Below are 284,370 nucleotides of genomic sequence, written 5' to 3'. Positions count from 1 at the left end.
ATTCTCAAAAAAATATCTACTTATACATGCCACACACTACGAATGGAATTGATTTACACATGAGATTGGGTTGAGGCCCATTCTCTTTGAGCATGACCCCCCTTCAACTCCTCAATTCCTCTTTTACATTGTGTAATTCATTGTAATCAAGGTGTTCTTTTGTATTAATGATCACAACGCACTGCTCAAAGCTATATCTCTTAATCGATTATAGTAGGGCAATGAGTGGAATTTCGTGCATGGGAAGGTGGTGTGATAAGGAGGTATTAGTTTCAAACGATACTCACCTTTTCGGTTCTTGTCTAGGGCTACACATATATGTATGCATAATAGGATGGATAAGTTTCCATTTGACCTATGGATGACCTTGTTATGTGATTATGATCTCTACTTTAAAGCCACAAAGTTAAGAATGGAATAGATTTCCTACTACTTGAGTAGTTTCTTTATCCTATCGAGAAAAAAATGATTTACTTTTACATATTCAAAGTGTCACCACATGTTCACAATGCTTTAGACGATAGTTTAGTGCATATAACTTGTTTAGTTATTACAGTTTTGAGTTTACCAAAGGAAAAGCAAATCGAATAGATGATAGTTACAATGTTCACATGGATAATGTTCTAATGAATGATAAGCAATTGCTTGGACAAGATAAGAGCCAAACGTAGTGAGAAATATGTATCGCTAATTGTAGCTATTGTCGTAACAAATCTATCACTAGTGTTTTTATTGCAAGGACCAATTCCCAACAAAACCACCACAAATTTACATCATCTATTGGTCTCATGAAATAGGCCCTAGTTTTTAATGCGATGATCTAATATAATTAGAAAAATCCTTTTATGTTGTTGTGAGCATTGTAAAGTCATTGACACAATTATATTTACCAATTGTTATAACATCTCAGTATGGTCCAAGCAAATTTTATTTTAGGGAAGACAAAAAAAAGCACACTTTGAAAATACGTGGATATATTTATGTGCATCTTAGCAAGGAAGACATCATGCATATTGGTCGTGGACCTGCATCGGTAGAAGACTAACCAATCTATCCTCTCTGATTGTATTTAGTTTTGAACAATATGTGTCACATCAAATCTTTGGGTATGGAGGTGTATTCTTCTAGCTTAGCGGTTCCTGAAGCCAATATGTATTGCAAATCAAAAGGTGAAGATTTCGAGAACTACTAAATCACACAAGATTATTTTATGCCATGAAGTGACAAGAGCATTCTATGTATGCATTTATTAGGATTCTATGGCAATGCTATTGTTCGTTTTCCTAGCTAGGGTCGAGGAACATGAATTAGTATCGCCATATCTACGTATTTCATATCAAGATTGTTTTAAAGAGCATAGAATTAAGTTAATTTCTTGGCAGTTGAACACAGTACATCAAGGTTGCAGAGGGTAAGGTCTATTGCTTGTACATTTCCACTTAAAAGTCTTAATTCATGGAATAAGATTGTTCATTGAGTAATTGTCGGTGAAAGTCTTGAGCATGGTGTATAATGATATTACTTCCACATTACGCTTCAAACATAACATTAGTTTTTTTCTTTTTTTCTTATGTAGAATACTCCAAAAGTAATTCTAAAGAAGTTTTACTTTATATTTGTTTAGAATGTTTCGCCAATTGAAAGATCTCGTCATCATTGATAGAAAATGAGTCAAATTATTTCAACTTCCGATTGGAATTTTTACAGAAATAATCAATAGTTCACATGCTAAACATATAGTAAAAAATAATGACTTCGGTAGTTTTTAAAGTTCTTTTCTATCACTTCTTTCATTGTGTGTTTATGCCAATAACTCCTAGCAAGCCATGTTTTAACAATTGCCACACATAATTGAGAAATGATATATCTTCATAACTTTGTCCAAAATGTGATATGTGCATACATATACCCCTCCTTATTGAAGGTCATTAATTTGATGACGTTGCAATAGTATTATTTTTTACATGGATAATGATATATCCGATCGAGCTTCGTGTTAACGAATTCCTTCAACAATTTAGAGGGTGTGATTATCAATATACATTGAATCATGCTTGTAAACGTTTTCCTCGTCAAAACACGAGGATAACAACATTCTATATAGTATTATAAATATATTAAAAAACCAAGATCTAGAGTCTTTTAATGTTTTTTTATTGCAATACTGGTTATTATGAAGGAAAGTTTGGAAAGGGGGAAACGTCGGTTACTGTAGGACATGTTCTTTTTTTTATATAGGACGTTTGGGTAGGAGATCTAATTCGATTGGATGTTCATATAGAAGTGACATGACAATGAAAGAAATAAAGGCTTCCCAAATTTCTAATGTATCAACTTATAGAGTCCCAACATGGATTGATATTTTTGTCATGTAGAAGACTAACCATAGCATCCCATTGTTTGAAATTTGGTGATATCTCCAATCACAACTTCTTCACATGCTAGTAAAATAATGTCTGCTAGTTCTATCACTATGCCATGTCAAGAACCACCATGATTTCACATATGTTTCAATTTGTACCCATGTGTCTTTGATAAGGTAAATAAAATTTATATTCATTTGATTTGTCATGTGTCACATTGATTGCTCCCTTGTTGTGTTGCACCAATTTTACACCCGCCAATGAAATTTCCCGATTGAAGAATACAAGAAATATGTCATGTTTAAAATCAAACGAGCTTAAACTGTCATCAAGAAATAATGTGTTAGCATTGAGAGTAGCTAACAATTGGTCACAATTAATACAAGATATCATACATCACTTGGAGGACTTGAACCCATGACCACCTTGTTACACGCCCTAGACATGGGAAAAAATATGGTCTTGTATACAAATGAATTTTGGAGCACCATACTTCAGATTTCAGATTCCAAACATCAAGTCTAATGCATTGCCATCTCATAGAAGTAAGCAACCCCATCCCCACTGGTAGTCTGTGCTTATGGATGTTTATATTCCTTATTGACTGAGAGAAAGACAAAGGTGCAAGAAATGGTTTACATATACACGTGCGCGGATAGAGGTAATCATACACATCATGTGCGTACCATATGCAAACATACAATATTCTATAGGTATTTCACATCCACACTTAGTACTTATGACATGTGCATGACATTCGTTCACTTGCTTCCAATGGTTGATTGATTCTATTAGAAATACAATTATTAGGCATTCAGATATTTGCAAAACCCACTATCTTGATTCCATTTCTAACTATTTCTTATGAGGAAATCTATAGGCATTGATACACTAAATACTAGAATTGAAATGATAGTGGTCATTTGTTTTTTTAACCAAAGTGCAAAGATTGATATTTACATAGATATGGGGCTTTTTCTTCCCCTTTTCAGCCTTTAATTTAGCCTTTACAGTACGCGAAAAAGTAACGATGCCCTATGAACTCAAGAAATTTGCTTTTAGTTCGTCTTCTAAGAGCTCATTGAAAGGGAACCAAATTTTATATATAATATTTGCCATGGGGATGAAATAGTGATTCTAAATCACGTGATGTGTCGGACTCATACTCGACATCTAACTATTTTGACACCCTTACTCGTGATGATTAATTGGATGTCTTGTGGGATCATAGTGTGAACATTGATTTTGTGCTTCATGCTTAAATTTAATGAATTTCCACGCACGACAATATGTCAAATCTTAAATGTGTTCGTGTTCATTTTAGTATAGTCAAAAATTCGCAATGCCCGTATATTTATGTTTTGAGGAATGCTTCAATTGTATATTATTATTTGTTTTTTGAGGAATTTGAACTACTTTTACATTCATATTATGACTAATCCACAAAGAGATATGGAAACAATAAAGTATATAGCTGGCCTTCTTTTATATGGACTTGTCACTTCGTTTTCTGGTACTTTGCATGCACTAATACGTGTTGAATGATAAACGGATAAAAGCATGCATGATCCCACATAGCATTGCAAATACTTTTATGCATGAACATGAATCAAGTTGCAATGTGAACTGTTGTCAACATGGGGTTTAACTCGTATGCAATGAGAATGGGACATGTCAAATGTACGAAAGCATCACAAATTATAATAGTTCCGATATATATGTGACACACGGTCCACTTGTAGCATGCTCGACCACGGTATTATCATAAAAAGAAAGATGTGATGGTTTTAATAGCAATATTTTCTTCCTTAAATATGATCTCATTGTTGCCTCTAATGCAAGTCATTGTGTGCACGTGGACTATCCCCCGTCAAGGCAATTATATATATTCTATTGTAACATGTTTGAACATAAAAAACAAAGATTGATATCTTATTATTAAATAGACTGAACATAACGAACTACACATAAGTTTATGAAGCTTGAAGCTCATATCAAATTGAGCTTATGACATTGAATCTTACTCTTGCCAACAGGATAAAAAACAATGATGTCTAGAGAAGACTATAATGCTTCAAATGCTTAAGATATTGCACCTTTTTCGTAAATTAATATAAATCGAGCTTTTCTTAAGTTAATAGGGCTTCAATACCAAATACACACACGCATATGAGCTTTCTCGGAAGGTGAAATAAGTAATCAGTCTATTGCTACGAACATGGCTCTTTAGGGAAATTCAATAAACAATGACAGGTGACCAAGGCGAGGGCGTTAAAGTTAATGTCTCTTTACTTATATTTATTTCTAGAAGTTTATTTTAATTCTTTCTTTTCTCGCAAGTTGTCTCCACTTTGTTTCATACATAGAGAGAACTTTTGATTGGAAGGGAGGGGGGGGGGGGGTCAACTTTGTCCAAGAGTGTAAGTTTACTAGGGTTGCTTTGATACAAAACCAATCAAACACTTTGAATTGAATACATCATGCATATATCAACATCTCAAGAGCCATCGAACAAAGCTCGATATCTCCATTTGATCAAAGTTGTGTGGCAAGCATGCAAATAAGTTATTCACCATTAAAGCGACTGATAACCAAATGTTCTTTAAGTTTATAATATATAGTGCATGAGTATGTTCACATAGCCTAGTACTCTAGAAATATATAAACACAATACAATTAAGACAATTGGGTGCCAAAGTCTAATATCTTGATTATAATATTAGTTGAGATAGTGGAAATGTGTAAGATGATGAACACGAACAAATAAGATAGAATATGAGTTTAATTGAATTTAAAGTCAAACTAATGATGTGCAAAGCCACCTCTTATGTGCTAAATTCATACAATCTAGGGAGAATTTCTAAATATATCTTAACAAGGTTTGTTCATGTAAGCCTTGATTGATGGATATTAGAAGACCGGAGTAAACTATTGGACTCACATATTAATATTGGATCCTTGGTTATCTTATGTAAGAGAAGTAAATTGTATTGATAACGGCAATCATTGCTTTGTTCCATGTTCTTTTAGCTATAGACATAAGGATACTAATAATAAAAAAGGTAAGTCCACGTAACTTTTGGGACATAAAAAGGATTAACACGATTAAATTTGTAGGGAGTGGATATTGAAATATACACTTGCGAGGAATAATCGGAGTTGGTGAGATTGCAAAGAATTGGTGGAATATTCGGAAATTATCCGTGGGAGTCTCTATTGTGGCATGCAACTTGTTTTTGCCTTATATAATATGTGATTAGAAGAAAACAATGGCCCAAATCTTTTCTAATTTATGTGGTATTCCCACATTTTAAAATGGTGAATGAAGTCTTCACCATTTGATTGGATTTCTACATCGGTTCAGGATAGATAAACACAATTCCTTTGGAAGATACCAAACCAAACCCCAAACACAATCGGGAAAATGAGAGAATATTGTCAACGTATAGTTAAGTTTTAGACGAGATAAAGACATTCGTTATATAGATGTGTTAATTGTAACGACGTGGGTTGCTCCACAAGAAAGAAGAGGAAAAAGACTATTACAATCCACAAATGCACTTTCCTACCTATTTACAAACATTATGATGTTATTTGGAACACAAAAAACATGAGTTGGGTAGAAACATGAGTTTGTTGATGGATGAAGTTTGAGAGAACAAATATTGCCATTGTTGCTTTGGTGCTTATTTCTTATGCGATTTTTTCATGTCGTGACACCTAGATTCATTGATATGGTTCAAGAATGCATTAAACATGTTATGGACAATGTCGAAATTTTAAATGGATAATGTTGATGCATTAAAAAGTTTTGTGGATTAAAGTGAGAAACATTTTAGGTAGAAGGATTTACCTTTCCTTATAAGACCTTATAAGGCATTCATGCATACTCATGGACATGATAAAGGAATGTCAGAATCGACACTCCCTCTCTTGAAAAAGATGTTTGGGTACGCATGTAAAATGTAAATGATACATGGCATGCTTTGGCAAAGATGCACATGGTGTATTAATGAATGATGCAAACGTCATGCATCTTAAGAATGAATTGTTTATATGATATCTACACTAGGACGAGAGTGTGATGCATTTAGAGTCTAGACCTTCTTGCATTTTACGGACAATCACATTAGAGAGCCAAAGTTTACATTATGCACAACATCATGTACAAGCTTCACCTCACCTATTCTGTGAGCCACTCCCATTGTTTGTTTCGAACAATAGAAAAGTTGTGAGTTGTATGATAAGCTCTTGCTCCCCCCACCCTTTGTACTTCCACATCCATGTATTTCACTTTACACAATCTATAGATCCAGATGAACACAAAGCAACTATGGGCAGGTTGGTTTAATACCCTATAATGAAACAAACACTCATAAAAGACTAAATAGGTTTCCATCTTCATACTTATCACCATATGATAGTTTTCCCTACTAAATCCATATACTTTCGGAAATCTTAGATCCGTATGTTAAAAAAGAAACTATATGTCCATTCCATCTTATCAATTCAACGAACGTTCGAAAGGATTGAACAAATATAAGGTCTCTTTGATCTTTTGTAAATACAGTATCTTTGAAAATTGGAGCCTCTTTAGAGAGCATATACCCATTGGAGAAATACATAACATTATATTTTGTAGACTCTGGCTTTTGCTTATTACTAATGCCTACTAGTATGCATGGTTGTAGCATTTGAGGTTGGGGAAATTGTGGATACACAATGACTTATTCCTAAATTGAAACACACCCTCACAAAATGTGGGGCTTGTTCTATTAAGTTGAAATTGGGATTAATTTAAGCCAAGGCTTAAATGTAGAGAAGGTAAACAACTTTGGGGATACATCAACAAAATTGAAAGAGAGTTTTTTGGGGGAGAAACTTATTTAATATAAATCGGGGAATAAATAAATGTTGCAAAGCATCGGTGCTTTCTATGGTGGGAGAGATCAAGGCTAAGAAGTTTAATGTAACACCTCAATATTGTCCTACGTTCATCATTGTAATAAGGTTTTGAGTGTGGTGTGTTGTGTGTTGTGGAGTAGATGGAAAGGATTTGTGAAGGGGAAAGCGTCTCTTCATACACGAAAGATTTGTCTTGAACGCAATCTGGGACAATGCACATGGTGCTCCAATTGATTAGAAGAAAAAGAGAACGTAAAAATGGTAGATGACAATAATGACACAAATTCCTCGTTTGCTTTTCCAAATAATATGTCTTTGTAAGCATGTGTATAAAGAAAAATATGAATTCGGATAATGAAAGATATTTCTCATTCACTCAACATACATGTTTGACGGATGGATGCACGCTCATTTAGCATTATTCGAGATCCTAATGATGCTGAAGGACAAGAACATACGTAAACAAACAATTCTCAAGCTTTCCAAGATATACCAATGGCTATTATGTTTAAATGGAAATCCAATTAAATATCCAAATTTATAATCCTTAACGAATAATTTATGAAAGACATGGATCTTTTATCTCCCTTGGGGAAGAATTTGATGTGGGTTCATAGTAATGGAGTTGTGCAAGTGATCAAGGGTCAATGTTGTGTACAAGTTCAATGACAATCGGTGCCTTACTGACTTGGGAAAGTACGAGAAACTAAGAAACTATATGCTACATATTCAACCGAACTAACTTGGTTTTGTGCATATAAAATAGCAAAATTAGGTTCACTAGAGCACAATGTACTAGCACAACGTGCTAGAAGACGGCATTGGGAGGTCGATCACTCTCAATCACGAGGCCCAGTTGACTTACTGCAACACTACAATTGATAAAATTGATCAAGCGCTTGATCTATGTCACTAATACAATGGATACAATTTTGTCATGATCAATAGCAATGTCGTAACTCAGTCCCTAAGTGACAAACACTCGATTGAGCTTGTAAGATAGGTCACCCCATGGAACATGGTCTTTGATCTATCATGGAATGATCAAAAGCTTAACACACATCCATCAACACTTGAAACCAATCCATAGGTCAAGCAAGCCATGCTCATTTCAACACTTCATCAATCAATCAACCAAGCCTTAATCATTTCAAAGCTCTCCATCAACATTCCTTGACCCGTGGCTCTTAATATATACAATCTAGTGTTTAATCGAGTCCATAATCATAAACTAATGTAATATTATCCAATAACATAATTACAAATCTAATTTGGATTAATCGATTCCATAATCCTAATTGGGGCGCCAAGTCTCATAGATAGGCCCTTACTGTATGCAGTCTTGTCATCAACCCCATCATCATAATTAAGTCTACAAGTTGGAAGCGAGGGTAGAGATCCAGGCCTCAATTATACATAACCCGAACTTACAAACATATCAATTAGGATGCAAGACTAAAGATGGGGATGGAGGCCAAGATGATGAAAAGGAAAACTCTAAGACATACAAACACATGATGGGAGGCATACATTGGTGAAGTTGCATGTGTACTCATTGACAAGAGGTTCCCTCCATTGGTTGCTAGATTGCAACCATAACATTAATCATCCAAGGTAATCCAACAAAATGAATCGGAGCCACTAATTACTTCTTTAGAATTAGTGCGAGCTTACATGGAGGAGATTGAATGAATGTGGTAGAACTGACGATGACGATGATAATGATGATGATGATTGTGAGACCACTAGCATGTCATGGGGGAGATCTATGTGTATAATAAGAACATACCTACAGCATCTTAAACCACCCTAGACCATTGTCATGAAAACCCTAAACCACCCACAAAAGAGAGGGAGAGAGAGAGAGAGAGAGAGAGAAGACTTGTTTGTCCATGGCTTTCCTTCTATCATGAGCTAGCTCATTGGAGCAGGATATGTGTCTCTGTGTGTGTATGTATATAAACAAAACATCACCTTATAAGCAATAAAATCCTTGTAGGGGCTTCTCTTCCATTTGTATGTGTGTGTATGTATATATATGTATATAAACAAAACACCACCTTATAAGAAATAAAATCCTAGTAGGGGCTTCCCTTCCATATATCTCTCCCTTGCTCCCTTTGCTTTGCTTGGCTAGAGCTTCAGGTCTAGGTCTTTGGATGTGATGGGGCATTCCTCATGGATGTGCTCCCCCGCCCACGCCTTCACCATGACAATGGAGCCGCCCCCGACTTCCTCCTTGTGGCTTGTTTCCATCTCGGTCTCGTGTTCAGGTCCTCGTCCCGGTCCCGGTTCTGGCTCGCCGCCCATGCAGACACTTGCGCCAGGCGATACATACGAGTAGCCCGGTCGCCAGAGGGAGGAGGAGAAGCTCGTGGATCCGCCCGAACCCGATCCTGAGCCCATGGATGCCGCCCACGGTGCCATCCAAACTCCTCCTATGCCTCCTGCAGACACAGACACTGGGGATGCCATCCCACTCGGGGGCGGAGACACTGCAATCGGCATCGGCATCGGCATCGGCATTGGAATTGGAATTGACATTGCCTGCCCGCACCTGTATGCAGTGGTGGTGGCCCCTGTTGTAGCAGATGATGACTTCTCAGCTTCACTTGCCATGGCTGCCCTCGGTGGCAGAGGAGACAGGGGGCATGACGATGGAGTGACCCTACTACCCAACACCTGCCCATTGTTGCTGTTGCTCGATGATGTCCATGCATTCAGTAGAGCTGTAGCCGCACAGTCCGCAGGTAAAGTACCGTCTTTTGGCCCCGCAGGCATGCTTGACTTGGCCTCCCATTCGCTCGATCTACCTGCGTGATCCCTCGTGCTGCCCCGAGGGCTTCGGCATGTTGGAGAGCATAAAGGCGGGGTTACAGGGGCGCTATACGACCCTCCCCCTGCTCCATAGCTTAGATGGCGTGCAGCTGAGAGACCTTTCAGCCATGGAGTTTGGGTTGGGCTAGGGTTAGGGTTAGGGCTAGGGCTATGGTTAGGGTTGTGGTTGAGGTTAGGATTGGAATAAGGGTTTTCTCCTCTGTAGCAATTTGAACGCACTGGGCTCGGGCAAGCTGAGGAAGCCGGGCTCGGATATGAAGACGACACCGGGCTCATAAATGGTGATGGAGCAAAGCCTGTTTCTGGTCCCCTCTCTGGTGCCTTCATCCCCTGGCATCAAATCATGACACAACAAACAATTCACAACAAATCAAAAAATGGAGAGATAAAGAAATGTTGGCAGTCAGAGCGCGAGGAGGAATACAGCATTCGATACTAAATAAAACGGTATCAGAGATCAATCCTAATGTGGTTCACATTTGGATAGAATATTATTAGGGTTTCTAACCACTGTTTCCATTTAGGGAATTTTTCTGTTTTTTTGTTTCTCTTAAATGAATTATACCTTCTTGTAGGTGAGGCCATCTTCTTCTACTATCCAGCCGGCATCGTTGCAGAGGGCTTTGAGGACCTCGTTGTTGTCGCAGTGCTTGGGGAGCTTGAAGTTGCCATAGGCACGGAGACCTGCATAGATCTTGGCGGCGATGGCGCGCCTCCGACGCTCCCGCCGACGGTTGTTCTCCCGCTCCTTCCATGTCGGAAGCCGAGAGCCCGATGTCATAGCTAACAGGGGAGGAGGAGGAGGAAGAAGAGGAAGAAGAAGGGCTCAGCTATGGCGGGTTGGGGGAGCACACAGGAGGTACCAGACTGAAAGAAAAGGGGAAGGAGGGAGAGGCAAGAGATCGGACCTTGTTATGAGTATGTATTTGTTCCTTTCTCTGTGCCTTCCTCTGCCAAGCTTACCCTGCTCTGTATCTATCTCTTTACCCTGTTTTCCTTCCTTCCTTCCTTCCTTTGTTTCTTTGTTTCTTTGTTTTATCTGTATGTGTGTATGCTTGCACACTGCCATAGATGTATATACATACATGATACATATGTATATATATATATATATATATATATTATAGTATTGTATTATATGAGCTTTATCAGAGATGCACAGACACAGAAAGAGAGAGCTTTCCCTTTGTCTCTGTCTTGCACTGTTCTCCCATATACATACATACTGATACATATGTATATACATATATGTATACAGTATATATGTATATACACACAATACAGACCTGTACTTGATGATGATGATACATACATACATAAACACACATACATACATACCCTCGTGTACATGATGATGATACATACATGCATACATACATAAACACATACACACATACATATATACATACATATTGATACCTTCATGTACATTATGATGGTGATACATACGTACATACATACATACATACATAAACACATAAACACATACACACATAAACACATACATACATACATACCCTCATGTACATGATGATGATGATACATACATACATGCATACATAACCCTCATACATCGTGGAGGAGGATAAAAAGTGGAGAATGCTATGGCTTCTCGACCATAAGCCCATCAAGGTGATTTGAATACTCTCGCCTGCCATGCCCATTCGCCCCCACGTGAAAACTCAAAATCGCATTATAAGGAAATTTGTTTTCTGGCTCCCTCCACCTCTGCCTCGATTCCAACTCTAGCACGATAACAAAATGCCTCATCTTGAACGTCTTGGTGTCCTAATGTCTCTATCATTGTTGAAACACCTTCATAGCCGAATGAAAAGTGGTGGGATTATCATCCCTCTCTCTCATTGAATGGATCAAATTCTGGCACTGGCCTCACAATGGAGTGAACAATTTGCTTCTTACTTTTCGTAAAAATCCTAAGATCACTTGCACAGGCTTTTGGTTGAGCAACACTTTGTGATAATCAACTATTTGAACAATGGTCTAAGTGTTAGGAATCATAATGCCCTACATCACAACATGTTTATGTCTTAGTGGTAACAAGCCCACCTTCATATAGATGGGCCCACACTTGGGAGATCGATGTGACACATCCTCGATAACCTTTATTCGAAGGTGAAATAGAATGGCACGATCAAAACATCTTAAGTTTATATTGTGTTGGCTCATGACATATAGTGGTGAGTTGTCCACATAAACCAAGACGCCAAATATACTTCATTCTTCAACTTTTAGAGTCAAAATTAATGAGGCATCCTATCACATTGCAAATATAGATGAAGAGTTTGTGCTAGTTCATGTAATTATTGTAAATTCACACGTGTGATATTGTTCAAGATTATTACCAAAGTTAAGCATCTAGTTGTTCTTAATCTACCTTGGTTTGAGTTTTGTGCTTTGTTATCTCAAGATTAAGTGGAAAAGGCAGGCGATTAAAGAGTCCCTCCTTCCTACAAAGATAGATTATCATACTTCAACATTTTCTATGGACATTAGACAATAGAGTAAGAAAACATAAATGTCTGTTTGCAATCTTATCTACACTTTCAACCCAAACAAGTCAAAGACCCAAGTCTAGAAAAATACTAGAAGTTCACATATGTGTTCGAGAAGGTCGAGAGCAATTCATTGATAACGCATTGACCTTATGGTTTTCCAATTGATATCCAACTTAGGAAAGAACATTATGGGGACGATGTGTGATCTATTACCATAAGAGCACAAGGATAGTTCATGATATATTGATGAGTGTTTGGCGAAAACATTCATCTAGCATTCTAGTTGCCTAGATGGTTCTCTTGATTTGGTTAGGGATCATAGTGTTGGGAAACCATGTCCCTCCGGATGGGAAGGAGAGCACGAGCTGGATCAATCGGATCCGAAGGAAGAGAAAGACCAGATCCGGATCGAATACGGAAAGGACAAGTATGTAAATAGGTTTCTCTTTGTGTTGCGCCTATTTAGACTAGATTTGTAAATAGTCCTAAGTTGTGTAAGTATAAAGATAACTAGGGCAAAACTTTAAGTTGTGAGTGTAGAGTTTTTTACTGTGTAACTGCGAGAGAGAAAGAGACACCGTCAAGCGGTGCATCTATGTTGTAACCGCTAGTAGGCCAAGAAGAAGAGCTTGAGTTGTTGCCTGCGAGCCTCATTGTATTGCCTCTCATAGTGAACTATTCGGAGTCTGTGGGCTCCCCTGGTTTTTTATCCGGTTGGGGTTTTCCATGCTAATATCATGTGTCTTCGTGTAAGTGAATCATCTTTCAGATTTTTTGTTTTATCTCCATTTTACAACACATAGATGGTTGAACAAAACAAAATTTTGAAAGAATATGCTTTATTATTGATATTTCAAGTGACAACCAAGTAGAGTTTCTTGGATATGTGGTATCGTTAGAAGGGGAAAACTATTCTAGAGTCTAGACTACTAAATACTATACATAATGCATAATGTGTTGATGTTTCTTGGGATTTGTAAATTTATGTTGCTAGCTCTCTAAGAAATGTTTGACAATTGTGTTACATCTCACACAAATTACATAGAATAATCAATTGTTTACAAATACTTTAGGTGGAGTCAAGATGCTTGATAGTTAGAAGTGAGATTTGTCAAGTACTTGCCATATGTTCAACATCCAATGTGCATTGGCTTAAGTGAACAATTTAATGAGAGAGAGAAAGAGAGATAACATGCAAAATTTAAACTCCTGGCCATGAAATATATATCCAAATTTAGGATTGTTCAACTTGAACCACATAGTTGTGTGCAAAATCGTATCTTTGCCATCTTTTTATCATAACTAACTTACTCTCGTGGTAGATTGTTAGACTACTTACACAAGCCACAACTTTCCTCTCTCAATTTATTAGATGTAAGTTGAACATGTGACCTTCTAGTCTCAATTGAACAACCTTACCAATTGAGCTACATCCATCTTTCTAATATATTTGATTAAATAAAAATGTAATAGAGAGAAAAAGAGAGTTTTAAACTACTAGCCATCAAATATTCTGAATTTAGTCTTGTTGAACCACTTAGTTGAAGTAGCAAAATCATTGCACCTCTTTCTTTATTTTTATTTTTGTAATTAGTTTACCTTAGTAGCAGGTTGCTAAACTACTAGCCTTAGATCTTGGGTTTGAAACCCAACTTCGTCACCTCTCTATTACTCTCTCTCTCACACACACAATTTATCAATAAAGTTCTTAAACATCAAGACTTGTTACTCACTTCCACATGTATTACATGAAAATATTATATCTTTGGTCTCATAGGTCATATTTGATCTTCAAAGTCCATAACAAAATGTCTTTATCGTGTGGACATCTATTCCACTTGTGACATCCAAGAATGACACTCCTTTCTGGCGCTTTCAGCCACCAAAATGGTTGTTTCCTCTGCCAATCACATAGTGTTCAAAACCTTGTAAATTGTTTACACTAATGAAAGGATATCTTTATCAAAAATATATATATAATAAATGTCTCTATCTATCTCTCACACGCATCAAAATGCTTATTGCAAAGCATACGAGGAGAAAAGAAAAGGTAAACCTAAGGACATGTGGCAAGAAGAAAAGATACATTAAGGAAGGTAGGTTAGGGACTCATGAACCATAGGACCAACTCACATCTTTTATGAATATGTTTCTGGATTTATAAGTTACAGTTTTCCCTCTACACCTATCAGATGAGCTTTAGTATTAATACCACCCCCGTTCAATTGGCATTTAACTTTGAGGTTGTCACCCATGATAAAGTATCAAGTTTTCATTCAACATTTGCATGTCATGGACAAAGAAAGATCCCTCTACCATCGGAATGGTTGCATGCTCCAACTCGTAGAAGACATTCTTAAAAGTGCTACTCATATCTATTGTGTCCCTTCCCACAACGTACACACTCATAGTATGGTTAACATGAACATGACGGACGTAGATGTGTGTAAGTAATCTTCCCTCTAGATGTTCTTCATACAAAGTGGGCATATGCATCTACTATATAGATATAGACCTTTGTGGTGTACCAAGCAAGTCAAGAGAGTGCTATCGGGTTTGTAGGAGCCACCGCACGATAAGGGAAATGAGAGGTTGGGTTAAGTCACGACAACAAGAAAAACTATAGGTGGGAGAAATAACACAACAATCGCAACCATAGAGGGAGGATGCTTAGCTCAAAAGTGCAGTAGCAAAATATGGGAAGAATGCAATAGGCAAAAGAAGGCGAGAAACCAAAGGCAAAGAGATTGTCTTTATCTTGAGGGGGTTATTTATATGGATTGAACCCTTGAGAGTGGGTGGCTCTTTACATGTATGATGTAGTAGTATATTGACTCCCATGCAATGCTCTATAATGTGAAATTTGTTGCCTAGTGATCTTAAAGAACTCGAAACTACAATATACATATTTACAAGGTGACCAATGTTGTGAAGGAAAATTCTTCACATTATGAATATTGGATGACCATATACGAAATGAAAATCATATTGGTTTCACCAAGGTTCTAATTAACAATATATGGTGTATCAAAGAAGGTTGTAATATATTTTCTTCAAAAATTTAGTGGACAGGGATAAAGGGTGCCTCATTGTTAATTTGCATGCATGCCATGTGCCATATATTATGACAAATGCATGAAGGGTATAAATAAACTCTATGAGCATTCTCCTAAGCTCCAACTCATCTTTGAGATCAAGGAGTTCACCATCAAGTAACATAAGGTTCAAATTATTTGATGATTGCTCCACCACAATCAATGGAATTGGAAGCTTTGATGATTGCTCCACCACTAGTAATGGAAATAATGTCATTCTTGTTTATCTAATATACTTATAAAGTATAATATTTCCAAATCTAAAATATTGAAACATGCTAATGTTATTACTTATAATTATGGGAATTACCCTTTATTAGGTAGCGGTGCTAATGCCTAGATATTAAAGAGACCTTTTAAAGGTTTCCAATTTGTAGAAAAAGGCAGAGATCTCATGTAAAAAGGGCCTCTGGGTGCCTCACTCTTTCCCCTTTGAATCCACTAAGTATCATTTCCTTCCATGGAGCTTTTCAACACTAATTAATTGTGGAATTTTTTTATTTAGGAATTATCTAATTAAGGCAAAGCATACGACTATTATCAATTAATTATCTATTTAGATGAGATAATAAACCCTCATAGCTTCCATGATGGCATAGAGTGAAGAGGTAAATGCTTTTATGAATGTGGTAGTTGCCATTGGAGAGTGACACCCCCAATCCCTCTATGAACTACCGTTTTGGGTATGAGTCAATATTGGTAGTGAGCCCCTTGTAAGTGGCATGAGTCATATTGGCGTCTTGGGGAAAGTCAAATTGACCACTTGAGATGACCAAAATTTTTGAGAGTAAGGATTTCACAACTAGATAATCAAAGTGTTCGGTCTTCAAATATTGCCCCAAAACTTGGGATGGTTTTCTTAACGAGTTAGTTCTTCACCTTAGATCACCAAAGTGCTCTACATAAGTCTTCTAGATTAAATCCAAGATGGTAAAAGTATTCAATGTACCCATCACCATAGTGCATTTTCCCTAATGTCAAAGTAATTTGCTTTGGGAATCTCCTTTTTACCCTTTGGGATCAAGGAACTTACCATGCCTCCAACATATGAAATATTAAGAAAGATTTATTTGGTGATGGTCCTTTCAAACCTTGGAAATCATGAATCTCTAGTTGTTTGTTGTGGTTGCTTATGGGTTAGTTTGAATCACTTTTTAGTTCTCGAATGGAATGCCTCCTAGAGTGTCCACTATGAGTGGGCTTGAGATTGCTTTTAATGTCATTATAAATTCTTATCCATTTTAAGACGTTGCTTCCCACTTGTTTAGGTGGCTTTGTATTCTCTCTAGGAAGTTGGGTCCTTTAGTGTCTTCTATCATGTTCTGTAGTTCATACATCAAGAATTATCACACCATGTAAAGGAAATCGAAGAAATGGCCACTAAGGGCCTATCAATGCAAGCATTCTATAACCTCTCATTCTTGTAAATGGCACTATTTGGATATAAGCTTGGTTCTATAGGGTATATGTGACCTTTGAGGAAAATAATGATTTCCCTTTCTCTCTCTAAAACTATAGTCGAGTGTAAGTGATCTTCCAATGCATTTGTACACCCATTTAAATAAATTATTTATCTCTTATCTTATGTTCAATGCAAGAAGACAATAACAAGTTTCCTGCAATTTGCAATCTTGGTTCCTAGGGTCACATATCTAATTCCACCTTATGTGCTCATGTGCTTGTGTATAGAAGCTCACATACATGCTCACATATTTTCTTTCCGGTATGTTCTATAAATGAAGAACTAGATGTTGAAACTAGTTTCATTTCCCCGAGCTTCAAAGTCTTCTTAATGTCTACTACATGACAACGAGTGACTTTGAAGCCCGGAATCTAAGGGTGTTTGGTTATTCTTTTGGTTTCTATTTCAGAGAGGGAGAGGCCAAGTGGTGCAAGTGTGTCCACATTCATCATCTCCCTTTGCCGCTGAATAAACTCATTGGTTATGTGTTGCTAAATATTAGAATGCTTATGGTTAATATTTTGTAGCTTACTCTCTAAGATATTTACACATTACGTCATAATTTGGATAGGTGCAATGTGCTCACCATTGATGGTAGGCATGGAGTTAGAGCATATCTTCAAAGTTGAAGGGAGTATTGATGTTGCAATTTTGTTTATTGGAACAAGTCAAATTTCTTTCTTCAGTGGAGTGTTCGTCATGCCTATTGGGGATTCAACATGTCCCATTACCCATGTAGTGGTGACACCAATTAGTTGTCTTATTCATATACATTTATACATAGATAAATGTGTGTGTGCTTTCAACAACAAAAAAAGTGGGAGGATGCAGATTTGATTGGAGTCTAGATAGGGCTCTTTTGGGGGGGTTTTGTTAGTTTTAACATTTTGTCACTTATATATTGTCGAGAACATAGTTCGTAACGATGTTATCAATAAGACCCTGAACTGGATTGTGGTTGGGCGATCCCAAGGAAAGAGGTTTGAAACAAGAATGGCATCCTAAGTAATAAAGCCTTCCTCATTGGCAGGTATGCAACTACATTGAACGTAGTCAATGTGACTACACATTTGATGTGAAACTACATATCTCACTAATGTCATTGTGTACTATATATAAAACCAAGTATAGACATATTTGGTCATGCACATGTGCATAACTGACAGAAAAAACATCAAACAAGCATTTGTAACAATGGAGCCAAACTTCAAAGGGCTTAGTCAACCTTGAATTCTAATGTAATATATTAACATGAATTTGAATTCAACTACACAAAATGAGGTAGGGCCTTTTAGGGGTATATATCTATATCCCTAGACCTTGCCTAGTGTGTTACATTTACAAGATCTATAAAATCTCAATATGCCAAGGACCATTCGGTTCCTCATTAGCAACATCGTGTACACACGGATATTGGCACCCTTTAGATTGCATATGAGAATCAATTTTGTCTTCATCTCACTAATGGAGAGAATGAATATCTTTGTGTCTACGTACTAACGTTATTGACCATATCAAGGTGAGCATACACACATACATATGTACATACATACATACGTACAAACACACACACACACACACATGTATACATATGAAAGGATCAATATAAATGTATGCATATAATGCCCAGTGTGTTGCTCACACTATAAAGACCATTGTAGTTGGTTTTAAATGCTACGAAGACAATATCTTTACAAATGTGGTTATTTGAAGATGATAAAGTGGTATACAACAGTGATTCCAAGGACATGTGCACAATACCTTACGGTCACAAAATTAAAGAGTTGGACAAGGTGAGAAAACTTGCTATACACCATTGGGCAAATGCTTACTCGATTGCATATTGATGATAACATAAGAAGAATGACCATCATGTTATACACTAATGTTTTCTTTATATATATTCGATGTCTTCTTTATATATAAGCACGGTTTAAAGGAAATGTTTGAATTGTACAATCAGCTTGTGCTTATAAGAATTTTCACATTCACAATCTAATCAAATGTACTTGAAAGAAAAAGATTGTGCAGAACCGTATATGTATATAGCCTAGCTTCTTGCTAGATAAGCTGAAATTTTGAATTTATTAATGTACACATTCCTAGTTTAGATTATAATCAAATGTATAGTAATGCATGTTGCATTACAATGTTGAAGCGTTGCTTCCTAACTAAGTTTGCCCCCCCCCCCTTGCCTATTTCTACTAAACAAACCAAATTTTGCTTTTAAACCGAGAGACTTACATGATTCTAGATTTTAACGGCATAGTGATGACTCTTGTGATTTACAACCTTAGAGGTAGCGGGAGTCAAGCCCATGCCAATTTGTTTGAGATTTCTTTCGGTATTAAAGGATGTTAGTATTTTAAGTTCTCACGTTCCACATCCCTAGTGTGGGTTGTGATTTGCCATGCTAATAAAAAGTTAAGGGTTTTTAATGAACTTTCCCTTTCTACTACTGCCCCACAAGGTTTGAGATGATACCTACATGTTTGTAAAACATGGTCAACAAAAAATATACCGCTCTATAATCTATTTCTATTACTATTACTTAGGTTCACTATAATAAAATGTTCACTTTTCCAGATCTCTAGAGTTGAAGTAATCACATTCTTCATAAGAAGTAGCGTTTACTTCTACAAATGACCCGTCCATTGATATTAGGTTAATAACCATGTCGCTATTTGCAAAACTTGAACAAGAGCTATTACCACCAACTTCTATTACTTCTGAATTGTTAATACGTCCTTGTGAGCAAAATACACAAGATTCAATTATTGTCGTATTCCATGGACAATAAGTGGATCATTGTAAGGAATATATCCTTCCTTATTATTAAGAAATGCTCACAATTTCTCAATACAATTTCAAGTCATGAATCTTCTGTAAATCTCAAACCATACAATACATACATCTTTTTATGGATCACCCTTTCAAAGTTATGAGTACGATAGATAAAGGCTCATATCAAAATGTATGTGCATGTTTGCAATTAAATTGTTCAAAAGATTCCCTAGAAACTTGATGATTTTTAGCAAAACGTTCATTTGCAACTCACAACTTTCTACCTCTAGATATAAGTTTAGCTTTCTTCCATAGTTTTTGTTCACTAGAGTGTCATTAAGAGCATATGCTATTTTTCAAGTTTGCTCTAAGTGAACATATCTTGAGGGTAAAAACATGATTTTCTTTTGTGATGAATGTGTCCCATAACATGTTACCTTTTCTCTTGTGTGTACATAGGCATGGTTGAAACCATTTTGGGATTGCTAGTTATGTGCTTGAACCATAAGAAAGTTTAAATTATTCCATGAAATGGGCTTGTACCTACATATCATAAGCTCTCAATAGTAGCAATTTTCAAAAACTAAAAGATAACACAATGCAATATCCCTCTTATCTAAATTTCTAAGGAATTCCTTACCATCTCAATGTTAAATTGCTTCCAGTTATTTAAGGTTCATATACATATTTTGGGATTGCTAGTTATGTGCTTGAACCATAAGAAAGTTTAAATTATTCCAAGAAATAGGCTTGTACCTACATATCATAAGCTCTCAATAGTAGCAATTTTCAAAAAATAAAAGATAACACAAGGCAATATCCCTCTCACCTAAAATTTCCAAGGAATTCCTTACTATCTCAATGTTAAATTGCTTCTATTTATCTAAGGTTCATATACATATCTTATATTTGAGATTAAAGGTGGAAATTTGCTTCCTAATGACAGAATACAATGCCCAAAGAACACTTCCTACATAGAACAGATCTATATGGCCAAGAAAGGAATGATATTTGGATCAGTACAATCACAATATTACCAATGTTAAATTAGACTTGTTTTTAAAATAGTAATAAATGTTGCACTATTCATTATCACACTTACCAATGTTAAGTAAAACTTACAATAAGCATCTCTAGCCAACTAACCAGCATATTGCGTTGTTACCTCCAATCATATGTTGTCCGCTTTTACCAGATGACCTAAACTAGCAGCTGATGTACCACAGGTGAAGCATCCCATATAATAGCCTCGCATTTTCTAAATGATAACCACGATGCTTGATTTCACATTGCAGTTTGAAGACGGAAAGGATCACAATGTAAGAGTAATACCACACCTTTCCAAATGCTTTAAGAGCAACTCTTGTAACTGTCAACTTTGTGAATTGAACCACCTAGGATGTGTCTCCCACATTGACAAAAAACATTTGAATGACTTCCATAGAGTAAGGGCTAAGAAGAATATGCATTAATGCAAAAAAAATTGTTTTTAAGAAAGTGACAACATTGTATCCCTATGAAATCGGGCCACTCAAGAGAGTCTTGCATCCTCCATTTAGGATCACATAACTAAAAACCACACAAGAAAATAATAAATCAGGCGCGATTCTAATTCTTAATAGACAAGGCATTGGTATCAAAACCAGGCATGTTGAAAGAAGCGGCAAACTTCTCCACATCAGCCTTTAGATCATCGATATCCTTGTTGTTGTCAAGGCCTTTCTGGAAGTCCTTGAGCAATTTCCCATATTGGGTCTGAATAGCCAAGGTGATGTTGACAGCTCGGAAGAGAAACTCAGCAATCTGCTCGAAATCTGTCTCCTTCAAGCCTCTTGATGTCATGGCCGGAGTTCCTAGAAGATATATAGCACAATAAGAAAGTTTGAAAAAGCGTCTTCATGTGGAACCTAGAGTTTGTCAAGATCAAAGACAAAGAGATTGATTGCTTACCGATACGCACTCCTCCAGGTGCGAGGGCACTGCTATCTCCATAAACAGCGTTCTTGTTCAGAGTTATGTGGCACAGATCACAAACCTTCTCAATCTTGTTGCCTACATCAATTATATGACAAAAATGAGATGAGTATTTTAATCGCCACAATTAAAAGGGTATAAGTCACCCTTACTTATGTGATCATTATGTGAGCAACCATCACTTCGATTAGGGATCAAATTTATGTTAAAGGACAGATATACATTTGCATGCGAATATTATGACTAGAGATAAGCCCATTTGCGCGTGGATGGCTTTCTCCATGCACACTCTAGATAGATGCGATTTAGAAACTGAACCTATGGTTTGGATATTAAAAGGGGCTAGCAACCCTATTGTGCACCTTCCATTGTTCCTTATACTCAGTTTACTCCCTTTCCATTATGAAATAGTTATGTACACACATATTGTCTTGGTTTGGAGTTTATAGTTATGGCTCAAGATAGGCCCATTTGCATGCGAATGATTTTGTCCATGATTACAATGGGGTGAATGGAAAGTTAAATTCTTACCAGTGAGGGCAAGAGGACGAACATCCCATAGAACCAAATGATTTTCAGTGCCATCGGTGACAATCTTGTATCCTTTCTTAATCAGTGCATTTCCAAGCGCAACCGCATTAGCTTTAACTTGTTTGGCATACACCTTAAAGCTTGGGTGTAAGACCTGCTTCAAAGCGACAGCTAATGCAGCGATCTGATGATTATGTGGACCTCCCTGTAGGGATGGGAAAACAGCAAAGTTGATCTTATCTTCATAATCATACACTCCTGGTTGTTGACCTTTCTTGGCAGGCTTGGGACCCTTCCTGTAAAAGATCATGCCAGCCCTTGGCCCTCTAAGACTTTTGTGAGTGGTGGTGGTCACCACATCACAATACTCAAAAGGGTTGTTGGCCTCCTGAAACATACAAAAGAATACAATACATTATAGTCAATCAATAGTAAATGGAGGTCACATTGAGAAAATAGAAATCTAGATATAGAATGAAAAGGCAGCAAACTAAATGTAATATTCATGGATGGTTCAGTCTGGTCTGATACAAAATTCAGATAACTCCAGATAACTAAATTCATATAATAAAATGAAAAAACAGTAAACTAAATGCAAGGTTTGTGGATGGTTCAGTATAGTGTGATTCAGATTATGTATCAGTGCAATCACAAGGCATCATTACAGTTCAGATCTAGGAAACATTGATTGCCGAGACCTCCATGTGATGGTATCCAAGTAATGGCCTAGTTGCACATTCATTTAGTGATAGACTATAGTAAATTGAACAAGTAAAGAAACCTTGAATACAAGAAATTGTGTACATGGTATATTACACGAGCCCTTAAAAACTATATGCATGAGTGTTGTATCAATGGGTTAATCTTTCAAATGATATCAAGGTGTCAGCAAAAACATCTAACGCAAAAGCCTACATGCAAAGTATATTAAATGAGAGTACTCTAAATACACAGAAGGGCATCTTAGCAGTGAGATAATTGCATATACATTGCATGATATACTAAGTTGGATTGATTAAGTAGAGAAAATCAAACCCAAAAGAGTGTACAAAGTGACCAGGAAAAGGCAATAAAAGTTTATTGGTATGCCATGACAATGTGGGAATTTGAGCCTATGTGCCCAAACAGCATGCAAGTCTCAAGTTCTGATTGTTTGCAAGCGTAGAACTAGAAAAGCATCTATTGAGACTTTGAGAAGAGGTCTCTTTCATTGGATGTACACAAACCATGAAGAATCTCAATGTAAAAAAGGAAGCGTGCTAAGTTAGGGAATTCATGCAACTCTATATATGCTGAGACATTGTGTGAGATCTGATTGATTATTAGCCAGATCTGAACAGGTTTGCTTGTTTTAGATACATACATTAGCATATGCACATGAAATCATTAGGGAGCAACAGTGCAAATTATAGGAAAATGATAAAGAAAGAGAATTCACCATGGGAGCTTAAGATCTAATTGTTTGCAAGCACAGATCTGCTCAGGCTCTACTTCAGCATTAAAATCATAACAAAAAGTATATAAGAAAGAGACACACCTCAGCAGCAACAAGGCCACTGATATGAGCCATGTCACATAGAAGGTAAGCTCCACACTTGTCTGCCACGTCGCGGAGGCGGCCATAATCCCAATCACGAGGATAAGCACTACCACCACATATTATCAACCGGGGACGAAAATCAAGTGCTTTCTCTTCAAGCCGGTCGTAATCGATGTAACCTGTCTTTGGGTCCACCTTATAAGGTAAACTCTCAAAGTAGATAGAAGTGGCAGAGATCTTCTTTCCACCCGATGTATAATACCCATGTGTGAGATGTCCACCTGAGGGCAAATCGAGACCCATAATGCGATCATGCGGCTGCAGAAGTGCAGTATATGCCGCAAAATTGGCCGGGCTTCCCGAATAAGGTTGTACATTCACCCCCCAACTTTCTGGGTCCAGCCTGTATGCTTGGAGAGCTCTGGCTCTACACAAATTCTCTATTTGGTCTATGAATTCATTGCCACCATAGTATCGATTCCCCGGAAGCCCTTCAGAGTACTTATTCGTGAGGGCAGATCCGAGAGCTTCGATGACGGCTTGGGATGTGAAGTTCTCGGAGGCTATGAGTTCGATCCCTTTCCATTGCCGCTCCTTCTCCTTCTCGATGAGGTTAAAGATCTCTTCGTCGGTGTCGAGGAGGGAGGTGTTGCCCCAAGCTGCGACCTCGGAGGCCATGCTTCCCTGCGTCTGCTCGGATTTTAGGGTTTGGTGGCGCAGAGGTATTGACGGAGGAGAGTGAGGAATTGCGGAGGTGGGCTATGTATCTATCTATCTATCTATCCGCAGGGGAGCAGAGAAATGGCAGGTGGCTTCACACTACAGCTGCCAGGCTCTCTCTCTCTCTCTCTCTCTCTCTCTCTGTTGGAGGGGTGCCCAAAATGCGTGTGCTCTGTTCTTCTATAAACAGAGAGAGAGAGAGAGAGTGCTCTGTTCTTCTAGAGAGAGAGAGGGAGTGTGTGTGTGTGTGTGTGTGTGTGTGCTCTGTTCTTCTAGAGAGAGAGAGAGAGTGTGTGTGTGTGTGTGTGCTTTGTTCTTCTAGAGAGAGAGAGAGAGATGGTCCACATCCATGGGGGGGGGGGGGGGGGGGGGGCACCGCCACTCTTTCTTTATGTGGTGCTCGGATCGTGGTCTGCTAACCCCTCGCAAGCAAGAAAAGTGTCAATTATCGTATCGCAATCTCTCTTGTGTCGGTGAGAGAAGTCCAAACCCGCACACTCCGTACCTCAATGCAAGCCCATGTCTGATGGATTGTGTGGCCTTTTGTCCAAATGCATGTGTCTTTGTTGTTAGTGTATGTATGTCCGAGAGAGAGAGAGAGAGAGAGAGAGAGAGAGAGAGAGAGAGATTCCATATAACACAATCAAACCATGTGGTGTATCCCTCTATGATATTAGCATCCCATGAGTTATCGCTCTCAAACTATCGTGGGCAAGTCCGGCATTGCAAATGCCTAACCTGATCGGTTATCTATGAGGAGGAGGTACTTTGTGGAGGTAAAACATCCCAATTGGGAACCGTAGGATGTTCGAAGCAACGAGAGCTTTGAAAGTTAAAACGAGTTGCATTGTTTCTCCTTTGACGGACATGAAAGTTGGCTTCAGGTTATCTGTCGGTGAATAATAAACGACAAAATGACAATCTTATTTGGCAAATTTGGGATTTGAATAAAGAAATGCATCGAGCTTTTGAGTGGCTTAGAGAATATCTTTTAGATAGAGAATGAAAGAGATCCTTGCTTTTAGATCCAGATTTGCCTTAGAATTGTATGAATAAAAAACCGGGTCAAGTACGTTTACAACCATATGTCTCATTATGTGCTCATATGAGGTGTCACATGTTGCTTTTCTTAGTGAAGAGACCATTGGAAAGGTGTAATGCATATCCACGTATTCTGTAATGTCGCCATATCATTAGATCTAGATCTAGATCTAAGAAAAGTGACTAGCTCCAACAAGAATGTGCATCAAAATTATATTGTCGATCTACCAATTTTTGAAATAAGTTTTTTATGATCTCGTCCAACTACCATTGTGAATGGGAATGTGTTCATTCAAAAATACGTTGATTAAGGTTTTCCATCACATTGATAGCTTCAGTGCGATGGTAGAGGAAGAAAATATAAGGTATCCCTTGTATAAAACAATTAATGTGCTTTCTTGTAACCCACATAAACTTGAGTCAGTAATCATAGCATCAACATGTGAAAACATCTGTGCTAGGCTCTAGCCTAAGGATTGCAAAATGTATGTAGACTCGGCTTGGGATTTCTCACCCCTAAAGGAGCTCAATCTACTCGCAATGTGTGAAATGTGAGCCTCCACATCTCTTATGAGCCTTGATACATCGGAGTTGCAAGTCCAATGCATCCCGATTCCCAACTTTCGAACTAGTTCTTCTTATATTGTGTCCATCAAAAATCAAAAATTTTCTATTGAGTGTCTTGTCTTTTGAAAACAAAATTCACTCTTTGGCATGAAATATTTTTCAACGTCCTTACACATGTACTCTGGAACTCTTCTCGTGCTCATGGTCTCCATTGAAGAGTGATAAAGTCTCAAGAATGAGGAGCACATGTAGCGATTGTATGTTGACTATAAGAAACTTAACAGTAGAAAGCCATTATGGACATTTTCAAAATGCTTTCCAAGTGGACTTAGGGATGTATCATCCCCATAAAAAAACACAATGATGTCACCAAAGTATCAAAGAGGTATTTCTTGAGAATCCAAATTTTTTATTTCCCCATTGTATGCACACAACATACCATTTCCTCCCATGTTTAAAACATAACAAACATCGAACAAAACCATTGACTGTAGATAGATAAATCTCAAGACAGCAGCGATGGCGGGAGCAAACGCAGCGGAACAGGGCGCGCAGACATGGTGTGCAGGAGCAGGAGCAGGTGCACGCTGAGGAACGCGCGCGCTGCCCAACAGAGCAAGAGGCGCCAACTGCTGTCCAGGCCGTCACATTGGAGAACTGCAGGTAATAAGCAGCAGAGCGTTGGCGGGAGCAAACGCAGCAGAGCGCGGAGTGGGAGCAGTAGAAAAAGGCGAGCAGGAGCAGGAGTAGGTGCACGCTGAGGAACACGCGCGCTGTCCAACAGAGCAAGAGGAGGAGCACAACGCCAATTGCTGTCCAGGTACTCTCACACACAATCCTCCCTCCCTCCCCCAACCAGAAAACGCAAAGTAACACATTAAAAAAAACACAAAACAAAGGGAGAAGGGAAGAACAACACATACAACCTAGGCTCGCAAGACACATAACTCGCTATGATGGGAGGAATCGAGCTTCCACCAGCGCCCAGTTTGCTTGATGAAGAAGGTGGATCAGATCTCGCCATTACCCTGTCCCCCGAGGCTAACCGTGTCTTAGTGGAAGAAATCGAACGCCTACAGCGTACCTCCTTCGTATGTAGGTTTCTGGCAGGTAGACCAAGTCGGGGCATGGTTCGGGACATGTTTCAGGTGGTTGTGTTGGAGAACATGCCGGTAATCAAGAGTGTCAGGGGTTTAGGGAAAAACTTCTTCCACATTGAATTAGGTAATGACTCGCTGGCGCAACCATTGGTCGAGCTCAAGGTACTCGAACTGAAGTACGACAAGGTGTTGCTCCAACCATGGTCACCAGGGTTCAATCCGATCGAAGAGTTACGGAAACTCAACAACCCTAGGGTGATCACCGCAACATTTCCTGGCCTCCCTCCACATTTGTACCATCTGCTCCCTCTTTTTGGCGAACAAGTAGGGATGATATGCCCTCAAAAAGCGTCAATGGCAGACACAGTCGCGGAGGTGCCCAAGTTGCGTATCTTGGTGCCTTCCCTCCATGGACTTCCATCAAGGATTAGACTCTACTCTGAGGAGTTAGGCCTCACAGTGGTAAAAGTGGTTTATGAGGGAATCCCGGGGCAGTGTTTCATTTGCAAACAGACAGGACACCTAGCTAAGGAGTGTCCTCGTAAGATTGGAAAGGGAAGCTCGGGACCACGACCCTCGGGCAAAGTCGGGACAACCAAGGGTGAAGAAGCTCCTTGGCTACCCGTTAAGAAGAAGGGGAAACTTGGAGGCCTAGGTGCCTCCTCTCCCGCCCTTTTTCATGACCACCCCTTTGAAAGAAGTCCTGCCACCTTGTCACCAACAAGCGTGGACGAGCAACCCTTGAAACGAGTAAAGATCCTCTCCGGGAGTGCCAAGGCACCCGACCTACAGGTGAGAGCTACCAACAGATTTACACTTCTTCAAGGGTTAGGGGATGGCGACCCAGCAGCGTTGGCAGCAATGTTGTCCCCGTGCGACTCCTCACGCCTTCCCCCGCGGGAGCCCGAACTCGTGTTCTCCACCCCAATGGAGATGCAACCCCAACTTGTACCGTCCACCCCGGAAGAGAAGTTGGCACAACCCCCCCTCCCGTTGGAACGTGAATGTGGTAGTGGCCTCAGATTAGTGAAATCGTGGATCCGGACGGGCAAGCTCAAGGACAAAGAAAAGGGTAAGATAGGAAGACCAACACCTGGTTTGGCGACGACTTTGTTAGATAGAGGGATGCAAGTTGTGCCACCGCTTCGGAGCACAAATGTATCGCGGGAGCTATTTGAAGCGGGTCGGGAACGACCGGCTGAGAATCTTGTAGGGGATTTGCAGCCTGCAATGGAGACCATACCCCCCGAAACAGGTGTTAGTTTGCCCCGTGACATGGGGATCGGCCCGAACATGGGCGCCAACGTCACCGTTTTCAGATGAGGATCCTAACGTGGAATGTACAGGGCCTTGGTGGAGGCCGACAACACCAAGAGTGTAGAAGACTTCAGGAGGAGTTGAATCCCCTTAATATAGGGGGCCATATTGACATATTGCTTTTGCAGGAACACCACCTCTCGCAAGAGCGAACTCAGAGCTTAGTAAACCCCTTGTCGGGTGGGTGGACCACATGGTGGTCGGCTGCGCAGGGTGACCTCCACCGAAGAGGAGGGGTCTGCATCTCGATCAGCGATAAGGCCCGATACGAAGTAACATCATCTGGCACGTTGGTGGAGGGTCGGGCCTTATACGTGCTTCTGAAATGGAATCGCCTACAGATTGGGGTGCTAAACATTTATGCCCCTAACTCAGCCCCCGAGAGAGCAATCTTTTGGAGGATGTTAGCGACAACATTACCTAATGTCGAGGCTTGGGTAATGGCAGGTGATTTCAACATGACTGAACACATGGGAGATAGGAAAGGAGGGACCCAGAGGCCTATTTATGGTGCGGAGCTGGATTCATGGGCTTTCCTAATTGGCAAAATCGGGGTGAAGGATACATGGGGCTCTTCCCTTAGGCGAAGCTCACATTCGCTGCACTTTTCTAGAGCCGCTGGGAATGCTAGGGGCGGTAGTCTTGCACGGCTAGACCGCATATACATCAGCTCATCCCTCGAAGAGCTCGGGGGCTCCTTTGCTATCTTGGCAGGCCTTACCTTTTCAGATCATCAGCCGGTGAGACTAGACCTTAACCCACCCAACGATAGCAAGGGCAGTCTCAATGTAAAGATCCCCATAAAGATCATGAAGAGTGAAGAGGTGAAGGCCGGTTTACAGAGTATATGGTAGGACACCATGGGCAGTGAATCAGCCAGCGAAGATCTGCAAAAAAAATTGGCCCTCTCCTCCTCCTTTTTACAACAAGAGACCAAGCGCGCCCTCCAACAGGTTAGAGCTATTGAAACAAAATTAAGGAAGGCCTTTGCGGCAGCGCAACGGCTGTTACAGGTAGACCCTGGTTGCATATGGTCTAGAGCTAAACTGGAGGAAGCAAAGATGAAGGTACAGGAAAGGACTTTGGAGAAGAACCGAATGTTGTTTCGAAGAAACGCAGCATGGTGGGCTAGAAAAGACGACAAGGTCAACCGACATTTCTTTCACTACAAGGCACCCAAGGGTGGTGGTGGACGTATACACGGGCTGCGAAAACCAGACGGCTCAATAACGGAGGACAAGACTGAGGTTCTGGAAATGGCAACACAATACTATCGTGACCTCCTCGCACCTATGCATGTGCGGCAAAACTCGGAGCTGGATGATCGAGTGATGTCTTGCATTCACCCCAAGGTAACCCAAGAGATGGAAGTTGTGCTCGATAGTCCCATCTCTCGTTTAGAGCTCTCGGAGGCACTTAGGGGATTGCGAAGGGGTGCATGCCCCGGTCCCGATGGTCTCTCACGAGATTTCTTCGAGATTCATTGGGAATGTGTTATCCCGTCCTTGGAAGCCGGGTTCCAAGAGATTTGGTCCTCAGGAAAGATGTCGATTGGTCTGGCTGAGGGGATGATATATCTCATCCCCAAATCCCAAGAGCGAAGCCTAGAGTTGCGCCAATGGCGTCCAATCACGATCCTTAACACGGCATACAAGATACTCGCTAAAGTCCTAGCTCAGCGATTAGCAAGCTTCTTACCGGACATCATACACGACAATCAAACTGGGTTTGTCAAGAACAGGTGTATCTTTGATAATGTGTTGCTTCTTTGGGAAGCTATGGCATTGGTCGGTCGCTCCGTATCGAGCTCGGCTATTCTGATGCTAGACTTCGAGAAGGCCTACGATAGGGTGTTATGGCCCTTTTTGGAAAATGTGATGAGAGCTTTGGGCCTACCTCAAAAATGGAGGAATTGCACTTCTGCACTCTATCGGACAGCTACGAGTAGCGTGCTGATGGCTGGATCTAGGGGACCCGCCTTCCAACTACAACGCTCAGTGAGGCAAGGCTGTCCCCTAGCCCCATATCTCTATCTCTTTATAACCGAGGCTTCCTCTGCCTACTTACAAGCACCAACTAGCGGGTTGCGGGGATTGCCCATCCCCAATGCGACTGAAGATTTGTTGTTATCTGAATATGCCGACGATACGGTTCTTTTCTTGCAAGGTGATGAGGAGAATTTACAGCGGGCTGAACATCTTGTCGAGGACTTTTGTCAGGCGGCTGGTGCCAAGATCAATTGGAATAAAACCCAAGGTCTATGGTTCAGCGAACAGGAGACACCAAGATAGCAACCCCATGCCGATTTTACGTGGGTCCCTAGTGGGACGACTTTCAAGTACCTTGGATTTACGATGGGGAGGTCAATCCCCAAGGGAGCGCAATTGGCCCACGTACAAGCCAAAATAAGTAAGAAGCTGAACCAGTGGAGTAGATCTAAATTGTCCTTCGCTGGTAGGGTCCTTGTGGCGAACCAAGTGCTGCTCGCTACCATGTGACACTCAGTCTCATGCTGGATTATGGACCCTGCAGGTTTGCACGCGATTAAGGCTGCCATTAGGGGGTTTATATGGTCAGGTAAGGACAACCCAAGGGCTGCCGCCAGAGTCTCATGGTGTTGGTTAACGCAACCGCGGGCCAAAGGGGGGCTTGGCCTCATAGACCCCTTAATGCAGAATCGTGCATTGCTGGCTAAAATGGTGGTTCGCTGCCTCCTACCAGGTAAGGGGTGTTGGAAGGTACTTCTTCGCAACAGGCTACAAGTAGGGACTCCCAAGTATGGTAGGCCTTGGCCCGACTCCTTGAATTGGTGCTGCACGAGCGGAGTCCAACCCAGGCTGGCTTGCCATCCGGAGGATAGGGTCACAAACTCCATCTTGCGGGCATGGTGCCATATACGACAACATTTGGTCAAGCACACCCCAAAGACATTGACCGAATGGACTAGACAGCCACTATTCTGGAATCCTCATGTGCGAACGAATGACAACGCGATGCTAGGGCAACTTAAGGGCCTAGCATGGGGAAAGTTGGCACAAACAGACCTCCTATCTATAGACGATTGGAGACGCATGGCTGATTCAGGAAGAGCCCAAGAGGACCTTTTCCCTCCCCTCAAGGGAGCTACGAAAATGCGGAGACTGATAGCCGAGGCAGTTGACAGGGTTCCGATGGGGGAGGCGAGAGAACATGCATGGTTCGGTCTCTTTGACGAGGCTGGAATGGTCAAGTCGCTAAAGGGCATGAGCGGATCGGGGAGTGATACAGTTTTTGGGGACAGCCAGAGTAGCGGCTCTTGGCACCCAATCCGAGTGGTGGCACAGATTGATAACATCTGGAAGACAGACCCGGATGTTGCTAAGGTGGAACCCCATTGGAGGTTAAGGGTATACGGTTGTCGCCCCCTTGTCGATCTGGATTGGGACCCCGGGGATTTCAGATGGAAACATGACGATAGACTCCACCACTTCTTTGATTACACCACTAAATTGGGTCGGACTTTGCAGCTGCAGCGAGGCGGCCCCCTTCGCAACGGCTGGCAAACATTGGGCATCCCCGATGAGGCGCTCATTGCCTTTTGGAAGGGTCTTTGGCGTCTCCACATGCCTGAAAAGATTAAGCTCTTTTGGTGGCAGATCGGTCATAATGTGGTGCCCGTTGGCGAATGGTTAGATAAACGTGGCGGCCCGTTAGGCTGCCCACTGTGCTCTCTACCTATTGAGTCTCTGAGACATTGTTTGTGGGATTGCCCTCAAGCTCAAAAGGTATGGGATAGAGTGACTCGCCTCCTTGTGGCATGTGAAGTTGAAGGAACAGCCTCGTGGAGCGCTGCGGCATGGATTGATCACTCAATCGAAGGGTGGACGGACGCCGTCAATGCGGATAGTTGGTGCTATGTATGCACGAGAGGCAAAATCGTCAAGATCCGTTTTGAAAGAGGCTTGCAGCCCGCATCCCCTAGGTTTCCGGAAATCTGGATGTTGATCGCAGGTTTCACCTTGTGGTATATATGGAAAGCGCGTTGCCTCAAGGTCTTCCAAGGTACGGTACGGCCCCCGGAGGAAGTGATCATGGACATATGGTTCGCGCTTATCAGCTGCCTACGAGGGCAACTGTAAGAGGTTTGCAGCCACTCCAACGACGTGACCACTGCCCGTTTGCGCTTTTGGCAGAAATGGCGGAACACACCTATGGTGATGCAAGGCGGGAGTGGCCCGAGGTGGAACTACCAGCCCCCACGTTGGTTGTTTCCTACTCACCTGCCACCCTCTCTTCGGTGTAGGCCCCAAGAGCCGACTCGTACTAGGCAACATTGAAGGGCATCGCCTTGGATATAGGTAGCTTCTTACATTAAGTTAGGCCGCAAGGCAATGTAAGTGGCTCATCTTCTTTGGCTTGATCGGAGGAAGTCTCCCCGATGTGTGTATAAATCTCCTTATAGACTCTATGTAATAATCCTTCCTAACTAATGGGAAAGTAGCTTTACTTTGAAAAAAAAAAAAACATAACAAACATCAATTCACTTTATATTTTGAGTTTTTCCATTCATCTTCAAACGCTTTCTAAAGTATTCCAAGGAAAAAATATAATACTTTACCTTTCAAATGCAATTCCTTCATTAACTTGAAGAGTATCAAGGTGACTTAATGGTGTTTTGGAAAACCAATTGGTTTGTGAACCCTTCTACCATCTTTTTCAACTCATGCACTTAACTTTGCTATTACACACGTAAATATATTTGGCATGGGAGAACTAACCATGGTTGTTCACTAGGGAGATCAAATAGATTTTATTTTCATCTTCAGATATCAAATATGGCATACGGAACCATAAATGAATCATTTTTATAGAGTATGACATATGTGTATTATTTTATTTTATTTTTCAAAAGAAGATAATACTACATTAGTATTTATTTATTTTTTCCAAAAACAACTCATTCCGTTAGTTATAAAATTTTACAAATGAGATCATTATGTACAAATCCCTCTAGCGACGCGATAGTTCCAACTTATGTGGATGCCCACTGACTCACGACCATTGTTGGATTAAGACTATTCGTTGTCTTTCAACTCCATTAGAGCCACCATTGAGGCCATCATATTGGCTCTTTAGAGTGGCTACAATTTCACTCCATATCTCTTGCAGTAACATTGTTGGATGCGCGGTTTGGTTGGAGAAGACCCATCTACACCGTTGTTTCCATAGAATTCAGAGAGTTTTTGGGTTGACCAATTCCAATACAACTTGAAATTTGTCATTAAGAGGAGTTGAGTGGACATTGCCATTGGTGGAGAAAAAAACCTCTTGTGCTTTTATCACCAAAGTCATCCCTCCTCCTGATGCTCGTATCTACCAACTGGGGTCTACCAAGATAGCCAACATATATTACCCCACTTGATTGAGCCTTGCACTTGTCATAATTGCAACAAGCGGCCAACCCCCCGCCATATTCAATGGGACGTTGGGCAGTCCCACAGAGCGTGTTGTATTGATTCTATTACATTTGGCCACTCTACACAATTAGGAGAGTTAAGGTTCCCACGTTACCATGCTCCCACCGACAGTAACTTATGTATTAATAGCCATTGGAACGTGGTAATTCGCCTCACGTGTTGTTGTTTCCAAGTTTTCTGCCAAAACATGGTGATAATTGTGTGAGGAACTTGATATGTGTGTCAAACCTTTGCAACAATCGACTCTCGTGAATTGGAAGAAAGGGATGGGTTTGCATCCTTGCCCCGCGTACAAATCACGCCATGTCCATTGCAAAGGGTCCCAACAAACCTTACGGAGCCATGTGTTTTTGAAAACACCCTAAGGACATACGTACATACAAGATGTACCTTCTAATAATGAGCCCCTTCTTTCTAATTCTAATAGTCAGCTTATATAAATACTTCAGTGTAGAGTAGAACCACTTCACCCTATAAAATATATATGTCTCTCTAACAATGGGCACGGTTTTTGGCTCAAACTAAACCGAACCATTAACACATGGTTTAACGGTTTATTGCTTCCAAAAAAATTTAATGATTTGGTTTGGTTTGGATTCCCGAAAAACGGATTGGTTTTGGTTCGGTTCGGTTCTAAAACTCGGGTTTATAGGTTTTTGGTTAACATTTTTTTTACCTTAATGATTTATTAATTTAATGGTTTTATTTTATTTCATTCATTTAACTTAAATGTTTATATTTGATTTAATGGTTCAATTAAAATTTCTTTTATTGATTTAATAAATTTAACTTAAATGCTTATTTAATTTATTGTATTTTTATTCAGATGTTTAATTAATTTAACTTAAATGGTTTGGTTTGGTTTGAACTTTTCCCTAAACGGTTTGGATTAAAATGGTTTGGTTTTCTTTTTCTTAAATGGTTTGGTTTAAATATTTGAGGGTTTATAAACGGTTTGGTTTGGTTTTTGTTTTATATAAATGGCTAGGTTTTGGTTTCTTTGCCTTGAAACCGAACTGTGCCCATTGCTACCTCTATCCCATGTGGCATGAAACTCCAATCACTTTAAGATCCACTTGTTGCGTATTACCTTTTATATTATCCAAAGACCCTCTACGATTATGCACAATCTCTAAGAGTATGCGTATAATTGAGTAGTGATTCTCAATGTTTGCAGTGCACATTGTGATTTTAAGAGGAATGTGATTAGATTGACAATGCATGCAAAGGGAACTAGACAAAGATTGAATGTGATGTGATGTAAAGTGGGATATGGTGATTCCCAAACTAGTTCGAGTAGAATATGCAAAGTTGAGAAGTCTCCTCATTCTTGTCGTAATGCATAAAAGATAATGTGTGTTAAGTCATATTTGTGGCGATGATGCAAGGATTGGGTTCTAAGATACATTGATGGGTGTGGTTTCCCTATTTGAAGATGACATTAATTTCTAAGATACATGTGATATAATATAAACACGAGCCTCTAGATCTTTCCCAACACATGATATGTTGGCACTACAAAAAAAAACCATCCATAAAGGAAATTGTTGATGTATCATGAAGTAAATGTGATGCATTCAATTTTTCATAACCATTTTTTTATATGTTGCATCTAGAATAAAAACAAAATTCAATATAACGGAGAGGGATAGGTAGATTTTCTTATCATCTTCGAATGACAAATATGATATATGAGACAAAAAATAAAAAGTTTTAAAGCAATACAAGTGAAAGTGATTAGCGATTCTCAATGTTCAATAACTTCACTAATAAATGTTGCAATTGGGAGTGCACATCTTCACAGCGAGAGAAACTTGTGTAGGGATTATGGTGGGTTGAAGATACGTGGAAAGCATAGTTGCATGGTTAGAGTGTGATACTCATATTCTCAACCTTGTTTAGGAAAAATGTGTGTAGTCAAATTGTCTCATCACTTTTGCCCTGACATCTCGTTTCACATTGAAGCACGTGTAAATTGAGTCGTATAGAATCAACAGTTTGGGTGACGCAACAACATGAACTCTAAAATGTGTTAGCATGTGTTGGTTTTCTCGCTTGACAAAAAACGTGGTTTTGTCATTAGATATTCATATAACATATGTGGTATAGTGCATGAAATGTAAGTTGCATTGTTCATAAAGGACTCTATTGATGTATCATAAAACAATGAATGATGCATTTAATCATCTAGACCATTTAAAAAAATTTTGCACCCAACTAGAACACAAAAAATTGAGGGACTTATGAACCTTGAGCATGTATTCAACAACCCTTTCCATGGCCATGGTCTCAACGAGAAGTGATCCCCTCTCAAGTACAACTATGTATGACATTTGTTTATTGACCAGAAGAAACTTTGTAATAAATCGTTTTTGGACCTTTTGATACTATTTCCAAGCAAACTAAAGGATGTTATCGCTCTATACTTCCATGATCCCATTGAGAAGCACCCATGTCATTAAAGTGTGGGAAAGTATTTAATCGAGAACCTAATATTTTTAATTTCTTCACCATCGTGTCACAATCAACATGATGATAGACATGAACATCTAGTAGTTTATGTTTGTCGATCTATTATATTGTAAGTCTAATGTTGAAGGAGTGGTCAAAAGGTGACTTATATGCATGTATTCCATTAGAGAGGTGCAAGGTGGCACATATTCATGGCCTACATTTTTGCATTCTTGGTTGTTTAACTAGGGGTTTCCCACCATGGTTCTCCTCGAGGAGTTCAACACCAATTATTCAGCGTATTGGATTCTATCCAATCTCATAGTTCTCTTTATCGCGCTTTCTTCTTCTTTCCGTTCTCTCATCTCGCTCATTTGCTTGTCTAGCTCGCCTTGTTTGTTTCCTTGTTTGTAGCGCATTGTATATGTTCTCAAAATGCATAATGAGCTATCTTTATTGCTTCTAAGAAACAAAGACAAAGAAAGAGAGGTAAAGATAAAGTTTTTCTTTGGAGATGAGTACTTCGAAGCATAGTACATAATATACTCGAATGCATATGTTATCAAAACATTTTTATGTTATTTTTTTACACTTTTTACCTTAATTTTCTCACCTTAAAAAATCAATTACCTTATAATAAATAATGAATACAAAAGTATGGTATTTACCATACTCCCATTGTGTTTACCATACTCGGATGATTGAAACATTCTTGGCGGCGAATGCACGCATGGTTCATAATATGCTTCGAATCATAGGGACTCGATGAGCGAATAAGACATATATATATATATATATATATATGTGCTCAATCTTCTAGTGCTCTTTTTAGTGTAACTATCAAGTCATTACCCCTCTTAATTGGTCATCATAGTTCTCACAAAGCCACCCACACACATAGAGCTCTAAATGTAATAATTTGTTACCGTTTTAAAAGACACTTCCTAGACTTGTACGTCAAGGTGAAATTATTATTTTAACTTTTGAGACAACAATGGGGCGGGGAGGAAATCATAGTTATTTGAGAAAGGGTAGGAACTCGAGAATAGGGAGATTAATGGATGTGTACCTTGGGGTTGGATGGTCCAATCATCCATGTATTAGTGATTTACATCATCATATGTATGAATAAAGGGTAGAGACATATTTATGAAAAGGTTGACGGAGTTGGTGCAAGAAAATAACAACTTAGGAGGAACGACATTATTTCACATGGAATGTATCATTTGCAACACAAATGATAGACCCAAGACAAGTAAAACGTGTTGGCATACACATAGACACACGTGCACCTACACACAAATCAATTTGATAGGTTCATGGGCACAAACAATTTGATATGCATAAACCACACATAGGTACGAGTTAGTTTGAAGGATGGTCTCATATAAAAAGTTTGTCTAAAGAAAGGATAAACATAAATGTAGGTTGTAGATAATAAGAATGACATAAATATCTAGAATGGGAGCACGCTGCACTACCAATAAATGACTAAAACCTTGCCATTTCTCTTAACCCAATTTCATGGTCCGTGGTGCATATATTGTCAATCATTTCCATGTACAATAATGTTTGTGGCTAGTAATTTATGTATTATAGTTGTTGATACATCACATAAATACATACACATGGCACATACCCACACCCACAAATATGCATTTACATGAATTATGGACTTCAAATCTTGAGAATACATTTAGTGGTTGAGTTCGGGCTCGGGGGTTCATAGTGTGAAGTTCAAAGACTTGATTTTCATGCTTGTAAAGAAAATCTAAATATTCATTCCATTTGTTCACGAAAAAACTATATAGATGCATGTGTGCTTACGGAAGAGAGACTTGGATAATACACAAATATTGTTTATTATCATTCGAGAACCCCACCCATTCGGTAGTATGAATCGGGCATATCACTACAATGAAAGATATCAAACCGACAAGAATGTTGAAGCGGTTATCCTTTACACATCACCACATGACTAAAGCACATTCTCATGTGCATGGGAATAACGCAAGAAAGGGGCATGTGGAAAGGTGATGGGCACAACTAAATGCACCCGGGAATATATCAATCGAAACAAGAATCAAACATCAAAAAAACTAATCAGACTATACATACATACACATATATATATATTATGTTCATGAAATCGATGTCAATAAATCGTTGGTTCCATGTTAATATCTTTTATCGTGATCCATCAGGAGGGCAAGGCGGATGAAAATAGCTCCACTCGCGCTTCGAACATATTTTGCCGGGGAAGGTAAACCTTCCATTGGTAGTAGTAGAAGACAAGAACATTGAAGCCACTTTCTCTACCCCAAGGAAACTAGAGTCTTCTGTCTATAGTATATTGTATGTATATACAGATGTACTCTTCTTCTTCTTCTTCTTCTTCTGAATCTCTGATTAATTATCATGCAGAGAATTCCCTCATTTATATGTTATATATAGATTGCAGATCATGACAGAATAGCAGCAGTAGCAGTAGCAGCAGCAGCTATGGAATCGACGAGCCTGTCGATCGTCTTGCATCCCCTGGTGGACCTTTCCCACGCGTGCCCTCCCTTCTTCGTCCACTACCTGTTGGAGGCCTTCACAACTGGTAAGTAGTCTGCCTGCCTTCTGCCATCACCGATCGCCTTTGCGTTCCACCTCAAAAGATTAGAATTTGACCCGAATGAGTACATGGTGTACACTCACACCTGAGCACACACGCGCACGCCTTTGCTTTATGAAAGTTTCTTGCCCTTGTCCCAATGGCTGCTGGAAACGTGCATGCAGGGATCGGTGGTAAGTCGGGTTCTAAGTTCGTGACTCTCCGGCACCAACTGGTGCAATCTTTACCTAGTGCTCCACCCCCTGGACCGGCGACTTTTGTGGTGAAGTGTCTACGAGCTTTGCTTCATGTGAGGTCACCCCATGATGAAGGGCTGAGCCATTTGCTAATATCTGCTCTTTCGAAGTCGGACAGGTCGAAGTGGCCCATTGGTGATGCATTGGTAGCACGCACACTGGCAGCATCTCTATTTTCTGATGCAATAACTGGGGAAGTGCAGATGGAATCACGTATTGTTGTCAAACTTCCAGCTCTTTTCAGTATTGAGCTAAAGGATATTGGAGGAGTGTTGGACCTTGAACAATGCAGCGATGAGGATGCAAGGACAAAAAGGGCAAAAGAGATTTTGGATGATTATGTTCTCCGTCTCTTGAAGGATCGCTCCTATACTAGTGCTGTATCATTGCTCAAAAGCTTCAATCTGCAGAGGAATGATTACGAAGTATTAGTTGCTGCAATAGCTGATGATGGCCAAACAAGCTTGGCTGTTGAGTGGGCTGCTCATCTCGGTAAAGAGATGTTGAAATTTCTAGTTGGTCATTGCATTGAAACTGGCTTGTTCAAGGTTGCCTACAGGACAGCACACCAATACAACCTAGAACAAGATTTTCCAGGTGTATATTACCTTTACAGGCAAAGGTATTGACCTCTGTAATTGTAAATGCTGATTTGCATTCCAGAAACGTAATGGTTTAAGGTTTAGGATACTCTGGTACTAGATTGATTCGTGAATGATATATATGATAATAATTTTAACATCTCAGGAGTTAACCTTTATTGTACTGCTATTTACATTACAGTACCCTTCGCAAGCTTGTAAATAAAGGTCTGTGGGATGTTGCAGAGTCAATTGCAGAAGAAGACCCTCAGCTAGTTGATTATTTGGTGTGTATTGCTTTTAAAGAACATGCTGTGCAAATAGTTTTTTTTATGCATGCCTAAAGATTGTATAAAAAAGGACAATTGAAATTTGTTATCAACAATATCTTGCCTGATGTTTATGATATAAACTGTAGACTTACTTTTTTTTTGTAGTTGAATCTCGCTCTAGAGGATAATGATGTGGAAAAGATCACGGAGCTTTGTGAGCGTTTCCATCTTGACGAAGCTTTGGTTTTACCAGGTCTTTGTTTCAACCAGTGAAAACAATTAAATACACAAGAACATATCGTTTTGTTTTATTAAGGATGCTTTTGATGCAGATCTCAAAAAGAAGAATGGAAAGAAATGTTACCTGGAATTGCAACATTTTGTGCCTGAGGAGAAAGTTTACTGGATAGATGACAGTGAAGGATTGCATTTAGCTGAGAGGCAATTGATTGGTGTTAAAATGGTGGGAATTGATTGTGAATGGAAAGCAAACAGAACCAAAGGAGTAGGACCAAATAAGGTTAACTTTACTTATCAATTGAAAGTGATATTGCCTTTTATGGAATGGAGGTTCTAAGTAGGTTATTAAAGAAAAGAATCAAAGGGAACACGAAAAATTGCATTGTCTCTCTTTCCTCAATGGATTCATACGTTCAGCAGGTAGTCTTTGAGTAGTTTAATCAACTCATTTTGTTCATTGAGATAATGTTGCTAGTTGGGTCACAGAGGCCCTTTTTGTCTCTTACGGACATCAACGCATTACACCCAGCAAGCCATGGCTGCTTTCCGAGCCCAATTAAACTCAATTTGCTTACAGAAAAAGACTCTTATCTCATCCCTAGTTACTGAGGTAACCTATAGCAAGGCAGTAAAATTCTATTGTCTTAACAAATGTTGGAATGCTGTTATTAGATCTATTACCTTCCAATTATGCTACAAATTATCATCAAATTCTTATGTCTTGAACTGTAGTGCCTTGTTCATCAAGAAGTGACTCATGTTCTTTACACTAAAAAGACACAGTAATTACAGGGGCTAGCCTGGTGAACTTGATTGGAAATATTAAACAAATTCCTACATCCCCTTCTACCTGTACTTATCTGGGAAAAATAATGAAAAGAACTTCAATCAATATCCTAGAAAACTCGATTTTTTGCATGATGCCCTCGAAACATTCTTAGCATTCAGAGGCCATTTTCCTCAGTATTTTACAACTTTTCAATAAAAGAAAATCCTTGATTGAAACGTCCTAGGATATGCTTCTTTAAATTTAATGTCTAACTAGCACAAAAAAACAGGCAATTGCAATTTTGGAGTTGCTCTTTTTTAGAATATCCATTGCTGGGCTACGAGACAATGATTCTAGCAACTATGTTAATGAGTTAATGAGTTTTAGCATAATGTATATCACTGAACTTTTTCTCCAATGTCATTGAGTGTAAAAACAGCATGATGATAAAGCTTCACATATGGATCGTTTTCTGAATATATTCTTAATTGAGTTACAATGCAAAGATACAGCAGTGTAATCTCATCATTAATGGCTTTGCTTTGCTGTTTTCTGATCATACTTGTTTTGGTTTTTCTACTCTCGTGGTTGTGTACCCTGCTTAAGCTAGATATATTGATGAATACTTTGCATTGATCGACAACTAAAGTAAATAATTGGCAATGTAATTGCAATTACCTATGTGGAGAAGTAGGTAGATTGATGTTATTGTCTATGCCAATGAAGGTTGAGATGGTTGATTGGCTTTAAGCAAATGCATTGATGTCAATTAAGTGTTTGAAACATGCTTTATGCATCTAAACTGCACTTTTTTTCTAGATTTCTATTGATGTGTTCTGATGATATAAAGGAGTTCTCAAATTGTTTGGTATGATGGTTACATTTTCAGGTCTCAATATTACAGGTGGCATCTTCTGAATCTGTATTCATATTTGATTTACTCATTCTTTCCAAGAAACATCGAAGTACTTTGAATGGTTTTGTACAAGCTTTATTTCATACCCCAGCCATATTGAAGCTTGGTAAGCTCATTTTCTTTAAAATAGATGTGCAGCTTTATTTCTAGGTTTTATTGTGCAATGAAAAAATTGATTCATCTTTGAGTTTTCTTTAGGTTATGCCATCCACAATGATTTTGAAAGGCTTATGCATTCCTACAAAGAAGTAGAAGCTTTTCGAATTTGTGAGTCTGTTTTGGATTTACAAAGAGTGTTCGATAAAGAAATGAATAAGGGCGGTCTCTCCGGACTTGCCAAGGTAATAATGTATTGCTATAGGAAAGTTTCAAAGTTCCGATGATTTTCTTCTTCAATGGTAAAATTTTTTCAATTTAAAGAATTTGCATTTTATGTACCCCGTTTAAGCACAATGCATCTCGACAACTGAATAGATTGTGTCCAAATTACTGTTTTAAAAGGGTTCAATTTGGGATAATGAATATACATAGAGAATCGTGAAATGAAGGGTAAATATACATGCATTGCATGCATGGTTTTAGTAAATGATTACGTAGAACGAAAGTATGCTTATATGTATGTGTAAATATATGTGTATATTTATGTATACGAACTTTAGTGAAGTAAATGGTTAAGAATATATCACGAGAATATCTGTTTTGTAGATTGGCAAACCATTTTTGGTTTTTAACATTATTCTTATTAGATTTATTTATAATTTCTTAGTATATGATTGCAAATTCAGTCATTCCCAAGTTTCTTATTTCTCTCATATAATCTCTTATGCTACCTCAGAGTGTGCTGGGGAATTGTTTGAACAAGCAGACACGAATGAGTGATTGGGAATGTCGCCCATTGAGCAAAAAGCAGGTAAAAACTGAATTTCTTTTTGGAGGATGACCATTCCTTTTGAGCTAAAGTAATGTATTCTTTGACAAAGCAGCTGCACTATGCAGCATTAGATGCTGCAGTTCTTTTGCCCATATACAATTCAATAGCATTAAATGAGGCACCGGCTTCACCCAAAATAACGGATTTGAAAAAATACATGGTTAGTTCACAACAACAGAAATCTTCATGTTGAAGCAAGCCTTATATTTAGTACTGAATTACCTTGTTCGTCAGATGTCTTTTAAAGTTGTCTCCAGACTCAAGGAAGAATTGGATGATCATTGTGGTAAAGGTGATGCCAAAAGAAGCTCAGGACATTACAGCGTGGTACATTCCCATGAGGATCTAGTGAGTGGGAGTTAATAACTTATTTGTGTCAATGTATGTATGTATTAATTGAGTGAATTATGAGTATTAGTTATAATATAAGGCCAAACAGAAATACTCTGTCATTACATGCTTAAATTGGGATGACAAAGTGGTTGTTATCCAGTTGATGATTGGCATAGCAAGCCATGAAAACTTGTTATGAAAAGGTTGTTGAACCTTCTGCTCTTAACCAAATTTTATGAGGAGAAGAATCATTCATTATTTAAATCTATAGAGGAAAATAAAAGACTGCCGGCCTATATGAGTTAAATGTAATCTCTGTGTGCCTGCGCTCTTCCTCAATGCTAGGATGTTCTCTTTTAGCATTGCATTTTACTTGATTTTTTCAAAAAGGTGAGTTTTTCTTTCATTTAGGTTTTGGAATCTTGTGAACTCTTGGGAAATCCTATACCTGGGTTTATGAAAGCTGAATTATTTCAATTCACTCAAGCGGCCAAATTACCAGCACCTGTGTATTCTGCCACGTCTTTTAGTTTTCTCAATGCTACTGCCTACCTTGGAACTGTGAAGGTGGCTGGAACAACATTCTCTGGACGCCTTTTTTCCTCAAAGAAAGACGCAGAATTTTCTGCAGCTCAAGTGGCATTGACAAAGCTAAATCAAGGTAATATTGTAGACTACTAGGAGATCTTGGGAGCTTATATTTTCCCAGAGAAAATTTTCCACCATAGAAATTACTTTCCCAGAGAATAGAAACCTATATATCTGGACTAAACTAATATGTATTGTGCATATTCAAGAAAAATTATTAGGGTAGAAATAAGAATAGATAATGTGAGTAGGTACGGAGAAACATTCTATGAGATTATATTCGCCATCAGCTGGGTGTTGAATACATTGGTTCTTATTTCTCCAGTGATTCTGTATTGCTCTTTTTGTGTGCTACTAGACCTGCGGAACAAGAAAGGAGATAATGAAGACATGAAAGGAGGCATGGTGATGAGAGTAGGGGATAGGGTATTATATGAGACTGAGGTGGGGAACGTATTCTGTGTATAATTACATAACAAATAAGAATCCACGAGGAGATAGTTCTCCATTGATGCCATATAGTGTATAACTACTTTGCTATTTGTCTTTCTGCCCCATATAGTGTATAACTTCCAATGCAGATGTTAACTCTTTTGTTGCACCTTCAAAGTTTGTACTGTTGTAGCTCCCGTACTGATGCTATGATGTGTTATATATTCATACATGTCTCTATTCCATTGCAGTATGTTTTTTACATGCGACATCACGCGTTTTTTATTTTTTTCTCATGATTTCATTTTCAATAACGAAAAATCCCATTGAAGTGTGGGATAGTATTAAGGACTGGTGTGAAGTTCCAGGGTTAAAGGGCGAGATCTTTCATGCTAATATCACTCTAGCTAATTGTAGAGTAATAGCCTTGGGTTCTGAAAAACTCTAGTTACTGTATCTCAAACTATGACATTCTATATAGGATGGTGGTTGCATACTGCCCCTTGTCTATTATTCAGGTATCTGCAGAGATACAAATTGCATTCCAAGATATATTCGAGAGGCCAAGATAACTCAAGAGGCAAGGGAAGCAAAAGTGGCAGTGGACAAGATTTGCAAATTTCAAGTGAAGATTGCTGATACTGTGGTACGCCAGGCCAGGCAACACAAGGTCTAAATGCTGCAGAAGGCAAAATGTTGTGAACAATAGGTGATCACAAATGGAAACTATGCATCAGTAGGTGGAAGAAATGATGGTGCAGATCAAATTCTCATGATGCGACATAGGATGAGCACAATGACAGAAAAAACAATCAGTAACTGGTCAGCAAGAAATAACCATGAACTAAATTGTGGTTCTTTGATACACTGATTTCTCTCTACGGAGTGGAAACTTGGGTTTTAGCCTTCAGAGGGCACATAACTGGAGAGATTTGGACATATCATTAATCTTGATTATTGTTGGCATTATAAGGAGCAAAGCTTCAATGCATCATGATATAATCCAGGCAGAAATGGTAGCAGTCCTAATAGTGATCGAGGAGGCAATGGAGGTCTTCTTGCACTGCAGACTTGGCTGTACAAGAGCTTCTTTGCGACTTTGCAGCGCATAAAATCTAAATATCACTTCGAGGCAAATGACCGTGATGGGTATTAATTCGTGTTTTTGGAGCGCTTGTGTGGCCAAGATGACCAGTACACTTTGTACTTGGAGGTGCCACTCCTTACCACCCAACACATCTTCAAAGCTGACGTGCCTTGCATGGAAAGTTGGGTGGTCAAGCTGCCTGGTTTTAACTCAATGGAGAACTCACGCTTGGGTAGACCTCTTGGTGAGGTAGGTTCTTTATTGATGTTTAGGAGACCTTGGCAAAGGTTGTCAAGGAGATACCATTGTCTCCTCGAACAAGGGGTTGGCAATGGTAGATGAAAACCAATGATGCTTGGCATAGTTCTTGCTATAACTCAAGGGACAGAAAAGTTGAGGGCTAACAATATAACAAATCATCAACAAAGAACATCACAATTTTGTTATCTCCATTCCTTCTCATGCTATAAGTCAATCAAGTGCTACACAAGTAGAGTCTTGGTCACAACACTCAAACGGGATTTTATATTACAGATCTAACTAATGATAAGCAAAATAAAAAAGGCTAAGAAAAAAAGGATTAAGGGTGCTTACCCACACTGACGACTCCCAAGCAAAGGATATGAGGTAAACATAAAATGATTGGTGTCCCCTACCACCAAATGTTACCATATATTATACCTTTGTAGTTGAATAACAGATCCGAATAAAAGAACTTACTCTCACCAATTGAGTCTCAATAGTGTCTCAAGATGCAGTAATGATGGGGGTAGTGAGTCTCCTTTACATAGACAAACACTGAAGGCTCCTAGACCTCCACGTTTCATAGGTTTGTATGGTTTTGTCCCAGTTCCTATGCTAGTTGGGTTCCCAACTATTGTACCATTAACCAATTAAAATTAGCCATAGGTTCGGTCGTTAAGGATATGGTGATAGCAATATAATAGATCAAAGCAATAACAATTTTTCATGCATGTAAGCCACATCTATCGAGAGTTTGACCCTGTCACCGCTGTTATTAATAGGTTAAGGCCATTGTTACCCACGCTAAAGGTGTTTCCCTTGCTTTGGAGACCCCTTTGTCTTGGGCTAGCCCATGTTGGCAATATTTTAAATGCTGAAGTTTCAGTTCATCTAAGTTTAGAATTCTTAGTGCACAAGACAACGTTTTAAGATGTAATCTCTTGTTAGGTCCCATAAACCATTTTGGCCTCTTAAAAGAGGCTAATGTATGTTATCTTTTTAACTTTTTTACGTCTCTTGATTATTATTATTATTGCTATACACATTGAAGAATCATGATAATTGTGGATCCATTGAGCCTGCAAATGTACTACCGAGTCCAAACAAACCCTAGAGGGTTTGCCCAAAATACTGATTCAATGGGTTTATGTCTATTGTTTTGTTCTCCTTAATGGTCATTTTCAGAAGTACTACAAGTCTCTAGTTTTTTGTAGATGTTGGAAGTGTAAGTAGGACAGCAACACTAACTGATCAACAACATATTTCAGTCTGGAAATTCTAGATATCATAGAGCAGTACATCTGTCAATTATATCTGAGCTAAAGGTGAAAGAGCTGATTTCATGATAGATATACTACAAATCGTTTTTAAATATTTTATGTTAGGTCTTTTCATATAGTGTCTTAGATATTAGAGTTAGATCTGTAAAAGGAAGTTTGTTTTTGGTCATATTATTTCATTGTTTTATGTTTTGATATCTTGCAGGGTTAAATACAGTAGAGAGCACTTTGACAAATTCAGAGTTGCAACAAAGAAGGTTGAAAATTTTACAGGCTTGTGGATGTAAAAGCTCAATTGGTTGTGCAAGAATAGAACAGCAATTCAAGATTGGTTACAAAAGTAATTATGTCACAGGTATTCTGTCCTTTCTCTATAGCCTCAATTATAACATAATGTCATGAATTGGCATGGTGTTTTAGTTTGTATTGAATTGAACCCCTTGCATCATATTACAATTCCTGTGATTTGTAGGCATGACGTACCATGCAATAACCTACTTCATCTTGGATAAGAAAATATTTTCAATTGTACCTTGGGATCCTAAGATTTTACATCTTATAATTGGTATCTGATCATAGGACACAGAATCCTTGAAAAATCAGAAATCACCCATTTGAGCATGTCCCATCACACTATCTCTCATGAGAGACTGAGCTTTAGTTGATGCATTGAATACACATGGATCTGATTTGAAGCCTTGAAAATCATCAGTTAACTTATGCACTCTGTAGATTTAGAAATGCTCACTTTCATCAGCGATTTGTCGGTGTTGTATTGAGCTTCCATTGGATCATTAGAATGGAATATGACGATAGGTTAGAATTTGGACTGAGATTGGGTGACCAAGGTGGAGGATGTGGCATGAGAACTATTGCAAAGAATAATTGCATTTTTTTAATTTTTTTTAAAATTTGAAGATGTAGTGGTAGATGATTACTCAGGGGTAGTGATAACAAGAATGGGTTTGTGGGGGCAGTCATTGGACGATATATGAGCTCAGATTAGCATGACCTGGCAATGAGGTAGATGTGATAGAGATGATGTTCTATTTGGCCAGGATGGTGTCAGCAATGTCGCCATTGTTGAATGTATTGCCAGAAACTTCGATATTAGGCTGAACTGTTCTCGTTGATCATTATGATGCTGGAAAAAGTTGTGATAATGTCACGACGTCAAAAAGTGCCGTTGACACGTGGGGATGTTCTGTGGCTTCGGTAATTTCAGATGAATTTGAAAGGCTAGATAGAAGTTTTTTGCCTATTCACATGGAAGGAGTTGGAGTTGATTCTTTTCAGCGTGGATGGAGTTGCTTTCACATCACGATGTCAAAAAATGCCATTGACACGTCAGGATGTTCTGTGGCTTCGGTAATTTCAGATGAATTGGAATGTCTAGATAGCAGTGTTTTGCCTATTCACATGGAAGGCGTTGGAGTTGATTCTTTTCAGCGTGGATGGAGTTGCCTTCACGGGTTCAGGAGCAAAATTTAATGTTATTTTATTGTTTCTGGTTGGGACGAAAAGATGAATAATATCTGCTTGTGTTATGATTTGGCATGTCAAATTTGGAAATTGTGTTGTTGAATGTCAGGAGGGGTTTAAGATTGCCACATAATCAATTATGCAATTTCTACTTAATAGAAATCTTCCCAGGATGTCATTGAGGGGTTTAAAGATGACCTTTGTTTGAGCTCACAATCTTTGCTGGTTCATTTTTATTGTGTAACAGGGTCCTCAATCCGTGGATCTTGTGTAGATCCATTAATAATTTCCAAAATATCAAATCTGATGCGCCACAGTTGTAGAGCTATCACAAAAGACGCGATAAACATAGATGCATTAGTCTGGAGATTTAGCAATGAGCAGTCATCAAATATATGTAATATCTATCTTTATGATTGGGAGTCTCTCCAGGCATGCTTCTGAACCTTCCAATCTCTCTGTGTATTTAGATACCCTATATAAAGTTTCCTGGGAGGGGCTTTGCATATACATGCCTTCATGCCAAGCCTGAGGTTTAGTCATTTTTTGCTAGTCTGAAATAATCTATACAGCTCTGCCAAAACTCTTAGTCAATTACTTCTGTACAAAATCTTATTTGTACCACAATGAGTATCATCCTTGTTCCTGGTCCACTTCATCCTTCTATTTAGTTGTGTATATCGTCAATGAATTGCCTATGAGTGGATTTCCACGTTTCAACTCTGCAGTTCCTGACTACATTAGGCGCACACAATTTTGTGGTATTAAACTCGGAGTTATGTTATTAGAGATCTCTTTGAGGGTTTCAGATGATAAAACCTCCTTTCATAGTCTCTAATATACAGTGGTACAAGCATTAATGAGAGGCATTCCAAGCAAATGATAAATGAACGCCTTATTTCATATGTTCTTACTCATATTGTTTCCAATGTGATGATCATTGATTTTGCATGTTGTATGATGTTAAATATTGAGGAATGATTTCCTCAATATTGATTCCTTAATACATTGCACATCTTTATGATGTGTTTGCCTTTTTTCACAGGTTCAAAATTTGCAGCAAGTGCATCTCCTTTTGAACTGAGTTTTGCGAAAGTTGGCCATCGTCTTCTACAGCTGTGTTAATGGGCAGGCCATTTTGATTGATGTATATATACATTTCCGAATGTAACATTAATGGAATCCATGTATTTATCCTATTTGCTGTATGTATAATCCATGTGTATAATTCCTGAAGAGTCGCATGTCTATACCTCAAAACAATTTATTTGCATTTGTGCTGTGTAAGTTATGTGTATATAGGCACCTTCAACCATCGGCTATTTATTAATAGCCTCATATGATTGCTTGTGTTTGGGTATTTTCTCGAGTTTTATCGTTTATCTTTTGGTGTTTGAGTGAGATGTGGTAGGTAATATATTAAGCATATTTTGAAGGGATTGAGGTATTGTATTCCTTTTATTTGGTAGCCTCACATGTATATATATCTCTTGCTTGCTTCCCTTGGGTGTAGGGAAGTAAATCATTTAGGGGCTAGTTGTAATCATACATTGGCTATAATTGTACTGATAATTTACTAGTATCTAGATGTTCTCGAGTAGGATATGAGGCATTAATGTTGACCATCTTTGTCTACATACTTCGTGAAGTGTGACCCAAGGGTCTTCAACTCCATCAAATGTAGCCCTCCAATCAACAGTGTCTTGAAGGTGAGGGTACCCGTCAATTTTCTAAACCCTAAACCTGTCTCATAAGTAATGATCATAAAGCTATCTATCATTTATCCATTCCTCACTGTCACATTTCTTATTAATAGATTAAAACCCATGGATCCAAATTCATCACAAAAGAAGTGTGCTTGTGATTGAACATGTTTTTAAACTTCTTTTAGCCCACAAACTCTTCTTTTTCTTATACTCCAGTCATTCTTGTGATCACAAAGTAACAAGCAAGAGGCAATGCTAAACTTCATGTCATAAAATCAAACATTCAAAATTACGAAGTTAAAATCCCTCTTTTCTGTCTCATCTAAATGTACATACATATGTCTGAACATGCATACATACAGCTAACAACTAAACACACATACAAGAATACATAAACATAAATACGTTACGGTTTATGCCATCAACAAATGAAAAGAAATATAGAGAGAGATTTGTAAGGCATATTATGCATTGCATAACAAGGTAGAAGAAAGAACTTTGAATCCTTTCAAGAGATAATACTTGCAAAATTTATCTCAACTTTATCTTTATAACCACCTTTGAAAATCTTGAATTGTCTTCTCCACATTTTGCTTACAAATTTCAATTTGTCTTCTCCATCCCACATAATATTTACAAATTGCTCAATTCTTTAGGATATAGATAGAAAATAGCGCTTACACTTTTAAGGTTTGCCTTGTGTTAATTCGGCAATCCATCAGCAAAAGCCACGCTTTCAGTTTGTCCTTAAGGTAGGACTGGGGAAACCTCTTTCCACAATCCTTTGTCTAACCATTTTGGTGGCTATTTTTATCTGTTCAGGTAATCCAATGACCTTAACAATTCTCATTGTTGGATTTGATCCATCATTACAAACATCAACCCTAGCACCAGACGTCGTTGAAATTGCTATGATATTTCTTCCATGTTTTCCTATCACTGTTCCGGCTGAGGAAGCAGTAATATTCAACAAGCACTCTTTAGCATTTGCAGTGTACTTAGTGGCATGGGTAGCTCGAGAAACATTTTTTCCCTTTCCTGAAATTATATATAAAGAAAAACGACAGAATTCAGGATCTAATATATAAATTCTTCAAGAATAGAGCCTCATCCCTGATTCTTTAACCTTTTGTGTCAGAAGTGGTCATGACCCTCTGTCTGGTGGAAGATGTTTTTGCATTATCCCTACATGTCACAATTTGTAGGTACATTTAAGAAAAGATAAAGGATTACCCAATTTTGCATCATGAGTTCATTTGTAGGTACATTTAAGACAACATAAAGGATTACCCAAATTTAACACTGTAATATTTGGTAATTTGTCACAAACTAAGCTCACTTGATGAAATGTTTTTCTTTTAGATTACAATTTACCTCTTTCCAGCCAATCTCTTGAACCGAGCATCCCTCGCCATCCTACCCCTCATGTGCTTTTCTTCCAATACTCTCTGTCTATCCATTTCATCTGCCCAGGGCTGACAAAATACATCATGTCACTTGATGCATTCGTATGTAAACTAAAAAGGCAGGTTGCAAGATTTTTTGCAAAATCCACCTGTCGGAAGGTCTTGCGCCGGTACAAATTGCGACCTTTAATAATAAGAGGATACAAAAGAGGTAATTGTTTTGGACCTTTGCTCCACAAGACTTCAATCTATACATGAAGATCCTTTATTGCTTCCTCAGAAAATAAGAGAACTTATATTAAATGAAAAAGGACAAATCGACAGAAAAAACACCCATGGTTGCATGGAAAAAATTGCAGACCACACCAGCATCATGTTGATTGACTATAAATTACTGAAAAAACCTTACCATAGACCATGACTTCAGTAAAGTTGTTCTTCCAAACAAGGCACGTACATTTTTGGAATGATTGATATCAAGGCGATCACCCATAAATTATTACAGAGCATTAGCAAACATGGGCCCATATCTTATACTATAATTCATGTAAATGCAGTTGGTTTATCTTTAAGAAAGATGTTATTGATGCACTAATGCATAAGCTTATTGCAATTTCTCCTTGATGAAAGAAGCCCTAGTCTTATAAGTAGCAATTTGTTAAGAAATTACAACCAGAAAAAAATAACAATTAAAACAGCATTACAAGATTGAAAAATGTGTCTGCTCACTGTAAAAGTATGTTGTTGTTTGTCTGTCCCGTAACTTTCCTTCACTATTCGACCTGCTACAATACGGTCACCAACTAGATGCCGAGAAGAACTTCCTTGTGATCTCCTGTTATTTTCGTGAATTAGGACATTTCAAATTTGAATTAAAGTGAATTGACAATTCCCCACAACGGAACTTACTTATATACTCTCTGCTTGAATAAAACTACATCGCCTGTGCATGCATCTCCTGTGATTGAGGTAGAAAAAACACCAGATCAAATGCCACTACCAACTAGCAATGTCACAAAATATGAAAATAATACTGCATTTATTCATTCTCCGGTATAGGAGAATAAAGACAGATCAAATGCAACATGTTTGGAACAGAGAAGAAACATCTGCAGGTCATAAAGAAAGATGTACTGGTTACAAACCAAAGTACCATGGGATTTATTAACAATGGAGTCCAAAGTTGCGAAGCTTTCCCTTCTACGATTATAGTCGATGTACTAGAAAATTCCTATATTAGGAGAAGAAGAGGAGGGTGGAACAGGAGAATCCTCTAGAGAAGGAACTTTGCTTGGGGCTCTTCTCTCTGGTCTTTCTTTGCTTTCAACTGTTTATCTGTATCCAAATTCACCCGACCTATCAATTAACCAATTCATCCCTCCTCAGAGAAAATGGCCATGTTCTATAAGATGCATATTCAGAGGTCCCTGCTATTTGAAACTTCAGAGAACCCAAAGTTGCAACACGAAGCGCTTTACTGAGCAGAAGCACTATTTCTGGAAGAGGAGGCAACAGATATCCATGTTAAAAATGGGCATTATCAAGAGAAGTAAATCCAAGTAGCAGAAACCATTTTTCTAGTGACACGAAGGAGATGATGGCATCTTCACCAAGAGCTTCTCTGGCCCAAGTTTTCAACCTAGACTCATCAAGAAGATACCTCATAATGTAGAGACAAGTTTCAAACTGTTGAGACTCGATTCAAAATTGCAGATTTCCACCCGTGGGAAGACATTTGGTGGTAGTAAATTTAAGGGTAGGTAGAATTAGTCAAAAAACATTTTGAGAGTTGTTATATATAATATCCCAAAATGCAAAAAAAATGAAGAGAAACTAGACACAATAACTCTAAAAACTCCATGGCTTTGATTGACATCTTGTAACTTGAACGTTTCTTTCTTCTTTGAAAATGATCTAGACACCATTCGCCAAAGAATTATACCCTAATCGAAGAAGCTTACAAAACCGCTATTCGAAGACATTAACAAGAAAAAAAAAGGAGAAATACAAATGGTATCACAACCAATGAGCAATGAAAGAAAAACATACATCTGTTGTAAATGAGGTTGACTTCAGCCTCAAATGAACGTTAATATACTTTGTTTCTTTCTTTTTCCTGACCCTCTTTTTTCAACACATATAGCATTAGTTGTTTACCTGTACAATTTATAGTAAATGTTGATCTTGGATATTTGATCAGTGCATTTCCTCCCTTTATTCTGCATGATATACAGTACATAAATAATTATACCCAAAGTTTTACCAACGGTTTATCTAAAAAAGGAATGTTAAAATTAAATGTTACATATAATGCAGGCAATCATTTCAAAACAACACAAACTACAGGAAAGTATATATTGTAAAAATATCTCACTCTAAGTGTTCTTGAATACGCTGGATAAGCATAGACTTTGATCCTGTCAACCTCAATGAATAACGACGCAAATACGCTTTGCATTGTTCAACCATCAGTTGCTCTAAATCTTCACCGCCTTTGAATGGTGTTTTTCACATCGATAAATCAAACATGTAATATTCTGTAATATCAAGCATAAGGAAATGAAGATGTGGTGCTCACTTCTAATAATTTTTAAAGCTTCATCATAATAGTTCAAAGCTTCTCTGCTTAGAGTTGTTTTCTTGATTGCAGGTCCACACCTCCTTTTTGAGCTATTATTGCATCTAAAATGATCATAAAAAGAGGAGGAAACGTGCGCAAAATATATTAAATAATTTTAATAGTAATTGATACAATAGAAATCTATCAATTATTTTATGTTAGCTTATCTCATGGAAAAATAAACATTACTTCAGTGTAGATCAAATAAATGCTAGACATCAAGCAAATGAAATATACTTCACACTTTGATGAACAGAATTCGCAGCTCCACGTCCATCTGCAAAATAGCAAAGTTACGACATAGCAAGATGAGTATAAAATTTACATAGAAAGCTTGAGATATATGTTCTATCAACTTCATGTAGCCAATCACTTTATCATATTGATCTTCAATGTTCTATATTTCTAAGGAGATTTCACTTTTAAATCTAACTTCTAATTTTTTGTTTTGCAATAGGCTCTACAGATACATAGAAAACTATGACACATAAGACTCATCATGTATTCCTAAATTCAGATGAGACAGGGTCTAAATGGTAAATTTGTCTCCCAAACTATAGTACATGGCAACTATGAAAAGAAAGGCACCCTGGCATCAGTGCAAATTCATCATATTGATGTTTCCCTATCCCACCTTTATAAGATCTGGATAGTGTACATAATACTCAAAATGTTCAATTACATCAGAGGCATATCTTCATCACTCAATGGCAGATGATCTTGTGTCTAAAAACATACATGCATACATATTACATATATATATAAAGAAGATGATATCTCCAGTCTGCTGCTTTCCAGCCTCCCACACCATGGGAAAATTACTCCGTATAATAGATCAACATAATTAAACTGTTAGATAGCAGTAAAAGTCAGATGACATGCTTTATAGTTTCCTCCACTTGGACTTTCCTCAAGAACCTTGAGGTTCCCTTCAGATGTTATCATAGAGTATAAACCCATATCTAAGTCAAAATACTCTAACCAGGACACTCTTTATAACATGACCAATGCAATGCCACTCTTTCGTCCACAGATTGCAGTCACTACCGAATACTGAATAGTAATACTAGAGCTAGTTCTCAAAAACATAACGAAATCCAACCACAATGCAGCTTATGTCATATGAAAATCATGGTTGGGGTTTTCCTTCTCTATTATAGCACAATCCAGCTAATGGCATATGCAAAGTCTTTTTTAGAAAAATGCTTTTCTATTTCATTCCAATCTAGCTTATGCCACTGTTAAACACTTCCATTTTCTCTTTAATGTTTGGTTCCTTTCCTTCAGAAGGGCCTAGACAACAAGAACGGAACTATATAGAATATAAGGAAGATCAACTACTCAGCATACATGGCTTACCATCATGTTTTGCTGTTCTCTTTTTAACACAAAGTGGTGACCCTCGCACATTGCTGTTTTGGTAAATACGAATCAAGCTGTCGACTATTATCCCCATGGATCATGGCGGAGGAATACATACGAAAATGTAGACGAAAGTGTCGTATACAGAAAAAGTTCACCTTAAAATCATGGCATCGCCAGTGCTCGTCCCTGCACATTCATCTGCATCTTCAACTACGTCATCATCTGTATCCTCTTCTTGGTAGTCTTCATCGTCTGGATCTTCACATTCCGTTTCTTCATCTGTATATTCACATTCCTCATCTGTACCATCATTTTCGAATTCTTCTTCTTCTTCTTCTTCTTCTTCTTCTTCTTCTTCTTCGATCTCCATGTCACCATTGGCAATATAGACATGCTTCCTGTGCTCTTCATCATCATCAATAACAACAACATCATCTTCTCCTCCTCCTTCTATGCCATCGCGATAGATGCTTTCTTCATCGCTGGAGATGCAAATGATCTCCGTCTCGGCCTTGCGTTTCATGAGGTTATGGTTTGGTTTGGCACCTGCTGAGGTATGGGGCGAAGGGGCACCATCACCATCACCATCACCATCACCATCACCATCACAATCATCAGAAGAAGAAGTAGTAGAAGAAGAAGAGCCAGAGGAGTTAGTCTTACAATTTTAGTGTCATTGTGTCTAGGAGAGCGGCCCGCCGAGAGGGGCCGGGCCCGGGAACCCGACCTGAGACCGGTCATTGACATCCCGCAATTCTTCGATCGGACCCATTCATGCACATCCCCGATATTAGCAGAGGCTTATTCTCCCGTAATACTACTACTTGTTCGAACCCGACCAACATCCTAGTAGTGCTAGTTTCTACTTTGTGTGCCCCGAACAATAGGAATCGCCACATGACATCCATTCGATGAACCGCAGTTTTTTACCACACGGATGTAGAGAATAATGTCAAGGTTTTATGTGCGAAGGTTTAATATGTGGGGTTCACGATGTTTGCCACACTGTGTGACCGAGACTTGATCGTAAAGGTAGTGGAGTTGAGAAGACACGAGAGATTGGCACCTTCTGGGAGGATGAATGCACTGTGGTTAAGATAATGTCTCTTGGTAAGGAGATTCCCGTGGTTTTTGGTTATGTGTTAACAAAACCAGAGGAGATTCCCATGGGGAGAGGAACGAAACCAAAGGACAAGGTAAATTCCAAGCTCAACAGATATGAACTAGGTGATTGAACGTCACTTGACCGCTCTTCATTGTGGTAGTCTCCCAAACTAAAAAACAAAAACAACGTCGTCCCAATCACTGTCAACCACAATTCTAGAGTCGTCAAAGAGGTTTAATCTTTTTCGCCGCAGGAGCACAACTATCTAGACTTGGTGAACAGTTCCAAATGGCGGAATCTTTGGCGGTACAACAAAATTGATACATTTTTAAGAAATAATTGTGTTGTAACTTGTAGGTTTTAAGTAAAAGCTTGAACAAGGCATCAAAGCCCAAAGGAAGAAGACTATGGTTGGATGGTGTGCATCCAAATGCCAAATGTGGAACAAATCAAGGCTTATCATTTGAAGAAGAAGAAAACCCAATAAACCTAAGCACGTGAATGCTAATGTAAGAGATTGCTCTGCTTCCAATATTGGACATATTCACAAAACAATACAAGCAAAAATAAAAGAAATATTATATGGTAAAGCACTACGTGAATGCATTGCCTTTGTACACGAATCACGATAATGATACCAAATTCGATCAACGTACTATTTACATGCTCAAGCCTCATATGTTGATCATATCAAAATTCTCAAATCTAGACCTTTTGTAAACCTTCTTTTTTTACAACATTGGATTAAAGGATGTATATGTATGATTTATCTACAAATCACTAAGTTTCCACACTCTAGTTGATTACAATATTATCATTTATTTGATTACAAAATCACTAACTTTGGATTATCCAAAATGTTAAAAGAAAATGGTGTTGCCTAAATACAATGCGGATAACATGGTAGAAGAGACACATTGTTGCAAAAGGGCATTTACAAGCGTATGGAAACCAACAAAATGAATAATTAGACGATGGCCACTAGGTTCAAATTTTTATGTCATTCACGAATTATAAGATTAGAGTTTTTCAACTTTGGGTGGAGTTTTTCAAACAAGCATCCAAGGTCATTGGCAAGTTACAAGACATTGAAAATTTATTGACAAGTTACAAGACATGTTTAGTGTTGAAATGTGTGCAAGGATTTCATAAGGCAACTGGATGGAGTATATGCAAGAGGATTTGAGATCATGCATATGGGTACCCTTTTGTGCACAATATATACATGCAAGAGGTTTGAGAACATGCATATGGGTACTCCTTTGTGCACAATATATTGAGGATTTGAAACGTACATATGGCGCTTCTCTGTGCACAATATAGTAGAGGATTTGAGAAGGTATAGCTCAAGAAATGCATCATTGATAAAGTTCATACAATGGCATTTGAACAACACCTACACAAATCTTATTTAGAGGCATGACAAAAATAGACATACGTGTGAAGAATATCATAAGCTGGCAGTATAGAATAGTGAGCCAAGCTCCTAGTTTGTTATTAAGTTCATATACCCTCTGTATTTGTTTAAACTCTAAAACATTTTATTTTAGGCAACAATAGTGCATTGCATTGTCATCGTAGATGGGAATTCTTTGGCCATCTTACTTGACATCATAGGCTTTGCCGAGGTTTTATCTCGCAATATTGACAAAGACCATCACGACGATCTCTTCGATCTTGTAGTCATTGTAAACATGAGAATACAAAACATGAAACACCAACACCACATACACCAAAACTGGCCTAGACGATGTTGAACAAAACAACAATGGGTGAGTAGCGTACATTGAGCAATATGTGGTTATGAAATAGTGGACACAAATAAAATTTGTAAAAATTCACAAACGGTTCCTCATAAAGAATCCTCGACGATGTTGTCAAAATGTGGGTATTAGCACCATGTGACTATAAGGAGCATGCACACACTTAACAACGGTGTGTAGCCTCATTGATTGTGGAGCGCCATTGTACCTATGCTTGCTTTGACAAAACCTCATTCATACATAGAGAGCGCCCCTTTTTTCAAATATATATGCATATGCCTATAAATGTGTGTGTGTGTGTGTGTGTGTGTGTGTGTGTGTGTGTGTGTTGCTAGCAAGGAAATTGTGGTTAGGGTGCACCTATTGCTTGCACATCGAGTGGATGGAATGAGCAAAAGCTTCAAGGAATAAAAACTTTGTGTCTCTGCACATTAAGGTAAACGTAAAGGTGTAAAAATTGTATTTCCATCACGACATCTTTTGATGTTTTGTAGTACTTTATGTACATACATAATTTGAAGCCGTAAACATATATATAATAATAAAGTTACACTCTAAAGATTCCACTACATACATATTTGTCTATAGAACTTTTTCCATAATCAGCCTTAAAGAGTTGAGAGACATACTAAATTGTGTGTTGTGAAATCCAAATTGAAGAAGAGCTCGTCCATATATTGACACCTAATGCTAAGAGAACGTGTAATGTTGTTTATGTGATGCTGAAATGGAGCTTTTGATCTCGAATTTTGAGGCGCAAAGAAGAAAATGTGATAACGTTAAAATAAAACGTGATAACTTTATCAAGTAGTCGGAAACAATGCATGAAAAGATGTGAGGGCCATTAGGAAAGCTAAATATGAGAATAGTTTTAGATGTAAATACTCCATATATCATCATGAGTTCCAAAATTCCTCTCTCAACATATATATATACACACACACATGCATGTGTGTGTGTGTGTGTGTGTGTGTGTATACTTATATAAATTCTAATATTCTCTTCTACTTTTTAAGTATACTACAAAATCAATGATATCCTTGGTGCCCTTTTTTAAAGCAGTTCAGAAAACATACAACAAATAGAAAGTTGGATTCAGCCCGAAATATAGGATGTATAAGTGCCTCATAAAAGTTAAAACAAGTTGTTGGAAATTGAGAAAGTGGAGATTTTCTGAAGTTCTTATTGTTCCGGTTGATTGTTTATTTATTTATTTATTTATATAAGATTTTCTTCAATAGTATTAAGAACAAAACGCCCGAAGGCTACAACTTGAACCTAGCAACCAAGAAATATACTCAACACCAAAGTGTTTATTCAAGCCAATGGTTAGACTTTAGAAAAATATAGGGGATCGGTATAGCTTGTATGTTTAGCCTTATGGCGGTTTTCTAATACTAATGTAGTATCTTTTTTTTTTTTGGAGAACCTAGCAACCAAGAAGGTTACAACTTTCTTTATACACTGATATAAAATACGAGGATGTTTACATTTGTGATATTCAAAGAGTCCATGGAAGTCCGGTTGATTGTTTTTCAAAATGTAAGATGGACAATCTCTCCAAACTTGACATGGCTTAGATGCATTGAAATGTGATAATGATATTTTTCTTTTGCAAAAAGTATTTTAGTTGGATATGCTTGATGAATTCAAAAAAGCTCTTTTTGTAACCATGATGAAACTCTTGAAGGAAACAAATGCTAAATTTGATGCGAAAATTGATACGGCCTCTTTAGATGCTACAAAGAGCTACCATCCAATGCCTGGTAAATATATATACTTAACTATTGGAAGAATAATACTCACTTGGTAGCAACAACTAGGAACGATTGACTACAAGTATTTTTTTTCTAAATATAATATCGTCTTATGTCAAGTGTAATTTGAATGCATACTAAGCATATTAAAGCCCTTAACAAGAAGTCTAGTTGGTTATTGAGACTCTCTTAGAAGTGGTGTTGTAACATGGGTGTCAAAGAAACAACCATTTATAGCCTTAGGTTCAAGGAAACCAAAATATCATGTCGTGATTCAAGCAACATGTAGTGAAATCGTTTGGATGGTAACATTATTAGATTGATCAAAAGGTGTCAAAATGGTCCAACAACCATTTATAACAAGAAGCTCAAATGTGTTGGTAAATAATCATGTTTAACCTACTAGAACAAAACAATTTGAAATTCATCAACCTTTTGTTTGTGAAACGAAGCTTGGAGGTATCACAAATGTCGAACTCATCAAAAGTGAAAAGCAAGCTACATTTTCACAAAATTGTTCCAAAGGAAAATAATTTAACATGATTAGTTCTTAGATAAAAGTTAATTAAGTCTTACATGCCTCTTTTGAGCTCCAATACTTTTAACGAAAGATAGATCAATATCATCAATGATTAATTTGGAAAGATAACAAATGGCAAATTCTTGGGTGAGAAAGTACCCAAGGTCTATCAAGAAAATATCAAATTTCATGGGTGTTGATTCTTGAGAGTATTTTTGTATCATTAGAAATCATATAATACTATAATAAAATACGGCCGAACTAAGGGAGAGTTTAATGATTAAGTGAGACTAATGACACAATTGGGCTTTTAAAAAGAAGTGCGAGAATGAACCACAAGCTCAAATAACTCAAGAGTAAGAGTAAGACTAAGAGTGGGATCAATTTTTGACAACGTCACTCATGATGTTTCTATTATAATTGCTGATTTCTGGTTGTTATTTATTCATACATTACGTGGTTAGTACGAAAGTTTTACAGGCAATGTTGATGCCATTTTCAGGAAGCAAATACATTTAAAAAGGTTACGGGATTCAATGCTCATTTTTAGGGAAGATGGAGATCACATAATATGGATGTACAATGAGACAATGAAGGGCATTTGAACCTTGAAAGACTTTCAAAATAAGGCTAATGATGGACGGAATATTGGTTTGAGAAAGATCAATATGTGATGTGTCATATCATATGTTTGGAGACGTCGAGATCTCAAGGATAAGAAGCTAATGTTACTAAGCATTCACCTAAAGTGAAGAGCATCTGACGCGAAAGTATCTACTTTGTGTGACAGATCTACTTGAACCTTGGATGGCATCAATCGAGGGTAAGAGGTCATTTGAATTTGGTGAGTAGATTTGCTCAAAATAAGAGTAGATAATTGGAGAATGCGGTTATTAACTTGAACTAAAGCAATTATTCATAGTACTGGCATTGGTCTAGAGCAAGAGGCTCTCTACATGCACTAAGGTTATCTAATAGGCAAAGAAGTCATACAAACGTTCTATTTGAACCAATGTGATGTCACTAAAGCAAGAGAATATCAAGTCATACAAAATCAATTATCCCCAAAATAAGACAAATTGGAACAATTGTAGACATGGAAACAATTGTAGAGTATGTTTTCCCAAGTCTCATAACAACCCCCTATATCAACTTCCTAGAATGGAATGGTAAGAAAATAAAAACTTACAAAGATACCAAAAAACAATTTATTGAAATTTGAAGATGCATACATTATACTTGTGTCATGATGCCTCAAACATGTGTTTTCCTCATGTTCAATGTCTTCATCATTGCTTCTATATGACTTAACTCATATTTTATTTGATGGGAGACAAAGTGTTGGGGATCCAACAATAGGGTTCATTGAGGATGCACGTTTGGCCTCAAACAGATTTTTTACTCTAATGCAATGCTCCATCTTGAGCCAAATTTAAGTGTGCTTTCCACACTTCATCAATCTTCTTCAAGCCCTACAAACTTTCCTCCCTCGATCACAATGTATACTCTTGAATGCAATGTTCATTAGTGAAATCTTAAAAAATCAAGTTACCTATGAGCTCCATAACGCATACTACGCGAAAATCTTTAACATTAGAGCCATCGACTATAATTGATCACTGAGGACAACCACAAAATCACTTGCTACATCTAAGTGATTTTTTTCACTTTAATCCCATAGGCCCATAGGCCCATAGGTCACATCTTACCTTCAGGCTATAATAAAATCTAGCTCTATCTATTTTTGAATTTTAGTACACTAAAAAAGATGAATGCCACTTTTATACAAACACATGCGGTTCATTGAGTTATGCCTTTCTCATCTATAAATTATATGATGGTTGCTTGACCAAGCAAAGCTAACACTCCAATCAAAAATTTTAAGAGGGTTTCCAATAGACAATGCACATTAAGAGTGGAGAACATATGCAAAGTTTTAGAAGCTACATAAACTTATGAAGACAAATGGAAAATTGATCTTTACGTGAAATCTTTAAATTGACAAATGAGTTTCCTAAAAGGAGGTATGAGAGAGTTGTGTGAACATTTGTGACATATTAATAAATCACTAACAATGTACCATTTTTAAATGATATTATGAACCCATCAGAACATGTAGACACCGCTATGGGATTGCAAACAATCGTTGTGTTGACATATAGATAACGTATTCACGTACTTTTGAGTTGTGCCATCAAACAACCAATAATTAGGACAGGGCCCACATGCAATGGACGACATACTAAGAAAATCAAGGGTATGCTTTATGACAACTTATAGGTATCTGGGACACAGTTTAAGATTTGGAAACTTTTAGGGTTCGATTACGATGCCTTAGGGTAATGGTGCCAATGGCATAGGTTAATTCCAGTTATAAAATGGACATGACTTCCTCATACCTATTGATAAGGTCAACAATGTTACTACAAGAACGTTAAGGATTATATTATGTTGAGGAACCACCTAATGCATATTTGTACATGCTTTGCAAAGTCGTAACTTGTGACTCAAAGATACATATTGTTGTTGACATTAACAACATGCTATTGAGAGTCTTGGAACCAAGCCCATCAAGCATGTTGCTTTTATACTAATTTATATATACATTATTGTTGGAACTAATTATGTAAGTATATTTTTGTAAAGGGCAACCTTAAAATGCATCTTGTCTATCTACCTATTTTGTCGATGTATGAACAAAAATTGTTGTGTTAATGAAAGCATGTGTTGGAAAAGTGCCACTTGAATATCGTCAACATTGTAAAATATGAAGTTCCAATGAGTATATCACACATAAAATGTTCTCATTTCCAGTTGTCTTTGGATTTGTAAAGCCCTCAAGGAGATGCCCGCCATTTTTTAAAATTTTATTGGTGATATCTGACCTATGTTATCCAGTTGATTTTCAATACTCAATGGGCCTCATCCATTGTATATATAAATGTGTATGTGCATTCTTGTGAAGAAGTGAGTTCGCACAATGGTGAGAGGGCAAAATGATACACATTGTGTTGATTGTTTGCTTGTTTGAGAATTGGAAATTAAAAACACACTAAAATAAAGATAGAAAGTGAGAAGGTAAGACTCAACATGGTGACCCACCCAAGTGCTTGCCAAGAGGGAGCAAAACTCAATCACTCTCAATGTATTAAACAAAGCCTCCATCCCCACAAAAGATTCCGTAATCATACATTCACCATCACTATTCAGATGCTTGGCATATGCTTGATTTCTCTTGGAGAGACATCACATCAAGCACGTAGATGATTAATCCAATCATACATTGTGCCATGCCATTACAACGATCATTCTTAATGATCAAATATTGGAGCTCTCGTAGCATTATTTCCTACAAATAATTGTAGGCTTTCCAAGTGATATTTAACACATACATATATTCGATAAAAACCTACCCACCAACCTTATAGGAATAGTCTTATGACAACACAACCACCTTATAAGAATAGTCTTAAGACAACAAAATGCAATGTGTTTCTTGTGAACAAGAGGAAGACTAAAAAGGAGGAAAAACAAAACAAACACCCACATTGGAATGGTCGATAGAGAGTAAGATAGGATCGATTGATGAAATGTCCATGGTCCAAGGTCGGACATTGATGATATAGAATCTGAAAGTCCCTAAGCCTCATTATGTCATGTACTTAGCATACACCTACCTGTCCTACATTCAATTTGCCAAAGCTACAAAAGGAGGAAAAAAAGAAAACACAAAACCAATGCTAAACATGTGGGGTATGTAGCAAGCAAGCATAGTACCCAATCCCATTTCCTCCAAGAAGAATTTGTTTCATTCAATCATAGACTGGAAGAATTTGTTCATTCAATCATAGACAGAGAGCCGGGTATGTCCGATGGAAGGATCGAATACACAACCACTTTCCTTTGAGAATTCGTATAAATACATTGAATCCAGAGACGAGGGGCCCATTGATCGATCGAAATTGACAGAACTCGAGATGGTGGGCGGTTCGCGAATGGCAGCCAGCTTGATACCACTACTCATTCCCTATGTTCCGATCCGAGCTGCTCTGGATATGGAGGCCGGGCGTGGAGGAGGGAGGGGAGGGGGCTTTTCGCACCCAAGACAATATATTGTATAGCAATGGATCCATTCTCTGAATATGGAAGCATTAAGAAAAGACAATTAACACCCCAGATTTTGTATTTGTTCGCATTACATTTCTGACGAACTCAAGCTGAGCTGTTTGGATTAGCTATGGAACCTTATTTCTTGAATTGAATGGTTTTCATATACATTAGGGTTTCCTCAAATGGGCTCTTTCTTGCACATCAGAAAGAAACCTTAACTCAATATTGAAACAGAATATATATATAGATATAGATATATATACCTATATAGTTGTGATAAGGTCTTCTCCTTCTCTCTCGCACATAAAGAAGGAAACCCTAAATTCAATCAGACATGCATTTCTGCTTGCATATCTCTAAAAGAGAAACCCTAATATACAGAGCAAGTCCTTCTCTTGCTTGTTACTAGCATATACGAACGAAATCCTAGTTCCAATGAACAAGGTCTGGATATCTCAAAAACATAAAACTCTAAAGCTGAGCTCTAATTTTTCTTCTCCTTCTTTCTTGAAGAAGAAGAAGAAGAAGAAGAAGAAGAAGAACCATAACTTTCTCGGCTCTCCTGTCTTTCTTTCTTTCTTCAACTGCCATAGCTTCTCTCCAGCCTTTCGATATAGGGATCCACCTCTCGCACCTTTTTCCTGTTATAAAAATGATCAATGAAAGCACCCGCCCTCTCATCAATATTCTTCTCCTCACCATAGCCATGTCCAGGCTCAGACTCAGGTTCAGTACCAGCTCGTGTAGAAGGTGGATTTAGGGTTGGGGTTTTCTCTACACTCAGATCTGCAGCTTCCCCATAGCCATTGATGCGAGTGAGCGACATGACTCGTCCTTTGATCACACCATTGATCTTGTTGGGATTCGTGGCGGGGTAAGGCCGAGACGGCTGAGACAAGAGCCTAGAATTTGGGTTTTGGTGAAGGATAGGCCTCAGTTTAGCGGTGGAGTTAGCATTAGATCTTAATTTAGGCTTAAGGTTAGGGTTAGATCTCAATTTCGAGCTCGGGATTCTTGATACAGAATGCTTCTTGTTTCTCCGCTTGTTGTGAGGTGGTTCTTCGCCGAAGAAGGAAGTGAGGAGCTCGGGATAAGAAGAAACCCTCCTCGCTTCGTCCTCATCTCCATCGCCGTCTTCATCTTCATCTAATTCATCATCATCATCATCATCTAATTCATCTGCTTCTCGCGGTCCGTTCGGTCTAGCAGTGCCGCCATAGCCAACCTTGGACTGGAGGGCCAGAGCAAAGACAACTGCATTCATGAGGAAGAAGAGAACGGTAGGGGTGAGGAATGCATTGAAAGCGGACCATGTCTGGAGGGCGAAGGAGAAGGCAGAGGAGAGGAGGTCGGGGTCGATGCAGAGGAGGAGGAGGAGGAGGAGGAGAGGTATGGCGATGGAGAGAGAGATCCAGAGAGCAGAGTGTGTGTTGGGAAGGACACCCACAGCCATGGCGATGGCAGAAGAGTTAACAGAGAGAATAACAGAGTTTATGGGTTGTGGTGTGAAGAAAGAAAGAAGAAGAAGAATCCTCACATTCACACACACATATGTAAGTATAAATAAAGGGTGTATGTATATGTATATAATGTATATGTATATGTATATGTATATGTATATGTATATGTATATGTATATGTATATGTATATGTATATGTATATGTATATGTATATGTATATGTATGTGTATGTGTATATGTATATGTATATATGTGTATGTATATGTATATGTGTATGTGTATATATGTATGTGTATGTGTATGTGTATGTGTGTATGTGTGTATGTGTATGTGTATGTGTATGTGTATGTGTATGTATATGTATATGTATATGTATATGATACAATATATGATACACTATATGTATATGTATGTTTTGTGTATAGGCTTGAGATGCATCACTTCCCTGTGGGACACTATTAGGGCCTTGGTTACTCTTCCAATGGCCGGCCGGATGGCAATCTTTACGGCCGCCCGAACTTTGTCGAGGTGCGCCCACGAACACACGCCCCCATTGAACATGTGGATACGAAAAAGCACAGGCCCCGCACACACTTGCCATTGCCCCCTGAACGAAGGATCGTCATGGAAAACGATCCCTCTCCCTGCTCTGTCGGTGTCCATCACGCGTGACCATTGATCTCTTTTCCATCCCCTCCCGGCCTTTCATAGTCCTTCTAGGGGGGGACAATTTGTTCACCTCTGTGAAGTTTTTGGCGATACTGATACGGCTCGTCATGTTGTCCTGTAAGTTTTAGATGGGTTGTCTGAGCTTTTGGATTCACATGGTGCATCCATAAATATGAGGTAGATGATGTGGCACTATATTATTGTTGGAGAGAGAAATGACCGATGACGTGTTATTATATTCGTGGAGAAATGAAAACGTGTTCATTTCTCGCTCCATGAAAAAAATAGTCCATCTTAAATGGCTAGCCCACAAGTTCAACTAACTACCCCATCGATGAACAATAGGTCAACAACATGCACATTCACGTATACAAGTTGCAACGATGGGGATATGCAAATGCCAACCTCATCACTTAGAAGATCTCTCCCTCTCTCAAACCCACCTACCCACTGATATATGTACATACCTCTATCCTTACATTGGTTGTTTTAAAATCTCTCTCTCTCTCTCTCTCTCTCTCTCTCTCTCTCTCCCTCTCTCTCTCTCTCTCAATTACCTCAACTTATGCAGAAATACATACGCTTGCCTTTAAGACCAAATGAGACATTAACTTTGCGAATGTCTCTCATCTTCTAAAAAAGCCAAAATTTTGGTGAATGACGGCTATGTGCATAACTATAATTGATCATGAGATAGGTTTTCCATAGTTTTCCCTAATCTTATGATAACTATGTGTGGGTTAATTCTGAAAGGAATGAGGGTATGCATTGTGATATTGAATTCTAGAGTGTGAGATAACTATTAAGAGTGTTATCACTTGGGAAAGGAACAAGAGTATGAATTGTAACATTCAATTCTACAATGTGAGATAACTATTAAGTGTGCTATCACTTGACCACTTCATATAAAGTAGTCAAGTGTGAACACTCCAATGCCTATGGTTTCTGCCTATATAAGGCTATCTACTTTCTTTTCAAGGAGGCTTTACTTATGTTAAGACTCTATAAGTGTGGTTGTGGTTCTTGTTAGTTAAGCACATGCAATCCTTGTCGAACCCAAGGTATGGCTCACGTCAACCCTTGATGGTATGGGACATCGAGGGGTTCGAGTTTGTCTCATGCCGCCGTCACTATGGAGTGGTCGGATGGTCTTGTGCCCCTCTTTACTTTCTTTGGTCTACATTTTGTGTGTTTTGCTTAATGAATTAGTCAGACACTAACAATGAGAGGGGGTCAAAGACACACAACACACATTCTTTGTTTTTTAAAAACTACCATACCCAAATGATTCAGTACCTAAATCTTGGAACTATGCCTCTTTACTAAAACTATCCTACCTAATGGAGTGGGTTACCTAGGGAGATTTCTCATTTCACTTACATCTATAATAATGCGGTTCCTTCTTTTCCCTCCTCCCTTCTCTCCTCATTTGTTGTCAAGTTAAAAGCACAACATTTCCAATGTGCTTTGCAGACTCCACATACACGTTACTTTTACTTTTGTGTTTGGGGATAACACAAACACAAACACCAACACAATCTCTCTCACTCTCACTCTCTTCTCATACAGACATACATACATGTGTGTGTGTGCTTTGTGCATGAGCACGCGCCCACACACACACAATGCTTATATATGTGGATGCGAGGAATACTCTTCCAATAAAACCTTTCCTACCTCCCTTTTGGCTTATTGTGCCCCTCCTTTTCTTTGCTAGTTTGCCAACTCTCCACCTTCTCATCAAACCATAGCTTATCTTTTAGTAACACACTCTTTCTTCCACAAACATACACTCTTCCTTACATTTCCTTTGTTATATCTCACATTATTAGTGCGGAATCCCAACTCCAAATCCATAGAATAATATTACTATTGTACAAAATCACCTTGAGCACAATGTTATGAATGTTTGAAACTCTTCCCGAGGTGAAAATTTGAGTGGGAGATGGATTGCGCAGATTGTAGATGAGTTGTACTCTAAGTAAATTCACAAACCATCATAGCAAAAATATCCACTTCATCCTAATTTCTAAATCACTTTCACAACTTTTCCATTCTCTCTTATGCATCTCTGATCCCCAATTTGAATTCATTAGACATCTACATCGATGCACTTTTTCATTTAACATACTAACACCGTTGTTCTATCATTATCATTTTTTTAATCCACAGATATTACGAGTCACAAATCCATAAGGGCGTCAATCATTATTTGGTTGAATGCATCATTCTCCACTATGATATACCAGATTTCTAAAGATACAATCAATATACTATTATAAGGTTATCAACACAATTATTACTTATTTTCTAAAGGCAGAAATTGTGATGTTTACTCCGTTGGGAAATATGCGTTTTTGTGAGTCATGAAAAGTTATGCTGATCATTGAATGGAATGGACGTACTTAAATTGGTATCTAGCTATTTTTATCCATGACAAACATATCAACCCATATGGTTAACCTTGGATGAGAAATGTAGTGCAAATATGGAAAAAAAAACACATGAAAGTTTGCTAATAGATTGAGATAAAGAGAAGACATGGAGAGATTTTGGAAAATTGAAGGAAATGGTTATTTAAATGAGCGAGAAGTGGGCAAAAAGATAGGCACGCATATAGGCAAGGCAATTGACAAGGAGGTCACAATGCACGTGCTTTAGTTCGTTAGGGGACAAATATTCTCATGGGCTCTTGCAAGGGTCTTAAAAAATATATATATTATTTTGCTTGTATGATAACATACTTGTGCAATGTACACGGACATCATTATCGCAACATGGTGGCTCATAATTATGCATCCTGTCATACTTGATCGATGGTTTTCTCGAGTGAATGTGTTGATTTTATCATGGCGTTTATAATCAAAATAATGAAGAAGCAAAAAATAATAATTTCAAATGAATGTTTAAATAGTAAAATACTGCTACTACACATAGCTCGAGAGATAATGCCTTCAAATTGTGCCTTACATGTTTGGTGTATACAAGACATATCATGATGCCATAGAAAGGGACGTACAAAAATAAAATGTCTCGAGAAAAATACTGATAAATTGTTATAAAATAGTTTGTGTATGGAAAGACAGGTTTTGGTGGTTGTTTATAAGATATGTATGTTGATGATTTTGACTCGTTGTGATATATTTATAGGAACATGTAACGATGTAGACAATTTTTTCTAATGTATCTATCTCTTAAGGTAACTATGTCTACCATAGCTAATTCTAGACAGATGAAGTTAAAACCAAACTTGAAAAGAGTCACATGACACTCCAACACATCAAGTAGAACAAGGTTATAAAATGAGAATGAAAATGGTCATGACTCATGAAGTATATGGTTTCTCATAGTGAAAAGTGATAATAACGTTTTAGAACAACAAGAAATACCAAAATGTAAAAACAATGCTATTCTACTTAGAATAAGACAATGGCGATGGCTCCTGGTATGAACATAAACTTATCCATGGTGGGCAGATCATCATCAGGGCCTGAATGGAACTACCAAGCCCCGATGGCTATTTCCCCCAATGGCTTCCATCAGTGCCCCGGTGCTGTAACTATGTATAGAAATGGTACAAATTACTAGGTTGTAGGAGTTGTTTGGATACTTTTCTTGAAAATGAGGTGGGGACTATGTCCACTTTGGTGAGAAGGCCAGAGTGAGGGTTGCTGAATTTTTGGTGGAAAAAAAACAACACAAATATACAAAAAAAAACTTAATGTCCCTACAATAGACCACGACAGCTTTGTATGTCTTTAACTTTTTTTGGAAGTGGTAATGTAATAATTACGAAAAGTAGGACTACAATTGGTTGGCATACATTTTCCTATTGACTTACCACAAAACCCATAAGGAATCTACCTATTTCCTATTGTGTCATTCCCTGAAAATTGAAGTCTCTAACAAGGAGAAATGCCATAGCAACATTCATTAAAATCGCTGAATTGTGTAGATGAACCCCGTTCGAACTTCAACAATGAAGGCATTCCACATATGGTAATGTAATGTAGCTTCTAATACTTGAGAAACTTAGACACAACCTAAAAATGCAAAGAGGCATTCCTAACATTCCCCGAGCAAAGCCCGTTTGACACTCCAATTAACAAAGCCCACATTGTACATACAAAATCCTGAATAAAATTTGTGATCAAACAATTGATAATATGTCCCTTTGAGATCGTGCAAAAAAACCACAATCCATGAATGATACTTTTTTGTTGGAAAGCAACTCTTAGAGATAATCCATCCACCTTAACCCTCTAAAATAAATACCTTAGCTTTGAAAGGAAGAACAAATTTCCACCCAAAGTGCATCACAAATTGCCAACTATTAGACCTTTTGGAGTTCTCATTCTTTATGAACCCGTTCTACAATCTATGCATGTTTAGCAATTAATATATAATATGCATAACGTGTTTTTACTTTGGCAAGCTTTTACAACAGGCAAATATCCAAACTACCTCATGCGTAGTCTTAATCAAATATGGAATCAGGTATTGCAAAGCTCTAGTTTCTCGCAATGGGGACCATATAACTTAGCAATTTCTTGGAATATGAAGCTTGGTTTTAGTTGTATATGTTTCAATTCGTGGCTCTCTCTCACTCTCTCCCCCACCATAATGTGAGCTCCACTAGAGTAATTTGCATGATAATTCCACCAAGAAGTGTGAGGATATATGTGCGTGCAATATTTTCACATAGAGAGTTTTTCTACAAAATATTAATCTCCCTTCTCAGGAATGAGTCACATACAAGGTGATATGTTGATTAGGTCTTATTGGTCAAATTGGATTCCTCATAGATGTGAAATGTAATATTTTTTGGTCTCATAAGTCATATTTGACCTTCGAAGATGATAATGGAACCTCTCTCTCTCTCCCCAATGTGAGACGATATGCAGGGCGTAAGGGCATAAGGGCACAAGTGATGAGACTAGTGACCATCCCTATTTCACTCTAAATAAATATGAGGGTTTGCGTATCACACTTTGATACAATGCTTTGCCTTTCACTACATTTGACTATGCCAAGCTTCTACCCAACCCAATCCTTGCACAAATTTCTCCCACAATCATAGTGTGTACTCTCAAGAAAGACAACATTCATGAAGTTCTTGAGCATTGAGAATCACAGCTCACTTTCACATGTACTACATGAAAAGATTATATTTTTGGTCTCATAGGTCATATTTGACCTCAAGAGGCGTCAATCAAACAAATCTTTGTCTTAAAATTAGTCCATATATTAAACAAACATAACATATTAATAAAAACTCTTATTTTCCTTACAATAATAAGGATTTTATAGGGAGGTAAACACTCAAAGATGTTGTAAAACTAGATTATTTAAAGGCAATTCCTATGAGGACAAGGTGCTTGAAAAGCTAAATTTCCACAAATGTCAATTCAACTTTCCTTTTAGTCAATATACTTGGAACGACACTCCATGGAGAACATAAAACAAGAACCCATTTATCGTACTTGAGTTGCACTATAGACCTTAATACCTAAGGTAGTGAAACACTACTTTACATGATGGGCACATGGTACGTCTAAGCTCTTACCCCCTAAGTGAACCCACTATAGGGGCGAATTGCCATTCCAATTTGCCTAAAACATATTGATGTTTTAAAGCTAAAGCTGCTTCCAAAGATAATCAATCCACCCACTATTGCCTGTCAAAGAATGACTTCAACACATAATGGGAAACGAGATTACATCCCATCTCCAACACACAATGTATCATTGTACACATATAGGATGGAGTCAAAATCACGATAAGAATGACATGTCATTGATATAGAGTTCTACATTAGGGGAGTGGCTAAAGGTATATTTATATCATTATCATAATTATATCATATTACTTGTAATTGGAAAGATCCCCAATATTTCAACATTTTATACTCTTCTTCGGCATCCGTGTTGCAAATATGGTTGTGACCATTTTGGTTGAAGTCATCCTCCTTAGTGATGGGGAAGTTGCTTCTTCTGTTTAGCTTCCTCACTAACTTAATTTGTTTGCATGGTCGATGTTTAGATGTGAAATTATATACATACATGTGTGAATTGTATATATCCATGTTGTAGGGTCAAGTTTGACACTACATTTAGCCAAAGTCACTTCCCCCCACCCCCTTCCAAACCAACCCATCAAGATCTCCATATTCTAGTGAACACCGATAATACTTGCACGGATGAAAGGTGGGTGTCCAAGAGGCACTCGGATAAAAGGTAAGAGGAGAGGTAGGCGTAGTGTTGACAGATGGGAATTGACAACGGCTTGGTGTCGGCTTAACCGGTTTAAACAAGCCTTAACTGGTTTGGGAGTTTCCAAACATGAATCGAGCCATATCCCAAACCGATTAAGGCTAACTAGTTTGGCCAAATCGGTTCATCCTAAACCGGTTTAGCCAAGCCAATTATGCCTTAATTGGTTTGGAACCTCCAAACTACCATAAAATGGAAAATTTATTGGTGTCAAACTAAACATAGAGAATGAGGCTACTTACTTATTTCATCAATGACATATAAACATCTCCACGATTCTCGTAGGTGATTTTGCTAAAAGTTGCTAACACTACGTGTTCAATTCCTTCGGTTCAGGCTTGAGCCGAGCCGTCGCAGATTCCTACAAGCTCCCCGACACCAGAGCTACAAAAGATATGACATACATAGTGAGACATGCACGATACAGATTGGTCGGGCGGAGCGTGTTCACACTCAACACGTCCCAAAGGGCTTTCTCTATGGCTGGTTACACACGGAAGGCATTAGGCAGGAATCTAATGGACCTGCCCCCACACACAGAGGCCAAGCAAGCTTCAGGTGCCGACACGTGCTCTGTTTCCTTATGTGTTCCCCCCTGAGAGTCGGGGTTCACACAGAGATGCAAAACAAAAAAGAAAAATTGCAGATCAGCATGAATCCTCAGAAATTTAGGAAAGCAAAAGATGATGATGATGATGTGATTTGTATATATATGTATCTACATATATAAGATATAATAGGTTGTTTTAGTGTTCTTACATCAGGTGTAAGGTTCCATGGATTCCTTGTTTGGGAAATTGATTCATCATCATCATTCCCACCATGATGGAGAAGAGTCCCCACAGCAGCAACAACAGCAGATGAGGCGTGAAGAAATGGCGACAGTCCAAGGTTCCACACCTGTATCACACGTAGATGATGATTCGAAGAAAGAATCAGGATCGTCGATAACATCATCGTCCATATATAAAACAGTAGTGGAAGGTTTTAATTGTTATCTTCCTATGTTCTGCAATTCGTCTTGTGTGCAGTGTGCTTGTGTTAGTTTGCATAGTAATGATAGCCACTGTAGTACATTGGTTTATAGTTCTCATCATCATCTTTCGTTCCATTAATCTACTTTGTGTAAATAATATGTTTATGATGGCACAGTAAGGCATGCCAGCTGTTTCAGCTTCCTATACCTTTTATTCTTGTTGTAATTTCATGAATATTATAGATCATTTTAGTTACCACCTTCAGTGACGGCATTGAAATTCAGTGCATCTATACATGGTAGCCTCTTTCATAGGCTTCTATATCATATTCTAATTGTATCTTCATTAATATCATAGTTTGTTTTGTCTTCCATCTTTGGTGATGTCGTTGACGTGCCCTGCATATATATATATATATATATATATATATTAGCCAGCGATGCATGTTTATGATATATGGTCCTGTGTTCTGTTAAGTTTGCCGTGATCGTCTTCAGAAACACAATATTCCTGATTGTGGCATGTGTTTGACTGATGTAGAATTCATTCAGATGTGAAGGTTGCATGTGTTCAGTTGATGTGTGTACACGTATGGAGTTTAACCTATGTCTGAGAAACAGATACATACATGTGGTTTAACATATAGAAACTGATACATACATGGAGTTTAACGTAATTAATATGTCTGAGAATCTGTACATCTATGGAGTTGACATGTGTTTAACTAACGTGTGAAAATCCATACATATATGGAGCATGGTCAAGCGGTGCTGCATTAAAATTAATGCACATCTGAAGTTTTGAGATATATTGATTGACAGGTGAACCATGATACATTGATATATGAAAAATATGTAGTGTTGGATGAGTTAACTGATATGTCAGAAACGTACGTGTTTGTGTACTAAGGACTGAATGTATGTACACTGATATCTTCTAGCTACATATGTTGAAATACATAATATCTTTAACCATTAACTGATGACATGTGTGAACCACATATTTTTGCTTGAATGAAATATCCACTGTCAATGTTTGAACCCAACCACATATATTTTAACTTAGAAGTGTGTTGACCTTATGATTGAAACCATAATGTACTTCCAATTCCAGGTACAGGTGCAGGATATGGAGATATGAAAGAGTATGCTGAGGGTGAGTTGGGACTGAAGGAGAGGAATGACATTGATATGAAGCAACAACATATGCAAGATCCCGACACAAAGAGGGTGCCAGTGATGGTAACTACCAATAATAGGGTGCCAGTGATGGTAACTACCAATAATTCTCACGAATCGGTTGTACCAACACAATCTCCAACATCATCCGACTCTCCACATCATCACCACCTTGGCCCTATGGAGAAACTAAAACACAAGGTACATGAGACCCTGCAGAAGGTGAGGTCTCGCAAAAAGAAACACGCCCCCGGTGGTGAAGGGAAGGATGAACAGTCTGGAAGTAGCAGTAGTAGTGAAGATGAATCGGGAGAACATCATCAGCATGAGTGAATTTAGAACGTGGTTTGCGTAGTCTGTATTCCATCTGATATGTATGGTGGGCTTTTCGAGTTTTTGGTTCCATTTCAGTAATGTTTTGTGGAAAAATGAAACTAGAGTTGACATCCTAGTAAGGTTTCCTACTTTCTTTCCGTCATTTGATGGAGTGATTGAACTCTTGATACTTATATATACCTATTTTTAAGTATTGAACATGTATATACGTGAACACGATGCTTGGATTCAAATGTTTGTGAATATTTCACGCAAATTTGATTTTTTTTACTCATTTGTTACTAAATGTTGTGTTCAGTCAGTTGTAATGCAGTATATTCAAGTTTTTTGTTGTGTTCAGTTCCAATACACAGTATATTCAAGGCTTTTAAGGTTTTGAATCAATGCCTCTCATTGCGTGGGTCTTGGAATCAGTTTCAAAACACAGTATATTCAAGGTTTTTAAGCTTTTGAATCAATGGCTAGCATGTATCATCACATGGGTCTTGGAAGTCTTTTCATTACTTTGATAGAATGTGCATCTATTGGTATATAATCTATATAACATTGTCTCTCAAGTGGAAGGAAATGTCCTAATAGTACATAAATAAGTATTTCTTCACATTGCAGTCAGTATTTGTATGCGAATAACAGGTGCATGCGAAAAATGGAACTGTAAAAAACGGTGGTTTTTACTTGCAAGCCCTGATTGGGTGTCGGTAAGGGTGTTACTATTTGCACTAGCCGAAGCAAAAACTCTAAAAAATGAAGCCTACAGAAACGAATGAGATGATGTCCATCACTAAAATATGCCTTGTGAGAATTACTAGGGCATTCCAGATAGTTCAAAATGGTAATTTAAAGTAGAATCAGAAATATGGTTCAAGTGGACAAAGAGCAAGAACTACAATGAATCAGTGTTTTACTCGATGACAGAGGGACATCAGCATTTTCAATGATGGAAGTACATACACGGCATCAGAAAACTAAAAGACGTTCAAGCATAAAAGGGGAGTTTTCTCTTCAATTATGAAGAGAAAAATGGTTTATCAAACAGGTCACTTGACATGTGAACATGTCAAAAGGATAGGCAGTAAATCGAACTTGTAGATGTTTAACATACCCATCACAGGTAAAACAATGATAAGTACACATAAACTCCGGTTTTGAGACAAATTTCATCTCTAGTTTTATGGCATAAGTAGACAGAAATGGGTGGACCCCATTTGAACAAATCAAACAATTTAGTCTCGCCCCCAGTTCCTGGGTGGATGGATGGTTTTCTGAAGCAAATATTTATGCATTTCTCAAGGCAGAGGGGGAAAATATATGTACTCCCATGCCATAAAGAACAGGCGAAGCATTAGGTATATGCTTTAAGAGTACCATCTCGACAATATAACAAGAGTCCAAAGGAGCAACACCACCATATTGACATTGAGGGAAAAAACTTGGCAATCCTCAGGTTATACAACACACCATATTTGATCCCACATCCAACCTCATGTTAAGGAACTACTCATTTTGACATTACGCTTGTTATAAGAGAGCTGAAGTCACCAGTTAGAACTGCTCTGGGTTCTGTATAGACCTTGTAATGGCAATGCCCCATTAGAAACAAAATCCATTTGCTGCCATACCAAAACAATGTTATTTGTTGTAACGTACTCTTACAACTTCTCGCAAATAAATAGTGAAATCCAATTAAAGGCGTTTTACTCATACCTGGAGATATGGAGATCTGACATGGTGCTGTGTACTCATCATGCTGTTGGATGAAAGTTGATTTGTGTTTGCCATCCAATGTAATGATAACCCACTTGATGTTGATGTTGATGCCATATTCTCCCTTCCATTATAGTCCATTGCACTACTACAGTTGCCTTCCACTTCTAGTCCAAGGTTCTCTCTTTTCGTATCGAAATCAACAATCTTCTTAATACCATTAAAAATATGATTTGGAACTTGCAAATGGTTGCCACATCCCATCATACTTCCTTGTAAATTTTCTGCAGAATTGTTGATATCCCTAAGAAAAAGTGTCATCCCAATATGATTAGATCAACAATCTAGAAAGTAACACTTTAATATGGTTAGATCTACATATAGTCTTCGATTAATTATATAGAAGTAAACAAATGGAATTGAAGCAATACCTGTGCGTGAACATGGGACTAGATTCATGCTCAAGGGCCAATGCACAAGGCTGTTTACGACTATCTGCCTCACCCCATGCCGCTGAGAAATCTAATTGTGACGAGGAAGGTATACTGCGCCCTGGATAAATCTGCAAATGATATGGTTTGAGATGAATGCATATGAAGACATCAAGTTTGCTTACACAAAAATTATTACCTGTTCAACTCCCTGCTCGTAAGTGACCATACAATGACTAGATTCAAGCATTTGCTGTTCATTATAAAGCAAACAGGAAATTCAGAAGATTCCTTCTATTGTCATTCCAGAAATTTGCATGAAAATACAGCATTACTATTGTGATCATAACTTGTAGATGATGATAAGGCACCTCTAAGAACCACTCTTTTATAGGATATATACCTTCCTCATATGAACTTGTTCAAGCCTGTGTTGTAAAATGTTCTCCAGTTTATTTGCCTCTTCTATGGTCTGGTATGACTCGTACAATCTTATAAAAAAAAGGAAACAATGAAGAAATCTGAATCAGTTAAAAATAGATGGCAAATTTCTTCCATAAACATGGTTACTTACTTACCTATGCTGCATGCACATTGGCATCAGTAAACTACACGTGCCACTTCTTACACACAGAAATACAACATGTTCAAGTCATTACCCATGACTCAAAAGAACTGAACATACCTCAGGCTTTCTTGTAATTGCAAGTATTGTAGCTGTAGAGTGTGGAGATGGTGTTGTAATTCCTGTAATATTAAGGACTCCTCATTAACCACTAATTTAAACTTCAAATGAAACCCCATACTTATTTGACTTTATTTTGTTACCTCTATACTTTGGGCAGGTGTTCTGTGACTCGGCATAACAATAATGCGAAGCATAACAAAGAGGACAAGAATCAGACATGTATCACAAAAAATGACTCCATGAAGCTTTATCAGTATATTTTTATACTTACCGTGTGTATTCCTCCACATTGACATCATGATCAAGCTTCTTAAACACGCGCTTGAGTTGCTGTAAGGGCATGCTTCCTGTAAGTTACAAGATACTTGACTGGTAAAATAAAATATATAGAGTTGAGGTGTGCATTTACCTCCAGAGCTTCCACTTTCCTGAACAAGTAGCGATCCAATCAGATGACATAGGCAAAACAGGAAAGAGCATCAGCCGTGAAACATTGACACATATGTGTGATATATGGCAAGAAACTGAACAATCTATGTACTTCAGAGGCATCAAATCTACTTATGCAAAAGATAAGGTACCATGGAAAGGCATTAGACAAACCTTTTAGCCCGTTCTTGAGGAGAGAGATTGGCAAACCGCATGATGACTTCATCTGGAGGACTGCATAGAGAAACGAACCTTGGTTATCAACAAATTGACATAGCAGTGGCTTAGACACTAATTGTAATGCAAATTCCATTAAGAGATCATGGATGGTTTTCCAAAAAAAAGACTTTTTTAATCCAGACGTTATCTACCGGCTTCCCAACATTGCTACAAGAAACCAGCAGTTTACATATATCTTTATCGGAGGTCAACAGGGTTTCCGTGTTGAAGGCCTGGATTTTTCCTTTTTTGCTATTATTATGGGCCAAACGATACTTATAACGGTTTCATCAACATGGATTCTTGTTCAATAGAGGTTAAATGATGCGTGTAAGGCAGCACTTAACCAACATGGATTCTTCCCTAAGAAGAAAGGCCAGACCAAATGATTCATACACCATGGATCCTGCCTAAGAATAGTGACCAATTTGTGCATATTTGCATCGATTCTTGTCTAAGAGTAGAGTTCAAATTATTCATATTAGCCTGTATGTTTCACTAAGGGTAGAACCAACTCAAATGATGAATATAGCATTAATTCTTTCCTAGAGTAGAGACCAAATAATGTGTGTATCATGAATTATTTCCGAGATTATGGAACAAAGTAAGCTTTCAGCAGCTTATCAATATGGTTCTTGCCTAAAGAAGAGACCAGACGATGCTTATAGCACATGGATTCTTGCATAAAGTAGGGTCCAAAACATGCATTAAGCACGCCAATTATTGCCTAACTAGAGAAACAAAGAAGAGGGGGAGAGAGAGAGAGAGAGAAAGAAAGAAACCTTTTGCTACCATTGATCCAGCTGAGTTTGCCTGCAGGAGAGAAGAGGATGAGTATGAGGTCCACATCGCAAAGAGTTGCGAGCTCTTTGGCTTTCTTCTCCAACCCAGCCCTGCGTTTGGAATAGGTGACTTGCTTCCCTACTGCGGTTTCAATCTTCTTGATAGCAAGCTTAACTCTGCCCATGGCTTCTTCTTCCTCTTCCCTTTTCTTCTATATCTGTCTATGCTTACTTCCTTCTCTCTCTCTCTCTCTAACACCCACACACACACACATTGCTTGTTATGGTAGTGTACAGAATATATATATAGCAGGAGTAGGGAGGAATGGCGTATAGCTAAGAATGGGAGAGTGAAGGCCCCCCCCCCTCTCTCTCACATGGACCCAACAGGCCCCCATTTTTAGGAGAGTCAAAAGCAAATGCCATAGCCATATCCACAGTCATCAAAACCAACATTCTCTCTCTCTCTCTCTCTCTCTCTCTCTCTCTCTCTCAAAGGACAAAATTGTAATGTATTATGGACTCTCTCTCCTCCCCTGTTTCAACTATATTCTCTCTCTCTCTCTCTCTCCTCCCCTGTTCCAACTACTCTCTCTCTCCTCCCCTGTTTTCTTAACTATTCTCTCTATCTCTCTCTCTCTCTGCCCCCGCGCGCCTGCATCCACAACTACTCCCCGCCAAGCGCACATGGCTGATGATGCATGCATGGGATGGGCATGCCATGCCATGCCATGCCACGTGATACTGATGTATGCCATGCCATGCCACATGGGCATGGGTCATCATACATATGTCATACACACACACACACATATATATATGTGCATGCCACATGGAATGGATTCCCCCTTCAAATCTGCTAAGCATTTTCAATGCATCCAAAGAAGAAAGAAAGAAAGAAAAATGCAGAACCCCACCTCCACCCATGTTACCACTCTTTTCTTCTCTCAGAGAATCTAGGAGACAGACTTGACTCTGCACACACAGTATTTGCTTCCTAATTTTAGCAATTGCAGCTCTCCACACACCATCCATGTTTTATGGTTATACAATTTTCTTTGCCCCCCCAACTTCTTCCTTTGGGTCCCCTTCACATGGTATGTTTGTTGTTCCACTCAGAATCAATCGGAATCGCTACCACCATCTCTCGTGGTTCTTTATTTTTTCGTCGCATCGTAAACATTTGTTTCCCGTTACATCCAGATTCCACATGACATTTATACACGGGAGGAGATCGAATGACTCGCGATCACTTTGATCCTTGCACCCCACCCACCCACCCCTCACAATCAACCATCTAGCTTCCTGCATTTGGTTTTTCCTTTGCTGCCTACTGACCGATATATACCCTCGGTTTTAGATGGTTTTGGACTCCCCTTGCGGTCTTCATTGCATGGGATCCCACAAAATCATTTACATTCTAGCTCGAGTTAGCAAGAAAGCCAAGAGACTCTCGAGTCATTTTCATCGCGCACATCCCACAATCATCATTTACATTCTGGATCGGGTCAGCAAGAAAACACTTCACATTTGACTACTCAAAGCTAAAATGTATCACGAACTTTCATCCAAAATATCTAAGGGATCATCTCTTCATATGAAAAAGACAAAGAGTAGCATGCATTTTTATCCATTCCACATAGTAATTCATGAACACATGTCTACATCACCACATGAAAATAGCCTATAGCAAGAGTTTAGAACCATCTACATTAGTAAACATAATGAAAATTTGATTAAGGTTTTCAACGGTTTGCACTTTTGGCAAAGATTGATGAATTGCATAACATATGGTAGATAAACATGATGCATATCAACATTAAATATATACATATTGCAACTTTCAACTATAAAATGTTTTTGGCAACCACAACAAATTGCAAAACAAAAAACAAATAAATATGATGTATGTCATGTACCATTAAACAAACCCATCCACACTAGATAAGAAAAAGGCTCATTGCCCAAGATAGTAAGCGCATTTCCAGGATGATCGGTTCTTGTGGATAAAGAAGGATTAAGATCTTGTGACACCATGGTTTATAGTTGCACGCTCTAGTCCTTCAACTACGTACCTTCAAGGGTCACTTTTGAAATGGAGTGAAATAGAACCAATTGTTTCTTTTATTCCCCCTTGTGGAGGGAAGTAGAATATTGTTCTCTCATTAAGTGATTAGTAAATGAGGGATATGCTAAAACAAAAGGCATTCAATATTTTACTCCATCACGACAATGAGCTATTTTCCCACTCCCCCTCTTGCAATATCATTGCCACAATAGATTTTAAACGGAGGCAAAACGAAACACGAACAATGGCGCACCGCGGGATCAATGGGAATCAATAATTGAGGAGGAAGACATTGGCATCGAGATTCGAGTGATACCCTAAAAAATAATTCAAACATATGAGCATAACCTTGTAGACACTTGACTTTTACTTCAAGTGATCTTTTGAGTTCACTAAAGATATTGATAGCCTATAGGAGCATAATGAAAAGCATATTAAGAAGGAAGCTATGCATACTAGGGTAATGGTAGTGGAGAAAGACAACAAAGGAAGAAAATAAAGGGGTTGAAGACAAGATGATCAAGGAGAGAGAAAGAAACTCTTCACCAATACACCACAACCTTCTAGAACAAGACTTGTTCTTGTCATTCAACAAGAGATTTTGGACTAATGTGTTGTTGCATTACTTAGCATATGGAATGTGAATAATCTATCTCGAGGACTAAATGCGATGGAATTGCAAGCCTCCTAATTGATGGAGCTCCAACTATCTTTTAAGTGACAAGCGTTGAGTTGGTAAACCTTCCAAACATTGCAAGTTTATAGGAATTGTTCCCAAATGGAATACATTCCAAGTTTTATAATTGAAAGCAACAAACCATGGAGTTGGTGGAATGCAATTAGCAATGGTGGATGCTAAATACTATTCTACAAGATAACAAGCTAAAAAATATGTTATTAAACACATTCTTATATCCACTCTAGACAACCTTGTGTGCAATAGATTTCTCACCATGAGTTTGTATATTATGATAAGAAGGGTTTGAGAAACGAAAAGTATTCTAAGTGGAAATATATCAGGTATATATGTTGATCAACATGATGGCATATCAAGTAAAGGTAGATGAATGGGGTAGGATTTTGATAGAACATTGCATATCAAATATTGTCAATTGATTGTACACATAATCTAGCAAAGATTTCCAACCATCGCATTGAGAAACATATGGGTAAATCTGATTGTACACATAGTCTTAGTGATTGTTGGCCATCCCACTAAATTGTAATGATAAATTAATGTAAGCATATGAGCTAATAAATGTGTCGAGGATCAAACTACAATGTAATTAATAAGCATTAACATATCTCCCAAGATTCAAGCACTTAATGATACGCAAGCAAATACTTTAAGAGGCCAACAAATACTTCCGATGGTACATTGAAGGTGGCACCGATGGTTCACATATCACACTCGTCACTCTATATAAGAAGAGAAAAGCAATATATATAGGGAAGAATAGTTAACATAGAGAAGAATAATACCTATCCAATAGTCAATATTGATGAGAGGAGCCTCACTCCTCACACAACCAATATTAATTGAGTTGTGCTCCTACTCACCTTGTACCTCTTTGTATAAAACTAGTAAGCCTTCCACATCAATTTTGAAGCAACAAATACAGAAGTTGACAAAGCATGACACACAACAAACAAGGTTTGGAACCTCCAAGATATCTTCCATGGTTCTAACTTCTACCAATGCCCTTGCATTCTACTAGCTCTCTTGTCATCGAGGCATTGAAAATTCTTCGGGATGGGCCTCCCTCATGATGTACAAGTCTTGTGCATTTTGCCTTGCCAAACCTGCCAATCAATTTACCTCACAGGTAGGTAGTATGTTGCGATGACCACCTCTTCAAATGACAACAGCAAAAGTGCTCAACATCAATATGGGTTGGGTAATGAGAACATCACATACCCATGCTAGCCCCAACTCGAACGCCAATATGGGGGAACCAATGTATCAATCGAACGCAGTTCTTTATTAGTACATACATTTATTATAGCATTTGTAATAAGCACGAATTGTTAAATCGCACCAAAAAATTTAAAGGTTACCTCATAAAAAAATGAAGTTGTTTCTTACATGTTGATGGAACAATTCAGAAATAAATTGGATTTAAACCACAACTGTTAATATTAACTTATTGAAATACTAATAAAGGTTATCAAACAAACACTGAAAAATTTGCAACAAGCTCAGACATATGCAAAGAACACATTTCCTTAGTACATGTACATCTCTCAAAAACCAACTTGCTCTAATAATGAAACATGTTTCAAAACAAACAATCATTGCACTTGAGGTTCAAATGATGTTTCAAACCAACAATCATTCATTCGACTAGAGGTACAAATGATGGTGCAAGCAACACTCATAATCATGCCTTCTCTTAAAAACCATCTTGTTCTAATGAAGGTGCAAGCGCCACGTTTACAAAATCATGCATCCAACCATGATCTTGCCGTGATTGTTCATCAAAAAGCTCCTCAATCAAAGATTGGGAGCAGAGTTTATGGCTGAGGCAAGCAATTTCTACAATCAAAACAAACATATTCATTCAATGATTTTTCATAAAAAAGCTCCTATATAATAGATGGAGCAACAAGTTATGGCTTAGGGTGAGCAACTGTCTACAAACATATCAAACTCATAGCATCTCAGAATCTGAGAAACCAGACAATCTTGTTTTCCTTCTTTTAGGTTTCTCTTTCCTACTCTGAAGTTTGGCTATTTCAAGTTGCATATCAGTATAAACTTCCATTTTGGCTATCTCAATTCTTGCATACACATCTGAGAACTCGACAATAGCATCAGCCAAAGCTTTTACAGGATGAAGGCACACTTGCCTTTTCTTTGTGAGAATTTTGCGAATGGTATCAGAGAACTGTTCTATCTTCTTCTGACAATCTCCACCAATAGGATCATTTCTGTGTATATCCTCGCCTTCATCTTCCTCCTCTTCTTCATCGTCGTCATCATCATCATCATCTGAGGACGATGACTCAAGATCTGAACAGTCGTCTAAGGGTGTGGTTTTCTCTTTCCTTTGGGAAGATCGACCTTGCTCACTGTCACTCTCTCTTATCGGAGAGCTTCTTGTTGAAACGGAATCTTCACCGCAAGAGCTAAGTGTGGCTAATTTCACTATCTTTGGAGTTGCCCTGATGGTTATTGGCACAGACTTCATGATTTCATCCATTTTGTTGAAGAAAATCCATGTGGAGGAAGAAGAACCACCACCCAAAATCTTTGTTTTCTCTGTTTTATACCTCTTTTTCAAGCTATCAATCTTGTCTTTGCATTGCTTCACTGTTTTGATCTGGCTTTGAGCATGACACATTGAATTCACATTATGTACCACTTCTTCCCAGTCAGTGTTTCTTAGCAAACCTCTTCCAATTGCATATTTCTCACCATACTTCCCCATGAGACAGAAGACTGCATCAGGGGTCCATTCACACGTGTGGAATGGTTTGAGCTTTCTACTACCACCATCATCCTCATCATCACTCCCCATGGTGTGAGCAGACACACAACACAGACACGCAAAAAGAGATTTAACAGTTTAAAATATTTTAGGGTTTCTTTTATTTCAGGTAGGTGGGACGCCCTGACAATTAGGTTAGATTCAAGAAAGGGCAGAAAACAGAGTACCTGGTGTGGGTTGAAATCCTTGCAAAAGAAGAAGAAGAAGTGAGTGGCCTTCTCTGTTGGTGCTAAATGAAGAGAAAGACGAAGAATTTGAAAATGGAGTGGGATGAAGAAAGCATGTGTGTGTGTACATATATGTATATGTATATGTATATGTATATGTATATGTATATGTATAACAGTATATGTATAGTATAGTATAGTATATGTATAGTATAGAATTGTATATGTATATGTAGAGCACGAGGACTCACCAATCCCTCCCTCCCTCTACATGCTCTGCGATCGAAGAATTGTAATTGGATGTTATATCCACTTGTTTCGATCCGCAACACAATCGCTTGATTGGTTGACACTTGATGACCTTGGACACCTCCATAATGTACTTCTAATCTTTGACACCTTGGAGGAGGGAGGAGGAACCTCTACATTCTCTACAGTGTATGTATTGTATGTATTGTGTGTATATGTATGTATGTATGTGTGTATATCTATGTATGTATGTGTATGTGATGATATAAACCTCTTGCTCCACCAATAGCTTCTTAGAACAAATTGACCCAAGAAAACAACAATGTTCAGGAGATCAAGCCACAATAGCTTCTCTTTGATTTGAGCTCCAAAACTCCTCGGATGGTTTGGCCCTCAAATGGTTCGGTTTGAATTATTTACACATGCATGGTTCAATTCAGTGTGGCAATTAGTCTTCAAAACTTTCAATTGGTTGGTTTGAAATGCATGTAGCTTTATACTCCCAAACCATTCCCGATTACTAATCCCGCGTCTTTTGAACCAACATAACCATTATTGAGGAGAACAAAGGAATTGTATATTTCACATGAATAGACATGCATACCTTGTTGGGCACATGTTGTTGGGCACACCCAACAATAGTTGTTGAAGACATCTTACTATCCAATTTTTGACTTATTCATATAAATCATATCAAATTTTATGTGTGTAGATGGGCATGGCCTAGATCAATCGCATAGTCATAGGAAGTGATGTTTGCTCGCAAATTTGTGCCCTTTATCCAAACTACTTTGCAATAAGCAATGTGACCTCCATCCAACTTATAGGAGGACCTACTTGTAAATCTTTTCTTTGAGCTTGATTCGCTAGTATTAAAGTTCACTATTGTCCACTTAGTTACTTCACATGTAATGTTTGTTTATCAAATGAATTCATCAAGCCCAAATGTAGTACATCATTTTTTAGTATTAGTTTTCCTTGTATTTACTTCTAACTCATTTTTCAATTTAGCTTAGATTAGTTAGTCACCGTATGGGTATTTCCTTCTACTTTGAATTTCGGTAATAAAATAGGGATTATGGGTGTTGCTCCACATGAGTCCATAAATGGCAAATAAGAGGCTCTATCATGGTTTCCTTGTGGATAATTCTAGGATGTGAGAGCTCAAACATTTTGAATCGATGATATCAACTTGTTCATTCAAAGTACTTTGGTTTTCTCATTCAACTTAAAGGTAAAGACCTTTGATTATATCATTATGGTAGGGTGACCCAATTAGAGTGACATCTACTCATCCAAAAGGGTTGCGGATAGTGTTAATGCGAACAATATGAGAAAACACATGTTTAACAATGTGGCAATATTTTGTATATTGGCATGAACTAGAAGGTGCACAATATTTTTTAAATAGTTTGAAGCATATTTTAACAAGAAAGAATGAAGTTTCCCAAGTTTTCTTTAGTAGATCAACATGCGTCAAGGTAAATGACCTAACGATCGATACCTTTAGCCTAAAACCTAAAATTGTGAGTAAACACGAGATTTCCTTGGCAACGTAGAAGCTTTCCTTGACACTAGAATTCACATGATTCCTTGGCCAAATCAATTGGCATAGTCACAAACTTGCTCCTAAATGTCATCCAACTCATTTTGTATTTATGGACAAAAATATAAGAGAAAGCATTTCGTGCCCTCAAAGTAATGTTGTCCAAGGTAGTGCAACCTTCATATTGGAACAAAGACTTCCATGTATTTGTCAATGCCTCGACATAGCCATCAACAACATATTAATGCAATTGTATGCCCCAAAATGTTATCACTTAGTCTATTATCAATCCTCGCAAACGCTTGAAGACCAAGCAAGCACAAACTCATGAATCCCTTGAGATGATGTTAAGAAGATCTAACACAACTAAGGAAAGGGTTTCATTTCTTATAGACCACTCCTCTCTCTTCTACATAGTTACAACATTTGCACTAAATAGCAGTTTACCCACAAGATATTGAACGTTCATAAATTTATTAGTGATATTCCATATGCCTAGCACACCACACATTGTGTGCCCACTTCATTCACTTACCATTTTCTTCTATTTTTCTTACAAAAGCAATATCGTTCTTGGAATATTTGTATTCACTATCATGTGTTGCATAGGAACACAATCAAGAAACATATTTCTAACACCAATGGTGTTGATATTCTCAACCATTTATTCGAGGGGCAATATTTACCAAATTGATTTAAAAAACAAATATCACCATATTTGGATAAGGAATAAGGATGTAGATTAAGGTTGCGGGTTAGACTACTTTTTGGAACGTTAGACTTTTTCACTTACAAAATTCTCAATCACTTTCAATAGAATCATGCATAGAACCTAATATTCGCATTTGTATTATGTACCATCTAAATGAAACGCCTTAATGGCACAAAAGTGCATGTAAAAATGAACACGTGCACATGAACTATTTAATTGTGATTTTCGATGAGATACATATATAAAATAAGAGATTTCTTATAATGCAAAGAAAAGTGAGTTCTTTTTAGAAGAGATATATTTCCCTTTGTGCATTGTTTCAAAATGAGGCATACAAATGGATTCTACCCAAGTAGAGGCAATCAATTCATTACCTAATTTTAAAACAATGTGTGTTGCTTGTAGTTGCTTAGGTCTATGTTCGCAATAAATAATGGGATGCTTCAGCCTTACATGCCTTACAGAAGATTTTGAAAGCACTCGGTATGGGTTTTGGCTTTCAAATAGGCTTAAGATGCTAATTGTCATGGTTTTAGACTTTGTGTTACAATATTATCTTCTATTAAGTATAAATAAAAGACGGACCAACCTTTGGGGCCTATGTTGTGATAAATTATTCATCCACAAACGATCAACGTTCTTGGATTTGAAATTAAGTCATTATGCATACAAAAGTTGAAGTACATATTTCTTCATTTATTCAAAACCTCTTATACAATAAACTCAATTGGGGTCTTCCAACTCTTCGTTACCAAGAGGTGCCATTTTTGTTGTCTTTAATTATCTTATTCAACAACTATTTATTTTCTATTTTCACTTCAAATTGGACAAGACAATATGCAACTCTAACCTAGACCCTTGCCCTCACTCCTGTTTTTGGGGTTTCTACCTCTTCCCTCAAACTTCCTCCAAAGAACTTAGAATGCTCAGTTCACAAACACTTCTTACATGCCTCCATACTCATCACATTGCCATTGTGAAAAGGATAAATCGCGACTAATTTGTAGACCAAAAGATCCATGACCAATAAAAGCTCGAGAGCCATGTGGTCATTCCAATTAGGATTCTAATGTCTAGGATTCCGACCTCTTCACAATAGCCAACCTTGGCTATATTAATCATTCATTACATGGTACAACTTAATGAAAACTCAATTTCTCAAACCAGCGCCCAGAGACCCATGAGAATTCATCTATTTATGGATGCCTCCCACAAGAAACTTAATAACCATGCATAAATACAAATATCTTGATTGCTGTTCTGTTTGGCATTAGGTATCTTCTCTCTTTCATAAAATAAATAAATTAATAATGGCTCTCTTCTATGGGGAGGCCGAATAATAGCAATTGCATGTTGATTACCAGAATCTGTTGTTTTATATCCACAATACCAGAGATAATTTATTGTTACTGTCCAACAAAAAATAATAACCTATGCAATTTGAAAGGATCCACTTCAAGCTTTTCTTGCATTTTAGCGTGGAGAATCTTCGAAAAGATCGAGGGCTCGCTATTTCAATACACCATCCTCATCTTGCAAGGCTGCAATTATGAAAAGAACCAAAAAATAGAAAACAGGAGAACCCCTTCGCATCTATCACTTTTAGGATGCACATAGAGGAGAAATGAGCCAAAGGATGATGTCCAAGCAGTTATCTTGGGCCCCGACTACTATCTGATGAATAGATATAGACATTAACTGTCTCCACTATCTTGCTGTCATACTCTTGAACCAAAGGATTGTAATTCAATCCAGGGGAAACGGCAAAAATCTCTATGTTACAATAATGTGCTCGACAAACCATAGTCCAGCTTGGGTAAAGCATCCACCCTGCAAAAAAATACAGGTTATTTGCCCATCTCTCTCACAGGCAAATACAAACACAGTAAGGATGGCTTACTTCTGCCGTATCTTTAGTAGACCAGTGCCGATTGGCATTGGGATACCCATAATAATACATTCACTAACTCCCTCAATTTGATCAAGTCGACCATGAACAGCTGCATCAAAAAGATGGTCTGTAGTTTTTTCAAAGGACGCCAACATGAGTACACTATCTTTCATTTTAGCAATTCCAAAGCGGGTAATTCCAAGGACCTCTCCCTGTTGACACACAAAATTCTCAGCATTGAAGATCCAACAGACTTCCATCTTACATAGCAGCTCTAAAAGCCTTCCACCTTAATTTACAACTGTAAGAGACTCATTCAATTGACAAGTTGAATAATAGCAGTAAATACATGTTGAATGGCAAATGTTTCTCTTTCCATGCTTAAAAATGTAAACGAATATCAATTTATTTCAGCAATGTTCTCATGTCATACCAACTCAAAGGCCAGAAGACATACTCTTTGAACCATTGAGTTGTTCCTTTACAGACTGTGGTTTCCCACATTGACGCCTCATCTCAAGAATTCACTTTGCACATGTGTGTGAAAAAGCATACATGATATATTATGACAATGGAGATAATTTGAAAGGAGTGTATGTGGACAAAGTGGTCTGTCTTATCAAAACAGAGCATAGTATAGTCTACAAAATGATGTTTCATGGGTTCAGACTACCCTCTTGAGATCACTCTGCACCTAGTTACATATAGTCAATGATCACCCTCATGTTGTGAGTTCATCTCCACATGTATTCTAAAGAGTGCACATTTTGTGATAGCACCCCAAAATGAGGAGTAGCTATTGTGCAACCAAACCATATGGGTCGATGAGGTGTCAATGAGGGAAACCATGGATGAGTAATATAGAATGTATTTATGAAAGCGGGAAGTAGGTTAATGGGATTGACTAGTCAGGTCTACTAGAAGAATATTCTCTGTTGTCTGGTTAAGATGTACTTAGTATTGAAGTATGTGCCATTTATTTTTGGACAAGTACTAGCTCCAATTGAACAACCCATTTTGGAAGATGCTTATCTATACGAGGTATGGCTAGAGAAAATATTTTGTCACAACACATTACAATTCGTAGAATAAGATGAGCTGAAAGAGAAACAAATAAGTTCATGGTTGCCCACTGATGTCGACCCATCTAGGTTTAGGCCAGCTGATTGGGGGCTTCTCATATTTTGATGCTCCAGATTTTTTGAAGCATGCCTTCAAGTTTTGTGTACCAGACAGCATGTGGCGTCCAGTTCACAAACAAATCTGTGGGAGATTCCTTCTTCAAACCTTTCGAGACAACTTGGACAGTTTTCTGCATGCCTCAGAGGTCTAGGTTAGGACCATCTGGAATTACAGGCAGATTGCAATGCAAAAAGAAGAAGAAGCTTTGATTGCAAATATCCTTGGGACTTGATTGAATTGCCCAAGGAACAAGTATCATTTATGATAGGTGGGTGTATAAAATCAAGATTGCCCATGTCGTCAAAATGACCACCTTGCAGATTTTGTTTCCTCCTATTGCAGCTTTTTGCATTGAAGCTTTACCAGATGGATGTAAGATTACTTTCTTGCTTGGTGGTATTGAAGAAGAGCTATATGTGAGAAAGCCAGATGGGTTGCAATTCTGGATAAGCAACATTTGGTGGCTGAATCAAGCTCGTAGACCATGGTATAAAAAGTACAAAACTTCTATGTTACCACATGGGTTAAAAACGAGCTATGCAGATGATTATCTCTACACAACATGATGTCGATGCCAACCCCATCATTTTGGTGCTATATGTCGACGCCATCAAGGCAATTATGAGATCTTTGAAGGGGACAAAAGATGAATGTCTATGTTATGAAAAGCCATTCAGATTACATGGATTCTGTGAACCCGATATGACAGATAATGTAAATACAGGCAAATCCACTAGCAGATATGTATTTACACTAACTTGTGGTGCAGTCACGACGTTCCAGATTTCAGAGGATTGTTGCATTAACTACAACTGACAATATACCATATTTCAGCAACTAAAGCGTCCAAAGATGCCATATGGTTGGCATGTCTCTGTTATGACCTTGGTTTACGTGAGAGGACACCATTCCTACACTTTGATAACCAAACTGCCATATGGTTGGCTACAGATGCCATGTTTCGTGCAATGCACTAAGAACATTTTAGACACCATATGGTTGGATGTCTCTGTAATGACCTTGGACATTGATGTGTGATGTCACTTCATCAAGGACGTGTTAGGGTGGACTCATCTCATTGCATAAAATCAGTTACACAGGATCCTGCAGATGTTCTCACTACGTGCCTCTCAAAGGTACAAAATCAACATTAGCTTCAGCATTTGTAAAGACCCATTCACATTATAGCTCTCTTCTGGGACATATTGAGTTTGACCTGGCTTGAGTGAATTAAAATCACATTCTAATAAAACAGATCACCAGGGAACTCCAAGAAAATGAGGACCAAGAGTGCCTGGGGCTTTTCTTGCTAGAACTCAAGAGTCACGTGGAGAAGCTGCTGAAAGACGACAATACAGCCACACAAGCTCATCAGCAAAGAACAATCACAACTTTCTTTAGCCTAATCACTCCTACTCATGCTACAAGTCAATCAAGGGCTTCACAAACGGGGCCCCGACTAGGACAATACAGCCACACAAGCTCATCAGCAAAGAACAATCACAACTTTCTTTAGCCGAATCACTCCTACTCATGCTACAATCAATCAAGGGCTTCACAAACGGGGCCCCAACTAGGACACTGCAAAGGGGCTAACAATAGATTGGACCCTGGCCTCATGGACCGCAATCTCATCACCCTTGTCATCAACAAATAAAGGCCATTGTCTCCCACCATCACAAGTGATTCCCTCACTTAAGGGACCTCTCCATTCTGGATTGACATATGTTAGAGATCTTTTGAAGAGAAAAGTTACAATATAACAGACTTGAGAATCTTAGATGTATACATGACGAGATTCTTCAGTCACATTTTATTCTATTTCTATTTACTTTTTTATTCAGTTACATTTATTTTGGTTTGTTGTTCTCATAGACAAGACAATATTTTAAGATGTAATCTCTTGTTTGGTCTAATAGGCCATATTGGCCTCTTACAACACGTTAAATTTTTCTTTTTTTCTTTTTTTCTTTTTCTTTCTTTTTTTCTTTCTGTCTGTCTCCTGTTACTCCTGTTCCAAGTCCAGCATTATCTCCTGGCCTCCTCATTTCAATATCATTGCAATTTTTGCTGTACATATTACCTCCTAACTAATGGATGACTTTAACGTCTTATTAGAAAACTACAATTCATAAATATTGGTACAATTAAATGCAGAAAATGGTTTATGAACAAAACTGGTAGAAGATATATACATGCCTTATATGTCATGACATCTGCAAGGAGCATCATATGTCTAATATCTATGCTCATTCCATGACTGGCCATAGTATACTGAATCTCATCAATGATGCACTTTCGAGCAGCTTCAATCCCAAGTGTATGCTCAGCCTCAAATACATGGTTGCTCTTAGTATTCAAACCATCAACACCAGCAGTGCCCATAACAGCAGCAAGGTTCGTCCTGAGTTTATCATATCATTTCATCACCTTTACGAATTATAAAAGATCAATTACAGAGTAGACATGCTTTTAGAGAGAAACAGAGAGCAAGGTACAAACCCTTCAACAAGAAGATTATATTTTCCTTTATCTTGATTGATCACAGCCCGTTCTACTGTAGGGATGCCCTGTAGAATTGTTTTTTAAAAATGGTTGACAAAAATAGAGCATAGCTCAAGTTCCTTGTATTTTAATTCAAACAAAAAGAGGAAAACCTTGACAATCACTTTGGGAAGCATGTTTCGTAAGTTGAACAAAGCAAAATGAAGCTTCTTGCGGTCAGGCTCTGCGGGAAATACAACTAATTTCGTGTGATCCAAAACTCTAAGATGCTGCAGAGATATAACAAAGATATGAGTGCTCAGATATCACAGCCTATACATATTCATTAAAGCATTTAGCTAACCTGTTGCTTCAGCTTCAATTTAGAGGTTTTAAGAATAGCTTCTGCTACTGTGTATGCTGAAATGTCCAGCTGTAAAGCTTCTATTCTTTTGACATCTAGTTTGACAGAGATCAATGCTTGTCCTGGTCTCAGTACAGTTTTAATGCTCTTTGCTACCTGCATTGAAATTGTTAAACAAGGATTTTCCATACTCCGCACAGAATACAAAAGCAGCTGTGATTATCAATTCATGTACAATAATCTGATTCTTACAACATATATGATAATAAGTTCCGCATCATATAAAATGGCCTGATTACTTACTTCGCCGAGGACTGTTTTCTCAATGCGTGCTTTTACAATACGTGCTGCCTTCAAATCTTTATCAGATACAAGCTTTGCTGTTATAATTGGTGTGCTTATATTTTTGGCTGCATTAATAATCTCTTTAATCCGAGGGACACCGAGAGTTACATCTTTTAAATACTGTCAAGGGAAAAAATGTAGACAGAAAGAAACTCTCTTGATGAAAAAATCCTATCAATGCATTAAAAATCCTAAGGTACTGAAAAGTTCTTATATATCTCCCAGTGGAAGACATTGGAAAATTCCCATACCAAGTACAACAATAATCCTCTAGATAACCAAACATTGCAAGGATACTCATACTTGCAACACCTGCAAAATGAAACGTCTTCAATGTCATTTGGGTCCCTGGTTCTCCTATACTTTGTGCACCCACTGCTCCAACTGCAGACCCAGGCTCCATACGTTTCATGTGATATCTCCCAATACAAATATCCAGAAAAACCTGTTAAGATACACGGCTGTTGAGTTTCATCTGCTACATTATTCAAATGCATAAACTAAGTGATTGTCATATTAAGGATTCTCCTAGAAACCTCAAGTTGTCGGGCTGTAAACCCTGATATGCTTCCTGCAATCCTCTCTTTGACAAGACTACCATCAAAAACGATATTTTCTGTATCCAACCCCATAGCAGACCTAGTTTTTTCAGCTGCAGATATATTCTTCTCCATAAACTCCTCCAGTTTTCTTTTGTAATCCATGGAACAACCAGCTTCTAGACTTGTGTCATGCTTTGACATCCTCGCTACTACTCTTTGGCGAGCATCTGATGGAGAGATCACAGGTGTATCAAAAATGGGACATACAGACTGCAAAGAAAAAACAGCAATCTCAGATGCCAGCCTTATTCAAGCAGATAAAACGCCCTTACAGCAATGGCAAATTTACTCATAATACCTTGGTCTTCATTAAAATTCGATCAAAATTCAATGGAGTACCATCCTTTCCCTCCATATTAACAGGATCCATACCATCGTCGCCATAAAGAAGTTGTACAATACCCCCACTTGCATTTCGCACGGTCCCATCATAGTGTGTGTACAAATCTTCCAATGACTTCATTAATCTTCGTGACATGTAACCAGTTTCAGCAGTTTTGACCTGCACTCATGCATACATCAGAACAGAAGTCACAATGCTACGTACATAATGATATCTACATAGCATCCTTGCACCTACCGCAGTGTCTACTAGCCCTTCTCGTCCACCCATGGTATGAAAAAAGAATTCAGTTGCAGACAAGCCACTGTAAAACGAATTGGCAACAAATCCTTTTGCCTGTATTCATGAATAGTACTTCAGCCAACAAGGAAAATTACAACAATGGAATAAAGTCCAAAAATAATGCACAAACCTGGGGAGTCTTTTCATGTCTTAGGAAATGTGGCAAACTACGTTCAATAAAACCATTTGGGGCCCGCTTTCCTCCTACTGACTGTTGGCCCACACATGCAATCATTTGACTAATATTTATTGGAGAACCCTTTGACCCACATTGAGACATTATCAGTGGACTGTTGCGCCAATGTAATTCTTCCAGGCAAACCTACGATGCAAAACTAATTTACTTTCTCAAGTGCTTCTTACATTATAAGAGATCATACACTTCATTTCTTTGGAAAGATTGATCATACCTTGCCAGCTAATTCTCGAATCTTATTTAGTTCCCCTGTTATCTCTGCCTCCAAGGTTTGAACTAAATCACACCCAGGTTGAAGTGCAAGCTTACCCTTGTTAAATAGATCTATATGTAAGTCGCATCTGCTGTAACCTTCTCTAATACGTTCCTCCTTCTTTGCACTAAGAATCGCACCAGGCTGGACATCATCAATGCCGATTGAAAACCCATGGTTCCCAATCCACCTAGCACTGCAAATAGAAATTATGAGTTAAAACATCATTAAACTAATAATTAGATCTAACTAGGAAAGAACCCAACATTTCAAGATGTTAACATTTAGCATAAAGTTATCTTCAACAACTGTGTCTGGGTAGTCAATCTACCTTAGCTTTGCCAATCGATTCATGCATGATGCTGCTGCATGAGAACTATAATCTCTTAACAAAATAGTGAATAGCCCATTCTTGTTGCCATTTCCTGCATTAAAATTGGCATCCAATTTGTAATCTGAGTGAATGCATAGACATTGAAACAAATAAGAATGTTCATACCTAGTGTCCCTTTGCCAAGTTGACCCGAAATCAACTCACTATTTCGGAAATATACATAGCCATCATTTGGACACATTGTTTCACCACCATTTTTGCTGTAGTTTTTCTCAACCACAACTAAATTAACAAATACCCTCATATTGGCATTTGGCCGAATGAGAACACTAAATAGTTGTTTTCCTGTCCATAACTCAATTGGCTGCCATCATTGACAAATAACATAATTATAAAATGACACAACAGACGGACAACCACTTAATTTAGAACCACTTTACTTACCCATTTAATTTAAAGCTAAATAAGGTTTGAGAAAGGATCCAGATTATTACCTTCAAAATAGTTGGCGTAGGTAGATCTATATGCTCTACTCCATCTCCCATGAAAGAACACATCATTGCAAAAGCTCCACGATCATAGAACGTGTCCTTTCTCGTGATCAGGAAAGAGGATGTCAAGAAATCCTGAGTAGATGCAACCAATATTTCACCATTTTTTGGTGTACAGAGATTGTTTTGCACCTGCAGAATCCAGAAATACAAATAGGGCTAAGAAAATATCCCAGTGAGTAGAAAGAAACTTATGCCTGTGCAAAACATTCACCCCCATCAGCATAAGAGCTTCAGTCCGAGCTTCCTCAGTTTGCGGAACATGAAGGTTCATCTCATCTCCATCAAAATCTGCATTATAAGGATTGCAAACAGATTCATTGAATCGGAGTGTTCTCCATGGCTTGACCTTTGCCTGGAACATGTTATCTAATCAGAGACTTTCTAATATGATTTGTGGAACCTCAAATTAGAGTCTTTGTAACATACAACCTCAAATACCCACCCTATGACACATGATAGACATTTTGTGGAGGCTTGGCTGCCGATTAAATAAGACAATATCTCCATCTTCTAAATGCCTTTCTACAATATCTCCAAATTTGAGCTCTGCAGCCAAGCGTCTCCGGTCACGAGCATATTTTATGAAGCTGTATTATAAAAGTAGTACAATCCGAATTATTTGAATTTGTTTCAAAGCAGACGCTTCAAAAGAATCCAATCAAAATAAATTTATCGGAAGTTATGTTAGAGAAAATGCTTTACATTTTGTTTCCATTACTGTCAACAAGAAAATTAGCCCCCGGGTACTTTTCCCCATTTATTACTCGTTGCCTGAGTTTTTCAATGTTATAGCGTGTCACCTTTTCTGGATATGTGAGGTTCACAGCCATGAGGATGGGCACAGCAACCTGCGGTTACAATTTCATTAGCCATCATTTGATGCAGAACCTTCTAGTAATCCTCTTTTCTTCTCTAAGTCCTGATAAACCTTTTGAGCAATAAATAACTAACCTCTGTGATCTTAAGGTTAGGATCTGGTGAAATGACTGTCCGACCTGTGAAGTCGACACGCTTCCCTGACAGATTCCCGCGAAACCGACCTTGTTTTCCTTTCAAGCGTTGTACAAAGCCACGTAAAGGCTTTCCTGGAGGTTGCATAGTAGAAGGGAGACCCGGAAGTTCACTGTTTATGTACATGGCCACTTGAACTTGAAGAAAGTCCCATGTTTCCTAAATGGCGAAGTTACTTCATTAGGAAAACAAATAAAGTGCATTTCATTGCTTTAACCAATCCAATGTATGTCATGTTTGTATATCTACCATGCAGTTTTCAAAAGGGTGCCCATTTTCCAGATTGAGTTGAAGCGAGTTATTACTATCTATAATCTGCAGCAGTTTCATCGTAATATCATCCTCGTTGCTGGCCAAACATCATATGCCTTTTTAGATTCTGAATTTTAGAAATAATCAAGTACTGATTCCTTGTAAGAAAAATTATAAAAAGACCAATAAGGGAAACAACTCAACACCTTCCTCCAGCAGAATCCATCTCTACAGATGGGCGAATTGCACAAGGTGGCACAGGTAAATGAGTAACCAGAAGCTTTTCTGGCCTTCCATAAACACCAAGAATCTCACAATCCTGCCATTTTCAGACAGCAAATGAGCAAAGAAGCACGTCTTCTCAAGGGCACCTCACAGTGACACAGCTTGCAGATGAATGCCCATTGAAAAAAAGTATGCTTTGATTAAGGTGTGTTAAAAATAACCTTTTGATTTTTCTTCCAAGTACCTGATCTGTTATTTTCTCAAACAGCTTCAGGACCCTGATTGGATTAAGGTCATCTTGAAGGCGGTTCAGATTAGATTTTATCTCCTTGTTGGCTTTGATTGCCTCTTCTAACTCTTTATAATACTCATCCCGAAAATTTACAGGTGCCTTTGAATATTTCTCATGAGAAATTTTCAGGGTGTAACTAACCTTCTTGACGGTTCCTGCAATGTGCCCCAGTAAGAAACTGCATGGATGCATAAATCTTACTGCCTAACCTAAACATGTTTGCCTAATGTAGTCCTCACCATTGAAATCACCACATCTTGGGCAAAATCTCACACGTTTGCATAGATCTATAACCTTTTTAAATACTGCTCTTCTCTGTAGTACTTCAATTTTTGGGTTTCTCATTCGGCGTAGGCTCTGTTGGCGATCCTTTTCAGACAGTAAAATTGATCCACATGTCTGCAGGCACAAGAAAGAAATAACACGAAAATAAGAATATAGGGATCTAGCAAGGCAGGTTTACTAGACCTACAACTGGTAAAACCTACGAGAGTTAATAAAGGAAAGCGAATTGAAAAATACACAATAAAAAACAAGACAATAGATTCACTATCGACACATTGAATGAGCATATGTACAAGCATGTTCTCATGAGATTTAAAGGTTTTCATGAGGTTAGAAATCATACACGAAATACAAAGCTAAAAATTCAAATGGTCCTGATGCCCATCTAATCTGGAAAGAAAATCAGACACCAGGTACTGAGAAGGAAATTTATTCCTCATCTCAACTTGACATCATAATCCCATACCTATGAACCATAAATCAGCAGTACCTTACCTTGCATATGCATTGAAGAATTTTGATGATGTTCTTAAAATAGCCTATGTGAAAGACTGGCATTGCCAGTTTCACATATCCAAAATGTCCGGGGCAGGTTGTCAAGGTACCAAAACACGTTGAACATTGTGCATCTCGCTTCTTCCTCGTCGTCCCCTGCCACAAAAGCAACACTATTCATTCTTTTCTTAAGATAGTTTAAACCAGTCGACCAGATACTCTGGAGATGGAGAATTCATAGCTCCTGGCAACATTGACAAAAAATACTGGTTCTTGATTTCTGGTGTCTTTCTGAAGAGGTGAGAGACAACATCTAACATCCTTTCTAGTGGGCATTAGTTTAGTTTTCAATTTTCCTTATTTTACTGGCATTTCTGTGGGGTTCTTAAGCCCTTTTCATGCAAATGTCCATTTTCATGGAAAATTTGGAGAATAGATTTTGTGAACCACACAGAAGCATTTTCCTCAAGAATTCATCATTTTAATTCCTGTTTTCCTTCTGTTTATTCCAGGTTTGGAAGACCGATTGGATACTTTACCATGCGAGTATCCAGAACACCATAGGGGAGAGGATTGCGTTCAATTGCTTGATACATCCTGTTCTCCACTACTTGGAGTTCGGCAACCTTAGCAATCTCGGAAGCATCCATGGTGGTGAACCGGATGCTTTTGCTGAAATAAATAAATAAATAAATAAAATTAGAAACCTTACTTAATGCCAATGCTAGGGTGGGGGTGGGATGAGATAGTCCAGAAAGCAAGACAGGGAGGAGAAAGCATTACATTTTCCTGGGTCCCACATCTTCGGTGTAAGGCTGTTTGGTGAAAGTGATGGTGGAAAGATGCTGCGCCCCTGTGCCGCCCGCCGGGGTTGCAGCACCACCTCCACCCATCTGAGAGTGTGTGCAGGTCTTCCTGGGCAAGATACAGCTTACGGATATTGAAGCTTCTTACGCAGAGAGGCAGAGAGACAAAGCACAGGTCCAGACACAGAGAACAAGCAGGCTAAAACCCCTGAGCTCCTTCATCAGGAGGTTAGAATGGGCATGGTTATGGTGTGTTCATCATGACACACCTAATACTGTATTTACATGTATGTATGTATGTATGTATGTATGTACATATGCATATGATACCCCAAATATATATATATATATATGGTTTTGGCCACCCGCCATGTATATGGTTTTGGTTCACTCCCATATTAATAGATATTCTGCCCACTACTTGTCCCCACACACACCTCGACCCCTTCCTCGCTACAATCGCAGTTTTCGCACTCCAACACATACATATGTAGTAAGTACGTGAGTCATGGCCAACTACTCAATTTCATGGTCGTCCCCCAAGTCTTCGAACATGTCTCCATGACTTGTAACCGGAAAAAGAGGCATCACTTTGTTTACTGGGATATGAGACGCATGACAATAGCCTGTTTGTAAGGGCGTGATATTCGTTAGTTGTGATTAAATGTTGATGGATTTGACAACTTTGTAAAATTCATTGGATACCAAACCTTTTGGAACATGAAGTTGTTGTGTTCGTTGAGAACTAATCAATACCAATGAATAGAAATGATGGGTTGTATGTAACATATACCTACAAAATCCAATTGATTCTATTGTCTAAAGATTTAAATGTTTGGTCTCACGAGGTTGATTACCATCCACTTGAGTTACATTCTCATAGATACAGGCAAGGGAGGTTCTTTGAGTAATTTAGCTTTGGCATTTTTTATGTATGCTAAAAATAGTAATAGTTTATGCATCAAAGATAATTAAATTTGCTCGTGCTTACTTCATAAACTATAATTAGATGTTGTAGTTTTCACTTCATTCCTAGTATTAATAGCACATTAAAACTAAACACAAGGATATATTGTTAAAGAGTATGGTAGTCTCAAATGCAAAATTATTTCAAATAGATAATAAGAATATGCATTAAGCATGTTTGTTTAAAATAGATAAGAATGTGCATGAATCATGGAAGGGATGTCACGACGACCATGATGAGTAGGAGCATGTATTTCTCTAAGATGTGCAAGATGAAAAGGGAAATTAAGAAACTCTCACTCTCACAATAGTGTAAGTGATGTTTATTGGTTTGAATATGCCTTAATTAGTTTTATGACTCATAGATCAAAGTCAACCTAGAGAAATCCCTTCTAGCCATTAGGATTTATTCCCACCCTAGTTAAGCACCAACTTGCTACTCGAGCTTGAGTGATGCTGCAATTTTAAACCAAATGCTACTCTTCATAAAGGTAATCAGAATCTTGACCTCACGCCTGTTAGATGGCAGCCCGCTTGATCACAACCTTGTGATTGGGAATACATATTGCTGCCATCTTATATGGCATCATTTATAGATGATTTATAGATGTAATCAATTCTGGTTGTTGGTATTGATCAGTTATTTCGGTTCTAAATCATGGATGCATGCTAATTATGAACTACTCGATTAAAACATGAGCAATGGGTCATGGATTGTGTTATTTAGTTCATGGAATCCTAGATTTCGGATTATGAAACATAGATTACAGTTTCCATCTTCTGAATTATGAATTACAATTTTTGTTTTGGGATTGGTTATATAGATCACACTGATAAGCCTCTGCTTCATCCAAATAATTTATCAGGACTTGCACTAGAACTCAACTACAATGCCTAGTTAATCATAATCAGGATACTTATCCATATTGCAAACACACAATTTATAACAACGTTACTTTTTACTATAATACAACAAATATTTAAGGGAAAAAAATATGTTGATTCCATTCACTTCTTCATTCTGACATAACGAATGCAATGAAAATGAGCCAATTCATTACTATCAGATGTTGGAATCATAATTGCATACATAATCTATAAGGACAGTAATTGCCCGAACCATGTTGGGCTTGATATGTACTTCCCAAAAATTGCTGAATAAAGAGGGGCAGGCCATATGCAGAGTATTTCAATGACCCATTCCGCGGTCACGTCCTGATTCTATTTCATAATCCATTAAAAATATGGATACTCCAGAGTCCACACACATGAAGTTGTAAACGAGACCAGAGGTTCTTCTGAGGGCCTGATTTCAACCAATATTTAGTTGCAACAATACGGAACCACCTCATACAGGGGATCTGACACGGTCTTTGTCAAACCTCAATGTTTTCCGTCACCATAATCTTAATCATCTCGTGAAAAGATTGGTGACCCAGTTGGAATGCTTGCTTCATTCATCATCAGAGAAGTCAAATTCATCGGAAGACTCTGCCTCGTGATCTGATAGCATTACTGAATGGTCTCCATGAGCCTCCTTATCTACATTTTCCTGTGTTACATATGCATTCTCCAATTGTGATGACATGATGGACCGCCGCATTGAAGGCCCATCATCCACTGTCCTCCCAGTTTTGAAGCCCATGGATCGCATCCGCGGCCCATCTTGCAGCATTTTGTAATACTTCCATTTAAGGGTGACAAGTGGATGATCTTCTACGAGAAGTCGCTTGTTATAACCCTCTCTTAAGAAAACAGTATGGACATTTCCCTTGAGACTTATGTAGAAGATGCCTGGGAATCGATTGAATGCCTTGGCCACTCGGTTGGGAAAATTGAACTCTTCTTGAAAATCCCCGATAACTTCAATCAAGATCTTCTTCTCTATGGTAAGGCTCAAGACTTCATGCATTAGGGCAGCCATCTTCCTCTCTGCAATTGGCGACCCTTCTTCGACCCAATCAACCTGCTGGTAAGGGCATATATAAGGAAGCTTTTGCCATCTATCAATTTTCTCGATGGTCTTTTTCTTCAACTGCATCCCTGCAGAGTACTTCAACTTGAAAGCCAGTGGCTTGCCTCTCGTTTCAAAATTGTCTCCCTGGCCCCGCTCTTTGGCGGCCATTTTGGCTCCTTTCTCAAACTCGGTGATGGCTAGGCTCTCATCCCAGGCCACCAGTTCAATGGTTCGATGCGGCTTGTGAGGGTCACGAAGACGGAAGTACTGGGGATACTTGGGAATGATGCTCACCTCGAAGTCATCAGGGAATCCAAAGAACCGAGCAGCTGCCAGCAGCTTCTCAACTGGGATCCGGCGGTCCTTGGCCAGCATCAGCAGCCTTCGCAGCTTCTCTACGACCAAAGGTTCTTCTCGTGCGTATATCCGTTTCTCCTCTTTCAAAAGTTCCTTCAGCTGAGGAGCCAACCTGCACCATTTCTGCTTGTCATCGGGGTGGATGAAGAATTCAAAGGCATTCGGGTATCTCCTCATCAGGTCCTCCACCTTCTGATCGCTTATCTTCAGGCCCAGCTCTCTGCGTTTCAAGCTAATGATCCGGAAGGGTATGGCTCTCTTGGGGTACCTCATGATGAGGTCTCTGATGATGATGATGGGCTGCAGCTCCTTGGCTTTGTCTGCCACTTTGTCAAGGGGGCGGTCCTTCTTTATCTTGATTTTGAGGCGGGGCAAAGTGAACTCCGCGAAACAACGAGCAGGCTGCCATTGCCATGGCGCAGAAGCAGGGTATTCCAATGGAACACGGCAGCAGGGTGCAGGAAACATTGAAGATGGTCCATCACCACCATTACCACAACGAATACTAGGGGTAGGGGAGCCGATCAGGTGCTCATGAACGCCGCAGGCCGACGAAGCAGCAGCGCCTATGATCTGTATCCTCTGCGTAAGCTGCCTCCTAGCTGCCACGATCATGGCGTGAGGCAGAGTATATGTTGGGATGTGTCTGTCTGTATTCAACTGTTGGCAACAGCTAAGGCCTGACTGACGTCTGTCTGATTCTGATTCTGATTCATGAGAGGAGCATCCACCGTATTCATTCAGCCTCCGGCCACGCCATGTCCCGCCCTGGCCCCTGCGTGCTGGGTGGAATAAACCCTAATTTGCACTCTGAAACCCTAATTTACACGCTAAAACCCTACTGCTATTACTAGTAAGTAGTTACTGCTATATAGGGTGAGATAGACTTTTTGGGATGGCCTTCACCATCATCCATCACTTGTGGGGAACAAAAACCCACCCCCACAAAGAGAGAGTGAAATTGTGTACTCTCGAGCTCGCAAAATCATAACCAAGGACATTGTCTCGGGTGCCCAACAAAGTTTGATATGCATATTGACTAGATACCCACGTTTCCTAGAAAGATTGGCCGGCCAATGATAAATAGCCAACAAAAGACACCGACTAGGAGCTCAAGAGAGATACCATTGTTGCAACCCATGCATGCTACCAAGTTAAGAACATCCTTTGACAATATAATTAGCACTTACAAGGGTGACCTCTATGTATGATTGCTCGGTGTTCAAGTCGTGAACCGCCATTTCTTAGCCTAAGGTAGCGCGGGTGAGCATGTTCATCAACGTATTACGTATGCCCATGAGAGATCAAATTTGTTTTGGTCAATAATGAATAGAGAGAGAGAGAGAGTCAAATGGAAACCATGTTTCACTTTTTAAGGTATTAAGGGTTGCAGTGTAATTGGATATATGCGCAATGCTTTGAGTTTGATGGTAAACATGGAGTTAATGCATACATTAGAAATCTCAAAAACCGACTTATGTGCCATTTGTGGATATTAGAGCACGCATTTGTTGAATAGGAGAAAGTCACCATCACCCTTGCTCAAGGTCACCCCCTACCATCTCCAAGCTTGCACCTTTGTTAAAGCAACATGCTCAAAAACACCATTTGAACTATCACAAACCTCTTTGAGAGCATATGAGTTGTGGCTTGTCGCCCATAGTCATTTTGTAAACAATATATAGATTCACAAGTATTGTTGTGATGGCACATCCATCTCCAAGTTTGCACCTTTGTTAAAGCAACATGCTCAAAAACACCATTCGAACTATCTCAAACCTCTTTGAGAGCATATAAGTTGTGCCTTGTGGCCCACACTCATTTTGTAAACAATATATAGGTCCACAAGTATTGTTGTGATGGCACATTAGATTGTTGTCATGCCTTCATCATTGTGGATTGTGGATGTCACTAGGCAATGATAACAAAGAGTTGGTCCACTTGCAATGAGTTCAAAGATATCATCGGTAAGATTTCTTTCCAAATTTCCCGAGGAAAAATCATTGTTGGAATGATTGGATGTGTTATAGGAAACAACCAATAAGACCACGTGTTGAGACATAATCCTTTATTGAAAGAAATTAAGTTTCATAAAATTCAAGGATTTGCACGATATGTGCAAATTCTGATGTGAAGTTAAGACTAAGATCAACACAACTTTTTATGGCACTATAGAGTGATGTGAAGGCAAGCTTAATGAAACAAAAACTTGCAAATAAAGGAACTTGAGGAGCTTAAGATTCACCATCCTTCGCTAGATAACCATTATTTTGTCAACAAAAATTCATGAGGAGATCAAAGTTCAATTCCGATGATGTAGATATATTATGTCAAGCAATCCAGCAGCCCGACTAGAACATGAAGCCCTAAAACCTATACTTGCAAGAATAACATCATCTCATCATGACAAGTAACGGGATAGCCAAAGAAAAGAGTAGAGCCCTCAAAAAATGGTTGTGTACGTCTAATCAAGCTATCATGACAAGCAAACCTACCATAAAATAGCATTTCAACCTTGAAACTAGAGAGCATAGAGTCCTCAAACAATGCTCGTGTGTGTATAATCAAGCTAGCATGACAAGCAAACCTACCATAAAATAGCATTTTATCCTTGTAACTAGTCTGATCTGCACATAGTGCTTGATAAAATATCATCACAAAATAAAACCAACATAACTGGATTCTCTATAATCCAGAGAATAGGTTCCTCATTTGAAAAGACCAAGAAATCAAAGGGCTTGTGCACAAAATCACATCATGTAATTAGATCGGAAAATGGTTTCTCTTGCATAAACACTGATAGTCTTGGTGCCGAAGACGCAAACAAGTTTTATCCAACCTTATTTCAAGGACACACAAATGACCCATAAAATTATCCACAATGGTTCCCATCAGGAAAACCCTATATCAGTGAAAAGAACAGATGGATCGAAACTTATCATCCCTACAATGACTTCTCGTATCTTTCAGCCACATCTTTCCAGTTCACAACATTCCAGATATTCTTCAAATAATCTGGGCGCACGTTCTTGTACTGTCAATGAAAGTAACATCAGCACACAACTAAGACCAACACCCAGATGGCAGAGCCTATGTAATCCAATGAAATCTGACGCATAAAAGTAAAAGCCAAGCTATCCAAATTCAAAGAGTGCTACCTGCAAATAATATGCATGCTCCCATACATCGATCCCCAATAGTGGGACTAAGCCTTTGTTGATGAGTGGATCCTGCAACAAATTACGAAATCAAACTTACTGTTTGTTTTAAAGTGTCACATTGAATAAAACATTCTCCTTTTTTAGTGCCCCATTGGGTAAAAGAGAGACAGAGAGAGGAGAGAAATTTACTTGATTGGCTGTAGTCTCAACAACAAGGTGTTTAAGCTCCTTGTTCAATCCAAGCCACTGGCAAAGAAATATATGTATTGAGACTCAAACCAAAAGAGTGCTATATCAAGCACAATAGGTCCATGTATGATGCCAAAACAAATCTATACAGTACCATAGAGTGAAGAACAAATCGCTCATGTGCACATGCTTGCATTTGTGTAGAGTTTATGTTTTACTCGTAAGGAGAGACTAGATATGATCATTATATATTAACACCCACAGGACCAACATGACTCACATAGGATCAATCGTCACAAAGCACTCTCCCCAGACATATGTGGTGAATTTTCTAATGGTAAAACGAAAACGAAAGCTGAAAGCACAACGAAAAACTAAATTTGCTGGGGAGGGGGAGAGAGAGATCCCCCCCCATCATAATGGGGGTGTTTAATTACCTTGTATGAGATAGTGTTTGACAGGTCCATGGTACAAATAGAGTATGGGTAATGGATGCTTGATAAGTACATAAATTAAAAGGAAAACTGATTTGGCAGTTCTCACACAACTGAGTTCTGCAGGCAACTTGCCCTCAAACGGGTTTCCTTTATGTCAGCTAGTCTAACAGCGTGCAGAGAGACCACTTTACCTCACTATTGTAAGGACAGCAAGGGTTTTTCATATCGCCATGTTTTAATATATACACTACTTTTGTGTGTGTGTGTGTGTGTGTGTGTGTGAGAGAGAGAGAGAGAGAGAGAAAGAGAATGAGAATATACCACCCATCCTGAACCCTGGACAGCAGCACCCACTGTGCTAATCTTTTTAATCAGATTGTCTAAAGAACCAAACTGAGTAGTGATTTCAGAAGCTAAAGGTCCTTTGGGCTCCTCGCCACCACCTTCCTGAACATAGGACAGAAACAAAAGTGAACCTCCAAGCCATTGAAGCAGACATGATTTAAAATGGTTCTTGTAACTCCTTATACCTGCTAAATCAAGACAATGTATGCTCTATTGTGCAGTAAGAATACATGCATCATTTAGTTATACCATATGCATTGTTTTCTTTTGACATTTCATGTAAGGAAGGCCATGTAAACATGCTGCAACATGTGCAAAACATATTATTCACGCATTTCATGTGCAATTTAGAGTAATTCAACATTATGGTACATGATTGTCGTGCAAAAGGCATCTTTTGTGATCAGAAGCATGAGAATCGACCATTTCACAGGAAATTTAGAGCAATTCAAAATTATGGTACATGATCCATGTGCAACAGGCATCGTGCATGTTCGTGTGAATTCAGGGGCGAGAGAAAATGGGCATTTTAAACTTACGCTTTGCGGCGCTAGGTTCTTCCAGAAGATCGAGTGATTAATATGCCCTAATTCACATAAAAACCAACCCTCAGCAGGATGCGGAACATCAAATCAAAGAGTTCAGACGTCAGGCGCATAAGGCAAACATAGATGTGAGGTAAGTGCGATAGATCATAAACCCTAAAAACAGGACATTTGAATGCTGACCTCCTCCATTGAAATTGAGGGCACTCTGGAGGGAGACGATGGAGGCAGGGTCCTTGGCCTCATGGAGCTTCTCCAGGGACGCATTGAAGTTCGTGATGTAGGCCTTGTGGTGCTTGCTGTGGTGGAGTTCCATGATCTCCCCGCTGATGAAAGGCTGGAGCGCGCCATAGTCGTAGGCCAGATCAGGCAGCGAGTAGGTCTGGAAGCTACGCACGCTCCCAGCGGTGGCCAAAGACCTGGCGCCTCTCCTCGCCGCCGCCGCCGCCGCTGCTACATACGCCATGGCTCTAGATCCTTCTGTGGGTTCTTCTCGGTTCTGCGACTCGCGTGCCGGCTCAAGGTTTAACTCAAAACACAGAAAGACACAGAGAAACAGAGAGAGACAGAGAGAGAGACAGAGAGAGACAGAGACATGCCCGTGTGCCACGTGTAAGCATGATATGTGTAGTAAGCCTTGGTTCCTCCATCCAAACCGGTTGTTGGTAAATTCGTGGCCGATGAAAGAGTTCCATTTGGCCGGCAATTGTCCGGCCTCGGCCACAACACGGCCCAGGGCCAGGGCCCGGCCGATAATGCACCATGATCTTAGCTACTTTTGTTCGACACTTGTGTTTCGACTTCGTCGTCGAGTCGACCTTCCCACTGTCGGCGCTGCCTCTTAACCCTTCCATCTCGTATTTCTCGCCAACCCTTTCTCGATGCAAAGATCAAGCTCTCCCGAGCCTTTCACCCCCCTCACCCGATGTACTGATGGTTGAACTGAACAAGGGATTCAAAGTTTAGAACTCATGTTTCTACATCAGCTACTATTAAGATAAATGGATCTCGAAGCTCCCTTGCATGGAACTTGCTCATTACAGTACCATTCACTCACTCGTCAACCTAGATGGTCCCCTTCTTTACAAACCATGGTCATAGTTTCGTATCCATATCCCCAACATCCCATGCAATTCTTGTTTGCAGAGGACCTTGTTGTCACCCTCTAGAATGCCATAAAGACCTTGCCTACGAGCTCCAAAAAGCTCAATACTTCTACAAATAAAGAATGATTGATGTCACCAATAGTATACCTTCGAAATGGATGACAAATTACGGTCCTTTGTAGAAATATAGAGACTATATGACCTTGAGCAAAATTCAACTACATGCACCTTTGAGCCCCAATGAAGTTCATGGCTTCATTGTTTGCACGAGCCATCAAATGCATTAAGATGATTTTCCCTACCCATTTGAGTATTGCATACTAAGATTATGTCATCAATATAAAGAACAATGTGGCCAGGGGTACTTGATCTCGTGAATCCCTTGTCACTTCCAAGTCTGATGTAGTATTTGCCACCGTCTTGATGTGTAGCCCCAACTGACTTGTCGAATGCGAGCCAACTAGACCTTCTAGATCGAACACAATCTCTCACTTGACAAATTTTTAAGAGGGTCAAAAAAAGGGGATGAAATGAAACACACATATTCCCCAACTTCAATGTTTGGATCTTCGACGAGTTTGTTTTTGTGGTCAAGTTGACAAGAAAAGAGCATTTCTAATGCCATTTGAGATGATCATGTTCAAGTTAGGAGTTCTTGAAAGCTAGTGTAACCATGTAGGTACTAGTGAAAACCATACTTCATGTCTAGATATGGTAGGCCTTCCATAGGCCTTTGATACATGGAGGCAATATTGATTGGTCCCAAATTCTATTTTCTTACTTAGTTTTGGGTGCACTTCTCGCTCACTTTAGCAAGTCTACACAAATGCAAGCATGGGCATTGGCTATCAACCATCGTAACCATCTGATTATTGTGCATTGATGATAATAATACACAAACTTAAATTTATACTTGGTTGTCCTCCATTTCATATGAGGAGCCTCCGACTTTACCAAGTACATTATGTTCTCACGTTTCGTTCTTTTCCTCAACATGCCATCTTCAATACCAATTGTAGATGTCTTAGAACTAGGAAAGAAATTTGCTTTCATGATATTTATACAACAAACATCCATGTGGTTGTGGAGAGGCAATTTCAAGGCATTGTCCTTAATTTTCAATGTGTACTTATAAACTCTTTGAATGGCACAAATCTCCCTCGGTCTTCCTATAGTTTCTAGACCATTTGGCTCAACAATAAATTTTCCTGTTAATTCTTCATGAATACGACCCGTGTGTAGGCCTTCTTCCAATATGTAGACCATTACAATTCAACAGTTAATTGTCTTGTTAATTCTTCATGAATAAGAGTCAAGACCAATGTGTTTAGGGACTATATTCATTTGAGAGGTACTTTCTGATCATTACTTCAATGTCCAAAAACAATTTATAATCTCTTAAACAAGCTTTCATTATAATTATTACCGACAATGATTACTTTCTAAGCTCTATTTGTTGTTATTGAACAAATCCACGTAGATCAAATGCTCTTCTGGACTTCGATATTTTCGAATGATCCAAAAAATCATGGTCTGGAAACTAGGTTAAATTTGACTTGCAAAGATCACGATTTGCTAGTTATATATGGAAGACCAATAGGCAGACTTACAGCCAGGCCTATGAGTAGCAGATGTCTCCTTGTTTAGTAAATGAAAATTACCTGAGCTTCTAATATTTTACTCAACATCTTGATCTTCCTGTCCCTCAGTTTCCAAATCCAGAGCCTAAACGCATGGATTATTGGGTTACTTCAGCCTTAGAAGATGAACTTTCATTGTTAAGCCAATAATCTACTCTGCTCGGAATTAGATTATCTCGTGGAGGACTTGCAGTAACGCCATTTTGAATCTTATGCCTCCCTATTTCGCTGTTTTTGTCAATGTGCCTGCTGTCATTTCCATTAGACTTTGCCAGATTGGGCTCCATAATTTGGTTCTTTGTCCTGTGCTTCACCAGTTTTGCAAGAGCTGAAATAAGCTCCAATTGTTTGGTTTGGTTATCCTATGACAAAAGCAAGCAAGCAACAAATAAAAATCAATAGCATTATATTGAAAGCTGACAGAGATGTCAAAAGAAATTGCCTTAAGTTAAAGGAAACAATTGAAAGCATGCAATGAAAATGCAACAACAAACCGGACTTAATTCTCACTAGAAATATTAGAAAAATGGTTTGTTTAAAAAGGTAAGTTTTAATTGTTATAATCTTATGTGCCTGTTTTATGTGTAAAAACTTTTCCAACATGCTTTTTAGGGATTTGTTCTTCATTCTCTTTTCCAAGCAAGCCATTTTGGGCATGAAATGGTGGGAAACAGGAATAATGGGCAACATGTTTTTTGACAATGAATATACTTTTTGAAGATCAGATAGAGACTTTTAGATCATGTTTTCAAGGATGAAAATATTCTTGAATAAAGATTTTTGGCATTATATTTGATTAGCAAGACAATATAGGAAAACTCTTCATAACTCAGATTGATCTTATATAAAACCATAGATATGGCAAGTTAAGGGATCATGGACGGCACACATCAAGTTTGCTTGAATGGGGCCATATACAAATAGTTGAATGTACATGGATTGCTAGTGGCACTGTGCCTGTTCCTTCAATATTTCATCTGCATTAACTACTCAAGGCAATGATAAAGGGAATAAACAGTTTTTCTTTTTCTGAAGGTTGCTTCAATGTAAAGAATTCCCCTACAAATTTTCACAAAGAACAAGCATTGATACATTTTTTCGTCTTCCTAAAAATGCATGGATACGCACGCATTTGAATAATTGAACTTAGCCTCCCAATGTCTTTGGCTGCATGCTTTTTCAGATATCGCAAAACCAAAAGAGAATGTGGAAGGAAATGTGAAGCATTTGGGGACATTTTTCATAGCCTCTCCTCATCATCCAAAAGATGATGCTACACTGTTCTAAGATGTTGTGATCATGCATGGTTAGCATGTCTCTGGTGTCAATATTATAGATTATTTCTACAGCAAGATTTATTAAACACATTGATTAGCTGACATCCTGTAGCTTTGCAATCAATGGCCTTCAGATAAAAGGCTCTTAATTGATGATCAGTGGAATAAAATCAACTTTTCCAAATGAGATGGATTTTCAGGATTTGCCTACAGACATTATACACATTTGAAACTTAGTCATCATCTTGTTTTGTTGACATCCACTGGAAGGCAGAAAGTGAGTATTTGTGCAACTAATAAAAACAGCTCACTGAAGAATATTATGTGTTGACAAAAAAGCTTTCAAATAATAAAGTTCATTTACGAAGAAGAAACACATCAGAATCCAGACATTGATTTCATTCAACTCAATAGTAAATACACATACCTGCATTCCAAGTAAAGCATATTGTATTGCCTCCAACCCTTTTTCCACTTCATTCCCACGTGCAGCCAAAACATTGAGTGAATCTGACGTCTTTTGAGCTAAAAGAGCAGTCTGCATGAACAATAGGAAGTTAGTCACATGAATATCTCTTCACTAATGAATAGCTCTTAGAAATATGAGACATCAATCAGTTAATGGAGATTACATGCTGAGCTCTCCCTAAAATTTCAAGGATTTGTAGCTTTCTAAAATTAATTCGTTGATAGAGATGGTCATATATATATATGAAACAGGACACAATGGTAGGATTGGATTAAGGTCGCAATCAATAAGAATAAAAATCATAGCTAAGAATGAAATCAGAAGTAAACAAGACATGTCCAAATATCATATGTTAATGAATCCACATGACAGAAGGAAGTGTAGAAATATATGGTCTACATGATGTTTCAAGATTCACCTTAGTAAAGACAAGAATATTTTGCCTAAAGCTAGCATAAAAATGAGCACCATGGTAGATCCAGCATGCTCAAAGTTACAATAAACTAGAATCATACAGTATATACAAATGTTAACTCAAGACTTCATTGAGCCATACAACCAACTTCAGAATGTAACGTTAAATTGTTTGATAAAAGCAAAACCTCTTGTATTGGATCACGTAACGTTCGTCGAGTCAAACGAAATCTGACACCCAACTTCTCTAGGTGCTTGGAAAGCACCCTAACAATTGTTACAGTGTCACCGAGCTCTTCCTCAAGTTTTTTTATCCGATCCTCAAGTTCAAGATTTGCATCAATGACATAGTTCCTTCCTCTCCTGTTGTAGTTGCTCTCGTGCCGTTGCCGTGCCCTAGAAATAGCATTGACGATAAGCGCAAGTAGAAGAAACAAGTTTTGCCATGCAGGAAGGCTCTCACTAATCCTTTGTGGTATCGGGAATAACAGTGTAGAAGGTGATGAGGCAGACCCTGAAAGTGTGAAACTTGACTTGATATTGCCTCATCAATTCAAAAATATACAAGAACCTCCTGATATGTAGAGAAAAGATGTCGCAAAAATGCATGATTACGTAGAGAAAAGGAGGGGAGGAAGTACCTACAAGGCTGTCAGAGTTTCTTCTTCGCGGATGAAGATGACCCATGGAGTGGGCCACAATGAATGCAGATGTGGCCGAGGCAATGCAAATGCCTTCTCCCACTGCCAGTGCTCTGTCGAGCTGCTTCTCATGCCCTGCATCTGGGAAGAAAGAAGAGAATTCTATTCAACTATCAACACGATTATATATAAGAGAATTAAGAGCACTGCAAGGTAAAAGATCATGAATCTCCATGTGTATACATGAACATTATACCTGAAGGCAAGCCTTTGGTGGTGGTGTTGCTGGATGCACTGCGAATGAGGAGGAGGTTCCTGAGGGGGGGGCGGTGGCAGGGGCGGCTTGCGATACAGAGACTGTTATTGCTGCCGGTGCTCGAGCATGGTGGATTCCAGGCAGCAGAACTGAATTGGGGAGGCTCGAACCATGGAATGGTGGAATCAGAGGGGCTCCGATGCGCCGCCGCCATGGCCGAAGCAGCATCTACAAGAGCTCTCATGGCCGGTCAGGACAAGGATTTACAAACAGAAACTGAGGAGCAGGAAGGAGAGAGATGGAACAGGGGAAGGAGTTTTGTTTGTGTTTTTTTTCTGTTTTGTTGGGGGGGGGGGGGGGGGGGGGGTACACAATTTGTGCCCACTCCAATTCTCATTCTTTCCCCTCTTTGCTGATGATTCATTTGAGATAGGGGATTTTGATTCATTCGAGATAGGAGGCTGCCCCGACCATCGGCCATCAAGGGGGTTGGGGCCCCGTTTGAGCCAGTTCCAGATAGCCTCCTAAGTCATCACATATGTTCGAGCCCACGATTCTCCTTTACTAGGATCCGTGAATGGACCTCGCCTTACTTAACATCGGCTTCGTTACTCGTTTTAGTCATTTCTCGAGACATAATGATGCGTTAACTTACAACCCTGAATTCGTCGACGCTCGTCTTGTCAGAGGAAGGCGAATAATAATAATAAAGGCTAGAAGGTTGTGGCTCCATTGGTAAGGTTGTCCGGCCCAATGCTCCTCCGCGATTGAGGGAGAGAGAATAGTACCGATCCAAATCTTGAAGACCTGTCAAATGTACAAAAAATGATCTTCATAGTCATTTACAATGTTTTAGCCTTTTCCCAGTTTCGAATGTCCACGAGGCTTTATGTTCTAGATTTCCACCCATTGCTCTCTTTTCCTTACGCATAGATTTGCATCCATTGTGCAATTCTCCCAATGCACATACCAATGTCTGCACCGATGAAAAATACACATTTGCTCTCAACCTTTGTGTATGACCTCGTTTGAACATATTGTGCAATTCGATGAACGCTAAAGAAGTTTGGAAGCAATAATATAACGATGTACCGTGTTACCAATGATTCACACGATGTAACCCATGTATGTTTTATATAAAATCGAATAAGAATAAGTATAAAATGTGGTACTATATTACGTTATTAGCACTTGATCAACAATTACACGTTATAGTTGAACCACTCGAGCAACTAATATGTGTTTGCATGTTGCATCTTTATCCCACCTTTTAGTTTCCATGGTTTTATTCATTCCATCGCCTACCTAATGGTCTCTTTCATGCAAAAATAGTTTATGTCCTCGTTAAGTATGCCTAATACAATATAAGCATGCTCAATATCTCCCCTTGTTGCTTTCACATCAAGGAAGTAAAATTCCTTGCAATATGCTTAAAGTAAACGAAGTTATGCCACAGTCTTGTGACAGTGCTTTTGTGGGCAACCTACAACTAGTCTACCATTAAATATTGCAAGGCATGTTCTTGAAACAATGCAGCCTTGAAATTTATCGTGCTCATGTCATTAGGTTCATTGTGATAATGTTCAACATCGTTGCAAATCAACAATTGTTTCATCGAAAGTGATCATTGACACTTCAAAAGAGGCCAACAAAGTCCCTCCACTAGTTGAACATATAACCCTTGCATTTGATTATTTAACGCATGGAGGTGAATTTTTGTCTCAACAAATAGGCCACGCAAGCAAACAATGGAATGGATTCATGAGGATGCTTTAATGTTTTCTTCTTTGGTTGTCAAAAGGAGGTTGTCTCTTCTTAGGCCGATACAAGCTCTTCCAAGGCATATTCAAATATCTACGTTTTGCTCCTCCAATGATAGGAAATGGAACACGAGGAGTTAAGGGATTAGTGGGTTTATTGAGTGTTGTATCCATCGAGAACACTTGATCTTCATGTCATCCAAGAGAGAATGGTCAAGACTCAAGACACATTAAGCAATTAGGTCATATCCTAATAGGGTTTTATCGACAATCTCATAATTGATCCGATAATCATGGTCTAGACACATTAAAGCTGGTTTTTATGGACAATCTCATACATAATCAATCCGATAATCTCACGAGGTTCCGATTGAAAAGAAATATGTTGACACAGAGTAGTAAGAGTAGGAGAGACTGAGTGAGGACGACGGAGTCAATTCATATATAATTCATTCATATAACGCTCAGAATATGTATATATCTAATTAATTATATCGCATTTGCTCTTGGTCGAACGATCTATCGACGATCGATCTGATCGCACAGAGACAAGACTCCGACAGGCACACGCAGACAGACTCAGAGAGCGAGAGAGCCATTTCCATGGCCGGGGGAGGCTTCTCCTCCTTCGTCCAGCGCGCCTTCTGCGACGCCCGCGTCCTCCTCCTCCTCGGAGCCCTCGTCTTCATCATCGTGCAGGTCATCGCTCATTTTCTCAGTTAATTCTGGCTCCTTTTTTTTTTCCTTCTTCTTCTTCTTCTTTCTCTTTTTCAATGAACTCTGATAATGAGACAAATGGCTTGCTCGTGAAGATGAGGCTTTTTACAGCACAGTCCGAGTACGCGGATCGTATCGCAGCAGCTGTAAGTATTATCAAAGTTTCCTTTTTTGCAGAAACAAGCTCTCGATGATATAGATCGTGATATTACAAGTGTTGTTTTGGTTTCGTTTGGAAAACTCATATCCGAGCTGCAAGTAGATATATTTGTAATGCCTGTTTTTGTTTCTAATAGAAGTTTCTCTACATTCTGTGTTCGGGAAGTGGCTATCTACATTCACTAAAACGATGATTGGGTTTTTGAATCTGGCAATTGAAAGTCTTTATAATGAGAATAAAATCAGACAAAGATAGAAATTGTTTCCTAACTTCCTGAAATTTAGCCAATTAGCAAAGACCAATGTTCCCAACCATCTCAAATGTGTTGATGGCTTTGACCACATGTTTTCCATTAAATTACGATGGTGCAAAGTGGAACTCATAGCTTTACATAGACACCCCTCCACCCAAAATATGGAACATGGGAAGATGACATTAACACAAGTAGGATACTCTAGCATATTCTCTGCTTGCTGGCCTGTAAGCCATTTTGGAGTAAATGTTCCATATTTTTTAGCATCGACTCCGGATTTTTCAATGCTGGTGTTGAAATAGCTCATCCCTACAACACACTAGCTAAAGCAAGCATCTAATGACGATCCTTTTGGGAACAAATTAGGCTACAATAGTTTGAGTAATTATTCCAACCGAATAATCCGGTGAAGAGCTTCATCTGACCCTGATGCCCCAGGATTTATCATTGCCCTGATGCAAATTTCGCATTCGGTTCCAATCCGCACAGCCCTTCTGTCCATGGATAGTCCTAGAACTTCAAGGATATCCAAGGCCACACTTCATCACATCCAAAAAAGAACACTGGTTTCTCCTCTGTTGTGCACTGTATAATGTTTAGTCAGCTGCCAATGCTGATCCATGACATCACTCCTGATCCCATGGAGAAGCATTAGCGGGCAACTGTATTTCGACCTTCTACATGCTGACCACGTCTAAGTCACAATGACTTTGCAACATCTGGCCTTCATGATTACAGGTGACGTAATCTTCACATAGCTTAGCACCTTAGACCTGTCCCAGTTTTGTAACTGGGCTGTATTATGCCGTGCTCAACTGTGGTTTTGGTGATTTGTCACCCTTTTCACTTGAACCAGATTTTTGGCACTTTGATCTACTGCAAATGGTATTAGTCTTGACAAATGAGAATGTTAATCATTATGATAATGCTATCTATTGCAAAGTAATGATCAACGTGTTATGGCCTTTTCATACTACGAATGCTATTTTGTAGTTATTTTTCTCTTTTCTGAATTACTGAAGTAGATTTCAACCTTAAGCAATTTCCCACTGCCACTATTGTATTACTGAAACAAAACAATACATCACTGGATCTGTACCACAATGAAGTTTAGCACTAAGTAAGGTAATGTGTATTTAATAAAGGGAATTTGTAGATATTAAAAATAAAAAATATTATTTCTTCCTCAAAACTTTTGTTCAGAAAGAATTATTAGTGTCAAGTGGGCACACATTTTTAATATAGTTTGCTTAGTTTTCTAGAACACATGGTTGCTTGTTTAGCACTGAAGTTTAAACTTCACTACCTATCTGCTGAATGTTCTTTGGAATTTCCATTATCAGTTTTTTTTTTCTCACACTGATATTAAATCAGAAATAGTATGTTTCAAATATATTTTTAATGTGTTTTGGTTTGACTTAGTTAAACACGTATTTTATGTACAATTATTCTTTAGACATTACAATTGTATGTTTGCGAATAATTTGTTCTATCTATGCTGCAGGTAGAGGCTGAAAACCACTGTACAAGTCAGATGCGACTACTTATAGATCAGATCAGTGAACAAACAGGAAAAATCGTGACACTAGAAGGTGCATATCTGGCATGCTATCATAACTTACAATATAAGTAGTGCCAATGGGAACTTCGTACCTTTTCTTTTAAAGGCTTAGGTATTTTTAGGCATGGTAGCCATATTGAGCTCTTTTTTCTGTCTAAATTCTTGGTCCATAGACGTACTTGTTAGGCATTTGTAGGCCTGATTGTCATATTGAGCTCTTTTTTATGGCTAAATTCTTGGTCCATAGGCTTACTTGTTCTTCCTTGTATAGGAACTTAGTAGTTAATATCTTTATTTTGGCATTTTTGAGTATGATTAGTTTAAACTCTATGGGAAAATCTCCTGAAAGTTTAGAGTCTCTTTATTCTTATGTTTGAATTATTTAGTCTCATCTGATTGTAGTTTTATGTATGTTGAAATTTTCGATCAAAAGCTGTTTAACTACTTGGATTTTTGGTATGATTTAGGAATTCGAGTAAACTAAATGGATTGGATATTCTTAATGGTGCATGTTGTGTTTGTGGTCCTCCCTTCGTTAATTCATTGCTGGGAATGGGGAAGATGATAATACTGCGGATTGTTCTACATTTCCGTCCAATTGTATTTTGGATCCATTGTGTGAGGGCAATAAGTTTATACTGTAAAATCTACTTTTGATAACAGGGTAGCAGAATGTTTATGAGTCAAGGAACATCCTTACCCATCAGAAAAGTCTCATAAAAAATAACCTCGTTAAAGTTTAAAGATATCTCAGAATAATATCTCTTACTTCTAAAAATTTAATCTACCTTCCAAACTTTTAACATATCTTACGTTGATAGATGCTGTCACATCTCTATGTTGGTTTTTTATTATACTCTTCTCATATTCCTTTTCTTGATTAGTTTTGTAAGTCACATTTTTAGATATATTCTACTTTAGTATATCTTTATGGTACTTAGAAATCCTATGCAAACCCTGTCAATCTGAAATTTGGTGTATCTTCTTCTATCATTTGTTTGATTGAAATTCAAAGTTTTATCACCCATATGTGAAGAATTTTCAATTTACATTAAGAACCTGGTGTTCTTTGACAGGAAAGTCCAATCACTTGTGCCTTCATATATTTGCCTTTATTAAACATTATACTGATTCAGATCTTGAGGATTTTGAGACATTGGATTAAGCTTTCTATTTTTGAAGCTTTTAGATCCATACCTATATGTATGTGTCGTAATTTGTGTATGCACTGCTTTAGTAAGAGCCTGTTTCTTGGTTGGGGGTCCTCTTAGATAAGCTTTTTTATCACTTTATTATACTTATTCTATGATTCATATTGTTAATATAGTCTCACAGGTTATTTTGGTCTTTGATCTCTTGAAAGAAAGATGGAAGCTAAAATTACTAAAAGAATAGTTTATATTTAGTAAGGTAATTTTTGTATTGTTGAATTAGTTGCATGAGATGAGCATGAATTCTGGAGTATATATATTTACTCTAAGCTAAAATTGTTCTACTATGATGTACTTCATTTTTTGTATACAGAAGAGAAGAATCAACTTGAAGAGAAGTATGAACAAGTAAAAACTTTGCTTCAACAGTATAACAGTAATGACCATTTCCATCTTCTTTGATTTCAAAAGATAGACATGCTTTTGAGGCATGCTATTTATTTCCCTTTTTTTTCCATTTGGATAGAGAATGGAGCAGGCATCTCATTAGAGAACAGCAATCAGGTAATTAAGGCACCACCTTAGTTCTATTTTTAAAGAACATAATTTGCTACATGCATACGTGTGATAGGAAGAAAATGAAATTACAGATGCAAACGGAAAATGCCTTGACTCCATATTTTTGTAATGTTCACACAAATGTTCATAGTCACAGAAGTAGATTATATTTGTTGTGATGATCATCTAATGTAAGTTGTATGTGATCAAGGTTTACTAGGACAAGACCACTATTTTAGTACTTTTGTATTTTTCATTTTTCTCTTTCAATATGGCTTCAGAACATCCACATACTCACATATAATTCAATAATACTGCCAATCCCACAACTAATCAGACCAAAATACCAAATAAATTTTCTGGATGAGAATGCTGGTTCTGGAATGTATACAGATCTGTCCAGTGATGTATCTTAATACATGAGACAGATGGATATACATATATCTGGCATAGTAGAAATTCATCTTAAGTGATGTGGCGGATGTTCCTGATGGATTGCCATTGTCAGAGCTAACCACTGCATAGGTTTGAGCCCTGTTTGCCTAGTCTCTATCTGTGTGAAATCTTGCCTGATTTATTTCCAAATCTCGAGTGGTGAGTGTAAGAGATGGTGCATCCAAGGAGTACCCTTGAAGAGAAGTAGACTTTCTACAGTGAATCCATGGAAGTCAAATCACATTTGGCCATTTGGGCAATGTGAACGCGAAGTATCATCCTCACTTGGAATCTGTGTGGAAGACTCATGTACTATGAAGAAATGAGACTGATATGATCATATCCTCTACACATCAGTGTAGGAATCTCAACCTTGATAATATCATAGGGCACGGATGCTTTTGCTTGAATCATTCTGGAGAATACAAGAGGTTTTTCCATCAATCTCTATGCTTCAGAAATGCCTCTAGATCTCCAATGACGGTCCATATTAGGCCCCCAAATCTGTAATCAGTAAAAAAGAATCCAGTGTTAATAAGAGTTATCAAATAGCTGCAACTTAGTACATGACACTTGGAATTGAGTCTGTGACTGAATGCTCTCCTTGTGCTGCATACGCCCAATTACTTGGAATGGAGAAGATAGGTTCTGTGAACACTGCACTAAGGTACACAAATTAATCTACATAATCCACTCTCCAGTCCGTATGTGAATCTGAGGCAAACCTCCTCATACATTGATATGTAGTGCTAAACACCATGACCTTGGTATGCCCAATGGAGATCATTTAAGAGGCCAAAATGACCTATAAGACCAAACAAGAGATTACATCATCAAATGTTGTCTCGTCTTTGAGAAGCAACAAACCAAAAGAAAAGAGGTGTATTGTTACAAAAAGAGCAAGGATGTTGCTATAAGGGGAGTTTAATTGCTACTCTATTGCTACAGGAAAGTTCACGTGCAGCCCCCACAAAGTGATGAAAGGGAGGTTTCAAAATGTGTAGGCCAATGTTTCAGCCGCGTCAAATAAGTTTTACTGTTGAAAATTCTGTTCGAAATCCTCAAAAACAATTAGCAGCATATATCACTTAGAAGGTTAACTGATTTCAACATTCCAGCTGTTCTAGATGAGTGAAATGCATGTCAGAAAGCTATTACATGTATTCCTAATGTGCTTTCTCATGGCTTGTATTAGCATTGTTACATTGCTCTGCAGACCTTGTCAGACATTTTGTGTGGGGGCTGAATTTTAAGTCATCAATAACTTAATGTTTTTAGCAAAGGAATGGAATCAATTATTGGATTGTCTATCATGTCTATGCTTGTTATTTGTGTACTATGTCTTTTGATTTAATCAGATCTTTGTTTTGATCAATATAGTTTTTTTTAATGATTCTCCTGCTTTTCTTTAGGAGAGCACAAGTTTGTTTTGCATAAAGTTGTTTGTTTAGATAGTGAATGGATGATGTGTGGTTTCAAGCATTTCATGATTACTCCATATTTTGTTTTTGCAGGAACCTATTGCAGGAGTAGTTATAATGGCTTGCAATCGTGCAGATTATTTGGATAGAACGATAAAATCTGTATTGCAGTATGTTCTGCTTTCAAGTTTCTAGAGATGGTTTTAGACGTTATGTGTCCACCATAAATGCTTGAAGAATATAATAATAGACAATTTTTGTGAAAAAAATACAACATTATGCATAATATGAATTGCAGTTCAAAATGATAGTATTTTAGGAAGCACAATGTTCACACTTACAGACGTATTGGTGATGCAGATATTATGGTCCTGTTTCATCAAAATTTCACCTCTTCATATCTCAGGTTATAATTTTTTTCCTCTCCATACAGAGCCTTCATGTGTGTGGCTTGTTAACTTGTAAATATGAAACACCTTTTTGTTTAGTAGTTTCTTCAAATCTCTCGTTTGCACAATCTCTTGTTATCTTTTCAGGATGGCAGTAATGTGGAAGTAAGGTCCAAAGCATTAAGCTTTCCTCAATTTCATTACCTGCAGGTATATAAATATTCTGGCTAAGGTATTTTCATAATCAGCATTTTGATTGTATTACGTATGATCAGAGGTTTGAGCTTCCATTTGCAGCATCTTGATTCTGAGGTGATCAGAACAGAGAGGCCAGGAGAGATAATTGCATACTACAAAATTGCAAGTAAGTTTACCTGGTGTATGAGAATGGAATCTAGTTGATTAGTTGCATAAAAATAAAAGATGCGACACATGCAATGTCACAGCGTTTCAGGAACTTCTATAGGTGATAATGGGTGGAGTATTTCAAGTTAGAAGGATGGAAAATTTCAAAATTTAACATTAACAGATTACACAATGTCAATTAGGATTGAGAGATGTATTCCAAATTGCTCATGGAAATATAAAATATAGCCAATGACAAGAATTGGAAGTTAAGAGGACTTACAAGTTACCTACCTCTCATGAGCCTCACAATTGGCATCGCCAAGGCTGAAGAGCTTTTAGATGTAGAACCATTTTACACTTGGCATGGGAAGGTAAAGTAAGGATATTAAAAACTTCTAAAATGTCGAAGGACTCTTTAAGTATGATAAACCAGTTTGGTACAATGCAGGTAATTGTTAGAGATTGATGTGGTTAAGAATATGTGTATAGGCACATAGTACCAAATTTAATTGTGAAGCAAGTTTCAATGGGCATTTCGACCATTGTGAACCATTTAGTCAAAAAGACATGATCATGCTGACAAACTAGATCCCGGAATAAGAGATAAAGAGTAGATTGACCATGCAAATTGCAATATTCAGATATCAGCATTAAGAACCCAGGTCGGTTGCACAAGCAAGGAGATAATAAAGTAAAAATTATGAGAGATGATGTTGAAGAAAAATGGCACATTGTAAGTGAACTATGTTGAGAGCTCAATATTTTTAACACAGAAAAGCATGCTCAGCTTAACATTTTTAACAGCTATCCCATATCAAGTTACAAATGTAAATATTGTCACGGCTTGATTCATATAATCAGATAAAGTTTATGTTAACATTCAAAACTCCCATTCATATTGCCAGGGATTATGGAATTTCCATAGAAATGTTGCATGTACTGTCAATATGTTAACTAAACAAATTTGGCACTTCAAATGTAGTGCTTAAAAAACAATCAATGTGCATCCCAAAATGAGTTCTTTGTTTTCTTGTGTATATACCATTGAATCAAATGTTGCATGTATGGTCAATTTTTCAACTAAACAAATTTGTTATTTCAAATGTAGTGCTTAAGAAACAATCCATTTGCTTGAAATCCCAAAGCATGTTTCCTTGTTTTCTTGAACCTATACTTTAATAAAACAAATTGGTACTTCAAATGTAGGAAACAACCCATTTGCTTAAAATCCCAAAACATGTTCTTTGTTTTATTGCACCCATACCAATGAAATTGTAACTTGAGACCTTCTTCACTTCCCATGTTTATGATATGAACTTCAAAGATTAAGGTCTTTATTTTTGTTTAAGCAATGTATACTTCACATGCCTTACATATATTTTTTCTTAAGATTGGATGTGATCATTTGTTGTTTCCTCATGCTTTTCAGGGCATGAGTTCTTTGTTTTCTTGTGTATATACCATTGAATCAAATGTTGCATGTATGGTCAATTTTTCAACTAAACAAATTTGGTATTTCAAATGTAGTGCTTAAGAAACAATCCATTTGCTTGAAATCCCAAAGCATGTTTCCTTGTTTCCTTGAACCTATACTTTAATAAAACAAATTGGTACTTCAAATGTAGGAAACAACCCATTTGCTTAAAATCCCAAAACATGTTCTTTGTTTTATTGCACCTATACCAATGAAATTGTAACTTGAGACCTTCTTCACTTCCCATGTTTATGATATGAACTTCAAAGATTAAGGTCTTTATTTTTGTTTAAGCAATGTATACTTCACATGCCTTACATATATTTTTTCTTAAGATTGGATGTGATCATTTGTTGTTTCCTCATGCTTTTCAGGGCATTACAAATGGGCATTAGATCAGTTATTTGAGGACTGGAAATTCAATCGAGTTATTATTTTAGAAGGTGTTGCACAGCAAAAACCATGAATGGAGGATGACCATGTTATATTTTCTTTCAATCTTATAATCTTTGAGTTTGCAGATGATATGGAAATAGCTCCTGATTTCTTTGAATATTTTGAGGCAACTGCAAAGCTGTTAGAGGATGACAAGTGTGATAATCGTTCTTATGATGATATTTTTTTTGAAGATTCATATCTTCTCTGTTTTTAGAAAATTATCTAATTGGTGTTGTCTTCATCATTCTAGATCATTAATAGCCGTTTCATCTTGGAATGATAATGGACAGAAGCAATTTGTGCAAGATCCTGGTAATAAACAATGTTATGAATCTAATGTGACATTCACCAAGCTGAAATCTTTTGGAGTTTAGCTTCTAATAAATATTTATTTTGGTTCACTTCTGCAGAAGCTCTCTATCGTTCTGATTTCTTTCCTGGGTTAGGATGGATGTTATCAAAAGATTTATGGTTTGAACTCTCACCAAAATGGCCTAAAGCATATCCTTACACGAGTTTTCATATTATGCATATTCTCTTTTCATGATTTGTTCTTTGACATTATCACACATATTGGGATGATTGGTTACGGTTGAATGAAACACGGAAAGGGCGTCAGTTTATTCGTCCAGAAATATGTAGAACCTATAACTTCGGGGAGCAGGTATGTTGTTCAAGCTTGCTATGATGTAAGCTGTGTATGTTTGGCATGTACCAAATACTCTTTTTGGGAGCATGATCATCAAGAAACTTGAGCCATTTTTCAGGTCATACGTTTAATAAAAGAAAGTTTAGTGTTGTGGTTATTGATTGCTGTCAATCTGAATTACCCGTTACCTAGAATTTATAAAAGAATTTATGAGGGTGTATATAGAGCCAAAACTTATTCATCACAAAGCCATACACATGATAGCATGAATGAACTGAATAGCAGATGTACAGGAACAACGTCTTGTTTTAATTTGCATTTTCTTTGTTGTATTAACATGTGTTATTAATCTGTATTTTCTTTGTGCTCATAGATTATGAAGTTCCATTTTTGTGCTAAACAAATTCACTTGTTATTCAAACCTTAATATTCATTCGTTGAGCAATATCCTCTTTTAATTTTGTCATCATATGCAGGGTTCAAGTTTGGGACAATTTTTCCGGCAATTTCTGGAGTCAATAAAACTCAATGACGTTACTGTATGACCCCTAATTTATTTGATTTATAATGTAATACAATATTATTTACTACCTAAATTTTGTCTTTAGAATACGAAATTAGTGTATAAAGGTAGGAGGAATAAACTTGATGCACCTTGGGCATGCCTATCATTGATAATGGCCTTGATTAGTTGACAACTGACAGGGCTGTCAGATGGATGTAGCCTACATTCTCGACAAATTTCTTAATCCCCTTTTGAATATTGTGGTTGAAACCCTACTTGAGAGTATATATCAAAAGTTCCGAGATTAGTGAGTATATAAATAAGGATATAGGTTATCGTACTTGCATAACCATTTTCAGGGTCTGCAGCAATTATTCCAATCAAGATATAGCCAATTTGACTTATAGAAGAGTATGCTAGTATACGTTTCATGCTTGTTTGAGTAACGGCAATTAAATTTCCAAAAATCATGCTAAGAGTGGCTAGTATTCCCAAAGTGACATGCCATTCATTGGAAAAAGGCCAGAAAATTATATTGAGAAGTCGTGTAGATAAAGCCAACACCGCCACGTTGGAAGTCATAGGAAAAGAAGCAACAACTGATGTGGGAGAGTCAGAGTCGAAAAGAAGATTTTCTATCTTCCCACTCATTCAGAACCGTGTATGAAATTCTAATTTCGCATGGCTCTTGGTTCCTAAAAGACTCTCAATTGACTTTAGCAACGTTCCTAGAACCCCCCTCGCGTTGTTGTGAAGTTTTGCGTGTGTGTGTGTGTTACTTGGGCGGAACCACGTGCGTCTCAGACTAGGGAGTACGAAGGCCCGAGGTTTGCTTGTTGATGAGACTACTTCCGGAGCAAGGGCTCGTTGCCCTTTTTGTGGAGCTGGTGGTTTTCTTTGACCATGACTCGTCGAGCTTTCGAACTTACCACACGAGGGAATGGATGGGTACACAAGTAAAGACGAGCACACAAGATGAACGCACAAGGAAAGGAAGAACACACATTCATGAATGCCGGTACACCTTTATGAGGAGGAGAGGTGCATGGGCACGCCTGAAACGCTCCCTCGTCACAAGACAACCAAATGTACAAGGAAGGGGGCGAGAACACAAACACGAATGCCCATACGCCTTTATTAGGAGAGGTGCATGGGCATGCCTAAAACGCTCCCTCGTCACAAGACAGCCAAACGTACAGGGAAAGGGACGAGAACACAAACATGAATGCTCGTACGCCTTTATGAGGAGGAGAGGTGCATGGGCACACTCGAAATGCTCCCTCGTCACAAGACGGCCGAACATACAAGGAAGGGGATGAGAACACAAACACGAATGCTCGTACGTCTTTATGAGGGGAGGTGCATGGCCATGCCCGAAACTCTCCCTCGTCACAAGACGGCCAAACGCACAAGAAGGGGACGTGGACACACAAGGGATGAGTCACCACAACATACACCCAAAAATATTTTCTTTATACAAGCTCGGGGCCACCGCGGATTTACAATAACGGCACTCGGGTTGGACTCAAGCTCAACTACACGGAAACAATAATAGGGCAAGAGATAGGGATGGAGATGGGCTTTTGACGATCACCACGATCGCCAAGCACGCACACGATCTCTACACCGGCGAGCACACAAGCAACCCACACTACAAAAATGGCGACCCCAACAAACCACCACCACCCGAACGGCAAGCACACGGGCTCACAACGACGAACAGGGGAGCAACTCCAAACCAACGAGTTTCGTGCTCACAAGCACTGCAAACAACCCAAGAAATTCGAGTGCCAACACCAACATAAGGCTGCAGAAACACCTCAAAGAGGAGAGGTTGTGAGAGGTTCAAGCACCCCAAAGAAAGAAGAGAATAAAGAAGTAGTAGTGGAAGTAGAAACCCTAAAACCCAACCTAGAGGAAGATGAGAGAAGAACTCATTAACCCTAAACCCAAGATGAAGTAGAAGAAAAGAAACCAGGGAAACCCTAACGGCACACCTCCAACTCAAGATGAGGAACCACCAACCCTGGAAAAGAAAAGAAAGAAAGATGAGCCCAAAACCCTCTAAAACCCAAAATGGCCGACCCCAAATAAGCCCTCTTCTTCCTATTTTATAGAAAAAAAGAGGCGCCTCTCTCAACATTAAATGCATTGACTATTTATTCCCTTCAAAAAGGAGGACAAAATGTCCCTTAATTCACGCTGGCAAGATTTGAACTCTGCACCTTTCTGTGCACAGTTAATGGCACTAACCACTAGGCCAAATCCGCTAGCGAGGCTACGCTGGTTCGAATCCAGCTCGACCCAAATATGAGACCAATACACTCTTTTGTATCTTGTTGATCTTTTTTAGAGATGTCATCACTGGAAAAATACGGTGGAATCAGTCCAATTCGGTAAAATAACCATCAGGATGGATGGGTCTCGAACCTGCAACTTCTGCCTTGACAGGGTGGTGCTCTTAACCAATTGAACAACAATCCCAGGAAGCATTTAGAGTTTATGTTGTATATTGTTCAAAGTCAACGACCTTGTTGGGTCGGATTCTTACTCAACGAATAAATATTAAAAGACAGAAATGATCAGAGGAGTGGCGTTGAGATGCTGGGGTTTCTAGTGTACCATGGACGGTTTGAAGTCACACTTGGGCCACAGATCAGTTCTGACTCTTTGATAGTATGATCACCAGGAGTACGGATTGGAATCTAGCCTAGATGATCATGGCAGACCTGGGCTTAAAATGATTCTCGGAGACTGATGGAGAAACCTCATGATGGTGTGCATAGATAGCTTCAAGATGCACTGATACTCTCTGGGATCAACAATATCAATAGTTGTGTCCTTGTTCAGGAGGACCTCACTGTCTTACCTCATCTAGAGCTGAATTGTTTTATCATTTTGAGGACAATGATGCTAATCTGTAGTATTATCAGATATATTCTTCTAGGCTCATGCACCTATTTCTTATTCCCGAGAAACTCATTTCTTTATGTCACTTTCTTATATTCAGCAGCCTGTCTGATAACAATAATTGATGGTAATACAATGCCTGATTTATTCTATATAAATATAATTCTTATCAATTATGATGGCAGGTCAAATGGCGAATGAAGGATTTAAGCTACCTGTGTAAGGTATATTGCTAACCATTTGTTGTGCTGTTAATGATTTCATACAGTTCTTCTTGAGATCCATTTTTGTGCACAGGGGAAGTACGATCATAAGATTTATGAAATGGTTTCAAAAGCAACACCCATTTCTGGTAATGATGTTGCTGCAAAGGCATATAATATTGAGGGAGATGTAAGGATTGAGTATTTTGATCAGGCAGAGTTTGAGCGACTTGCTAGGCAGTTCGGCATTTTTGAAGAGTGGAAGGTAATTGTAAACTTGATGTGTTCAAGATTTTAGGTCATGAGTCCGTGACATGTTTAGAAAACTTTGGGTGGTTTTACAGGATGGTGTTCCGCGAACTGCATACAAAGGGATCGTGATGTTCAGATGGCAAACATCCAGGCATGTGTTCCTCCTCAGCCGCACATCGCTGCAACAATTACAAACTTGAGATTGTGTGATATTTTTCCTATCTCACTCCAACATCCATCTACCACCAACACATCAGAGCTTTAGAAGCAGAAGGGGTAGTGATTTTATACAAAAGAAGTACATGTACTATGAGACAGGAGATTTAGTTCTCCAAAATCTGATGAAAAGTGGGGGGCTGCAGCACTCACTGACAGCGCAAGCTGCTAAATGGAAAGCTCTTTTACTGCCATTTATACTTACAGTGTCCTCTTGATCTTATCAAGTATAGTTATGTAAAATCTCATGCAATGAAGAATAAGGATGATTGTTCTGTCGTACCCAAATACGAGTAGCTACACATCTTTGCATAACCTGTGAAGTGTCTTTGACCAAGAGACTTCATCGCAGAATAATAGTTGCTTTCATAAAAAACCGGATGCACTTCAGAGTGAGCAACTTCTTTTTTCTCTTGCATCGAATCTCAGGAGGAACAATATATGTCATACCTCCACAGAGAAATGAATATAACTCAAGCAACCCCTTAACTACCAGGATGAAAAGCTCTTCATGCCAAATGGCCATATGCAACATGTTTTTGCTTGCATCGCATCTCAAAAGGAACAATATATGCCATTACCTCTGCATAGAAATGAATATAACTCAAGCAAGCCTTCAGTTATCAAAATATGCAAAGATCTTCATGCCAAATGGCCACGCAATGTAATGACTAGGACAGTCCGGCAGAGTTCATAAAATATTAAGAAATAGAAATCTGACATGTTTTAAATAAGAACGTTAGTACTTTTAGATTCTGATAACCTTTCTAGAAAGTAAGATTTCTCCATATAGAACCGAAGGCTAATGATGGGTTGGGCTCTTTGGTAATACTTTTATATACATGCCCTTTGAATTATGTTCCTTAGGTAAATTATACTGCGTAGAATGAACTTGAAACATAATTAGAAATGCAATTATACCATTTAAAGAAGTTTAATTGATGAAAAACAGAAGTGGTTTTACACTTGATGCGTTGTCTAAGTGGACCTTGTGTGATGATCAAAACTAATTTGGTGAATCCAATGTGCTAAAGGGCAGATGCTACTTTATAATGTATGCATAATTAGTGCTTGTTATGTAATGTTGGTAAGTGGATTTTATGACTTTATGTATTATAACTTTATAGTGCTGAAAATAAATTGTTCTTTATCTAGTGACAAGCTTTAATAGAAGAATACTAAACTTGGAAACAATATAAGCAAGTGCTTATATGTCATGCTTTTGTTGATAGAATAGAGCAAGCATCTAGATATACAAAGTGCTAGGTGTCGTTTGGTATCCAATTGAATCATGTAGTCTCTTTGCTAGTGTATGGGTTGCATTCATGTAATTACCATACTAATGAAGTGGCATTAACATCTTATGCAAAACAATATATGTAATGGTGGTAACTTGTGACGTCATACTCTTACGTATCCTAGAGGCAAATTGACGTATGAGACAAATGAGGATTTCACACATGCCATACTCAAACAAAAACAAAACCTCTTGGTTTCCAAGAGATCCATGATAAGTGATCTTAATGCATATAGACACACACACACACACACACACACAACACATGCATGCCATACTAAGTGATCTCTTTTTTTTTTCTTTTTGAAAAGATATCCAACCATTTAGAAAGTTCTAATTCCTAAGTGTTTGGAGAAGGGAACAACCATCTTGGTGGCTGAAAGTGCCAAAACGTAGTTAGCAAATATTCTACGGAGGCGTTGCCATACCAATTGAGACTCAATGCAGTCTTGGAGTTAATGTTTCTGAGTTTCAGCTTGTAAATGACAATGAGCACATCTAGAGGATATGCGCATGTTACGCAGCCATGTGCCAACATGCAAGAGTCAATGCACAAGTAACCATTGTACGTGAAGTATTTGTGGTGACTTCCATAACTTCCAAAGTGATCTTATATCCTCTATTGGTGGGTCAATATGCCATTTGTGATCAACATATCCTATTACCCTTATCTTCTGTTCCATAACATAAGGATAATCGGCAACTATTTCCTACAACTGAGACGATTGATTTGTGTTATCCACATCAAAAAAGACGAAAGGTCTTATCCTCTAAATACCCCTTTACAATCCAGAGTAGTTCCAATCTTGATAAAAAACACCCACCCATATATGATAAGAGCTAGTGGGTGGTATGGTGGCTCTATCCCGCACCCATACTAAGTGATCTTTATACATACATATATTCGTACATATATACGAATATATGCATACATACGAACATATAGCATACATACATACATACATACATCCTCTTGAAAGTCTGTGGTGAAGATGGGATTGCAGAGCATCCCATCGCCTCCTCTTCATCCTTCCGTGCATACCTTCAGGTGTGTATGTGGGTTTAGGGTTTCCGGTTCTGTGTGCCTTCCTTCTTCTGTGGCTTCTATATTGACATTCAAGTTCGCTTGTTTTTGCCTTTTTCTAGGTCTCCCAAGGAGATGGAGAAACCTGCAGGGCACAACCGTGGCGTATGCGGACCAGGTGTGTTCTGTTTAATCCCCACCACCGTCATGTAGAACGGAAAGAAAGAAGACTTCGTGTATGAGTTTTTCTTCCTCTTTGTGCGTTTTCAAATTCATGTGACTAAATCAATGTAAACATTAGCTCTCTAGCTTAGGAGTCTGCTCTTTATTTCTTAATAATAGAACAAGAGAAAAGGGTTGTAAAAGAAGAAATATGATTGTAGCGACTGATTTTGTTGGAGCAAGCTATCTTTTTGGCCATGCCGATGAGGCTAATTTTCTAGTTTCTAGCCATCTACCGCCATGTTTTTTCTATTGAATGAATGGAAGCATGAGATTTGAAATGGTTCGCATTCATTTGAAAGTGCAATCCGCTGTATAGGATTGTAGAGACAGAGTTTGTTGGAGCAAGCTATCTTTTTGGTCATGTCAATGAGGCTAATTTCTAGTTTCTGACCCTCTACTACAGTATATTTTTCAATTGAATTCATGGAAGCGTGAGTTTGAAAATGCCGGCGTTTTCTTGAAAGTGCAATAAGCTGTGTAACTCAGCGTCAATGCAGCTTGAAGAAGAATAAATTCCAACTGGTGATTGAACACTGCCAAAGAGTCACTTCTGGAGTGATTTCTAGTTAGTTCTCCTTTTTGTCCTTCTCATAGATATTGAACTCAGTATTTTGTCTCATAAGTTGATTTTGGTCTCTACTTGCCTTTTGTATTTTGTTCTCTTCTTAAGATATAGCTAGTGGAACTTAAGAGTGGTTGCAGTATGCAGTAGTACTGGTTCATGAGGGAGGCTCTATAATTGCTTTCATTTATTTGACACTTCTTCACTATAGATTAGTTTCTTAGTATTGAATTGCTAGGATGCCAGAATCATCCGCACACTATTTCAGGAGTTCTGATTGACACACATGTTGATAATGTTAAATGGGGATAGTTTGGAGAGCCCTCGATTTGGGTATTAATTTTTTATAATAATTGTGGTTGCAGAACTCCTGTAATCGCAGTCTTCAAAGTGGAACATATTTTCACCTCTGATTCCTCACTCTACTGGGCCCTCCTGATTACGTACTGCCCTATGATGAATCTCTCTCTTTCTAACACCTGCAACGTGCAGTTACACTGCTACAATTCCAACTTGAGATGTACTTTCTCAAACAAACAATCTCATTCAAGTAGGTATGTTGTTCGCTCATCTATTCTTCCAGATGGAGCCACTCAGATGGATGTGGAATACATGAGGCTTTCCGTCCAGCTGGCCAAAAGGGCTTTGGGGCATACCTCCCCAAATCCCATGGTGGGCTGTGTCATTGTTAAAGATGGCAAAGTTGTCGGTCAAGGTTTCCATCCTAAGGCTGGAGAACCCCATGCTGAGGTTAGTATATCTATTAATTAAATATCACGCTTCATTTTTTGGGGTTGTTTGCACCATCTTTTGTTATTAGCAAAGTTGTGATTTGGTGATAGAAGTTAAATGCATCCATTCTTTTCTATCTTTCAACTAAATGCATCTGTGAAAATATGAGTTATGAGTTCCACTTTGTGCAAAACAGTAGGTCCCCACTTTTAGATGTTAGTTTTACACTATGTGCATTCGTCTTAGTCACTTCATGTATTACTTATGAGTCATTTTAATCATCTCGAGTGTCCTTCAGATTATATAATCAGTATTGTTCAACACTTTCAGGTCTTTGCACTGAGAGAAGCAAGCAGAAATGCAAATGGTTCTACAGCTTATGTGAGCTTAGAACCATGCAATCACTATGGACGAACTCCCCCTTGTACAGCTGCACTCATCCAAGCTCATGTAAAGCGAGTGGTTGTGGGGATGCTAGATCCAAATCCAATTGTTGCTGGAACAGGAGTTGATACACTAAAGAAAGCTGGTATCCAAGTTATTGTTGGAGTAGAGACGGCATCGTGTAAAGCTCTGAATGAGGCATATATCCATCGAATGCTTCAAAAGAAACCGTTTGTTACTCTCAGGTAATCTCAAGGAATGTCGGGTTGATTTTTGTGGTGATCTCAAGGACAATTACAAAAGTAGAAATCTACTCTTTTCTGCAGGTTTTCTTTATCACTTGATGGTGGTTTCTTGGAGAGTAATTCAGTCGGCTCTACTGTAGGAAGCTACTTCTCGCAATTACTTCAGGAGAGTGATGCAGTCATTGTTTGTGATACTGCTCTTCGGGATGATCCTGCTTTGCTGACTGCAGAACCTGGTGCAAAGCAACCCCTTAGGATTGTGCTTACAAGTACGTTCCAGCTGCCCCCTGATGCAAGTGTATTCGACACCTCTGTTGCACCAACACTAGTGATTGCAAGCGAGGAAGCTGTGTTATCTGATTCAGGGAGCAGCCATAATAGGAAATCTGGTCAGACCATGGAGTCTACACTACTAGAAAGAGGGGTTGAAGTGGTTGGAATACAAGAGCTCAATTGGGAGGCTGTACTTGAAATCTGCTATGCACGTGGATTTTGCTCTGTGTTGGTGGATGCCCGAGGTCATGGAAGCTCTCTGGCCAAGCAAGCCCTAGAAGAAAAGGTCGTGCAGAAACTTGTGGTAGATATCTCACCTACACTTTGTGGCCATTCTAAAGCCGGTCCAGGGTTTACCATTGACAAAGATCTGGAATCTTTAGAGAGGGTAAGCTCCAAGATGTGTGGAAGTAATGTGATAATTGAAGGCCACTTTAAAAACAATGATACATGGACTTATGTGTGAATGATCGATATCTCAAAGTCAAGATTGGCATAGCATGTACTCATTATTTTGAGCTGTGTCCTATACAAACGCTTGGTTATTTTCTGCTTTTCAATATCAAGGGAGTGAAGATTCTTTGAACAGGCAAGGAGCTAACAATGATTTCTCTGAAGCATATCCATGATTATCCAGAAAAGTGATGAGGGGGCATTAGTTTTAACTCATTTGTTTCTTTATTTTGGGATATGGTATGCCAGCTAGCTCATTGGTTGTGATGAAAAGGAAAATTGGTGTCTTAGGACACTAGAGATTGTATACTTTTTGATAAAAAGAGGGATTGAATGCCTAAGGTAGTTTGTAGCCCGTGAAGAGGGTTGGTTTGTGAATGGCTTTTGAAGAAAACAATGAAAGAAAGATCTACCGATAACTCTCTCTCTCTTGATTGGGTTGAAGAAAAGTGAAATTCCTATACATTATTTTATCTAATGGGGAAATTATAATGATTGTTAATGCTTTAGATGTAGATGAAGGTAAAGAATGGCATGGTTGCTTGTTCTTAGTCCTAAGAATTCATGCAATTAGGAGGGTTAGCTCTAATCAAGCATAACATGCTTTCTTTTTTTCTATCTTTCAAGGTAAATTTCCCTTATATCCATTCCTTTGTGTAAGGCATACATCTTATAAAAGAAAGCAATTTACATAGTAAGATTCCTCCAAACACGCACGTTATTGACCCTCAAATTTGGCCCTATTAGAAGGTAAAAATGCCAGATAGTACCTAATTGCATCTCATTACTCTCAAGAACCTTGACTCTTGGAGAGCCTTAATGCTTCTTTGAACTTGCTCACACAAATTTGGTGTTGAGGTAGCATCAGGGCATCATCTCTCAAATATGATGATATGCAAGCGATGCCATGAAAACCTAGTGGAGGATGTATATTCACTTATCACATGCTCAATGTACGAGGTAATTTGTGAGAAATATGATTACTTCTTTGATAGATGCATGATAATGTGTTGCACTCAAATGTTCACCAAGAAGGGTGAGCATACATCTAATGGGTGTCAAAAAGATATCTATCTATTTATCATAGATGCGGGAAAGAGAGCAACTTGAGAAATCATGAAGAAATTAAGTGTTGGGTCCTCAAGAAATACCCTTTCGCATTTTGATGACACTTGTGCTTCTCTAAGGGGTGGACTTAAGGGGTTCACATGGAAAGAACTTGAAAATGTCAAAAAACATTAAGGGGCTCTAGTATCCTTAAATTCACTTGGAAAGAACTTGAAAATGTCTAAATTTTTTTAAAAGTTTCTTCAAGTTAAGAAACAAATGCAATATCTCCTACTTCTTGAGATCGGATCATTTTCTCGTTGAGATCATAGCCTTGAAAAGGGTTGTCAAAATACACATTTTAGGTTCGAAAATGTCCCTCGTATTTGGAAGCCAGTAAAAATATCTAAAAGACATATAAAAGCAAAATCTTGTGTTTCGGTTGGATGAAAAATTACAAAAAATGGTTTAGGATATGGGGTGTGTTGTTGCTACATGATGCATCCATTGTTTTCTTTGTGAATGAGGCTTATGCTTCAAACATTGTACTACATATGTTGTTTAACTATAAATTCGTATTTTCCGTCAAACGAGGAAACCACACACGTCAATACTTGTTAGAGTCCACCCCTTGTTTTTCATTCAAACCGTTGCTTCCTTGCAACTTAGTGCACACTCATTACGAAGTGAATGGGTCCACACTTTGCCCTAACACAAGTTTGGGAGTGTGAGTATCACATTTTGATGATAATCCTTTAATTACATCGGACTAGGCTTTCCATACATCTTTGACCAAATGCAATCCTGGCATGAATTTTTCTCAGAGTCAATGAGTGCATTGTCGCTATTGTTACGTGCAACATTCATTAGTAAAGTTCTTAAGAGTCACTACTCACTTCACATGTACTATATGAAAATGTTATATTTTTGGTCTCATAAGTCATATTTGACCTCAGATAAAGATAATAGAATCTACCTATCTACAAGTAGAGCTCTAGAGCTTTGTGGTAGGATCCTTCTATACATAATTGACGGCACTATACATAATTGACGACACCGTATTGATTTGTTGCTATTTTGACTCTAGGTCGATAGGTGTTAATACAATTCTCGGTTTGAAAATATTATTCATGCATTCAAATATGTTAGCACACGGATGTATAGGAGGGTAATGCTTCCACATTGTGCTTTAACATCATAGATATGAAGTAGTGATGATTAGTAAATATGAAAGTTTCATGCATGAATCCTTCCAAACAAATTTCTATAATTTGCACCTTCCTATTGCCTGATGTCTCATTATATATACAAGTCTCTTTTTGGATATGTGGTTTGTGTTCTACATGGTCTTATGTTTAATCATATAATACAAAACTCTGTAATCTTCTTGGAAAATTTGTCCTATCTAATACATGTCATTCTATAAGTCTTCAATTCCTTGGGTTTGGTTACTTTATATGAAATGACAATGCCGTGTTGATATTCTATCAATAAACCTTGAATTGACATGTTTCTTTCCAGCGTAGCCCATACATTGTCGTATCCAATTGTTAGCCACTCACTCGTTTGTCTCCATCTCATTAAATCAAGCATTCCTATTGCCTTCACAATCATCTTTTGCATATGGAACTATCATTGAATAAACTTCTCTATCAGAGTAAAATACTTATATATATATACATATCACATTGGACCCGGTTTCTTGGCGCATCAAAGCATGTATACAATCCTGTTGCTTCTACATTTTATGCTTTATCTTTTTGGTAGTGAATCAACAACTTGCATATTCTTAGATGTGACCTTCATGTGAATGAACACTTTTTGTAGACATCTATTAATTGATCTTTTGTCCACCCAAGAAGCCTTGGATAATGACTCGTTTTATTAGTGCATGTCCACGTTTTGGGAGTTTACCTAGTAAGAGACAAAAAGCCCATTCCATTTTTCTTGCAATGTTGTATAGGGAGGCCAATAATTGTGTCAAAGGGAATTTTGGAAGGGGGAGGGGCAAAGGTACAGCAAGACAAATAAACCTAAAGAATCTATAGTGAAGAAGGTAGGAGCATGACAACATAGAAGATTGTTGTGCTTTTTTTTGTTTGAAGTATGAATAAAGTTGGATGGGTGGTGGTTGTGATGGTTTGCTCACTATGGCACAATATATCAATCCTTCATATAGCTTTTAACTATGGAAAGGACGCCATGAGGTAAGTGGCGTCTCCCGACCTCCAATCTCGTGCAGACACACTTGTGTGCTAGCCACCATCTCTTCTACTATTCTAATGTTCAATGGGTGCATGGGGGGTGGGGGGCTCCAAGGAGAAAGCCAGCTAGCTGCACACATTCCTAATGATGAGGATGATTTGCTATGTGAGCATGAGTATAAGTATGAGTGTGTGTGTGTGTGTGTGTGTGTGTGTGTGTGTGTGTGTGTGTGTGTATGTATGAATGTATGTATGTATGTATGTATGAATGAATGAATGAATGAATGAATGTATGTATGAAGATACATGCATACATACACAATTACATGTATGATGTATGCATGCATGTATATGTGTGTGTGTGTGTGTGTGTGTGTATGTATGTGTGAATGATGCATGCATGTATGTATGTATGAATGAATGAACGAATGAATGAATGAATGAATGAATGAATGAATGAATGTATGTATGTATGTATTTATGTATGTATGTATGTATGTATGTATGTATGTATGTATGTATGTATGTATGTATGTATGTATGTATGTATGTATGTGTGTATGTATGTATGTATGTATGTAGGAAGATACATGCATACATAACATTCAATGATTTTGGTCGTTATTTTTTGCTGAAATCCTTCAGCAACAAAAACACAGACACACACAGACACACCAAACTCACAAAAATAAAAACAGAGAGAAAGAGAGAGATTTTGAATAGTATAACGAACTCTCTCTGTCTCTCTGTCTCTGTCTGTCTGTCTCTCGATCGATCAGGGAAACGGAGAGAGAGACAGAGAAAGAACAGAGGGAGGGGGGGGGGGGGGGGGGGTGAGAGAGAGATCAGGGACACGCACATCATCCGTGTCACGAAACAAAGCCATTGGAAACAGAGCACAGAAATGACAGAGGAAGAGAGAGGCATATGATCCATTCCCTGATGCGGTCTTATGAGTGTTCCGAGAGGTCTTGGAATTTTACATTTCCTTTGAAACTATGAATAAATTCTGATAATTGTGGAACCTGTGTTCTTCCTCTGTATCGTCATTGGACCACAGCTCATCCCAATTGGACATAGATCCAAGAAACAACAGAAGAAAAAACAGAGATGATGTGATACAATGTATAATATGGAAGACGGGGACAATACGAAGCAAGTAAAGGACTCAGATATTCGCATGGAAAAACAAAACGGTCAGTATAATTAGGTGTAGGTTTGAAGGTAAAACAAGCAGCCGAAAAAATTCAGAGAATTTAACCTGGCAAAAAACCATACCTTTCTTCTTCCTCCTCCTCATTGTACGTCCATTTGTGCACATTTCCTTTCTCCTGTTTCACATCATCCAATTCATTGCTCCTCCATACCAGTCATTGATTCTTAACTCCTTGATTTGTTCTAGGAATCCTTTTAGCATTCCTTCGTAATTCTTCAATTTGTTTGAGAACCCCTTCTAGCATTGTTTCTTAATTCATCGATTTGATCAAGGAATCCTTTTAGCATTGCTTCTTAATTCCTCGTTGATCCCTATCTACTGCATCACGCCTTTCATTTTTTAACATCAGTGGCTTTCTGAATCAATCATCTATAGTGAATAAGGTATAAACAAATACCAGTATAAGGATTCATCCGAATGACGCTCTCTCCTAGCTACAGAAACAGCCTCACAGGCCGCTCAGCCATAGCAAGATTGGACAGGCCATTGTCTATGGGATCTGCTACAAAGGCGGGTATAGCTGTGTCTGCTTCCACTCCGTCCTTCTCCCGGTCGAAATCTGCAACACCATCTGTGGCTGGCCACACCAGGCGATCAACAGCATCACGTCCAGTAAAAGATGATTCAGGAGGTATGCTTTTGCTCCAATAATTCCTAAACATGCACATTGGGTACATACAAATGAAGATTTTCAGCAGAACCCAATTGTAAAGCTAAAGGAAGATTGGATTGGCGTATATCATACAATTTCTTCATAGCATGCTTGTTGGATACATGAAAATGAAGGTTTTGAGCAGAATCCACTTGTCATAGTCGGAGATAAGTTGAGCTGAGATATAAAGGAATGTTCCTGAGAATGTTCATTGGATACTTTCATATTCCAGGACACACACACACATACATACATACATACATACATACATACATACATACATACATATATATATTCCTATGTGTGTATGGATTTAGAATTCGAATTAGGAGATATTGGACTCAGATATATATTTCAATTCCTCATAAGCATGCTAATTTTATAAAACTGAAGATGGATTTGACTTAAGGTTTATTGTAATGGGTACAAAGCCCTTAGGTTCAGCTATCATGGACTTTCTCTAAAGCATGCTCCTTTTTTATTGAAAATGATGTTTTGGGAATAACCAATTCTAACAATGGAAGATCTAATGCAAATTCTCCATAGCAAGTCCATTATACAATTGTAATAGCTAATTTTTTTTCATTGGGATCAGATATATAATGTTGTTCTCTGCTATTTTGGGAATTGTATATACAGTATCAGGAAGAGTGAGGGTGACAGTAAGGCTTCGCCCTCAGAATGCAGATGAACTTATTGCAGATGCTGATTTTGGCAATTATGTAGAATTGATGCCAGAGGTTTGCTTCTTCTGCTGCATTGAATTGGACATTCACATTGCATATCCAATGCGCTCTGCTTTAAAAATCATTTCTCGCATATTTCCAAAGATTGAGCAAAGAACCACTCTGTTTATGCTGCAGCTCAAAAGGTTGAAGCTGAGGAAAAATAACTGGGACAGTGAAACATTCCAGTTCGATGATGTGCTGACAGAGTTTGCCTCTCAAAAGCGTGTATATGAAGTGGTTGCCAAGCCTGTAGTTGAGGTATCTCCTGTTTTTTTTCCACGTCAGATTTTTGGATGTAATACTACATGGCTAAATTAAAAGCAGTTTTGTTTCTTCTCATAGAGTGTTCTGGAAGGGTACAACGGGACAGTCATGGCATATGGACAAACAGGCACTGGGAAGACATTCACGCTTGGCAAGCTAGGTGAAGAAGATACTGCAGGACGAGGAATTATGGTAAGAGCTATGGAAGACATCCTTGCGGATATGTCCTCAGAACAAGATTCAGTATCAGTCTCATATCTGCAGGTAACTTTCACTTCTATCCCATGTATCTGTAAAGGGTGGTTTTCGTTGGTCATAGAGCTAGAAGTCTTGTCTTATCCATTTCTTAACCTAATGAATTACAGCACATCATTTGCTTGTTGATCTCTGTTCTTGATCTCCAGGATTAATTACCCTTATTTATGAAACAGTTATACATGGAGACAGTGCAAGACCTCCTTGCACCAGAAAAAGACAACATCACTATTGTTGAAGATCCAAAGACAGGTGATGTATCACTTCCTGGAGCAACGCTTGTTGAAGTACGGGATCAGAAGAGGTTTTTGGAGCTTTTGGAAATTGGGGAAGCAAACCGATTTGCTGCAAACACAAAGCTAAACACTGAGTCATCTCGAAGCCATGCTATACTGCTGGTAGAATACTACATAGAGAATTTTGAATGAACCATTCCTGATTCTGCTAGAATTATAACTCTGTATGAACTGTCTCCATTGAAGAGATTAAATTAACATATGTTCATCATGCAGGTTAACGTGAAAAAAGGTGTGAAAGGAAAACCAGAAAGGGAACTGATTGCCTTGAATGAAAATGCATCAAATATTCAGATACCTAAAGGGCATCGAGTACCGACCATTCGTAAAAGTAAGCTGCTTATTGTAGATCTGGCGGGGTCAGAACGAGTTGACAAATCTGGTTTGTAACTGCCTGGATTATCATATGTGGCATCCTTTCTCTAACAATGTCTTGCAAGTACACTTTCAGTGGCACAGACTACATTAGAACATTGCTAACTTTTCAGCTGTTTATTATTTTTAGGCAGTGAAGGTCATACTTTAGAAGAGGCCAAGTATATCAATCTCTCATTGACAGCTCTTGGGAAATGCATCAATGCACTTGCAGAAAATAGTCCACATGTTCCTATCAGAGATTCGAAATTGACCAGAATTCTTCGGGATTCATTTGGTGGTAATGGCTTTTAATGCATGTGTCAATATCTAATTTGGTTTCTGGCATCTCTCTCTCTTTCTCTGTGTATTTACATCGATCATCATATGACTTGTGAGATAACCTTTGATAGGATCTGCGAGGACATCCCTCATTATCACGATTGGTCCATCTCCCCAACACCGAGGAGAAACTACAAGCACCATATTATTTGGTCAACGAGTATGTGTTTGTAATTCAGAACTTTATTTTACCCATTGACATGTGCAGTGTTTCAAACCAAAAATGTGATCTCTTACTTTTGCAGGCCATGAAAGTTGAGAACATGGTGCGCTTGAAGGAAGAGTTTGATTACAAAAGCCTCTGCAGGAAGCTTGAGACAAATCTTGATAAGCTGATTGCAGAAAATGAGCGGCAGAGTCGGGCTGTGACCGATGCTGAAGAGGAAATGCAGTTAAAGATCCAAGATGCGCAGAAATCAGTTATGGAATCAGAGAAAAAGCTAGCAACAACATTAGAGGTTCACATAAACTGCTAACTCACATAGCATACATCCTAATTGGTTATGCATTCATAATGCATATGCACCCAAATTGAGAGGCTATAGAAATTGTAGTTCGTTTTTTGTTTAGAACCTGAATTTAGAAATAAATGTTCACATATTAAGCTTAAATCCAAATTAAAATGTGAGTTTTTTAACATAGCAAGTAAAAAGATTGCAGTTTTTCTGCGGAGAATTTTGGAAGTGTTTTTCAATGTTATTTTCAAGTTTGTCAAAGAGTAGTGGAGCTGAAAATGAGCAGCATCTGGTGAGGTTCTTGGTAAAGCTTACAGTCTATAAAAAAGAACAGCTCTTTTTTTACATTAACTGAATTGATAAGTTGGCAGAAGGAATACAAAGGATCTTGCCAGTGTAAATTTCATGGACAAGAAGTCTACTGTGTGGAATTGAATCAGGAAATTTGCCAGTTCTGTACATATTGCTGATATAAAAGTCTTGCCATTGAATCAGGAAATGACTGCAGAAAGATTACGTCTTAGAAAGGAGCACATGGAAACTATATATAAGCTAGAACAAGAGCGCAATCTGAAGGAGAAATTGGAAAAGGAATTCAAAGAGAATGCACAAAATCTCCATGCTCGAAAAGAGGTCAATCGATTTCCATTAGTTTTATTCAAATTTCAACTATATTGTTTTAGAATGCTAGGTTAATGTAGAGCATACATTTTAAACTTTTATTGCTGTTTACGATGAGACATTATTTTCCATTGTAATCATTGGTAAGATATTACATGCAATGTCTTACTGGCCTCTTCTTGACAATGTTAATACAAATTCATCTATTGTTCTCTGTGTGCATTTTTATGCACCAAGTCCCCCAGTGCCCTATGATTTCTTGTAGCCATTCTGTAATATGTATTTGGTCTCCACACCTGCATCCTGACAGTCATGGGCACTGCTGATTATGTCTGATATAGGGACAACGGTGGTTACTGCACATTGGCCTACGCTATCATAGTTATTGATGCAATGATCCCATATTTTACAGCAGATATATTACAATAGGGTGCCTTAGCTTTTATTTACTGTCTTCTGTATGCAAGCTGCTTGCATCTCTGAATTGGGTGGTATTTCAGCCAATTCTCCAACCATCGAAGTCACAATGTGTTTGATCATTGTGCTTACAGAAGCAAATGCAGAATGAAAGATCAAGACATCTGCGAGAAATAGACGAGTTAAATAAAAAACACCAGCTGGAAGTGGCAGACTTGAGCAAAAGATTGGAAGTCGAGTGCTTGCTGAAGCAAGATTTCGAGAAACGATTGCTAGAATTTGAGCATCTTATCATACAAAAAGGGAGAAATGAGGTACTTGAATGCTGACGGATTTAAGGTGGATGTATATGAAAGGCCCATCTTAGTCTCTGCATATTTTTGTTATTGCCAAATTTATCAGATAGGAGACCAGGATCAAAACTTGGTACTGGCAGCGAAGCTCCAAAAAGAGTCCCAACTAAGGGAACAAGCAGAGAAACAACTTCAAGAGTGGCAGAAACAAGCAACCATTGCATTACAAGACACTAAAGAAGAGGTATTTATACTCATTTGGACAACCCCATCTTTGTGTGGTCTCCCCACAGTTGGAGTTCTGACATTCGCAAAAATATTGTTATGCAGTGGAGTATGATCTCCTTTTCACGTGATCATATTCTGGCCTTTCTAATACTTTTCTTCTTGCTCTTCTGTCATATCGTTTGTATGGGCTCAGAACATGGCTGTCACATTTGAATCAGCCAACTATTCATTAGAATTTTCTCCACTATACCATGAGATGTCTTTTGCCTGATCATATGCAGGTTTCAGTAATAATAAATCCTGAACATAATGGAAAATGCTGCTTTGTTCTTTAAAGGTCATCAAACTTACATACAATATCAGTGGTATAATAAAATGAGAAACCCTACTGTTCTGTATGTAGGCAGTGTCAAAGCCTACCTCTATGGATTTTATGATCCTTTTAAATCTTGCTTGAAGGTCTAATATGAAACATGTATCATTATTTACCACATTGAGTTTGTTTAACCCTCCATGTCATCCCTGTAGAATTCCAGGTTAAAAGATGAAATAAAATCTTTGAGATATGAGCTTGATGAACATTTGAAACAAAAGAAAATGCTAGAACAGGAGGTAAAAAAAATGAAACAGCAAATGCTTCATACAAGTTCTGAAGCTGATGAAATACAGGTATATATGCTAATAAGTGGATGCATTGCAATGTTTTATTATTACATATGAATTTGATTATATATGGTCTGCTTTTTCAGACACGGAAAACTATCGATAAAGAATTGACAACACCAGATTCCCCCAATTTGCAAAAACCTGGTCATATGCGTGAATCGTTGAATGGGCAAAGAGCCAATATTGCCAAACTATTTGAACAGGGTATGAACCGACTTTTTCTGCACTTTGTAAGGCAGATTAAGCAAAAATCAGAAGCTTCCTGCATTTTGGTTTGAAGGCCAATAATACACCTGTTGTGTATTGCTATATAACTAGATAGAAATAAAAAGCTAATCTATATTTTGTGCATTATGTTATACAGTGGGCTTGCACAAGATTCTCTCTTTGTTGAGTTCTGAGGACATGGATGTACGTGTACATGCAGTTAAAGTTGTAGCTAATCTTGCAGCTGAAGGTGGAATCCTACTCAATTGCCATATAGTAATTCTGGAATGTTTTTACTTACTCAGTAAATTGAAATGCTTTCTACAAACAGAAGCAAATCAACAGAAAATAGTTGAAGCTGGAGGACTGGGATCATTGCTAGGTCTGCTTCAAAACTCACAGGATGAAACTATTAGACGTGTGGCTGCAGGAGCTGTAGCTAATCTTGCAATGAATGGTATGCCATCACTTTTTTCTGGGTTATTGTTTTGCAGTATATGGTTTCCTGTGGTGGTGAAGCTGAGGTTGATCGAGTAGGTAAAACTTTAAATGGAACTGGCTTTCTATGTGCTGAAAGAATTGCCACAATATGAAAAGAAAATAGAGGGAAAGAAATAAAACTACCCTTTCATGTTAGTACCAATGCTTTTCTTCATGGCTAGTAAATTAATCTGTTACATCTACAGGATATATGTGACCTTAGGGGCTGATCGAGATTTAGAACTTGACTAATTACCACATTCTAGATATTGTGGAAATGGACATCATCAGTTATGACATAAAGCATGATATGTCTACATATCTGCCTTCACTCTCATTATATGAATGGTCATCTCTCATCATTTATTTCTTCTTCTGCAGAGACCAATCAAGAACTGATTATGGTGCAGGGAGGAATCGGACTTCTGGCCAAGACAGCAAATGAAGCAGAAGATCCACAAACACTTCGGATGGTGGCAGGCGCAATTGCAAACCTCTGTGGAAATGGTATGCAACAGAGTCTAAAAACATGTGATCATTATGAGTAGAAATGCTAATATTTGTCCTAACTTGCAGATAAATTGAAGGGGAAATTGAAAGAAGAAGGTGGCATAAAGGCACTCCTTGCAATGGTAAGATCAAGGCACCCAGACGTTCTGGCACAAATAGCAAGAGGTTTTGCAAACTTTGCAAAATGTGAGTCACGGGGAGTAACACAAGGTAAGTTTTTATAGTAAATGTGAACTAGCTTGAACCCCTCTGCTGAAAAAGAAGCATTCATGTAAAGATTGATTATCCAAATGACTCAGCTGGACAAAAGAGGGGAAGATCTTTACTGATAGAGGATGGAGCTTTACCTTGGATAGTCTCCAATGTAAGCAGTGAAGCCTCACCGATTCGTCGACACATAGAGCTTGCTCTTTGCCATCTTGCCCAACATGGTACACCAGTGTACATAGAATTTCTTGAGTTGAATTAGTATTCATCCTTACAATGTGTTAACCTGTTTTCCCTGTCCTTTGCAGAGGTGAATGTGAAAGACTTAGTTGCAGCTGGTGCATTGTGGGAAATTGTTAGAATCTCCAGGGACTGCTCTAGAGAGGACATTAAAAACCTTGCAAAGAGGACACTTGCTGGAAGTCCAACATTCCAGGCAGAGCTCAAAAAGATGCATCTAGGACATGAGTAAAACAAACACCTAATGGCTTACACTAAAGCCATGAGCATCAATTTCTCACTGTACAGTCAACTCAAGTTGTGGGCCGTGGCATAAAAGTGTAACCTGGTACAGCAGCCTTATTCCTTAAGGCCACAACTCTGTTGTTCACACATACGAGGTATTCATGGTGCATGCTTGGATGCATTGCCACATGCACAAACAAAAACATGTATATTGCTAGTAGTTCTATAAGTGGAATCAGATTGAACATCCATTAGATGATCATACTTTGATAACCTGGAAATTGCAAACTGCAAAAATTGGTGTCACGTTTTTGTGACATGCCATAGAAACAATCTCCAAAGAATTCAGCCAATTGAATCGCCAGTAGGACATCCTCAACAGCATATTGAGACAACGAACTGGAATACAAACCATAATCATTACAATGCACTTAGGTACATGCAACCGTTAATGAAAAAACCTTTCTATCAAACAGCAAAAATGACAATTTGATGAGGAAATAAGGCAGGAGGTTGCCATTTTCATCTTGGCCTTTTAGAATTTTGGCAGTGTTAAAATACCATCATATTTTTAAGGACGAAACAACACTTTATTAAGTCAACATAGCCTCAACTCAAATGAGAGTATACTTTACAATGTTGCTCAAATTCCACGTTTTAAACTACATTTCTTTAGACAAACTGCACCTCAAAACTGATTAAATTTTATTATATTACATATGAATTTCTTACATCTCTATATATTTAGTTTTTGAGCACATTGAAAGACTTCATCTACTACCACTAAATTAAATACATGAAAAAACTCCATTAAGTTTCATGGAGTAGAGGCGGGATCTAGTTCCAGGCAACAAGTTGCATCCAAACCTAAAACCTCCTGGCCAAGGAAACAGGCAGGGATCTTATGAGAGAATCGAGAAACATTATCCATCGATATTTCGAATGGCTGCTGTTGTTGCATGAACCTCGTCCGAAAACCATGAACTTTAACAAGTGGTACCACAGTGAGAGTACACAATTCCTTGCTTACAATCTGTACAATATCATATCCAGAAGGAGGAATCTCTGCCCGATACAGTGCCCATACTTCACCTTGCTCTGGAGTTATCAAGATTTCCCCCATCTTCGCAATCTTTGATTTCATCATATGGGAAAAACACTCAACATAAGTAATGTGCGTTAGTTGTTTCTGGAGGCTGTATTCACCACAAGTTATAGAGTTCCCTAACTTAAGCCAGTTGGCTTCCTCTTCTGTTCTAACCTTTGGTTCAAGCCAAGAAATACAAACATCAAAAGGTGTGATGCTACAGAGTTTATGAATATATGCATAATTTCTGGGCATTCCATCTTTATCATCATATAAAGCCCAAACCTCTCCTGCCACAAATTTTTCTTCCGTCCTATCGGCATCAAAATTGTGGCTTTCAAAGTCATCCACATCAAGTTCTTCTGAATCAACCCAACTTGACTTAGGAATCACACCATCATGCACGTGCAATGTATCATTTTTCTTTTCCACTTTTATATTTTGGAATTCACAAAGATTGTGAGAGTCTGTTTTATGTAGAGATTCATCAAAAATTTCACATCCTCTCACTTCAACTACTTCCTCCTCACATGCTCCCGCTTCAACTACATCTGTTGATTCCTTTTTCCCTGTCATTGCCTCCTCTTGATCTATGAGATCTGAAGAAGATTGCAACATGATAGGTACGTATACACTAGCCATAAGTTTCACTTTGACCACATATTTCTGCACATGTTCATGCCTTGCCTCCATGTCACAAGTCAAGATATCCTCTATTTCTACTATCTCAATATCACTCACCATATCTTTGGCTGTTTCACTGAGCATATCAACAACTTGTTTCTGAATCTCTGTTTCCAGCATCAGCTTCAAATCCCTTTTCCGAATATTCGGTGGAATGGATGCGACAGCTCTTTCTGCTTCCCCATCTTCATCTTCACTACGCAGGTCCGCGAACATTTTCTCCTGCTTTTGTTTTTTTTTTTTTTCCTTTTTCCGAATCCAGCAAGCGGCTAGGCTCTTCTTCCCTTCAAAAGCTTCGAGCAAGAAGAATCGTGTCCCTGAAACTCTATAGAAAAACAGAGAAAGAGGAGGGAGAAGTGTGAGGGCGATCAGGGAGGGAGGTTCTGATTTTCGAGGGAAAACAGAGAACAGGAGAGACAAGGGAGAACAGTACGCTCAGAGAAGAAGAAGAAGAAGAAGAAGAAGAAGAAGTAGTAGTAGTAGTAGTAGTAGTAACAATGCAGAGGAAGAGGAAGAAGATTGGGTTTTATAATGGGACACATGCCATTTTTACCAAGTGACTTGCTGCTAATCTCTCGAATCGGTAATCCGTTGTGGGTCTTGTCTATGGCGATCATCTAAGCTCTGTCGAGTCTCGTCTATGGCTACCATCTAACCATAGCAAAGCAGATGCAGAGGAAGAAGAAAAAGATTGGCATTTCATTCGGGTCGATCGCCGCCTTTACAAGTGACCACCACTAATCTCTTGTGTGTGTTGCTCCTTGGATTCTCTTTGATGGAAGATATGTATCTCTGATTATGGATTGTAGCGAGTCTTGGCATTCTAAATTTATCACTCATCACATAGGTCTTCATTTGGAGAGCATTGATTTGTCACTTGTTACAAGTGATATAATCTAAGGTTAACCAAGATTGGAAGGTACATATCTTTGATTATGGATGGTAGTAGATCTTGGCATTCCTTTTCACGAAGGTCTTCATTTGGACAGTATTGATTGGGGGTTTGCTTTTGTGATTAGCTCTAAAGCAACGTGGATCAACAACATGCAATGATTACTTTTTGCATTGTTCAAATGGATGATAATACTCATCATTGCATACAATGTCTAGTTGCTTGTTAGATTTAGGCTTAAGTTTCTCATATTTTGCAAGTTTTGTATCGTTGTTATTTGATGCTAAAAATGGAGTCGAAGCACATCGACCAAAGTTGGAGTACTAATGTGGCCAAATTTCTTTATTGGAGCAAGTAAAATTCTTTTATTGGTAGAGTGCTTGTCTTGCCTATTGGCAATTCAACATATCCCACTACCCTTGAAGTGGTGACCACTTAATTGATGTACCAATGTATTGTTTTCACACACATTTATTAATATACATAATTATACGCTTTCAGCAAAAAAAAATGGATTTGGTTTTAGGAGACATTATCAAGGATCGTGATGCCATACCTAAGATTAGAGACTCGTACTATGTTGTTTATTTTACATGTGCAAAATCTTGGGCCACCGCTTCGCCCCTTGATGTTTAGTCCATACGTATATCGTGTTTTGATAATGTGAGAGAGACTTGATCTTTCCCATATGTTCTTTAGATTCAAAAGCATGGGCGTTGCTCCACTCGCAACTGATATGTATGCCTCCCGCTTGCTACCTTGTTTCGTTGATGTTGGTGAGGCAAATGTTGGTTTTGATTCTTTAGGGTTCTATCAAGGTCCATGCCATCAATATTACTCTATCTAAGACAATAATATTGTGTATGTGGCTAAATGGCATTAAGCATGTTTATGTTTCTCCTGGAACAAAGAAGAGTTGTAACTCGTGAGGAGTTGGTTCTCTTGCAATATATCATTTTAATACACAAAGAATGACATTCAAATCCATGCACGTTTAATATGGTCACTTGCTTTTAGATAGGGAAACTTTTCAAGAATGTCATATTTCATAAATGACCCTTTTGACAAGCTTAATCCATTGTTGGATTTGTAGATTATGCACATAATATGATAATGTTTTCTTGCATGAACAATCCTTATTTTGCTTAGTTGTCATGTTTGTTGTGACATGGAGAGTGCATAGGAGGAAATAAGTTAAACTAGTAATATCAAAAAGATTGAATGATACAAAGAATGACATTCAAATCCATGCACGTTTAATATGGTCACTTGCTTTTAGATAGGGAAACTTTTCAAGAATGTCATATTTCATAAATGACCCTTTTGACAAGCTTAATCCAGTGTTGGATTTGTAGATTATGCACATAATATGATAATGTTTTCTTGCATGATCCTCACTATAATTCCTATGAACAATCCTTATTTTGCTTAGTTGTCATGTTTGTTGTGACGCAGGCAGCGCATAGGAGGAAATAAGTTAAACTAGGAATATCAAAAAGATTGAATGATACAAAGAATGACATTCAAATCCATGCACGTTTAATATGGTCACTTGCTTTTAGATAGGGAAACTTTTCAAGAATGTCATTTTTCATAAATGACCCTTTTGACAAGCTTAATCCATTGTTGGATTCGTAGATTATGCACATAATATGATAATGTTTTCTTGCATGATCCTTACTATAATTCCTATGAACAATCCTTATTTTGCTTAGTTGTCATGTTTGTTGTGATGTGGGGAGCGCATATGAGGAAGTAAGTTAAACTAGGAATATCAAAAAGATTGAATGATACAACAAGCATATATGGTAAGAGCTTGTGCTATGAGTGGGAGGTCAAGGGTCCAAGTGTTACTTGAACCATGGGGAGCTAAGTGGATGGATGAATGGAATGTGTACATTATAATTAGCTTTTGCAAGATCAACAATGACAAAAGGCGATGTGGTCATTGTTTGTCAAGACGTCGCACTGAAACTCGAAGGTATCTCCCTTGGAGTTCTGCTCATGATCTTTCCTTCTCCATATTCTCTTATCTACCTATTCTTCTTTCTTTTATCTCTTGATCACCACATGCAACGGAGTTGAGAATATTCTTCTTATATTTACATGCTCTAGTGAACTTGTCATTACTTCTACAATTTTAATATAATTTATATTTCAAATATATTATCCTAATCCATGTTTAATTTACCGTGGTCAAGCAAGGAGCATGTTGAAATTTTCGGCACCGAATTTCGAGCTCAAGAGACAAAGTTACAAGAATTTGACAAAATCGGCATTTAGCACCAAACTGTCTCATCAATGCGAAGACTTTGCCTCAATGTTTGTGATGGATTTTCCAGATCCTGATTCCGACTAGCGAGTGTTAATTAGCGACTCATCGAATTTTTTTGGATAAAGGGAGTTCAACCCATCACGTTGGGTGGAGCCCATGTCTTGTTTGCTAGATAGTGCCCAAAGACAAGGCTCAAAACGTGATAAAATTTAACTTGATTGGAATTTAAATAAGTAAATAAACAAAATAAATTAAAATATAAATACGATAAGAAATAATAATAATAATAATAAATTAACAATAAATAATTAAATAATATTAATAGTTAACAAAATTTCAAGGAATAACAATAATTATAGCCAAATACCTATTTCACTCTTCAATAATTACACTAAATTCAACAAACTTGCAAGTACACATGCAGACCTCTGAACAAACCTGGACACAAACCTCACACACATCCAAACAAGAGCGTGCACTTTGACAAACTCGAGCATCGTACCCACGAAGGTTTGCCACTCCATTCTCCCTAGTTCAACTCCCCGGTGGATCTGCTCGACTTTCACACACATGCATGAAACTTTGCAAGAGCGTGAATGGAAAGACTTGGAAGTTGGAGCTATAGAAAGATATCTTTTGATGTAATATATGCTTCCCAGCTAGGGATGCATCATATATCCCTTGTAGATACATAATTTTCTTTGCGAATAAATACATATAAGCAGTGAAACTCTCTCTATATCCTTTTGTCCAATGGTCCCACCCAAGTATTGCCCCTTGCTATGTTGTGTTCAAATTCTTAATCGTACTATATGGTTAACATGGTCATTAGAGATTATAATATTTCCATGATAAATGAGAATGGCGGGACTAAATACACAACTTGAACTTTGAAGATATCAACATTGGAATAGCCTAAGAACATGTGGTGCATATGCATTTTCAAAAGCAACAATGATAAATCACATACTTTCAAATAGTTCTCGGTAAGTTGGGTATGTTTTCTATTTATTTATTGATGTCCAAGAAATCTAGGACCACTACAAAAGGATCATGTTCTTATAGGTATGATTGATTAAGTACCCATTTTCTAATGATGAAAGTTCAATTTGATGACTTCTATGTAGCATTGGTCAAACTATAGCATTGGATTGATTAAGTAACCATTTTCTAATGATGAAAGTTCAATTTGATGACTTCTATGTAGCATTGGTCAAACTATAGCATTGGATTGATTAAGTTGCCATTTTCTAATGATGAAAGTTCAACTTGATGAATTCTATGTAGCATTGGTCAAACTATACCATCGTTATCCAACTTTGAGTTCTACAAGGATTATACTTCAGTCTATACAATTGTCAAACACCAAATGAAATATTACATCACTAAATGAACACTTGATGTGGTTTAGCTCTCCTTTTGATGGAACTATAGTTTATTCCCATGTACAAGTGTATTTGTTTATGTTAGTCAAGTTGATATGCAAAGCTGCTCTGTGAATAATCAATAGACTCTCAAGTATACCAAATGCATGAGTTCAATCATTCTAACAATGAATCTTACAAGCTCTTAATCACATTACTTGCTATTTGTCTCGAGCACAAAATGGCAAGAATGATTAAATTAAACACAACCAAAGTGGCAAATCAGAAGTGGGTTTTTGCTGATATTTTCAAGGTTACTAAGAATCACGGGACACAAGGATTAGTCCCTATTAGTCTATAATGACAACTTCATTTGATCAACCGCAAGGGTCCCCAATTGTGCATCAAGATTATGGCACAAGTACTAATTGGCACAGTAAATCACCATTGATGTCTTTGTAGGAACAACTCTGAGGGGAAGAGCATACATGCAAAAGCAGGGATCTTGACTTACAATAATTCTTCCTTGCTCCAAATGAAAACTAGCATGAGAATATGACATTCATATGCTTCCTTACGAACCAATATATTATTACAAATGAATGTGACAATCTGTATATGCAAAATGAGAGACCGATTCTCTTTAGAAAGCAATCAATATTATTGTAGAGATCACCCATTTGTATTTTATCATAAGTAAAGAACTCCAATGAGGCTTTGGTTAGCAGATCTATCTGTGCAACGTTAGATGCTCACTGAAGTCCTTCTGAACTATATGCTTCACACTTCTTGGTCAGCTTCATCATAAATAACCATCAATAAGTTTGTTCAGTTCTCATGTCAGTAAGTTGGTCTCCCCACTGACAAGCTCGAACTTTCAAAAAGGTTTCCCTTACTTCCATACCATGTAACGAATGATGAAAGAATATGTACCAGGCTCCTCATTTTAATCTGATCTTCCCATCAGCCATCAGGAGCAAACTTTGTTTTTTAAAATACACAATGTTACAGTCATCAGCTAATTACCTGGCAGTAGTTTTTCTCCATAAGTAGCTGTTGTTGTTAGACAGTATAATGATGGCTAGCTTATATTTTATCTTATGCAAACCCACACTCTACACCCCAGACATTGTCGAGATCAGAGAAGGATTTCATGGATACTGTTCAGTGATTCCTTATGATGCTATCTCAATGTTGATCTTCACTGTATATGAAGACATGGCACTTGTTGTAGACATTCAGATATCCCATTAGTCTTCAACCTGGGCTCGTTTAACTGCCTTGTCATTAACAATTTTTCTAATGAAGATGCCCCACCATAATGCTGCTTTGAGCTTCAGCCAACCTACATACGCCTTTCCAGACGAACGTCTACCATTTCCACCATATGACAAAGTGGGAGATAAGCCATAGCCTGGTATGTAAGGCTCCTCTTCATACAATCTGAAAGTTTCTGGGGCAGGGAAATATGATAACCGTAAGAGTTTCTGCATATCATCATTCCCCAACATCTCTTGTGTCATCGCACGGATATCCTCTTCCATGATACAATGGGTGGCATGCGTCATTGGGATCCGTTGCCATTCAACAGGGTTTGGTTGGTATGCTTGTTGTGACGTTGCAGCATATTGAAAACTATAAGATCTTGATAACATAGTAGTAGGGGATTCAATGGCAAGGCTGATCAGGGGAGCGTCGTTTCTAGTAAAAGATCCTTGAAGAGGCTGGTTTGACAATAGAAACTTCTGTGTGTCAGTTACAGTAATCAACATCTGATCATTATGGTTGATTGTGTGCTCTTGGCTGCCAATTTTTGGTGTGACATCTGTATTGTAGTCGTGATGCTGAAATGTAGCAGCATGTGCTGTAGTAACATGGAACTAGCTTAAATATTATATGCAAGCAATTTATGTGATTTCACTTCATAAATTGATGTCTGAAAATTTCTTTAGGAATTTTTTACCAATTGTATTTGCAGGCATATGTGAGGTTTGAAACTTTCTTGAGGGTTGTTCATTGAGGCCACTTGAGCTTCCAATCATTCTCACGCCCTCTTCCTCACTGAACATATTCATATGCTTACATGCAGTTTCAGTAGCAAGGGATCCACTATCACATTCTTTAACATTGTGCCAGTTTGCGTATGCCACCTTCACGAGCCTATGAACATGCACCTGTAGAAAAGAATCACAAGTAATTAAGAGTTTGTGAAGCATATGCTACAAAACTATTACTTATGTCTTAATGCAATACCCAACCTTTTCATTTTCTGTCAGAGATTCGGCAGACTTGTAGTGCCCACTGTAAGTCACACCCATAAGTTGGTAAATGTTATTAAAAATCACACAGATGTTACGTGCATTGTCTGCATTGAAGACATACACCTTGCGATTCAGGACACAAGTCTTTGCATGTTCAACTGTCCCATCCCACATCTTGTTTGACATACCACTACCAAGAATCTGCATAATAAAAACATGTATTTGCCATTTCTTTAAGCTTCTTTTCCGTAAGATTATTCATCTGATTCACATCGGAAAATTAAATAATATTACATTTCTCAAGTTTTGTTGATCCATCACATAGTTACGGAGAAAATCCTCTACAGTCTTAATACCATTCCTTTGAAGTTTCTTATGGAAAGCTCCATCTTTGCCTATCTTGTCTAATCTCCATACCTCATCGGCTAGAGCTGGTGGGTAATGTTTTTTGTAAACTGGCATTCAAAAGACAGATGTTGATGGCTGAATTGTGTATGGACAAGGAATAGAAGTATAACACAAAAGAGAGTAGCAAAGACTTACGTTCCCCTCTGTGGTCTTTGACAGTGAAAGCTTCTGTCTTGCACTCTTTGATTCGAATGCCTTCTAAGTATCCAGGTGAAACCCTAACACCAAGCCTGAACTTTCTGCTCCTGATCCAGCTCGAATTGTCTGTAAAGGTCAACTCACCCAATGTTCCAACCCCTTCTTTCAATGTCATACTCAAGTCCCCAGTAAGAAGCGGCCTCTTTCCATCACGTTCTCTCAAGACATGTTGTTCAAAATCCTCTGCTGTCCATATATAATCATTAGCAAAGTCCCCATCAAGAACCACCACTTCTAGCTTAGCCATAGATTCAGGTCCTGTTTTTACGACCCGGCCAGTGCTCACATCTTCAAGGACAACATGTATTGGTAAACCTTGATCCCCTTCTACTTTTCCACCAGTAAATAGAGGGAGTGAAATCTTATTCTTGAAAATAAGCCGCAAATCAGAAGAGCAGGGCTCCTGTATCTGCAGTGTAGAAGTTCTGGAAATGAAAAGAGATGCCTTGAGTCAGGAATGAACATGACCACAACATACCATAGCACACACAGTGATACAAGTTTCTGGGAAGTAAAAACAAGGATAATCGATGCTTGGTTTGTACCACCATTTCTCTCTCACTTGTTGATACACTTAGGGCTTTCTATTCTTTTAGACCAGTGTGAGATAATGTTGCAGCTTATGAGCAACCTCACAGACTAAAGAGCATCAGAGGCTACTATTTAATCAAATAATGCATTAATGGTAAGAATAAATTCTGTGCATTACATTCTGTACTCACCTTGACTCAAGCTTCTTGGGGATAATTCTTCCAAGGACACGTTCAACTTCCTCTCCAATCTGCAGTCAGACAGAGTTGAGTATTCCTGATGGCTAAAACAATTGTTAATTTCTTGACACCAAGAAGAAAAACATTATTTTGAATGAAACTAGTGCTACACATCGCAAGCTATAAGCAGTTCAGCATCCATTATCAGAAAATATGCTGCCTAGAATTTATGAACTATTTCAAGTTTCATGTGGTTTCCAGATACAAACGATGGACTTCCCTCCAGATGTTTAACCTCAAAACAAGTCACCGGTGTCCTTCCATGAACACAGGATGACACTTGGTGCAAGAAGAATAGTGATGGTTGGTGGATAAAGTGGGATTTTCATCTTTAGGTTACAGATTCCAATTGCAGGAATTTAGAACCCCATCACTCAAATAAATCATGTAGTTTTATCTATTGAGTGTTCACAAAATTTTCATATCAGAGACTAAAATATGCGTATCTCCAAAACTCGGTTTCAATATGAAAACCAATCCTTTAGCTCCCACTTCACCTCATACCAACAATAGGAGTATAAACCATAATCGCTCTCATTCAGTGACGACAAAATATCACTATTAGTTTCCACTACACCTAATATATCAGAACAATCACAACTGTTACATAAACACAATCACTTCCACCCAGAAAGCGTGCAAAATAGGTTACCACTTGGCGGAGAAAAGGTTCCAGAATTGAACATAGATTCTGCATTTTAACAGCCTCACGGATAACACTGCAAAATGAAAATTGAAAGGCATGAGTATTGATGCAATTTGATGATTTCTTAATGAAAATCATATAGCCAGATCAATAACCATCATATTGTGGATAGGACGGTGAAAATTTAGTACCTTGCAGGGCCTGGAAGCTTCGGTCGTTTCTCTTCTACTGGGTCAGTATCAGCATATCCATCTCTAGAAGTTTTTTCAAATGACCTTTTGGTCCCACTCATGTTCTCTGCTCGATGAGACTCTTGTTGATGATTATGCATAGCCATTGCAGCACCTAAGAATCTTAGCAGTGCAATTCAAACTCTTAGCAGTTTTTTATTTATTTATGTGCGTATAGGCGTGTGCAGCTTCAGATCGCAGCCAGAAGACCAACGGAGAGAAATGATTTACAACACAAGGCAAACTAGCGAATCTGGACTCCTGTTCACTGGTGTTTTGGGGTTTGGGGATGAGAAAGCAGATCAAAAGAGGAATGATATTGAATCGAAGCCTGATGAAAGGCAATCAATCCTAAAACCCTAGATCTTCCAACCCTCCTTCGATATGACGCATATACAAGGGAAAGGGAAGAATTCTGGGTTCGCAAAGGGAATCCAGAGAAAATTTCTCCCTCTCTTTATCTCGGTATGTCGATGTGACGCAAAACTTGGAAAGAATGAGAGGAAGTGGTGGTGTTCGTGGAAGCTTAGAGAGAGAGAGAGAGAGGAATCAATGGAGGGCTACTGTGACATTCAGGGTCGAAAAGAAGGAATCCGGGGGAATCCGCGTGGGTGGATATGGCGCTAGAAATACAGAGAATTGAGGGGGCCAATGGGAGCGATGGTGGGATCTTAAGACACAGAAAAAGGAGAAGGAGTCAATGGAATGGGGAAGGAGAAGGAGGGGAGGGCTTTACTTGAAAGAGTGAGGAAGCTCTGTTCTTTTCTACTACTACTACTACTACTATTACTATTGTTATTATTATCCTGCAGGGCTTTACACTACTGTATACACTTCATTCCTTTTAACTCTTCCATATCAAACAAAAAACTTGCCTCAGCAAATGCTACATGATCTTGTGTTTGTTAACAAAGAATCAACAATTACATACATAACATTCATCTTTCATAGCACCCATCCTCTACTACCTTTTGCATTTATGCCATAGCTTTAGAGACAACCAAGCTCTTCAATGTGCTCAGAAAGCATACATGTCTATTGTACCTTAAACATGTCTCTCTCTTGATGCTGTGTGCATTAATGTATTTTCCTTGGCCAGAGATAATTGACTGTGATCCTTTATTTATGAGACAGGGTAATGTACATCATAAATTTCATGCAAGCGAAATAGGTAAATGTTGATTGAAGGCCGATGGGATTTTATAACCCGAAAAGAATGATTACATGAAAATGAACAGAAGGGATATTTACATCCCTGCAGTTGACCCTAGAACTATTCAAAGACGAGGGTTAGGATATGCTGCTCATATCGTGTGAAACATAGTAAGCATGTAGAGACTGCTGGACTGAAAACTTTTGATGTCCAATATATATAGATCGGAAACTGATCCATTTTGCATTCCTACAATGTCTTGGCAAACCATTTTAACAGTTCCCACAATTTCTTTAACGTCCTTACGTATCAATTGGAGTCTGTTGGGCATACAAACAGTATCCTGGCAAACCATGTCCTTTTACCGGTTTTTACAATTTCATTAATGTTCTTTTCCATGCTTCACAATGCAAGTAAATCATGACATTTTAGCAAAGCATGTATGATGAATAGATCATTCCCATGGAAATTGGCTTTGTATTTGTGATGGCAGAGAAACTTTGATAGTAAGTCAGCAATTTGTCTCATGATTGCCCAGCATGTAATTCTTCCCTTAATCTTCCAGGATAGCTTTGACAATTGATAGCCCAAGTATCCATATCCTGAGCGCCATGTATTTTCACAGAGCTAGCTTGTCCACTCATGAGGCGTAGCTGAATGAACATTGCCACTCATGTAAAGCCAAGGATTCTGGTTGTTTGGCCAATCATGAGTCAAGAGATACTCGATGGAGATGTAGGGGGAGGGTTCCAGGGAATACAGGTAACTTTTGGATTTCTTCCGGCTTTGGGGAGCCTCGGAATAACTAGTGAATCACGTCCTTCTAGTGATCTTTTGCCCTTGCTTTAGAATGCTTTGTATGGCCAAAAACAATTGAGTAGCGTGTATATATATACATATCCTTGCATCATCTCACACACCATTGCCCAGCTTCTTCCAGAATGTTGTGTCTCATAGCTTCAATATTTTCTGCATCTTCTTTCATCCCTAGAGCTGCATACATGTTAGTCATAATGACATAAGCTGCAACACAACTCTTATCTAGATCCATCACCTTATCAAAAGCCAATCTCCCAAGCTTTAAATTCCCCCATTTTCTACAAGCACTTAACAATGCGAGCCATATTAAGGGACACTGAGAAGATGGCATAGTCTTAATCACTGACATTGCTTTAGGAAGATGACCAGCACATCCCAAAATAACGACCATGCAAGTATGATGCTCTATCTTGGGCAAGATACCATATCTTTGAATCATATTTGTGAACAACACTTGAACCTCATCCAAAAGTCCTGCCTGACTACACGCATTCAAAACACATAGAAAGGTGACTGCATCTGGAGATAGACCTTCGTCCTGCATAAGTTCAAAATACATCACTGCTTCATGGGCTAGACCCCTTTGGGCATACCCTGAAATTAGCACAGACCAGGAGACCATGTTTCGAATAGGAAGCTCCTCGAGCACTTGCTTCGCTTTTGCAAGCATACCACATTTGACATACATATCCACTAAAGCATTTCCAAGTTCAGTATCTTTCTCCAACAAACCCTTACTAACAAGCACATCATGAATCTGGGTGCCCTTGTCAATAGCTCCCACACTGCCACAGACCTTCAGAATGCTTGTGAAAGTTATGGTATTTGGGGAGAGACCATCATTTTCCATAGATTCAAAACAGTGGAGCGCTTTGTGATCTTGCCCCTGTTGAGCATATCCTGCAATTAATGTAGACCATGTTACTACGTTACGGATAGGGAGCTCTTCAAGAACTTGTTGGGCTGCTGCTAGCTCACCACATCTAGCATACATGTCCACTAGACCATTGCCAAGCATTACATCTTTCTCTAACATGTCTCTCCTGACAATCTCATAATGAATCTCTCTGCCCTTATCTATAGCTCTTACACTACCGCAAGCTTTTAATATGCAAGTGAAGGTGATTACACTCGGGGACAAACCCTCACTTTGCATTCTTTCAAAACAATCCATTGCTTCATGATCTTGCCTGCTCTGTGTATACCCTGTAATGAGAGCATTCCACGATACTAAGTTTCGAAGACAGAGTCCACAATGAACCTTATGTGCTTCGGTGAGCATACCAAATCTGGCATACATATCCACCAAAGAATTCCCGACTATAACACTCTCTTCTAGCAAACCCTTACTAATAATCAGATCATAGATTTGTTTCCCCTTTTCAATAGCCCCTGTGCTGCCACAAGCATTCAAGGCACAAGTGAAGGTGATTACATCTGGTGTCAGACCCTCATCTTGCATTCTTCCAAAGCAGTTCAATGCATCATGACCTTGTCCCTGTTGAGCATAACCTGCAATCAATGCCGACCAAGAGACTACATCATGTGCATAAAGTTCATTATGCACTTGTTGTGCTTCCATCATCAAACCACATTTGGCATACATGTCCACTAGAGCAGTACCAAGCACAACATTCTTCTCTAACAATCCATTAGCGACAATACTGTTGTGAACATGTTTACCTTTGTCAAAATCTCCAATGATTCCACAAGCTCTCAAGATGCAAGCAAAAGTGATCACATTCGGAGAGATACCCTCACTTTCCATTTGTACAAAACAGTCAATTGCTTCATGTCCTTGACCCTGTTGAGTGTACCCTGCAATTAGTGAAGACCAAGTGACTACATTTCGAACTGAAAGCTCTTCAACAACTTTTTTTGCTCTCAGAAGTGCACCACATTTTGTGTACATACTGACCAAAGCATTGCCAAGCTGAAGACTTTTGTCCATCCATCCCCTATTAATGATCTCATCATGAATCCATTGACCTTTCTCAATAGCTCCTATACAACCACACGCTTTCAAGATGCAAATGAACGTAGTTATACTCGGAGCAATGCCTTGCTTTTGCATTTGTTCAAAACATGCCATAGCTCCATGACCTTTACCACATTGTGTGTACCCTGAAATTAGAGCATTCCAAGAAACTACACTCTGAGAACATAGCTGATAATGCAGTCGGTGTGCTTTCCAAAGAATGCCACATTTTGCATACATATTCACTAAGGCGCTGGCTAGGTACGGGTTCTTTTGAAGTAACCCTTTCCTAATGATATCATCATGCAACTTGCTACCAGTGTGGAGATCCTTTCTCTCAGCACAAGCTCCCAGTAACTCCACAAAAACGAAACCATCTTCTTCCGGAGTTGTTGTGCTGCCAAAGTTTTGTTCAGGCTGAATTCTCTTCACTGCTGCAGTTGGGAGTACCATCATAGTTATTATTAAGACATAAAACACGAGAGTTGTAGTAGGATGGCTAAAACTGTAAACATATGCTTCAGCAGACCTACCAGCAACAACCACCACTTCCTCTCGTGGCTCTCCAATCATTGGAACCATAATAAGTAGACATTTAGAACTTGTTTGGGAAATGAATGTCTATGGAAATGTGTAAAAGGTCCGAGGGTTTGATCTTGTCGCAATGTCCTCCGGATCGGATCGGGCACACTCCGAACTCTTCATGGAAATCTTCGTAGTTTAGTTTTGATATCTATCGTACACACGCCAAATAATTCGCTCGTGAATACAAAAAAATGCCATTACGATTCCGATGCTCTGCCATTTCCCACAACACAAATGGTTGATATAACATGAAGAGATGTGTGTAATGTATATACATATTAGATGCTGAAATCACAAGGGCATATGTAGTAGTGCACATCGATGGGTTTGATACGCCCATAGTTATCAAGTTTGCACTACACATCAAACGTGTGGGGGTTTGTCCATAGATTATTCAATTTAGGAGGCATACATTGATCCTCCTCCCCATGGTGGTGGCACTAAGCACGGAAATTATCAGTTCATTAGTTTAGTGCATCATTTGGCCAATTCGCAAGCATGGCTATGAAAGCTAGTTTTGTGTGGAGATTTAGGGCTCGCTATGGGAGAGTACGCGCGATACATACATACATACATACATACTCACATACATATGTATATCCGTACATATATACATATGTACATACATACATAACATATATACATACATACATTATTACATACATACATTACATTACATAAATGATGTATGTACATAGACATGGGGGAATGGCGGGAAACTTCTTTGCTGTCCAAAAATCCTCAGAAAACAGACATTGAGACAGAGACAGAGCAGCCATGGCGCCTCCGACTGCACAGCAACGGATGAGGCGAGCGCAGCAGAAGCTGAGGCTCCGAGGCGTCACCCTCACCCTTGACGCCCTCAAATCTGTCGTCGCCTTCCTCTCCCGTTCCTCTTCATCTGATGCCAATGACGACGACGACGCCACTTTGGAGCAGATCGCACAGGAGCTCGATAAAATGTCGCGTATGAATATCACCACCAATTATGTATTGCTTTGATTTCCGTTTCTGATCTGCATATCTCCATGACTCCTCTTGTCTCCTCTCCCACCATTTTTCAGCTTCTTCTAGGAACGAAAGATCCCTCTTTTGGTCCAGAATTGAGTAGGTTGTTGCTATATGTGCTCGGTCCTTCAATGCCATGGCTGATGACCGCTCTCAGTTCGCTTCTCGTATTCCGTTCATCTGTGATCTTAGATTTCTTCATGCTGGTTTTCCCTCATCATATCTATGTTTCGTAGCTCGAAAGCTCTGTATGGTAGTGTGTTGCTGTTGCCAATTATCTCACTTTGCGTCTGTTTTTTTCCATTCAACTATGTTGTTTCTCATTGGTTTTTCCTTTGCAGTAAAACACAACGTCCTAAGTAAGGAAGCTATCGAGGAGGTGTTAGCATCCCTGACTGGGAGTCTCTATAAGGATCAGAAGGTCTTTCGTGTCATCAATGCCTTTGAAATCTCCAGGATGCGTTATGATCCCATACGAAAGCTTTTTTATAGGTAAAGTTCCTCATCTATCTGCTTTATTTGGTTGTGGAAATGGAATTAAACTGGTCAAGGAAAGGTAGCCTTTTAGGCATTCTAGTAGTTAATTGAATCCTCATCAGAGAGGCAGATTGTATTGGCTGCGTCTGTTTTTAGCAGGCGTTGAACAGGTCTTGACATAGTGACTTATGTTAGGAAGATGTAGACAATTGTGTTTTTCTCAGGCAAACAAAGGCCTCTTTCTTTCGTTGCATTCACATTGTCAATTTGTTTTGTTTGCGATAACTAGGGCTTATTGTGCTTTCAGGTGTTGCATTAGCTCAATCCTGAAGCGCACAGTCCCAATTTTTTCATCTTTGCGTCACCTTCTTTTTGTGACACATTGTGTTATTGGCAAGAAACGTCAATGTGAGGTTAAAACCTAGAGTCTTTCTAGTCTGAGTACAGATAGAGTGATCTACTGGTAACTTTGGTGTCACGCTGAAAGATTAGGGCACATGTATGCCTGCATGATCCTGCCTTGCCTGTGCCTATGTATGCGCTCTGTATTCCAGAAGATGGAATTTTGGTTCCATGTCTGATTTTTTATTTCTTCTGTCCAGATGTACTGGAGACCTGCCGATTCATGGGGATGCTCAGTCTAAGTCATCCCTTTATCGAGACCGTCTTCAACTTCTGCAGCAGAGGATTGTCCGAGACAAGCACTTTGCCAAGCCGGCATTCAACTTTGAGGGCACTCGAGCTGGAAGTTGTGAAGTGAGTCTTCCTCTAGAATGCTGTAATGTGGTTGCAGATCATGTGACTTTTCAATCTTGTGTGTGAATTATAAACCCTTAATGCACAGATGACACCAGTGCAATCTCTGATAGGCTGCGGTGGGAAGAGATGGGTGATGGGAGTGATATCGCAGCTTGAAGATGGAAGATTCTTCCTTGAGGATCTTACAGCCTCTATTCCAATTGATTTATCTCAAGCTATATCCTTGAATAAATGGTATTTGTGTGTCTAGGTTCACTACGATGTAAAATGTTAGCGCCCTTTTAAGGTTTTATGCAAATTCTTTAACTTTAGTCTACACAAGATTACGACAGGCCTGTTTGTTGAGAATACTATCATTGTTGCAGAGGGAGAGTTGCAAACAAATGGCACCTTCCAGGTAAGCTCCACGAAGTTAACGAAACGTCATTGCATTTAGCGAGGTCTGTTTTGGATTCTGTTTCAAATTTAAAATGCATAATTATCTCCTTTTGATCACTCAGGTGTTAACCTGTGGGTTTCCTCCACTGGAGAATAGAGATGTGTCCCTATCTGTTACTGCAGGATTGGACTTCTTCGGTGGAGGTTCTATAACTGCAGAAGAACGTGTATCCTTTCTTACCTTAGTTGCAAACAGTAGTTTAAACATGAATGAACTTCAACTTTCTTGACTAATCCTCAGAATCGTCTAGAGGAGGCTGAGAAGAAAGCCATCAATGACATGTTTGTCATTCTATCTGATATTTGGCTAGACAATGCTGAGGTTTGTTCCAAATATTGAGCAAAAGAGGCCATTGAAACTTCATGCGAGACATGGAGAATTGAAGGAAGTGTGTGATTTGATCTAAACCTCTGTTCCTGTGCAGAGCAGACATTTGAAAAGCTGACAATCATCTTTGATGGTTATGAGACAGTCGATGTGGTTCCATCTCTTTTCATATTCATGGGGAATTTCTGCTCGCACCCATGCAATTTGGCCTTCAATGACATTTCAGGCCTCCGGTAAATGGACTTGAATTGAAGTAATGTTGGTCTCATGAAAAAGAGGTAATCTGAGCATAACTCTAATAGAATGTTTTATTTTGTTTGTTTACAAAGGTCGCACTTCAATAAGCTTGGTGCAGTTATTGCTACTCATTCACGGATTAAGGAGACAAGCAAGTTTCTTTTCATTCCTGGTCCTGAGGATTTAGGTATAGCTACGCTCTATAGCTTACATGTGCATTTCCTTCTTATTCCCAGAGCACCAATTTTTGGATTACTGATCTATGACAGGACCAGCTGAAGTATTGCCAAGACCAGCTCTTCCAAAAATATTATCCAATGAAATCCATAAGCATCTCCCAGATGCCATTTTTTCCTCAAATCCTTGTAGGTCAGTTTGTAATGTTGTTTGTGAGATCTTTTACGTTGAATCATGGCACAATTCAGTATTTTTAGAATTTGTATATATATAATCTTACATCTACACTATGTTGACATACAGGTTAAGATTCTATGCCCAAGAGATTGTGTTATTTCGCAACGATTTGCTCTATAAAATGCGGAGATCATGTGTCCTTCCTCCTTCAGAAGAGGAAACAAGTGACCCGTTTGAGCATGTATGTGTTAGTGATGTTGTGATCATTAAATGTGTTTTCTATGTTCTATATAATTCTAGTGGGATGATATTACCAGTTGTGTGTTTTTGTACAGCTTGTAGCCACCATTGCCCATCAGAGTCATCTTTGCCCTTTGCCACTGACAACACAACCAATCAGTTGGAACCATGATCATACTCTTCGTCTTTACCCAACTCCACATACTGTAAGTACAATGAGAAGATTATATGTTCTCCCTAGTTCCTCCCGTTCTTCATTAGGTGCATAATGTTGTGTTTGGTTTGGTGATGATTGATAGGTTGTGCTTGCTGACTGTTCAGAGCAAAAAGTTTTCAAGTATTCGGGGTTGACTTGCATTAATCCAGGGTCATTTGCCAATGATGGTACTTTTATAGCATACCGCCCTTCCTCGAGAGAGGCCGAGCTATCCGCAATTTGACCTACTTCCATGTGACATGTTGTAATCTATCCAAATATGTGGAGGAAATACATATAAATAGCTCTTACCTTCTTTATACACAACTTTGAAATTAGATTAACTACATGCAGTGATGATTGTGGATCCTCTAAAGCTACTCCATTCCCTTCACTGCTCATTGTATTTGAAATCAAACAAATTGTAATCTTTTGTCAACGGTTCATCGAGTGTAAAGAGGTGGTTCTTTTATATTAGATGGATGTAATACAGCAGGTTTTTCTCCACTTTCAAGTTGGACAAAAAGATTCATTCTCATTATAACCTATCTTCTTTTTTATGTCAATTGATAACAGTTTTCTATCAAACCCTTGGTAGTGTACACATTTTGTTGATAAATCTAAGATCTTGTGTCCCTATAAGTTTGTTACCTTACCCCTTCGGACCAAATCAATTTCATTTGAAATAGGTTTTAGTTGAAACAATAAGATGGCTAAATGTTTTATGTGAGTGGGTAATGTTGGGAAAAACTCAATAATCATCAACTTACATAAATATGTACAATGCTTGATCTTCACCATCCACGCAATGCACTTTAAAATTTGTGTACAAAATGTTACAGCTATATGATTCTGAGCCCAGCTAGAAGAGGCCATTTGGTATCACGAGGGCTGAGAAGAGCGAAAAGTAGATGACCCAGACAGGGTAGTTGACTTGAGGTCATGATTTTGGCAGTATTTATGGGGAAATTGCTTTCCATCTTTTAAGCAATTAAGAACAATGCATATAAGTTAATATACATATCAAATCGTGATTAATCAAGGGGGTGACACTTCTTTATGTGGCAGGCAGTTAAAGAATTCAAGATTCTACGGAACAACCATTTTGTCGTAGATTAGGAAACTGAAAATAAAAGGTAGACTTGTAGCTTTCTTCGTTAGGGCGGCCAAACATACGGACGGGTGCTTCCAGAAGAAGCATGGGGTAGCAAATGGCCAGCCAAACAAACATATGGTCAGCTGCTCGGAAATGGCTGGGACAAGCAATCAACCATTTCTTCTTCTTCTCCTTCTTCTTCTCCTTCTCCTTCTCCTTCTTCTTGTTATGTACATACATACAACCAGAGGCTTCTTCCCTCCCGCACAAAGACAGACAGAGGGCCGGCCATGGCTATGGCCCCCGCCCCCGCCCCCGCCCTCCCCGAGCATGGAAGACGAGCTTTCCTGCACACCAGCGAAGGCTTCGATTCTCTCTGCTACAACGTCTCGGCTCTTCAAGACTTCGCTCGCCAGGGATCATGGCGATCTGTCGTAGATGCCGTCTCCCATGCCCGCAAGCTCTCCCTCCCTCATTACCCTCACGAACAGATCATCTACAACGCACACCTCCTCTTCTCCCTCTTCAAACTTCGCAGCTATGGCGATGCCTCGGTGGAACTCGAGGCTCTCTCCGACCTGGACGGTCCGCAGTATCAGTTCGAGAGCTTTCCTCAGATTTACCCTAACAGATCAGGCTCCATGATTCCTTTCGTCTTGAGATGGATCCATGCAGAGCTCCCTCACCGTATGGGACAATCTTCTGTAACCATGGAAAGACTTTATGCCCTTCACAATCATTGCAGAGAACGGATACATCGACTTGAATCTTTATCTGCTCCTTTGGAATATGAATTACAAGATAAATCTGTAGATCCTTCTTCTTTGCAACGTGTACCCCCCGCACCAAGTACAGCACAAATTGGTATGCTTTGTAAGCAAGTAAATAGCTGGGTCAACAAATTATTTGCATTTATTCATCCTCACACCGATCAGAGATGACATTTTTGCATTCATAATTATGTGGTAAATACCAACATTATTCCGTCCTTGGTCATGTTCTCCACCTAGTGTAGTAAACCATAGGTCGTATATCATGGCAGCTTATTCGTCCATATGGCATGGTAATGACACCACTCACTCATCAGAGATGATATTCAATGCCAACTAAACCCATTAAGTTATACAATCATGGCTTAATTGCAGCTAATCTGTATGGTTAGGATTCACATGTTGGAGGCAGTATAGTCATCATAGTAAACATTGTATGCTATCTTTTTGCATTAGCATATTTTCTACATATTTACTATCATTCATGACTTACAATTAATCGATATAAGGGAAATATAGATAATGACTGTAGGCAATTAGAAGAGTGGAGAAAAAATCAAGGATTTTCATATTCAGAGAGGTTGAAATACCTTTTGAAATACCTCTCGCAGGATTTACGTAAGCCAACCAGTGACCAGCCTCATCTAATATTCACGTAGATGAATGCAGAATCTCATTGTCAATGCACTCTTTTAATCATGATATGGGTTTTTCTCTCAAGCTCTCGTCTCTCTTATCAGGAATGTGAACTTGTAGTTCAAGAATAAGATGATAAAAAGCGAGTTGCAACTTGTTTTCCTTGTCTGATTTAGCTTTAGAAAATCTTAAAAGCTTGCTGTGCGATATATTTGTCATTGTAAACTGCAGCTTAGGTTCTGGCTGTCTAAGATTATAGTTGCAATTCTGTAAAACTCTTCAGCTTGATATATATCCACTTTTTTTATGCCGTAATACCAGGCGTCATTCATTATTTCCCTCGTACTGAAAACTTTTTTGATTATCAAGATATTATAAAAAATTTATTCGAGTACTTTATGACAATGCTGCATAGATGTTCTACATTTTCATTGTAGTCAGTTTAAATGTCCAGATTATTCAGTTGCTCCAAAAATCGAGGCAATGACAATACAGTCTATGGATGGCAACATTGAGGTTGGAAAAGAAAAAACCCAAGAAATGAAGCCTATTCAAGGCGTGAATTCAGCCAGTAATTATGAGGCTGAGGCAGAGTCAGATAATGAATTTGGGGACTTTGTCTCTGAAATGAGTACAGCCCTAAATGATGTGGAGGAAACTGCAGGCCGAAACAGTGATGATAACCTGAAACGCTGGAAGCAACGGCAAGAATTTGTCATCAGTTGTATTATAAGTCATCATTTGAACCAGAAGGACTTTATGTTGGTTTTGAAATGGTTCAAGCAGCTCTTATCAAATCATCCTTCGGATCCTTTTTTGTGCTCCAAACTTGGGTATGTTCTAATGCAACTCGGAGATCTAAACAGTGCAAGTCAAGTGTTTGCAGAAGTTGAAAGAATAGTGGATGAAACGAGTGGCCCACATTCATCACATTTGAAAGGTCTGGTTTGTCGAAATCGAGGCATGAAACTTGTTGCTCTTAAGCAGTACAATGAAGCTATCAAGGAATTTGATGCAGCCCTTGCAATAGACCCAGTAGATATTATTTCAGCAAATAACAAAGCATTATGCAGTATGTACTCAAGAGATCTGATTGGATCAACAAAAGCACTTGAGAGTATACTTGATAAGGCTCCACTGCTTGCCCTAAATGAGAGCTTAGTTTTGAACCTTTGTAGCATGTATGAATTGGCTTTTGTGCACAACCACCACACAAAGAAGAATCTTAGTGATTGGATCCAACAGGTTGCACCCGCTGATTTTGATATTAGCTGTACTCGATTGTGAACTCATTCATATAATTGTGGCCATTCTTTCCTTAATTGGATGGGGCCTCTTCATGTTCTCCAGGACAGAGGCTATCGTTTAGATAAGCAGAAACTTCGACTCTGGTTCTAATAATTAAATACTTCATGGTGCTTCTGTATTATGACCATGCCAAGGCTCATAGATATGTCTTATTAAATTAACTGATCCTTGTTCAGAAATTCATTTTGTTCTAATACAGTAAATCCATGATTTGAACTGGCTAGAGAACACCTCAGAAATGTATCAATGCAATAGACACCAAATCAGTAAATGCTCATTCAATCCATATATTACCTCTGTAGAATCCATAACCTATTCCTATTGTGGGAGAATACTTGAGTCCACAACACAATATCCTAGAATAAAAAAACCTTTGATGTCATGAATATCAAGCTTAACTAGTGGTAGGCCCCAATATCACAAGAACCATTTCATGGATCAATTTCAGAAATTATTGAATGGCTTGGTGGTTCACACCATAGCATCAAAGTCATTATTTTGAGAGATCCTAATTTCAATCTTTGCCATGGGCTAGGCCTTGGAAGTAGTTTTTGTGGATATTAAAAATCTATCTATAGATCTCTCTCTAGACACACCTGCACCATTCGGCCTCTTCCTTGATGAAGCAGAAAACCAAAGAAGAACCAAAGGCCCTCGGATGCCAGGTTTCATAGCAACTCGACGTGGCGTGAAGCAATTAAGAAAATAAGGGAACGTGAACTACACCGTCTAGAAGCCATGGTTGGGGTACCTTCTACACCGGGACCATGGGTCACACCCACATTGAAACCCTTTGACCTCCCAATTCTTTTCGACAGGTTTGGATGGAAATGGAACTAGGCCTAGTACAAAGTCATTTCCTTTATGGAATGTGTTACATCATATCACGTTTTGTACAATACTAGAACTCTTTTAGGTTAAGTTCCATTTTTATTTTTGATGATTGGGTAAATACATTCTCTCTCTCTCTCTCTCTCTCAACACCCTCGCATAAATTTTAAACAATCCTTGCATTAACCTTCGAGGATCACATGAAAAGCTTGGGTAAACAAATGGATGCTAGATCTGTCAAAATGTTATAAAAATTTGGACACATCACACTTGCTACGTCAATAAATTCCTACATGAACGAGGCTTTTTTTCAACACCAATGTATCACAAATTGGAAAAGTTAGGAAGCTCATGGCACATTATAATGCATATGTCTCACCAAGCTACAAAATCATCTCCTTTGAACAAAGAAAGTACATTGATTGATACATGCTAGAGCCCATCTTTTTCGGCCATCCACACCATTGGGTCAATACAACTAGGTGCACAATTTCTTCAATCGAATACATCACACAAAAATTGAGTCTCATTGACAATGCATATTTTGCCATAAATCAATTCAAGAATTATCATACCTTCATACAATGTGCTCCATTAGACCATGTTTGAATTTGGTTTCCACATATTATCGACCCGATCCACTTCTATACACATTACTCAACCATAATGCGCTATCTAGATTGAAATGTTTAATAGTAAAATGCTTGAACGTAGAGAGTTGCTACTCAGCTCCCCACATTGAAAAGATGATACACTATTGATCATGTATGTCCTATTGAACTCCAAGAACGATAATGAAATCTTTATCTATCACACACACTCACAGTCGTTCTATGCTTTGTATCAACAATTATGATAATTTAGAGCCTTTCAAAGAGAAAAAAAATTTAGATTTCAAAAATAGGTGGGAGAAAGATTAACTTATTTTAAGAGTCTAAAATGCATATGAGACCAAACAAGAGATTAATCAGAATAACAAACCAAAATCAATAAGTAAATTAATAAAATTGCTTAAGGTACCAAATAATCCCAGTAGTTGAATACTTCTTACTCCAACATGACTTTTGATGGACAGAACTTTCTAACTTCATGAGGTCTCCAACATGCACTAATCCAAGATGGTGAGGTCTCGGAAGAATCTTTAGTGTCAAATGATAACCACCTTGATTTGTTGCTATCAAACTTAATGGTGTTGTGGTCTAGACAAACATGGTCTATATGCATAACGAATTGATTTTGTCCAATTTATTGTAACAAGCTAGTTCCAAACACTCTTGTGGGAATCCTACATGTATAGCCCTTGGCTAACTAGTAAAATTAGGAGTAACAGAGCTAAGGAAAGACATGACAGTTCTTTGTTACTAAATTGTTGTGGTATATCATCGTCTTTCACTAACTTTTCATTGTGGTTTCCAGCAAGAAAAAGAAGAGCGTGAAAGAGACTCAAGTATAGTTATGATAGAAAAGCATGGAAGAATCATAATGGAGTAATAGTAATGTTGATTTGTTGAAAAACTTAATTTTAATATCAAATCTGACAAACGGTTGCTTACAAAACTCATCTTCTTGTTGCACTCGGGATTGCATTAAGTGCCATTTTTACCTCCCATGTACAAATAAGTAAGCACGATTTAAAGAAAGACCAAATGTAAGACGAACCTTCACAGATAATGATCATTGAAGATGGTGGGTTACAATCAAAAGCTTCAATCATTCATACCTGACTATTACACAACCACTATGATTGCAGAGTGTAAAGAAGCCATACTTGTCACCAATCTAGTATGCTGAATTCAAGAGAGGATGACAGTCTAGGATACTCAATAACTAGCGCACATTCAGAAGCTTCTCTATTTGCTTGATCACCATACAATAATAACATGATGTGCATTCATGAACTGTTCATAAGAAGTGCATCTTCTTTTCAACTTAATCTTCTACATGTTCGTATGACCAACAAAATTTAATCCCTATGTTAGCTTCACAAGGCTTCTATGAAACTCCTCTAGTAGGGTCTTCACAATCTTTCTACCAATTATGATTAATCTTAACAAATCTATCTATTGCCATTAGATATGCAACCTCAACTTGGTTGCATGCAGAAAACAATAATAAATTTAAAGAAATCTGAACCTGAATCCACTTCATTATCTACCAGGCCTAAATAGATAACATCACCATGTTATAATCTTTCAGTCAAGCATGGACATCCACCATGGAAATGCTCTCATTGAACACCTATCAATTGTTGCATTGCAAATTACATATTGTCGCTCCCAGTACATCACAAGAGTCAAGGTCACCCTGCACTCTGAACTGGACAAGGTTTCTCCCCATCCAACCATGGTCACTGAATTCTTTTCACTCTTCATTGAGTTGTTGATAGAATTATAATGACCAAATTATAATCTTCAGTCAAGCATGGACATCCACCATGGAAATGCTCTCATTGAACACCTATCAATTGTTGCATTGCAAATTACATAATTGTCACTCCCAGTACATCACAAGAGTCAAGGTCACCCTGCACTCTGAACTAGACAAGGTTTCTCCCCATCCAACCATGATCACTGAATTATTTTCACTCTTAATTGACTTCTAGATAGAATTATAATGACCGAATTAACATGTCCACACAAGATTACCTGTGTATGAAATATACCTTCAAATTATACATTGGTCAAAAACTAACTACATATAGGGATAAATGACAATTAAGTCAAACTGAAGAGGAGCACCTCATCTTACAGGTAACCTAAATTAAACTCATTTACATCTACTACAAATGTTCTGGAGTGTTTTCTTGGTCTTTAGAAGACCATTAAGCCATCGCAATAATCCACTGCTGCTGAGCTCAGTTTAAGAAGACAAAATAACAATACAAGTTCCATGAATAGAAGGCGGGGAGCCAAATCCTTAAATAGATATCATATTTTACGTTTCACATACACTTGCAACATTTGCTTCAAGAGGTACCAAAATAAATTAACGTTAGTTGAGGCATCTACAGAGCATTATACAAAAGAGACAGAAGTACCACGTGAAAAGTGCGGGTGAAAACAATGGTTAGAGACGTACTCTTTTCCTTTTATGACCTAAATAATTGTTATTCTCCTGCAGCCTTGCAAGGCAAATCCATCCAACCAGTATGGAGATCCCCACATTTGTAGCAAGGCAAAGAATATTCATATTTAACGACTATGATTTGTCCCTAAATCCTCCAAAACCTGATGAAGAAAAAAGATTTGATGAGTAAAAACAACAATGATCAGATATTATTAGACATATGGATCAAACGACATACAAGCTTAGCATCTTCAAAGGTGTCCACAACTGTGCTAGAGGCCGACTCCGTCCGACACTTTACATGAACAATGGGACCTCGCAACAAGCTACTAAGAGGAGATGTTCCAGGGGCAGCATTCATATACTCAGCTCCTCTATACATCCATTCCTCAGTATCATCACTGTAGAAATCTTCAAAAGGTTCTCCACATAGAGCACAAGCAATTTGGTTCTCATCTGCCGGTACAGCAACTATCTCCTCAAGTTTCTCTACGACTATCTCATCGGCAAAGAAAACTGGAGAGGACTCAGATTCAGTTGCACCTGTACCACTAAGCCATTCTTCCCTACTCACATACCATTTCCTGGAGACCTTTTTGCAAGATTTTTGCCTGCGATTTCGGGATACATGCCAATCCATGTGTTTGCTATGCTCTTCTTGTTGCTTAAATCTCAGTCCACAAGACGTACACTGTCTAGGAAAATCGTGATACAGAGCTCGAATTACAGATGCATGCCTCTCTTGGAGGAGATTCGGTCTAAACTCAGTTGTAGTAAGAGTTTTTGGTAATGCGTCAGTGAAAACATTACTAGCTCCAGTTACTGATTCTTGATTCTCTGTAAAAACCGTTACAGTGGATAATCTCGTTGATTCCATGGTACTTGGTGGAAGAATGGGAGGTAAATTGCTTAAAGAACCCCCCATTGACACACACACACCACTGTCTTGATGAGGAAGAGAAGGTTGAGAACTAGAAATCACAGCTGTGGGAGTGATGTTATTTACTTGTTGCGTGGACAAAGGAGTAGAAATCATTCCCTGTGCCACAAGAGAGGACAAAAGTGAAGTGAGGTTGTTGCTGACAATTGAAAAAGATGGAAGTTGCGGTGGAGAGCTCCCCACTTGAGAAGATTTAGGAGGTGGACCACGAGGAAGTGGAGGCTGCAATAACCGTGTAGAGGTGAGAGATGATATAGCCAAAGAAGGGGCTATAATAGTGTTCTTTGAATCAGATATCGGAGGTATATAGTGTGTTGGTTTTCCTTCTAATATAGGTGGTGGACCACTAGGCAATGGTGGATAGGCAGGGATTTCAAAAGAGGGTCTTGACACCAATTGAGGACGGATATTTGTCACTGGTTCAAGGGAAATATAACCTTGTGGGATTGTCGGTGAAAAACCTACTAATGCATTACTAGTAATAACTTGATTGTGCAACTCGGAATGTACCACATTATCACTGAGCATTGACCCACTTAATTCAAGTGCTTGTGAGAGCAAAACTGGTCCTTCTGATTGCTGTGGGAGTGACTGTCTTACTGCATTTGACTGTGAAGAAACTTGCAACAACGACACAGGCTTACTAGGCTGAGGAAGATCTTCTGAAAGAGGTGGTAGGTGACGTTGTAGTTGTTGATGAAGAGACTCTAACAGGTGAGCTGGAATTTGAGGATGTAGTAATTGAGGCAATACAGGTTGATTTTGAGCTTGACCTTGAACCATTGCTGGTTGTTGTGAGCATGCAGTTAAATCTGGTAGTTGAGAAGCTTCTAATGGGTTTAGGACAGGATATGGTTGATTAGGTTGGATGGCCACGTATGGTTCTGAAATTTGCTGCATATCTGAAGCCTGCCCTTCTGAAATAAACACATGAAGCTGTGAGGATAATGCATTTTGTGGTGGTTGAGCAGGAGTGGAGACGAATGAAGAGGCTGCCAGCACATTTGAAGGCAATGTCTGCTTAAAATCCCAGCCTAAAACAGGACTGACAAATTATGAGAACCAGTAAACAAAATCAAAAGGTTCTGTGTACGAATATCCGAATAAGTGGCCAAGTTCTAACTTCTAACCTGCAGTCATAGTCTTGCTGCTTGAACTGAGCTCGAGACTTGATGATTCTGGCTCGTAGCCTTGACTTGCTGATTCAAGCATGTACGCCGGAGCATTCCTCCTAACTTGAAATGGCTGAATGCTTGATTGTGTATGTGAAGGATTAGCTTGCTCTCTCAAATAAAGTGGCACTTGGTTCCTATACCCAACAATTGGATGTGACATTCGCCTCATTATCCGAGGCTCGACAAAATCGTTTTGGCTAGACTTTAGTACATGTTCATCTACATCCTGCCACATTTAAGAAGGCTTTATTTATTTGAGATGAACAGTACTTATTTCCAGAAAGAGCTGGCAAATCTAGAGAAGCTTGAATTACCCTTGTAATCTTCTCTTCACTAGAAAAATCTGGGTTTCTTGCAAGCCACCTAGAATGATCTGTTGTAACTTGGTCAGAAAAAGGTTTTCTTGACTCTAGAAAAATCATGTCCCTATCAGAAACTCCGTGATGCCAGCCCTGATTTTCTTTCCTTGAGTTCCATTCTAGATCCTCCAACCTTGGACTGGCATCTGCCAATAGATATTCCTCTTTTGAACTTTTCCTCTCTCTGCCTTGACCTCTGTCTCTGCTATCAAAATCATAGGGAGGGTGAATAACAGCAGAAGGCATCTTTTGACCTCGGATGCCTCTGACATTTCCATATGAATCGACAAGACATCTAGATGTGTGCTGCTGGAACTCATAATCATTTCTCATACCATATCTAAATGGAATAGTCCCTGGCACTCGTAACGATTCCTCTTCTCTACTGATATTATCACCCCCACCCCGTGAATTTTTATTCTCAAAACTGCTTAGTGGCTTATCACCTCCTCCACCCAAAGAGGCATAATCAAATTCTGGCAAGCTTGCTGCTAACTTGCTCACATTGACAACCTCTGCAGCAGCCCAAGCATCTCTTTCAATCCCAGATAAAAGCTGCACAACAAAATCTTTCGCCATTTAAAATGTCATAAACATTCCTATATGCAGGTATCAAAGTCAAAGCCCCCTCAACATAGATGCATTTGCAATCTTTTAATTTACAGCGATGACTGCATGTACGTTACATTTTAATTAAGATAAGAGATCATCAAAGATTAACACAAACAACTCAAATCTCTTTTAAAAAGAGGGACATCTACAATAATAACTGTATCTACATTACTTTTTTATTCAGAAATGAGTTCCTCAAAGATCCACACTAATAAGTCAACCTCTTTACATACAACTGCTGTGTAACAATTCTACCAACTCTAATGCCTCCACATTATGTAATCTAAAATAACTATTACCATGCCACTATGTAATCTAAAACTGATATTGAATTTAGGCAACTCACTTGGCTTGACTGTTGTGATTTCTGCCTCTGTGTTTCTAGGTACTTTGGGTTTACATGGATACCATGACTTGTATGTTGATGTGGTGGAGGTGAATCGCTTGATTTTGCAGAATTAAGAGCATAGGTAATGTCATTTCCAAGTATGTTGAACCGCAATTCTGCCTCAATTTTCCGAAGTGTTTCATTTGAGAAAACCCCTCTCCATGTCTTGAATAAGTGTTTCATGGCCGAATGCTGTGAAGCATCAACCTGTCTGTATGACTTCACAAATACCTGTATAGATTTTTGCCAGATAAAGAACCTTCAGGACAGATCTTACTGAGGATAGTGTTTCCAATATCTATCTGAAACAGATGAAGATACATAAAATCTGTACAATAGACATTCAATCAAAATCACCTCTGGTAGCCTTGAAGCAAAATGTTTGACATAGCTATTGGATATGTTTTTCACGATGCTGTCCAATAAATAGAGAGAGGGCAGCTTCTGATCAACAGCAGCCTAGAAGGGGAAATATCCTGAATTAGCATATCCAAAATCAAACAAACAAAGTTCTCACTATTACATTAAATCATTGGAACTCAGCATAAAAGCAGTTTCAACTTTGAAATTAATCCAAGAAGTAGTTAAGACAACAAGATAGTAAATGTACTGCATTCCAACTTTTAACAGACAATTAAATTGACATTTAACTGCCTCGGCTTTATGTCAATAACTCCATGATAGATATTGTGCATTGTGCATTAATAACCCAGCTTTAAACCAAACACCTTTAAATACATTGCTAAGAACTTAGATCAACATAAAATAACCATGACTCATGTCTGCATGAAACATGATGATGTCGTAACCAAAATTGCATCTCAGTGCCAGTGATCTTTGTTATTATATTACCACCAAGCAGTGAGCACTCTCGATGGCCTATCATGTGCAGTGTACAGAAGTAGCTAACTAATATCCTAAATGTCTTTGGCATGTGTCCAAACAACAATGCTCAACCAACAAGAGTTACAACAAAAGTGGGTGTTTAGAGCATTTACATTGTGATCTGAATAAGCAGAGATTGTTCCACCTGCACGAACTGTACTGAGATTACTGAGATTACAGAGAAAGTAGAATGTGTTGAAAAATTCAAGCTACTAAATTTAGCTGCCTGGTGGATATCCAAATATTTTCAAGTAAACAAATTTTTAGACACTGTAAAATGCAATCAAATAATACAAAGTATTGAAAACATCGATGAATCATAATGTGTGTTCACGATATGATAAAAAGAACCATAATGAATATACAAGAAGATTCAGTTGTAGGAGTTGATGGATGATACACACCTCTAAAATATGTGCACAAACAGTGTCTGCAATTGCCTTGGATGCATGCAAGTTTTCTCCAGCAATGATGGTAAGGTTGGTAATAATGGGTTTGGAGTTGAATGTAAGATCAGATAGACCTGTCTTGTACTGAACCAGAAGCTCGTGCATTGTCTCTTCATCCATCTCTCTTTGAGTTTTTCCCTTGTCTTTGCTGGTGTCTTTGTCATGCATAAAATTAGACAGCCTTTTCCTATCAAAGCTTGGTGCCATGAATCCATCTCCAAAATAGCTATCAGCACTAGATATACTTTTGGCAAGACTAAATGCATTCCTTGTCTCATGCTCTAAGATTCTTGCATTTTCCATGACCACTGAAGACCTATCAATAGAGATTCTTCCATTACCAAAGCTTCTAGATTCCTCTCTAGATTGAGTCGGCATTTCTAATAGTGTTAGATCTCTTTCTGCATTCTCTAGGCTTCTTACATTTCCTGAGACCACATGAGACCCATCGATAATGATTCTTGCATGACCAAAACTTCCACATTCTTCTTCAGAAAGAGATGACATTTCCAATCGTGTAGGATTTGGATTTAAACTACGATCATCAGAGCTTAGGGGTATTTGGTTCATAATTCCCGATATATACGGATCCCAGCTGCCTCCAAAATATTCTACTTTATCATCCTCATCTAGAGAATTCACTGATTCTTCGAGAACACGACCTCCTCGAGTCTTTCCGAAAGTTTGAGTATTTCCGATTCCTCTAGAATCTTTTCTATTACCTCTTGGAGCCATGTCCATGATGTCTATGGAGCTCTGCATTGGAGAAGCTATATTCTCAAAGCTTATATTTGGACGATTATCCAAGCCTCTTTGATGCATTCCCATAGCTCTTGAGCTTTTAAACCCTCTATGTGAGGATGCATCCTCTATCCCGTGTGTATGCATATTAAATCTCCTGCCTAACAAAGGGTGGTTCATAAATATGTTACCTGACATATCAGAAGCTTCCATTATTCTTCTGTCATGATTAAATACGGTCTGTTCTTCTTCGAACGCGGCCGAGTTTCTTCCTCTCTCGAATCGGAGAGAAGGTTCGGGCTCCATTTCATGGTTGATTCTGCGCTTCATGGCGTAGTCTCTCTGGCGATTGGGGGGGTGCTGGGGAGGGAAATGGCGATGGTGATGATCCATAGCTCTTGTTGTAGCCCTTGTCCCTTCTCCGATCTTCTGCAAAATCGAAACAGAGGAATAGGAAGAGAGCTCTGTATTGGACAGCGGGGATCCCCTGCTCTGCCTCCGACACAGAGAGCCAGAGGACGAGGGGGGGGGGGGGGGGCCAAAAAAATAAAAACTAAATTTTAACATCTTCTTTCTTTCTTTCTTTCTTTCTTTCTTTCCTTCTTCTTCTGGTTGTGTTTTTGTGTGTCTCCTTCCTTCCTTCCTTCAATTTGCTTTGGTTTTCTTCTCAATTTTCTCTCACTTTCTTTAAGAAACCAAAACATTACTACTTGCTTCTGTTTTCTTTGTGTTCTACCAATGAAACGACCAATATATATATATTATATATATATATATATAAATCCAAACCCGGAGAGAGAAGTGTCCCCCCTTGGAAGTTGGTACTAATCCATGACATGACAGCCGAGCCTCGGCTCCCTTGGTTCGTGTTGTTGCGTAGAGACCCGAGTCTCGAATCCCCACCTCACAGTGATGATTCTTCAATACATGCTCCCTCCCTTGAACTGATCGTTGTTGTTTGCATCATCCAAGCTTCAATATCCATTGCATATTGATCTCGTTAATGCACCTATAGGATGGTTTTGTGTGTGCGTGTGTGAATTGCAATTTAGTTAGATTATATGGTTTCAAAAACTTGAACGGGTTATCTCATGAGCTATACAAACTTTCAAAACAATCAACAATGACAAAGTGCATGTTTTAAGGAAGTGGAACATCAGCACACAAAGTGGACCTATACTATCTCTCTCTATATAAACATGTTCACACAACTATACATTCACATTTGTGATCCCATTTGCGTGTATTGAGACAAGCTATACACAATCCTTTATGCATGATTCAAGGAGCATGGAAATTTTGATTTAACTTATTGATGTGTGAAGGATGGAGGACAATACACCGTCTTTTTGTCTTTTATAATTAGGAAAGCTGTAATAATATTTCATTTGTGAACACATAAGATGTTAAAGTGTTGGTCCTTGTAGTTGAACATTGATGTGTCTAGACAACTTGCATTGATTGTGATGTCAAACATGGCACATGTGATGGGTTAGTGATGTACAATGATAAATTTTTTGATCGATTATGCTTTCCTATTAACATAATGATTACATTGATTACTTTATATGGATTGTGTTTTTAGGTGTTGATTTCAAAACACATTCTTCCTATATGTAAATGCTTATAATGCCTTTAGGTAGGCACATGGTTAGGTTAACTTCCAACCTCTATGAGAAAATGTGTTGGAAGTTTGGAACCACAAATTGGAGGGCCCAACAACTATACAAAGCAATAGAAACAAATGTGTGACTTATTATGAGCATTGGTCACAACTCACAACACCTCGTCAAGGGCTCTAACATCAACAAATCATAAGAGCAATTAATCATATTCACTATGGGGGACATATATATTTATTGCTTTATATGCATATATTGCAAGTAGTTGTGTAATCGACAACATGTTGTCATCTCGGTCCTACTTGATTTGTGCAACATATATCCAATGCACTCTTATCTAGATATGGACGCAGATGATAATTCTCTTCAACGTAGCAATATTCCTTATGTGTGGGATGAATTAACTCTTGTTGGGCAATGCTGATTTCAAAAGTGTGCAACACTACTCAAACAAAGCACAAAGAGGACAACCACATAGCAAGAAACTTAATTAAGCTTATAATCATGAAAAAAATAAAAGAATGCAATCTAAGTCTTTGATTATGTGTACACATTAACAGTACAATCAAGTCATTGACTACATTTACACATTATTACAAAAATTTCAAGTACACTGCCATCGAATGTGTCAATTTTCAAATAACCAAGTACATAACTTTACTACTAGTCATAGATGCATGGGAAATATATTTTATATATAGCCTTGTAATAAACAAAGCCATGCACCTTACATAGCAACAATCATCACACATTAATTCCTAATCACAATACTTACGACGTACAATAATGCAATCTTACCACAAGGGATGCCCTAGTGTATTGTTGACCCACACCTTGTGAAAGCCCTCCAAGGGCAAGAGTCCAGTAGTGGTGATGACTTAATGAAAAAATACTAAACTTATTGTTAGGAATATATTAACTTGCTTTGTGGACCTCCCCCAAAGCAAATAGTTGGATTAGAAGCATTTCACATACCATTGACAAACACCATAGATGTTCACAAGTGCAACAACAAAGAGCCCATCCTAACACTAGTTTGCATGCACTAGTTGTCAACCTCTCATTTTGCAGGCGCCAATGTCTGTGACAGGGTTAAGAGTTGGATTACAAGCATTTCACCTCAACTCGGCCATTGGAGATGCCCAACCAAACGTTCCACAAACGCAAAAAATAGGAGTCTAGCCAACACTATAGTCTGGTGCACATTAGCATCAAAACCTATCCTTTGTCATGTCAAATTTCAAACATTGCAAGTGTCCAAAGGTTGCGAAGTTGATGCACACAGGTCTCAGAACCTATCCGTTCTCACACACCACGTTAGGTTAGAGGTACATAATGCGGGTGTTTAGGGTTATCGAGTGACAACCAATAAAGCGATTGTGGCGCGGACCACATTAAGTGAATATAACATCCAATTACAATTCTTTGATGGTAGAGAGAGCAAGGAGAGGGAGGGATTGGTGGTCCTCATGCTACATACACATCCACATATGTACATATACATATACACATACACATATATACATATACATATACACATACACATATATACATATACATATACATATACACATAGATTGAAATATTCGCATTCGTGGGGCCTGCCCCACGAATCCATACGAATAGGAATACGAATACACGTAAATATATTCGTTTTCTTCTTTTTTTTGAAAATAAATAAATAAAATAAATAAATAAATTGTGTTTTATTTACGAGCAAGTGAACAGTGGCCAACAGGAAGCAAAGACGCCTCACCCTACTCCCTCTGCGTGCTACTTACACCCTCGCTTCCCTCTATATCCTGTTCTCGGCCAGAAATTAGGGTTTCGACAGAAAACCCTAATTTCTGTCATAATCCTAATTTCGACAAAATTTCTTCTTTTCGGCCTGCGTCATCGACTCCCTCTCATGCTCTACCTAATCCTACATCCTGTTGTCCGCTACAAATTCAAAGTTTCACTGAAACCCTAAGTTTTGCCAAAGCCCTAATTAATTAATTATTAATGCATTAATTGATTATTAATTAATTAACTAATATTTTCCAATGAATTAATTAATGTGTTAATGAATTAAGATATGTATTTGTAAATTAATTAATGTATTAGTGAATCAATTAATGTTTAAGTGAATTAATTAGTTAATAGTAAATTAATCATTATATTAATGGGTTAATTAATTATTGATGTATGTCTGTGTACACATATATGTATGTGTGTGTATATGTATCTATGTATGTGTATATTTGTATCTATGTATGTGTGTGTATATGTATCTATGTATGTGTGTATATGTATCTATGTATGTGTGTATATGTATCTATGTATGTGTATATATGTATCTATGTATGTGTATATATGTATCTATGTATGTGTGTGTATATGTATCTATGTATGTGTGTATATGTATCTATGTATGTGTATATATGTATCTATGTATGTGTGTGTATATGTATATATATGTTTGTGTATGTGTGTATATATGTATGTGTATGTATGTATGTGTGTATATGTATATGTAAACGAATGGTTTTATAATATTCTTAGGGCCATTTTCTATTCTCGAATACCACGAATATTACGGATGTCGAATCTCAAGAATATCACGCATGGCTCAATCTATGCATATACATATACATATACATATATATATATACATATACATATATACATATATACATATACATATACATATACATATATACATATACATATGCAGATACTATATATACTGTATGCAGATTGATATGATGTGATTTTTAGGTGTGTGAGGTAGGGAGGGCATGGCGTGGCTTTGGTCTGCCCTTGCCCTGTCTTCTTCTTATGACAAAGAAAAAAGCAGAGTCCCAGAAGAAAGTCGTGACCTTTTGAGAACCCTCAAGAAATGATCTCCCACAATCTGCAGATTTTGAAGGATCTACCACACACAATCTCTCTCTCCCTCTCACATACACACACGAAAGAGAGAGAGAGAGATTAGAGAGGGAGAGAAGGGTCGTTTGAGATGGGTGCTGTGATGAGCTCTCCTCCATCCTCTTCTTCCTCTTCCTCTTCCTCTTCCTCTTCCTTTAGCCCCCCCTGCAAAAGACAGCGCCTAGGTCGCATGCAAGGAGAGGAAAACAAAGAAGAAGAAGCTGGAGTTGTACAAGGATTAGCAGCAGCAGTAGTATTAGAAGAAGAAGACCCTCAATTCATACCAGGTATACCTGACGAGCTTTCTCTTGGAATACTTGCTAGAATACCTCGATCTTACCACTTCACTCTTCGTTTGGTCTGCAAGCGATGGAAAGAAGCTTTCTCAAGCCATTCCCTTTTCGACCTCAGAAAAGAGCTTTTAATCACAGAAGAATGGCTTTATGTGTTAATACGTAGATCTGATGAGTCACTCTCATGGCATGCTTTAGATCCCTCTACAGGTATGTGGCAAAAGCTTCCTCCAATGCCAGATATGGCATATGAAGATGATCTTGATCCCTCGTCATCGTCATCATCATCATCATCATCTGCTTCTGCACAGACATGGCTGGGGTTTGTATTCAAGGAATTCATCAGGGCTTTGTTTGGACGGAGAGAAGCACTGGATAAAGCAACATTTTGCGGATGTGCAGCAGGATCAATCAACGGATGTCTATATATATTAGGAGGATTTACAAGATCTTCAGCAACAAGGTCAGTATGGCTATATGACCCTCGCTTGAATGTTTGGAGAGAAGTGGCATCAATGGGTTGTGCGAGGGCTTATTGTAAGACAGCATTTGTATGTGGAAAATTATATGCGGTGGGTGGGGTCAATAGAGGCAGAGCAGGGTTAACTCCATTGCAATCAGCCGAAGTATATGATCCGTTGGCTAATATTTGGTCTCCTATCCCTGATATGCCTTTCTCAAAAGCTCAGCTTTTACCTGCAGCTTTTCCTGCTGATATGCTAAAACCAATCGCCACTGGAATGGCTGCTTATCGAGAGAAGTTGTTTGTGCCGCAAAGCTTGTATTCATGGCCTTTCTTTGTTGATGTGGGTGGAGAGGTGTTTGACCCGGCAGCAGACATTTGGTCTGAGATGCCACGTGGCATGGGCGAGGGATGGCCAGCCAAGCAAGCCGGAACTAAGCTTAGTGCCGTTGTCAATGGACATCTCTATGCATTAGATCCTACTGGATCTCTTGATTGTTGCAAGATCAAAGTTTATGATAGCGAGGCTGACACGTGGAAAGTTGTCCTTAAGAAGGTACCTATTTTACTAGATTCTGATTCCGAATCTCCTTACTTGCTAGCTGGGTTCAAGAACAAGTTGCGAATCTTGACAAAGGACGTGAATGATTGTGTAATCGTATTAGGGGCTGACATGAATGATGAAGGGGTTTCTATAACTAATTCTTCTAGCTCTCCTTTGCTATTGGAGCCAACTGGCAATGGAAGCTCTTCTGGAACAGAAGCAGAGAGATGGAAAACTATTGCTAGAAAAAACTTTGGCTCCGTTGAGCTGGTTGCATGCCAAGTGCTAGAGATCTGAGCGATGAAGCTCATTGTCATGTTATATACTTACACATACATATATATATTTGTGATGAGACCATGTACATAACAGTCACAACTTTTGGAAATATTCATTCTCTCATCTCTATGCGAGTTACTGGAGCTCAGTATATATGTGAATGTGTCTGTGGATATGCGTCAGGCTAAAAAGATTATAAGTTGCACATTTGATCCAGGTAATAATTAACAGTGTAGATAATTCTTGTGGATTATTCAACTAAAGTTGTCTCCAGAAATTTCAAGAGACATCTGGACATCGATATCTGGTGTCTTGCATTGTTGCATTCTTTTAGAAAGAATTAACAATCTGCACGAGGTTAGAGGTTAAGGTTACATTTGTTTATTCATGTTAACACCATAGATCACAGAAGCTGGAAATTGGCAAGGAGATCGAGGAAGCAATGCTTTTGCTCTTGACAATAAATGATTGCTCTCCCTCTACTTCTAAGTGTGAAACACAAACAAAATCAGATTATTTGAGTTGGATTAGTTAAGAAAACCTGGATTTTCACAGTATTATCCTTCATTATGGGACAAAATGAGTTGAATTTCGTTTAGAAGAGAAGGGGGTAGAACCAAGAATTATAAGGGAGCCTTTTAACGAGGATTATATAGATCTGTGCTTTAAAGGTGGATGCTTGCCATTGTTAATACATGGATCCTTCCACATCTGTATCAAGTTTTTTTTCTTTGTCAGTCGTTGAAATGAATAAGAAATAGCTACTGTGATTAAATTCTTTTTTGTGAATAAACCTAGAGATATCAGAAAATGCTCTACGATGTACTTGGCTTAACTCAGTGTAAGTGATGGACATCTTTTTGGCTATGCTTGACCTCAAGTCTCTGAGTTTTATGACGGGCCAGAGATCTGTATACATAATCCATTATAAACCTAGGTTTACATCCGTGTTGGATTTTGATCTCAATAAAATTGAGCTTGTTTCTATCAATCCAAATAAGAGTGCAATCTTTAGCTATCAATGCTATTATGAACAACTCTGTATTGTCAATAGGCAATTTGATGTGAAAAGTGATGTATTTGAGGATTTAATTTCTGGTGTGTACCTCTACATATTCCTGTCTGTGTTTTATATGCATAGATTCATTTGCGATGTTTTTGCCTGCATGTGTATAGTTTTTTTTGTGTTGAGCGGGCATGTTTGACATAGATCCGCATTGAAATGAATAGAATTGAACCAACTCTTCAAATTGGAAGTGTTTAATTTGCAGCATTCTCCTCACACAAATTAGGAAGTATATATGATGTATAATAGACTCTTGTGATGGTATTTCTGATATCGAATTATCGTCTTGCCACAAATACCATCCACTTGTCGCCTCTCCCCTCACTTCTATTGTTAGGTCAGTTTGAAACTCTTTGCTAGGCATGATGTATACACATTTAGACATGCTAGTTTCTTATAGTTTGTTTAATTATGCAAAGATTTAGTGAATGTTATAGATTGTATGTTACTTGCATGTTTGGTCAAGCATATTTTCACTCCAACTTTTTCTCTTCAATGAAGCTACAATAAAGAAACAGATTCTAAAACACCATTATATTCATGGTTTTTGACTCTCCCTGTCACAAAAGAAGACATATAACAACAGTGTTGAATGATCCAATTTGGTCAGTGCTATTGAATCATGATTTTTAAATGTTTAATTCATTGATGACTATCATATTTCATTATTTAAGAGTCATTTGCTATTTTCCAATATGGATATAAATAATTGAGCTTACTCTTTTGCACCTCTGTATATACAGTTATTCTTCAAATTTGTGATAGGTTTTAATCTGCCTTACTCTTTCTGATGTTCAGGAAGAAAAAAGAACTGCCTTTTTTTATGAAGAGAACTAAAACGCATCCCTGAGATTTATATATGGGAGTCAAAATAAACAGATCAGAATTGCTGTCTTTATAGAGTGTGTGAAATGAAATCTTATCCAATTGTCTTATGTGATAATCTTCATACACAATAATCTAATTCCATTATCATTATTATTATAGAGGTAGAACCTCTACCTCATCATTGGGGAACACCACTTTTCTTTTATAGAATGCTTCACGCATCCATGTATTAACTAAGGCGTGTCCCTATCTCAACCAAGTTTTCTTTCCTTTGAAAGTTGGTTCGATCATACAGGCCAGTGCATTGTCTATCACATTGGTGCCACATTGTTATAGAATAAATAATAAGCATACTAATATACTGTACTGAAATGAAGGCACAATTATGGTTTTCCTGTATTAAAATATACCTATGTCTTATGCATATTGTTCTTTGTAACCATATGCTGTTTACTTTATTAAACCACCATTACAATAGCAACTTCATCATGTGTATAACGAGAATAAGTTAATGAACAAAGGGTGTATAAAGAGAATGAGTTAATGAACAAATGGTGTATAAAGAGAACGAGTTAAGGAACAAAGGGAGCATTTACAGTTGCTATGGATGCACCAACTTGACTGTATCCATAAATATGACAATTGATCAGATTATAATATTCCTAGTTAGAAATAAAATGTGTACAGCAGTAAATTAAGCATACATAAAAGACTTCAAAATGGTTTAACCCTACGATGGTTGTCATTGTAACAAGGTCATGTTTATACATAGACAGGACACCCCACCTATATAGGAAACCACTTTGAAGTCATTGAAGTCATGCCTTTCTAATCCATACAATTTACTCCATTTTGAAGAAAAAATCACAATAATCGGTCAACAATGTTATAAATACAACGAACAGTTTTCATAGCATAGCTTTCATTTCCCAAGATTTTCTACATTTCAAATACTTCATTCTTGACTTCTTTCACAACTTAGAATTAAATTTCCAAGGGCATCCACCATCAAATGCTTCATGTAGCACGTCTTCCATCTGATTTGCCAATAAAATCTGTTGAAATTTGAAACAAGAGAGAAAGATCAGTTGACAAATTCAAATGTTGGGCCCTTGAGAGCTTGGAAACTGATCAAGTGCATTGATAATTATTTAGTCTCAACACATTGAAGGACTAAATTGTTTTCCTTAATAGTCTATTGTATTGGTTCAAGCTCCAGGTTGTCTACAAATGAGAAGATTTGAGAATAATGAATCCATAAGAGAATGATTGGAAGTCACGTGAGCTCTCAAGGTCCCATTTTCTTCCACCACATCCAGACTGTTCTATGACTCCTGTTTCTACCAGCCTCTTACCCACTCCTCAAACTGTGCTTTGAATGACTCCTGACATTTAAAACCTCTTTGTCTATGCAAACACTCCCCCTCATGTGAACGTTAATCTTCTCAACTCTCTTCTTTTGGATGTTGACTCTTCATCCTTAACACAGATTCCTCTGCAGTTCTCATTACTACTGCTCCCCTGGAAGTCCTTACGATGACTGAATATCGATCACCTTCTTTTATTGGGCTCAGCTCTATTCATGACCTTCAGTCATGTCTTTCATTGGCATTCACAGTCACAATTTTACACTCATGTGGAGGTAGGATTAAGGCCTCATGATGGCAATTTTTTGTTATCCACAACTTCTGGAATGAAATAAAGAAATTTCTATGCATTCGTTTGGCTGTTAAAAGAACAAAGCCATAGTCTATGCTTCTAGAAACAGGAAAAAGAGAAATAGCTTTTTATGCCCTCCGAAGAGTTTAGTGGTACATATTGAAAGGGGTGATGCTTCTAAATCACCTCCCCAATGCTGCATGGGAAATTGTCACCAGGATCCAGGACGGTCCCAATCCTTGGTAGTGGGAAGTCATTGGGAACAAAAGGCCACAACAGAAAGCATTTGTTTACACAGTATAAAAAAATAGCAATATAAATTTTTTTGTCTGACCATTTTTAGTTCCTGAAACATCTCAGCTGTTCTGGGAAATCTGGGGATTCTCTTGCAGTCTGTTACAAGTAACTACGCCTCAGGATATGGACGGTCTGCTTCCTCTCATACATATGTAGTGACTCATCTTCAGCAAAACTCATAACCACACCCTCCACATTATAGATGCAATAATTAACGTGCTTCGCAGGGGTTTACACTCTTATTAGCAATATGTTTTCATTTCCAAATTGATTTAACTCAGCATATGGACGGTCTGCTTCCTCTCATGCATATGCAGTGACTCATCTTCAGCAAAACTCATAACCACATCCTCCACATTATAGATGCAATAATTAACGTGCTTAGCAGGGGTTTACACTCTTATTAGCAATATATTTTCATTTCCAAACTGATTTACCTCCATATCAGCAAGAATTGCAGGAGGAATTTCCACAAGATCTTTTACATTCTTCGCTGGTAAAATCACCCTTTTAATGCCACAGCGATGAGCTGCTAGTATCTGTAATTAACAATTGGATGTTCTTAATGCATACATGTCTAAAATGTTTGGCTTTAATCTAACAAATTAATGCCACAGTGATGAGCTGCTAATATCTGTAATCAATAATAGGATGTTCTTAACACATGCATCTCTAAAATGTTTGGTTTTAATTTAAGAAATTCATACAGATTAACATAATTAGAGTCCAAGTTCTATTTGCATTACAATATGTTACCTTGTCTTTGACACCTCCTACAGGTAGAACCAATCCTCTAAGGGTCATTTCACCTGTCATTGCTGTATCAGCACGTACACACCGTTGCAGAAAAAGAGACACGAGAGCAGTGACAAGAGTCACTCCTGCAGAGGGTCCATCCTTCGGGACAGCTCCGGCTGGAAAATGGATGTGAACATCTCTATTCTCCATAAGGCTTCCTTCTTCATTGACAGCTAGTTTAAGTTCAGATGCCCGTGCTCTTAACTGTTGTCATCAGCTTCAGCATAAGAAAAGACGATGAAAACAGAAAATTTGAACAATCAAGGCCATAGATCTAGTACCCAGGTGAGAGCAATCTGGGCTGATTCTTTGATCACATCACCTAGTTGTCCTGTCAAATGCAAATCACCTTTTCCAACCATTGCAGTGGCCTCAACAAACTGAACTTCACCACCAAAGACAGTCCAAACAAGACCTACTGCCACTCCAGGTGTAGCTACTCTTTCGGCTGCTTCCTTTCCATCAAATTTTGGAGGCTACATTGAGAAAACCCACTTTCCATCATTAAGACATCATAGCCAAAGAAAATCTTCAAAGAATCATACATTTCTTCTCAGTGACAGATTACCATTTGAATCACCCACACACGAAAAATACACATAACTGTTACGACAATATATACACAACAATAAGATTTTACCCCAAGAATCATCTCTAATGTTGATTCATCAATTAGCAATGGTCCTATGGTTTCAATCGTTGTTGTCATTTCACGATTTTGAGCACCTAGAGTTTCAACCTCCATCACAATCTCCCCCTCCAAGCCTCCTCCAAGCACTGAATTAGATTCTGGCTGTAAGTCTCTTGGAATACGAAGTAGTTGCTCTCTTTCAGCAACCTTCACAGCTGCCGCACGAGCAAGTGCTGCCAAATGTCGTTCAAGATTGCGTACCCCTGCCTCTCGTGTATATCTCTGGATAATGAGCTCCACCATAGGCTGTCAAAATGTAATATATAAACTTAGTTCTAAGTGAAGGAGATAGATGACTAGAAGTATGAGATACAATTTACCTCAGGGACTTGTAAATGATGTGAAGTGATACCATGCTGGTCAAGAACCCTAGGAATAAGATGGCGCATAGCAATTTTTGACTTTTCCTCATGTGTGTATCCAGGTAATTCGATCACTTCCATGCGATCCAATAAAGGTGGAGAAACTGGTTGAACTCTATTTGCAGTGGCTACAAAGATTACCTTGGAGAGGTCAAATGGTACATTCAAATAGCTTTTGAAAGATCTGTCAAAGAAGCAAATATAATAGTTCTAGCATAACCATATAAATTGACTTATTGTCAATGAGTAACATGAGAAATAAAGACATACATTAGACAAGTGGACACTGAGACTAAGCTCGTCAATGTCTAAATGCTAGGTCAGGGATATGCCTTCATAATAAAAGAACCAGTTTTGAAAATTGAGGCCACTGTAGATTGAATATTTATCTAGATTCTACATCCTTGGCTAACCTCAAATTCATTTAATATATAGATGGTCACGAATTTGCAAATAAAACTAAAAGGATACTGATCATTAAAAGTCTTGTTTTGCTCTGGATCCAAAACTTCCAGAAGTGCAGAAGCTGGATCACCACGAACATCAGTTCCCGTCTTGTCTATTTCATCCAGTAACATTACAGGATTGTTGACTCCAACTCTCTGCAATTCATTTAGCAGTCACAATTAACCTAGAATTGTTGACAATTCACTTATCACTCTAGAAAATCTCAATACCTTGATTCCTTCAATGAGCCTTCCTGGCATGCTGCCAATATAGGTTCGACGATGTCCTCGGATATCAGCTTCATCCTTCACGCCACCAAGAGATATACGGATAAAGCGCCTACCCAAAGCCCCAGCAATTGATGATGCCAGAGATGTCTTTCCCACACCAGGAGGACCGACAAAGCATAAGATGGGTCCTCTTGCATCAGGTTTAAGCTATATATAAATCAGATATCAATATACTAAATAAATTAAATGCTTGAAATGTTAACAGTTACAAGAAACCACACCTTGCGTACTGCCAGATATTCAATAATACGCTTTTTCACCTTCCCAAGTCCATAATGTTCACTATCTAGCCGTTCCTTTGCAGCTGCTAGATCAAGTTCACGTTCTTCACTGCTAATCTGCCATGGCAGATCAGCAATCAGCTCTAGATAAGTACGTGAACTACTATAACCAGGTTGCTGCGGTTGCATCTTCCGTAAACGCCTACAGGAAAATAATATTGAACATAATTGACGTTGTATGCTATTGATATAATATGCAGTTTTTTATTTATTGAAATTACAAAATAAAGACATACCGAAGCTCTCTCTGTGTATGCTTCCAGACATTGGCAGGCATCCCAGAACTCTGCAGCTTTCTGTCCAAAGCAACAATATCGTCTTCATCCTCATCAGTATCACCGAGTTCTTCTTTTATGGCTCTCATCTGCAAAAATGAGTTTAATATCATCAAAAGGTTGCACATAGAAACAATATTGAATATGCTTAAATCTTCTTCTTGAGTAAGTGGTCTACAATCTGCAATCTGTCAACCTGCTGAGAGGTACAGTGCATAATAAACCGCTGTAAATATTGTCATGTGTTTGTAACATGGTTGAGCTCAAAGAGAGGCGAAATACTTCACCAAACTGAGGAAATCCTGCCTGCTTTCCTCAGCTGCTCTAGCGGAACAAGTAGAAGAATCTGCAGCTCTTTAGAATAAAACTAATCTCACCATAAATAACAGGCAAGGTCTCCGATATGGTCTGGGTTCACCAGCAAGAATGTGGGCGGAACAGCTCTCCCAGACATCATAACGGGAACAGATAAAAGTCCAAAATTTTATTTTCCTGAAACCTTATAGATAAGATAATGTAATGTCAAGAGCCAGAAGTACTCATTGCGTTGTTTTACTCTTGGAAACACTATTATCCCTAGTGATCTAAAGGATAAATTTTCCTTTCTCAATATTTTACTTGAACCGTGTTACCGTCAACCTTATATGCCCTGTTTGGCCAAGATATTTGCTATATAACTTAGCAATGTTGACAATTCATTTTCCATTCTAAATACTACAAAATCAGAAAATGCAACAATTTAATAAAATGTTACATTAAAATGCCTAGCTTTGTAGATGCATTTACCTGCTGACGAAGAAGAAACTCCTTTTGTGATTTTGATAGCTGCCCTTCTACCTTTTGAGAGATTTTTTCGGCAACCCTTACAGTCTGTAATTGAAATGGAGCAAGAGTTAATGCCATTAATCCAATATACCAGAAACAGATAAACTTTTCATATAATCAACCATGATTTTGCCTGTAAGTGACGAGTTACAAGTTCAATCCCTTTTGTAAGACGTTGCTTAAGATCAACAGCATCAAGCATGGACAAACGTTCCTCAAAACTCCCTTCAAAACTTGCTACAAATATATCTGCCAGTCTGTGTGCTGGAGCTGTATCCAGTAGCACCTTTGTTCGTCCAATTTTCCTCTGCTTCTGAAATAGCAACATCAATAGTGGTATAGATTGATTAACTATTTATATGGTTGAGGATAGAAAACCAACAAATAATGCAACATTGAATAAATTCATTACTCCAAAAATGTTATCATGAGTACAAAAGAACTGCACAAATATTCTGAAAGCTTAATGTGAGGTGAAACCCCTAAATATTGTCGTTATATATTTTGAACGCAAGGAGAATTTGAATGCCCAAATGTGTGGGAAGTAGGTTCACCATAATTTAATTGATTGCAGGACCAAACTGTCCAAAGAAAATTGCCCATGCCGAAGAGTCCAATATATGCAATCAAATAGCCAAAAACATCTCCCCAAATTTGTGAGCAAGGAACTTCAATCAGACGTAATGAGTGCTGTGTTGTAATAAAATGGTTATTTGTGGACAAGTCAATAGCAAATGAATGACAGTTCCATCAGCATGTCCACATGTCTATATGCGGCAAGGCTAAATGCATTCATGAATAAAACTCTACGATTTAGATTCAGACAAAGGAAACTGCTGATTCGGTTGGCTTATCAGAATGCCACAACCATTTTTCCCAATCCCATCTCCAGTGGCATAGCAAACGCCCCTCCCAAATCCTTAGCTGTCATATAACTTGTTTCATGTGGCATAATTCTCTCCTCGCAGATTTTCATTCATTCACTTTATGTTCATCCAGTGGGATCTGTGAGAGTGGTAAATTCCTATAGGAGTAGCTACTTTTGGTTTGGGTATATTTAGAGTGCATGGATTAGATGGCATTGCAATAGAGGTGTGATGAATTTGTTTTTTCCATCAACATCGAAATTCATGCTCCTGATAACTTAATAAAATTATTTAAGACCTTGCTAAATCACGGTGCTTGGTAAGCTAGAAAATGCAAAATTTAGTATGAGATAGCAGCAATAATTGAAGACTTTCATAAGCATGATCTCAGTTGAATGTGATTATATGCAAAATATATATTGCAACAAGTACTAGTTGTTGGCCATTCTCGATCATCTTTAATGGTAATGATTTTAATGTTTTTCTAACCATTTTTGCATGTGCTTTTGAAATGGACTGTCAATTGTGACGTATCATATTTTGTTCCTGTATGATGCGCTCAAGGTATGATATAAAGAAGAATTCTCATTCTTTTTCTCTTAGCATAATATGCCAAATGAAATACATCGCGCTAATACCCGCAAAGTTAGGTGCATAGCTAACAAAATTTTTGGATTCTAACAGACAAGTGTGTGTATTTTATTTGGGTCCAATCGATCAAATTTGGTCTGCAGCGCAGAGAGGGCATTAATTTCTATAACTCTAAACCTTTCCACTCTAGTATTCATTAAATACAAGTGAAATGAATAGTACAATATTATCTATAGTTGTTAAAAAACGCCTATTTTATGTTTAGAATACGTTTTAGAATACTCTACACGTATTCTACGTTTTAGAGCTACCAAATATTTAGCGTATTCTACATATTTCAGCAGTATCTAACATTTCCAGAAAATTTAAATAAAAAATAAAAACTATTTTTTAAACAAGAAGTATTTAACATATTTTATTTGCAGAATACGTATTCTAAGTATTTAGAAAAAAAGTAGAACACTTTTAGAATACTTCGCATACATATTCTATGCATATTGTAGTATTCTACGGCAATGGCAATATCAATACAATCCGGTGGCATGCTACTTACGTATTAATACTTGTTGATTTTTTATTTGAAATCACCATGCATCTAATTCATCTAAAAATTTAGTAATCTGTACCTGCTCAAGAAAAGAAATTAGTTCTCCAGCAATTATCTTGAATTGTCGAGCAATAACTTGCACTTCAGGATCCCTTTCAGCTTGATCCATTTCTACATGAGACATTACTTCATGAGTGTGTAAACTGTGCTATCACTACTAAGGCTTTTAGTACTGTTAGTTCTATTATCCACCAATTGAAGTTGAATGAAAACACACAAAACCAACGAATGCTTTTTTGTAATTTCCTGATTGAAATCTACGACTCTATTTCTTGTGATGGGTGTGCTTTTTTTATTTTTGGTGTAGTACAAAGTCTCATTACCCATCAGAAGCTAAAACATTCGCTTTCATAATTGGAAGATGGAAACTACAAGTCTATTTATTGCGGTGGGTTGCTATTTTCCTGTCCACCAAGGAATGTCCAATTTGCAACATAAAAAGATAAATAGAGAATTTGCAACACTGTAGGAAACATTAATCTTCTTCTAGGCAATGATATCTCGTGTTTATCTAGGGATAACATGTTGAGACTTACCAGTTCGAGTCATGTCAAGCTGCACAACTGAGGCAGTATTATAGGTGCCCCTGGTATTCATTTCCTGTACGTTAAATCTGCACCATCCTTCCAGAACTACTGTGTAGGTAACACGCCCACTTGGCTTCTCCATTCCTCTTGACAAATGAAGTGCTCTTGCTGCCACACCTCTGTTAAAAATAAATAATGCCATAAGTAAATATAAGTGAAATTAAAATACCACCAAGTATATTGAAGGATGAGAATATACTCGATCATGTAACAACTACAGTCCAAGTAAATTAATATGTTTCTAGAAGAACATATAAACTTTCCGAAAGTAAAACAATTTTTTAAAGCATTGCAGCCACAACAAGGAAATGCAAATTTGTGCATAAATATGGGATGTGTTAACTTGATTTCAAACAAAAGAGAAATTTGAGCAGATCCTCCAATTCAAGTTGAAACATGGTCATCAGCTTTAGGAGTTCTGTTGCTGATAAAGAATTTGCATTGGAATCTGAACCATTCATATCGCAACTTTACACTGCCCTTTATAGCATGGGATATTGGATGTCATCTAGTAGCATGGGTGAAAGAAGACATCAAAATACATGGAATTCAATCATAAAACAGATTTTCTTTTAATAAATGTCTGCTACTCTGCTATTTTATCTGAGTCTGTTGTTTACTGTAAGTCTAGAGGATCTAACTATCACATTGATGATGATGCTGATAGGTCAAAATTCTTTATTTGGGGGGGGAGGGGCACTGGTATTTCTGCACCAGGAAAGAAAGGAACTAAGTAAATTATATGCTTATGTCACAGTGTACCTTTGCATCTCAATTCTATATATTCAGTCCATAAGCATCCATAGAAAGACATGATAAAACTATGCCTTTGAGCTATATACTAGTATTGTTTAAAACAAAACAGGCGATTTAGAACCTTGGATGCCACTGAGCAGAGTCATTTGCAGGTTTTCCGGTAACTGGCTGATAGTCGGAAACAACGGCGCCACCTCCTTTGGCATCTTTCTCATCAAGAAATCCACTTGAACCTTCAACATAATGTCAAAACAACAGACCTTTTGTTAGACTTTGTCGTAGACAATACTGAAATTTCATAATAAAATGCATCCCATATACCAGAGTCATTCATGCGAGGAGAAGATGGAGAGTTTTGTGTGTCCTTCACAGGAAGGACACCAATCAATCCCTTCTCCTCCTTCTGCCATAGCTCTTGTTCAATCAATCGGACACTGGAATTATGAAAAGATATCTTCTATTAAAATTATTTGAGCACATTCAAAAGACATGAACTTTCTGTGAATTTGTGCATAGATGTATGCACATTAGCTGTATAACTGACTAATTATGATGGCAGACAAAAAATTGTGTTAAATCAACTCATGGCAACAAAAAGATACAGTTTTTCCAAGGCAAACTCAATAACCAAAACATATAAAGGTAAAGGGTATGAGGAATACAGTTACCACAAGTTTATTAAACCAATTCACGGCAACAAAAAGAAACAGTTTTCCCAGAAGCATACACAATAACTAATAAAAATTCAAAGGTTAAGGGGTTGCGAGATGTTCCTACAGTTTTTAAAAAACTCATAAAAGCACTAAATATATGGTCACTGACTTAGTTCACACCAACTGGTATCAAATGAATTAAAATGATCTATTTAATTACTGAAAAATTGGGAGGAAGCGGAAGAAGGCGAAGTAGAGTGAGTTGGCATCTAACACAATGGGACCTGCAATAAATCTAAGTTCCTTACGGTGATGGCCTTATAAGATAATGTGTTGCCTATTGCTTCAAGTTGCACAGTGTCAGCTCCTCCCATCCATCGGAAAGAGCCCTCCCACTTGCTGTTCACTTTTGTGAGGGCAGAGATACCAAACATGAAAACAACCAGAGTCAATCGAAGATACTGTTTTTGCTGTCCTATGACTTCCGGTTACTGAATAAGATGTGCCTCAAAGGATGATCTTCAGGTTTTCAGGAATGGAAATAAAACATCTGTTATCATTAGAGTGCATAAAGTAGCTATAGGAGACTCTAAAATCTCCAAAAATGTATGAACTAGAGTCTGCGTCTATCATAGTTATCCAAATTAGAACTTGAATATCTCCCTAAAATGTACGAATAGCATGTTTGAAATTGCATCTATGATAGGCATCCAAATGAAAACATGGATACAACCAATTAAACATGGTAGAATATGCAAGATGTTCTTTTGACATTAGATGAACATTGGTATCTATACAGCATAATTAATACAGAATCTTTTACAAAAAAATGAGCGAACTAGAAATAGAAGCCTATATGGGTAGCCAATCAACACATGAACAGGAAAAGCAAAATAGAATGCAGTATAAATATTGCCAAAACAGTACAAAAAGTGAAATGAAGTGCCCATCCTACAATTAACTTACCAAGGGGCTGACAGTTTGCAAAGGTATCTGCATGTTCCAGGAGATGAAATTTCAAGCAGCTCCTTAAATGAGAGAAAGTGGCAACGACAAGACGAGAAAACCAAAGTGCAAATTACTATTAGACAAAGGGGAGTATGACAGTAAAGCAGAGCCAAAAGAAAATTGCTATTATAGAGAGGCCTAGGGTGAACTTGCTTATCTTCATCTCTTATTGACTTTTTTGGCCAAAGCAAAGCCACTCGACATTTGATAAAGATCCTGGTGTGGCTTTTTACTTTTCCTATGTTAACTTTACCACTCTCCGAACTGTAGAACTGACCAATCTCCTCGTCCAGGATATGGATCCATCCAGAGTCAGAAATATATGTAATAATTGTTTCTTAGGTCGTGGACCCTGCCTATTAAGTGTTCTCTTTATCTTAGTGGATAATTTCCATTGTTTCATTTCAAATGACCCAAAATTATGAATGATCAAACAAGACATTTAAAAGAAAAGCTTTTCCAATTATTCTGAAAATATCCATTAGCACTAAATAAAAAGTAAACTACAGAAAGCTAGATGTTTCACAATATTAGACAAATTACGACATTGAAAACCCAGACATGTGCATTAAAATTGTCATGTTTTGTTATATTTTACATTCTATTATCATACAAAAGTAAAGTAATATGGAAATCATTATCAAGCAAGCTTTCCTCATGATTCAATTAAGAATAGTATCCTTATATGTTCATCAGTGCCTTGTTCTGTTCCTCACGATTCTATAGTGATAGTATCAGTTGTTATGACTACATCATATCAATACAAATATCTACCTTGTAGGTGAGGTGCAACGAATCTGAACAATTGCTCCTGGTAGCAGCACACGGTTAGTAAATGGCAAGATGGCCAATGTCTCCGGTAACTCTACAACTTCTCGCATATTTTTTTAACTTAAGAGCCTAGTGGATTCTATAAATATTCAGAAACTGTGATGGCATCCATATATCACGTCCAGCTGAATTGGCAGAATGTACTGCAACAGGAAGGAAGAATTCTGATGTGCCAAGAAAAGACAGTCGAAGAAATTTAGGAAAGAAGCAGGTTGATTCAAGTAGTTAATTAGCTGCAGGGTTCATGTAAAGAAGGAACATGTAATGAAGGAAAAAACTCTATTGACGCAATGAAGACTTTGATAGCAGGTAAAAAAAGGAAGGAAGGGAAAAGAAAAAAGAAAAAAAAAGCACGAAAAAGGCGATCAAAACGAGAAGAAATTGACGAACGGATTTTTTACCTGGTTTTGACTCTTGAGTTTAAGCTAGTACTTCGTTTGTTTGAAGGAAGCAGAATATGTGACGGGGGAAAGATCCATTGAAGCAAATAAAGAGTTAGATCTTAGCAGGAAGAGGCGATCAAACGGAGAGAGGGGGGAGGCGGGAAGGAGGTGCGTGTGTGTGCCAGCACCTGCACCTGCACAGAGAAACACAGAGAGAGAGAGAGAGAGAGAGAGAGAGAGAGAGGCGACAAGATATATATGTATGTATTGTATTGTATTGTATTGTATTGTATGTATGTACAGGAAAGGAAGAGAGAGCAACGACAATTGTGGTTGTTCTTTCTGCTTTTCCTTTCCTTTCCTTCCTTCCTCCTTTGCATCCTCCTCCCGCCACGTGGCACCCCCCACCTTCACCTTCACCTTCACCGATTCGATCCCGATTCCGCCGCGATCCCGATTCCCCCGATTCGTCCCTCGGATTCCCTCTCACTGCCTGATGGGCGATGATGCGTAGCCAGTCGTGAAGGGGACGCTCACCATCCGATGGATCCTAAAACACCCCAACTCAATGGATCGGTAGCCATACCTGGTTAGCAGACAAAGATCAATTGTGAGAAATGCGGCTACTAACAAGCGACCCTATCATTTGACGGAATATCCCTTGGTCTGATCATTCCTTGTGTTTCATATCAGTTCATTGGTTGCACTTTGTCCCATAGTTATGAACTCCATAACTGATTTCTTCGGACCTCTTCGTGTATAATGTGGTCACTACTAATGTTGTTGAGCAAGTGTGGCAAAGGGGAATTGGAACTTGATAACTCTAATTATTCCTATTATGGAGCAATTGTCGTACAAACACTCAACATTGATGAATAGTACATCGGTGATGCCCATGTTGATGTGGGTAGATACATAGCCTTGTGAATATCTCGAAGACCTCGTCATCATCAAAGAAAATTTTGTTGGCAAACCAAAATTTTCCATTTAACCAAGGATGAGTTTCACTTTGTCTCATAATATTGTGTTTGCAACGTTGTTGGGTGAGCCTCGACATAGCCACTAATCGATATCATGAGGTTGAATTTCAATGTGTCATGAGGGGTTAACTTGTTATTATTCAATAATGTTAAGTCCATGGTGCTCTTCAGAGCCTCAAATTTATCACAGCTTCCTAGGATATTTCTAAGGTGAGTTTGATATAGGGGGCAAGCCAATGGGGTAGGTTTAGAACACCTCAACTCTAGAGTTGTATTTCTAGATAATTCTTTACGTTCTTAGAAAAGGGTACAATATCTTTTTTAGCCAAAGAAAAAATAAAACCAAAAAGATATTATTTTGCGTTTAGAGTACCCCTTTACATAATGTGACAACAAGCAACTTTAAAATATCTATTGAAGGAGACAATCAAAACATTTGTTATCACATGAAAAAGATAATATGATACTCTTGGCCTAAATTAACTGTCTGTTGTCGTACATCAAACAAGAAGGTCATTGATTTGAGCATTATATTGAAACAGAATAATATTTGATTTTAGTTTTACAAGTTTACAAACTGTTATAAAGTTGTTTGCATAGTATCTTTTTCAAAAAAATTAGCAAGGTAATTTTTGACTATCTTTCAAGGCACGTTGGCAACAAGATTTTTCTTGTGATGAGAGAGACATGAATCTTCAGGATTGCCTCTACTACATTGGTTATGAATCCGTAACTCTTTATATTGAGTGAGATGCATTGGCTGGCCAAGAAATGATAACCGAAAAAATGAGGACACGTCAAGTGAATATCAAGTGCATAACTCTGCGTCTTTCAATGAAGTAATGAAATACTTGCAGCTTTCAACCACTCAAAACAGCCAAACATTAGGGGAGCCTCTCTCCATTAGGCATTTATTTTCCTATTTCAAGGAGTTCTACGTCCATTTGAAATGTTGCACCTGGCTGCAATACCATGAAATCCATTCATAAGAAAATGGTAACTAAATCAACATAACAAGCATTCACTTCATGGCTCTTCAAGGCAATAACAAATAATGGACAAACTGAAAGAAAGTTAAAATCTAAGTTACAAAAAAGCAGACGAGTAACTTCAACCCACCGGAATTTCATTCGAACCTTTCTCCCCATAACCTTGGTCTGGTGAAACAATTACTCTGCGCTGCAAGTAAAAGGACAATTGTTTATCCTTACATGCAGATCTTTTGTGGTTCACACAAAAAGTTATTAGGGCTTTGGTCACAAGAATGAAAAAATGAAAGAAAACCGCCTAGCAATGCTACCTTGCCACCTACACGCATGCCTTCTGTTACTGAATACAAAGCTGGTGGTGGCTTTGGTGCAGCTTGTGCTGAAAATAGCCCATTGCCATTTTCTACAAACTCACGTTTTCTCTCTTTACCAGGAACTGAACCTACAACAAATCCATACGGCTAAACGTGCACATGTTACAAAATCTTAACTTTGACAAAATCATGAAAGAAAGTAATTATATTTCAAAGCAATCAAAATATTTAGCTGTTGCACCATGGAAAATCTGGAGGCCAAATATGAGCTACAAGCTTTCCACACAGAATGTACTATATCAATAAAAATTCTTACCATCAAATAACTTTTGCATGCACAATTTCAGTTAGTACAACAGAAGGCAAGCCTTTTTTGTTATGTTTTCCAGAATGTCTTTGGAAAGGTAAGTGAATTATGATTTTCATAGAGAAAGATGAATGCAAATTGATTGGCCTGATGTCAATACTTGAGAAAACCAAATAGATTTGATGTCCTTGATCTACTAGACTACAATTTCCAATGTTCCAACATATTATGAGATCTTATCTATCATCATTTTTTTTTATTGACTTATATGAATCCTTCAACTTATGAATGGTAAAATACAAATTTGTTTCTTTTCTTTTGCTTTTGTTTCAACTTGTTCATAGAAACCTGTGCTATAATTCGATTGCCACCCAAAATTTTGGATTCACGGCTTGAGACAGCATCAATTCCACGATAAATGCAGTCAAAATGAACCTACATACATAATAACAGTAAATAATCAACATAAACAATAACTTTAATGTTACCTATTATTGAGTTATCAAATCAAAAAATGATCCGACTAGAACCCACATGAAATAATTCCATTCACAAATATGTACACTGTAAACTTCCAAACGTTCTGCTGAATAATTCCATTATTAATAATAGAGAAGAGGATTACCAGAACAGATTGACCCTTCTCTGCTATTGGACCTTTCCCTTCAAGTAAATCATAAAATTTCAAACCATCATCTGTCATGTTTAGCCAGAAACGAGTGGTAAGTTCTCAAGCCAAATTATATTTTGCAAATAGATAATACTTTCAAGATTCACAAGACAAAAATAGAGAACTTAAACCAGGAATACAACAAGTAACGGACCCCAAATAATGAGAAAAAGAAAGGGGAAAGAAAGCAAAATTTAATCATTCCAGAAAAATAAAATGAAATGAAAAAATGCATGAAATCTTCAGCACATGGCAACTCCAGATCAAACTAAACATGATTGTGATCTAGTTTGTAGCTTAAAAGGCCATCCTAGTATTGAAGAAGACTATCAAAGAATCTAAACGGCATGATCCTAGAGCATCCCAAAATGTCCCACATAGGTCTTCGTAGCCTGATGAATATGTCGTCCTTGTCAATGGATTGTGGAGGAGGATCCCAGAGTGATGATGATCTGGGTGTAGGTTCATTTGTCCATAAAATCTGAAAACAAGTGATGGACAGCTGGGAAGGCATATCCAGCTACTCTTTGTGGCATGATTTCACGAGATTGTATTAAAGGTCACAAGTTAGCAAGTATTTCCAAAACGTTACTTAGCCCTCTGCCATTTACGTGTACAATGTTCACCAATGATAGGTCATTAAAGTCCATTGATTTAATCTCATTTCTCACCACTATACAAATAAAATGAATAGGGTTCAGGTTTTCATTTGAGGACCTGCATTCCCTAGTCCTGAAAACAAACCACCATACAAAGTTCTTCATCTTATGCATCCTTCCCTCTTACGAGTTACATCTTTACCAACTAATCTGCCACGGGAGGTACGTTCCTTCTAGCTTTCATGTGGAGTGGTGTACAGATTTGTTGAGGAAATAACAGTCGTGTTAGTACAAAATGGTATAATCTTGAAATGACCTTCATTCTATTTACTGGGCATTGTCTATATCGTCACTACGAGGGCTCTGAACTCCTCAAGTATGCTGTCAAAGAAGGGGATGATTAGCCTTGACGTTTGAACCATATAAGGTTCTCCTTTTTTCTGAGAAAGAAATAGAGAATATAGTGTTCGCTTAAAACCACAATATCTTTGTATGTTAATTGTAATAACATAGATGTTCCCTGTTTTACCAAAATAAAAGTGAGAGATGACAAAAGAAAGACAGAGAATATATTCTTCATGAGCAATTTATATATTTTCCCAGTAAATGCGTCAACTATGAGAAAATAGGCTATTTTGTAAATAATTACAATCAGGGTAAATTGGCAGCTACTGTGGTCTCTTATGCAAGTGAACTGATTGAGGGAATGAAAAGAAATAATGGAGAAAATATGGTAAACCTCTTAGAGACAAAGATCAACCTTAAAACTCTCTCAGCTTAAAAATACACCTACAATCCATGGCAATAATTGTACTTGTGTACAAAGATAAACAAATTTTCGGCATGTCGCTATATATTACAATGTCATCTTCAGTTTTTCTTGTTCTATGCCACTCTCTTAAGCAAAATAAAACACACCATATGTCTACATGGTCTCAAAATCTAGAGCCATACCATCTACTTCCTTTTTCTGAATTAAAAATGCTCATGTTTACTTCACCCTCATAACATTGGTCATCCTGGAAGATAACACATTGTGACTAGCAATTCATCAACAAAAGTTCATGAAGTGGATTGGAGAAACACTCAACTAATGCACCCCCCTTTTTGAAGGTAAGAATGTTCTTTGTTGTAGATTAAGTCGAGATATGAATCAAATATGTACATTATGCATTCATCAATGTCCCAATGCTTGTAGAAATGAAACAACTCTATCTACATACACAATGGGACTGAATTTGTCAACTATTCAAAGCACTGCTTACATCTTGTACCCTCTTAGAGTGATGAGTCATTTGTACACTAGTATGTATATTGATCACATACACATTGACAATAATTATATGGGGTGAGCAAAATATAAGTTTGGTTATTGTCATCTAGAAATGTTATTAGGTCATATGGCCTCTTCTATTAATTTGACTTTACGATCCTTTTGTCTGTCATGCAGAGAAAAACTTGCCATTCAACAATCTCTCCAAATTATAGCAATAAGAGATGTTGGAGCATTTGAACCCTCTTCCACATGAAGGAGAGGAATAGCCTTACATCGTCTCTAAATTCAGGTGCATATCTATAAGAAGAAAGCTTTCATGGATACAAATTTTGGATTCTAGTAACGTTTGACCAGAATGCTTCTCTTGTTTACATGGGATATAGGAAACCTTAGATATAGCGTATTTTGTTTTGAGAATTAACAATACAAAGAACTGGCATTCCAGACATTTTGCCCTTACGCAAAATTGGCAATATTTTATGTGTTTCTCTGTGTAAAACTAGATTTTTATGTGAATCAGTCGCATAATAATCCAAAACACTATCGAGAATCTAAACTAGCGTGTGTTTTGATAAACAGATAAAAAGGGGGGGATTTTGGCATGAACCTGATCTATGTAACTATGACGAATAGTAGGTAATTTGATTAGTTGAAAACGCAAAAACAGGTTTCTCATAAATAAAGCTCTTCTTATCATTGCGATCACTGCCAATAGAAAGAAATACATAAAGATAGAAAGAAAAAAAAAAAAGGAGAGCCTCTTACTGTTGGTTTGGTATTCGTCGATGGGGATGTCTTTCTTGTTTCTGCGGTCACGAGCCAGCGCAGGAAGAGGAAGGGGTAGCAGAGTTGTTGCAGGGGCAGCGATGGCGGCAGCGAAGCTCCAGATGAAGCGGCGAGAGCAGTAGCACTGTGGGAATGCCTGGGAATTAAGTTCTCGAGCAGGGAGGGTGGAAAGAGGAACAGGAGATAATGCACTTCCACGAACAGCGAGGACTGAAGGCGACGCCATCGAAGAAGAAGAAGAAGAAGAAGAAGAAGAGCGAGAAGGAGAAGAAGAAGAAGAAGAAGAAGCAACAAACAAAATCAAAATCCTGCAATGCTGCTCATCATGTGGCACACAATCAACTAACGAATTCATCGCGCAGGACGAAAGAAAGCTTATTGGGTGCGGGGTCGTCCCGATGATCCGGTCACTCTTAACAATCGGCAACGGTTCGGTTCGACAGGGTCAAAACCAAACCAGTTTGGAACCGAACCGTTTTAAACCATTAAAAAACCTGAACCGAACCACGAAGCCGTTAAATTTCTTTCAAACCATTAAACCATTAAAACCGCGGTTTCGTGGTTCTGTTTCGGTTTTTAACTTAGGTCAAATTTTTAAAAAAATTTAATTTAAAATATTTCATTTTTTTAAATTTTTAAATTTTTAAAGATGTTCCTTTAATGTGAGAATAAGGTCTAAAAAATGAAAAGATTGTTTAAAAACAATTTTTTTAACTTTTTTTTTAAATAAATAAAATAAAATACCGTTAAACCGTTTAAACCACGGTTTCTGACTGTTGAAACCGAACCGTTGCCGATCATTAGTCACTCTATTGTTCGTCCCAAGTGGCAAAACTCGTTTGGACAACACAACACGTGAGTGAGAGACATGAGTCGAGTTGAATTAGAACCCCAATTTATCCCATGCATAGTCGTAGACTTGCAAAAGCCCACACCCTGTGCACACGTTGTGATTCGTTGTCTTTTGCTGAAATTGTTGAGTCGTAGTCTTAATCATCGTCCCTTGGATGAGGTATGAACTAAAAAATCTTGCTTGACAATATTTGGTTTTCCTACAGACCAGTAGGCAGTCTTTAGACACACATACTATTGGAATATGCATGTTTTCTTAAGAGTGAATGTGATTCTATGTCTTTTCTGATAGAACACTCAGAAACATGATTGATCCATATGGTGCCCCATCCAACCCTGATTGTGCAATGTTAGAGCTTCAAATTGTTTGTAGTTATTTGAAGATGAGATCCTGTATCCTTTTTCTAAAAGGTAAGGTATATGTGCCAGGATATCTCCATTATGCATTTGATGCTGAGGCATGATGTAATTGTTGTTCAACATTTGGTTTGCAACAACCCATCTTCTACCTCATTTAGGTTTGACTATACATAACTTGGAAAACACAACTTTTTCTTTTTTGTATTGATTGGGGGCAAACATTGATGTAAAGAAAAATGACTCAAAAAGATAAAGAAAACACTAACCTAATCTACTAGATATAGAACAAACTTCAACTTTACTACATAAAGTGGGTGTACCAACTCTTACACATCAGAAGCCTTCCAACTCAAACAGCAACAAATCCTTTTATCAATAAGTTTATATATTCACATAAATCCTTATTGAACTTCCCCTTAATCCTTCACAAGTCAACACCTTATCGCCCCTATGGGAAAACAAGTATTACGGGACTTGCTTCTGCCTTATAGGAACACATAACTCAGCAAAGGTAGACCTTTACTCATCCATTTAATTTCCTATAGAACCTAGAGGGCCTTCAAGAGGAAGTGACATTCCCATTGTAGGAGTGATTTAGGTTTTCTATACAATACTTTGTAACAATAGTCCTTCTGTGAAGGCTCAAAAGTTTATTGACATATTTCATGACGTATCGGTTTTTGTTCCGACATAAAGCAACAACATACCATCAAAACATTATTGTGTAAAACATGTGATTCCAACCACAAATCCTCATCGTTCACTTTTCAAAGGAAGTCATTGGCACTTTGTCTACTCCATAATACTTATGCTTTAAACTCTCGACTCATTCCATCTAAAAGTTTCCTTTAAATTTACGAGAAAGATTGAAAAGCTATTATTGGTGTTCATCATTAGTAACGCCTTGTCATTAAATAACTCCTTCCATGCCTCTTTAGAAATACCATCATATATAGTTGAAGATCATTCACACATGGCCTTAAAAAGGAAAAAACATTCTTACCCAATCATACTAAGATAATAACAAACCTCTTTTGCATGTGATGGAAACATGTGTGTGAATAGGTCATAGGCCATACTTAATAAGTGTTGCAAGTGGGTGTGGCATACCATAGGCAATACTCATTAGCTCACCATGCAACATCTACATGTTCCTGTTGCATGTGTTTTGTGCCTTATATGTCTATTAGGTTTCACATGTGGGCAATGTGGATTCCTTGTTAAAAGTTTTTTTCATTGTATTTGCTTTCATGATTAATTATTGATTGTTAATAAAATTTATTGTTTCTTGGTGATTTGCAAACCTTTCTCTTGCCATATGAGCGTGCTCATGCCATGGCCCATTGTGAAGGGCTTTTCTAGTGAAACTTCAAATGTGTGCCTATTACTAATACGAATGTGCTAACATAACTGTACACCCCAAACTATAGAGCTTTGTAGCATTGCAACGTCGAACGAACTTCAATCCATATATGTGCTTTAGCTCTGCAATGAGGAAGCTAATCTTACAATCATTTTCTTCCACCCTTGAGAAGATGCTTGAGTTCATCCCTTAGGGACGGATATTCCTGGGACTTAACATCTCCACTAGAGAAATCCTTTCCCTCAAGCAAGACAAGGTCTTTTACTTGAATAATGTATAAAGAACAAGATGTTGTTGACGGGGGAGTATATAGGGAGATTGAGAAAGATGTGTTCATTGGTGCATTTTCATTGACCATGGGCAATGCTATCACCGTATAGCCTCGCAAGAACCCCAACCATTGGGCCATTATTATATGTGGTTGGCTCACTTTGCTCAAAATTAGTCCGATCATCGGCATAGTTGTCATTCTCATCAGGGCCGCCCACCAAAGCACCCACTAACACATTGGGGTCACTTGATCGGCTACTATACCATGTTTGATACCCTTTTCGACATGCCACAAAAGTGCGATCGACTTTGTATGAGACAATAGATGCCGCCCGATGATGGATCCTTTGTGGGTAGTTTGATCCTACACCCACCATATAGCTTGTTCCTCTCGGATTGTTTCCTAGGATGTAGTCCACCTAATATAAAAAATTATATGCAGAGACATCACTTTTCAGGTTCATGCTTCTTTTTATAGTGCATATCACAAAAAATGCATGTAGAAATCAGTCTTTTGTTAGTATCTCAAAGAAATGTTTTTAATGTAGACCTGAGATTTGGCCATGTTGAAGAGGTCTCCAGCTCTTGCAACTCCAGCTGGGCATTGTACCCATTGGTTGGATCTTGAAAGGTAATCTGAGTATACTGTCATAAGGAATGAGGCACTGCTCACATATTGCATGTTGTTCCATGATCTTGTGTATAACAAACCACCTAAAGAGTTCACAACATTGACATGTAGAGAGAATTGTAAGTTTCTGTCTAAATGCAGAAGAAAAATGAAGAGAAACAAAAAGCAGTGGGACTTCGGATATGATGTTTCTCTTGCCTGGAGTCCGTGCAACATTTTTCTTGTAGTTTTTTCCGAGACACGCACACATAAAGAAATCTGCTTGAGCTCGGTATTGCTTAAGAATGTCCACATTTGAAACCCTTCCTTTTAGCAAGATCTAGAACCAAAAAAACGGTCACAGGAGTTTGAAAAAGCTGGGATTTTCATCTTTTCATCAAAATAAGATGTCTACAATCCTGACTACTGTTCATACATGGTGATGTTTGTGGTCTACTGAGGATACCTTCCATTGGTCAAAAGAAGTATTTTGTTGCATTCATGGATGAATATTCTAGATTCAGCATTATTTTTATCCTCTTGAACGAGAAATCTCATGGATTTTCATTGTTTACAGCAAGATATGATTCCATGTAATCAATCGTTAAGCCTAGATAAACATCATGTACATACCTTGGTTGCCATGCAATCAATCGTTAAGCCTAGATAAACATCATGTACATACCTTGGTTGCAAGAACCTGGAGACCAGCATACTTCACATCCCAACTAAACTCTGTCATCGCCCACCCGGTCCCACCCAATTCATGTGCATTTTGAATGGCATAGTTCAGATAGTAGCTTTCCGATGTTGCCTCGTAGAGCCAAAGGGCAGCCCAAAGAAGTTCATCCTATGCAAAATTTGTTAAGCCTAAATGTGGGGATGAATAAAAAGAAAAGATCATTGAACTAAGCTACCTAATGCTTGAAGTAAACTTATGTGGACATTGTAGAGTATACATACATTGTAGCCACTTTCTGACTGATAATATCTGCGGGCGGCCGTAATGCTACTATCATATCGACCCCGGTAGGTATCCGCAAAAGCAAATAGCTGAAATAAATAAAAGAACTCTTCAACCATCATGAAAGTCACATTCAAACATGGTAAGTTGTCAAAAAGAAGGCTTTTTTCTGAAATTTCCTATTCATCAAGGTTAGTGTAAATTCTTTACTTCATAATTTGATTTAGAGAAACACAAATTGGCAAGCACAGGAATCCCTTCAAATGATTTAGATCGTTTAGAAATATGGTAAATGGTTCTGACCTGTCTGGCATGGCTTATGAGTACTTTTGAATAAGCTGGCCGAGTACGCCGGAAGACGATGGAAGCTGCTGCCATAGCTGCAGCTGTCTCCCCGGCCAGGTCTGAACCTGGGCTACTCTCACTGATGCTATAAGCCTTCCTAGACGTTGTCATTTCCTCTGGCCTTTGCCAGCAATAATGATCAGAATCCCCATCTCCAACCTATACATATCACTATTAAAATTATGCAATCTTATCAAAATGTAAGGACCTTTAAATGATCATATATAAAAATATGTTGATATGGAAGCCAAGGTGATTTACAGGCCCTAACTTGCTGCAGAAGATAAATATGGTGGCATAATATTACCTCTCCCCATAGGAGGTTTGGTTGTGTATGAGCTTTGATGAAGTAGTCGGTTCCCCACTTGATGGCTTGGCGGGCATGCCCTAACTCACCCACGGATCCGATGAAGTGGCCATATTCGATGACACTCCATGATAGCATAGTTATGGTGAATGCCATGGGTAATCCGAACTTCACATTGTCGCCTGCATCATAGTATCCTCCCACTAGGTCCACCTACATGATAAGAGAAAATCGGAAAGATCATATCGGAAAGATCATATAATAAGCACGATCTTACCATAGCAAGCATGATAGAAACCAGGAAAACAACCAAAATCTGTGGTTAGATGGTAGGGGCTTTAATGAGATCTGTTTCAATGCATGCATGGATTGTTGAATCAGATCTTATACCACAACCGATGTTTTTAGGAAAGGTTCACATTGAGAAATCTAGGTTTCACATATCTACAAGCAGGAGAAATCTGATTCAGGCTTCCAGTAACTATTTCTTCAGAATTTGAAGGCTTCATAGTAGAATTATCAAGAGGAAATAATATGTATGTACCCCTTGATCGAAGCCATCGGCGAGGGCGGAATGGGAGCGCCAGGCGAGGCGCTGAGTAGGCGGGAGGCGTCCCGAACGTTGACCTTCGAAGTAGAGGATGCTACTACGAAGTGCGGATAGGTAGTAATTGGTGCTGCTACTGCTGGCACCTTCATTGTTGGTTACTGTGGCTCCATGGCAGAGCTCTAGACTAAGTGTTGCTATGGAGCTGCTGCTCCACTCATTCAACCACCATGCCACAGCATGCAGAAGCAACAATGCCTGGAGAATGGTGGTCATGGAAATGGAGCCCATATACGTGAATCTATAAATATAAATATATATATATATAATCACATATATTGCATTGCCCTGTTCTCTTGAATCTCTCTCTCTATATATGTATATATCTATCTATCTCTATCTATCTATCTGGTTCCTCTGTTTTAAGAAGGGTGAAATGTGGGTTCTTCAGGATGAGCAATGTAATGAGAGAGAGAGAGAGAGAGAATTAGGAGGCTACTGGTTTTATATAAGAGATAGAAAGAGCTCAACAAAGGATGCCGCGTTTGTGCAAGAATGAATGACCTGCTAATCAGCAGCATATTGAGAGAGAGAAAGAGAGAGAGAGAGAGAGAGAGATCATGTGTAGAGAGAAGCGGAAAGCAAAGAAAGCAGAGAGAGAGAGAGAGAGATCATGTGTAGAGAGAGAGAGAGAGAGAGACACACACACACACACATACACACACCAAACCATCACATGATGAGGAGACCAAAGACATAAGAAAGATCATCACCATCACCATCACCATCTTAATAATGAGTAGATTCTACGCAGCCGGGTTCTCGCACATACGTACCCGGATCACGAAAACGTATGTACGTGCCTGATGCCTACTACGTATCACCCCCCCCACCCCCAAACAATGCCCGGCTCGAGAAAACACTTCATCCGCAATATGCTCTGGGATCACGGAAATGCCAGATTTCTTGAGCTTTTGGTGGTTATGACTATCAAAAGCCTTTCCCAAAGCTTACAGAACATGCACGAATGCCTATCCACATGTTGAGTGACCAACAATTGGGTCAAAATCGTAGCTTGATCCGATCGAAATCAGTTGTTTGAACTAACGTTTGGTTGCAAGTTACAACTATATTGGTGTTGAATCAATGTTCTTTTACCACACTATCATCATACATTCAAGTCCTTCCACAAAAATATAGTCAAATAACCTCATGAAAATCCTAATGTACAATTCTAGGCCTTAACAGTGATGAGTTACATCATATAATTATTCTTACACACAAGAGAGGTCTTTAAGAATCCTCTCAAAATGTTATAATTGTTGGCAAATCTTAAATTGATCATGTCTGCAACTATTAGTTTTTTGGTTTCTCATTAACAACAACATCATACCAACAAGTAAGTTATCTAGGTAACTTGTTTTAGACAATTGGCCAAAAGTCTAGTTTCTCGTGTAAAGGGCGTCATAAATCAACTACTTTCATGCTCTATTTCTCTTATGACGATAATATATTACAATGTGATGTTTCTATTGAGGATTAAATGTGATGGACTTTAATAAGTTATTCGTGTGTAGAATCACAACTTCCCAAAGTGATGTTGGGGAGGGTGATGGAATTATAGACATATGCACAATTTGTACTAGATGATAGAGGTTAAGGTTAACAGATTTAGAACCTTCTTAAATTAAGGGCATATTGGAACAATATATATTAGGATGTTTTGTTTGCAACAACAGATAATCTATATTGATATTATATGTAGTTAAACATCGAGGACACATCTAAGGTAGCATTATATAATAACTTTGATTGAAACATATGGAACAAGTATATCTCCTAAGGACTTGGGACACTACAACTTAAGATTCTACAATATGCTACTCTTACTATGATAGGTTTGAGGAAAGAATATGGTTGTAGACAAAATGGGTTGTCCACTAAATGTGTACAATATTTCAATGATGGGATTGTTAGGGCATACAAATATTTTATCTTTAAAATTACCTTTTGCATTTGCATTTATAAAGTTACACATTCAACCAAATCAATGTCACGTAGTTATTAGCATTAACTAATGATGAAGATAGGTTTGGAATCGGTTAATAATTATATCTATTAGTTTAAACAATCAAATGCAAATCCACGATCATGCAATCGTCGCTTATCATTTTTCATACAAAGAGAATTAGATAGAAGAGAGCGTGACACTACAGAAGCAAAGTGAGTCAATGTTTGTGCACAGGAAAAAGAAGCAAACAAAGAATAGAGTTATCGACAATGCAAGGGATAAGAAATTTCATTTGTTTAGGTCTTACATCCACGAAGGCTAACAATGCATTTTCCTTTGTTTGACAATTAATGGTTGTGGTTGTGATTGCTATATAATTCAAATGATCAAGATGAGCCGCATTGTATGACATTCAACATCAGCAATCCCTTAAACCAACCTAAGACAAAGCCATGAATGGCAATGTTGTTATTGGCCAACAATCCAATGTATATATACATTGTTAAACATAGGCCAAGTACTTGAGAGAGAGCCTAAATGGATGTAGCTCAAATGGTAAGGTTCATTGGGCCAAGTGGTCATTGGTTCAACCCCTACATTCCATTGTAGCGTCTAGTGAATTAAGAGTAAGGTTCATTGGGCCAAGTGGTCATTGGTTCAACCCCTACATTCCATTGTGGCATCTAGTGAATGAAAAGATACCTATGAACTATAAAATTGGGTTTGAAACCCAAGACATAGTGCTTGTGGTGTTAACAACTTACCACTAGGATAAGCAAATTATTATATATATGCATTAAACTTTTAAAATTCATATAGGTAATCTAAGTGTCGTTAATTGGATTCGAGCCCGAATTCATTTCTTCCTAAACAGAAGGGCTTACGACTGAAGAGTACAATTGTAATTTGTAACACAAATAAGAGAGGGAATGCACGTGTCTCTAGGGGAACACAAAAAGAAAAGCGAAAAACAAAGTAAAAGAGAGAGCGGTGTGCTCCTTTTACTTTTGTACACTTTTGAAGTCCTTTTCACACTTGTTTGTGTATCCTTCAAAAAAGGAATAATATTCCATCCTTCCTTCCTTACAAGGAAATGAGGCTTTCTAATAGATCTAGTTCGTTCACTTCCCATCACAGCCACCCTTAAGAAGACAATCCTCATGAATTTATGACCATTCATCCGTGCCCCAACAATGAAGCCAAAGTTTCAAAATTTATCACATCCTTCTTAATCTTATAAGTTATAACCATGGAAATTTAATTGATCTCAAATAATTTGGATTGGTGTGGCGGGGATAATGTGTTGTTATATTCACCCTAAAAAATGTTCCAATCTGTTCTCACCGCTTAATTATGTGCGAACACTTAAAGATGATTGTGGAATATAACATGGTATTTAGCAATTGTCACTCGCATTATTATTGTTCAAACACATAGAGATGGTTGTGGAATATAACATGGTACTCAATTGCTACTCATGCCATGATCCTCGTTCTAAGCTACTAGTTTGCATTTTTCTCTCAACATCCATATTTGTTCAACTTGTACCTTTCAACCTTCACCCTCATTGTACATCAAACTACATTCACACCTTGTAAACCTTTTTTTTACATTTGTCGTCACATTGCATTTTCCACACTGACACATGCTTTGCACACCACATTCCCTCGCTTTGTGGATCCAATGCTCACTTTCACCTATTACAATATTATCCCTCTCATGTGAACACGATCCATAATAATAAGCTTCATAAGAAAATATCATAACTCACTAATAGTCAATGGTACGCTTTTCTAAAACAATTTCACAAACAACCTACTTTTCCAAAATGAAGTAAATATCCAATATAATTGATGAACCAAATGCCTTCTTGTAGTTTTCTCGAGATTCATGCTACTGAGTACAAACCAAATCTGATAAAAAGCCGAAAGAATAGTTCGCTCTATGTTCAACCTACGTCATCCCAATATCTTATAAAAAGGAGTCCCCAATCTCCATGTTTTTGAGATTAAGGTCCAAAAGGTGAGGTTATCCACGTTTAGGGGGGAAATGTTGCTTGGGGGATAGACAAATTAGAGGAGAAAATATGGTGAATTCGTTTAATAATCATAAGTGTTGCTTACCACATAGGCAAAACTATAAAGGGAAAATACGATGAAATTTCAGTCATCGTAGTCCATAAATGTAAAGTTAATGCTAGAGGGTTGTGTTCCTAGGTATTTGTGATGGATCTTGTTAACATGTGACATTGTACACTTTGAGGGTGGTTTGGCAAGCATAATGTTAGATCTCAACTGAAATGAAAGTACACTTTGTTTTAAGTAATCAACATAGAGTTTGGCATGATTTCTAGAACTTGGTCATTGCTCAAAGCAACTTTATTAATAAAATTTTAGGACAATACATTTGAGAAGATATAAGTAATTAAAAATCATGATGTGCTCACAAATCATCATACAAGAGACATGCCTTTGAAATGATTTTTTGGATAGCTCCGTGAGGTGAATTGTTTTAGTTTTAACAACATTATATAACAAACAACGAAAACATTCTTACATACTATACCAATTACCATGTAGGAATTGTGATTGAAATCATTTTCCCTCACATAGTGATCTAATTAGTGCCTTTCTATGATGGTTATGATTTGTTCATAAATTCTCACATAAAGGGATCAATATTAGTATGCAATACATTATTGTAAATCATCCTAATGCTTCAAAAAATCATGCAATAATTTCACAAATATACTTAAACACTTTCCATACAACTTTTTGCACATTTCTTCTAAATATTGCAATGTGACATACATGTCTCATTAAATAAGTGGCTTTTTTCATGTGGCACCTTTTACTTATTCGGTGTCTACCAATTTCGCATTGGAGCAATTTGTGCTTGCAAAGTCTTTGTTTTCTTCAATGTCAGTTTCTTCTTTATGGCATGTAATGAAAAAATAAAGCTTCTTCACCAATCTTGTGTCATTATTAGACAAGAATGAAGAATGGTCTTCAGAGTTCAATCCAAGTAATAATATTGGTTATTGCATGAGCTTTAAATTTGACAATATTTCAACCCATTCACACGGATACAATGCATGTTATTATGAAACACATTCCTTCCGCAACTCAAATTCATTTTTGATCAACCTTAAAGAATTATTGACTTTGAAATTATAACACAAAGTCCCTTTTATCTTAAAAAACCGTGCTTTCAAATTCCACAACCCAAAATATTCATAATGCTTTTCATATATTTGACTTTTAGATCATTATTCTAACAATTCATGACACTTTTATTGTAAAGGTTACATCCAATTGAGCTTCCAGAAATCCAAAGCATTCATAAAGCTTGAAGGAGCAACTCGTATGCAATTTGTCATCTGGTTGATGATAGCCCTTTTTGGAGTTGTCAATTAGTTGTAGGTTTGGGTGGTGACATCGTTAATTGATTCAAATATAGATTGCATTGAACATAGTCATTAAGGCGTTAATCGTATGAATTGTCTCACCAATACCCAAATGGAAAAGCTAATGCAAGAGAAAAGCTTATCATTTGATCTCATTGAGTCATACATAGATGGATTTTTAACTATTGTGACTTTTACGAGGACAAAAAACCATCATAAATTACTTGCTAGGATGAAGACATGAAGGGAACCCACTTCAACAAGAAAACCGTGACATGTGACGAGGATGTCATATGCCCATGTTGTGGGAGTTTTAGCGGTCCTCGACAAAGACACCACACTCAACATAGTTATAGTGCAATTTGTTGAAGTCTAGTAAGGAGCAAGAAGGATAATTACACATTGGTAAAGAGGAAGACAACACGTAAAAAATATGGTGGTCAAATTCAATTGGAAAATACATTGCAATTAGTTACTTCCCCATATGACCATCAACACAAGAATTGTCCCTTTAGAAGCCCTAGTTCTCTTCCTTATATGTTAGGATTGGAGAGTTCACAGTAGTCTAGAGACTAGCCTTTTACCTTAATGTCCTATTTACAACAATTTTCCACCACAAGGCCTCACGTGGACGAGATTATACAATGCCCATCTACATACATATTTGCAAGAACTCCATCTACACATGGCTTGTGTAGGTATCTACATTCAAGAGATAGTTGTTAAAAAATGTGTATTTTATGTTTAGAATACGTTTTAGGATACTCTAAAGTATTCTACACATATTTTACATTTTTGGATTGCCATTTAAAAATGTTTCATATAATCCAAGTATTCGTTTCCATGATACATGGATCAACAAATAACATGTTGATGAATTAGCGCATTTCTCATTGACAACACTTGTAAAAGTGAGTTGTGAGTAGTACCTTTGTAAATATGTTTGCAATGATCTCCTTTGTTATCATTTTAATCGAAGTGGTCTATAATTTCTAGATGCAATTTCAAAAAAAGTGGTGATATATTTCTATGTGTTTTGATTTTCTGTGAGAGTCTACATTTCTTGCTAACGTGAAGGAGGTCGGCACTATGGCTATGACAATGAAGAGTTGGACATTGGTGGGTTATTCTTATATATGGTACTGGGCAAGAAATTAGCATGCTTGGTTGGCTAAAATGTACATCCATTATTGAAATGATTGCATACTCTTGAGGTTTTGATCTACATGATATTGATTCACTAGTAAAACAAAAAACATACCTCAATGTGGATTCCATATTGTACATGCATATGGAACTACTATAGCACTTTGATTATATCCTCACATTGAGATAAGTAAGTATGCCAATTATTCTTCTATTGGGAAATCCAGATTCCTAAGATATGGTTCACCTCTTCTACGTCCATCAGGCCAAAATTTCACTCAACTTTCGCTTCAAAGCCCAAACGTCAATGTACCTCCCCCAATTAGCATGCCATTTATATATACTCTAACGAGGTTTACGTTGTTGTGTGTACGCCTCTTGATGTAAAAGCAAAAATCTTTCTCGTCACAACAAAATTATTCAACTTCACAAACAAGTCAAACTTCTAGTACCATTGTTGAGGTGCCTACTTTAGGCTATATTAGCTATACTTTAAGCATGTATACCATTTCCTCCTTATGATCCCATTAAATTGCTTTATATACACTACCTCTTTGAGGTTCCAACAAAGGAAGAAATTTTTGATACACAACTCTAGATCCATATGCGCATTGTGTGTCTTTAGCGTGCACAACAGTGGAACACATTATGAATTGATGGAGTTATACATACCACCGATATCATTGTGCCAAGGGTTCGGATTGGCGTATACCCTATTGGTAGCGAACGGGGCTTGAGTGATTGTCAGTCACTCTTGAGCTACCAACTTAACTAACCCTAGTGATTAGTGTTTACACTCACTCTCTCTTGCTTCACACATGTACATTCTCTGTCTCTCTCTCTCATAGCATGAACCATATGTACCATATGTGCATTCACATTTCGAGAATGTTTCAATAATTCGAGTATGGTAAATACCATACTTTGTATCTTTATTTATTACAAGGTAAATTTTTTAAGGCAAGAAAGTTAATGTAAAAAGTGTAAAAAAAAAAAACACAACAATGTTTTGATAACATACGCATTCGTTTGCATTCATACGAAAAAGAATGTTTGCCAATGCATTCGAGTATATTATATACAAAGAAATAGATGAATAAACAAAGAAGATAAGAGACAAATTATACACCACTTCTTATTAGCAAAGACGTTTAGCACACATACAAGAGTAGGGGGGTTAGGGCTTAGTTAGCTCATGATCGTCATTCCAAATTCAACCACACTTCAACTTCCACATTGGTGGGTCTATTGTCGTGAACCGATCTCCATCGTGCCTCTGAATCAGAACATCACATATTTTCATTTTTCCAATGAGCAAAGTTGGTTTCTTCAAACTCAGGGATCTTTGAACCTCATTCTCCTCGAGGTTTAGGGTTTATGAAGCAACCGATGATTGTGTTACGGGTTAAATGACATGCAATGGAAACCTAAATGTCAAGCTACAAGCAATGGATCAAACCGTTTCCTTCCGATGACAAGTATTGGTGATCGATCGAACATCGACGAACCATTTTTGAGATGTCTCCGGGCGATATATCGCACCCGAGTCATGTGTGTAGTACATACATATATATATATATATATACACATGCATTTGTTTGTTGGGAACAAAATATTGTTTTACCCAAATACCCCTCCCCCTTATATTTTTCTAGAGCTTCACATAATAACTAAACCCTCGAAAAGCCCTAGTCAGACCTGCTCTTCTTCTTCTTCTTCTTCTTCTCTTCTTCCTGTCGTAATCTGCCGATGGCACGCTTCGCCCCTTCTCGCCAGGTAATTCCTCCCACCCTCTGCTCTGTAGATTCGTAGGAAAGCTTTCGACCATCTTTTCTTGTTGCAGTCCAACCGAACCTCTCGAAACTTCGAAGCAAAACCATTAAACACTGATTTGGTCTTCTTTTTCCGGCGGTGCAGTCATCCCCATTGGATGATGGCATCGTCAATTTTGTCCCGCAGATCTCTGTCGGGCTGTGGATTAAGATCTCTTCCTAACACCTTCGATTAAAATGTTTTTTTTTGTGTGCGTGCGTGTGTGATGCAGTCTCTCCATTGGATCACATCATCGATTTCGTCGCGTAGGTTTCTGTCTGGCTGCGGATTAAGGTCTCTTCCTAACCCCTGTCTTAATCCCAACCCTAGCCTCAATGCTGGGGCTCCTGGTGGGTTAATGTTTCCTCTGCACAGATGGGGAGGAATCAGTCCACATGGAAACATGAGCTTCTCTACAGATGGAAGTCAAGAGAATCGATCGACTCCTCAACCACAACAGGCTTCTTCAAGTGCAACCTTTGATGTATGTATGTGTGTATGTTTTGATTTTTACTATTTAATGGTTACAGACGCATGCCTCAATATATTTTTTGCATATTAAATATGCAATCCAGCCCCATTTGATGGAAAAATATTGGGAACAGATATGTAAAGATGCCAGTGAGATCCATCTGGTGAATGAATTGTGCACTTGGATTAGCTTAATGGGACATTGCGTTTCATCTAATGAATTTGATGGAAAAATAGTGGGAACAGATATGTAAAGATGCCAGTGAGATCCATCTGGTGAATGAATTGTGCACTTGGATTAGCTTAATGGGACATTGCGTTTCATCTAATGAATGACCTGTGTAATAGGATGCTCGAGATATACCATTTTGATCCATCAGATGGATAACTTGTGTACCTTGATATGTTAAATATGCCATATTAGAGTTCGAAAAGGATGGACCGTCACATTTGGAGTGTCAAACATGTGATTGAGTTCCATCTGATGATCATTATGCATAATTACATCTGTTAAATGTGCCATTAATCTTCATGCAATGGGTAGTATTAGGGGACACCATTGAGCTCGTGTAATTGGTTGCTTTAAATATGCCATTGTGTTCTATCTAATGGGTAACTTGTGTGACTATGTATTAAACATGCAGTTGAGCTTCATCTGATGATTGAATTGTGTAACTGGATATGGTAAATAGTTATGTTATTGAGTTTCATCTGATGGATCTCTCGTGTATGCAAACCTTTAATTAGGATCCAGAGCCAGACATGTATCAGCAGTACTCTTCAGTACGACGGAGGCCTTACAATTTAGAAGCAAAGATGCGAATGAAGCAATATCGAAGGGAAGCTAGTCACCGACAACGAGCTCTTGAGATTGAAGAGGAAGAAAGGAATTTTCAGCTTGACTACTCAAAAATGTATAAGAAGGGCGATGAAGGTACAATGCAAGGAGTTGTGAAAGAAATTAATACCGTGGGGTACTTTATGAAATTACCCAATGGGAGAGAAGGGTTTTTGCCATGCTCACAGCTCGAATGCATGGGTGGCATCCCCCTTCTATCCAGGCTCTTCAAGGTTGGGGACGAAATTACAGTGCGAGCTGAGATTGTTGGAGATGGAGGTAAAGATAGGCTCTATTGTAAGCCGTGAAGATTGAAGAAACTACTCTTGGGATGTTGTGAAGGTGTAGATTTGGTGCATTGTTGTTTGCTATAGCGTCTGGCTTGCTTCTTGAAGGCTTCTGTCTAAGCATCTAGTAATAGATACAAGTGATATACTGCTGAATGAAGTCAATTTGGTATCGTTTTGTTATCTTGTGACTTTTGCTTCTTGCAGACATTTATTGTTAACCGCTCAGTAATCAATGCAAATTATATATTGCCAAAGTGCTAGGACACCAAGCCTTTTTAATGTCCACATACTCTAAACTAGATACTCTTTGTGATCTTGTATGATTGTGCTTCCCGACTGAGAAACATGAGGTTGTAGAAGGTGAGTCAATGATGTACTATGTTCATAGAACTTATGCAACTGTAATGTAAAAGGTGAATTGGTACATTATTGTTTTTAAGAATTAGCTTATGGGTAGGTGTGGTTATATCTAAAAGGTTCTAACAACAATTCATATCGTGTTTGTAATAGTTGCATTGCAGATGTATATTTTGAATGTTGTCTTTAAGCTGGCGTGTGTTTTGTCAAGATAATAGCAATATTGATATATGAGTTAAAGGTGGTTGTGGATGATAAGGAGGTTAAGAGTGCTTGCTTAACCAAAGCAAGATAGATAGATGTGATACATGTGAAAGGGAATCTCAAAGAAATCTTATGCTCGAGAATAAGATGAGAGAATTTGTGGCATCAATATTGTTAACCACACATGTTTGCATGTGTTTCTTTTTATTTGTAGTCAATCCTTAATATGTTGATAGATAGATAGATTATATGAATGTAGATCATAATTGAGGAAGATAATTGGAAAGGGTTGCAAACCTTGTCAAGTCAATGATTCTAATGACTTTGAATGAAAAGGAATCTAGAAAAATCATTGCAAATTTTCACATCAAAACTTTTCCATAGTGTGCAAAGTGAAAACATGATTATAAACCAGAAATACCTTAATGATTTGGTGGCATGTATATGTGCGTAGTGTTGGTAAAATCAGATTTATTTGGTTGTAAAGCAATGATGTGCTTGTATTTTTGAGTAACATGTACATTGAGTTATGAAAATTGCCAAACTATACATAAATCAAGGTAGAGCCATTAGAAAAAAAGGCTATTAGTTTTGATGCATGTATGACATCAAGTTTATGAATATTGCAAACTTGACATGGGAGAAGATGTGGTGGTTGAAGGTTGGCATCTTGATAAGGTAGGACATGGCGTGTACCTTTGTATAACTAGAATCAACATAGTAAAACATTATCCAACTTCAACTAGTGTCTTTAAAGGATTTTTGAGGAGCTATAAAGTGATTAGGCAACAAAGTGGAATATTGAAGTTTAGAGTTGATTTGCCATTGATGACAATAATGTGATGGACATCACGTGCATGAGCTTATTGGGTAGAAAACTACGAGACAAGTTTTGGGACACTTGGATAGATAGTTGTATGTATCTCTTTAGTGTGTTTCTTGAATTGAAACATTTGAGGATAAACTTCTCCAAAAATCAAAATATTTGAGGAACATGAAAAAGCTTCGAGAGCTATTGGTTGGCAAGAGATCACATCCTACTTTGTTCCTATACATCACTGCCAACTGGTATGCACAAAATGGTTGCCCCATACTTCTATTAATTATAGAATGTATAAATACTGCGGTAAAACTTACCACGGGATATTATATGGTCATGCCCATAACACAAAGGGAGCCCCAAAACTGTTCTGTTTGTTCTTGTTAGTTGTTACGGGCATGGCGATATAATATCCTGTGGTAAGATTATATCGTAGTATTCTATACATGTGAATAAAGTGTGAGGGTTAAACGAGAGTGTAAAGAAGGGAAGGATTACTTTTAATCCTTGGGATTGAGACAACCCATTAAGGCCAAGTGTGAATTGCATGGGGGCCCTAGGTTTGGCTATAAATATGAGGCCCAACTACCCTCATTTTGACACATTATCGACTACGTCGAGACTTTGTCCTCGTGGTGATCAACTCTTGAAGCGAGCGTGCCGGTACCAGGTACGGTTCGATGCCACGACGGTGGTATGGGACGCCGATCGAGGCTCGAGTCCGGCTTGATCCCTCCGCTCGGGGGTGGTCGGGTGGATCGGTGCACCCTTCTTTCCCTCTCTCCACTCTATTTTCTAATAATATATTTCCTTATCTCATGCTTACATTAGGATCTAGCTTTAACATGAGTGATGTGAAACTTTGTTAGAGTTGCCGAGCTTCTCAATAACCACACTCTCAAGATGCCACGTAAAAGCCCACTTTTAAAACTTTTTCGTAATTAGTTTAGCTTAGTGATAAGTTGATAGATTACTAATCTTTAGGTATTGGGATCGAAACCTGATTTTCTTAGGTCTCTATTACTATTACTCAATTTTGTCTCATGGGCCAAATTTGGTCTTAAAAGACATTAATATATCTTTCCACCACAGATTGAAAGAGATTGAAAGAGAACTTGCAAAGCTTCACGCCATGGCTTCTTCTTCTTCTTCTTCTTCTTCCACCATTTTCAAAGATGCGACATTCCTGCGCCATCAGGTCTCCCTCCGAGGCCCCTCCGCGTTTATGGAGCATCTCATTCGCAAGGTAAGCGTCGAGAACTCCTCTTCTCGTCTGCGTTTGATGCTTTGCATTTCCATCACCGCCAATTTTCGTACAGAAAAGAAACCCTGATTCAGAAGCCAAGCATAGCAACGCCATGTCTAAAGGCATAGCCATTCAAGAATTTACATCCAAGATGGTGGAAGAGTTGCCTAAAGTACTGTTCAAAGATAGAAATTCTCTTTTGAACCTCATCAAGACATGTGGCCAAGAAAAGAATATTGTAAAGGTGAGGAAGATACACTCGGACCTCCTTGATCGAGCATTGATTTCTCGAGATGTGTATCTGACCACGGCTCTTATAAGAACATATGCTAAATGTGGTGCGATGAGAGAAGCAAGAGAAGTATTTGAACAGCTTCCAATACAAGATGTGGTATCTTGGACCATCCTTATGTCGGGATACTCTCAGCTTGGACTCAACCATGAAGCTCTAAAATGCTACAAACACATGCAAGATGAAGGGGTCTGCCCCGATGCTGTGACTTATCTTTGTGCGCTGAAAGCATGTGGAAGTCTAGGATCTCTTGAGATTGGCGAAGATATCGATATTGAGGTTAGGAAGGTAGGGTTTTTAAAGAAAGATGTTATGCTTGGGGCCACATTGGTTGATATGTATGCAAAATGTGGTGCATTTGAGAAAGCGAGGAATGTACTTGAATACATTCCAGTCCCCAATGTTGTGTGTTGGACTGCTCTTATTGCTGGGTACGTTCAACATGGGCTTGGTTATGAAGCCTTAAAATGTTTCCATGAGATGGAAGGTGAGGGGATTTATCCGAATGCAATAACATATGCTTGTGTTTTGAAAGCTTGCACAATGCTGAAAGATCTTGATACTGGGAAAGGCATCGATGCCGAGTTAAGAAAGAAAGGATTATTGCAAAAAGACATAGTACTAGGTACTGCATTGATTGACATGTATGCACAGTGTGGGGCACTTGGGAAAGCACGAGAAACATTTTATGAGCTTCCTACTCATGATGTTGTGTCATGGAGTACACTCATCACAGGATATGTTGAGCATGGTCTTGTTGAAGAAGCCTTGAAATGTCTCAAGCAGATGCAAGGTGAAGGAGTACGGCCAGATTCTATAACTTATGTATGCATTCTGAAAGCTTGTGGCAATGTGGGGTGTCTAGAAGTCGGGAAAGACATAGATGCTGAGGTAAGAAGACAAGGGTTGTTGCTAAAAGATGTTGTGCTTGGTACTACTTTGGTAGACATGTATGCCAAATGTGGTGCATTGGATAAAGCACAAGAAGTATTCTCACAGCTTCAAGTTCAAGATGTGGTTTCTTGGAGTGCTCTTATGGCAGGATATGCTCAGTTAGGTCAATCATACATAGTTTTGGACCTACTCGCAAAAATGAGAAAAGAAGGTATTGTACCGAATCTGGTTACATTCCTTGTTCTGCTGACTGTATGTAGCCATACAGGTCTGATGGAGGAAGGAGAAAGGCTGTTCGATGAAATGTGTACCCATCAACTAACTCCATCACTAGAACACTATACTTGTATGGTCGATCTTTTCAGCAGAGCAGGCCACTTTGACAAGGCGAAAATGTTGCTCAACAAAATTTCATCTTCTGAAAGTCTTCCACTATTACTAGCCATATTGGGTGCTTGTCACAAATGGGTGAACGTGAAGCTTGGGAGATGGACATTTGAGCGATTAGTACAATTGGATGAAAAGTGTGTTCGAGCATATGTTTGCATGGAAAACATATACTTAGCAGCTGGCATGCAAACAGAGGCAGATGCAGTTGAAGCCTGGAGAGTTAAAAATAAGGCATGGAAGATACAGGGCTGGAGTCGATGGACCGATAGCAGTAGAAATGTGCATTCCTTTGAAAATAAGAGCCATTGTCATAGTGCATATGTGAAGCTAAAGGAAATTCACGAAAAATTATCAGAAGAGGGCTATTCCCAAGGATTTCTTTCGTTACAGCAAACTATTCGAGATGAAGAAAAGAACAATATGCTGTGTGACCACAGCGTACAACTTGCAATTGCATGTGCATTGATCAATACTCATGAAGGTGTGCCTATACACGTCACAATGAAGCTTCGTATTTGTGGTGATTGTCATTCTGTCATTAAATTCATGTCAATGACGGAGCAGCGCAGAATTCTAGTTGCTGATGCAAACCAAATTCACAAATTTGAGTATGGTAGGTGCATTTGCTAGGACTACTTATTGGTATTAATTCCCACAAATCTTTCAAAATGATGAAAAGATATCAGGGAAGAGATTAGTATTGTCATTATTTTAAGAAAAATGTAACAGTTCAAAGTCCATTGTAATCCTATGTAAAGGCTATATCAATCGAAATGTAAATATATCACATTTTCTCCAGGTCAATTGTTTATTGATTGAATGGAAACCCATGATATGTCTAGATACACATGATCAGCTCTTGACCAATTGTTGAAGGTCATCAGCATCTTGCTTTATGATGATGCTTAATGTGTCTGCTGGTGTCATTTGAGAAGCCAAAGATCCATTAAAAAATGGACAAAAGTGTACACAATGTTATTGATTTTTGTTTAGGACGAAGGCTATAAACAATGCCTAAGGATTTATTCATCCAAGTAAATCTGCATAGGCTGCACTAATTCTATTGGCGCAGAAGAAAGATGAACGAATGTTCTATTATTGTATGAATAAGCTCCAATCCCTAGTATTTATGACCTTATACAGCATTTTAAGGTAATAAAGTCATGTAGCAATGTGGAACTTCAGTCTTGTAGCAAAGTTATTGGTCACCCGTATATTTTTAGCATGCTGACAGGCCAAAGGGAGCTGTAGTGATTTTGGCAATGGTTTTTAATGCTCAAGTCAGAAGAAAAGTCTATATTCAGTTTTTACTTTCTTGTATGCATATCTATGTGATGATTTCAAATTATTCTTCTATAATGATTCCTTGAAGATATGCTTTTGAGCCATTTTGTGACGCATGGAAATAGTTTTTTTTACCTATAAACCCCGAGTCTCCTGTTTTATAATTAAATGTCCCTCAAGATTTAGACGTATATGTGACAAGACCATGCGATCTAAATTTAAATCGAAAGGGCAAAATTGCAAAACTTTTATGGTGTTTCTTTCTTCTCCTTTTTCAAATATGACATTTTATTTTAAGCCTTTGATAACAAGAACATGGTATTTTATGATTAATTCATCTCACTAGCCTTTTATAACAAGAACATGGTATTTTGCTACCAGTCCACATAACCAATGAATATGAAAGGTTTGCCTTTTTCTAAGCCTTATTTAATCATGAAATGGCTTGGTTCCATTTAGAATAGTGTTATTTTTCCTAATCAATATCATAAATTTACTATCGAGGGAATAATTTGAAACTGATTATTCAATTTGATAATGTATTGATTTATTTATGCCCATTATGTAGCAATTTATGCATGATTCTCTCTTTGGGATTTGTCATGGATTCCTCTTTGTGAAGGGTGTGACAGGAATGTATCGCAAGCTATCCAAAAAGCACAAGAAAGAAGAGAGTTGACACTACTCGCCAAAAGCATTGTGAAAGCATTTTTCACAAATATTAGATGATTGAAATATTCTGATGTACTAACATGATCATGTGGTTGTAAAATTTGTGCTATGCAACATGAATATTTTTGTTTTGAGCCTCAAGCATTGGTACTTCTGTTTTACTCCTAAAAGAATGATTTCCACAAATTGACACATTTCTTCAACGAAAAGAGCAAAACCAAAGAAAACTTGGTCGCTAGGTTTTGGAGATAGGGGCCAAGGCCATTGGATGAGGTCTAGTAAGAATGACATATCATAGACCATGCAAACAATTCATAATTAAGAGTATGAGAGATATCTTTTTAACATCAAAGAAAACTTGGTCTCTAGGTTTCGGAGATAGGGGCCAAGGCTATTGGATGAGGCTAGTAAGAATGACATATCATAGACCATGCAAACAATTCATAATTAAGAGCATGAGAGAGAAAGAGAGATATATTTTTAACATCTATGGGAGATTGATTGCGATCCATGAGACGGGGCCTAGTCCATGGTGAGGATAGAAGTTCAATGCTCTCAATTTTTATGAGTTTGATGCTATGGTATAAACCATCAAACCAGAGAGAGAGAGAGAGAGAGAGAGAGAGAGAGTTTCGTAAGGCTAATAACTTCAGAGATCACAACTCACCTTTAGGAACTTTGATTTAGGTTTAGAAAGTTTGTGGAGTTCTTATAACACCAACGTGAATGTGTTGGATCGTTTGAGATATGCATATTTCACATTATATTGGCAATGGGTCAAGGTCCAATCCTCGACTTGTCAAAAAACATTGCAAACTAATGAATTATTGGGATCATTACCATGCAATATTCCAATCCTCCTATTGATTATAGTATGCAATCTTACTTTCTATAATATAATTTAATGTGACTTTACAAGAATACTTCAATATGCATATATGCTATACCTCACATGTCTTTCACTAAGTCCTAATTGTAGACACCATTGTGCCTCGTTCATACTTGCACATGATTACTTGATCTATAATGCCACACATAAATACAAATATCAATAAACCATGCATAGCATTAAAGAGGGGAAATAGGCCATGACACTCTTAGCCATCCAAAATGTCTTCTACATATGCATGTGAATACCCACTTCACATTCAATGCTCGACAAGACTATTCAATGATCCTCATATTCTGAATTATGTCTTTGAGGGCTACCTTAAGCCCACCCGCCTCATAATGCTAGAGTTTTTGGGCCACCAACTTCGTAGAGAAAATTCTATTCCATGTGTGTCCATCCAGTAATATATTGTATGTCCGAAACATCTGGCAGTTGCGCATAATAATACATTTTTTTGAATATGGGATAACGTGTAAGGCAGTTACGATGCACGTGTTTTTTGTTGTATTAACACGACAACTAGAAGAACGGAATGATTGCCCCTTCGAAGTAAAAGATCACTATTTTCCCAGTAGGTATGAATCCTTTGAATCATGATGACGGAAGGGAACTATATTTTTAGAAGATTGTCCAATATTGAGCTTTATAAGAATACATTTGGTGGTGAAATCTCAACAATATATTCTCCATCGTCAATAAAGTATCGAATCATCTCGAATCTTTCTTCTCAAAAATCCCATGTGTCACTATCATCACGTTACTCCCCAGAAAATGAGGTAGGTGATCAAAGTAATGTTTGGAACCTATGTAATGGGCACAAAACTTCAAATGCTTTCACATAGGTTCAATGTATTTGACCCATAAGTTGATAAGGTTCTTCATCTATCATGGCAAGTAGTCCATGTGTAGACCCACCCAAGAAGCCCTATTAGTTCAAACGTGTTGAGAATTGGCTATGCTAATTTTAAAGAAACAATGCCTAAAAGACAAAATGTGGAATATATTATAAAATTTCTTTTAATATTCCCACACATGCCTTGGAGATGGCACTAGCTTGATTTATGACGTAAGTGTATCGAGAAAGCTTAGTAGGATTCCAATTATATTGTTTAGCATTAGGTTTACAGGTTACCAAACATAGAAATTGCATTGACCACAAATGCATGTTATCAGAAGGAGCGAACCTCCACCATGGTTTAATGATTAGAATTTCTTATGGATGCCATTAACAAATTCCAAACATACTAAGATGGCTCACTCACATGTCAAAATGTTATCGATTGTCACTTCTAAACCAAGCCTCACAACTCAACAATAGGGACAACTCGACTCAAGAGGAGGTGGATGGCTCCTAAATTTGTGGTATACTATATGGCCTAATAGTAGTAAAGACTTAAGATAATGGGCGACGCCACATGCGACGATGTTTGATTAAATTATTCTATGATGATGGATTTGAGAAAAAGCATGACTAATGAAGTGCATTGGCATGCAAGGTTCATCGAGATCAACGATAGACATATGGTATACAAAGTGGTTCATTGATTGATGATCAATGTCAACAAGAAATCTGTTAACAATGACATACGAATGAACTTTCAGTTAAGGTTCGATAATGGGGGGAGGGGGGCCACGCCACATTATGGATATGTCCATAGGGACACTACACTTACGTGTTGGGGGATGGGATGGGTCAAGGAGGAACAGGTCAAAGAAAAGAGCTATATCTCCTCATGACATCATAAATAAATAAAGTAAAGGATTTTGAATTAAGATATTAAATAAAATGGATTTAAAATGATATGTATATATATGAGAGAGAGTTAGTGAGAGAGGGAAAGAGAGAGAGAGAGAGATGGCTCTCCTTAGAAGCAGCTCTTATCTTGCTTCCTATTTCTCTATTTCTTCTTCTTCTTCTTCTTCCTCCTCTTCCTCCTCTTCTTCTTCATCATCCTCATCAATGCCAATGGATCCTTGCCTTTCATTCAATGCAAAGCAATATTCAGAGGTTCATGATCAACAATTAATGGCAACTCATGGTCCCGCCGGAATAATGTCTCGACGAAGGTCACGACTATCGACTCTGATCGTCCCCAAGCCTATTTTGACGACCACACAATTGGTGGGAGTTTTTTCTCAAACCCTTCAAAATGAGTCTGCTTTTTAACGTAGAGATACACAAACTACACAAAAAAAATGGGCATGCTTTGGTTGGTTTTGTCTAGTAACAAACATATAAACACTATATTACTTCCTTTAGTGACAAAGTTTGAAATAATGGTTTTACCTTTCATATGATACAAGTAGATGTATATAATGGTAGTAAGTGTTGCCAACAACAGGTATTCTCCGATGAGAGCAAAGGCATTGTGTGCTACCACGATGAGTCTGGTGAAGTGATATGTGAAGGATTTGATGAAGGTCCTTACTACCCGCCCCAACCTTCAACGAATCAATTTCGTATCCAATTGAGGTATTTTGGTGTGTACCATGGGTGTCTTTTGGATGTATGAGTGTGTAAATTTACATATATACAGGTGTGATTGTGTGTCCAATCGTTAAATTTAAAATTTAAAAAAGCCTTTTGTATGCATCTTGTCCAATTCGAGCCATGAACCAAGATATGATGATTTTCCAACACCTAAAAAAAAACTTGACATTATGGAATAACTCACCCGAAAAGTTAAGAGAAAAATTTAAGATGAGAAAGAGTCTCTTGCTACTTTTAAGAATTCAATTAAACCTACTAAAATGTTGTTTCCATGTATGATGACTCTAAAACGTGAACCATGAAAAGATGAAATTGATTTTGAACTTCCAAATATCAAATATATGGTCATCCTACCCATGTCCTAGCTATATTTGTAGGTTTCGTACATGGGGGTTGGGTTATACATTGTGATTGGACTTTGAGCTTTTGTACATAATGTATGGTTCTCATTTTGGTGTTGGAACCATACTCCTCACATCGAAGAAATTGCTTTTTAAGTGTCAATTGCTTGTGTTTTGCATTCTGAGTCTGAAAACTTTAACATATCCAAGTGATATGAGTAGAGAAGCATGATCATAATATAAAATTTTGATACTTTTTTAAGTGGATTAACTATGTAAACGGGCCAGGTTATAGTCCACCTTATTCAAGAAAGTAGCTTAAAGCTTGTAAGATGCAAAACAGAATTTTCTTGATGTTTTTTAGCTATTGACCAAAACAATTTGGTCATTATATGTTATCTTCATGAGTTCTTGTGCTCTCCTTTTTATTATCCTAAAAAAGACAATACCTTTTTTCATATGCTTTGTCTTAATGCGCACTCAAAACCCTTTCTAATGTCACATTTTGTCTTTGATAGATGTTATTATTAAAATACAAAAACCCATAATATCAAAAGACACTATCTCGTTTAATGTCGAGCTTCTATTTGAATCTTTATTTGTCTTTTCTAACATTTTCTTCCCTAATTCAATTGGAAATATTTGTTATATCATCTCCTAATCCCCTTCTATTTGAATCTTTATTTGTCTCTTCTAACATTTTCTTCCCTAATTCAATTAGAAATATTTGTTATATCATCTCCTAATCCCTGCATACTATTCATGAAATTAGAAATAATCTTAAGGTAATGAACTTAGTTCAACTATTTATAATTTTGATTGAAATATTTTGCTCATTTACAGTACGATGTTTGCAACTTGGAAAAACCAAAACACTTACGTGGGGAAAAATGGCAACGACAAGCACACATTCCTAAGGGATTCTACAAATGCAAGTTGTGTGGAAGGAATTGATGAAGGTTGACTAGACTGTACAACATTTATCCATTGAAAGTGAAACCATTATAACATTTTCCAACACTCCCCTCACTCCCTTTATCCAAGTCTAGCACTAAAAAAGTGATATAGAATATTTACATGTCCAAATATGTATGCAAGACATCAATATCTATCATATTATTCTAGGGGCAAGAGATTTGACAGTTCATATCTCAATTGTAACTTTGTAAGGTTTGTAAGTAAAATTCTTGAGCACCAGGGATCACTCATTGACTCCATAATTTCACTTTGGTCCCATTGGTCATACTCCAAATATTTATGGCAATGTTATATAGTGGTAAGATAACGCTGTGTCTATATAATAATAATAATAACAGCAACAAATTCCATGTATACCATTGTGGTAAGGTAGCTTTGTGTCTATATAATAATAATAATAACAAATTGCATGTATACCATTGTGGCAAGGTAACTTTGAGTCTATGTAATAATAATTATAACAAATTGCATGTATACCATTGTGGTAAGGTAGCTTTGTGTCTATATAATAATAATAATAACAAATTGCATGTATACCATTGTGGTGAGGTATTTCAAATGTGACTAAGGTGGGATATGTCTCTCGTTCCTATGGATCAATTGGGTCATGTGGATAATAATAAATATAATATAACATCATCTTTAGCTCTCATATAATATAACATAACATAACATCACCTTTTTTCTTTCTTTCCAAGAAAAGATGCTACAATAGTACTAAGGAACGCCCTAAGGCTGTACATGTAGTGTAGTACAGACATTGTTTTTTTATCAAGGTTAAGTTCTAACTATCTTCTTAAATAAATACTAAGTGTAGAGTAAAACCACTCCCACCTTTTCAAAAAACCACCTATAAAATATTCCTTTGTCCCAGATGGAATGAGACTCCTATCATTGTAACTCTACCCATTGAGTGTTACCCTTTTTATTATCCAAAGAACCCCTTCGATTATGCACAATCTGTCCAAATCTCAGAAATTGTCTGAGTGGATCTTTCCATCAAATTTTGGAATATCTTCAACTCATGGCAATATACCAAATTGTGGTACTTACTACTTACCAATTGCCACATTTCGGTATTACAAGTCGTTATTTGTGGATTCAGGGGTAGTTTTTTTACATCAGACCATGTCGTAGAGAAAGAACATCTGCAACATAATATCACCTTTAGCTCTTATATTTTGAAAAGATAGAATAATCATAAATATAGTAAATCCAAAAATGCATATACATGAGAACATAAATAATTCAGAATCAATGTTACTTTATATAATTACAAAATAGCTGAAGTTCTTGACTTGCCAGCGTACATTCATTGTATCTAGTCTTCCTCCATTGCTACCTTTGTCGAGGAATTGTCTTCCTTAACTGTCTTTAGTCTATATCTCTTCCTGAATTGTCTTTAGTCTATATAGCTTACTTTGGTACATAGGTTTAGGGTTTAGACTCTGGAACCATTTTTACAAAACATGAATCCAATGTTTTAGTATTCAGTCCTATCATCTCCATGATCTCTTTTCACATGAATAGCTTGATATAATATGCTCCATCACAAAATAGTTTCAAAACAATGTAAGTATAATCCACCACAACACATTGGCGTCAGGTAGATCATGCCTTCTATGAAATTTGAAGAGACATTTATGATTTGGCTTCTCTATCCATAGACTGCATATGTTAAATAGCCATTTCTCTAAAAGGAACCATTTGTGATCTCTAGTATAATCCCCCTCGATGTCTAAGAGACAGTTCTTTGGAGCTTTTGGAAGTGTTTGCACCAATACTTTGTGCTATAACAGATGAACATTTGTTACAACTTTGTCGCTCTCAACATTTTGTTATCTTCAAAATCCATGCTTGCGAGGATGTGGGACATCATAATATACGCTACGGCATCATTCTTATCTAAATGTATGGCTTTTTCGAATGCCTGTTTTCCAATGCTTGCACTGCCCCAATATCTAGAAGCACCTAATACAGTATGCCAAACAACAAGATTAGGGCATAATGGCATCTTCTTTATAATTTCGACCGCCTTGTCCACCTCACCCATACGACCTAGAAGATCAACCATACAACTTTGATGTTTGATGGTCGGAATCATACCATAGTCTTTGGTCATGGTCTCAAAATATGTTTTGCTCTTATGAAATAGGCCATTCCTGGTACATGCACACATTACAACTAGAAAGGAAACCAGGTCTGGTTCTATACCTTGTCCAAGCATCTTCTCAAAGAAATGGAAAACATGGTCACTTTCTCCGGATTGAGCGTATCCTGTGAGTAAAGCATTCCATGAGACCACATCCCGAATTTGAAGCCGATCAAAAACATGCTGTGCTCTTGTTGGTGACCCACTTTTCGCATACATATCGATCAAAGTATTACCCACTGCAAGATTCATTTCCAACAACCCCTGCCTTTCAATTTGTGCATGTATCTGAATGCCTTTGGCAGTTGCGCCGATGATGCTGCATGCTTTCAAGATGCTCATGAATATAACGGCATCGGGGAGAACGCCATCTATTTGCATCATTTCGTAACACTTTAGAGCTTCCTCCTCATGCCCATGTTCTGCATATCCTAAGATAAGAGATGCCCATGACACCCCATCTTGGATGGGAAGCTCATCAAATACATGCCTTGCTATGTTAAGAAGGCCACATTTAGCATACATATCGATCAATGCATTGTTAATGACAAGATTTTTTTCTAAAAGTGTGTGCTTTTTTATTTCTGTGTGTATCATCTGTCCCTTATGAATGGCTCCTACGCTAGTACAAGCTTTCAAGGTACAAATGACAGTAACGACGTTTGGAGGAACACCATCAAGTTGCATCTGTTCAAAACATCGAATAGCTTCTGTCCCATATCCATAATCAGTATACCCTACAATAAGTGTGGTCCATGTGATTACATCCCGGGTCTGAAGCTCATCAAACACTCCTTGTGCTATGGAGAGAAATCCATGCTTGGCGTACATATCAATCAAAGTGTTAGCCAGAATAACATTTTTCTCTAATAACCCTTTTCTTTCAATCTCGCCGTGTAGTTCTCGAACTTTGTCAATGGCTTCAAGGCTACAACAAGCTTTTAAACAAGAGATAAGAGTGACGGGATTAGGAGAGACACTATCACATTGCATCTTCTCAAAACATTTGAGTGCTTCCTTTTCGTGCCCATGGTCAGCATATCCTGCAATAAGCGAAGTCCATGAGATGACATCTCTTGTATAAAGCTTGTCGAACACTTCTTTCGCCAGGATAAGATAACCACATTTGGCATACATATCCACTAGAACATTGCCCACAATAAGGTCTTTTTGAAACAACCCCCTTCTTTCAATCTCTCCATGTATTTCTTGTCCAACATCAATGGCTCCTACACTAGTGCAAGCTTTGACAACACAAACATATGAAACAATGTTCGGTTGAACATGCTCAAATTTCATTTGCCGGAAACAATGAAGTGCTTCTTCTACATAATCATGTTCAACATATCCCGAAATAAGTGCTGTCCATGATACAACGTCTCTAACTGGAAATTTGTTGAACACGTGCTGAGCTTTTGCAAGCAATCCACATTTACTATAGATATTGATCAATGCAGAGCCAACAAAAGGGTCATTGTCATCAAGCAATCTTTTCTTTTCCATTTCTTCATGTAATTCTAGGACCCTTTTAGTTGATCCAAGATTTCCACAAGCTTTCAACATACAAACATATGTGTGAGCATTCGGCGAGATACCCTCGAATAACATACTTTCAAAGAGCTCTATTGCCTGGTCATTATAGCCATGGCGGACATATCCAGACAACAATGCTGTCCATGAGACAACCTCTCGTCTGGTAAGGTTATCAAAAGCATCTTGAGCTCTAACAATTGAACCACATTTGGCATAAGTATCCACCAAGGAACTACCAACAAAAAGGTCATTGTCTAGAAACCCTAACTTTACAATGTCCTTATGGATGGAGATACATTTTTCTAAGTCTTGAAGCTTGGCACAAGACTTAAGAAGTGTGACACAAGTGTGGGAAGAGGGAGATAACGGCCTGTCATCCCACTGCATTGGTTGTTTAGGATATTTGCTTTTGCTATAACTCGCAAAGAGAGGGTTGCAGGACTTAACCATGCTTTTTGACTCTATCTCTGATGAAGCCTTTCTGTGGTTGTTGTGGACCCTGCATCTCCAAAGCATACTTGGCAGTCCATAGCCAGCATGAGAACATGGGTTTCAAATGAACATCAAAGAGATTGCGCTCTGTCGCTATCTCTCCCCGCCACTCATGTCCGAGATCTGCATGAGGATCTGAAGAAATGCACTTGCGGAACATCCCCATGAGATCCTTCCACTGCAACAACCAACCTCGGTCGGACCATACGACGTCTCCTACCAAACAAACAAAAACCCATACATGCATTTCTGTTCAGCACTTCACGCTCGTAACAACATTTTGAGAAGCATTCCATCTGATGCATTCGGATCATAATCCATCATTCCACATCTTCAGCGAGACTTTGTACAGCCAGCCTCTTGGGTTTCTCGTGCTTTCCTTAGCTTCTAGCTCTCTCTCTCTATATATCATTCCCCTTTGTATTGTTTAATGAGTCTTCTGTACATATGTATCATTGTATCCATGCATGCATTCATGGAGACAAGTACATAGTTGGTCATCACAACACTTCCTTAGTATATTCCTCACATTAGCACAACAACGCTCATTAGAGTAGCGAGTGGGAGAGGTGTGTCTGTGTGTGTGTTATTTCATAAAAGAAACTGAGTAGCAGTTATGAGAATGTCATGGAATAGTTACAATATTGAGACAAACAACTGGTCACTAGAACTCAAGATTCTGCTCGCATCGAACACAACACAACAATGCTTGAATGAGTAGAGAAGGGGGAAGTATATGAGAAAAACATGAGTAGCGCTTGTGTGTGTGTGTGTGTGTGAGAGAGAGAGAGAGAGAGAGAGAGAGAGCATTTCATAAATTTGTCTTGATAATTATTTTGTCTAAGGAACTACTAAATATTTTAGGTGGTGTGCAATGTGACACTACATTTTACAATACCGAATCTTAATTTTCATGCGATTAACTTAAATCATTTTAACAATAAGTAATCTTGTAATTTATCCATCAGATAATATTGCAATTAGAAGCAAACAAGCGTTTGTTTCTAACTTTTGAGCTTTTTCAACTCTTTGTCTCATGAATAGTGGTTTGGCCAATCATAAAGAACACTTGGAAGTACCAAGGATGAAGACTCTAGTACTTGCAAGTATGCTTCTTTCGACACTCGTCGGAAGTGCTAAGTTGGTTAGGAATGAGTGTCTCGAAAGGACTAGATCTACATCACTGTTAAAGGTTGCCAAGAAATATGCTTCTTGTGACAACTACCCTCACATCGCGCACACATTGCTAAAATGTCTTTGCGAGATTCAATCTCTTGGGTGTAAACTTTGTGTGTTTTCTGATACACAATCAGAGTCGAGGAATACGCTTCTTATGACATTTCATGCATTCTCGTTGCGACATTTGCAAACATAATTGCATAGTCTCTCAGTATAGATCTCCGATGTTTTATGATCCACAATGCATGGTCAAGGTGAATGCTGCTTGTGACCTTTTTTGTGGGTTATGCTGCTACATTTGCAAGCATATTGTTGTAGCTTTGCATGGCATTTCATAATCTTTTGGGAGTTTTATAATGCATGATGCATAACCGAGAAGTGTGTTTTCTTGTGACATTTCATGGCTTATTGCTGCCACATTGTAACATTACTACGTGAATAGTCAGTCCACCGTATCAACCAACCCACAGAATTGCTTTCCTGTTTCTTTCAATCAGCATATATTAGTCTCATGGCTTCAACCTTTGCTGCCTCCTCTTGCATGCCAGCAGCTGCAAAAGTACTACCCATAAGTACATAAGCTGCCCCACAGCCATCTTCTAGCTGTATTGCCTGATCAAATGCCAATCTCCCAAGGTTTACATTTCCCCATTTTGAACAAGCTGCTAACAATGCCAGCCAAACTGCAAGATAATCAGAAGAAGGCATAACTTTAATCACTGATATCGCCTCATCAAACTGCCCCGCGTATCCAAAAATGATCACCATGCATGTATGATGCTTTACATTAGGTGTGACCCCAAATCTTCGCGTCATACTGGCAAAAATCATTTGTGCTTCATCTAATAGACCTGAGTGGGTGCATGCACTGAGAACGCAGAGAAATGTAACATCATCTGGATAGAGCCCCTCACTTTGCATCTGTTCAAAACAAGTCAGTGCTTCGTGACCTTGCCCTTGTTGGGCATACCCTGCAATTAGAGTATTCCAAGATACTATGTTTCTAAGAGGAAGGTCTTCAAGCACTCGTTGCGCTTTTGCAACAGCGCCACATTTGGCATACATATCGACCAAAGCATTGCCAAACACAATGTGCTTCTCCATTAAGCCCTTAGTTACAAGATCATAATATACTTGTTTGCCCTTATCAATGGCCCCCATGTGACCACAAGCCTTCAGGATACAGACAAAGGTGACTACATTTGGAGCAAAACCCTCACTTTGCATCCTCTGCAAGCAGTTAAGTGCTTCATGACATTGCCCCTGTTGGGTATACCCTGAAATCAGTGCATTCCAAGAGACCACTTTCCGTACAGGAAGCTCTTCGAGCACTTCTTGGGCTTTATCAAGCACACCACATTTCACATACATGTCCACCAAAGCATCACCAAGCACAACATCTTTGATCAAGATGCCTCTGTTCATTATTACTTCATGAATTTGCTTTCCCTTCTCTATATTTCCTGTGCTGCCACAGGCTTTCAAGATACAAAAGAAGGTAACCACATTTGGAGAGACACCCTCATTTTGCATTTGTTCAAAGGAATGGAGTGCTTCACGGCATTGCCCTCTTTGCACTCGTCCTGCAATCAATGCGGACCATGAAACTACATTTCGAACAGGAAGCTCTTCAAGTACTTGTTGTGCTTTTGCAAGCACACCACATTTGACATACATATCCACCAAAGCAGTGCCAAGCATGATATCCTTATCTAGCAATCCCTTACTGACAAGTTTATCATGAATTTCGATGCCCTTCTCTATAGCTCCAGTATTTCCACATGCCTTCAAGATGGAGATTAGTGTGACCTCATCTGCAGAAAATCCTTCTCTTTGCATACATTCAAAACAATTCAATGCTTCGTGAGCTTGTCCTTGTTGGGCGTAACCTGCAATCAGTGCAGACCAAGAGACTACATTTCGGGAAGGAAGCTCTTCAAGTATTTGTTGTGCTCTTGGAAGAACACCACATTTAGCATACATATCCACCAATGTATTGCCAAGAAAAATATCCTCATTTAGAAAACCTGCATTGAGAATCTCTTCATGAATCTGTTTGCCCTCATCTATATCTCTTCTGCTGCCACATGCTTTCAAGATGCTAATGAAAGTGATTGCATCTGGAGAAAGGCCCTCAATTTGCATCCTTTGAAAGCAATCCAAAACATAGTGCCCTTGCTCTTGCTGGGCATATCCTGCAATCATTACATTCCAAGAGACTACATCTCGACAAGGAAGTTCATCAAGCACTTCCTGGGCCATTTTAAGCTCTCCACATTTAGAATAAGCATCCACCAATGCATTTCCAAGCACAATATCCTCCTTTAGTAAACCCCTACTCGTAATCTCATAATGAATTTGCTTGCACTTATCTATAGCTCCTATGATTCCACATGCTTTTAAAGTGCAAATGAAGGTGATTTCATCAGGAGATTGGCCTTCCCTTTGCATCCATTCGAAACAGCTTAATGCTCCGTGACAATGCACATGATGGGCATACCCTCCAATCAATGTATTCCAAGAGACAACATTTCGCATAGGAAGGCCTTGAAGTACTTGTTGTGCTTTCACAAGGGCACCACATTTGGCATACATATCAATCAATGCGTTTCCAAGCACAATATCCATCTCTAGCCAGCCCATAGTTACAATCTTTTCATGAACTTGTTCACCCCTCTCAAGATCTCGTGCGCTGCCACAAGCCTTCAAGATGCAAATGAATGTGACTATGTCTGGAGAAAGACCATCACGTAACATATGTTTGAAACAGTTCCATGCTGCATGGCATTGCCCTTGTTGGGCATACCCTGCAATGAGGGCATTCCAAGAAACTATATTTCTAACAGGAAGCCCTTCAAGCACTTCTTGTGCTTTTGTAAGGGCGCCACATTTTGCATACATATCCACCAAAGCGGTTCCAAGCATAATATCCTCTTCTAGTAACCCTCTACTCACAACGTCCTCATGAATTTGTCTGCCATTCTCTACATTTCCCATATTTCCACATGCCTTCAAAATGCAAATGAAGGTGACCACATTTGGCGAGAGGCCCTCACTAACCATACTTTTCATGCAATCTACTGCTTCTTGAAATTGTCTTTGTTCAACATATCCAGTAATCAATGCATTCCAGCATACTACATCTCGAATACTCATGTCTTGAAGAATTTTTCGTGCTTTAGTGAGCATACCACATTTAGCATACATGCTGATCAAAGAGCTAGCTAGGTAAGGGCTTTTCTCGAGTAATCCTTTTTTGAGGATATGAGCATGTAATCTACTTCCTTTACAGATATCCTTCTTCTTGGCACAATCCTTGAGCATTGCAACAAACAGAAAAGCAAAATCATTCTTATGATTTCTCCAAAGAAACTCGTTTTGATGAATTTCTTTGGTATCTTCATTGGAGGATGCTCTCCTTTGCATTTCAACAAGGATCCACGAAGGATTATGCCATCCATGGATCCACAAAGACTCGTACCTAATAGTATGCCTGAAGTCTGGAGATCCAAAGCTATTCTATGTCGAAAAACAAGAATGTCTTGTTCTTTATGAAGGAAATAGGAATGTAAATCAATTTTTAAAAGGAGGAGCCAAAAATTTAGAAAATAAATCAAACGAAGGTGATCCGAAGCTTGTGGTTTGAGCGGGTAAGAAAAAAACTGTTTTTAATCTGTCACACACACACACACACACAGAGAAGCACCACGCCTTATTGTTGCGGAGTAGTGATACCACATTGGAGGATCCTTTACATACACAGACACACACACACACACACACACGGAGACACATACCTTGTTGTTGCGGTGGTCGTACCACATGGAAGGATCTTTGAAGTATTGTTTCCACAGGAAGTCTGTCTTTTCACTGGGTTTCTGCTGCCTCGCCATGGGCGAAGCTTCTAGAAGGATTGGAGATAATGGAATACACATATGTATATGTCTTTGTGTTTGGGCAGACACACACATGGCAGCAGCAGCAGCAGCAGAAGTATGTAGTTAAATTAGTGGTGGTAGTTAAATTAGTTAAAAAGTAGTGTTATATTTGGCACAATCTTCACTTCATTTTTGTGATATAAGGAAAGGCTTCACAACTCTGGTGGACGCCCGCTAATGGTCGCATTTACGGAAAACAGAACCACAAGCGTCCGGCCTGAAGCATGGGTTATGTTGAATAGCTAAATAAACCATATATTGAATTTAACTATAGATAGTCTCGGATGCCATTAGAAAAATGTAACGAAGTATTATGACTAGGTTTAAATTATCTCTCATTCGTGATCCACGTCAATTCGATGTGATGAATCTGTAGGGTGTAAATTGTTATAACTTTTTTGTTTTCCACCTGAAAACGTTATAGTGTTGTCTTAAAGACGGTTGTGTTTTAATAATCTTTACGACATGTGTGTTCAAAGGTATGGTGATAGGTATAAAAAGAGTGCTAAAGTAATCCGACAAGTGGGATGGCCATAAACTAATCGGCGGAAACTAGTCCTTTGGGAAGAAGCTATTTGAGTGATGATGGACAATTTATGAATAGAATGCCAATCCTAAGTTTTAACAAGTATTGTCTGAATTTTCAAGCTCAAGCCTTTACGATTCTCTCTTCATGTCTTAATTGTATCATAATCTTTCATCAATTCCATGGACAATTAAACAACAACATTATGAAGTAGTTAAAGCCCATTGTGAAAATCATGCCTTCCTAGATCATTTAACAAATTGTGTCTTGAAAACCAAATCAATCGGTATAGATTCACAAGCTTATGTTGTTGAAATTTTTATCTTTCAATATAGATGAAAACATAGCAATGATGTGGTTGTACTCTATATCATAGAGGTTATGTGTTGACAAGGGGTTTCCTGGTGTGTTCTAATATAAACATGCTCATTGCAAAATCTGTTTGTATTTTTAGTTGAGGTTATGCACAATAACTTTAGCGAGACATACAAAATAAAAACTAGAAGCTAAAGCTGAAAGAGAAATGTCGTACTTCGGCAATTTTCAGCTTTGATAAGGAACCGCAATGATCATCAAACATTGGATTCTCCGACAAGTAGTTATAGAACAAAGCTCCGCGGTTAGTTTTTTCATCCATGCGAAAGAAAACTCGACCGATTTGTAAAGGACAAGAAAAGACGCAAAACGTAAATGTATTCATCTAAGCCAGAAAATGAGGACGAAGTAGACAGAAGTGTTGTAAGAGGCACGACAAAAGGTCCCCCGCCCCAAACCTTCACGGGCCCTCCTCCGCTAAAATTAGGGGGCCCTATGGGGCAGGCAACATACAAGGCAAGAAGGGGACATGGGGATTGGAATGGCATGTACGATTAGTGTGGTATTTAGAGTTTATTTGTATGTGTGTGTGTGTGTGTGTGTATTATATATATTTTTTATATTTATATGTATGTATATAATTGTTTGTATTATAAAGAGAATGAAAACACACCACAAATGTTTTATGTATGTTTCCTATGATAATAAAAAAAACCCATCTATATTTGGTGGTAACTTGGTAAACTACACACACATATGTATATATATATATATATATAAACACATGATAGCAGCAGGATTAGCAACAGGAATGTTAGTAGAATTCCTTCCCTTTCTAGTTCTACTTCTATTGGATGAGTACATACATACATGCATGCATACACACAAACACATTTGAATCTAATTTCTAAACAAACCTTAAAAAGCTCTGTTTGCAATCTTTCATCTTCAATTTACACCATCTCTGCTATCAATCTTCCTCTTCGTCCTCTCAACATTAATTTCATAGCATGCATCAAAGAAGATGCAAGAGTGATGAATCAGAGGTAGACCAGCTTGCCCTGTTTCAAGATATGCACAAGGTCAATGCTAACCATCCCAAGGGGAATGAGAATAGGTTGAAGATGAGTGCCATCCATCCCAGCATCCCTAATTGCAGCAAATACCATTCGCATGGGCCCAATGGGAGTTCAGCCAATGATCTGGACGGTAATCCCCATCATCAATCTGAAAAATGAATCTCTGCAGCCAAATAGCATTTTGGGTTTGGAATAGGGGTTCTTCTTTGTCTTCTTTTTTGCTGTTTTGTGTATGTGTAAACCCTAAACCCTAACCCTGATTATTTGCTGATATTCCTGCAATCTTTGGTTGCAGCTTGTGGGCAGGTAGGTCAAGATCCTTTAGAAGCATCAATAGAGTCACATAGAAGAAGCTGTGGCAGTAGTAAGAAGGTGCTGCTGGGCAGGAGCTGCTACATTGAGGAGAAGGAGGATCTCTTGACAACACTAGAGTTGGGAGAGCATGACTATGATTGGTAACTACTAACAAACACACACCATACCCACCTCTACAAAACCTCTTGATCCTAATGGCAGTTTAAGGGGTGTGTTTTCTTCATTGATCTTTCGGAAAACCCCGAAGATCACAACAATCCTTCGTACTAGTCAAAATCTTTCTTCATTTTTATACACCTTTAAAATGATTCGATCGAAACCTCCTTTCATTCGGCGATTCAATGATTTAAGTTTTGCTCGGCGATTCGCGCACCAGTGTGATCCATTTAATCCTCATGCTTTGAAATTTCTCGCCCTGTAGGTTGATGTCCGCACCGGCCCGTGAAAAGGATTGCGAATCTCATTCACTCAATGTCCAACATAACCTCCCAAGAAAATCATGTGTAAGTTATCAACTCTCATTTCTTCGGAAATAAAAAGGAAGTTATGGATTCGTATTCCTCTCAGTTTTCTCAAATGCCTTCTAATAAAATGAAGAGTTCTTGTTTGGTAAATCATACAGTACTTGGTGAATCCCTCCTGTGATGAAGAGCCCTCCTCAAGAGCTAATGGATCAACGAACCTCTTTAAATCATGTCGGATCACATCAGGTGCTTCCTTGTCCGGTGTGATCGACTTAAACACTTCAAGCAAAAGAGTAATGGTGGGTTCAAAGTCCATTAGCCGGCCCACAAGCCCAACAAAACAATGTGCAATCATGTCCTCATTGGGTTCTCTAACTCGCGATGTGACACCGACTAGAATATCAAAAGATCCCTACAAAACACTAGGTATGTCTAATCCTAAGTTGATTGCGAGCAACTCTTCGGATGTTGTAGTATCGAAAAGCTCGAGAACATTACCCAAAACTATATCCAAACTCCCTTCCATTTCTCTAATGGGAAGATCAAGAAACATAACTTCTGGAAGCAACTCCCCTAGCATGACAAAACCTCATCAAGGTGTACAGGCAACTTGCATAGAGGTGGAAGCAAAACGAAAATCGATTGTGTCAAAGTCATCAATATCGTCGTCTTCTTCTTCTATGACCCAAACTGGGATGAAACATTCTCTTATAACACAATGTGAAACAAGCCAACATGACCCATCAAGAAGGCCAACGTCAAGCCCACTAGTCAGAGTGGTTCCTCGAGGGCGAGCTTCTCTAGCTTATGAGAAAGAGGGCACTAGAAAGTCGTGCATTTCGTGGAATAGCGGAAACATAAGGAGCAAATCCAATGAGATGGCCACTAGAAACAATATGGACATGAGGGTGAAAAGCTTGATTCAAGCCCACAACATGGTAGCATCATCACCTTCATTTGAACCCAAAAACATATCTAATTTGCAAATGGACCCACTTCCTGCATCAAATGTTGGATATCAAAGGTCTAGGTCCATTGACATCTCCATGGTAATAATGGGTCTTTTACTCTACATTGAAGAGGATGGTATATCTTTAGGGCTCAATCAAATTCATTGTTTATGTTGGCTTGTGTAGGACCCCTTTCAAACTATTCAACTTCGAGGCATACCAATGCACCATATCGGCATTTCATCGAGCAACATTAACTTTACTAGTGTGGGCGGATTTGCACACTATCTCAAAATGGATGAGTTTGGGGAGCAATTTTTGCATGGTCGAGAGAGTAGGCAAGACATGTTAACTTCTTGCATTAACACACATCATGTGAATAATGATTGGAAATCCAATGGGGGAGTACTCACCATCCCCCATGAATTCCCACGGGTTACAGAAATAGGTAGTGTCACCAACACCGAGTCGTCTCATCATGTTTGCCGACATGGTAGTGAGAACTTACATTGTGATCTTTGCGATGTGAAATTTCGGTTGCAAGAGCTAAACAAGAAAACCCATGTTAGTTTTGTTCAAGCTAGTTCATAGGAATAAATGTATTATTTCGTGTTTCTCCCTTACACTTTAATATGGTTATAGAATGAAATAATCGTTTTTTAACCCTCAAATAAAAACATTGAGAATATGACTTACTTCAAGATCAAATCACTACAATCAAATCAGGTTGGACACCTTACAATTTTGTTATAAAATCATTCGCAAGGCTAGTCACCGATGCCAAAGCATCATATCGATATCAAAATGGGAAAAAGAGCCACCAAAATTTGCCTATTTTGCTTTAATGTCCTTGGGAGAAAGCATCTCACGATGTCAAAAATGGCAAAAAAAAGGACACAAATTTATGAGAACTATAAGGTTAGTCAAAATAAAAAAGTTTGTCCTTTGTTATAATTGAACCATGTCATGTTGAGAAAGTATTAGCAACACTTAAATTTAACTAGAGCTTAAGCTTTTTCACAATGATCCAATATGTTTCTCAATAGTTTAGGGTACTCTTTTATAAACATAGCTTGTGTCTCAAGGAATCACAAGAACATTATGTTGGAATGGTCAATTAGAGATGGTTAATCCACATAGACACACAAACACGACATTTTCCTTAACTATGACAAACTAGTGTCACATGTCCAAAAGGAAATTGCACATACTATCAAAACCAAAGTAGATTGTTGAAATTTAACAAGAAATTCTAAAACATACAAAAGATAAGATGTCACTTATGTGAAGCTTAGAATTCTACCTTCATGAATGTAACTCAACACATCAACGTAAAACCCTTACAACATGAAGGTTTGTGCTTGTTTGTAACCATCCCAACTCAAGGTAGGAGTAAGCATAAATGTTGCATGGCATTCTACTCTTGTGCCCATGCAGACCATATGATGTCATCGCGATCCAAGAAATTAACATTACAGTTTAGATTTAGGAGGATCAATATAGTTCATGATAATAGAGAAAGAGAAATATTGTTAATGATACATTGTATTATGGTGCCATTGAAAGATTTTGTACACAAACTGGTTGGTGAAGATATGGAGACTCAAATGTGTGTTAAACCTAATCAATAAAGTTAGAAATGTTTAGTGACAATCCATGGATATCCAAGCATTTGAGGAATTGCCTTATTCTATGTGGATTTTGGTGACCACCATGTAAAGATGAAACTTACAAGTGGAGACCTCTTTAAGATGGAGCACGTTAATAGGATAGTGGCTATGAATATACATAATGAGATTTCTATGATAAGTAGTATTGTTGGATAAAGTCTTTCATGTGAACTTGGATGATCATTTGCAATATGTGAAAGAAGACTAGTAAGGAAATGTTGATGAAATATGTGATTATCAAAGTGGAGTGAATCAAGAGACAATGGAAGACTTACAATTAATAAAAAGATTAAGGATTATGGAGTGTTAATAGGTGTTATATCTATGTGGACTTCTCGTACACAACAAGGATCCTTCCAAAAACAAGTGGCAACTTTGTAGACTTCGACCCATCACATAAACATTGTACAATGTATTTATTGACTATTCAAGGGTAACCACATGACTATCTGTCCCTAGATCAAGCAAGTGGGGTGTGGAGACAACATATATTGTTTCATGTTTACAAGTGCATGCAATTTACGGGACCAAACAAACAAGTCACAATGTTGCACTTTGGGTCGACAACGTAACCACAAGGTCATAAGTTCATAATAAAGTATGCAAATTAGTCAAACCTTAACGTAGCCTACTACATTCAATCCTCAACTTAAATAATATCTTGGGATTATCAACTTTCTAAGGTTTATTGTGATCATTTTAGAAAGCTTGTGAACACCACTTGTAATTGTTTTAACCAGCAAGTTAATCGAACATGTATTCAATTTGGTAAACTACACCCAATAAGAAATTTCAGCGAATATATGATGTTTTTTCACGTTCATGTTTCAAAATATTATTTACGATAAAAACTTTTAGAAATTTCAGTTCGATCAACTAGCATATTCTATAAATACCTTTGTTATTACCTTATATGCATCATATTGATGAAACAAAGCTACAATATTGATTATTGACTTAGCAATTTGGATTACATAATTTTAATAAACAATCCTACAATATTTCTTTCAAATTTTGTGTTTTCATTATGTCAGTATATGTATGGTTGTTTCAATATGGTAGCATATGTATAGATCATTCAAGAAATTTTCTCACCTACTAGAGATGTATAAAAACTTCCAAGAAAAGAATCAATAGCATCGATTGTTTGTATGAAAACTTATTGAAATTTAAGGCCACGAAAATGTCACTTGTACCATCGATTGTTTCTTCCGGACATATTAAATAATTGCATATAAGATGAAGAAAAATATCGTGAATTTCTTAAGAGAACCACAAATGCATTGACAACATGTTTCTAACCAACCAATTAAATTTTAGTTATTTTCACTTCGAAATTGAAGTTTAGTGAAAAAGTATACGGATATTGTGATTATGATATTATCCAACACATCCCAAAACCACTGAATTTCATTAATAATACATCGAACTCATTTTTATAACAATAGAATTAAGTTATAGCGCCCTTGTCATCCCGTAAGGTGATAGTTTGAATCCACACCTCATTATTATTTTTATTATTCTATTGTTGTGAGTGTGTGGAAATAGGTATAATCTATTAGTGGGAGATCTTTCCTTATTGCATGCTAGCAATCCCGTTATCATGACTTATAATGTTTTGACATTCGATTCTCAAACTTCACATTTTGATTGTGTGCGTAAAACTTTAGAGGTTACTACTCAAAAGTTTCAAAGTTAAGTAATGTTGGACAACAACATTTTCTCACTTAAGTAATGTTGATTGTCATCTTCAGATGCAACGAATTAGTATTGGCAATTATGCAATTGCTATGACCTCACCACCCGATTGGTTTCAATGAAGAAAATTTTCAACCATAACATTAATAGATTGAATAATAAATCAAACTATCTTCTTCAAGGGTATAATGTAACAAGTTGACCTTCATTTGGTTTTACTCATATTTTATTTCTAGATTATTTCATATAATGTCTTGTGTGCCTCTACGTTTTTGTCTTTTTCATAATCCAATGAGATAGTGGCTTTTTCCCATGCCTTCCCCATCACTAGTGAGAAGTCAACATTTCAGTTTTACATTCCATTGTTATATTTCCTACTTTATCATATTTCACTTACAACGAGCACATAAAAGCATCCTTTCGGCAATTCCATGCTATTTCTTACAAACAAAAATAAGTAGTATCTTAACACAGCATGTACTAGAACCATGATCAAGTATATAATGGCAATATACAATAAATATCACATAAGTCGAAAAACTACAAATTCCTATGAGAGATGATGATGATATGATGCCATGCTTTGGAGGCCAACATCATGACCTATGGCTCCTCACATAGCTCTCCTCTAATAGGTCAAAGGTATGGCCCTTTGTTCCTCACATTTGGAATTAGTCATTTATGCTCAACATGGGTATGATTCCTAAATGGAAAATAGATAGATAGGTGTGTACATGACATCAATTGTCATCAATAGAATGGGGTTGTGCCCACTGTGAGATTTGAATTTGGCTTCTCCTATTTTTATGACATTGATATTGCAGTGTAAACCACCAAGTTGATAAAGACACAAATAGATTTTAATATCCTCCCAAAGTTCAAATATGATCTACCATAAAGGTTGCATTTTAACATCTTCGGGACATCAAAAGCATGGCCTATGGCATTTGCAAGAGAATTTTTGGTCATAGTATTGAGTGTTCAAGTTGCATAAGGATTTTGCATTGTGTTATAACCACTCCTATGCCGAAATAAATATAGACAAAGAAAGAGACCATACATGCATAGATTCAATCCTCGCATCTCATGGTCATGTCTAATAATTTAGTGCAATTGGGGAATTCAACCCTATAAAAGAAATGTGGGTTAGTGAGAGAATACAAGCCTAGAGAGGGAGAGCAGAAAACTTTGTGTGTATGCACACACAACTATACGCTACATATTAGTATCCCAAATGGATATAAAAATGCAATTGTCAATGGCACACTAAGAATGGTGGTAGATTGAATGGTAGGTACAGCCTATATTCATCTATGAAACCTTAAACATCAAGGGAATTGCCAAAATCAAGAATCAAACGAATCAAACCCTCATGGCAAAGATTTAAATAAATTTTGAACAAAATCCTAAGTGATGGAACATTTAGTTAGATATATTTTACCATTTCACAAGATGTGGAGTAGCTTTAATCGAACTCAAGATATTCTACAACAAACCATCAAGTATAATGGAAAGTCTATCTAAAATTATGGTAGTTGTATCGATCTATTTTAGTACAACTACAGATATGGAGTTAATATACAATTTTTAACAAGAGACAAAATCACTTAGCATGGACTTTTAAGGTAGGCAATAAGATTCCAAATTCCAAGTCTATAAATCTAAGCCACATTGAGATGGAGGGGGGCTCACACAAGAAACAACGTACAATAGCAAATGTCACATGCATGAACTGCATCATTCATGCCATCCATCTATCCACTAATAATCAATCGATTCAATTATAGATATTGGGCATACAATAAATAATCCCATATCAAATCATACGTAACATGTTGGATAGGATGTCAGTTAATGAAATGTCAGCTCGTGATTTCAAAGTACCTTTTGTGAAGGCCAAACATATACATAAAATAATCTTTGTATATGCTAGCACTCTAATACATTTCTTGGAAACCATCATCCTTCCTACTACATAATTCGAAAAACATAATCAAAATTTGTCCTAATACAGCTATTCCATCACAAATATATGACCTTTCATGTAAAGTCTATGCACAAGATTTGCTAATATACAAAAACTTGAGAGCTTGTCTTGCATTAACACTATGCAAGTATAATGTGCATAAGATATCCCCAATCTACTCAAACCATTCCATCAAGGTGTCTATCATCAGAAATACAAGAAAGACAACATGAGAACAATGCTGGCACAAATATGGCCAAATTAGAGAAGTTAAACTGCTACATTTTTTAGCATAAGACTTATCGGAGGAAGAACAATCAAGAGGCTAAACTGCTGCAATTTCAAGCATAAGACTAATTGGACAGAAAACCATCAACAATAATTCCTTGACATATATCGAGACAATTCATAAATCCCAAATCTGCGGCACATATATGTGATCTCATTACTCTCACAAAGTGGACTTTACATAAGAAAACATGACATTGCTGATCAAAAAGGATTTTCTCATCAGGTCATACATCCAAAGAACAGATGAAAGGATATCACACCACATGGTGAGCCAAGTGCGAGGTGCACCATCCCCAATTATGACTTTCGGACAAACATACATGACTTCTTGGGAAATGCAACCCTTCTACATCTTACAGATTGCGAAAATATGGAGAGTATTACAATGGGATTTATCTTTAAGTGGATCGGACTGACAGGACCCTGAACAGATGCACCTCATTTATTTATAAAAAAATCATGCTTTCACATGCAATAGTGCTGCTAGGCAATGCCAAGGATAATAAAAATGCACATAGAAACTTTCAAAAGGTACATATATTACTGTTCCATTGATGTGAAAGCATTCCTGAATAATGATGTTCTAATTTTTACCCCACCGCTACTGGCCACCGCTGCTGCATATCTGGGATTACAAAGCATATTTGATCAAGCAGTTACAAAATTTTGGCATAATTTGACCCTTTAACGTTTACTACTTACGCTGCTTCAAGAATCAGACCATGTTCAACAACTCCATCTATAGCTTCCAAGTTTTCTGCTACTTCAGCTGCATGAATATAAAAAGATAAGGTCATTGGCATAATTTCGGTAAAAACATTCTATTTGTAGAAGCAATACTCAGCCATAGTCGAGAGAAAAAACATTAAATGATTCAAATCATAAGAGTAACAATGCCAGAGAGTCAATATTAGAATTCACAAGTCAGCCAGTGGCAATTTTAACTTCCAACTCAAGGATCATAGATTATGTCAACCACTTCATGCATAAAAATGACCCAGAATCTAGATGCTATTGCATCCCTACTCACACCAGTGCCACATAGTAGGTAAAAGGTTCATATATTTAAAGAGCTACACATGCCATTCACTTCAAAATATCCACGTGTAGAAATTGTGAGCCAGTATTGATATATCAATTCTATAAATTCAAAAAAATGTAAAGAATGCAAATATCAGTATAGAAGAATATCATTACTAGAATTAAATAACTTACTGACTAATCATGGATAATCTAAACTAGATGCTATTGCATGCTCTTTGATATATCAATTCTATAAATTCAAAAAAATTAAAATGTAAAGAATGCAAATATCAGTATAGAAGAATATCATTACTAGAATTAAATAACTTACTGACTAATCATGGATAATTTAAACTAGATGCTATCGCATGCTCTTCCTATTCCTATGCACTCCAAAGATGGTTATATTTCCAAATTTACCCATAAGGTCACAGAAAATGTTTTCTAACTCCCATCTTTGTCGATCACAATGTTTTTATTCTAATGTAAATAACTAATAAATAATATGGATTGATGAGGTGGTATAAACTTTTAGACTCTGTTGACAATATCACCTCATAAATGTCCAAACTTCAATTCATAGAGGGTGAAGAAAAAAGCTTTCTTATTATAGAGATATATCAAGATAATTGTCAATAATGTTCTAGAGACCATGGGAACCTTGTAAGTTCCCAGAGACTATGGCATTAGTAATAAGTAATGAATCTGACCCTTGAGTTCCTAGCAGTTTAGAAAATGACCTATAAGGAAAAAAAGTTCAAAGTATAAATTCATTAAAGGCATTAGAAAGAATTATCAAATTTTACTACATAAATATCAGTGGTCATTTGAGCTCTCACATTCCTCGCTATATGAGAGCTCAAATGATGATTGATATACATATTGGTTGGGTATGCTGGACTTTATTTCTATGCAGAAAACTATTCTTCGAGAATGAATTTGTAATTTAGGCAATTCAATTGCTTTGTGTCACAAATACCATGCTTTTTCTTAAACCTTACAACTTGAAGCAGGAATTCATCTAACCATCAGCTTTACCCTTTAGACCCATTCTAATTAGAAGGTGCATCATAGGCATGAGCAACACTTGTTCCTTCAAGAGGATGTGCATGCCAAGATTGAAAAACATTCAACCTTGTGAGGTGCATGGATAACATATACTTATATTTCAGACATGTAAATCTTTTAGGATCTCTCATGTACTCGAATTGATTCTCTGGAGTCTACTGTCTTGGTTAGTTATTCAAGGATCCAATGTACGTGATGAAGGCATCTTCCAGCAGCCTTTCAGATATATCGAAGAGACTTTCTGCAACATTTTGCAACCCCAGGTGGCAACAGTCCAGCATGGTTTAGCACTAATGTTAATTTAATTTTACTCTTGTATGAACAACTCACACGCCCTTATTCCTTATATACATAAATAATCCATACAAATTCTTATTTTGCTCAGTCTTACAAGACGTACATGGATTCACAATTGTTGAGGTGAACAATACATCGAGCACATAATGCCCCTCCTTGGTTATAAGAGGGAAATCTCCACCTAGAGGGCCAGTTTCTCCAAATGAGGGCCGCCTCCAAACCTACAAGCAATTCACAGAAAGAAATTATTTTAACAATATCAGATAGCATAGATATGATTACGATTGCCACTATTGCACACAATATATAATTCAGGTACATTCCTTTGTATTAATTACAAAATTACCTCAGCATCTCCTAAGAACAAATCATCTATCTCCTCTGCAGTTTCCAACCAGTTATCCTAAAACCAAACAGAATGTATCAATATGAACTTTATAATTGAACATTTTCTTATCACTGCAAAGGAAAAAGTGCCAAAACCAACATGGCATATTCTTCAGGATCATTTTTGAAGAAATGCAATGTATGAAATTGTACTACGCCTTTGGAAAAGGCTAAATTCACATCATTAGCATTCTTTAAAATATCATCATATACTAATCATTTTATCTGAAGGTAGCGATTTTTCAGAACAGCAAACATGAAACAGAAAGGAATGGGATCCAGACAATGAACCTGCTTAATAAGAACAGGAATGGCACCCTTAAGCTCTTGAACAAACTTTGATTCATCTATAATGAAGACAAATTGATTGGCAGATCGAGCAATGACCTTAATGGAAGAAAACATGTAACTAACGAATTAATTTGGAGAGGAGAAAACAAAAGTAAATATAAGACGTGCCAGAATTGGCCCTGAATCCTAATTGTGTTGCAACTTACTTTCTCCTTTATGATAGATTCACGACCATCAACACCTTTACGTCCAATAATAGCAAAAAGTGTCCCTTCTTGTATCATATCAGCATCATCAAATGCAAAATCTAGCTGCAGATGATAAGGAGATTGCATTATGAAAATAGATATCAGATCTGTTAGATATAATCAATGATCATCCCCAACTTGTCAATTTATCCCCATATCTACTTTTAGAGTGCACAATTTGTGATAGCCCCCAAAATGAGAAGTAGCTATTGTGCAGCCCAACCATATGAGTGGATAAGGTGTCAATCTAGGAAACCGTACATGAGTAGGACACAATGTATTAAGGAAAGAGCGAAGTAGGTTAATAGGATTGACTAATTAAGTCAACTAGAAAAATATTTTGTGGGCAATTTACGATATACTTAGTCTTGAAGTATATGTCATTGACTTTAAGATAAGTACTATCTAGTGTTGCCTTTTGACAGCTGTTTTGGGCAAATTTAACCGTATATAAAGGTTAATTTGAAAATGAAACTGTCAATCTTGACGGGCATATATTTTATAAAAACATAAAAATGAAGGTTTAAAATTTGTTAATACCATCAAATTTTGCTAAGGCCAAAACAGTAGTGTACATGTATTAGTAGTTAAAATTCATAGGCTATAGCATATAGTTTTATTTGAGAAAGGTAAATGTGTAAACATATGTTATGTTTACACATTCCTGTCTCTCCACTTGCTTCTACTTCTTTCTTGATTTCTCTCTTACTCTCTCCCTTGCTTTCATCAAGTTGTAATTCTTTTTGTCTTTCTTTCTCAAGTTCTTTGCTTTGATCAAGTTGTACTTTGTTCTTTCCCACCCTCTCTCTCACACACAAGTTATAATTGATCATTGATGGAATACATCCACAACTTTGCAACTTTACATCTCTACTTCTCTTCAGTAAGTGATCTCGATCTCCTCTTTATGATATTGTGTCTTTGTGTTATATATTTTTTAGCAAAATATATAAAAAATAATCTAGTTCAAGACAAATTATACAAGATGTTAAATGTTCCATAAAAAATCAAGGAATTTAATAATATAATAGATATTTTTAATTATGACTACTTCTCTTATGTTATGTGATAATTAATTAGGTACTTAGATAAGGTTTTGGGTTTTGGGTTAAAGGAGTGCATCTACAACTTTGTACCTCAACAAGTACTCAATGTGTTATCTCTCTTACTCTTTCCGGTAACATACACGCCCTCTCTTTATTGTTTTAATTGAAAGAAAGTTTTGTGGGGATTTTAATTAATATTTGGTTTAATGTTAACTTAAATATTGTCATGTTTTTAAAGTATTTTACAAAATATCTTTGTTTAGTTTTCACTTAGAAAGAATTCTTTGTTCTATTAATTCTTGTCCTCTATCAAATTCTTTTGTGTTTGTAAAATGTTCTCTATCCATAATTTTACATGATCCATTTTTTATTGTTAAGCATAATTATGGTTCCCAAAAGCAAAAATCAACGGACCATTAGTGCAATGTTTGCATAGAAACCACAAAATGATACAAATGAGATAAATATAAACAATGATTTAAATGAGGATATGGAATTGTTTGGGACTGATTTAGAGAGTTGTGCCTCTAAAATAATCAAAGAAAAGCCTAAAAGAAAATTTCGTGATACATGGAGAGATAATTTCCCATGGATACGACGCATTATGTAAAGAGAGAAAACATTGATGAAATGTAAATGGTGTGAGAAATATGCTAGTCTTGGGCCTTGCAGTGTATTACGTTGCAACTTGATGCAATTTTGACATGTTATAAGAACGGTATTCCAAAAAATTTGCTCGTCAAATGACAACAATTTGCTCGTAAAAATAAGGTCATGATACAAAGGCTTGTGAAATGGAACTCTACAGGTTTGTTGACACTTTATGTTTAAATTGTGAAGGCTATACTATGCATGAAGCTTGGCTTATGTTTTGCAAAATAAAGGTTTCGTGTGGTTCTCTAAGCAAAATCTCATCAAAGAGATTTAAAGAAATCAATTGAATATAAAACATTTAGATTATTTAATGTGAGTCTCATTGAATGGGCCACACATTGAAGAAATACAATCGGATCGTGTATATAAAATTTGTAAAGATGGATAGAAGGGTATAATATATTGTTTAGTACGAATATTCAATGTATTTACTTTTGAGGGCCAATTTTTTTGACAAACCGTCATAACCAGCACCCCAAGGCCCAAGACTAGCATATTTCTCACACCATTTACATTTCATCAATGTTTTCTCTCCTTGCATAATGCATTGTATCCATGGGAAATTATCTCTCCATGTATCACGAAATTTTCTTTTAGGCTTTTCTTTGGTTATTTTAGAGGAACAACTCTCTTGAGTTAAACTCTCTAAATAAGTCCCAAACAATTCCATATCCTCATTTAAATCATTGTTTATATTTATCTCATTTGTATCATTTTGTGGTTTCTATGCAAACATTGCACTAATGGTCCGTTGATTTTTGCTTTTGGGAACCATAATTATGCTTAACAATAAAAAATGGATCATGTAAAATTATGGATAGAGAACATTTTACAAACACAAAAGAATTTGATAGAGGACAAGAATTAATAGAACAAAGAATTCTTTCTAAGTGAAAACTAAACAAAGATATTTTGTAAAATACTTTAAAAACATGACAATATTTAAGTTAACATTAAACCAAATATTAATTAAAATCCCCACAAAACTTTCTTTCAATTAAAACAATAAAGAGAGGGCGTGTATGTTACCGGAAAGAGTAAAAGAGATAACACATTGAGTACTTGTTGAGGTACAAAGTTGTAGATGCACTCCTCTAACCCAAAACCCAAAACCTTATCTAAGTACCTAATTAATTATCACATAACATAAGAGAAGTAGTCATAATTAAAAATATCTATTATATTATTAAATTCCTTGATTTTTTATGGAACATTTAACATCTTGTATAATTTGTCTTGAACTAGATTATTTTTTATATATTTTGCTAAAAAATATATAACACAAAGACACAATATCATAGAAAGGAAAGAGAGATCACTTACTGAAGAGAAGTAGAGATGTAAAGTTGCAAAGTTGTGGATGTATTCCATCAATTATCAATTATAACTTGTGTGAGAGAGAGAGAGTGAGAAAGAAAGAAAGAAAGAACAAAGTACAACTTTATCAAAGCAAAGAACTTGATGAAAGCAAGGGAGAGAGTGAGAGAGAAATCAAGAAAGAAGTAGAGGCAAGCGAAGAGAGAGAGAGAGAGAGAGAGAGAGAAACAAACAAAAGACAGGATTGGGTTGAAAATAAAAGAAGCCCTAAGTTTATTTTCACACTATGTATATGTCCGAGCACTTCTTCTCCTTTATCACATCACGTAACATATGTTTACACATTTACCTTTCTCAAATAAAACTATATTCTATAGCCTATGAATTGTAATTTGTAACTACTAATGCATGTACTATTGTTTTGGCCTCAACAAAATTTGACAGTATTAACAAATTTTAAATCTTTATTTTTACGTTTTTATAAAATATATGCCCGTCAAGATTGGCGGTTTCATTTTCAAATTAACCTTCATATACGGTTAAATTTGCAAAAAATAGTCAAAACGGTCGTCAAAAGTATCTAGCACTAGCTTGTATCTAGGGAGTTGGGTCATATTAAATGACAAGTCAGCTAACAAAAAAGGAATATCTCCACTCCTATCAATTGACTTACACATTTATGTTACACTCACACCAAACAGAGAATATAATCCACTCTCTTGCACAATGGTTGTACCTATTATCGGTCCCCATTAATTTTGTAGTGAGTTGGTTCAGATCCCATCTAAGCTCTAAGGTGTGAGCGCATGGGTGAATTAACATTGTGAGCTACTCTCATAAGTAATAGAAAGTTTTTTTTCATATATCTATCTCTATGATTGTAACTCTTTATATTTAATCGATTCTCAATATTTCTAACAATCTTACCTTAAAAATACGCTTACAGTTATTTACACATACAAAACATAGAATAGACAATTCCAGGAAGAAGTTCCTCTCACTTGCAATTTTTTGAAGTGAATTTATACTTTCTTTCAAATCACAAAGAACAATTCATAGTATCAGCTATTCATGCATAAAAGCTTAGGATATACAACAAGTCAAAGGCAAAAAAAACCATGCACCTTCACTTATATGGCAAGTAGGTGTTAAAAACTAATAGAAACTTCTCAAATTTTAATAAGACTATGTACCAGCTATCCAAAATGCCTCCAACGCATGCATGTATGATACATCTAAAAAGGGTTCAAGTGTTTTTAAGGAAGAAAACTCGAATTAACCTAGTGTAGCTAATACATCCATGAATAGCAATACTATACTACATTAAGCCAATTAAGCTTCTGGACTCCTTGATACTAAATTCCACATTTCTCTGCAAAGAAAGGAGTAAAACACATAACAAGGAAGTGGGATAATTAAATGCGATGGCCAAGCCACGCAAGCCTCAAGCCTACTAGAAGCAGATCACAAACAACAGGTGGAGGGTGTGGATGTGGATGTGGCTGTGGTTGTGGCTGTGGCTGTGGCTGTGGCTGTGGATGTGGATGTGGCTGTGGATGTGGACGTGGACGTGGACGTGGACGTGGATGTGGATGTGGATGTGGATGTGGATGTGGATGTGGATGTGGATGTGGATGTGGATGTGGATGTGGATGTGGACGTGGATGTGGATGTGGACGTGGGTGTGGACGTGGATGTGGACGTGGATGTGGACGTGGGTGTGGACGTGGATGTGGACGTGGATGTGGACGTGGATGTGAACGTGGATGTGGACGTGGACGTGGATGTGGATGGTTTCAGTACTAGAAAGGTGTATTCATTACAAAGCCTCAATTTAAAGAGTGGGATATCTAGAGCCTTAACTCTTATAAAAGTATACGCTATTATTTGCCAAGTACATAGGTCACTAAAAATTACATAGAAAAACCTAGTTACAAAAGCTCTAACTCAATTGTGCGCCTCAATTAGACAAATAAAACTTGTCCCACTCATGGCAAAGCTTCTATGGACCACTTACATGATATCAAATGCCCTATCCTTAGACCATATGTCCACATCAATTGTTCCTTTAAAGATTTCCCACATCCAATGGAATTCTCCTGCTCTATATCGTCGTTTGGTCCATTCATCTTCATTCTCTTCCTCCATCCATTGCCTACAATCCATTATTGGATTTGCACAACTATCCACTATTGCTTCGCTATCACCTATCAACTTGGGTCCACTATCACTCTTTGTTATGGGCTCCATTGTGAGCATATTCATTTGCTCATTTGCTAAGGAGTGTATACTCTTATAATAATATCATACGATGTGGGAGATCAAAAAGATCAATTTGCACTTCTTCATCGGCTCTTTCCATTACTTCATGCTCATCAAGTAGTAGCAATACCACCACCATCACCATCGTTGATGTTGGCTCATAACCAAAATCATTGCATACATCTTACTATGCAATCGTCCGGTGTTGAAATGCCATCATTATCCCCATTGGTATCCTCTCGGCATCCAAAGAATGTGGTTCATCCTAGTGGTCATTGGTGTTAACGGAGATGTTAGCATTGGGCCCAACCCCCCTTTACTGGGGTGGGATACCAAAGAGAGCAAGAAGAGAGAGAGAGAGAGACACACACACACACAGAGGATTGATAAATGAGGATCTTACAAAGCATTAGCCTTTTATTGGCTTTTAGCATAATCACCGTTTCATAAGTCATGATGGAGTTGAGGGGAGTCAAATAAGGTATTTTCATTACAAATTCTCACTTTATCAAGCCTGGGATATCTAGAGTCTTAACTCTCGTAAACGTATATGCTATTGATTATCCAGCACATATATAACTAAGATCTACATAGTAAATCCTAGTTACAAAAGCTCCAACCCAGTTGGGTGTGACTCAGTTAGGCAAACAACACACAACATTCTTAAAGTTATTGAAGGGGGAGTAAAGTTTAATGGGAAAAAATGTAGATGGGTCAATATTACAAACCGATTGATCTTCTAGGTAGTTTAGTGGGAAGGCATAATAACACATTTTGAAACTCAAGGAAACAACAAACTAGCCTCTCTCTCAATGCAAACTTGAAGAGGAGAATACAAAGCCCATATAGATACCCAACTCTACAATCAATAACCAAAAGTGATTGTCTAGGTCAAGAAACAATTAAGTAACCAATACGTGCAAGATCAAGGATGTAACCCCTTTGATTTATCTTGTTTTTTATCTCAAGCTCTCCAATTGCCTCTTTCTTATGCCTAAACCATGATTTACTTGTCATTAACATTTCTTCTCAAATTGTGAGGTTATGATTCTTGAGCCCAAGCTCCAAGTTCCTCAATGGTATGTACTAATCTACAATTGAGATATTTGGCATAAATCTAGTCTCGTCCTTCCTGCATTATGAATATCCTAAGCTACACTTGTTATAGATCTAGAACTAAATAAATGCTACCATTGAACATACTTTTCCATTTTTATTTTTAAAGGTTTGCCTCTAACACTTACATATTGAAAAATGTTTGATCTTTCTCAGAATTATATCGACATGCTTTGGCAATATGTGATTCCCTAATTTTGTGAAAAAGAGATTAGCGATGTCCCTCATCGATCTTTTTCACATCTATATTTCATCATACAACATTCTAGTATAAATTTAAAACATAATAGACACCACTCATTCTTTGCATCCACATTTACTATCAATCAAGATCTCTCATTGCCGCATAAATGCACATGCACATGCTACTCAAGCGGGACTGTGGCAAACCTAGACCAAACAGGACGAGATGTCATGAGAGAAAACTTAAAAACCCCTCGTAGGTTGTCTCATGTAAATTCCCCTTTATCTAAGATAGCAGTGTCGAGGTTTCACTTGAGTCAAGGGCTCGCTAGCCGGCACCACGTTACACTCTCACTCACCCTCTCTCTCACTTTCACATCACAATGGCACAAGTTAAAAACAAGGTTAGGGCTAATCTCGATTCATGTCGAGGGCTCGCTAGCCGATGCTACGTTACACTCTTACCCATCCTCTCTCTCACACCACAATGGCACCAATTAAAAACAACGAACCTTGATTAAGAACGAAACAGAAGTTTTTCAACAAGAAAATCCCTTTTTATTTTTACGGTTTTCATCATTAATGGCAAAATAATCACAAAGGTAATTATGAGTAGTGTTTACAACAATAGTAATGAGGGTAGACTGGTTAAGCTAACAATGAAGATCCAAGCTTTGTGGTATCGACGAGGCCTCGTCTATGACCAATGGCACGCCACCTTCTTGTTGATGTAATGTCCTCATGGTACTTTGAGCTTCCTTCCTCTATCGGTAGCCAAACTCCATTCTTCCCTCAAACACACCCGCATGTTGTGATGGCTTGTTGCCGGTAAAGAAAAGCCCAAAACAAGAAGAGAAGAAGATGGAGAGGTGTCCAACTCCCCTCTCCCACTCTACACCCTAACAGCCCTAAGATGCAAGAAAAAATAGAAAAAGACGAAAAAGACACACTAAAAACAAAAAAATACAAACCTCCAAAACTCAAACACTAAAATGAGCCCTCTTATCCCCTTCTTATAGTGAGAGAGGCGCCACCAAATGCATTTAATGCTCACCTACCCCTCTTCCATAAAATATATAAAAGATAGTTCCTTTATGTGCCGATTAGAACTTGACCTCCACACTCATTTTACACAATTTATAGCCTTACCATTTAACTATTTTCTTTTTGTTAATATATTATAGTCTTCACATGTACATGTTCACATTTATGTGATTGTCCCTTTATCCCCTTTTTCCCCATTTCTACCTATGGACCCATCACATCACGACAATGGTGTCGTGAAGTTACGTGCGTGTATGTGAAAATTGAGCAGGACCACCAAGGACTTGAACTAGAGAGGATGGGTTGATTTGAGTCGTCACTTCCAGCACTTGTAATAATCTCTCTTAGGTATATGGATGATGTAGGTTATGCAAGTTACAGTTTTATATAATTTCTTGTAGTTAATTGATATTTCTATATACTTATATATATATGATTTTATGTGTTTATTTATTTATATATATATATATATATACATATATATAACATGTATATTTGAATACGTTAAGTGTATGGGTTAGAAGCATATGCATACATTCTTAACATGTATATATAAACACATAAAATCATATATATATATATATATATATATATATACTTATAAACAAACAAGTAAAATCATATATATAAATATCAGTTAATTATAACAAAATAAAAAAAATACTCTAACTTGCCTAACCTACATCATCAATACATCTTCATACGTACAAAAGTGCCAAAGTGGAACTTTTCCAATGGCCAAAAGCTACGACTCGAATCAACCCATCCGATCTAGTTCAAGTCCTCGTTAGTCCCGCTCAATTTTCACACACGTGTGTGTAACTTCACGACATTGTTGTCGTGATGTGGCAAGTCCAAAGGTAAAATATAGACAAAAAGGAAAAAAAGGGACAGCCACAAAAATGTAAATATGTATATATGAAAACATTAATATAATAAGGAAAGGTTTATAGACAAATGGTTAAGGTTAACAATTGTGGGAAAAAGGGCAGCAAAGTTCAAGTCCTAGACAATGCATAAGGAAGCTAACCTTTTATATTTTTTATAAAATAGGTGTAGGTGAGCATTACATGCGGTTGGTAAGCGCCTCTCTCACTATAAACAGGGGCAAGGAGGACTCTTCGGGTTGTTTTTGGTATTTTGGGGTGTTTGAAAGTTGGGAGAGGTCTTTTATTTTGTGAGTTTAGGATTTCATCTTTTTCTTCTTCTTACTTGGAGTTTAGGGTTGGGAGGGTGTTAAGTGTGAGAGTGGAGTTTAGACCAGATCTCTCCTTTATCTTCTTCTTATTTTGTTTTGGGATTTCTTCTCCTTCACCTAGCTATCATAACATGTTGGGTGAGCATAGCAAAAAGAAGTTCAGAGACGGTTCAATTCATTGGTCGAGGACGGATGCTCGAAGCGACATGAAGTACCCCACATCAACAAGAGGCAATGTGGTTAATAGTAGGTGGGATCGTCGAAGACCACAACATTTAGATCATCGTCGTTAGCTAAACTAGCCTAACCTTTGTTACCACCATTGTAAACACTTCTCATACTCACTATCATGATTGTCTTGTAATCATGTTGTAAACCCTATTCTGTAAAGGGATTTGCTTGTAAAGGACTAGAATTTTGGGTCTTAATATTGGTCTTGGTGTATAAAGCAGGTGTACTTAGCCCTAATCCTATGCTGACCGCTTAAGCAAGCGCCACTTTGACGAGAGGGAGAGAAAGAAAGAAAGAAAGAGAGAGAGTGAGAGCTTAGTCGAGTCGAGGGCCGGTGAGGAGAAAGAATTACTTGACTCTGAGGTTTGTTCAACTCAACCCTGAGGGCTCCTCAACTCTGAGTTCCTAGAGCCTCGTTAGGTGGAAGGGCTAATTCTTGAAAAAAGAGATTACATGAGGGAAACCCATTAGGGATGTTAAGTCTTCTCACATCATCACGTCCTCCCTAGTTCATCATGGACCTGCTAAGTAGCACAAGCACGCGCATTTTACACAACATTATACCTATATCTCATTCAAGCTCTATTGTGGTAATCTTAATCTTTTGTATTTTTTTAAACGTATTTAAGAGTGTTTTCATGTTATTTTTCTTCCATTGTTCGAGCTATAAGACATGAAAATTGGTTTTCGGGGGGAGTTCACACACATGAAGTAATGCATGATGTTGAATCCATCAATGGAAGACAACCATAGTTATTTCTTTCAAACAAATTACCTCATTGTCTATAAAATTGGAAAAGAAAGCTTCCATCATCCAAAAAGTCCAAGTCCTCATGCAGTAAGTTACTTGGTTAGAAAAGAGGAGAAAACTCTATCGAAATCAAATATCAACATGCATGATTTCCTACCTTTGGGTTATCTTCAAATGAACGAAGTGGTAATCCAGCTTTTGCAGCATCTACCGCACTTGAACCTGACCTGCTTAGTGAGAAATAGATCTCAAATAACACCAACATAAGATTGGAGAAGGGCCTAGTTTATGAAGCCAAATAATTGTATTACAGCACGCCATTATATCATGGAGTTTTACTCATGGTTTTCATATAGAATCCTTTATGGATCACTGATTGAGCCAGAGAAGGAAACGTAGCATAAGCCAACTCAACACAATCAGTGATGTGTAATGATCACATGGATAAAAGTCCACCCAAAAAACCTATCCCCCACTATTTGGAACTCTTTCTAGGAATGACCATTGATGATCTTCAAAAATAGCACAGCACTATTTTCATATATTAAATTAATTCAAAGCATTTTGATGTACTTACACATATCTAAGCTATCTATAAACACAATACTCCTTACCATAATCATCATAGACCCATAGATATAGACTCTAATAATAATAGTAAAACATATGAATGTGAATTTGGTTGTCATAAATGATTGTTGTGATTTGTGCACAGAAAACAAAATAGATGAATTTTCAATTGTGTTTTAAATTTGTGTATATCATCTATACTCCATATTGTGGATTACTTTGTCTTACCACTACTTTTCAAGTTCTTAAATGTACATTTTGAGATGGCATATTACAAGCCAAATATATATAGCTCTTTGAAGGGAAAGAGTATAATAAATACATGTCCAATTCTCCAATGTAAAAAACCTATGCCTGAGCTTTCGTGAAACTATGCATGGTCGAAAATTCCCACTAGCTTGTATCTAGGGAGCTGAGTCATATTAAATGACAAGTTAGTTGACAGAGAAGGAATATCCCCACTATCAACTAACCTACACATTTAATGTGACACTGAGACCGAATAAAGAATATAATCCACTCTCTCTATCTCTTACATCTGTGACTATTTCCTATCCCCACTAATTTTGTAGTCGATTGGTCCAAATCCCATCTAAGCACTAAGGTGTGAGTTCATGGGTGGACTACCATTGTGCACTATTCTCGTATGTACTAGAAATTTTGTTTTCATATATACATCTCTATCCAATCAATTCTCAATATTTCTAACAAGATTTATTCATGTGTGTGTATGATGCGCGCTAGATCAAAACAAAACCTTGGTGGGTCCATTAATATGTTCTCTGTTTTTCTTTCCAAGTACTTTCTTTTGATAGCATATTGTAAGCCGAAAATGAAGATTCATTTTTCTGAAAGACATAAGAATGTACGGAGAAAATGAAATAAGAATACTAACATGGGAACTCCGACAACATCTCGGAGGGTTCCATTACTGAGCTTCTGACCAATGTAAGAGATGGCAGCCGAAGATCCAGATCCTGTGCCCAACCCTACTAGCATCCCATCCCTCACAAAGAAATCAACCTAGACACAGCAAGAGGAGTTGAAACTTATCACACAAGGCAATGATGTAACATAAAACAAGCTATTAACCAAAGCATTTACATGAAGGATCCCTAATGAGAGATTTTGATCATATTGCTAATGATATTTTATTATCCTAAATTCTAATGGAAGATATTTAAACCCTAGCACTAATCAGAGCGATTAACCATTAACCCTAAACCCTAATAGGTGAGATAGAGGAACCCTTACCCCAACCACATAGGATAAGCTAAAATTTACCCTAATGCTAAGCTCTATACAGATACATTAGCTCTAAAATGACATATACTAATCCTGAGCTAGAACCCTAATGTGGGATACAAACCCGATCCCTGACCCTACCCCTGATATATATATTAACCCTGATACTGAATCCTAAAGAGATGTAGTAACATAACCCTAACCCTGACCGGAGATAGTAAGTCTACACCTAACCTTGACCTTGACCTTCATCCTAATCCTAAAGATAGAGAAAACTGTGAATTTGCGGAGGGCTTACCGTTTGTTTGGCTGCATCATCCAACCTACAGGAGATGATGGGCTTGAAAAGGTTGGGCGTATGAGTAGGGGCAAGGATCAATGGTGCTGTGGAGGAGAAGGGGGAGAAGCAGAGGCTCCTCTGCCATATCCCCATGGAGTGGCCAGCCAAACAAATTATAATCCTCTCTCTGACCCCCCCCCAATTTGAGTGTCTTTTGTGGCCCTGAGGTTTTTGTTATTCCCACCAATGCCCTTGCTCAAAAACACCTCTCCACCAAGTACCCTAATGTTAAGTTCTTAAACTATTATTTTACACTAGTTGTCTCACGAGTCTCTATTACTCCATAGACATATCTCTTAATTTCATGGATCCCATTGTGGAACGTGGGGGTTGAACCCATGACCTTTCCGGTCTCCATTTGGTAGCCTTGTTAACTAAGCTAACTCTCTCTCTCTCTCTCTCTCTTTTCTTCTTCTTTCGTAAATGTATGTTTATATTAAAACAACATGATAATACAAAAAAAACTTGCTATCAAAACTACATCAAAGGTAGCGATGTGGCAAGGACAACCTTCTAAGGTGCTGCAATACAAAGCAACACAAAGGTAACTCATTTGGGGACAAAGTTCCCTCCCATACAACATAATTGTGAAAATTGCCAAATCAACTTTCCTCTTATCCTACATATCTATTGAGATACTCCAGAAAGCCCATCAAATAAGAAAGCATTCCGCAAGTTCCAAATATACCACATGCCCAAATACCCGCAAATAATCAAACACAAACTTATACTCTAGGGATGTTAAAACTCTATCACCTTCAATGAAAACCCATTGAAAAGGTGACAAAACATTTCCAGTTAATGACCCCCACAGTTGTGATATACCTATCCATATACTTTTAGTAACATGGCAAGATATAAACCCGTGTCGAGAATCTTCATCAACCGTCGTACAAAAGACACATGTACCGCTACCAATGTGTCTTCGTTTTAAAGCCCTAGCCAAAGGTAACCCACCAACCATAGCATGCCAAAGAAACACATTTGCACGTAAAGGAAGATGAGACTTCCATCCTGCATCTAAAACTCTAGCACACCATTCACTTCCACGGATAATGTGCCATGTATCCAAAACCTTGCTCTATACCCAAACTCTATCCTTAACCAATTTATGGTAAACATCATTTGTGTTCACTGCAAATAATGATTTCTTGTCATCAAAAAACCAATCTCTCCACGGTTCCACCACCACCAATTGTGGAATCGGTGATGATAAAATAGGCAATTGTACTATTGTTTGCCAAATCTGACCATATCTTGGAGGTATATGAAATCTACTTCTCACGGTTCAAAAAACCATCATCTGCCTCTGTGACTCTAAAATACCATCCTCCACAGTTACCAAACATAGTTTTGCCCTTCTATTAAACTTTGACTTTAAACTGTCTTTTCCATCCCACTGTAATAATCTTGAAGATGCTATTACCTTTGCTGGCAAAGAGTTGCAATCTTTTCTACAATCAGGTGGTTTCCAATTGAACAACTTCAAACTTTTTTGCCAAGAGACCACTAAATGTTGAACATATAAATGATCGAGTGCTATTAATAACATGCCACCATGAAGTTCTAATTTTTGTTTTACCATGTTGTATCCCCACTTTCTACACAAAATAACAAATTATCTCAACCCATGGTTGAGAACCTGAACACATCTCTTTCAAGAGACTAAACCTTCGAGCAACCAAATGATCTTCCAATTTGAGTAAACCAGCTCCTCCTAAATGTTTTAGGGTACATATATGAAGCCATGAAACCCAACTGATACCAACGTTGGACTCTTTCTCCCATAACGTATACATAAGAGCACGAGCCAAGTGATCAAATGATTTCTTTGTCCAACATAACAAAGGCAAAAAATATGAAATCATCAAAATCATAATTGCTTGCACCACTTTGAGACGAGTACCAAACAACCAAGCTTGGGACTTCCAATATATAAATTTATCTACTATGGTCCCAGATATCCAAGTTAGGCTTTGATTTGGTGAAATATCCACACCAATCGGGTAGCCCAAATGCCGACAAATCTTCCCTTTATCTAATATTCAACCACTTCAACCAAGATTAACCAAATCTTGTTCAATGCATCTATTCAACAATGACTTGTGCATATTAATATGTAAACCTGATGCTAAGGCAAACACCTTCCACACCTCCATGGCTTTGGCTATGTTACTGGGATGCGCCTTGAGAAACAAAAAAGAATCATCTACCAATGCTTGAGCTATTAGCTAATTCCCTGAGGGTAAAACAAGTCCCACTATATCTTGACATATCGCTAACTCATGCATTTTAACCAAATCTGGGTGGGTAACAATGGCAAATAATAATGGAGTCAATGGACATCCTTGTCTCATTGACCTTGTTAATGATATTGCCTTAGTCACTCCCCCATTTAACATGACATGTGACACTGCACCTAATCCCAACATAAATGAGAGTCGAGACATCCTTATACCAAAACCCATCTCAAACATAAGTTGGGCAAGAAATGACCAATTGACATGATCATAAGCCTTCTCAATATCCAATTGTATCATAGCAATTTATTGTTTTGATGCCTTGGCATAATCCATAGCCATTTGAACATTTTAAATGTTATGAAGGATGTCCCTTCCTTCAATAAATCCATACTGCATTGGATGTACAATAGAGTGTAATACCTTTTGAAGTCGATTGACAATTACTTTGGTAAAAATCTTGTATAAACCACCCATTAATGATATTGGCCTCCATTGACCAAATGAAGTAGGAGAAGCAACTCTAGGTATAAGTTTGATGAGCCCAATCTTCCAAGAATTAGGCATGTTACCACAACTCCATACCAACCTGGAGAAATGATTTAAAAAACTCGTTCGTAATTCCATCCCAACCTGGACTTTTATCGTTTGCAATATGTGATAAGACATACTCCACCTCTTCTTCTCTTATGTCCTCTTCTATACTCATCACAACCAGTTGCCTAACATTGCCCTTGATGGATTGAAAAAACATTGCTCGTGCTTCTTTCATATCATTGTCTAGAATACTTTCATGACCTAGAAGTTTTGTAAAATGTTGAATACAATTATCAATAATTACTTGTGGATTTGTACTCAATGTTCCATAACTTCTGTGCGTACCACATTCATTCTGGCATGAGATGCATGTAACCCATGAAAGAATTTATGTGAGACAGAGTTACGATCATATACCTCTTGTTTCTTGTCCCTCACCCAAAACTATTGATAACTTCTTACCTCAAGATCTTGTAGTGCTTGTTTCAAAGGTAGCTCTCTCTCTCTCTCTCATCGTAATTACCTTACCTAGTGGTAAGTTGTTAGCACTACAAGCACTATGTTGTGGGTTCGAAACCCAACTTCTTCACCTCTCTATTATATACTTCTTATATCTCCCTCTCTCAATGTGTTGATAATTGGCTAATCCCTATAGTTACATTAAGTAGAATAATGAAAGGTAGACCAATATGTTGATTTTCTTGCATCTCTACTATTCGATCAAGTGCGAAGAAATGTGGTAAAAGTATTATCTTTTAACAATATATTGAGCCGTAGAATAAGATTAAAACTAGTCTACGTATGAGTAGCTTGGCAATTATTGATATTAACTAGTATTGCTCGTCTTGCCAACAAACCAACTTCAAGGTGGCTCTGAAGAAGAGCACCCTAGTAAGACGTAGCCTTCAATAAGGGTATCGAACAACATTACTTTTTTAAGTTGTTCCACTAAAAAAATATGCATTGAGTGCTTCAACCTGAGCCTCGCATTGAGCATTGTTATAGACCATTAGGCAAAATAATATATTAATGTATATTTCATACTTGAGTGTGCATTTGTGATTAAAGCAAAGGGAGGCAACAAAAGGCATGACTTAATTTCAGAGTAGTAAATAAATTGGGTACTTTCAACATTATGAAACTTGCAATGCATGCCTAGCTTGGAAATCATCAAGGAGTCATAAGACTAATTTCATGTGCACGTTGGAATTCAATATCTTATAAAACAACTCAAATAATCTCTAACGCACAATGTGAAAATGTAGTGTATAAATCATGCCCCAATATTGGCTTTAATGTATGACAATTGTTAGCCTTTTATGCTTTGCAACCATCATAATATTGGATCCAATCTTAACCGATGCATAAGTTGTTTTGTTCATAGTTAAAATTAATTGTATTTTGCTTTGAAACCATACACATTAACAACGGCTCTTAAAACACAACGTTAATTTCCACCAATCTCCATATTATTCTTTGAGATCATGCACATTAACGAAAATGCTCTTAAAATGTGGTGTTAATTTTTACGACTCTCCATTTTTAGATTATGATCGTGTACATTAACAATGTGATTTTAAAACATGATGTTAAAAATTTGTTGTACTCCATATTCCAACTTAAGATCATGTACTTGAACAAATAGCTCTTAAAGAAAATGTCAAAGTCTCACTTCAAGGTGGAAAACAATAATATTATCCAAAAAAAATTGTATAATGCACATTCAAGTGGCTCATCCTAACAAAATAAATCCATCAATCACACGAGTTGTTCAGTTTGAAATTTTATTGAGCTCTAATTCATCTACATGGGTTGATATTTAAGGGACAATGTGTGAACAACTAGGAGCTCAACATATATACCGTGGGGATACAAAATATTAGAAGTGTAAGAAAATTTAGTTATATTGTAATCGTTAAGGATACACGTACTTGAAAACATTTGTAGCTTATGAAACACGAACTTACTAGCTTCGTATTGATTCTACCATACAAGCATGGTATTTATCTTATGAGTATAGAACATTGGGTTTTGTTGAAGGTAAGTTAATGTATTCATGTTTATTTGACGTGAAACTTTGTGGTAAAGGCAAAGGAGTTCATTTTCATTTATGAGGATTGCCAACCTCAAACCAATAAATGTTTGTTTAAAGACGATGAAATACGAGTTATCTTGTTTGGCACCTATTACTTTTGGCACAGTAAACGCAAAACGCGTTTGACTCCAATACTCTAGTATAAGCCGATACAATATGTATATATAATATATCAACATTTACAGAATAAATTGTGCTACCAAGATTCATGTTTATTATCAAAACAACACCAAATAGAAAGGAAGTACTAAAAATATCTAATCCAGCCATGTACTAGTTTTCCTTGAGAAAGACTTGAAAGTCCATTGCAAACAAGTTTATACATTTGGCATTTGATTAGCCATGTCTCCGCACTTTGAGGTGAAGTTTTATATATTATTATTAACTATGTCGCTTCGCATTTTTAGCAAAAGGAGGACATCAATTAAAACAAAAACAACACATCAATGTCTACCAGACCATATGTTTGCCTACCCCTCGTTTCATGACAAGTTCATTCATAACTCGAACAAGACCATCTTATATGAAAATAGAGTTGGATCATTCAAATACTTCTTCATTTACAATAGTTGGAGCTTTACATGAACTCCCCAACCAATGTCATTGTAAGAATAAACTGAAATATTAATATAACATATAAACGAGATTGTTTTACTTTGTCAATGTATGTGAATGGGTATTTACAACCTTTTTTAACCTACCACAAGCATGCAAATCTTAAGCCCCCCTACATGTAACATAAGGATGTATAGTGTGTTGGTATACACACCTTTTCATCCCTGCCTATTGGTTGTTCTAGCTTTTCACGAGATTACAAAAGAATACATGTAACTAGTGTGTACGTAATACTCAATTTGTGCACTGTCATAGTAACATAAGATAGTTGGGCTTGACTTAATCCAACATGTTTGTGCTTGTGAATCAATCATGGGGCACACAACTGGATCTATTGCATATTTTATGGAATATATATTGTATAAAACCAAAATGTAACCCAAATTTACCATTGGCGCATATGGATTTGTGGTGGAAGGCATCATAAGTGCAACATGTTGTAAGTTTGATCATGTACGACTAAGAATTAGGTGTAGAGCAATGCTCATTTGGTTCCGAACTTATCACGTGCATCATAAATTGCACGTAAATCACAACATGGACAATATTGTACCATAACCGAAAATTTGGAAAAAGAAAATGGAATACAACACACTTCACCAATGTGACATACATACTACATCCTATTGTCGACGAAAGTTTAGATAATAATAAACTTTATTACTTGCATACTATAATCTATTTGTCAATTAAGTATCATTATGCTAACTTACAAGTTACAACATAACGCACCCATGCATAGAGACATACATATACTCTCTCTCTCACTCTCTCTCTCTCTCTCTCTCTCTCTCTCTCTATATATATATATATATATATATATATAGACCCTAAACAACAAGGTCGTGGTATATATATATGTATACCACGACCTTATGGTTGATCTATGGAGATAAATTATAATATAGGAAGTATTTTCTACGCTTGGATGAACATTTATCTATTAGGGAACAACATTTTTTAAGAATTGTAATCCATGCATGACAACAATTCTCACTGCCACATGTTGGAAATTGTGAATTGTTGAAGGGGGTTTAAAGGGTTAGGTTTCAATTCAAAACATGGTAGAAAGTGATGAGAAACCATCGTGGTTACATAGTTTTGTGTGTAAAAATAAGGGTGAGTGAGGAAATTCATGAAAGAAAGAGCCCCATGTTACATATATGTTTACACATGGCCATTAAAATGACTTGGGAATTGGTGTTTTTGTTATGTCAACTATCTTGATATGAGAGAGTGGCATAAAACATTGAGCTTGGATTGAGGGAACTATGTCATTCACTATAACATTTTACACCAACTATGGTAATATAAAGTAATTAAAATGTGGGAGATAAAGGCCATGTTTTTCTTATGATCTAGCAACGTTGAAATGAAAGTGTTTCTTGATGATGATGATTTGAGAGAACATTGACATTCACACCATGGTGCATAGACAACATTTACACCAACGATGGTAATATATCATTTAAAATGTGGGAGATGCATGGCATGTTTTTCTTCTTTCGGTTGAGATGAAAATGTTTTCAAGGAATAAAATTTGGTGCATACCAAAAATGGATTCACAATACATCAGGCATGGCCAATTTTTTTGGGATGAGTAAGTGGTAGTCAAGTTTTTAACTCATGAAGTGAACATTTTTCCACGAAGGACGGTTTTTCATCTACAATTAAGAGCTCTTCAAATTATGCGTTGCCTCTAAAATACAAGTGCATGAGACATCCATGACTCAATGAAAATTTTGAAGTCAATATTGATTCTCTATAACTCATCCAAATTCTATACTAAGTTAAGTTGGTTCATCGACAATCATGGGTCAATAACCGTGAACCCTAATGATTGATTGATTGATTTATGAAAGAAACAAGTCTTTTAATATTAGACTATGGGATGGGTGTTTTTTTATATTGGGGGAAAATCCAAGAATAAAGCTTTTGTTACTCCCCCAAATGCGCCTAGTCAACTCCCAAAAAGAGAGAAAAAAGGGATGCATTGACCATACATTTGTTCGAGGTGGTTAGCCAAAGCATCTCTAGGAGAAAATAAACCTTACGAGGTATTTGAGGATTTTTTTTGCTATGAGAATAAACTTGCGCATGACCACTGATTGTAAGTTATGGAGCAATGTCATCGCTTGCCAAACATGAGCAATTATTATTCTTATTATGACATTGTTGAGAGAAAACTCTTGTGTTCTTGTATTAACACTTACGGTGTGGATTTGAGCAAATACTCTTTATTTTGATCTTTCGTTTGAAACATGAATAAAATAAAAATACCCCTAATTATCATTATTCCCACCAAACATTGGTTAATATGATTTCAAACTAGTATGGTTAGAAGAATGCAATCTTGGACATGGAATAGTTTTTGATAGATAACTACACGGTCATGCATAGAGATATAATGGCACAATCGTGCATGGGTCATAGATTTATCATGACATTGTCATGGGCCATGGATAGGTCATGGTTGGGTCATGTAAAGAAAAATACATATGTTTTAAAGCTCGCCATCATGGAGGAAACAACCAACTTAATATAAGGAAAATTGCCATATAACTTACTAAGTGCATACATCTTGTTGTCACAAAGGATATACGACTCTGAGCATTCATATTATACACAATCTCTCTATCATGTTGATAAGGTGGAACAAGGTGCTATAGTTGTCATCCTATTTGTACAACCCATTTCATATTTAGTTGAACATCCAATCTTTAACTTGTATTGACGTAAAATATGTTACTAATATTGGTTTCCTATAATATAATCATCCATTCTTCTACCTATTACTAGATATAGTGTGACCACATGTAGATACAATCTAGAATCACCACCTACTATAAAGACGACGGTATTTGTGAAGGTAAATGCAAGTGTGAAACTCATATGACTAATTTACACCACCGATGACGAAGATTCACACATGACTAGCTCCATGAATAGAAGCAGTTTACATCGTTACAATGTAGTCCATCTCTCTCTCTCTCTCTCTCTCTCTCTCAAAGCAGCATTGCATGCCTATGTTTACCACATTCACATCATCAATGAGCATTTCAAATACTGCCTATCTCATGTGAAAAATCAAACAAGGTAAATTTTTTATCCTCCTAACTTTATAAATCGTTTGTCTTTATGAACATCTAATTTTTAATTTTTGTTGATTCGAAAAATATAGTACTAATATTAGTAGTGTTCATACAATTACGCAACCATAGATAGATGTGTAGGTGATTTGGAGTACAAATATGAGTAGGTGTTGGCTACATTTGGCCACACACATGAGGGATTTAGTGGAGAATACGTGGTTTGTAGAACCTTATCCAGGAACAATGAAACAATAACATATGGGTATGAAGATTGTTGATTTGGCTGGGCAGTATACATACATACATCTTTCGCCACACTATGTACACTTTAAGGGTTGATGGTTGCACCTTATAATATTATGATCTGTCATATCTTTCAAGAAGGTATATGCTTTTTAGTCTCTCATGTGAGGCCAAATGTTTAGTGTTAGTCAAGTGCCAAGAAGACGACGGTTTTATTCACAAGAATATGACATAAAAAGTTTGTGTTAAGGCTAGTAGTAAAATGCTCGATTATTTTGATGCAATAAAAATAACAAGCATTTAGAAAATGATAGACAATTCCAAATTTGGTCATACGAAGATGGTAGGCAAGCACAATTAGACTACCTTCACGTCCAAACATGTAAAAGTTCTATGAAGCAAGAACATGCTTATATTTTAATAGGATGACACATTCAGAGTGAATTAGCTATTACAAAGTTGTCAAACACATAGGATAATGATCTTTTATGATTACCCCATGGTTTCTAAACCAAAGAGCTCATTCCATAAACTTCACATTGCTATAGAAACTGGCCCATCCATGCTTTATGAATTGAACACAACCATTTGTTCAATGTTGCGTATTGTTCGTCTCTCATGAATGTTGAGCAAAATGAACAATTTAGTGTTTAGGTTGCTACCTATTCAAAATCCAAAACTTGTCCATTTTTTAGAAGTTTCACACTCCTTCAAAAAGTTGTTCACTCATGCACAACTGTACCATGAATATTTAGCCCGCGTACACTTTTTGTAAATGCTAAGCAGCAAGAACCTTACACCATCTCTCTAGATTTATCTTCTTTTTTCTTTTTTTTATATAAGATTTTCTTCAATAGTATTAAGAACAAAACGCGCGAAGACTACAACTTAGATTCATCTTTTCATTATGGAACTTGCCTAATTCAATCGAATAGAGCAAGTGTTGTGACAGTGTATCAAACAAATAAACAATCACTTTTGAGTGTTGCACTATGGTTGTTGGTTACACAACTTCTTTCTAGGTATTATATCAAACAAATCAACAATCTCTCAGAGATGTTGTGTTATTGTTGTTGGTTACACACAACTTATTACTTGGTTATTTGTTCATTATTATTTCGTTAGCTCTCTCTCATTGTGTTAATGACATATCTTAATGGTGACACTTGCTCTCTCTCTCTCTCTCTCTCTCTCTCTCTCGCTCGGGTGGTTAATTTTGTAGACATCATCGCATTGAAGTCATAATTTTGGGAGAGCTCAAGGTTGATCCTCGATAGGGGGTTGGCCGCATCTCAACTAAAATCTAAACTCTAATCCATCCCTCTTGTTCTCATTGTATAATTATATATACTCGAAAAGAACGGGAGAATACCAATACCGTGTTGTCACCACCATAATGACGAGAATGTTATGGCAATGTAAACCCATTGTGTTTGAAAAGAACAGGAGAATACCGAAACTGTGTTGTCACCACCATAATGACAAGAATGTTATGGCAATGTAAACCCTTTGGGTTTGAAAAGAATAGAAGAATACCAATATCGTGTTGTCATTACCATAATGACAAGAATGTTATGGCAACGTAAACCCTTTGGGTTTGAAAACTACAAGAGAATACCGTATACTGTGTTGTCACTACCATAATGACGAGAATGTTTTGGCAATGTAAACCCTTTGGGCTTGAAAACTACATGAATACCAAAACCGTGTTGTCACTACCATAATGATGAGAGTGTTATGGCAATGTAAACTCATTGGGTTTGAAAACTATAGGAGAACACCAAAACCATGTTATCGGTACCACAATGAGGAGAACATTATGGCAATGTAAACCCTTGTTGAAAGACTAGATGACTTAAAGGCAACTCTTCACATTACAAGGTGCTTGGAAAGCTTAAATGTGAGACTTGCCAAATAAAATAAATTCCTTTCAATTAATGGAAATAGATACATATATGTCTAATGTCCATTGGGGAGCAATTCAATGTGAACCTAGCCCATGGTGAGGATCAAACTAATCACCAAAGATAATCGAACCAAAAGCCTGTTTATTGTACTCCAATTATCCCAAAGACCCACTCCACTAACAATAGGTAATCAAATGATACCTCATATAAAGCAAATGGGCGACAAAATCTTCACGGTTAAACCAATGATGCCCAAAGTTGCAACATAACAAATGTACCCAAAGTCTATTTTCTTTCGTCATTTCTCTCTCTTGTGGTGGTGAGGGACCCAAGGGAAGGGAGGTTTGAATACAATTAAAAGGGGGAGGGAAAAGGCCGTGTTTAATGAAGAATTAAAGGGCAACAACTCACACGGAAAAGAAAGAGCTTCAATTTCATTGACGAAAGGAAGGGGGGAGGAATTTTGGATGGCGCCTAAGACTCATAAGAGAGAGAGAGAGAGACGTAAATATAAAGGACCAATAGATACTTCGTATACGTATACGTATACGCGTACATGCGTGTACGTATGTATGCTGCGTATGGGTATAACCATACGTATATAAAAGGGGGGGGGGGAGTGTAATTAATTGCCAAGTTTTTTTTTTTTTTGGTGGACTTAAAAACGCAATTGAGAGAAAGAGAGAAGAGTAGTAGTAGTAGTAGTAGTAGTACTTCACTCGAACATCATTCACATGCATGCATCCATCATACATTAAACACGGTGAATATCCTCTCTCTAGATTCGCATATCATATCCTCTCTCTAGATTCACGCACTCATGAAGCGAAGAAGAAGAAGAAGAAGAAGAAACATAAATTAGGGAAGAAGCTAATGAGAAAGATATGTATGTAGAGAGAATTCCATTGAATACTCCGGAATTTAAAACAAAAAAGAAAAGAAAAGAACTAATAATTATAAAAAAACTTTTATTTTTTGGTTTATTTGTTTTTAATGACGAGATGCTTCACATCCACTGTCTAAGACAGATGGATTGGATGGGCACATCCTCTCTCTACATTCATTCTCTCACGGAAGGATTTAACGAGACTGACTAATTGCTCATAACTAAAAAGAGCACCCCCCCCCCCCCTCCCTCCCTCCCTTCCTTTAAATTCAAAGTAATTGTAATAAGGGTGAGGGCTTTCAGTTCTGGAATTGAAGTGTAAAACTCTCTCTAATCTTAAAAGCGAACCACACACTAACAGTAATAATAATCGAAATGAAAGGGTGGAGGGGTTTAATTATATTTCCTTCAAACCGAAGATTTGGTTGTTTATTTTTACTTCTTTTCGATAGATTATCTTATTAACGTGGGGAAGGAGGGGGGGGGGGGGGGCATTTTGCGCATTCAATCGGCATCCCTCATCATGGCCCTTCACTTTTTACAACACACGCACATATCCACTCTCTATCATACATACATTATACATATTACATACCACACCAACATTCAATTCGATTCAATTCCATCTCTCTCTCTCTCTCTCTCTCTCTCTCTCTCCAGTTAATTAAATGCTAGAAATCGAACGAATCCAAAACAAAAAAAAAAAGAAAACACTTAAAACCCTCTCCACATGCCATCCATGATGTGGGAGTGCGAGGGCGGACATACATCCACTCTCTACATGCGTGGTGGCCACACACATCCTCTCTCTACTGGATAGACCAATGGGGAAATGTTGAGCCGGGAGTAATTTGTGTGTGTATTATATATATAATAAAAAACACTTAAAGTGGGTTAGGGTGGGGGGGGGGGGGGGGGGAGTAAGTAGTACTAAGCCATCTAAGAATGAATGAGGAGCGATCTGATTATTATTAGGGTGTGCTAAGCAAGGGCTCTCTCTCATTCTTAAAGGATTAAAAAAAAAGAACTGATAAAATTAAGTCTTCTTTTGTTGTATGGAGGAGTGATGGAGTTGAGAGCGCTATCTATCTATCTATCATACATACATACATACCAAATGTACCATGCACATGGACTCTCTCTCTAAAAAAGAAAAACTCAGCATCTACTCTCTAGAAGTTTGGAATGAGGTCATGGTGGATGATGGATGGATGATGATGATTGATATCTCACTCTCAGTCTATGTGTGTATCTCACGTGCGCGTACATCCCCTCTCTAGATTCACATCCTCTCTCTAGACACACACACACACACGCACACAGTCTTTGCGTCTCGTGCTCTTTTTTCTTCATTTCTCTGCGCCTGCATCTCTCTCTCTCTCTCTCTTCTTCTTCTTCTTCTTCTGCTTCTTCTTCCTGCTACTACTTTCTTCTGCTACTTGTAGGAGCTCGCGGCGACATCGCCCACATCGCAGGAACCTCTTTCCTTCTCTTCCTCTTCCTCTTCCTCCTTCTCCCTCCTTCTTACACAGAAACAAAAAAACCTTCCGCCACCATAGCCTCCCCCCCCCCCCCCCCCTCCCTCTTCCTGATGGCCATTGCTCGCGAGCTCCACCATCGCCACCATCAGAGCTCCCTCTGAGCAGCTCGCGACCACCATCGCCACTTCCTCCGGAGCTCCTCCTCTCTCCTTCCTTCCACCTTCTGACTCGAGGCGCCAGATAATACTGCCCAGCTTCCCTTCTTTACCTCAAACTTTCCCTCCCATCTTCAACTATGTCGAAGCTCCGATTCCGCTTCTGCAATTCCGTCTGATTTCCCTGGTTGCCCGCCTCAACGCATCTAAGCAATTCAGAGCGGGACGCCATCTCTATTGATCCATACAATATCGACCCCTAAAACAAAAAAAAGATGTTCAAGAATCAGCTACAAGAGCTTGCGCAGAGGAGCTGCTTCAATTTGCCTTCCTACACTTGCATCAGAGAAGGTCCTGACCATGCGCCAAGGTTCAAAGCTACTGTAAGCTTTAATGGAGAGGTGTTTGAAAGCCCCGGGTATCATACGACACTCAGGCAAGCAGAGCATTCTGCTGCAGAGATCGCCCTCTCAAAACTCTCAACGCGAGGCCCTGTACAGTCCCTGGCTGCTCGAATACTGGTAAGGACTTCGAGATCATCACCATCGCCATTGCCAATACCCTAATTTCTCATCAGCGTATACAAAAATGTTATCTTTTCTTCCCCTGCAAAGTTCCCTCACTCGTTCTTAATTCTGTGTGTGCTGCTTCACTCCATGTTCCCGCAGGACGAAACGGGAGTCTGTAAGAATTTGTTGCAGGAAACGGCGCAGAGAGCTGGGGTATCTCTGCCTGTGTATACGACGATTAGGTCCGGACCAAAGCATCTCCCTCTCTTCAAGTGCATGGTGGAGGTTGGAGGGAGAAGGTTCATGGGAGACCCTGCTAAGACAAAGAAGCAAGCAGAGAAGAATGCGGCTATGGCAGCTTGGTCTTCCCTGCGGCAACGTAAGTAGATACTTTATCTGGCACTTTCGAACCTCGTCCTTCCTTAGACTCAGCATTAATACTAGAGAGAATCTACTCGTTACTTCCCACAGTAGGGAACATGGAAGTTTGTGGAGTATTGTTGAAGAATATGAAGATATCTTCCATGCATCTATCGTATTACTGATGATTTTCATGAACAATTCTTATCCTTTCTGCTAGCTTCTGAGAAAGTGTTAATTTAGATTGTTATCCGCGTGCAATGAAACCTGATTAAATCAGATATTGTAGCATTGTTTCCTGCTATCTAATTCATCATTTTGCTTCATTATCACGGTAATCTGTTGATTAGTGATGAATTGACGCCATTGTTTCTGTATTTCTTGCTTGTTGGGTTTTGCAGTTCCTCCTGCATCCTCGTCTCTGCCTCGAGTCTTGGAGAGCTGTGCAGCTGGAGTGGAGGAAGCATCTCTGATTGTTCCAACGCCTCGTTCGTCAGGGATTACCAAAGCGAGAGCTGTCAAAGTTAGAGAGTGCAGGCAAAGATCTAGCAGAGATGGTCAATTCGTATATGCTTCGTCAGAAGTTGCATCTACTCTCGACCGGAACTCTAATCCTAACCCAAGCCCTAGGGTATCCCAGTTCAGCACACAGGTGAATAGTGGGTGTGAAGCAAGCTTTGATGGAAGCTTCGACTTAGGTCAGAGATTCCTGTTTAACAATCCGGGGCCTGAAGAAGGGAGTAACCATCATTTCAGTGGGCATCGGGGTACTGGCCGGGCGTTCTATAATGCCCAACCAAGCCCAAGTTTCTATGGTGGATCCATGTCCAGACAGAGCAATGGACGGCATCAGAGACGCCATTCTCTGTCTGGCCTGGAATCCCCATCAGTGGAAGTATTGCCTGCAGGCACTCCAGCGGTTGGCCGGATGATGATGGCCCACCCGCACCGCATTCGTGGTCTGCCTTATCAATCTCTTAGTGAGCGCTTCGATCTCAACCGGCCATTGCTGCTTGAAGAGCTGCAGCTCAGCAGAGAGGAAGAAGAGGATTGGTCAGGGTGTGACCAAATGTCCTCCTGCAATGTGCGTACACCTCATCAGCAGCCTGTTCATCTTCAGCCACAGCATCATCATCACCATCATCAGCTTAGAAACCGTATGCAGTCGCAGAGTGAACGGTTTGAATACAGAGGCTATTTGCCGCAGCTCGATGAGGAGGATCGTAGTGAGGAATGGAATGTGCATAACGATATGTTGGCGAATGGCTATGGCATGAATGGATCCTTGGATAGAGAGCAAGCAGCCCTCTCAGTGGATCGGACCCGTGGATACAGCGAAGGCTGGTTGAGAGGAGAGGCACTCTTGCAGAGGTTAGAAGAGCAGAAGAGACTTGGTTATAAGGAAGGATGGCTAAGGGGTGACAATACGAAGCACAATTCGGTCGAAGAGGCAAACCGAGGAAGGCCATGGAATGTGCAAAATGAGGAGAGGAAGATGGGAGGTTTGGAGGAGGAGATGCGAATTAGGCGTAATGAAAGCCATGGCAGTTATACAGATGGTCTGATAAGGCTGAAAGAAAACCATGGGAGCTATAGTACCGACCGTTGGTACCAAGGTGAAGTAAACAGCAATGGAGAGAAAGAGAGAACTCCCCATGGGCTTGATAAGAAGACTGTGTATTCAGCTGTGGCAGCGGCAGCGGCAGCAGCTTCTTCTTGTTCAGCTACTCCCATGGGTAGTTCAAGCTCACATTTCTCATCGTTGTGGTCTAAATCGGCCCAATGGTGGGGCTCGCACATGCCTTCAAATACATCTTCAGCTGCGGCTGCCATAGCCAGCTCATTGGGTTTACGGCCATCGTCTAACATGGCTCCTGCTGTTCGTGTCCGCCACATGGTGCCCGTTTGTTCAGCCCCACCCCCTCGACGGAATGATCCGCCTGCTTTACCTATAAATCATCATGGTGGTAGCGACTCATCTTCTTCAAACTTGATGATGGACAGCGAGGCCGTAACACGGCAAGTGTTCAATAAGCTGAGATTGTAATCGTGGCCACCCATCGTCGTCAATGCCATTGATGTTTCTTCTGTATGAACATCATTGTTTTTTTTATTATCTCTCCTGCGTTTGCTGTCTGTCAGGAGGTTTATTCAGGTCATCTTCATGTTCCTCTCCTTTTTTGAGTGGCTTTTGGCTGCGGAATTCTACTTATTTACTTGCGGAGCATGTGGCTCTTAGAAGTAACACAATCTATCTCATCTAAAAAAACCTGAAAGAATCCTTAACCCTGTGAATATACTACTGGAAGAGCTGTGGCTGTGGCTCCTTGTTGGCATCCTGGGACAGGAGGGACGCATTTGCATTCTCGTGTAATGGAGAGTGGACGAGAGCAAAGCAGATAGAGCCAATGGACGGGCGGATAGTTGCTTCGGTACCTAGCTGCTATCTTGAGAATTCGAGAGACATTAAAATTAAATTCCAGTTTTGCAATGAAATTTGGCATTACGAATCGTGCAATCGCAAATTCATGTATGTATACGCAGGCATCTCTATACCCCCCCACCTATCTCCCTTCACAAAGCATGCTCCCCTCCCAATCAAGAGTTGTAACTTGCCTTGTATTTCCTGGCAGAAGAAAATTGTGGTTCACGTAAATGTGTTTTTGGCTACATAAAACACTAGATGTTGCTTATTTTTGTATATATGCCTCTGGCTTGTTTTGAAACCTGATGATCACGTTTTTGATTTGACTGTGGATGTCTTTCTAAAATGTATGTGAATGTGGATATTGTTTTGCATTTGCAAGAACCAGTCGGATTATAGGACTCCTTTTTTTTGTCTTGTGTCTGAATGTGAACCCGAACTATAGAAATCAACTCATACGCATGTCACAATTAAGCCCTACGACGGGAATATGCGCTAGAAATGTATACTTTTCTATGTGATGATAGGAGTCAAAGAAGTCTTTTTGTTTTCTGTTGATCATTTGCTGGCGAGAGTCCTTTGTTGTTTGTTTGTAGATACAACCACCACAATTACATTATATCAGTCTATTGGGGAGTTAAGGTGTCGTTGGGTGTTTTTATTATGTGGGTTAGTAATGATTGCCCAATTCTTGATTAAGTCTATATCTACATTAGACACACTTACATATAATGTATATATAGATATATAACTTATAAGTATTTATGTGGGTTATGAAGTTAGAAGGAAAGGAGGGGAAAATAGTGTGTAGATGTAGATAGGATAGGATAGGTAGATGATGGGAGTAAAGAAGAAGACAAGGGAAGGGTTTCTGTGGAAAAGAAGAGAGAGAGAGAGAGAGAGAGAGAGAGAGAGAGAGAGAGAGAGAGAGCAATTAAGGTGAGAGTTAAGTCTGATGACAGGCCTTCTTCCTCCCTCTTTGTGTTATTTAATGGTGATGGTGAGGGGGGCCCCTTGGCACGTGGCAGCACTTGATTGGGCTTCTGTCAACACATGATATTATCACACCCCTTTCCTTTACCCTGTTTTTTTCTCTTTGAAAATTTCTCTTACCAGCCACCATTAAGAACAGGGGAACTTATTTGATCCAAATACATACATACATACATATATACGTATATATGTATATGCATAACACACACATATACGTATTATGTATGTATGTGTATGTACGTATATGTATGTATTGTATTGTATTGTATTGTATTGTATTGTGTGTGTGTTCATATATGTATACAGTACATATATATGTGTGTGTATTTATGTTGCTTTCCTTCTGTCCCTCTGCCTGTCTGTCTCTCTCTTCTTCTTCTTCTACTTCTTCTTCTGACCAGTTAATAATTAAAAAGGGAGTTTAATGACTAGTCCTGCTCTCTCTCTTAATGACCTCCCCCTGCCACCCGCCTCTTTTGTTTTTCTTCACATAATTATTTTATCATAATTGCTACAAATACCCTTCTTCTTCTCCTCCTCCTCCTCTCTCTTTCTCTTTGGACCCTCATTTGTCATGGTCACGTGAGCCCCCCCCCTCCCCCTAGAGGTTGTTCCCATTAGATATGAATGTGACATTTCCATGTATAGTGTAGTGTTCTCTTCCTTCATATGTACCATGTTTTTTTTGGAGGTACATCTCTCTCTCTCTCTCTCTCTCTCTCTCTATATATATATATATATATATATATATATATATATAGATATATATATACACTAATACAACTATGGGCATAAGGACTACATTTACAACTCTTTGGAGATTGCCCCCCCCCCACACACACACACACACGTCTCCCTCTTTGCTTCACGGTTTGAAAGTAAAACTTCATCCGGATACACGGGAC

At 38.0% G+C, this 284,370-nt stretch overlaps 33 protein-coding genes across 41 annotated transcripts; 13 read left to right on the top strand and 20 right to left on the bottom strand.

Annotated features, from left to right (window-relative positions):
- Nucleotides 1-8,838: 8,838 nt before the first annotated feature.
- On the bottom strand, nt 8,839-11,062 carry LOC147858289 (uncharacterized). Its single transcript, XM_087327689.1, has 2 exons — nt 10,672-11,062; nt 8,839-10,436 (listed from the first exon to the last, which is right to left on the bottom strand). The coding sequence occupies exons 1-2, from the start codon at nt 10,885-10,887 to the stop codon at nt 9,402-9,404; spliced, it is 1,251 nt and encodes a 416-aa protein (XP_087183815.1). The 5' UTR covers nt 10,888-11,062; the 3' UTR covers nt 8,839-9,401.
- Nucleotides 11,063-21,409: 10,347 nt separating this feature from the next.
- Nucleotides 21,410-24,732, bottom strand: SHM4 (serine hydroxymethyltransferase 4). Its single transcript, XM_087326823.1, has 4 exons — nt 24,006-24,732; nt 22,469-22,856; nt 21,914-22,015; nt 21,410-21,816 (listed from the first exon to the last, which is right to left on the bottom strand). Exons 1-4 carry the CDS (start codon nt 24,684-24,686, stop codon nt 21,572-21,574), a joined length of 1,416 nt encoding a protein of 471 aa, XP_087182949.1. The 5' UTR covers nt 24,687-24,732; the 3' UTR covers nt 21,410-21,571.
- A 14,382-nt stretch (nt 24,733-39,114) lies between these two features.
- Nucleotides 39,115-49,985, top strand: LOC147858287 (uncharacterized). Of its 3 annotated transcripts, none has more exons than XM_087326979.1 (13): nt 39,115-39,265; nt 39,445-40,138; nt 40,300-40,384; nt 40,535-40,622; nt 40,702-40,889; nt 42,268-42,400; nt 42,493-42,635; nt 43,130-43,204; nt 43,278-43,385; nt 43,460-43,573; nt 44,126-44,219; nt 47,394-47,543; nt 49,716-49,985. In XM_087326979.1, exons 1-13 carry the CDS (start codon nt 39,163-39,165, stop codon nt 49,793-49,795), a joined length of 2,055 nt encoding a protein of 684 aa, XP_087183105.1. In that variant the 5' UTR covers nt 39,115-39,162; the 3' UTR covers nt 49,796-49,985. The 3 variants fall into 3 exon arrangements, with proteins under 3 accessions (XP_087183105.1, XP_087183104.1, XP_087183106.1); XM_087326978.1 differs by having other exon boundaries at nt 43,970-44,219; XM_087326980.1 differs by lacking the exon at nt 49,716-49,985 and adding an exon at nt 44,505-44,572 and having other exon boundaries at nt 43,970-44,219; nt 47,394-47,535.
- A 913-nt stretch (nt 49,986-50,898) lies between these two features.
- On the bottom strand, nt 50,899-56,539 carry LOC147858286 (uncharacterized). Its single transcript, XM_087327593.1, has 13 exons — nt 56,495-56,539; nt 55,923-56,425; nt 55,762-55,814; nt 54,640-54,679; nt 54,361-54,464; nt 54,157-54,274; nt 53,940-54,001; nt 52,692-52,740; nt 52,512-52,617; nt 51,932-52,030; nt 51,751-51,851; nt 51,503-51,561; nt 50,899-51,414 (listed from the first exon to the last, which is right to left on the bottom strand). The coding sequence occupies exons 1-13, from the start codon at nt 56,537-56,539 to the stop codon at nt 51,113-51,115; spliced, it is 1,641 nt and encodes a 546-aa protein (XP_087183719.1). The 3' UTR covers nt 50,899-51,112.
- Nucleotides 56,540-65,143: 8,604 nt separating this feature from the next.
- LOC147858285 (uncharacterized) lies at nt 65,144-66,534 on the bottom strand. The gene has a single exon (XM_087327939.1). The coding sequence runs from the start codon at nt 66,473-66,475 to the stop codon at nt 65,603-65,605; it is 873 nt and encodes a 290-aa protein (XP_087184065.1). The 5' UTR covers nt 66,476-66,534; the 3' UTR covers nt 65,144-65,602.
- A 7,611-nt stretch (nt 66,535-74,145) lies between these two features.
- On the top strand, nt 74,146-76,039 carry LOC147858284 (uncharacterized). The gene is made up of 2 exons (XM_087327354.1): nt 74,146-74,408; nt 75,515-76,039. Exons 1-2 carry the CDS (start codon nt 74,201-74,203, stop codon nt 75,910-75,912), a joined length of 606 nt encoding a protein of 201 aa, XP_087183480.1. The 5' UTR covers nt 74,146-74,200; the 3' UTR covers nt 75,913-76,039.
- Nucleotides 76,040-77,119: 1,080 nt separating this feature from the next.
- Nucleotides 77,120-80,827, bottom strand: LOC147858283 (agamous-like MADS-box protein AGL65). The gene is made up of 11 exons (XM_087327701.1): nt 80,169-80,827; nt 79,342-79,401; nt 79,148-79,166; nt 79,010-79,068; nt 78,879-78,900; nt 78,736-78,797; nt 78,454-78,541; nt 78,250-78,303; nt 78,051-78,181; nt 77,620-77,923; nt 77,120-77,525 (listed from the first exon to the last, which is right to left on the bottom strand). Exons 1-11 carry the CDS (start codon nt 80,351-80,353, stop codon nt 77,451-77,453), a joined length of 1,059 nt encoding a protein of 352 aa, XP_087183827.1. The 5' UTR covers nt 80,354-80,827; the 3' UTR covers nt 77,120-77,450.
- Nucleotides 80,828-84,549: 3,722 nt separating this feature from the next.
- Nucleotides 84,550-86,029, bottom strand: LOC147858282 (uncharacterized). Its single transcript, XM_087327211.1, has one exon. The coding sequence runs from the start codon at nt 85,755-85,757 to the stop codon at nt 84,888-84,890; it is 870 nt and encodes a 289-aa protein (XP_087183337.1). The 5' UTR covers nt 85,758-86,029; the 3' UTR covers nt 84,550-84,887.
- A 3,651-nt stretch (nt 86,030-89,680) lies between these two features.
- NRPC1 (nuclear RNA polymerase C1) lies at nt 89,681-100,860 on the bottom strand. 3 transcript variants are annotated; one of them, XM_087326752.1, is made up of 27 exons: nt 100,575-100,859; nt 100,331-100,463; nt 99,792-99,947; nt 99,251-99,410; nt 98,964-99,166; nt 98,701-98,813; nt 98,492-98,591; nt 98,183-98,401; nt 97,934-98,079; nt 97,674-97,818; nt 97,443-97,583; nt 97,172-97,360; nt 96,843-97,041; nt 96,675-96,768; nt 96,305-96,539; nt 96,025-96,216; nt 95,850-95,948; nt 95,568-95,771; nt 95,204-95,479; nt 94,965-95,112; nt 94,626-94,777; nt 94,323-94,478; nt 94,132-94,248; nt 93,977-94,044; nt 93,674-93,878; nt 90,302-90,504; nt 89,681-90,231 (listed from the first exon to the last, which is right to left on the bottom strand). In XM_087326752.1, the coding sequence occupies exons 1-27, from the start codon at nt 100,682-100,684 to the stop codon at nt 90,180-90,182; spliced, it is 4,215 nt and encodes a 1,404-aa protein (XP_087182878.1). In that variant the 5' UTR covers nt 100,685-100,859; the 3' UTR covers nt 89,681-90,179. The 3 variants fall into 3 exon arrangements, 2 of the variants coding, with proteins under 2 accessions (XP_087182878.1, XP_087182877.1); XM_087326751.1 differs by lacking the exon at nt 89,681-90,231 and having other exon boundaries at nt 90,362-90,500; nt 93,670-93,878; XR_015530424.1 differs by lacking the exons at nt 89,681-90,231; nt 90,302-90,504 and having other exon boundaries at nt 93,808-93,878; nt 93,977-94,031; nt 100,575-100,860.
- A 1,737-nt stretch (nt 100,861-102,597) lies between these two features.
- Nucleotides 102,598-104,665, bottom strand: LOC147858280 (protein ROOT PRIMORDIUM DEFECTIVE 1-like). Its single transcript, XM_087327932.1, has one exon. It carries the CDS (start codon nt 104,490-104,492, stop codon nt 103,017-103,019), a length of 1,476 nt encoding a protein of 491 aa, XP_087184058.1. The 5' UTR covers nt 104,493-104,665; the 3' UTR covers nt 102,598-103,016.
- A 1,978-nt stretch (nt 104,666-106,643) lies between these two features.
- On the bottom strand, nt 106,644-109,098 carry LOC147858279 (superoxide dismutase [Mn] 1, mitochondrial-like). The gene is made up of 6 exons (XM_087327756.1): nt 108,738-109,098; nt 108,549-108,595; nt 107,986-108,111; nt 107,228-107,284; nt 107,036-107,107; nt 106,644-106,911 (listed from the first exon to the last, which is right to left on the bottom strand). Exons 1-6 carry the CDS (start codon nt 109,018-109,020, stop codon nt 106,822-106,824), a joined length of 675 nt encoding a protein of 224 aa, XP_087183882.1. The 5' UTR covers nt 109,021-109,098; the 3' UTR covers nt 106,644-106,821.
- A 1,833-nt stretch (nt 109,099-110,931) lies between these two features.
- Nucleotides 110,932-114,621, bottom strand: LOC147858278 (uncharacterized). Of its 2 annotated transcripts, none has more exons than XM_087327772.1 (5): nt 114,358-114,621; nt 114,106-114,242; nt 113,649-113,856; nt 113,005-113,115; nt 110,932-111,662 (listed from the first exon to the last, which is right to left on the bottom strand). In XM_087327772.1, the coding sequence occupies exons 1-5, from the start codon at nt 114,583-114,585 to the stop codon at nt 111,399-111,401; spliced, it is 948 nt and encodes a 315-aa protein (XP_087183898.1). In that variant the 5' UTR covers nt 114,586-114,621; the 3' UTR covers nt 110,932-111,398. The 2 variants fall into 2 exon arrangements, with proteins under 2 accessions (XP_087183898.1, XP_087183897.1); XM_087327771.1 differs by having other exon boundaries at nt 113,649-113,974; nt 114,102-114,242; nt 114,358-114,617.
- A 2,021-nt stretch (nt 114,622-116,642) lies between these two features.
- On the top strand, nt 116,643-130,045 carry CGL1 (alpha-1,3-mannosyl-glycoprotein beta-1,2-N-acetylglucosaminyltransferase). The gene is made up of 18 exons (XM_087327504.1): nt 116,643-116,816; nt 116,930-116,980; nt 118,752-118,839; nt 120,333-120,395; nt 120,486-120,523; nt 122,467-122,543; nt 122,734-122,779; nt 122,910-122,972; nt 123,060-123,126; nt 124,959-125,027; nt 125,106-125,175; nt 125,273-125,334; nt 125,433-125,527; nt 125,597-125,686; nt 126,148-126,210; nt 129,272-129,310; nt 129,384-129,554; nt 129,634-130,045. Exons 1-18 carry the CDS (start codon nt 116,721-116,723, stop codon nt 129,739-129,741), a joined length of 1,356 nt encoding a protein of 451 aa, XP_087183630.1. The 5' UTR covers nt 116,643-116,720; the 3' UTR covers nt 129,742-130,045.
- Nucleotides 130,046-132,006: 1,961 nt separating this feature from the next.
- Nucleotides 132,007-135,164, top strand: LOC147858276 (Cytidine/deoxycytidylate deaminase family protein). Its single transcript, XM_087327506.1, has 5 exons — nt 132,007-132,102; nt 132,201-132,256; nt 133,231-133,615; nt 133,928-134,226; nt 134,308-135,164. The coding sequence occupies exons 2-5, from the start codon at nt 132,246-132,248 to the stop codon at nt 134,963-134,965; spliced, it is 1,353 nt and encodes a 450-aa protein (XP_087183632.1). The 5' UTR covers nt 132,007-132,102; nt 132,201-132,245; the 3' UTR covers nt 134,966-135,164.
- A 3,905-nt stretch (nt 135,165-139,069) lies between these two features.
- LOC147858275 (kinesin-like protein KIN-UB) lies at nt 139,070-147,132 on the top strand. The gene is made up of 20 exons (XM_087326869.1): nt 139,070-140,050; nt 140,711-140,811; nt 140,935-141,057; nt 141,142-141,327; nt 141,495-141,716; nt 141,831-141,996; nt 142,120-142,269; nt 142,382-142,470; nt 142,556-142,768; nt 143,261-143,398; nt 143,938-144,117; nt 144,206-144,340; nt 144,853-144,993; nt 145,074-145,194; nt 145,355-145,447; nt 145,529-145,654; nt 146,059-146,184; nt 146,254-146,397; nt 146,487-146,618; nt 146,703-147,132. The coding sequence occupies exons 1-20, from the start codon at nt 139,837-139,839 to the stop codon at nt 146,864-146,866; spliced, it is 2,964 nt and encodes a 987-aa protein (XP_087182995.1). The 5' UTR covers nt 139,070-139,836; the 3' UTR covers nt 146,867-147,132.
- A 428-nt stretch (nt 147,133-147,560) lies between these two features.
- LOC147858274 (uncharacterized) lies at nt 147,561-149,029 on the bottom strand. The gene has a single exon (XM_087326871.1). The coding sequence runs from the start codon at nt 148,844-148,846 to the stop codon at nt 147,677-147,679; it is 1,170 nt and encodes a 389-aa protein (XP_087182997.1). The 5' UTR covers nt 148,847-149,029; the 3' UTR covers nt 147,561-147,676.
- A 4,637-nt stretch (nt 149,030-153,666) lies between these two features.
- On the bottom strand, nt 153,667-158,195 carry LOC147858273 (calmodulin-binding protein 60 D-like). Its single transcript, XM_087326870.1, has 8 exons — nt 157,636-158,195; nt 157,451-157,517; nt 156,751-156,809; nt 155,966-156,453; nt 155,717-155,877; nt 155,420-155,623; nt 155,125-155,335; nt 153,667-155,025 (listed from the first exon to the last, which is right to left on the bottom strand). The coding sequence occupies exons 1-8, from the start codon at nt 157,779-157,781 to the stop codon at nt 154,412-154,414; spliced, it is 1,950 nt and encodes a 649-aa protein (XP_087182996.1). The 5' UTR covers nt 157,782-158,195; the 3' UTR covers nt 153,667-154,411.
- Nucleotides 158,196-159,675: 1,480 nt separating this feature from the next.
- On the bottom strand, nt 159,676-162,206 carry LOC147858272 (pentatricopeptide repeat-containing protein At5g27110-like). Its single transcript, XM_087327592.1, has one exon. The coding sequence runs from the start codon at nt 162,204-162,206 to the stop codon at nt 159,735-159,737; it is 2,472 nt and encodes an 823-aa protein (XP_087183718.1). The 3' UTR covers nt 159,676-159,734.
- Nucleotides 162,207-162,963: 757 nt separating this feature from the next.
- Nucleotides 162,964-166,723, top strand: DPB2 (DNA polymerase epsilon subunit B2). The gene is made up of 13 exons (XM_087327210.1): nt 162,964-163,176; nt 163,559-163,709; nt 164,297-164,450; nt 164,539-164,668; nt 164,771-164,850; nt 164,954-165,058; nt 165,133-165,213; nt 165,322-165,452; nt 165,549-165,643; nt 165,726-165,825; nt 165,937-166,051; nt 166,146-166,256; nt 166,350-166,723. Exons 1-13 carry the CDS (start codon nt 162,987-162,989, stop codon nt 166,488-166,490), a joined length of 1,584 nt encoding a protein of 527 aa, XP_087183336.1. The 5' UTR covers nt 162,964-162,986; the 3' UTR covers nt 166,491-166,723.
- An 842-nt stretch (nt 166,724-167,565) lies between these two features.
- LOC147858270 (Tetratricopeptide repeat (TPR)-like superfamily protein) lies at nt 167,566-170,177 on the top strand. Its single transcript, XM_087327663.1, has 2 exons — nt 167,566-168,206; nt 169,203-170,177. The coding sequence occupies exons 1-2, from the start codon at nt 167,633-167,635 to the stop codon at nt 170,033-170,035; spliced, it is 1,407 nt and encodes a 468-aa protein (XP_087183789.1). The 5' UTR covers nt 167,566-167,632; the 3' UTR covers nt 170,036-170,177.
- Nucleotides 170,178-173,720: 3,543 nt separating this feature from the next.
- Nucleotides 173,721-179,900, bottom strand: LOC147858269 (polyadenylation and cleavage factor homolog 4-like). Its single transcript, XM_087326827.1, has 7 exons — nt 178,717-179,900; nt 177,785-177,886; nt 177,386-177,658; nt 176,383-176,982; nt 176,024-176,294; nt 174,192-175,927; nt 173,721-174,114 (listed from the first exon to the last, which is right to left on the bottom strand). Exons 1-7 carry the CDS (start codon nt 179,893-179,895, stop codon nt 174,079-174,081), a joined length of 4,197 nt encoding a protein of 1,398 aa, XP_087182953.1. The 5' UTR covers nt 179,896-179,900; the 3' UTR covers nt 173,721-174,078.
- A 4,041-nt stretch (nt 179,901-183,941) lies between these two features.
- LOC147858268 (F-box/kelch-repeat protein At1g22040-like) lies at nt 183,942-186,390 on the top strand. Its single transcript, XM_087327349.1, has one exon. It carries the CDS (start codon nt 184,126-184,128, stop codon nt 185,629-185,631), a length of 1,506 nt encoding a protein of 501 aa, XP_087183475.1. The 5' UTR covers nt 183,942-184,125; the 3' UTR covers nt 185,632-186,390.
- A 1,743-nt stretch (nt 186,391-188,133) lies between these two features.
- Nucleotides 188,134-199,577, bottom strand: LON2 (lon protease 2). Of its 2 annotated transcripts, none has more exons than XM_087327985.1 (17): nt 199,275-199,577; nt 197,161-197,273; nt 196,961-197,072; nt 196,033-196,202; nt 195,516-195,607; nt 193,566-193,745; nt 193,394-193,477; nt 192,569-192,696; nt 192,273-192,474; nt 191,992-192,198; nt 191,786-191,916; nt 191,273-191,498; nt 190,902-191,198; nt 190,543-190,737; nt 190,220-190,465; nt 189,901-190,002; nt 188,134-188,562 (listed from the first exon to the last, which is right to left on the bottom strand). In XM_087327985.1, exons 1-17 carry the CDS (start codon nt 199,379-199,381, stop codon nt 188,479-188,481), a joined length of 2,676 nt encoding a protein of 891 aa, XP_087184111.1. In that variant the 5' UTR covers nt 199,382-199,577; the 3' UTR covers nt 188,134-188,478. The 2 variants fall into 2 exon arrangements, with proteins under 2 accessions (XP_087184111.1, XP_087184112.1); XM_087327986.1 differs by having other exon boundaries at nt 191,273-191,486.
- A 1,624-nt stretch (nt 199,578-201,201) lies between these two features.
- On the bottom strand, nt 201,202-205,990 carry LOC147858266 (FKBP-like peptidyl-prolyl cis-trans isomerase family protein). The gene is made up of 6 exons (XM_087327590.1): nt 205,615-205,990; nt 202,930-203,000; nt 202,653-202,739; nt 201,995-202,144; nt 201,814-201,873; nt 201,202-201,656 (listed from the first exon to the last, which is right to left on the bottom strand). The coding sequence occupies exons 1-6, from the start codon at nt 205,988-205,990 to the stop codon at nt 201,606-201,608; spliced, it is 795 nt and encodes a 264-aa protein (XP_087183716.1). The 3' UTR covers nt 201,202-201,605.
- Nucleotides 205,991-208,215: 2,225 nt separating this feature from the next.
- On the bottom strand, nt 208,216-211,608 carry LOC147858265 (endoglucanase 19-like). Its single transcript, XM_087327184.1, has 8 exons — nt 211,251-211,608; nt 210,707-210,919; nt 210,358-210,558; nt 210,054-210,143; nt 209,776-209,940; nt 209,310-209,430; nt 209,031-209,194; nt 208,216-208,899 (listed from the first exon to the last, which is right to left on the bottom strand). Exons 1-8 carry the CDS (start codon nt 211,542-211,544, stop codon nt 208,558-208,560), a joined length of 1,590 nt encoding a protein of 529 aa, XP_087183310.1. The 5' UTR covers nt 211,545-211,608; the 3' UTR covers nt 208,216-208,557.
- A 7,877-nt stretch (nt 211,609-219,485) lies between these two features.
- LOC147858264 (uncharacterized) lies at nt 219,486-221,407 on the top strand. Its single transcript, XM_087326613.1, has 3 exons — nt 219,486-219,592; nt 219,861-220,112; nt 220,847-221,407. The coding sequence occupies exons 1-3, from the start codon at nt 219,566-219,568 to the stop codon at nt 221,243-221,245; spliced, it is 678 nt and encodes a 225-aa protein (XP_087182739.1). The 5' UTR covers nt 219,486-219,565; the 3' UTR covers nt 221,246-221,407.
- A 2,307-nt stretch (nt 221,408-223,714) lies between these two features.
- On the top strand, nt 223,715-226,616 carry LOC147858263 (putative pentatricopeptide repeat-containing protein At3g13770, mitochondrial). The gene is made up of 2 exons (XM_087327306.1): nt 223,715-223,854; nt 223,928-226,616. The coding sequence occupies exons 1-2, from the start codon at nt 223,741-223,743 to the stop codon at nt 226,058-226,060; spliced, it is 2,247 nt and encodes a 748-aa protein (XP_087183432.1). The 5' UTR covers nt 223,715-223,740; the 3' UTR covers nt 226,061-226,616.
- Nucleotides 226,617-230,097: 3,481 nt separating this feature from the next.
- LOC147858262 (uncharacterized) lies at nt 230,098-232,252 on the top strand. The gene is made up of 3 exons (XM_087327395.1): nt 230,098-230,400; nt 230,621-230,751; nt 231,954-232,252. Exons 1-3 carry the CDS (start codon nt 230,134-230,136, stop codon nt 232,072-232,074), a joined length of 519 nt encoding a protein of 172 aa, XP_087183521.1. The 5' UTR covers nt 230,098-230,133; the 3' UTR covers nt 232,075-232,252.
- A 1,349-nt stretch (nt 232,253-233,601) lies between these two features.
- On the bottom strand, nt 233,602-236,626 carry LOC147858261 (putative pentatricopeptide repeat-containing protein At3g01580). The gene has a single exon (XM_087326939.1). The coding sequence runs from the start codon at nt 236,287-236,289 to the stop codon at nt 233,899-233,901; it is 2,391 nt and encodes a 796-aa protein (XP_087183065.1). The 5' UTR covers nt 236,290-236,626; the 3' UTR covers nt 233,602-233,898.
- Nucleotides 236,627-237,394: 768 nt separating this feature from the next.
- LOC147858260 (pentatricopeptide repeat-containing protein At5g27110-like) lies at nt 237,395-241,434 on the bottom strand. Of its 2 annotated transcripts, none has more exons than XM_087326935.1 (2): nt 241,242-241,434; nt 237,395-240,963 (listed from the first exon to the last, which is right to left on the bottom strand). In XM_087326935.1, exons 1-2 carry the CDS (start codon nt 241,413-241,415, stop codon nt 237,934-237,936), a joined length of 3,204 nt encoding a protein of 1,067 aa, XP_087183061.1. In that variant the 5' UTR covers nt 241,416-241,434; the 3' UTR covers nt 237,395-237,933. The 2 variants fall into 2 exon arrangements, with proteins under 2 accessions (XP_087183061.1, XP_087183062.1); XM_087326936.1 differs by having other exon boundaries at nt 237,395-240,958.
- Nucleotides 241,435-243,160: 1,726 nt separating this feature from the next.
- On the top strand, nt 243,161-245,774 carry LOC147858259 (uncharacterized). The gene is made up of 5 exons (XM_087326737.1): nt 243,161-243,432; nt 243,598-243,757; nt 244,039-244,120; nt 244,240-245,130; nt 245,218-245,774. Exons 1-5 carry the CDS (start codon nt 243,234-243,236, stop codon nt 245,620-245,622), a joined length of 1,737 nt encoding a protein of 578 aa, XP_087182863.1. The 5' UTR covers nt 243,161-243,233; the 3' UTR covers nt 245,623-245,774.
- Nucleotides 245,775-250,722: 4,948 nt separating this feature from the next.
- Nucleotides 250,723-266,065, bottom strand: LOC147858258 (NagB/RpiA/CoA transferase-like superfamily protein). Of its 2 annotated transcripts, XM_087327091.1 has the most exons (9): nt 265,886-266,064; nt 265,238-265,365; nt 263,930-263,999; nt 253,929-254,033; nt 253,723-253,818; nt 253,391-253,447; nt 253,148-253,265; nt 251,359-251,425; nt 250,723-251,281 (listed from the first exon to the last, which is right to left on the bottom strand). In XM_087327091.1, exons 1-9 carry the CDS (start codon nt 266,018-266,020, stop codon nt 251,197-251,199), a joined length of 861 nt encoding a protein of 286 aa, XP_087183217.1. In that variant the 5' UTR covers nt 266,021-266,064; the 3' UTR covers nt 250,723-251,196. The 2 variants fall into 2 exon arrangements, with proteins under 2 accessions (XP_087183217.1, XP_087183218.1); XM_087327092.1 differs by lacking the exon at nt 253,723-253,818 and having other exon boundaries at nt 265,886-266,065.
- A 13,077-nt stretch (nt 266,066-279,142) lies between these two features.
- LOC147858257 (uncharacterized) lies at nt 279,143-282,795 on the top strand. The gene is made up of 3 exons (XM_087327458.1): nt 279,143-279,699; nt 279,847-280,066; nt 280,449-282,795. The coding sequence occupies exons 1-3, from the start codon at nt 279,454-279,456 to the stop codon at nt 282,092-282,094; spliced, it is 2,112 nt and encodes a 703-aa protein (XP_087183584.1). The 5' UTR covers nt 279,143-279,453; the 3' UTR covers nt 282,095-282,795.
- Nucleotides 282,796-284,370: the final 1,575 nt, after the last annotated feature.

The sequence above is a fragment of the Azolla caroliniana genome, unplaced genomic scaffold (genome assembly GCF_043228905.1).
Source record: "Azolla caroliniana isolate FFs.n. ecotype wild unplaced genomic scaffold, voAzoCaro1.0.p SCAF_11, whole genome shotgun sequence".
Lineage (NCBI taxonomy): Eukaryota > Viridiplantae > Streptophyta > Polypodiopsida > Salviniales > Salviniaceae > Azolla > Azolla caroliniana.
The sequence above is the reverse complement of the archived record's forward strand: the minus strand, read 5'-3'. Positions and strand labels throughout refer to the sequence as shown.

Excerpts from the sequence above, each read along its gene's own strand:
- LOC147858289 (XM_087327689.1), bottom strand. The coding sequence starts at position 10,887 with ATGACATCGGGCTCTCGGCTTCCGACATGGAAGGAGCGGGAGAACAAC. Across the intron at positions 10,437-10,671 it reads ATGGCCTCACCTACAAGAAG|GGGATGAAGGCACCAGAGAG; the intron begins GTATAATTCATT and ends ATTTGATGCCAG.
- SHM4 (XM_087326823.1), bottom strand. The coding sequence starts at position 24,686 with ATGGCCTCCGAGGTCGCAGCTTGGGGCAACACCTCCCTCCTCGACACC. Across the intron at positions 22,857-24,005 it reads GTGGCCTTGTTGCTGCTGAG|GAGGCCAACAACCCTTTTGA; the intron begins GTGTGTCTCTTT and ends TGTATGTTTCAG. Across the intron at positions 22,016-22,468 it reads TCGTCCTCTTGCCCTCACTG|GCAACAAGATTGAGAAGGTT; the intron begins GTAAGAATTTAA and ends TAATTGATGTAG.
- LOC147858287 (XM_087326978.1), top strand. The coding sequence starts at position 39,163 with ATGGAATCGACGAGCCTGTCGATCGTCTTGCATCCCCTGGTGGACCTT. Across the intron at positions 42,401-42,492 it reads CCCAGCCATATTGAAGCTTG|GTTATGCCATCCACAATGAT; the intron begins GTAAGCTCATTT and ends AGTTTTCTTTAG. Across the intron at positions 44,220-47,393 it reads ATTGACAAAGCTAAATCAAG|GGTTAAATACAGTAGAGAGC; the intron begins GTAATATTGTAG and ends GATATCTTGCAG.
- LOC147858286 (XM_087327593.1), bottom strand. The coding sequence starts at position 56,539 with ATGGGTCCGATCGAAGAATTGCGGGATGTCAATGACCGGTCTCAG. Across the intron at positions 54,002-54,156 it reads CGTATTCAAGAACACTTAGA|AATAAAGGGAGGAAATGCAC; the intron begins GTGAGATATTTT and ends TATATCATGCAG. Across the intron at positions 51,562-51,750 it reads AAGAGATTGGCTGGAAAGAG|GGATAATGCAAAAACATCTT; the intron begins GTAAATTGTAAT and ends TGTGACATGTAG.
- LOC147858285 (XM_087327939.1), bottom strand. The coding sequence starts at position 66,475 with ATGGCTGTGGGTGTCCTTCCCAACACACACTCTGCTCTCTGGATCTCT.
- LOC147858284 (XM_087327354.1), top strand. The coding sequence starts at position 74,201 with ATGGATTCCTTGTTTGGGAAATTGATTCATCATCATCATTCCCACCAT. Across the intron at positions 74,409-75,514 it reads ATATAAAACAGTAGTGGAAG|GTACAGGTGCAGGATATGGA; the intron begins GTTTTAATTGTT and ends TTCCAATTCCAG.
- LOC147858283 (XM_087327701.1), bottom strand. The coding sequence starts at position 80,353 with ATGGGCAGAGTTAAGCTTGCTATCAAGAAGATTGAAACCGCAGTAGGG. Across the intron at positions 78,542-78,735 it reads CAATTACAAGAAAGCCTGAG|ATTGTACGAGTCATACCAGA; the intron begins GTATGTTCAGTT and ends TTTTTTTATAAG. Across the intron at positions 78,182-78,249 it reads ACGAGCAGGGAGTTGAACAG|ATTTATCCAGGGCGCAGTAT; the intron begins GTAATAATTTTT and ends TATCATTTGCAG.
- LOC147858282 (XM_087327211.1), bottom strand. The coding sequence starts at position 85,757 with ATGGGGAGTGATGATGAGGATGATGGTGGTAGTAGAAAGCTCAAACCA.
- NRPC1 (XM_087326752.1), bottom strand. The coding sequence starts at position 100,684 with ATGGGTGGAGGTGGTGCTGCAACCCCGGCGGGCGGCACAGGGGCGCAG. Across the intron at positions 99,167-99,250 it reads AAGATGTGGTGATTTCAATG|GAACCGTCAAGAAGGTTAGT; the intron begins GTGAGGACTACA and ends GGCACATTGCAG. Across the intron at positions 93,879-93,976 it reads TATAATCTTCTTGTTGAAGG|GACGAACCTTGCTGCTGTTA; the intron begins GTTTGTACCTTG and ends TGATAAACTCAG.
- LOC147858280 (XM_087327932.1), bottom strand. The coding sequence starts at position 104,492 with ATGATCGTGGCAGCTAGGAGGCAGCTTACGCAGAGGATACAGATCATA.
- LOC147858279 (XM_087327756.1), bottom strand. The coding sequence starts at position 109,020 with ATGGCGTATGTAGCAGCGGCGGCGGCGGCGGCGAGGAGAGGCGCCAGG. Across the intron at positions 108,596-108,737 it reads CCTCAATTTCAATGGAGGAG|GGCATATTAATCACTCGATC; the intron begins GTCAGCATTCAA and ends TATGTGAATTAG. Across the intron at positions 107,108-107,227 it reads TTGAGACTACAGCCAATCAA|GATCCACTCATCAACAAAGG; the intron begins GTAAATTTCTCT and ends AATTTGTTGCAG.
- LOC147858278 (XM_087327771.1), bottom strand. The coding sequence starts at position 114,601 with ATGAGAGCTCTTGTAGATGCTGCTTCGGCCATGGCGGCGGCGCATCGG. Across the intron at positions 113,975-114,101 it reads AAACTCTGACAGCCTTGTAG|GGTCTGCCTCATCACCTTCT; the intron begins GTACTTCCTCCC and ends TCACACTTTCAG. Across the intron at positions 113,116-113,648 it reads TACGTGATCCAATACAAGAG|ACTGCTCTTTTAGCTCAAAA; the intron begins GTTTTGCTTTTA and ends TTGTTCATGCAG.
- CGL1 (XM_087327504.1), top strand. The coding sequence starts at position 116,721 with ATGGCCGGGGGAGGCTTCTCCTCCTTCGTCCAGCGCGCCTTCTGCGAC. Across the intron at positions 122,544-122,733 it reads ACGATAAAATCTGTATTGCA|ATATTATGGTCCTGTTTCAT; the intron begins GTATGTTCTGCT and ends TTGGTGATGCAG. Across the intron at positions 129,555-129,633 it reads GCATTTTTGAAGAGTGGAAG|GATGGTGTTCCGCGAACTGC; the intron begins GTAATTGTAAAC and ends GTGGTTTTACAG.
- LOC147858276 (XM_087327506.1), top strand. Across the intron at positions 133,616-133,927 it reads CTGGAGAACCCCATGCTGAG|GTCTTTGCACTGAGAGAAGC; the intron begins GTTAGTATATCT and ends CAACACTTTCAG. Across the intron at positions 134,227-134,307 it reads AAACCGTTTGTTACTCTCAG|GTTTTCTTTATCACTTGATG; the intron begins GTAATCTCAAGG and ends TCTTTTCTGCAG.
- LOC147858275 (XM_087326869.1), top strand. The coding sequence starts at position 139,837 with ATGACGCTCTCTCCTAGCTACAGAAACAGCCTCACAGGCCGCTCAGCC. Across the intron at positions 140,812-140,934 it reads ATGTAGAATTGATGCCAGAG|CTCAAAAGGTTGAAGCTGAG; the intron begins GTTTGCTTCTTC and ends TTTATGCTGCAG. Across the intron at positions 145,448-145,528 it reads AGCTAATCTTGCAGCTGAAG|AAGCAAATCAACAGAAAATA; the intron begins GTGGAATCCTAC and ends TTCTACAAACAG.
- LOC147858274 (XM_087326871.1), bottom strand. The coding sequence starts at position 148,846 with ATGTTCGCGGACCTGCGTAGTGAAGATGAAGATGGGGAAGCAGAAAGA.
- LOC147858273 (XM_087326870.1), bottom strand. The coding sequence starts at position 157,781 with ATGGCTATGCATAATCATCAACAAGAGTCTCATCGAGCAGAGAACATG. Across the intron at positions 155,878-155,965 it reads CAAAGACCACAGAGGGGAAC|TTTACAAAAAACATTACCCA; the intron begins GTAAGTCTTTGC and ends TTTGAATGCCAG. Across the intron at positions 155,336-155,419 it reads CTCTGACAGAAAATGAAAAG|GTGCATGTTCATAGGCTCGT; the intron begins GTTGGGTATTGC and ends TCTTTTCTACAG.
- LOC147858272 (XM_087327592.1), bottom strand. The coding sequence starts at position 162,206 with ATGGTTCCAATGATTGGAGAGCCACGAGAGGAAGTGGTGGTTGTTGCT.
- DPB2 (XM_087327210.1), top strand. The coding sequence starts at position 162,987 with ATGGCGCCTCCGACTGCACAGCAACGGATGAGGCGAGCGCAGCAGAAG. Across the intron at positions 163,177-163,558 it reads GGAGCTCGATAAAATGTCGC|TAAAACACAACGTCCTAAGT; the intron begins GTATGAATATCA and ends TTTCCTTTGCAG. Across the intron at positions 164,851-164,953 it reads AAACAAATGGCACCTTCCAG|GTGTTAACCTGTGGGTTTCC; the intron begins GTAAGCTCCACG and ends TTGATCACTCAG.
- LOC147858270 (XM_087327663.1), top strand. The coding sequence starts at position 167,633 with ATGGCTATGGCCCCCGCCCCCGCCCCCGCCCTCCCCGAGCATGGAAGA. Across the intron at positions 168,207-169,202 it reads ACCAAGTACAGCACAAATTG|ATTATTCAGTTGCTCCAAAA; the intron begins GTATGCTTTGTA and ends TTAAATGTCCAG.
- LOC147858269 (XM_087326827.1), bottom strand. The coding sequence starts at position 179,895 with ATGGATCATCACCATCGCCATTTCCCTCCCCAGCACCCCCCCAATCGC. Across the intron at positions 176,983-177,385 it reads AATCACAACAGTCAAGCCAA|CTTTTATCTGGGATTGAAAG; the intron begins GTGAGTTGCCTA and ends TTTGTTGTGCAG. Across the intron at positions 175,928-176,023 it reads CAGCAAGACTATGACTGCAG|GCTGGGATTTTAAGCAGACA; the intron begins GTTAGAAGTTAG and ends GTCCTGTTTTAG.
- LOC147858268 (XM_087327349.1), top strand. The coding sequence starts at position 184,126 with ATGGGTGCTGTGATGAGCTCTCCTCCATCCTCTTCTTCCTCTTCCTCT.
- LON2 (XM_087327985.1), bottom strand. The coding sequence starts at position 199,381 with ATGCGAGAAGTTGTAGAGTTACCGGAGACATTGGCCATCTTGCCATTT. Across the intron at positions 191,499-191,785 it reads AACAAGACTTTTAATGATCA|ATCTTTCAAAAGCTATTTGA; the intron begins GTATCCTTTTAG and ends CTTCTTTGACAG. Across the intron at positions 190,466-190,542 it reads CCCAGATTGCTCTCACCTGG|TTAAGAGCACGGGCATCTGA; the intron begins GTACTAGATCTA and ends TGATGACAACAG.
- LOC147858266 (XM_087327590.1), bottom strand. The coding sequence starts at position 205,990 with ATGAATTCGTTAGTTGATTGTGTGCCACATGATGAGCAGCATTGCAGG. Across the intron at positions 201,874-201,994 it reads GCATGCGTGTAGGTGGCAAG|CGCAGAGTAATTGTTTCACC; the intron begins GTAGCATTGCTA and ends TTTTACTTGCAG. Across the intron at positions 201,657-201,813 it reads AAGGTTCGAATGAAATTCCG|CCAGGTGCAACATTTCAAAT; the intron begins GTGGGTTGAAGT and ends ATGGTATTGCAG.
- LOC147858265 (XM_087327184.1), bottom strand. The coding sequence starts at position 211,544 with ATGGGCTCCATTTCCATGACCACCATTCTCCAGGCATTGTTGCTTCTG. Across the intron at positions 210,144-210,357 it reads TCATAAGCCATGCCAGACAG|CTATTTGCTTTTGCGGATAC; the intron begins GTCAGAACCATT and ends TATTTATTTCAG. Across the intron at positions 208,900-209,030 it reads TCAACATGGCCAAATCTCAG|GTGGACTACATCCTAGGAAA; the intron begins GTCTACATTAAA and ends TTTTTATATTAG.
- LOC147858264 (XM_087326613.1), top strand. The coding sequence starts at position 219,566 with ATGGCACGCTTCGCCCCTTCTCGCCAG. Across the intron at positions 219,593-219,860 it reads GCTTCGCCCCTTCTCGCCAG|TCTCTCCATTGGATCACATC; the intron begins GTAATTCCTCCC and ends TGTGTGATGCAG. Across the intron at positions 220,113-220,846 it reads CTTCAAGTGCAACCTTTGAT|GATCCAGAGCCAGACATGTA; the intron begins GTATGTATGTGT and ends ACCTTTAATTAG.
- LOC147858263 (XM_087327306.1), top strand. The coding sequence starts at position 223,741 with ATGGCTTCTTCTTCTTCTTCTTCTTCTTCCACCATTTTCAAAGATGCG. Across the intron at positions 223,855-223,927 it reads TGGAGCATCTCATTCGCAAG|AAAAGAAACCCTGATTCAGA; the intron begins GTAAGCGTCGAG and ends ATTTTCGTACAG.
- LOC147858262 (XM_087327395.1), top strand. The coding sequence starts at position 230,134 with ATGGCTCTCCTTAGAAGCAGCTCTTATCTTGCTTCCTATTTCTCTATT. Across the intron at positions 230,401-230,620 it reads TTTTGACGACCACACAATTG|GTATTCTCCGATGAGAGCAA; the intron begins GTGGGAGTTTTT and ends TGCCAACAACAG. Across the intron at positions 230,752-231,953 it reads CAATTTCGTATCCAATTGAG|TACGATGTTTGCAACTTGGA; the intron begins GTATTTTGGTGT and ends GCTCATTTACAG.
- LOC147858261 (XM_087326939.1), bottom strand. The coding sequence starts at position 236,289 with ATGCTTTGGAGATGCAGGGTCCACAACAACCACAGAAAGGCTTCATCA.
- LOC147858260 (XM_087326935.1), bottom strand. The coding sequence starts at position 241,415 with ATGTGTGTGTCTGCCCAAACACAAAGACATATACATATGTGTATTCCA. Across the intron at positions 240,964-241,241 it reads ACGACCACCGCAACAACAAG|AATAGCTTTGGATCTCCAGA; the intron begins GTATGTGTCTCC and ends TTTTCGACATAG.
- LOC147858259 (XM_087326737.1), top strand. The coding sequence starts at position 243,234 with ATGCATCAAAGAAGATGCAAGAGTGATGAATCAGAGGTAGACCAGCTT. Across the intron at positions 243,433-243,597 it reads TTCAGCCAATGATCTGGACG|CTTGTGGGCAGGTAGGTCAA; the intron begins GTAATCCCCATC and ends CTTTGGTTGCAG. Across the intron at positions 245,131-245,217 it reads GGTCCATTGACATCTCCATG|GACCCCTTTCAAACTATTCA; the intron begins GTAATAATGGGT and ends TGGCTTGTGTAG.
- LOC147858258 (XM_087327091.1), bottom strand. The coding sequence starts at position 266,020 with ATGGGGATATGGCAGAGGAGCCTCTGCTTCTCCCCCTTCTCCTCCACA. Across the intron at positions 265,366-265,885 it reads ATGATGCAGCCAAACAAACG|GTTGATTTCTTTGTGAGGGA; the intron begins GTAAGCCCTCCG and ends TGCTGTGTCTAG. Across the intron at positions 253,448-253,722 it reads TTCCTGTTCTTATTAAGCAG|GATAACTGGTTGGAAACTGC; the intron begins GTTCATTGTCTG and ends GTTTGGTTTTAG.
- LOC147858257 (XM_087327458.1), top strand. The coding sequence starts at position 279,454 with ATGTTCAAGAATCAGCTACAAGAGCTTGCGCAGAGGAGCTGCTTCAAT. Across the intron at positions 279,700-279,846 it reads CCCTGGCTGCTCGAATACTG|GACGAAACGGGAGTCTGTAA; the intron begins GTAAGGACTTCG and ends ATGTTCCCGCAG. Across the intron at positions 280,067-280,448 it reads TTGGTCTTCCCTGCGGCAAC|TTCCTCCTGCATCCTCGTCT; the intron begins GTAAGTAGATAC and ends TGGGTTTTGCAG.